This window comes from Apostichopus japonicus, chromosome 3 (assembly GCF_037975245.1).
Source record: "Apostichopus japonicus isolate 1M-3 chromosome 3, ASM3797524v1, whole genome shotgun sequence".
Classification (NCBI taxonomy): Eukaryota; Metazoa; Echinodermata; class Holothuroidea; order Aspidochirotida; family Stichopodidae; genus Apostichopus; species Apostichopus japonicus.
Window position 1 is genome coordinate 24,809,286 of NC_092563.1, and position 288,358 is coordinate 25,097,643.

The 288,358-nt window shown below is 37.2% G+C and overlaps 7 protein-coding genes, 3 long non-coding RNA genes, 1 other non-coding gene and 1 pseudogene across 78 annotated transcripts in view; 4 read left to right on the top strand and 8 right to left on the bottom strand.

Annotated features, from left to right (window-relative positions):
- The first annotated feature begins 392 nt into the window (after positions 1-392).
- Positions 393-16,294, top strand: LOC139965579 (mRNA cap guanine-N(7) methyltransferase-like). 2 transcript variants are annotated; one of them, XM_071968099.1, is made up of 9 exons: positions 393-566; positions 1,493-1,652; positions 3,722-3,977; positions 4,776-4,894; positions 6,297-6,478; positions 7,680-7,844; positions 9,026-9,143; positions 9,926-10,051; positions 10,773-16,294. In XM_071968099.1, exons 2-9 carry the CDS (start codon positions 1,524-1,526, stop codon positions 11,073-11,075), a joined length of 1,398 nt encoding a protein of 465 aa, XP_071824200.1. In that variant the 5' UTR covers positions 393-566; positions 1,493-1,523; the 3' UTR covers positions 11,076-16,294. The 2 variants fall into 2 exon arrangements, with proteins under 2 accessions (XP_071824200.1, XP_071824199.1); XM_071968098.1 differs by having other exon boundaries at positions 394-555.
- Positions 16,295-20,828: 4,534 nt separating this feature from the next.
- On the bottom strand, positions 20,829-49,116 carry LOC139965580 (uncharacterized). Of its 5 annotated transcripts, none has more exons than XM_071968105.1 (3): positions 49,031-49,116; positions 26,152-26,358; positions 20,829-25,665 (listed from the first exon to the last, which is right to left on the bottom strand). In XM_071968105.1, exons 2-3 carry the CDS (start codon positions 26,288-26,290, stop codon positions 25,355-25,357), a joined length of 450 nt encoding a protein of 149 aa, XP_071824206.1. In that variant the 5' UTR covers positions 26,291-26,358; positions 49,031-49,116; the 3' UTR covers positions 20,829-25,354. The 5 variants fall into 5 exon arrangements, with proteins under 5 accessions (XP_071824206.1, XP_071824202.1, XP_071824205.1 ...); XM_071968101.1 differs by having other exon boundaries at positions 48,903-49,046; XM_071968104.1 differs by lacking the exon at positions 49,031-49,116 and adding an exon at positions 45,251-45,604.
- Positions 49,117-50,827: 1,711 nt separating this feature from the next.
- On the bottom strand, positions 50,828-59,755 carry LOC139965581 (uncharacterized). Its single transcript, XM_071968106.1, has 5 exons — positions 59,588-59,755; positions 58,022-58,193; positions 56,483-56,609; positions 55,527-55,634; positions 50,828-52,785 (listed from the first exon to the last, which is right to left on the bottom strand). The coding sequence occupies exons 1-5, from the start codon at positions 59,657-59,659 to the stop codon at positions 52,455-52,457; spliced, it is 810 nt and encodes a 269-aa protein (XP_071824207.1). The 5' UTR covers positions 59,660-59,755; the 3' UTR covers positions 50,828-52,454.
- Positions 59,756-61,562: 1,807 nt separating this feature from the next.
- On the top strand, positions 61,563-174,911 carry LOC139965585 (secretagogin-like). 4 transcript variants are annotated; one of them, XM_071968111.1, is made up of 12 exons: positions 78,244-79,238; positions 131,627-131,823; positions 145,196-145,266; positions 145,974-146,063; positions 158,255-158,341; positions 163,083-163,139; positions 164,584-164,664; positions 165,797-165,852; positions 166,520-166,577; positions 171,199-171,258; positions 172,472-172,540; positions 173,315-174,911. In XM_071968111.1, exons 1-12 carry the CDS (start codon positions 79,165-79,167, stop codon positions 173,447-173,449), a joined length of 1,035 nt encoding a protein of 344 aa, XP_071824212.1. In that variant the 5' UTR covers positions 78,244-79,164; the 3' UTR covers positions 173,450-174,911. The 4 variants fall into 4 exon arrangements, 2 of the variants coding, with proteins under 2 accessions (XP_071824212.1, XP_071824213.1); XM_071968112.1 differs by lacking the exon at positions 78,244-79,238 and adding an exon at positions 112,867-113,159; XR_011792288.1 differs by lacking the exons at positions 145,196-145,266; positions 145,974-146,063; positions 158,255-158,341; ... (5 more) ...; positions 172,472-172,540; positions 173,315-174,911 and adding exons at positions 61,563-62,145; positions 74,777-75,036; positions 75,580-75,875; positions 76,892-76,972 and having other exon boundaries at positions 78,031-79,238; positions 131,627-131,755.
- Positions 76,242-76,314, bottom strand: LOC139965853 (U2 spliceosomal RNA; annotated as a pseudogene).
- On the bottom strand, positions 83,209-86,406 carry LOC139965586 (uncharacterized). The gene is made up of 4 exons (XR_011792290.1): positions 86,249-86,406; positions 85,495-85,652; positions 84,323-84,438; positions 83,209-83,669 (listed from the first exon to the last, which is right to left on the bottom strand). It is a non-coding gene; the product is annotated as an uncharacterized lncRNA (long non-coding RNA).
- A 6,353-nt stretch (positions 174,912-181,264) lies between the features above and the next one.
- LOC139965587 (calcium-transporting ATPase type 2C member 1-like) lies at positions 181,265-222,242 on the top strand. Of its 5 annotated transcripts, none has more exons than XM_071968114.1 (23): positions 181,265-181,425; positions 185,975-186,120; positions 196,653-196,844; positions 197,381-197,470; positions 200,080-200,115; positions 201,272-201,333; positions 202,044-202,152; positions 204,035-204,187; positions 204,828-204,896; positions 206,024-206,166; positions 207,646-207,770; positions 210,834-210,931; positions 211,402-211,587; positions 212,003-212,273; positions 213,046-213,216; positions 215,111-215,208; positions 215,687-215,737; positions 216,189-216,424; positions 216,606-216,722; positions 217,321-217,468; positions 218,323-218,418; positions 218,678-218,819; positions 220,070-222,242. In XM_071968114.1, the coding sequence occupies exons 2-23, from the start codon at positions 186,085-186,087 to the stop codon at positions 220,189-220,191; spliced, it is 2,751 nt and encodes a 916-aa protein (XP_071824215.1). In that variant the 5' UTR covers positions 181,265-181,425; positions 185,975-186,084; the 3' UTR covers positions 220,192-222,242. The 5 variants fall into 5 exon arrangements, with proteins under 5 accessions (XP_071824215.1, XP_071824217.1, XP_071824216.1 ...); XM_071968115.1 differs by having other exon boundaries at positions 181,270-181,421; XM_071968116.1 differs by lacking the exon at positions 185,975-186,120.
- Positions 222,243-222,384: 142 nt separating this feature from the next.
- Positions 222,385-253,779, bottom strand: LOC139965589 (uncharacterized). Of its 50 annotated transcripts, XR_011792314.1 has the most exons (42): positions 253,641-253,779; positions 251,034-251,127; positions 250,462-250,567; positions 249,883-249,984; positions 249,383-249,476; positions 248,814-248,918; positions 248,228-248,330; positions 247,727-247,820; positions 247,157-247,262; positions 246,572-246,673; positions 246,065-246,158; positions 245,495-245,600; positions 244,929-245,030; positions 239,678-239,780; positions 239,178-239,271; positions 238,615-238,719; positions 238,035-238,136; positions 237,464-237,566; positions 236,965-237,058; positions 236,402-236,506; positions 235,822-235,923; positions 235,322-235,415; positions 234,756-234,856; positions 234,193-234,294; positions 233,693-233,786; positions 233,187-233,244; positions 232,222-232,323; positions 231,722-231,815; positions 231,354-231,491; positions 231,156-231,260; positions 230,589-230,690; positions 230,088-230,181; positions 229,527-229,621; positions 228,942-229,040; positions 228,446-228,539; positions 227,875-227,980; positions 227,310-227,411; positions 226,202-226,295; positions 225,642-225,746; positions 225,133-225,224; positions 224,356-224,488; positions 222,385-223,363 (listed from the first exon to the last, which is right to left on the bottom strand). It is a non-coding gene; the product is annotated as an uncharacterized lncRNA (long non-coding RNA). The 50 variants fall into 50 exon arrangements; XR_011792298.1 differs by lacking the exon at positions 231,354-231,491 and having other exon boundaries at positions 249,883-249,981; XR_011792292.1 differs by lacking the exon at positions 231,354-231,491 and having other exon boundaries at positions 248,228-248,327.
- A 5,674-nt stretch (positions 253,780-259,453) lies between these two features.
- On the bottom strand, positions 259,454-264,172 carry LOC139965591 (uncharacterized). The gene is made up of 3 exons (XR_011792342.1): positions 263,793-264,172; positions 262,127-262,341; positions 259,454-260,201 (listed from the first exon to the last, which is right to left on the bottom strand). It is a non-coding gene; the product is annotated as an uncharacterized lncRNA (long non-coding RNA).
- Positions 264,173-264,918: 746 nt separating this feature from the next.
- On the bottom strand, positions 264,919-264,991 carry Trnac-aca (transfer RNA cysteine (anticodon ACA)). Its single transcript has one exon. It is a non-coding gene; the product is annotated as a tRNA-Cys (tRNA).
- Positions 264,992-267,562: 2,571 nt separating this feature from the next.
- LOC139965596 (carbohydrate sulfotransferase 15-like) overlaps positions 267,563-288,358 on the top strand; it is a 46,471-nt gene continuing 25,675 nt past the window's right edge. The window contains exons 1-10 of one of the 3 annotated variants that reach the window (XM_071968130.1): positions 267,563-267,890; positions 269,686-269,790; positions 276,805-276,977; positions 277,476-277,760; positions 278,407-278,650; positions 279,374-279,535; positions 280,306-280,459; positions 280,850-280,997; positions 282,352-282,496; positions 284,439-285,391. In XM_071968130.1, coding sequence (XP_071824231.1) covers positions 276,930-276,977; positions 277,476-277,760; positions 278,407-278,650; positions 279,374-279,535; positions 280,306-280,459; positions 280,850-280,997; positions 282,352-282,496; positions 284,439-284,614 — 1,362 coding nt within the window. In that variant the 5' untranslated portion in view covers positions 267,563-267,890; positions 269,686-269,790; positions 276,805-276,929 and the 3' untranslated portion in view covers positions 284,615-285,391. Of the gene's footprint in view, positions 267,891-269,383; positions 269,791-276,804; positions 276,978-277,475; positions 277,761-278,406; positions 278,651-279,373; positions 279,536-280,305; positions 280,460-280,849; positions 280,998-282,351; positions 282,497-284,438; positions 285,392-288,358 lie in introns of those variants that run through there. The other 2 variants (XM_071968129.1, XM_071968128.1) reach the window with 2 other exon arrangements.
- Positions 285,259-288,358, bottom strand: part of LOC139965594 (carbohydrate sulfotransferase 15-like) — an 11,125-nt gene continuing 8,025 nt past the window's right edge. For all 5 annotated transcript variants that reach the window (XM_071968124.1, XM_071968123.1, XM_071968122.1 and 2 more), the window contains 2 exons: positions 288,206-288,350; positions 285,259-287,550 (listed from right to left, as the gene is read on the bottom strand). In XM_071968124.1, the coding sequence (XP_071824225.1) occupies positions 287,378-287,550; positions 288,206-288,350 (318 nt within the window). In that variant the 3' untranslated portion in view covers positions 285,259-287,377. The remainder of the gene's footprint in view (positions 287,551-288,205; positions 288,351-288,358) is intronic.

The window sequence follows — 288,358 nt, forward strand, 5'->3', positions numbered from 1 at the left end:
ATAGAAGTTCTCACTAGCCTAAACGCTACCCATCACTGGATAGCTGTCAAGTTCGCTATTCATGGCACCATCAATTACTTTCTGTATCATATTTGCTAGCAGAGCCTGAAGTTTTCGTCAGTTGTAAACAAACCAATCTTCACTCAGTAGTAAACAATTTTCGTACGCTGCTCCTGGGAGGCCTAAATGGGTGTACAATTTTGCACCACTTGTTCTTCCATTCATGCTCTTCAACATGCAAGACAAAAAGAAAAAAAAACAGATCCTGATTGATAACATATCAACAACAAAAAAGGTGTTATCCTATACTGCTTTTTGGCACTTTTCTTATGCTAGGAAAACATTCGGTCGGACTGATGTAGATTCTAATATGAGTATGCCACCTTGAAACTAACCCCAACATGCATTGTTTGTACGCCCCATGCACACGGCTCCATACAGTGCACAACTTACATTGATAAAATGCCGACGGTTCAAATCTCCTCCAGATAATCTCCATATTGAAACGTTAAAAACCCTTGGGAAGTTAAAATTGTGAAAATTACCCGAACATCGGTCAGTAAATGGTAGTGGCTTCATACGGTTGCATCTTATAATAAGTTAAATACAAGCTAATGAATAATGCAGCTTCTGAAGCCTCATACAAACGCATGCTTAGCCCTAGGCCTAGTTCTGCGAAACTTGCTGGAACTTGAGGAAGTGTGTTGCATGTTTATTGGAAATTTGCAAATCATAGGTTTGGCCTAGGCTGCTGGCACATATGAATTTATTTCTCAATAGGTCACCATTGATTGTCTCAAAAGTTTACTATCCTATTTCTGTGCATCCTTCTCAAATGTATAATTTCAGCAATAAATATGATACATTTGTATTTTATGTGTTGGTAATGTCTGTTTCCTTCAGTGTATTGATACATTCCCTTGGAGATAATGATAATGAACAATGCTATGGTACATTAACACAATTTTGTACCTCTAGAGACAACAGGGAAGTCCGCATCCTCATAGTCAAGCTTATGAAGTTGAACAGATTTCAGCTACAATCACGATTTTTGGACAAAACAAAATCCACAAAATCAAGTCCGACGAAAAGGTGACAGCTCTGTCCACTTTATGAAAAGAGCCTGGTACTTAATTTGAAAGCTCAGTGAGAAGTGTTTTATGGTTTACTGTAACTATCGAGTAAAAGCTATGATGAAATTTAGCCTAAGTTGTGACATTCTCTAAACGAAATCTTGGAAAACGTCTATTGTTTGATACCTGAAGATCATCAGACCTAGACAGTGAAGAATTAAATTAGTTGATTGGATGTTGTACTGTACATACCTGTAGATCATGTACCTTCCTGTGGAAACAATGCCACCCGTTACATTTGCTGTAAGGGCCGGAGAGAAGCAATACAGACATGTCTGAAGGCAATCAACTTTCTATTCTTTCCTGTGCACCCATTTTATAAGAATTTTTTTTTTTAATGCCCCTTGTTTTCCTTTTAGTGGCGGCAATTCTTGGTAAGTTTCTACAAGTATGGCAGATGAAGAAACCGCTCAAGTGGATGAAAGTCCGGACCAGACTGATCATAGCAGAGGCTTGAAGGAAACTGAAGAAACCAGTACAAAGCCAGCAGAAGCAGACCAGGCAAAAGAAAGAGAAGTGGTATGACTAATTTTGAAATTTGTTTTTTAGTATTAATCTTGCTGTAGTGATTTGTCAGAAAGAAACATGGAGGAGAAAGATGGTAAAAAGAAGGGAGGGGGAGGGACAGGGTTGAGCATTGATAAACGAACTCATAATAAGAAGCAGCATGGAATAATTTAGTGTTAACATTTTGCATAACAAGTTCAGACCTGTCAACTCTCCCGGTTTTACCAGGAGACTCCCGGTTTTTACCTGAATCTCCCGGCCTCCCGGTTTCATATTCTATTCTCCCGGTTTTTTAATGTTTCATCACTTGCGAAATTTCTGAAAATAGCCAACAGTTAGTCATATGCCTTTCGGGTAATAAGTGTAATCTAAAAATAGATTGATTGTTTACAAACACTGACACCAGGGAGTTCCATAACAACTCCCTGCTGACACAGTGCTGTGCAGGACTCTCAACCAATATCAGGCTTTGTCAGTTCTCAGACTTCGCCCAATGTCGTTATTGTACTTTGGCCTAGGTCCAGTCCTGAATACAGTACAGTAGTACGGCGTGCACTGTGCATATGCCATGGTGCACAAGTTTAATAAACGCAAGTTGTCACTTGTTTGTATATGCGGCGTACCTAATGTGTGCAGTTCGCATGTAGGCTACTTGTATACGAAAAAAAAACAGTTAAGTTCTATGCCGGCACACACTTTACCTGCTTCCTCTTCGATGCTAGGTGAATATCACGTCTTAAACTACGATTTAAGAAACGGCTGTTTCAAACATCTCACTAATTCTTTCGGCGACTTTAATCCCTATTCATTGAGCACAATAGCATAACCTGCGTATAAACTCGTACAGGGATTATACGAGGTGTGTACACATGTCCAGTTATACATGAGCGGTACTGTAGACTATTTATTTAGGAGTATTTATATAATTTAAGTTGAAAATTACCAACCTCCCTATTTTCCCCTTATTCTCCCGGTTTTTTGGCCCTGAAAATTTTTATTCTCCCTATTTTGGGGTCAAACAGGTTGACAGGTCTGCAAGTTTGATATGGCTTAAGTATGGTATCTTAGCTACTGTACTGTATAAAATACTAAAAGCACTATGGTTTTGTGGCCAAAGCTGCTAGTTATCTTTGGAAATTGCTAAACAATGGTGTGGTCTGGTTAGACTTGCATAGCAAACTTGTGATGTGACATGGCACAATTTATTCTGTGAATTGATCACTCCTAGTAACAAACAGAATCATTTAAGACAAACATAATAAGAGTAGTTTATGTTGTTGTTGTTTGACAAAAACTGTGATATATCTTGCTACATGAGAATGTTAGTCATTAATAAAGTTCAGAGAATCAGACCCTATACAATACTGTGTACTTAAAGGCATTGAAGACTCGCCCCAAACCGCGTGCACCCATCTGAAAAAGTTAACTTTCTGTTGCTTGCAAGTGACGTTTTGTTCGTGTCGCTATAAAATGCAGACATTAATGGAACGTGATACCTTGTTATCTTTAGCTGGACCCGAGATGTCCATCGCTGTATCGTTTATACACTGTGCTGTGGTTATGGACCGCAGCTGTATGTACTGACTGTACACTAGTGTCTAGTTACCGACGGTAGTAAGCTGTGTGTGTATTTTCTGGGATAGATGGTGGTGTCTAACACTTCTGTTACACCTCATTCGAAACTAGGTCAGATTACCGGCATTAGACGTTTCTTTGTGCGAGAGTCTTCACACCCTTTAAGGCCTTTTTCTTAGTTATAGGTCGTCAGGATTACCATGAAATATGCTCAAATATCTGATAATGGTGGCTGCTAAGATTCGTAGATTACTACCAAGTTTAGATCAAGTTTGCTACCAGTGAGTTGTTATCATTTGTTTTAAGACCTCCAGAAAATATAGTTTAAAATATTAATTTATGTTTTAGAACACTGACAGTTTGGGACAGCACTGATGATCTGTTAAAAGAACTGCCCCAGATGGTTTTGGGCAGAGAGTACTGTTGACAATTTGAAACCATTTAACAGCATTTTTACAAAATTTAACATGTTGTATAAACGTCTAACTGTGTTTGGTACCTGACAGGACAGATTGGCCAATCAAGTGGCCGCACATTACAACACTCTACCAGAGGCAGGGAGAGAAAAAAGAGCTGAGAGCAGGATATTCTTCCAGCGAAATTTCAACAACTGGATAAAGAGTGTATGTATCGCAGATGCCTTAAGGAAGCTTCGAGAGAAGGAGAGAGGTCGGAAGGTCGTAGCTCTGGATCTCTGCTGTGGAAAAGGTGGAGACCTACTCAAATGGAAGAAAGGAAACATCAGCCATCTTGTTTGTGCTGGTTAGTGAATTCATCATTTCCCTTGTGACTGAAAAGGTTCTAGGCACTCAAATATTCCTGAGCACATCCCTGGGGGTACATTGTTTCACAACTAATGCATACAGTATAATGTTCTATTTTGTGTACAGTAATTCTCAGACTGATATTAGTGGTACACAAGATAATCTGTCTATTGGTTCTGGATCACACAGGTGTGAAGAGGGGTAGGGTGGTCAGGGGTATAAAGCTGCTGGCCCGTGGGTCGATAAGGGTGGTCGGTATATGTACATGGGATAACAAAAGATAATGTATTCTCACTTTCGTGACATATTTAAGGAATAGTCACAATGATTACATGCTTGTGTTGATGGATTTCTTAAAGAAGTCAGTTGAGATCAAACATCTCTGATGGGCTGTTTTTTTTATATTTTATATATTTTATAGACCACTGTTCTAAAGACACAGAAAATGAGACACTTCTTGTGTTAATTGCTCACAAACAGTCGGAAAACTTTGTGAACCTTTCCGTACCAGTTTGTCGGGAAACTCACTGTTCTCACTTGGAATCAACCAGGCCAAAAGTAACAATCAAGGAGGAACATAGACTTAAAATAACCTAAAAGTGCTAAAACAAAACTAGAAACCGTGAGCTGAGTTTCATCGTAAATTATCCTCATGTTTAGAAGTGTTTGGTTGTCTTCTTTCCCAAAAAACTGGCCGCCATTAATAAAACATGTTTGTAAGAAACTCTGCAAGGATTTTCCAACCCTGCACTTGGCAGTTTTAGGAATCTGACATTTTTTTTCTTCAATTTTTCAGACATTGCAGCAGTATCTGTAGAGCAGTGCGAACAGCGCCACCATGACCTCAGAAGGAGATCGGATAACAATAGACATCCCGTCTTCACTGCAGAGTTCCACACAGCCGACTGCGCCGAGGTATAGTAATAGTTAATCGCATCCTTGGCAAAAGTCAGTAGATGCTATGATAAACGTATTAGAGTGTGGTGGCCAATTGGCTAAGGCGTCGGACTCGTGATCCAAGGATTGCTGGTTCGATTTCTGCCTAGTTAATTACGTTGTGTCCTTGGGCAAGATGCTTTTTCTCAATTGCCTCTCTCCACCCAGGGGGTAAATGGGTACCTGTGAGGTAACTTGTCATTGAGCACAGTATATAACTGCTGCCGACTGGAGGGATTCTCTGGGACAGGTTATCATTGACCAGGGATAATATAGCGTCTGTAAAGCGCTTTGAGACCTATCGCTGGTATAAAACGCTGTATAAAAAAATGCCAAGAAAAACAAACAAAATGAGATTGATTATGCGTTGCAGCTAACCTCAATGTATCACACACTAATACACAACTATTGAAAGCAAATCTAGAGGGCTCTGTACATTCTTTGGTGGATGATTTTCATTTTTCCTCAGTTTGATGAAAGTAGCTTTTCTTTTCATTCATGTTAAAAAATGTTGATGCTATTTTCGATATCATTCCCTGTTATGCCCCATAGCTAGTTCCATTTTCAATAATTTGGTAAAATTTGATTCAAATAAATTAATTAATTGCTAATTAGCCATCTTTGGTGTAACACAGTGTAGGAGGTCCAATCTTATTTTGAGCAGTTCTTTTCTCTGTTGCAAATCTTCACACTAAAAACGACTAGAGCACCGATGGGGATAAACTCACAGGCTCTCAACGGGGTATATTGGTAATGGATCCATACAACGGTCGCTTTGAGGGTAAACATCAGTTTAATGTTCATGTTAACAAGTGTAGCTCATATCCTTACTTAAAGGGTGTGAAGACTGTTAGACACCACCATCGATCCCAGAAAATACACACAACAGCTTGCTACCGTAGGTAATTAGACACTAGTGTACAGTATATACATACAGCTGCGGTCAATACCCACAACACAGTGTAAATAGCAGCGATGGACATCTCAGGTCCAGCCAAAGATAACAAGGTATCTCGTTTCATTACCGTCTGCATTTTGTAGTGACACAAACAAAACGGCACTTGCAAGCAACCGAAAGTTAACTTTTTCAGATGGCCGCACGCGGTTTGGGGCAAGTCTTCAATGCCTTTAAGCATAATAATTTATGTAAAAAGCTAGTTTAACAGGATAAAACATCCAAGCTAGGTACATTACAAAGGTTCCTTCCCAGTCCAGAGTCATCGTAACTCTCACAACATTCTTTCTTAGTTTCGAAAAGTGTGGGTTCGAAGGCTTGTGAGTATAACAACAGACACAGATTCCCGTAAGGTTTTCACGACATCTTTCTATATATATTACTCTTTTAAAATCCGGTTTTATTCATTTCTCTTCCTTACTACAGAAAATATTGTCCGAGGTTTACAAGAATCCTGATTTGATGTTTGATATCACCAGTTGTCAGTTTTCCTTCCATTATTCCTTTGAGAGCATTCAGAGAGCAGATACAATGCTGAGAAATGCTTGTGAGAGGCTGAGACCAGGTGGCATCTTCATCGGAACCATGCCTAATGGCTGCGAACTTGTGTAAGCGAGTTAAATTCTTTCTTTTTCTTTTGTTGGAAGGAAGTAGAACGCTTCAATGGTAGTCAGTCTGGCCTAACATTGTTGCTTTCTAGTAATTGCTATGATGAAGTAAGTTTACTCTCTAGGGGTACTAGCCCTCTGATTCATTGCTATAATGAGGTAAATATACTTTATAGGTGTACCAATCTTCCAAATTATTGCTAGAAGTTTTTAAAGATCCTTTAACTGAGTACTGACCCTCCCAATGAATGCTTTTACCCGCAGAAGTACTTCCTATTAAATAAGTAACTTCCTTAATATTAGAAACATCTTCATAGGTGTAAGTTAACCATGAAGTTCTGTTAGTTAGACTGAGGGGTTACCGGTCATGTGTGGATATTACATGCCTTGGTCAGAGAGACATAACATAAAATGTAACTATGCAGCTTTCAGTCACTCAGTTGCGATACTGTTAGTGACATAAGTGTGTGTGTGTGTCATTTACAAGGGATGTGTGGAAATATTTGCAATCACAAAGTTACTTTGGCAACTAGGAAATACCATGTGTAAACATTAAATATTGTAGGCCTATTTTACGAAAAGAAAAGAAAAAACTGTAGAGAGTAATTGAAAGCTAAACAATTGTTGTCCTGCCTCTAAAACCCATCCAATGGTTTTTTTTATATATGCTATCATTTACCTAGAAGTGGCCTCCACTATAACATCGACAACGTCAACTGTTGGTCAATATTTAAATGGGAAATTATTAACTACAGTACTTGCTCCTAACTTGAGATGTAGTTGTTTCTTAAAAGATAAGTGTCTTCTTCCCTCCTTAGCAAAGAGTCCTATTCCCACTTCCCCAACTCCCTCTCCTCCTCCACCTCCCCACCCCCTCCAGTAACCCCTCCCCAATAAAATAATCTTGCTGCTTCATCAAACCTATTCATTGGGGGAAAGGGCTGTCAATTTTTATGATGTGTGTCATAATATCTTGTGTAATTAGTTATAAATTTATGGAAGAAAGAATTTTTCTGTTTCCCCCAACCTCCTCACTACCCCCTTCCCCCCCCCACATTTACTTTACCTGTCACCCCCAAAAATTAATGTAGGTATTACTTTCTGCATTTTTGCAACAGTCTGCTTGTAGTTGAACCAACATGAATTTTAAGCAATAAAATAAACATGCACCTGATAATGTTTGATAATTTTGTTTCTACAGGAGGAGAGTTCAAAATTCTGAGGATCTTGCTTTTGGGAATGATGTATACAGGGTAACCTTCAAGGACAAGGAGGCCTTTCCTTTGTTTGGTTGTATCTACGACTTCCATCTTGAAGGTGTCGTTGATTGCCCAGAGTTCTTGGTCTATTTTCCACTTCTTGAAAAGTAAGTCATATCATTAACTTGGAGGGGTTGGTTGGTGGGGGGTTGGGGGTGCAGGTTGATTAATTTCAAGTGTGATGTTTGGGTCACTTATTTACTTATCTTGAAGTTAATTAATTAGTTTATAATATCTACAAAACCCATCGAGAAATCTCTGTAGAGAGTAATGCGAGATATCGTAATAGTTTCAAAGGTTTTTGCGTCGCAGAGATCTACCACCCTTCTATAGAACAATCGTTTGCTTTGCATACTTAATGTTTAGTTTAGTTTAGTTGAAAAAAGGATCAGGAGGGACACTTAAGTCCCCATCAAGGACCCTATAAAGAGAGGGAAAAAACTGAAGACACAAACACTCAGACCCGATTACAATGCTTACAGTGCTTGTCCAAAGCATTCTTAAACCCATTGACACTACTTGCAAGTACAACTTTCTCAGGCAAACTATTCCACTCATTCACAACCCTATTAGAAAAAAAGTTATGCCGAATATTAATCCTACTATGCGACTTTTGAAGTTTAAGACAATGACCTCTAGTACAACTACTGTTTGCAAACATGAAAAAGTCGGTAAAGGATAAATTGTCGAAACCATACACAATCTTGAAAACCTGGATCAAGTCCCCACGTAACCTCCTAAGCTCCAGTGTGGTGAGATTCAACAGTTGTAACCGCCTATAATAAGGAACCCTCTTTAAGGAACTAATCATCCTAGTAACTCTCCTCTGGACCTTTTCAAGTAATTCCTTATCCTTAGCAAAATGAGGGTTCCAAGCCTGCACAGCATACTCCAGATAAGGCCTAACCAACTGCTTATAAAGCCTAACTACGATGTCACTCTTATGTGAAACATCTCCTCTTATCTCTAAGTCTCCAGAAGAATTATTGAATGATTTAAATTTGATATCATAATAATACAGCCATTTAGATCCCAAGGCTTACAGGTATGGTTTGCCCTTCTAACTAGCAAAGGTTTTTCCCTCAAGGGATTTCTAGGGGAGTTATAACATAGGTCTTTTCATTTCTCTCATGATGTACTGCATTAAAAATTTCAACACAAAGAAGGAAACATGTTGAAGCCAAGATGTTACAAGAAGAAGTGTGAGCCATTCTTTTTTATATGTAAAGTGACTTTGTCAAATAATTTGTTATTTTTTTTTTCTTCCTATTTTTTTTTGTCTTTGTAGAATGGCTAAGAAGTATGACATGAGACTGCTTTACTCTGAAACCTTTGCAGAATTCTTCGCGAAACATTCCAACGATCGAGAAAATAAAGAGCTTCTCAGCAGAATGAAGGCCTTAGAGGTAACTTGTGTTCCTTCTATGATGAGGTGTCGGTGCTCAATGTATGGTTATATGCTAACTCTTGGTGCCGGACATGTCGCAAGAGGCGGGGGGGGGGGGGGGTGGGGGTTAGGGACAGGGTAGAGGGAGTAGGGGAGGGGTAGAGAAATCAATTTCCATTCTAAAAACAGAGAATCCCAACATTTGTCATTATTTGTAAGCATGTAAAATGATACAGATGCTAATGACTAGAGAGGATGTAATTGAAACAGAGGCAGAGAAATATCACACACCTTTCTGTTGAAACGGCTGACCAGGGGGTTGACAAAATGTGATATGTACAGCCAAAAAAGAAAAATATTCCCGAGCACTGCTGGTTGAGAATCCCATCTCAGTATCGTGTTCCTAATGCTAGGATGTATGGTTGTCAGAGTAAACTATTTGTTGAAAATAATCCAGTCAGTGGTTTGTGAGGTCATCATAGGATATAGTCTTCAAAATATTGTATTACCTTGCAATGCTATACTTTCAAAATGGTTTCCCTATCGATATATTTGAATTTTCATCACGGCTTAAAAACCAGTAGCTTCGTAACAAACAGTGCGATGTAGATGATGTTGTTTTCACCTCGTGGTGCAGACGATTTTATCATTTACAGACGACTTTGTTTTGAGGCAATCTGCATGAATATCCCTTCAGATGGAAGTATGCTCACCTGCGACCTCTTTTGAGCTCTTTTAAATTGACAATAAATCCGTCTACAGCTCTTCGTTGTAATTGTGCCTCTCGTCCGTTTCTTTCAGATGTTTCCTCCGCATGATAATTCATCGAGTGAAGCCGAAGGTGCCTACGACCACGCCGTGGAATACTTAGAGAAGAAGAAATCGGAGTCCAGCGAAGATCGCAGAGATCATAGAACTCCAAGAGTGGTGAGTCGTCTCAAAATGGAAAGCAAAGCTGTTAAGAAGGAAATTTAAATTGGTTGAGGCCACACTGGTTAGGATGTCTCTTCACTATTAGACCTCACTCTGTTTGTTGTTGTTGTTTATATAGAAAGTTATGTACAGCCGAAAGTGGGTGACTTTTCTGGAAAAGGAAAAGTCATCAAGTATTTCACCAGAATTTGCAAAAAATGTGTATTTGATATTTCAATGAAAATTGCTGGATGTTTTATCGATCACAGATTGTGAGACAAACACATGTCTTTCTTTACATCTATAACTGCGATTCTAGAATACTTTAAGTTTCACATTTCGTCGAGACTGGTGACTTCCCTCGTAGCATCTCTCAAGAGATTGACGTCTTTACGAATATTTATAGAGAAGAAAACAATCAAAGGCACTCTTTAATATGTTCTATTATTCAAATCCGTTTAGCATATTAAGCCATCCTGTGGTAGCCTGTTATTATTATTATTCAAATTAAGCAGATGTAGCCATCTTGCTCTATTCTTGTATTTCAAGACTTTTTCTTGAACAAAGTCCGTGCTTCCAAAGATCAGTTACTGTTTAAAAAGGTTAGAATGTTAGAAGAAGAAAAAAATTATGTGTTGATTTATAGTTCTCTCTGGATAGCCAACACAACGATGGACATTCTTAACTACTGTACATGTTTCGTCTCACATATAAATGAATTATTTTTCTCTTTCAGGGTACTCTCTCGAAAGCGGAATGGGAGGCCACCAGTCTGTATTTAGTCTTTGCCTTTGTCAAAGAAGACACCGAAGATGCAGCCAAGGATCTTGAGAAAGAGACCAAGGAGGAGGAAAAGGAGGTGGAGGAGGAGGAGGTGGAGGAGGAGGAGGAGGAGGAGACAGCGTCCCCCACTGAGGGAGAGGTTCCAGATGATGATGCAGACTCTGAGGGAAAGAGGAAGGCCGAGATCGAAGAGAGCATTTCAGCAACCAGAGAGATAGAGGAGGACGAACCTCCACTTAAGAAACAAAGTACTTGAAAGAAGTATCTTTGTACTAAGGTGACAAGAAATGACTTGCTCATGTGCTAAAGTCATCACAATCTTCTCACCAGTGGCCTCACATCGCCCTTTCTTGGATCGAGGGATGAGTTGCGTTTGCTTCAGAACACTCCTTGAGAAGCCAAAAGTAAGAGGTTTAGCAAAATGGTAGCCACCTGTAAGTTTAGTTTCAGGATTTGTTTTGTCCTCCTAAGATTCCCCGAGTAGCATATATAGACCTCATGGTGCTGCCGACCTTCATAACATGTGTAGAAGCAGGACGGAAGAGGTATCGGTAGTCGGATCCAACTTGTTAACATAAGAAATCATTGTGAACAAGTTTGTAAATTGAATGGTCTTGTAGATACTGTAAAAACCTGGCATGAAACCACAAAGCCTGTGGGATATCTGGTCATTTTTCGTTACTGATGATGAAGTGAGGGGCAGATTGATAATACTTTTTATTTTTGCGAGATATCTTGCGATGGTTGACATGGTTTGGGAACTGTCGGTCTCTGGTTCAGCCTAACTACGAAAAAGTGCTAGAACCGTGATCAGGATAAGAGGATCATAGGGATCAGGTGAACAAATACATACTCAGGACTGGATCCAACATTTCTGATATTTCTATGAAGTAAAAACTGACTGGTCTCATATATACTGTAAAAAGTTGCAAGAAATCACTATGCCCGTTGGATGTCTGGTCATTTCGTTTACAGATAACAATGTGAAGGGCAGATTGATGTATTTTATATTTTATTTTTATGACATTATTTATGACATATATTGTGATGGTTGATAATGGTTTGGGTACTTAAGGTCTCTGGTTCAACCTCACTACGAAAAAGTGCTAGAACTATGATCAGGGTTAAGCAATCATAGGGATCAAGTGAACAAATACAGACTCAGGACTGGATCCAACATTTCTGATATTTCTATGAAGTAAAAACTGACTGGTCTCATATATACTGTAAAAAGTTGCAAGAAATCACTATGCCCGTTGGATGTCTGGTCATTTCGTTTACAGATAACAATGTGAAGGGCAGATTGATGTATTTTGTATTTTATTTTTGTGACATTATTTATGACATATATTGTGATGGTTGATAATGGTTTGGGTACTTAAGGTCTCTGGTTCAACCTCACTACGAAAAAGTGCTAGAACTATAATCAGGGTTAAGCAATCATAGGGATCAAGTGAACAAATACAGACTCAGGACTGGATCCAACATTTCTGATCTTTCTATGAAGTAACAACTAATCCCTTCAAAGAGATCAGAAGTTGTAGGTTGGATTTTTGATAGAAAAGATTGAACAGGAATGTTTTTTTATTTACTCAGAGATAAAACATTAGATTTGTCAGGATTTGTTCTGCATGGTAGGGTCACCCAGTTTTTATCTAGGAACAGATAGAAGGCACCAACATTTTCACCAAGTCAACATTTTTAACCCTTAAATTTTGTCGGCAACTATGCTGCTTCCAATAGTGAGTTCACCCAGATTCTAGTGGAAAGAGTCTGGTCTGCTGTATTGTTTAGTCAACTAGGAGTGTTTTCTCAGTGGTTAATGCCAATGCCTATCAATCATAAGGTCCCCGGTTCAAGTCACTCCAAGATTACTGTATGTCGTCCAGTTACAGAGTTGTTGACAATTGACAATTCATAACCATGGACGTTAAATATGAATCTAAGAGACTGACTTCGGTCAGCTTGCGGCTTTGATAAGCCAATGATGGTTTCTTCGCGAGTTCCTGCTTGCAGGAGGATCTAAAATACATACATACATACAACTCTCAATAGTGATCTGCTCGATCTTCTACCTCTCTAATCCCCAACTGTAAATGTCGGACTCACTCTAGATCTGATCCTTTGATCCTCGCCAAGTCATCTGATCCTGTACTTCAAGACTTGATCCTCTACAGATCTGATCCTCCTTGCCATATTGTTAATGATATCTCTGTTGTTTTATATGTCTATTTATCGTAGGAATTTTCTTGTAGATGTTATCATGAAATTTGAAAATCTAACTCTAAGGCTGCTTTTCAGACTAAAATGATATTTAGGGTGATTTTTTGTTGTGGATGCTTACAGAATGCACATTTCTTTATAACTTCTTTGCATTTTCATTTTTCAACAAATATAACAAATATTGTGTGTATGTTTTGTGCTTTCTTCTTTCTCGTTTTTTTATGAGACAGATTTGAAACTTGATTGATTAGTAGATTAGGTAAATCCGGATGCTTTGCCTTGGCAACAGAATTTCCAGCAATCCATAAATAGTTATAACAAACTGAATATGCTCACTTGAATGCTTCTTAGTACCGCTATATGTGATTTAATACAGTCCTACAATTTTGTAATTCTCAAGTTTACGAAATATGTCTTATTTTTTTAAGATTTGATTCACTGCTTGATACCTGGTCAAGTGATAAGATAAGAGTTAGTCATATTACATTTATATTTTAATAGATGTATAAAAATATAAATTCGATATGACTTTCTTCTTTATAACTTCCTTGAACTGATTTAACAGGTGTGTGTTTACCAGCTGCCAGAATCAGATCATCAACCCAAATAATGACTATAATCATGTCATTTTTAATCTGCTTCTTGTAAAACACAATGATCTGATGAATTTTGAACAAAATCATTTTCAACAGGTTCTCATGTAATACTTTATTCCAATTTCTACCCGACTGTTTTAACCCATACCAGGGGCGTATCCAGGATTTTCCAATAGGGGGGGGGCGCCAGGCATGAATGATCGCCGTCCTGGGGGATGGGTCTAAGGGGAGGGGTGTACAATTTTTGCTTTCAAAGAAGGGCTGAAATGCAAAATGGTGTCATATGCATGGGCGGCGATCCGTACTTCCGAGTGGGGGGGGGGATATGACCTTGTTGACTATCTAAGCGTAGCGCCACCATGAGTTGGCGCGAAGCGTACAAGAAAATTTTGGGATTAACAAACCCTCTGGATGGCCGGAAACGGCACTTCCCGAGGTTTCCAAGCGGCATATACCCAACTTTAAAATAGGGATGTCATGTCCGAAATATCTCATAATCAGGATCCAAAATACTTTTTTTTTTTAATTTCGGGTGTTATTTTGGGAAAATTGCCCCTGTCAATCTTGTTTCAGGCGCAACGTTAGAATGTTCGAGAGCTCTGTTATATTATTCGATGAAGAAAATGGCCTCATGCAGGCTATTATAGGCCTATACACATGCAATACACAATTACACATAGTTACATTCCTAGGTACCGATTGCTAGGGCATCCAGGTGAAACGTGTAATAAGCATTACCCTGGTTACATGAGATTCTCAGCTGTTCGAGGGAACATGTACGTGTGTAGGCCTACTATAGGGCCTATATGAATACTATGAGGGTGCATATATGTACTATATCAATACCGTGGGCGCAATAATACATTTTGTTGTTATAGGGCCAATGAAGCCTACAGTCAACTATTTTTGCTTTATAAAGACGCTCTATTTGAAAAGATCGCACTGCGTTTATGGTAGGCGAGAAATGAAGCTAAAAAAGAGCCGTACATTAACGAAGATGCATAAATGTAGGCATGAAAATATTCTTATCCCTGGCATTTGGTGGGGGGGGGGGGATATGGTGCATTACATCCCCTCCACCCATTTTCATGGGGGGATATATCCCCCCTCCACCCAGGATCGCCGCCCATGGCCATATGTGATCCATTTTTCGACCTTAATAATAAGCAACATTTCCAGTAAATATGGACACAAAATGCACAATTTAGTATGGCTGGCATGTCATTTAGTGTTTATAGTGATAATACAAACACAATTACCATCTATGTTTCTAAAACTATTATGCCGCCGAACTTCGCCAGAACCTTTTTTTGGCAAACAAAAAATAAAGCATACGGGAGCGGAGGGGGGGGGGGTTGAGCGATCACCGACATCTCACATAAAGGTCGTCATCAATTTTTTTTTTTTTTTTTTTTTTTTTTGCTAAACTTTTTTTTTTTTTGGTGACGGCCAATAGGGGGGCGCGCGCCTGTTGCGCCCCCCTGGATACGCCCCTGCATACAGTGATTTCTTTAAACTTATATACCAACTGTTCTCCTGTGTCTGATAAAACTTCAATGCAATCTGGTTGCTCTAAATCGATTTCTTCATCGACAGGAGCATGAAGGTAGGCAGTTTTGACATCCATCTGCTGAACGATCAGGTCATTTGGCACTGCCAGTTGCTTTTAAGTCCTAACTGAAGTGATATTGGCTGTCGGGGCAAATGTTTCTTTGTAATCTATTACCTTTACTTGGTTGTAACCCTTGGCGACATATCTTCCGTTGAATCCCCTTGTACCTTCTGAATCCTCATGATTGCATACACCCACATTTTCCCCCTCCCCCACACCACCCCACACCACCCCTCCCCTTCCCCACTGGATATGTACCTTCAGGTAAAGCTGTTATCTCAAATATATCATTCTCCCTCAATGAATTGATCTCTTTTTCATTCATACTTAGCAAAGATTCCTAAATCCTATTGGTCCATTCAGGTCAGCTGACCGTGGTTAATCCTGTGAGTAACGCACGGTAAAATTACGGGGCATCACTTTAATATATCTTTGGTTATATGTAACCAAAAATGTTTTGTTTTATGATTTTTCCCCCACACAAATGGTAGTGTATGAATGAACGCTAGACCTTGATTAACCCCATATTCCATGCCTTTTTTTCCATGCTGATAGATAAGGTGAATTTACTGCATCCTTTAAGGTTCGGGGAACTCCAGATATTCAACATGTGATACATGTGATGCCTTATGCCCATTTTCCTTAGTACTGTCTCAAAAGCATTTCCTGTTAATTCTGAAGCATTGTCAGACCTGATACACTTTACCTTGCCATAAGGTGCACAATCTGCCAAAAACTTTTCCATATGCTAATGCAGTGTCACCTTGGTTCTAATGAAATAAACAAATATGGCTCCTGAATAATCATTATGAATGTAGCTGAACCCATACTTAGCTAAAGGGTTAATAGGTCCTGCTAGGTCTGTGTGTACCAACTCCTGGGGTGTGGTGGCCTTAGCATCTAGTTTTGGATTCCTACTGTTTTCAAATTTTCCTTCTGTGCACCTTTCATAATCAAATATTGATAGTTCCTCAATCGTAGTAAAATAAAAATATAACTATTTACGGTAATCTTCTCTTTATCATTACAGTGACCATAAAATTAGACACTTTTTGCGTCATTTTTTTAAATGATAATTTGTTTTATAATATTTTCATTAATTCTAGTCAAGTTTCATTTGGAATAGATAATCAAGTTTCATTTGATATAGATATTCAATTTTTTTGGCCCGGGGGGGGGGGAGGGGCGGCGGAAATCACTAGTTTCTTTATGACTTGTTTTTAATACTAATATGATTTGCTGTCTGGCCGGCGCAATATTTTGGAATCGAAAATGACAATACTTATGATTAGTTACAAATTAAGTTAGATATTATACAGTAAGAAACTTTAGTAGGCAAGCGAATCATGTACTGACATATAGTACGTTAACTTAACAATATTTGAGTTACCTGTACACACATATGCGTAGGAGCCCAATTTGATTGAAAATATAACCAACATTTTTGGCGCGCGTTCAACATGTTAATGTACATATCATATAGGCATGCATCGGTTATTACATCGTATGCTAATAACATACAATCATTTGCCGTCTTATTACCCTTCCATATTGGTTAGAATTATTGGGGAAGTAGTTACAATAATAATGATGATAATAATATAAGTTTAACCATTGAAAAACACATTGCAGTTTATTTTTCTTTCAGTAGGTGCCAAAAAAATTCTCAGCATATTGCCCGAATTTTCACAAAAATATTAGGTTGGGGGGCCGGGGGGATGCAGCCCCGCCACTTACGCCTATGTGCAGTGGCGGCGGAACCGGGGGGGCTTGGGGGGGCTCAGCCCCCCCAATGAAAAAGTTGAGGGGGCAAATGCATGATAAGCCCCCCCAATATTTACCAAGGCTCCGAAACGTGCATCTGCCCATTTTTCAATGCATACTTGTCGATCTGTCCGATGCACACGTATACTATATAGGTGTAATAATTTTAGTAATTGCTGGGGGACCCTGGTCCCTCGGACCGTCCCTGGCTATAGACCACATTGTCACCCCAACCGCGTCTTCACGCCCCGTGAAAAGTGGAAGCAGTTAGTGTGAGTACCGGTAAACGTAACACAACTTCGTCTTAGGCCAATGACTTGCCTCATTTCAGCCAGTTCTCCAACATCCCCTTAGTGGCGGAGCGTCCATATATACAGTCAGGGGGCGGATCCCTCCCCCCTCCTGACGGACTCAAATGGACTGCTGGCGCCCTTTTCAGCTTTTCACTACTTTTAACTTATTCGCGATTATTGACTATTTTATTGCGCTCTCATATACCTATTGACATTTGTCATATTCTGTTGGTGTAATTTTCCGACAAAATGGCGACGACACCTATTTATTCTCCGTTTATCTGCAAATTAGCAAGGCCCGGAAAGGGTCATTTCCTGCAATCTAGGGAGTAACTTTACTCAAAAAATTTCTGTACGCTCCACGCCAACCTGTGGTGGCGCTCCGCTTAGATAGTGTCGAAAGCGCCCTTACAGACCATTCTTGCCCCCCTGACCAATACCCCTAGCTCCGCCACTGCCCTTTCTACACTCAAAAACGTCTTTGCGAGTACACTACGAGTAATAGCTACTCTCTTAAAACACCATCGAATATACAAATTACAATGTTTTTACAGACTTTTACGTGCAATCTGAGAAATTGCAGGCTTGAAACCCATATTTTAGGGCTAGGTATTCGCAGCATAAAACACTCGGGAAGTGCCGTTTCCGGCCATCTGGGGGTTTGAAAAAAACCCAAATTTTCTTGTACGCTCCGCGCCAACTGATGGTGGCGCTCCGCTTAGATAGTCTCCACACATTAGCCCCCCCAATAATTTTTCCGTTCCGCCGCGCCTGCCTATGTGCACACCCACCCTGGCTTTCTCTACGTCAATTTTTTTGTGCCGTTTCACCGCGTTTCAGCTTTTGTCATTGAGATTGAGCTATATATGATGTTTTTTTCTTACCCCATCCTGAAAGTCATTTTCTAAGTAGTACGGGCTTATATATCTCTAACTCTCTCGTCGTCTCGCCTTGTCTCGCAAAGTTTTGCCACTCATTAATCTTAGACAGCGTACATTTTCGTCATCACGATGTAGAGAAATGATAAATTAGTGAGGATTATAGAAATTAAAGTAAGGTTTCTATGGTGAGGAGGATCAAGTTTCATATACGTCATTAATTATGTACAGGTATGTATAACGAAGTGATCGCATGGAATGTTCCAATAGTCTAAACTGAATCTATAGGGATAAGTTCTATTATATTATGACTGACGGAATTATCTATCTAGTGTAAACCAGTCAGATAAAATCGACTAGCAGACGTTTTAGTTGCTAATGGAAAATGAGACGTCGTCTATCAAAGGTACTTTTCTGTACTGCGCTACATAATTATACGGCCTATAACGTGCCATACACAAAATGCATGCGAACACTGGTGCATTGGAGCTTAATTTGAAGTGTGGGATGGGGGGGGGGGGAGGGGGACCACTAATACAACAATTTATCTGAGTTTTGTCCGTTGTGATGTAAAAAAAGTGTCACCGAGGCATTTGGAGCGGTACTGAATGATTGTAGCCGGTTATTATTAGTTTATGCTATAAAGAATTTATACTTTTTTTACTACTACTATTTTTATCTTTTTTATCTTTTCAAGACTTTAAAAGGCTATAAACCCCATATATCGTATTTTACGATAAGAAGAAAAGAACGGAGAAATTGAAAAGAAATGCAGTGTCATGTCGTTGCTATTTTAGCAAATCTAGCACTTTTTTGGGTTATCAAGATGTCGTTAAAAATCGTTATTATTAGTTTATGCTATAAAGAAGGGTTTTTTTTACTATCGTTTTGATCTTTTCAAGCCAAATGCTATAACACCCAGGTAGCGGTTTCGTATAGCATATATCGTATTTTACGATAAAAAGAAAATAACGGAGAAATTGAAAAAGATATGCATTGTCATGCCGTTGCTATTTTAGCAAATCTAGCACTTTTTTGGGGTTATCATGTTGTCGTTTAAAATGGCCATCATGAATTCCAATCCGATGCTGTAGTTGAACCATGGAGCTATTACCAAAGAGCTCCATGGTTGAACGATTTCACGTTTCGTTTTGTAAACAATTTCTACTTGAAATCAGGTGATATGTTTACTGAAATCAAAAATTTACCAGATTTGATTTATTTCGCAAACACGATTGGTTGGTAATTTCAACAGTGAGAACAAACAGCATAGATCAACTTATTTGTCTATTAAAGGACAAACAGGTGCGGTATCAAACAAGTACACCGACAAAGTTCTTGTTTGCTTTGCTTTAACTTTTACATCCAATTTCCCCCCTAATATTTCAAAATCGTGAAATATCTCATTATGAACACATTATACGGTCATTATAGTATAACATTAATGTTAAATTTACATTCCCTTAGGTAAAACTTGGAACCCTATCCAATCCAATGTCAAAATAAATAAAGTGAATAATAAAGAAAAAAACAAGCATTTCTGCTATCAGTGCGCATCTATGACGTCACACCTGTTTGCTTCAAGTTCACTTCTGGTGTACAACCTGTGACAATCTCAATTACCAATAGCCTATGTCGATAACACTAAATAGAAATCGCTGGCAAATACCACAAGGATGCTTAGAATATGTTTCTCTTTCGTCTGTCAAGTATCAATTTTCCTTTGGAAGATATCTTTTAGATTTTAAAATCGATAACGACGTCGGCTTGACGTTGACTCGAATATTCTTTGATGCTAAACAAGGTTGTCCAAGTGGTTTGATTTATTGTCCTAATATGTTAAAAGCAGTTTCAAATCCAGCGTTTCTCAGTAGAGGGCGTTCCCGGGAGACGAGTATCAAGTAGAGACTGAAATTATATAAAACCGAAACAGCGGTGCATGAAGAAAACATATGGTAACAAGATACTAATGGTCGTGCGCAAAGCTTGTAAATTTTGTTCACAATGTTCCATGTCTTGCCTCCATCCCTTCTCAAAACTGTTAACATAGTTTAAATGCGTTAACCACCGCTGCAAAGGTTAGTATATTACTCTCGCTAAACTGTTATGTGTAGAAGTCCTTTTTATATTTTGGAGGTTCTAACCGGGTAATCTATTATCAAATATGGAGGGTCAAATTAAGGGTCAAATCTCGGTTAGGAAATACTCCTTGAATATGGCAATAAATGAAGTGTGATTTTTTCTTCTTTCTAGTATATCTGCAGGGATCGCTCCTGAAGAAATTGAAAATAAATATACCGTTAAAGTATATCGGGTTCTGTAAATCACGTCAGCTGAACGCGAGTTATCGATGTTTGAATTGTGGCGGGAACAGAGCTGAACTTGGGCATGGGGTAAGGAAGCTGAAGAAGAACTTGGGCATGGGGTGGGGAGGCTGGGGTTGGGGAAGAACTTTGGCATTGGTGGGGAATCTGGGGATAGGAGAAGTATAGGTCGTTAACTATTGAAAACAAGATGATGAAGACTATTCTATAATTTTTGTTGACTTGGAGAAAGTGACGTAACATTGAAGTTTTACTGAACCAAATGTAAGAAGGAAAATCCAGCCCCCAAAAAAGTCTCAAAAATCGAAAACACTTGTCATCAAGGTAAATATTTATTAGAAAGAAATTGCACTTTCTTCTTCTCACAAAACTTTCAACATGAAACGCTTACATTTTAAGGCAAGTCGTTAATATATATAGCACAAATTATCGTCATATACCAAGAAACTTGGTTTCTTGATTTACAATTAAAACTGATGACAAATTAAAACGCAGAACAAAACAGACCAAAAAACATAACGACTGTATTCTTATTTTGTGTGTATGGTTTACCCACAATAACGAGAAAATCTGCTTAATTAAGGAATTGAAGCATCAATGACTCAAATACTACCGTGCCGCTGAAGGAAATGTTCAGGGTTTAAGGGCATTTGATGCGCTATGCTTTGAAGAAGAAAAAAAAACAATACCAACACCATGTGACTTAAAGATGCTGTATCTTTCGATCCCATCCTGTTACCGATCTGTCGGTGGCGTAGTTACACACACCTCCCTCAGATTTGACTCCACCAACACAAATATGAAATTTAGCATTCTGTCTAAAAAGTATTAATTTGTAGATGACACAAACTTCGACACACTACAATTTGCTGGTGCCATGGCACGCCGGTAAGGCTGTGTACTCTTGATAAAACCATACCGTTTCATTACATTATATGTGATTGAACCAAATTTATTACTTGTACTCGTTAACGTGATAAGCGAATCATAATGGATCTATTATACTACACATGCATGCGTACTACAGTGTCAGACAAGAATCGATGGACGTTTGGTTAAAGTGTATTAAATAACCAGAATTATCACGGATGCTTTTACAATGACGTAAACCACAAGATTCGGACAACCTTACAAGTACTATGGAGAAAATATGTAAGAAGAAAATATACGAAATTTTTTGATAATGCCATAAAATATCCCATGTGTCTCGTTTTGTGTGCGTATATGTCTGTGTCCCCAGTTCGGTTTTGTTAAAATACTGAACTCATTAGCGGTATACAGTAAACACCGCAACATGTGATTTACACGCTACCCTATTGTAGCAACGATCTTACTATAGTATGTAATATCATACAGCATTGCCTGTGTTTCCACCAACTTCTTAACAACATTCTTAAGAATTTTCATTTTAATCCATGCTTGGTCGATAATTTCGTCATCATTTATATAACTTTTTGCAAACGTGGTATCACGATTGAATGATCGGCTGTCTTCATAAGATGAAATTAAAGTACCAGAGATCTATACTCTCGTATAACACTACAAACAGAATCATAACGGTCATATTAACCATCTCTGGAGGCCTTTTGTATGCTACCCTTACCAGCCACTCACTCCCTCCCCCAGCCACCAACACTATAGTAAGTTTCGCAGTCAAACCCCAAATGTAAACCTTGGGGTATATCTTGCATGGAAGTGTTTACGGAGGACCCTTGACCATCTGATCCCTTGACCTTGGGGTCAATATATGCTTATTTAACTTGTGTGTAGGCACTGCCCGTTTATAAACAGCTATATTTATAGTATCTAGTGATTTACAAGTAGAAGAAATGAAACATCTTCCTTCATATTCTTCTATTTATGGATAGAATATTTTCCCATAAGTTATCTTTTTTTTTCGGTTCAAACAAACTGCCTTGAATGAAACGCACGTAGATAGCGTAACAATATGGTTATTTCTCCTGCATCTGAAAATAATTATAAATTTAAACTTGAAACGATTGCGAATCAAGAGCTGTCTGGAAACGATATATGCGATATTATCAAAGAGATAATTCGGCGTTTTGACACTATACGTATACGGAAAACACCCACTGTTTTGATTGTCATTATAACAGGAACGCTAGTTTATTTTGAGATTTGGCAGAACTTGTTTGCTTATTGGATAAAGATGTCTCTAACAGCTCACCGCCGAAAGGGATGTAAGTAAACGTATATTCTGTCAAGCAAGAAGAAAAAAAAACCCCTCACATCGAGACATTTAAGTAATTACAAGGACTTTTCTGTAAACGCCGAAGGTATTTATTACCTAAACGACAAGAGAATAGTGACGTCATATGGCTTAAATACATTCGTAGTAGCAAACAGTACGTCGTGTATTCTCATGAGCCGCCGGTAAAACTTGGTACTTATATGCTATAGTTTGTTATAACCGTCTGATCGTCGAGTGTTTGAATATTCCAATTCATGACTGTTAAAGGCAAATTTTGGCTGATAACGTGCAATTTATGCATGACGTTTGTGACGGAAAAATCTGCATTATACAGACTATAGCTTCGTTTAAAAAAAAAAAAAAAAAATTACAAATAATTTCACAAAAATCGTGAAACTGATGTGGAATGAATAAGACATATGGTTTCCCATACTGCATGGTGAAAAATGTTGTTTTTAAAGAAATAAATATTAACAATGAAGCGAATGCGGGACTTAATTCAATTATAACTACAAGGTCAAATTGTAGACGAATTGAACATTTCCACCTATATAATTACCGTTATTACTGGTGAAACGCATGCAAGAACGCACAAAGATACAGCCTCTTTTCCAGCAGAAAACTTAACTCATACTTATTTAGTGATGCATTGTAGAGATACCAGGTGTAGGGTTTCTGCAATCCACCTCCCCACCCCTCCCCTCCCCTCACCATACCACAAAGTGAGTGAAATTTTTTTCCAAGCTTAATGTTTCTTACCATTAGTGTCATGCATACCAACCGTTTTTAAACCGACACCCCACCCCAGCCAATACAGACGTGTCCACGCCTCTCACCACACAATTGTATGGAAGAGTTTTATCACTTACTTTCTAAGTACCATGCATTCACTTACTGTCGTACATAGCACTCCCACCTATGGCAACCACTGCGTTGCAAGAGCAGGTCCACAGCTCTGCAACATTCTCCCCTTACATTTAAAGAACGATCCATAAATTGTCAACTTTTTCAGAAGAGACTTAAGTCCTTCTTATATTTCAAGCTTATCCAAGCTTGTAAAGTAATGTTTTGATAACTGTTATGTAGTTTACTGTGTACCTTGCTCTCTATAGCGCTTCTGAGCAGTTTCCAAAGGGATACAACCACTATACAAATTCCCATTTATTATTGTCATTATTTTTATATTTTTAATCGACACCCTTTCCTACCCCATATCTCGCCGTGTCCTTATTTTATGACTTGGATCATATCGTTGACCACCCCTCCCCCTATCTCTCCCCACTTATGCATCTTATGCAGAAAACGTCCTTTGTCAGTAGTTTCGACATTTCAGATACGAAAGGAAAAAAAAATACTTTTAGAATTATTTGCCCAGTTTCTGCAGATCAATAGTGACAAAATCCTTTCTTTTCGTTTTTCGTCATTACACGAGTAAACTCAGTATACCGTTCCAATGACGTCATCAAGTGTTATCCACATATACACTTGAACAGACAAAGAAGAATCATATCAAATGAAACGTGGAAGTTTTACACACTTTTGACATTAAATGTAATTAAAGTTGTAGTAAAACATTGAATATTACGTCATTTGAGAAGAGAAACACAAAGAAAAAAGAATCGAAAGCACCACAATGAGAATAAGAAGGAAGAGAAAACATTCACAAACAGAGGACAAACATATATTATTCAGCCTCATAAGTCTCTAAACTCACCAACTATATAAATCAAAAGTAGTAGTGTTTGCCTTTTTCTCCCTGAAAGAATCTCTCTCTTTCACCAGCAAATAGCACATCGTGACATGGAAGCCCTTGCTGTGAATGTAAATAAAGTCTCAGTGATAACATGAGATGCATTTTCTTCCTTTTAAGTTGAAGAACGACGTCTAAGCATCCGACAAAAAAGAAGGGTCTCTTGTATTCTGGAAGAACACATGACTCTTGAGCATTTTGTTTACTATTTAACAATTCGCCTTTCTGACCATACGTGCTGCACTAGAATGCCTCGGAAAGATGTTAGGAAAGGTTAGGAAAGGTATACAATGGCCTATATATTTATCACACGTATATAGATACCGAAGTGTAATAGAGAATGTTAATGAACTTGTTCTTCACATCATATTTTTATTTTAATTTTATTAGTCGTACCTCCTTTTGTATGTATATAGAAACTATACACGCAACCATACAACTCAGGAGTCTTCAAATTCTGGCTGCGTCTGTACCGTACTTACACTGTGTAGCCTAGACATTGAACACATGCATAGCTCTTGAAAGCTTAAAGGAGTTGCAGAATTGTTGCTAAGCGAGCATGCATATCGTTTTGGCATAGTGTCGAAGATTTTTGCTATACTTCAAACACTATACTCAATAAATTATTTTTAAAAAAAGGAAGCAATTTTCCTCACGACATCAAGTTGCAGTTGACAAACAAAAACCAGTCACCCGCCTGAAAGACAGCCATGTTTGACCCGAGTCCACCTTTCTTCTCTGCTAATAGTTTACAGAACTGCTCCCATACGTTGGACGAAGTCACACCCTCCCCACCCCACCCGGCAATCCCCTTACCCCAAAGAATAATAGTAATAGAGGGCGCATCTTAAAAGGGTTTTCTTCGAACAGAGTTTGAGTGGTATCAGTTTCTTGGCACTGTTGTACGAGACGAATAAAATGCTCTATTAATATTATCGGCAGCAAGACCTCCATCTCCACACATAAACGGGTCAACAGGCACACTGCTACTCGTCGAAGTTAGTAGCCAATTACCCAATCCTTCAGACGCACTAGAGAGGGCGCCCTTAAAGCGTTCTGACATCGTCTTCCGGTCTGTGTCAGGTGACTTGGACTCGTTCGACTTGCCTTTCATATCTTTGTCTTTCCTGTCTGTTAACGATTTTTCCGGAGATCCTTTCGCTGGTACCTTGTCATAATTGTGTTTTGATTCACCTATAGAAACGGACAATAAAATATCATTTTATTTAAATTATAAAATCGTTAAAAAAAAATAAACGCAATCATTTAATAAATAGTTAGAACAAGTGATGTGCGAAGCTTATAATTATATCTAATATAATACTTACATACTTGGGTCAAATAATATCAGGGGAAAGTAACGGAATATGGCTGGAAATTTGGCTAAAAGCTTCTTCAATACCAGCCAAAATGTACAAATGAAATTTAACATAATCATTGACAGGAAAGAAGAGAAACTCGTTTTTAATTTAATATTTTTTAATTTTTATTTAATTTTTAATTTATATATATATATATATATATATATATATATATATACATATATATACATATATATATATATACATATATATATATATATATATATATATATATATATATATATATATATATATATATATATATGAACAAATACGGAATGTTAATGGAAGATGGAGAAGAACACCGGTAGAAACATACTTGATAAAAATCCAGATTTTTTTTCCTTTTGTAAATCATCCTCTTTTTTCCACCAATCATCGTCGGCCGTTTCATCGTCTGATTCGTAGGACGGATCATCTCTATACTCGTAAACAACAGATAGCTTCTCGTAAGCCATCGTTAAAAGCTCTTTCAAATCTCCCTCAATTGAATAAAGTTCCTCAGCTATAATTCTACAAGTTTTATCTGAAATAAAACAAGAAATCATAATCCGTTAAGTCACATTTTAATCGATAACAGTTTGCTTTTTGTATATAGTTACCGAATTGACCATTGAGCGGGAATCACTTGTGTAAAGTTGCTGATTATATGGAATAGCCTCCCCAACTTGTAGATATTACAATGTGTACAGGCTTTGCGTGACATGTGCCAACAACATGCACATTCACTGTAAATTAACTTTCGTTTTCGAAACTTTCACGCAAATAGACGCCGAAGTGTTAATAACATTTATAGTTGACTGAAGGAAAGAAGAAAAATCTAAAAAAGAAAAAAGAAAAAATAAGCTCCATAACTTCCACAATAACGCTAGCACCTGCATTGAAACTTATATTTTACGATGTTGATATAACACCCTGCCTGTATGTGCTCGTTCTTGAATAGGTGTTACAAATCCTTTCTTCGACGATGTGCTAAATGCATTGAACAGCTCGTCACCGACGGTTAATGGGTAAATTTTGTAGGTTGCCGCAGCAGGTTAAAAACGTTTACAGTGGGTAAATATCGTGCATTCCCAAGGGAAAGGTCAAATAGATCTTTTGTACGTCATCAAACAAGATATTCATCAAGTACATGTACGTACACTGTCACAATGCATCCATCCAAATTGTTAATCTCTGCTTTTGTAAATTGACGATTTTAACATGGAAATAATTCTACCCCAAAAAGGCCTTAAAGTCATCAGAATAAATCTCGTTCTCAGTGATATTCCATTTTGACGGAAGCTGTTCAAATCTTGTCGATGAAACGTAAACAACAAATATTTAAAAAAATGAATTCGATATACTGAATTATTTTGGTGACGTTGGAAGTACATGAATGTTGTTAGTTAATTACATTATGAAAATTGCCATAGGAAGATTATAATTATTGTCATTATTACTGTAATCTTTATATTATTGTTGTCATTATTATTATTGTAATTGTTGTTAATGTGGTTATTTTTGTTGCTGTCATTGTTATTATTGTTGACATTATTTTGGGGACTGTTATTATTATTATTATTGTCCTTCTTATTTTGGATATTGTTGTAATAACTCTTGTAGTCAATGAGGTTTTATTACTGCTGTTGTTCTTATTATGAACCTCCAAGTCATAAGCACTCTTTCATTATACTGACATTTTAGAAAATATATTTTGTCGCGAAACTTTAATGAGTATAAATTGCATATATAATTGCACTTCGGCATTACGTTAAGAATGCGTATTCACGAATCGAATCTAATCTTAGGTGTAGAATAGGCGGTAATCGGTAGTCACTTATTTTGACACACTTGGTAAGCCATGGTAGAAAGACCTAACGAGAGATCATACGTTTATAAACATTGAGAACGCTGGTAAAAATAAATTAGAAAAGATCTACTAGTCTCAATTTTGTTTTTACTATTTTCAATCTGGTATACGTGTGTCTTTTCACATATATATCAATGATTTCTTCCTATAACATAGGCAATGTTTGACTGAACTATTAATTAGCTTCTACGAAATCCATAATCTAGCTTTTGTCATCATGAAAAGACGTCAGATTGAAGGTCATTAAGTCAAACGCTCTTTCATCGATATTTTCGACTGTTGTTTGCCGATGGCATCGTTGAATTACTTAGCAACGTCATCAGTCAAGCATGCGGTATAATATATCTATACATGTGTTAAGCCTATCCAATGCCTACGGTATAGGAAAACTGTGTTAGGATACGTCGCGTATCGGGGTAATTCGGATAGACGTTGACGCTATCTCTCCTAGAGTCTAGGTAAGATATCTAGAAACAAATTTCCTTCGACATTCTGTGAAACGTACCCTGAATACCTGTGCCATATAAAACCTACGAGAAGAAATAATGGGGTATAGTTAGCTCCGGCTAGACAGATTAGTTATTTTGTTCCCGTTGCAGTGCAATTCTAGCCATTTTCAGCAGCTTGTGTTCCACAGCTAAAACGGGTTTTCAAGGTTACTTTATGGTGAATTGTTTGACAGAATGATGCAACGTATGTCAGGTACACCATACACGTTACATTTACATCATGAAAGATTCACAACATCTCCCTTTCGGTAAATATTTCTTACGGCTTAACGACATACCTGTAGGCTGTGGTTCTATAAGATTACGTGAAAGGTATGACACGGCTGACATATACTCCTATGTTAGGCAGTTCATTTGTTTTCAATCTACATCTATAACTTAACAATTTGCAGAAATTTAAACAACTCCATCGACAACGATTACATTACAACTTACAGGTGTATTCACCATTTCAATGTCGTAATCTCTTTTGGAAAAAATCACGAGCTGGGTGAAGCTTAACATATTTCCCTCTTTGTAAAGGTGATATTTGATCTGTTTCTCTGTATTAACATATACATGTGTCTGCCTCTTGATGGTCTGTAGACGGTCTTGATTAAGACATAAGTAAATTACAACCCACGTTGAATCGATATCAACAAGCAGTTTAATATGCGGTCGATAAGAGCGATACACGCATGTAGGTGTTATACACCCTCAGAAGCAACGTCCCTGCATATAAATTACTCTATATTTATACAGAAGCGAGTTCAACCATGGAGGTAAAAAAACAGCCAACGTGTCAGCCCCACTCGAGTTAATGGAGGAATATCCGGTAGCTGGGTCTACAGTTACGAGGAAAACACACAAATCCCTATTATAACGGGACATGGTAGATTAAAATATAACTTATAGTCACAACATTAACGTTGGTATGTTGTACATCATAAGGGGGGGGGGGGGATAACCCACTGCTATTTATCAGTCCAGGTTGTGTTTCTTTCTCACTTTAAACTAGTGTTGAGAAATGACACTTTGAAACACCGGAAACTCATCAAATAATGTGACTGGACTACTAAGTCTAAGACGCAGACCATTTTGGGCAAGTTCTTCAGAATGATGTATGCAACAGTACAAAGCTCAATAGTACAATTTTATAAGATTTCAAGATGAAGAGCACAGACATATCTTAGTAAGGGCCTAAGGGTGAAAATGGATGACGGGTGAGGGTGTGGGGGGGGGAGAGGCATATATGTGGGGGAGGGGCGCAGTTGGATACTGTATATAATTAAACAATGAAGTTATTGTCATATAGCCTATGCTCTATAGAGATCAGTGAGGAATATTTCCAACTCTAAAAGTCGTTTGTGATTTCCCTGGTCGCCAAAAGCAGCCAGAACCACAGTTTTATTGATTAAAGGGCACGTATATGTTTCTACTGTGAAATTAAGCGATCGTCCTTACTTCAAGACTTTGAAACACTGCATATAAAGTGTAGTGTCGATATACAGTGTCGTAGATACGACAATCCTTATTTGCATAGGACACCTGGTTACTATGCGAATACTAGGAATTAACTCTATTACTTAAATAATCAATATTCTTAAGGTGTTGTTTTTAGCAGAATGCAATACATTTAGTGATAACAAATGGTGACATAAACAGCGTATAAGTTCTGTATGTCAATCAAATCCTAATAGCATGAAAAAAAAACCTAGAATTAAATCTCTGAAGGATATTTAAGCGACAAATAATTCCATTCTTTTTCGCCTTTCAATGCCACAACAGGTTAGAAACAATTAAGTAGTTTGTATCTGCAACGTGAGGATTTTAACCGTCCATAACTGCATTTCTGATACTGTACAAGGCCGTGCATGTACAGTATATGGAAGTACTGCACTGGACTAAATGATTTGTGGAACGTGCTTTAAGAATGAAGGCCTCAGCTGCGAATAATTCATGCAATAATAATAATATTGTGTGTATATATATGTAATGCAGACAATTCCAGCGGTTATCGATCATACAAGCAGTATTTCGAGTATAGGATTTGATCAATTTCTTGACGTGATTCGTTGATTAAATCTCATAAAACTGTATGGTTCATTATAGCTTTGATTTGGTAACTTTTATTTATGGTTAAAATGAAATAAAGTTTTGTTTTCAAATTTTGTTTGAAATTTCTTTGTTTTGTGTTTGTATTTGCATGTGATTAATACTGATAGAAAACGGTATATACCTGGGACGACGAAATGTAGCAAATCGAATTAAATTCGTTAAAATTACTATTATTATTTTTAACATTATATCATCGTCGTCGTCATCGTCGTCATCGTCATCGTCATCGTCATCATCATCATCATCATCATCATCATCATCATCATCATCATCATTATCATCATTAAAATTAAATAATCATTATCATCATCATCATTATCATCATTAAAATTAAATAATCATTAAAAATATAATAATCCTAAAATAAATATTCAATTTAGATTATGTGATTAATTGTAAAACTTATCATCGAGCAACATTTGGTTAAACTTATTGAATATGTCGACAAAATTAGAAAAAAATTGACTCTTAATACGTTAGAAAGTCAATCAATGGTCACAAAATGGTCACTAATGTTCACACTCCCTACTGCATTTTCTTGCCAGCCCTCCTCACATTCTTACCGTCATCATGACTTTCAGTTCTGTAAATGAAGATCGCTCAATGTCATGGCCGGAAATGACGTAGTAGGTTAGATCATCTGAAAAAGTTCTTCGGAAAACTTTTAATCATGCGATTTCTTAGCGTACTCACATTTGGCACCATTGCTGCATAATGAACGCTATACTAAGTTATAACATTCATCGCCGCGTTCCAAGCCACTGATATTTAGACTAACTTATGACAGATTTAACATTATGTTTACTCACGTACATACCGGATATGAAATAAGTGTTTACTTCCAAGTTATGATGCAACGCATAGAAAACAAAACCTTCGTTCTATGTCCACGTAATAACAGCTTATATAATATCCTGCTCAACGAAATTATTTAACATTACATATAAGAATTCGGCTCTACCAGAATGATTAGCCAACTTTTACTCCACAGAACCAACGACATTTGACTATAGTCTAAGAAGTCTTAGCCAATAGACAGACAAAGAGAGAGAGAGAAAAAAACACAATAAAAATAGGACAAAATGGACCAGCGTAAATATTTATGTTCCTGTAGAGAAAAATAGTTAACAGTTTAACTACCAGCAAATCAGCTACTTGCAACGTTTAATTCACCCACTGGATGCAGTACTCTTAAGTATAGTATAAAATATAGTACTAACAGAAACGAATAGTATTTAAGACAAACTTTACCAATATAATTATGTGTGCTTAAGTGGAGACAAGGCTGCACAGCTTTCAGAATGGGAATAAACCTGTATTTATATGTGAAATAGAGTATATCGCAAGCATGTATATGTAGCATACTAGCTGTGTACCATGCACGCTGTATCGTGTTATTGTTTGTTTGTTTACTGTTCAAAGCAGGAACTATAGTTAACATCAACGCAATGAGTATATATCTGTACAAAATGTTATTTTTTTTATACTGGAAATAATAATTTTAGTCAAAGACAAATATATTATTTAGAAATCATCATATTTTCCATTCGAAAAATAAGCAAAGAAGTTATTGATTTTCACTAAAATTCATTTCAGATTCATATTCTTTATAACTCGGTCTTTACTGTAACATACTAAAACTGGAGTTGCCTATACTGTAACGGTCCATGCTTCTACAAATAAACGTTTCCTTATAAGGGAGAATTGTTATAAACTACGGTATATTATGTCATTTTTGTGCAGAGTAGTTTAATGATAAATGTCGATTTTGGTTGTCTTATCAGTTCGTAAGATATCATAACCAGCACCCACACCAAAATATAATTGCTTGTTTGTATGGTTTCATATTTTCCACTTATTTTATTCATTATTATTTTAACGCTCGTTCGTTATCAACATTTTCAAACAATTTAGATGAAGCATACATCCAATTAGCCACTACCTATACGCAGGGATGAGACTGAGCCAGGAAAAAAAAATCTGAAATTTATCGATCGAATTTAGAATTTTTTTGTCAGGTAAGGAGGGCTTATATGCAAAATGGTGGACTCTAGATGGAATCTATCACATCACGTAACTCGCCAAAAAAGTGTGGAATTTCTGCTTGTATAATTTATCCATTAGCTTTTTTGAACCAAAAAAAGGCTTTTTTGCTTGCTTTGTGCTACTTGATTCCACCACTGGTCAAATTCGGTGTTCCTTCCCTTCACAGTCCAGCATGTTCGGCCAAAAAAAAAAAAAAAAAAAAAAATTAAATAAAAAATAAATAAAAAATAATAAAAAACGCGAATTACGAGAAAAAACGCGAAAATGAAAAAAAAAAAAAAATCGGAAATCCGCGTTTCCGCGGAAGAGTCTCATGCCTGTATACGAAAGCACTTCTTGTCCAAATTGTTGTTAACTCTTCTAACAATTGTATGATCTCCCTTGAATCAAACGATAGGTTCATCAACATAATTAATGAGACAGAACAAGAGAAAATATCACTCATTACTTGCATTGTATACGAGCTAACAACAACATTTGCTACAAATTTACTGCAGTAAATTTAGAGCAAATGTTGTTAGCTTCAAGCAGCTGTTTAAATATTTGGTCACGAATTTCCGGTATTCCAGTATCAATCAAATTGAATTTCAATTGATCAATAGACGACACCTTCCAGTTCCTTGATTAAAAAAAAAAAGTTCTTCGCCTACAGACACTTTTTGACTTTTTTATATTTTATCCCAAGCAACGAGTAGGTTTTTATCTTTCAAATGAGCCAAGTAAGCGAGAGAGTAAAAAACAATTGTATTCGATGGTTGTATATATACAATTAATTAAGCGATATATAATATTCGTCCTTCGGTGATCCTTACATGATCCGATGATTTATTTTTATTTTTATATCTATACGGGAACTTCAACCCTGGCAACTTCACGTGCAGCTCTCCCATTTACGCTTACGATAGCAACACCGCCCAATAATGATATTAATAAGAATGACAATTGAGGATCGGACTATATTGCATGTTGTTAGATTGTTAAGGTCATCAACGGAGAGCGGCCAATATTTTATAAAAGTAAAAAGTCTTTTCAACCACCTCAGCCCCGGTGAAGATTCGCGTGGAGTATATGAGGGGTAAGAGAGGAAGTTGAGAAGAAGGAGTTGATTCGTAGGCCATGCTCATAAGCCCTTGCTCTTCTATGGTGATAATTATATTGGGTATATGCTCTCCTCAATGTTATTCAAGTAAAGTGTATATACGCTATCGCTTGCGCGTCATTCAACCAACCTTCCAACAGTGCTATATATGGATAGCTCCTTTTTCAGCCCGAATTGGTTTAACCTGCTCCATGGATAAAACATGGATGATTTTCCACCACAGATGTCGTACCACACAGGGTGAAAATAAGCCAGGCCATATGCTAATAGGCGCCTCAAATTAGCCAAACAGCCCCTGAGAACTCTGAGAGAGTATATCTCGAATACAATTATAACACTCTCGGCCACTTGTTTTTTTTTTCCTTCAAAATATAAACATTTAAGTGGCCCCTGGGCCCTGGCTCTACAGAGAAGCCCGTCAGGCGTCAACCAGGGCCATATCTCACAGAAAGTTACCCTTGTTTACCACGTGAATGTGTTATCACCATTGTGGATGCTTGCCACCACATATTTTATACCAAAAAGGATGTTTTACCAACATGGATGTTTTACCAACATGAATGTAGGCCTACTACCCTAACACAAACATCGCATACGAACCAGATTAAACTACCACACAACAAGTAGCTATATTAACAAAGAGAAATTTAACTTAACTTTTGAGTTATATTTGACGTTATAAACAGTGGCGTAGCTACGGGGGGGCCTGGGGGGCCGAGGCCCCCCCCCCATGAAATCGGCTGGCCCCCCCCACTGGCCCCCCCACTGGGAATGGGGTAAAAAAAAAACACTCATCAGTGCGATTCGCTAATATTCTTTGTTCAATAATTTGGGAAATAGAGTTACACAATTTTCTCGTCTGCATCTGGCAGAATAAGAATAATACAATATCTGTAGTAATCATGAGAATGGTCATACAGCATGGCATGGCAATGGTCGATGCGACGATTGCGACCATACACCACGAACCTTGTTGTGCTGCGTGATAGCGATATCTGCTGAAAATATGTTCAGTGCTTCCACCTAGCGCAACAATCTATCAAAAGATTGGCTCCGTTTGTTCTGAGCCGAGGTATCAGGTATTCATGGGTGGCGATCATGGGGGGGGGGGGGGACGGGGGGACATGTCCCCCCAATATTTCAGGTGGGGGATATAGTATCTTATATCCCCCCCCCCAATATTTGGTGGCATAGTTTTTTTTTAAGCATATGTTTTGTATTTTTTTATGATATCGCTAGTAATTTCAAAATAGAAAATGCTTAGATGCAACTTACAAGGCCTGGGAAGTGCCATTTCCAGCGATCTGGGAGGCATTTTCGGCCAAAATTTTCTTTTGCGCTTCGCGCCAACTCATGGTGGCGCTACGCTTAGAAAGTCTGGGTACAAGCTTTGCCCCTCCCTTGACAAATTCCTCGCAAAGCGCCTGTCTAACCGTGTCACAATTTGTTACTATATACAGGTGCGTATCCAGGGGGGGGCGTTGGGGGCGCGCGCCCCCCGGGTAAGGAAAAGAGGAGAGAAAAAAAGAGAAGAAAAAAGGGAAAAGGAGGGGGGAAAAAGAAAAGGAGGAGAGGAAGGAAGGAAGGAAGGGGAAAGAAAAAGAAAAAAGAGAGAAAAGATAAAAAAGGAGGGAGTAGAAGATAGCCAAGACCTCGGGAAGAGAAAGAGGAACAGTCATAGTTAAAGCGCTGATCCCTATAATATACACAGGGTAGCCAGTGACAGATCAAGGATTACGGAGGGGGTGTGCGCCTCACCCTACCCCTTACACCGACAACTCCATTTTTGACGTTTCCATTTTGCCTCTCTCACTAATGTATCTATATAAATACTATATATGGTCTATCATAACGCGTGTGTGTGTATGGATGCCTTAAACAATTGTACAATTGTGCTATATGGAACCAACTGTGGCTGGTCTTTAACTCGACCGAGTCGTCGGGGTACATGACGCATTTCGGGAAGGGGACGACCGCCCCCCCCCCCCCCGAGCAAATTTTCTTTATGACATCGCTAGTAACTTCAAAATAGACAATGCTTAGATGCAACTTACAAGGCCTGGGAAGTGTCATTTCCAGCGATCTGGGAGGCATTTTCGGCCAAAATTTTTCTTGTACGCTTCGCGCCAACTCATGGTGGCGCTTCGCTTAGATAGTTTGCCTACAGGCTTCGCCCCTCCCTTGGCAATTACTCGCTACCAGGGCCGTCTTAACGCATGGGCCCACTGGGCCCTGGCCCAGGGCCCCGCGATGCCAGGGGCCCCGCAATCGTAGTAACCCCATGTCTTAAGCTGGGAGGAAAACTTATTGAATAGGCCATTATGACTGATTGAATTCGATACTTGACAACTTGTGACGAGAGTTGGTGAAACACGTGAGAGTTTGACATTAAATATTCGAATCTGAGTTGGCAACCCTGGAATATACAATGCCAAAAGGCTTACGACACCAGACAACTCGGGTCCGCGGTCAGAGCACCAGTCATTTTTTTCAGTGCAATTCTCACCCAGGAGAATATATCCGTTAAGTTGATATTCATTTTCCATCACTTAACATCGATTACCGTCATACTGTATATGGTCATAAATAAATGAGTCTTTCGGCACATCAATGATCAGGCGGAATTGATCCTAAACCTTATATCTACTGTAATTACTTTGTGAGCTCTTTATAGGCATGTCCATGATGTCCTATAGTAGTAGAAGTGAACTGCTCCTATGCTATGCGCGATGTCTAGACAACGTCCCAATGTATGAGTGTGTCATACATTGGAGAAAAAACCAACACCCCCCTGAAGGGAAACATGGCTTATTTGAAAGAGAACAGTCATGGCTTTCAATTTAAAATAGTTTTTAGGGGGGGGTTTGGGGAGAAATTGTTAATTATTTTTCTCGAAACTTTTGTTTACATTTCATTTGACCTCATTTGACCCCGATTTTGACCCCAGGTCAAAAAAATCTAACTCAAAAATAAGATGAAGAATATTTGCTTTCTAAAACCTCCTAATATGTAATGATTCTGTACAGAGACCATTTAGTTTCGGATTAGGGAGTTATTGCTAAAATAAATCACAGAAACCCTGTGTTTTGGTCCAAGACTTTGAAAAAAAAAATCTCAAGACTCTCCCCCGGATACCATATCCAAGTATATATCATTTGATTGGTAAATGCATGCATGTCTATGCTTGAGCGATTGTCAAGGATGTCAATTTTTCACGCAACTTTTTTCGAACTCACTTGATTGAGGGGCCCCGCTTCATTGCCGGGCCCAGGGCCCGGTGATCTCTTAAGACGGCCCTGCTCGCTACACGCCAGTTCGAATTTGTAAAGCAAAGAGCAGATATAACATCATATCAGTGAGCATTGAAATGCATGTTCCACGAAGAACAGACTCAATAACTGTCTATGTGTGTAGTTAAAGGCGTAGGCGCCCAATTGGATTTGGGGGCTGTAATGACTTGCCCGAAAAAAAGCCAAAATTTTTCGCGCAAGAAGCGCGCGTTCAACATATCGATGCCAATATCATATAAGCAAGCATCGGTCATTACAGTGCATAGCATCGTGTACCGCACGGTCCGTGAAAGTTGCACAGTATACCGCTGGATGCTATGTAAACAACCAAATGTCTTATGTAGATGGAGAAAAACCATACAGATCCATTTATGTCAAAACTCTCTTTTACAGTAGTAATGTCGGCCAAACTTACAACTTTATTTTAAGTACCAAGGAGATCATTTTTAAGCTATTCATTGCTATTTATTTTTCTTTCAGTAGGTGCCCGAAAAAGATGGGGAAAAATTTGGTTGCGGGTGGGGGGGGGGGGCTGCAGCCACCGCCTCCTACGGGACCTACGCCTATGTGTGTAGTGTTCGGTTTCGATATACCTGATATCGGAAATTTCTGCTATTTTTCATTTCCTTTAACCAAGTTTTATAATAGCCATTATAAGAGGTTTTAATATTTCTACACCAATAAATTAATGTCGGAATTTTCGAAATTTCCTCACCAACATTCTTCATCATACTTTCCTCTACTCGTGCAACTTTGACCTGTCTGTTAGGGGTTCAAGGAGGTTTTTCTATATTGCTTGTCCATAGATTGAATTTTGTGCAACATTATGGGTATGTTTTCAAGTGATTTTATTCACGAGAAATGTGAAGTTTCAAATTCTCAACAAATAATGGGCTTAAAACATTGAAAAGTGGGGCTTTCGGATATTGTGGGCCGTGACGTAGAATCACCTACAAAAGCAATCATCCATAGGACATGCAATGAGGTCGAACATGATGTGTGACTGGTGACAATCTGCAAAAAGGTTATGGATGGAAAAAACTTTTGGGAAACACTTGGTTCTCAGGCAAAAGTGTACATCTGGTTGATCATTTTCAAGCCCGTGAAGTGCTATTTCCGGTGATCTGGGGGGTATCAAAGCCAGAAATTTTCTTGTACGCTTCGCGCCAACCGATGGTGGCGCTCCGCTTAGATAGTAATTCGCGCCCCCCGGGTTAGAAAATCCTGGATACGCGCCTGATATATGACCGAAAGTAGTTTTTACTTTTTTTTTCTCGAAATGAATAGCTAGACGGACCGCATCCGTAATGAAATTTGGTTTGCATCTTGTGTATGAGTGTAAGTACGTACAATCATACATAGGATCCACATCGATATGGTTTCACTGGGTTTCCATTTGGCCTGTTTCCTACAAGATTTCTAACCGCAGGTGCGTAGCCAAGGGAGGGGGGGGGGGTGAAGGGGTGGAGACCGCCCCCCCCCTCGAGCATATTTTTTTGGTATTTTCTATGATATCGAAGTTTTATAGTAGCCGTTATAAGAGGTTTTAATATTTGTACACCAATAATTTAACTGTGTCTGAAATTTCGAAAATTCCTTGACCAACATTCTTCATCATAGTATACTTCCCTCTACACTCGTACAATTTTGACCGGTCTGTTAGTGGTTGAGGGGGGGGGGGGGTTTCTATATTGGTTGTCCATAGATGAAATTTAGTGCAACATTATGGGTATGTTTTGAAGTGAATTTATTATTCAAATTCTGAACAAATAATGGGCTTAAAACCTTGAAAAGTGGGGCTGACGGGTATTGTGGGGCGTTACGTAGAATTACCTACAAATGCAATGAGGTCGAACATGATGTGTGACTGGTGACAATCTTAACAAAAGGTTATGAATGAAAAAAAAAACTATTAGGAAAAACTTGGTTCTCAGGCAAAAGTGTACATCTGGTTGGTCATTTTCAAGCCCGAGAAGTGCCATTTCCGGTCATCTGGGGGGCTATCAAAACCAGAAATTTTCTTGTACGCTGCGCGCCAACCAATGGTGGCGCTCCGCTTTGACAGTAATTCGCCTGCATCCAAGCAGATGTCCCCCCCCCCCTTAATATTTGAAACAGATCGCCGCCCATGCAGGTATTCATATATTGCCTCGAGTCAAATGAATATATGTCATTGAATATTCCACAAAACAACTTTTTTATGGCCACGAAACTGTCGAAACAGGATTTTCCACTACTGGTAGAGATATAAAATATTGGGAATTCTGAAATTCCTGCAAATGATGCCAACTTCCCTCAAGTTAAAAGTCTGGTTGAGTTGGCAAGGCCAGTCAGCATGAAAGAGAAAAAACTTTTTTTGCATTTCTGTCACCAAAGTTGCACATCTTTTTTGGTTGCTATTTTGCCTCACAGGTGCCATCTCCTGCGATCTGGGGGGTGCTGAAAATCTCAAATTTTCTCTGTACGCTCCGCGCCAACCATGGTGGCGCTCCGCTTAGATAGTAACCTCCGGCCCCCCCACTAGAAAGAACAGCCCCCCCCATGGCCCCCCCACTCAAAAAATCCTAGCTACGCCACTGGTTATAAACCTTCACGTATGTCCCATTATACTGTACTATGACTGCATATATACATTGTACTGCCATATAGCCAACAAACATATATATGTATATTTGAACGAATGATCAATTGGCTTTTAATTGCGGTTCCCTGCACAAGTTTCTTGTTGTACATATGAGTTCGTGGGCGTTAATATTAGGCATTGAAATAAAATGGAATACATAAATCTCATTTTTAATGCACTATCGTATAATTTTACTGCATGGGCGCGTTCTTTGTTTGTCTTAGTATGTTTCTTCTTTGGTTTCGTTTGTACATAAACTCCTTTGTTTATATACAGCATATGACACCCACTGACTGAAATATAGGCATTCCGCAAATATACATTTAAAATATTATTACACGGCATTTCACGTCTTTTCAATAATATAAAGGACTAATTTTCCCCCTTCTTTATCAAGAGTTAACTATTCTACTTCAACTATACGTACATGTATAAACAAAATGCAAGCCATATAGAAAGGGTTCAGTTTTAAGGTGTGAAAGCTGTGGAAATCATCTGCTGATGATCAATGCCAATTATATGAATTCTAGACTAAAGTATAACTCGAAACCATGCACATGTCGTAGTGCAGCTGTCCTGTTCTCACGTTTCGCGATAGAAGTTTTTTAATGATCATGGCAGTTCTCGATCATGGACGAACGTTATGATGTAACACACACCCATCCACAAGCACATACGTAAATTAACAGCATTACTCCAATTCCGTATACTGGAGTGTCTATACGAGTATATTAGCCAATCATAAGGCTTAAATATATCCGCGTATTAATTCCAATTCATTCGATTAAATATGAGGATTAATTCGAATATCGTATTAATTCGAATATATACACGTTTTAATTTAAATCACGTATAAAATCATGCTGTTTTCTAGATCAAGTACGTTTGGCCTGGGTGTACGTCAATAGAGACTAACTTTGCAATCTCTCATTTATTGCACTGGCGAGGCTACAATGTGATAACTTTCGAAACTCGTTTGTGAAAGCTATAAGACATGCCAGTTATTGTCTGATTTAATTTTTTTAAGGTATATATATTCGAATTAATACGCTGATATAAGCCCTATGATTGGCTAATAATATATACGCGAATATATTCGAATTAATACGCGTATATATTCGTATTAATACGAGGATATGTTATGCGGTGTTTGTCCCAAATGGCTTGCCATATACGTACAACGAAGCACGGCGGCCATTTATATAAATATACACCACCAGTATCCATACATTTGGTCACGCTACATCAGTATATTCTCATACATTACTTTTTGATCTGCAAAGATGTTTATGCGAAGGGGGAAAAAAAAACCTCTCCAAAATGAACGGAAAATTTATCTGGGTGATAAAACTTTCTGGTAAGTAGCGGCGTTCGTCTTTCCCCATAACAACCTCTATAACATAAACAACAGCACATTTTGTGGAAAATCCTTGACGGCTTGGTGATATATTGTAAACTGTCCGCAACCATGCATGTATCTCCACCACAGCGCATTGAGGATTGTAAACATAGTTCGGATATCGAAATGGGCTGCGCCGATCGATCCAATAAAGCAGACTAAAATATCGATTTTACTACGTGGAAAGGAACTTTTCCAGCGCAATATATATATATATATATATATATATATATATATATATATATATATATATATATATATATATATATATGTGCACGTATAAACTTATTTCATTTATAGGTTTTATATACACGCTAAATATATATATATATATATATATATATATATATATAACAAAGTAATGAAACATTTTATACGTGCATATATCGCAACAATTACATATTGCATACCGTACATAATTTAAACGGAAGAGTATTTAATCTTCCTCAATGCTTTCTTCTTAAAAAGAGAGAGGATGCTCTAGTAAAAATCACAAATCTCACCGCATGAGTTCTGATAAGGCTAAATGTTCTTAACATTCATGATCTTTTTACACATATAAACCAGCGCTATACACGGCAGGCTTGTTCGATCTCCAGATTGAATATTACGTCATCACAAATTCACGATACCGCGTTGTCGTTTGCTACTGTTTTATCATGGAGGTAAAACAGTTTTACGAGTCCATGGTTTTATCAACCAGCACATCTAACGACCTGAACTTAAGTGTTACCATAAAAACCGTCGATTTGACCCGTAGACGACTTTAGATCTCACTCAGGATGCACTTAACAGTTTGCTTAATTGAATTGTAATCAGATGCAGTGACATTGATGTAACGCCCTACAAACTGACCTGCGGGGCCATTTTATGTATAAGTTACAGTTTTGGTTTCCCGCGTTCTAGGTTAGTTAATATAACTTAATAAAGATAAAAGCAGACGGAACACAAAGGAGAAGAGAATCAGACTTGCTCCTTTCCTTTTTTTTGCAACGAATTGATCCAATGGGTTTATGATAAAAAAAAAATACTTAAAGCAGTGGGTATAGGGTATTTGTTAATCAACTGATTAACGTATTGAGACTTCGGGCAGGACGAATTTCTTAACATACATCGTTCGCACTGAGTACATATATAGTACACGTTAGCACAGCGGAAAGTGCCACGTTGAAACTAAACAAGAAATAACAAAGATGTCATGGTCGCCGTTGAATGAGGAACAAAACAAATATTGTTATAGTATTATCCCAATAAAAGGACAATGCAGGACAAGAGAAGTACTATCACAAACAATATGAAGGACCGATCGGGCAAAACTTGATCGTTATTAATGATAACATAACGACGAAGTATCGTAAGTAATCGTGTGAGCAGCAATCGCAGTGTATGAAGAAGCATTTCTTCTGCCAAACGCAATGATGAAACATTCAGCCCCCCCCCCAACCCCCAAATCGTGGCCATTACATTAACACGGGTCTTTATCACGTGCTGTATACATTTTAGACGAGGTAATATGCAACGGTTTCGAAATTGATTTGAATGACAATGAACGATTCAATGTGGACTGATGCATATACATGAGAAACCCTAACAGAGATTGAGATGTATTTGTATTTTATGGAGTTCGACCTTAGTAGGCCTACTGTGAAAGTTCCAAAGGCTATCGGCCTACCTCCAAATCATCTTAACTGAATGCAGTCATAATAACCTGAGCAAATTATTAGTACATTGATCTATTCGAAGTGAGAAGCTAAAGACTAACTTTGATTGTCCCTAAAAGTAACTTGGACGTCAACCGTTAATGCGAAAAACCCAGGCTGGATGTTAATAATCGTCAAAACACTGTCTCACAGAGTTATTTCCTTGCACTGTGATCAAGGTTGAAATATGCCGGCAGAGAACTGTTTCGACTCCATCAAATCTGTAAGATATATACCTTAAATCGCTTGAAGCTATCTACGGGAGTTGCTATAGTTTTCATTGTCAAATCTTATATCAAAATAAGGCAATGATATGTTATTCTCAAAGGAATTAAAAGAAGTGACCTTAAACTTCAGGACATGCGTTGATCTGTTTTGTTGATTTGTTAAATTAAAGCAAAGGGCAAAATGTCTGGATTGATTGTGTTACAAGTACTAAACAGATTAAGACATTTTTGTCGAGGGAAAAAACAAATTTAAGTCAGGTTTGACCTGAAAGATGAGCCTTTATCGTATTAACCTATACGGTGGTCTGGAAGGGATGTATATAGCCACTGTGTAAAACAGAGCCCAGCAATATAACATCACAACAACAAAAAACACTTATATATTTCTATCGAGTTATTACATATTTCTATCGAGTTATTGAGATTTCATAAATTGTTTGTATGAACAAAGATATCGATTTGTCGAGTTACAATCTTATGTTTATCTTGACAACGCTCCAAAACTGCATGAAAGAGGTAAGAAAGTTAAACTAATATGACGTCTTGACAAAAGATTGTCAAATTGTCAAGAGGTTGTAATACCCTTATAGCTTGACAACAAACTCCAAATCATTACATAATGTTGACTTGTTAAAGTTAACTTACGTAACATCCTGACCAAACATGAAGAGGAATCTGATTGAGACGATGAGGTGCTTAGTAACACCTCGGAAGGAAGAGTGTCTCTTTTGACACTTTGCCAAGTTATGCTTTTACATGATATCTCGACAAATTGTGGAAATGATCTGTTGACAGCACGTTCAAAATACGATATCACGTGGTACTAACATGACAGCTTGACAAAACGAGATGTTGTATGTACGGTGCAGTATATATACTAACACAGTACGTCTGTTTTCTCGTGTGTCTATTCAGGGCCACCGTATTTACGTGAAAGACAAGTTTCTCATCATCAAAAATCTACAGAAGAAAACTAACGCATAGCAGAGTTCATGATAGGGTCAATGGGGGTGTTTATTGGTGTAAGGGAATGCGAGGTACAGGGCTATATAGCTAGGATATAGGGTCGGTAGCAACACACAAATCTTGTGTCATTAATTGGTGAAGTTAACTTTTCTTACATTAATGTTGACATTTACATTTTTTTTTGCCAAATAAGGTATAAGATGAGGGTCTGATTACCATTGGAGTCAAATACTTGTAGATCAGAATTTATTCCAAACTTCCTCTGAGTAAACTACAGTGTGTTATTAATGTCAGTCGTAAACCCTTTATATGTTCTGTAATGAACGTCATATATTTCGTCATTGAGGGAATATTTATCTTATGTTAGGCATTCACGGTAAACAATTTCGATTCGAGTACCAATATCTGGCTAGTACCCTTTGAGAATTTTGTTCTATAAACTCTTCCAAGATAAATCATTATTTCAAAGTCAATAAATCATAAATTTTATAGCCTACTGAACGAAGAAAGGAAGGTGAGAGATCATTTTGGACACCCATATCCTATCAGCCTTAATCACCCCTCCCAGTACTCATAGATAGCCCACTATCACAGTCCTACTTTTGTCTCATTGTCTCGAGAAACTGAACAATTCGAGACTGGCGCAGAGACCACGGTATGCTACTCTTTCTGTCGTTTCAAATTTGTAGTAAACTTTCTTCTAATCTACGAAGTAAATATTTACATAGGCCCACTATTAAAACAACATGGTTGTAGACTTAGTGACAGATAGTGTACATTGTACGCCGTATTATCATACCATCCGTTAGTTCCAAGTGTATTGACATTTTAAGGCGTAGAGGGGATTAATAACAAGATTACGATGGGAAACTTTGGATGAACAAGTACGATGTGTGATAGTGATACGGTACATTTCCTGGAGTAATTGTTGGGTTTTGGGGGCATAGTTAAATCTCACTGCGAACTCCAACCCAGTTACAAACATTTAGGAACAAAACATTGAGATTGGGATTTTAAATAAAGATGCGTTAGCGAAACTGTTCTCTTCCCAACAAGTGCCACATTTTCTGACATTGGCCTATCACTTGAACCAATTTACCGCCAATTGATAAACTCGATAAGGTCAAGTTGACTGAACTAGATTTACACGGGATGATCTTGTACAAAGGTTATTTTCATAGCAACCTTAGAACTATCGCCTTACAATGCTCGTAGATATAAACATGCATATGCATTGCATACACAAATTTACCTTCTGATGTGAATACCCAATCGTACTGATATTCAAAGATGAGGAGCTGACTAGAGAAAGGCCTACAACTAATAAAACCTGCTTACATATGTAGGCCTACACACTCGATTTAATTAAAACGGAAAGCGATGCGTTTTGTGCACAACTAAACTATAGCTCCAATAAAGATTGAATTACTCTACTTTTTGGGCACTGCAACAAAAATTGAATTAGCCTACACCGTAGCATAATATGTAATTATATAGTCCACATGTGTTCCAATCGCTATGGTATACGTGTACACTTACCACAAGTCGTGTTAGTAGCCTATTATGATGCCAAACTAGTCCCCTGTGTATCAAAGTAATCATATACGTACGTACGTGTTGTAGCAGGTAGAATACAAGTGTTTCGTCCACTACCTGTATCCACTCTCTATATCACATGTCGGTGTATTGCAATACTGCAAGATATTGTAAAATCAAATACTTCTTCACTCGGAGTCAGACTTTACGTGCAAAAATAATAACGGATACTTTATATATAAAACGTGACTCCATCCCCTCGAATCACTGTAATTATTAGGCTCTCTTTATTGTGGCTAGACAGCGGTTTCGTATACGGCAGTAGTCTTTCATCAGTTACGAAAGGCAACATGAAACCTTTGTATGAATCATTAGATGATGAATTGGACACGAAAGTAACGAGGCAATGAGTCATTTCATCTGCATACAAAGTGGAGAGAAATCACATAAGCACGTGTACACGCGTAATTACTGCCGTATATATATATATATATATATATATATATATATATATATATATATATATATATATATATATATATATAATATATATATATATATATATATACATATATACATATACATATATATTTATATATTTATATATAATATATATATATAGCGGCGATCATCAGACAACTGTCGCCATGGTAACAGACCGCGCAGCTATGCACATGAGAAATAAGGTTACACGATTGTTGTCAATGTATTAAACGTCTTTCTCTTTTTTCTTTTTGATATTGTTTTGAAAAGTTAAAAACAAAATCTTCATTGAACTATCAAAAGTCTTCTTGTGAAACTAGTCATAATTACCGACTGTTTACGATGTGGGAAACGAAGTTTGACGAGAACACAATACACTTCTTTAAAGTGATTGTCTTTAAACATTGTCTCAGGGTGTTATTTATGCATTCGTGCGCCGACAATGTTCCAACAACTTTAGGAAGGAGGTTTGCTATTCATATAAAAGATACGGTCTTTGAAATAAACAAACTGGCTCTTTCAGATGTCTATTGACAGGTACATCTTCTTACATCTCGTAAAATCGTGACTTTTCGTTAGAATGAGATGGTGATCAAAGATGGGTTGGCCAGGGTTGCCATAGTGATTGTACAGAATGAATGTCACCTTATCGCAAAATGATTACCATACAACTGTTCAAAAGTTTAAAGCTATTTTTATACCTAAAGCTTCAAGTTTTAAACATAATTTCGAAATAATGTGAATTGTTGTCGCCGAACAAAGATTTTGTTGAAGTATCTCGTAAATATTAATTATTATACTAACAGAAACAAGCAGCTTAATATATGGTCTTCGTCCATTTAAAGTACGGTTCATAAAGTTCATTAGTATTGACCCCAATTTAAAATTGCAAAGAAAAAAAAAATGCAAAATTCTAAAAGTTTTTTAACATGAAGTAAAACTCCTTTGTCCCATTCTTAAAATGTAATGACCTATTATTTTCATTTGAAAATCTTTGAATCTTTAGTTCCATATTTTCCATAAGCCAATTGACTGGTGAAAACGTTTGTGAAAGAATATAATATTCATATTATGTCACGTAAACCATGACTTCCATTAACTGCCAGATTATAGTAGATCTATTGGTTACAAATTATATAGCCTACATTCGCAAATAAGTTCCATGTAGTCTATACACTTGCTCGTTTGTAACATAGCCTATGTAAAGTATAGTTTATTGTGGGTAACTTGGTATTCCAATACGTTTCACAGGGTCTGAGCATGGAGCTATGTTTATAGCTCCATGGTTTGAGCTACTATACTTGAACGTCAGATATATCCTATAGTATAGTTTGCACGCATGAGAGAGTCAATCCTAGACAGTCATGTATAAACAAACTGTTCTTGTTTTGACGATGAAATACAACTTCCTTTAAACGATGAAAACGTCAGGTATATATGAATCTCTTTTTAACAAAGATTTTCAGCGAGGGGAGATCTGTGTTGTTATTGTGGTACTCAAAATAGACGAATTTTATTGCAGTTCCCGTTAGTGTGAAAATTAATAAGGCGACCTATACCGTATCATAACGTACGTTATGCTGCATGCTTGCTGCACGACTGCAACAGGTTTACAATAGAAATTAGGTGGGGAGAGGGCGGGGTTGGGTTGCGAGTTGGAGGAGGGGAATGGGAAGTGGGGCAGGGAGGGGGTGACCGGGGTCTGGCCGTTGCATGCGAAGCGGTATGGCGAATAACGAATAAGTGTACTGGATACTCTGTGACATACAATCTTCATGCATTATTCATTAACCTTATCCTCTTACTGCATATGCATGTACTTCGATGAAACATTATTCAACCTCAAAGTTAAGAGTATCATAATTTACGAGTATTGCGATACGTTTCTCTATTCATCTTACTATCTAGATCTACGATGACGTATACACACTAGTCTAGTTCAATCTCACAACACCTTTCATCTCCATGCATATCGGTCGATCACTATAGTTAGTTAGATAGTCCTCTGATTGTATATAGGACCATTATAGGGCGAGGAGACACAAACCCAATCATCATATCTTGAGCGTATGTGACAGACATCTTTATCAAAAACAAATCCCTTAAATAGCTTAGATAAATATTGTCTAGTTTGGGAGACATCCTAGTTAACATTCATGTCTGGTAGCTGTCACTTTGTAAATCTGTGATGCCATAGTGCCACAATGGTCAGTATTGAACCTTTCACTTTTTCTTTGCTTTTATTTTCGTCTTTCCAAGTTTAATATGTTTAAACAAAAATGAAATCCCTGCCATCATTACGTCATGTTAATTGATCAATATTTTAGATTCAGAATTTTGCAAAACCCATCTCCATGAAAGAAACATGAAAGAAAGTTGTAAAATAAATAAATAAAAAACATATTCATAATAAAGCATGTTCGTGTGGCTCAATGACGTCATAGTAGACTTGATCAAGTCATCAACTTTGTTGTGGAGAAATCTGTGATATATCCCTAGTAGAATAACATGTTTCTTAGTTTTAGTCTGGGTAAGTTGATGTATAATATTTATCTCTATCACTAGGCCTACAAAGTAAGAAAGAGATAAATAAATAGTGATCACAGCTGCATATATGCCTCAACTTTAATATCCCATTTAAGTTTCGCCAATGTTTGCGAAAAGTCGGTGAAGGAAGGGAGAGCAATTTTCATAAACATATTACAATTTCTAGGTCGTTATAGTAAGATCATAATGTGGGCATTCGCTTAGTATCTACCGCTTATCCGCAAAGACTTCGGATATTCGGCAATATGCAAACACGGAAAAGGAACCGTCTAAAAGTGCCATTTGAGACCATTTCGAGATCCTTATTATGGGCATTGAAAAAGTCAAATTAATCACAAAACAAATTAAAAATACTCCACCAAAGTACAATAAAAAGCTGTAATCCTAACCTAGTTGTAAAAACTTTCAGCAGTGCATCGGTACAAGTAACTGTTAACTTTACTTCAGGTCAGCCCCAAAAAAATACGTGAGGATTAAAAATTATGCTAAATTCTTTTCCCGTATACCGACAACACTGAAACCTCTAAAATAATGATCACTTACGGCCGAGGCTAATGTTATGGTTTTCGCTATGCCTTTGCCATCCTTATCATATATAATTAGGCTACGCTAATTACGATCTTCACGTACAAACTAACTACTTCCGTGCATACAGGCCTATATAAGATGGAATTGGAAACAAAAAAGAAAGCTCACCTTATCACAAATCGAATCGGATATATAATATTCTCTCAAAGCAAGTCCATTTTTAGAAGCAACATTTAAGATTTCATATAGATATATTTTTTATATATATATATATATATATTACTGTTTATATTCACCCAAACGTGCTTCGTGTATATATAGTGTACTCCTCGCTAATAATGAGACACACAACTTCACATACTGCGTTGCATTTTGAACTAAAACTGATCCATCACGGAACTGAACAAAGGCATTTATTGATCTCTCTATTTGAACACTGCCGTTTGTATGTGTGGGGGTAAAGTGATTTAAAAAGTGGCATGTGTAAACATACGTCATGGGCGGTCAAAGAGGGAGACAATAAAAGGCAGACAATAGAGTATTGTGAAGTATAGGTAAATTGAATAAACGCAGGAATTACGGTATTGTGGTTACGTTACAGTATTATCTACAAGCTATAACTGGCAAAAAGTGTAGGGAAATTCTAGACGTTAAATATAGTGCATATACTGATGCACATTTGGACTATAAATTATGTCTATCATTAGGTATGAACGGAAAGTTGTGTTAATAACTGCTCTGGAATTTGTGTGTGTGATGTTAATCCAGAAATCGGGGTGGGCGTGGGCAGGCGCGGATCCAGGGGGGGGGTCCAGACCCCCTGCTCTTGGCCCCCCAAAAAGAAAGAGAAAAAAAGAGAGAGATAAAATAATTTAATTAAACGCCAATTTTAAACATGTAGGACGTCAGAAGGGCGGTTATCCTTACAAGTCAGCCAGGTGTGTCTTTTCCGTCAAATGAACTATAGTGTGCACGCGTGCTACACGTGCAAAAAATGCCTAAAAATCTCAATTTTCAGACCGAAAAGTTTCAAAATTGAGGTGGTGTTCGAATTGTTTTGGGCGGTGAGGTGGCAGAGCGGTAGGCTGCATAGGATGCGCCGACGAATTCTTCATGAGAGATCGTTTTCTGCGGTGAGAAGGCATAAACTGTTCTCCGATCAACAATGGGCAAGGAACGTCTGAGCTCTTGTTCTCATGAACACGTATTATAACACTCCTATCGACACTGACGAAGTGGTCCGAAAGTTCATTGAGAAACAACCACGGTGTTTTTTATCTCCAATCTACCATGAATAGATCATCAATAAAACTAGCTAACTCGTACTGATGCAGATACATTTCGAGTGAGTTTTTGTAGGTGCTTTGAATGGCTAAATTGAAGGGGGTTCCCTGTTGTACTTAAATATCCAAGAATTTCACAATGGATAGAGGGAAACCCACTCCCATTAGACCCTAGGATCACTGGAGGCCAAACCCCTCACCCTTCCAGAATCCTGGATCCGGCCCTGCATCAAACAGTGGTGACGGAACGGGAGGGGGATTGGTGGCTAAAGGCATTATGAGTTTTGTATCATCTCAACTCATCTGATATGTATTACCATATTTCATAGATAGTTTTTTTTCTCATCAATTGAGAAATTGCAGACATGAGATCCATATTTTCAGGCTAGGTACATGCAGCTTAGAATACTCGGGAAGTGCCTTTTCCGGCCATCTGGGGGGGTTTGTAAAGCCAAAAATTTTCTGGTACGCTCCGCGCCAACCGATGGTGGCGCTCCGCTTAGATAGTCTTTCGATCAAGCGCGGCTGGACCAGTCAGACCCCCCCCTGTCAAAATCCTGCATCCGCCCCTGGTGGGGTGGGGGAGGTGTAGCAATTCTGACAATACTGCAACGGCATCTAACTATGTCAGGGAATCACAAGACATCGACTAAAATAAATCACAGCAATATTCAATAATTCATATTCAAATTGTTTATTATTTACAATTCATAATTAAATACAAATAATGACTGAAAAACTTCAAGTGTATATATTCAACCTTCAAATAACGCATGGTATAAACCCCTCTTGTCAACCCCTCTTGCCTCCACCCACCCCCCCCCTACCAGACAAGAAAAAAGTAACACAAAATCCTAAATCAACTAGTCATTCTATGTAGCTCATGCTTGGTGCCTGAGATATCAAAATTGATGGGTTTGTTTAACAATTTTTCGGTAAAGGAGAGTAAAATATACGAAGTACTCGCTTAGTTCATATATGGTGCAATTTTAAACTTCAACAGAATGATTTAGATATGTACAAATATAGTGTCTATAAAACAGACAGCTTTAAAGAACTATTTCCTGACCCCATCCCCTCCCAACCCACCACCGTTACCCTTTAGCCTTAGAGGTGATTTGTATCTCATCAGAGCACAGTTAACTTGCCGGGGTTTGCGTTGCACCTGGAAGTGATGTGAACTACATTTAGAGGCACTGAGGACTTTCCATTTGGTTTACAGTAAAAATATCAGAAAAAGTTTATATTCAATTCTTTGGTATAAATATAGAATATAAACTGGATCACTTTCATATTCTGTTATCATTTCGGTGTGCTGGGTTTCTTCCAGGGGTGAAACCAACTTTTTGTACTGAGGAGGAGGGGTGGGGTGGGGGCAGGGGAATCTAAGATGCTAAGTTACCCAGAGGAAGGGTCTAAGTTCACATATATGTATAATTTATTTGTATTTATTAAGTTAAAAAAGCTTTGTGGTTATATAAGTTTTCTGAAAAAACATATTCTGGAATCTGATATTTCATTTACACGATTTCACAACACCATTTTTCGATAATTGAGAAAAAGATTATGCTAACTCAGCAGACAAATTTATGAAAATCATGGAGATTAAGAATAAGTGAAATTTAGCACTGTTTAAAGAGAAAGGTGACTCGATCGCTTATTTATTTGGAAAAATGTAACATATAATATTGTCTTTCATTCGTCATAATTTCCTTCTGTGATAGCCGATTAAAGTGCCTATCTATTTTTTCCGTACCTAAATATCATGTCAAATCTTAACTAAGAAGAAGTACAGACAAGATGCAATACCACCACCCCCTTCCAACCCCCCCTCCCCCTCCCCCCAAAGCAAGAGGAAAGAAAAAGTAATTAGCCAAACACATCAGGATACTTATAGCATTCCATCCAACCAACATTGCATATGAATAATGACTGGTTATCAGACACTTTTTCGATCACATGACTTGCCAATACAGTTTTGAAAACCCACATTTTCAGAATAGTTGCAATTTCTAAAGGGCCTTTGACAGTAGTTCCAAACCTTGGGAGCCCGCAAGGTTGCCTGCAACTCCTCTTTCTCCCCACCCCACCCCCTTACTCATGCACATCAGTCTCTAAACGGAGGAGCTGAAGTATTCATAAATCATAAATTATTTTATCATATTGGTCCAACCTCACTCACATTGGTTCTTTCATTGAGTGTATTCACGCTTTCCTCCGGCCATCTTGTATCCGTGGACGACCCATTTAGCTGGTTTACACCTAAGATGTTCAATTTGAGAAACACAAAACTTGGTATTCAACTGAATGAGCAGTTCTTACGCTCAATCTAAAGACCAACACGTCACGTGAAGCAATGTCGGGAGCCAATCCATGCATCGTACTTCTAAAAGTGGCCGAGATTTCGCACTGGTATTAAAATTGACGGACAAGATTATTACGAAGTGAAATAGTAATCACAGTTAGCCAATGGACAGCCCTGTACTTCCGTGGTGAAATCATAATAGAGGAGGACTTCCTGAGGGCAGTCTCTCGTACTGCCTCTGAACCCGTACTCCTCCATGGTCTTATCTGGTATCAATAAATCGGAGGCTTCCCTCGTCTTGTTTAAGTAAAGTCTCATCTTGGTGGTAGCGATGTCCATTTCCTCTTTGATTAACGATATCAAACCGTAGACATAGATATGGGAATGCACGACCTTGGTGAAGTGACCAGGGTAGCTACGTAAGTTTTCAAAAGTGGCCATCTTGAATAAGATCTTGACGTACCTGCAGACAGACAAAGATAAAGTTTGCAAAATTAGATAATTCAGCTATAAATATTAGTAATTAATGTTTTGCTCTGAGAAAAGGAGAGGAAGAGCAGAGAAGGTAAAGACAAAGGGTGGGGGGGGGGGGGGAAAGAAGCTTTTATGAATAAAAATACTCATTATTTGGATGTTACTAGGTGACTATAATGGAGCCTTGGAGTGGTGAAGATATTTGCTCCTGGAGTCTGATGATGAATATGCATGGTAGGGAAATCTGGTGCTGAAGGTCTCTTTTGTCCTTTAAGCAATACCTGTATCTACTGTGTATAGAACATAACATACACTTTTGAGAAAGTCAAAACTTAACTGAAATCTTCTCTGTTCGGTATTAACAGTAATTAAATATCGTTGCAAGACTTTTAGGGGAGACAGCCACCTTAAGTCTCTCTATTTTTCTTGTGGTGGCTTTTCTGAATTCAAATCCAGACTTGTTAACTTCAGAAGGCCTCGATGTAGATTGATACAGCAGTGATGCATGCAGGACAGTACATAGACACAACACACTCTCTAAAGAACGTTTGTTTTATGTTTCAAGTTGCTAATGTGACGTAAAATCTCAAGGTTATCACCTGCATTGATACTGTATACTACTACTATCATTATACACTACAATACACTGAAGTCTGTGCCATCTACTAGTATGATAGACCCAAGGTGACATTTTCATGAGGCCTTGTACATTGATAAAGAACTGCAGTAATGATCTGTCATAAAATGAGGAAATATATTAAGAGCCAGTAAAGGCATCAAATTAGCTGTGTATTTGGTTACATTCTACATTTTAGAGAATTTTAGGGTCGCTGTCACTAGGAGAGATTTTCGGAATTCAGTGTGAACGAAAACAAAATGTTGAAAATGGCCGCTATATTTTCGATATGTTACACAATACTGATGAAATAATAAAGCTAGATGCTCAAAGGTGCCAGACAGGTTTCACACTACAGACACGACAGTAATTTGCAATTAAGAAAAGTTGTCGTCTCGTTTTTTATTTAAGAGAAATAAGGCAGCTGTTTAGATTTCCAGAGTGATTGGTCATCCTGCAGTACTAACATTGACAATCAGAGCTAAGTTGGGGGGTATAAAATTATGTGCTCGAAAATCATATGGCTATAGCATTTAACTTTTTCAGAGTGGACGAAATTGTATATATCACCAAGAAATGCTAGTACTAGGGAATTAATTTTTTTTTTCCCAAACAATCAAAGAAAACAGTCATTCACTGAACAAAATTCGAACGAGTGAACTCAGGAACATTTAGATGTCGCAGCCTAAGGACTAATGATAATAATAACAACAACAACAGCAAAAACAGCCAAAAAAATCGAGCCATAATTCAATTCTGCCCAAATTTTGTAAGAGGGTTTTAGTGCAAAATTCAATTATGAACATTGGATACATGATTCACCACTTCAAAAAATTAAATTGGCAAAAACTTTGTCAATATATTAGCATATTAGAAAGTTTATTGACATTGCCAAAGCTTGTTTCTCAAACGTTCATTTTACTTGTAAAGATATTCACATATGTCATTTGAATAGAAATCGCTCAGAAAATATCACCCTTGTACTTTTTCATTCCTTTTTTTTTGTTCCCTATTCCAACTTAAGTTATTAGTTTGATTTTTGACTACTGTTTGGTATTAGTAATACACAACATTTGAGGGCTCCTACAGCCAGTTCAAGCATTTACAGTGACTCGTGTGGTTTCCAAAGACCTAACTTTGATTTTTTTTTAATTTTTAATATTTTTTTTATTATCATTCCATCAAGAGTCCAAACAATGTTACAATTCATAATAACATATACTTTATGACCATTAGTCAATATTATCAACAACAACCACTAAATCATTAAACATCAAATACAGATTTCCACTTAGGCCATCTGATATCAAAAGCATTTTGCTTACAATTAGTTTGATACATAAACTTTTCTTTTAGATAAAAATTCTTTAGATCAAGTTTACCATAGCTAAAGGAAGGTTTCTCATTTTTAACCTTACTTTTGTAAACACAAAATTTCAGAACCAGAAGGATGTTATTAAACACATAGTCTTTGTACAAATAATTTCCAAACAGAACAAGCTCTTTACTAACTACAATATTGATATTCAATTTGATTTGAACCCAGTTTTGAAAATCCCTCCATACTTTCTGGGTGAAGCCGCATTCCCAAAATAAATGAATTAAACTCTCATCTGCCACACCACAAAAAGTGCACAATGGATCATTGGTTTTGCCAATTTTAACCATGAGAGTATTTGTCCCTAAAATTCTGTTATGAAGACGAAATTGGAACCAATGGAGCTTCACCTCAGAAGTACATTTCCAGTTGTATGAGCACACCTTATACCAATCTACTTCAGAAAGAAGTGGGGACAAGAGCATGTTCCATTTGTGAATACATTTATATTGGACCTTATTATTTGTTAATAAAATATTATAAAACCTTTTACACCCTTGTGGATCCATAAGAACAGTTTTTATATGAAAGCCTTGAAATGGGAGTGCAAGAGAACTATTTCTCTGGCCTAATAGACCATAGAAGGATTCTCTATTGCCTTTTTAATACCATGCAAGTGAAGAAAATTTGTTCTCACATCATATTTTTAACTTTGATATTTGACTAGTGTTTGGTATTATTAATACACAACATTCGAGGGCTCCTGCAGGCAGTTCAAGCATTTACAGTGACTCACCGTGGGGCAGGTTCTACATACGGTTTCCAAAGACCTAACTGGCAGCAAGGACATGCTTGTATTTCTTCTTTAGTTATTCTCAGAACTGGTCCATCTGCTAATTGATCACTAAAAACGATAAATGGAAATGTGTGAAATATTAAAGGCAGCCTGTGTTTATTATTTCTGAAAGCTTAGCTGACTTTTGCTTTAAATATTATAGGAGAATATAAAATAAAGTAAAGTAAATTAAAGTTTTATTTTTTTTTTATTAATTTATTCCTTTTGGGGGGTGATTTTTGACATGCATGAATATTCTTCATGTGCATGTTTTACAAGGGACTGATTACAAGTAGCTTGTACCTTTGACATTTACATACATCACCTGTGACACCTACTATTATGAAGCACAGAGTATAACAAAATGATGATAGGAAGATATCATAAGGAAAAGTGGGATCTTAAAGGAGACACACAGCCAACCATCATCATCGATCATTGATGTGATAGAGAGTTAGAGATAACTGTTATGGATAACTCTGCCAACCTCACTGACTATCAGATACGACCTGCTAACTTGGATATCTCCCGAACGGAGCAAGATTTCTCTCAGCTGGTTGGACAAGTAGTTCTTCACAAAGATCTCTGTGATATAGAGGTAAACATGGTTGGGTTTTGTGTTGCCTTTAATGCAGGTACACAGCTGAACCATACAGCATCTTTAATCTTTTTAACTTCACTTCTGAGGTCCATATGAGGTGGATATATTTGACATGAGATGGGCAAATCAAGAATATGAGGGACTCTTTTAAGTCATCCACGACAAAAATGCTAGTTTTGATAAAACCTCAAACACCACCGTAGGGAGAGGGGAAAAAAGTTTGTTCCTGGCTTGTACTATTAATAGTTTGTTGAAAATTAATGCAATTAATGTTATTGACAATTGTTAAAAAAGAATACTTTATTGCAGATATTACCTATCTGGAAATGTGAGCCCTTTTGCAAACTCCAAGTAATCAATTCTTCCATTATTATCTTTGTCCAGCTGGAGAGCAAACACATGCAGCTCAACACTGTTGCAGGGAGCATCAAGGTCTAACATTCCTGTAACACAGAAAAGACAAGAGAAAAAAATTATCATAAATGGTGGAATTATTAAAATTAAGGTCTTTTTCGATGCTCTTTTATATGCATGCTCTACATTCATGGTTAGCAAGCATTCCCACTCACACACTAAAACCAGGGACTCTCATGTAATTCTTAGGACTATTAGACCAGAGAAAAAAACATTGGTTGAAGCGATGGGGCCACGCAGAAATCAAAATCTACTATGCTGTACCTAGATTGAGCAATTGCTCAGGGTAGGCAAGTAAGATGCTCAAACCTTAAAGCAGCATTTTGCGTTTGGTCGCCGTTTTCTACTTTTTTGACATGTCGATCGAGTTTTTTACATATATCAATCACAAAACAGCAAACTAAGATATTAGCCAAGTTTTTCCCTGCCAACAACGTTAATTGGCGAGTAATTAAGGATATTTGCAGATAATGAGAAAAGTGTCCACGACAAATTCCACGTTCAAAGTTAATTGCGTACAGTTCCCCCAAACCCACTAGTTTGAATTCTACCAATCAGAGATGCAGGTTTAGTTATGAGCCGTTGCTAAAAATAGATTCAAGACTTTGCGTTGGTACAACCAGGGAGTTGTTATGGAACTCCCTGGTACAACTGCCATATAGACTGTACACAAATCAAGCATGGTGTCCTATTACGTTTTGGCCAATGACGTTCGTAGTGTTTAAATATTGATATTATGGGCGAGGTTTATTGGGATCCCAACGGAAAATATTGGAGAAAAACAAAGTTGAAAGTTTCACATTTTTCGACTTTTATGCCACCATTTGAAGTAAGATTTAAATAGATAATCTAGTTATGTATGTCATTATGGCATAGTGTAGTCAGTGAGGTTGAGAAAAATCATAGAAAAGGACGCAAAATGCTGCTTTAAGGCCTTATGGTTCTGCACATACCCTATTAGTGTAGAATTTTGGGCTGGTTCTTTAAATGGGCCGAATTGAAATCTCTCGTGGGTTGGTTTTCAACCTGTCGGCAGCCTACTTAAGACCCATGCGCTAAACAGATAGCCAAGTTGCTTTAATATTGTACGCAAATGTGACAATGCCAAGGGTAAGTTTTTTTTCTCTTCATATCTTACATAAATGAAATTCAATCAAATAGAGAAGAACAATATTCCATTCCTCTGTTATCCTTGCATTTCTCTTATTAAGTTAACTTTGTGTATTTACTACTCCAGGTATTGCTTCTAAAAACAAAGAATATTAATTGTTCCCCTTAAATTCTGAAAAGCTAATTGAAAAATTTTCATATTTAGAATCTTGTCTGTGTGTTCAGACTATAATTAACTGTCAGTAAGTGAATGTTCTTCCCAAACCCCTTCCTAACTCAACTTCCTTCCACTCCACCACATTAATTGTCATACCACTGGTAGAAACATCACCTGCTTTAAATTCATCATATGAAAGTAAGCCATCTTGATTTGTGTCAAATTTTCTGAACAGCTCTTCCGCTTTCATGCCGTTTTCTTTCATCCATCTGTTCATCCGATCCAGAAAACTCTGGTAAAGATCCAGCTGTGTTGTCAACTCCTCGCATGACTTTTCCAGTTTAAGCTACATTAAACAGAAGGGGAGATATTCTGTGACAATTGCCTCCCAAATATTTTAGTATTAGTCTTCTCTTAAAAATCAAACTACTGTGCCTCAAACCTCAGGCCCTATTTATTGAATTTCCTACCTTGAAACCATACAGGAATTCTCATAGTTTCATATAAGTATTAATGAGATTCTAGATAAAAGTTAATAGATAACTGCACCCAAATATCTATTCTAAACATTTGAAGATGAAATGCAGAAATATCCATATGTACTAAACATTGCTCAAATTGTGCATGAGTTGACCAGGACACTGTATGAGTACAAAACAATTGGTCTTCCTTTTTAAACACATAATGCAGTAATTTTTTTTCTAACACTCCATGTAGATTTCCAGTTAATACCTGGTTTTGTCAAACAAACAGCCATCTCTGACTTGAGATAATTCTGTCGGATGTTCATTAAACAGACTGATGTCTGCAAAGTAAAATATATCATGAATACATCTATCGCTGTACATTAACACAAAAACAAACCAGAGGATAAGTTAGATACAGTACTGCTCATGAAATGTCAAGGAATGTGTATATACTTTGAAATAGTGCATAATAAATTGAATTGAAAATATGGGGGAAATGAGTACGTTGCTAAAGTATTGTATCTCTTTTGTCAAATGAACCTCTGTGATTCAGGGCTGTAGTATCTAGTTAGGAGCTGTGATATGCATGAAGTCTTTAAATTATTAGACTCACATATGACATGTAACTTGTGAGGTTAGTAGGTAGTAAACATAACCTCTGAAATAGGTAACATTTGAAATACAAATTTTTTGAAAAGGTTCAAAATCAACCAAAACATGACAATTTCCCATCACTGGTCTTCTTGAATTTCAGATCATATTTAAGATACTAGTTTTTTGTTTTCCACGATCAACTGTTCTTTGAGTAAGGTGAGCTTCGTTGGTACTGAATGTACATTACAAAGAGTACTATCATTGGCTTGTTAATATCAAGAGACACAGTGTAACAAATCTAAGTTTTGATACTTTCGATTATTAATTTCTCGATTAATGAAATTGCTTGGGCAAAATTAGCTTGGTGAAACCTCATTTTCATGGTTGTCAGATAAGCAGCTTAAAGTTAACGAAGTTCCATTTGTTGAAATGAACAATTTTGTGTATTTCCTTTTTCGAAACGCACAGAATCAATTTAAACTTTTTACGTTTTTACGTTTGAATCTGAATTGCTGCCTCACTACTGACTAGCTAGTCACGCAGTTTAGGCGTAGGCTTATATTTCGCAGAACTAATACCATGCAACCATAAATTGAACATTGTGTGTGAACGTTAAGTCACAAAATGCAGCCATGTTCCATTAAATATGTTTATCAGACTAAAAACATTTTACTGTTACCCTCGCTTTCTCTTCTTTACTAATTTTTGGCTTCTTCGACTTTTTCTTGCCCTTCTTCTTCTTTGGGGGCATGTTTCCAGCGAAATTATCTGAAAATTGAGTAGCTTTGACGTACACTACTACACAGGATACACATGAACTGAAATCTGATTATCATGTATCCGTGACAACAATCGTAATCGAAGGGCGCACTAAACAAATGGTCTGCTTCCAGCCATAACAATAACTTCATTCAGCATTCCGCAAATATTTGAGTACACGACACAGGACCTTCCATTATGACTGAGCTACGACCCACACAAGGGGGGAGGGGGATGCATGGTTTTAATAAATATGTGGTTCTGCCCTGGGGTCGTAAAAGGCGAGTCGCTTGTTTGGGATCTTGGCGTACTCCCCTAATAAATTAAACACTTCAGACGTCAATGGTACATTCGGAAGCATATATAGTTAGACTACAAATTAGGTATATAATCTGGTCTACACGAAACGTTGTGGTAACTATATATTACTTTTAACTTGTGGGACGCTACCCTTCAGCTTCGATGTTCAGAATGGACGAAAGATAACTTGGAATATGGAGCGTTGAAAAAAAATTAGCTTAATCGAATTCCATCAGCAGACTCTTTTCTTCGGGTTAGGAAAAATATCCTGCGACCCCCGATTTTTTTTTCGCTACCCACTTCGGGACCGCGCACCAATGTATGGACAGCAGACTTACATATCACTCTTAGCATCTGAACTCTTAATCTAATACATTATTTGATTCTATTGGAACTCATAAATTCATGATGATTATTCGTTTTCATCACTTCAACTGTGCTTGCTATTTGATTTCAACAGATTGTAAAGCGCGATCTTAGTTTTTTACTCAAACAAGCTCGAATGACGGAGACTGCTGACAAATAAATGTCAGTGAAAGAGCTACTCGATTAACATCCACACCCCCTCTCCTCGAATCGGTCCTTACATCAATGTAAAGGATTTCAAGCGCCCTGGCCTATAGTTGCCATATGAGCGGAGTATATGTGCGACTGATTTTCTTTTACAAAAGAGGAGATAAGCATGAGCGTTACGATCTTCTTGTTAAGGTACCGGGCGGGGGGGGGGGGGGCGGGAGGCAATGTGAGGCAGTGTCAAGTCTCACTGTGTTACAGTGGTACTGTGACCTTTCCCCACAAATATAATATTTCACCACACCCACTCTCATTTGCCTTTACAATTTAATACTGGTACCGTACTGAATTTGAGGCTCTTTAACTAATCGTGAAGTTGACCAAATTGTATAAGTAGAAATTCCTGGGAGCCTGATTCGCCATGTCTTAGTCACGTGATGATTCAAGCATTCTGCAACACACTTCGGCTCGTACATGGAGCTTCAAAACACCATCAGCTGCCCCTTTAAAGTATCTGCAGGCATAACCTAGAGACTATATATAAGGTATATACCATAACCCAATAAGAAAATCTTGGTATGTCTTGCCTGGAAGAGTAACTGAGAGGAGGGGTGGGGTTTGGGCCCTTTTACCCTTGGGGTCTCATATGCCGGTACTGCAAATGGTATCTCATTTTAGGCATGTATTGCCTACATACATGACAAAACGGTACATTAAAAGCAATATCTAGTAGTCAATGATACAAAGGTAAACCCAATTTGGTTAACCACTAATCTCGCCCTGTTTAATAATACATAACGATTCACTTGCATTATATACTGACAGTTTGAAAACGGTTCATGACTCACTCATTGACTGACGCAATTCATTCACTAAATCGTGAATTTAAAAGGTCGAACGATTATACTCACAATCACACTATATGCATTCAAGGTTTTAACAAACATTTACAATAAGTAAAAAAAAAAACGATAGGTATTTCTTTTTATATATTGTACAGGAGCTTCCACTTATTTGACTGACTTGTATACACCCTCTCATGTGACCACAAAATTCACCACGGTACCAATAACCGCTAACCTTGCAACTTGTGAAGTTGGGACTTAATTAGAAGGACGTGTTTCACTACAAGTTGGATGTTTGCATTGCAAGTTGCATTGACTTGGATCATCATTATATTCTACGTATAGATCATAATTATATAATATTTGTCGTTCCCCATGCACAATGATAATTCGGTACAAAGTACTTACGTGAGATAACGTTTTTAGTTCACGCGGGTTAATTTCTCTCGTACCCTAGCTGCAGTGAGCACCCTCTATAGTGACATTTTTTAAAGTGTTTTAGCGGTATGTTATACGGTAGGAGTGAGTGGATTTGTTTTACATGATGTGTATTTGATTGTGCGGTGTAAACGGAACCTTCTTTATCACTTCTATGAACCATTGCAGTATATACTGAGTATATGTTTTATATGTGAACTCTATCACTCGTGTATATACAGTACGTGGATCCTGTGAATGAATCAACTTTACTTCCACCAATTTGATAGAACATGGCGAACCATAATGACACTCAGTTTTCAAGTTCTGGTTACAGAGAACTGCCACAAAGGGATGTTCTTACTCTACAGGAGACCCATCAGAATATAGTGCATAACACCAGGTGAGTGCTAACCGTTCTAATTATTGCTCAGACAGCTAAATATTCATGTCAATGTTTGTTAACTAATTTACCTTTTGGTGAAAAGTGCAAAGATTTACCAAAAAGTGCTGCTTTCGAACTTCTAAATTAATCTTAGAGATTTATATGATCAACTTTAGAATTCGAATTATTCCAGTAACAGAACACGCATTCCTTGGAGAGGTATAGTAACGTACTTGTTGAAATCTGATCCCGGGGTATTTACCATAATTATAAATTTCTAGCATATCTAATAGGGCTATGTTGATGATCAAAGTTCAATTGTCACTTTGGCTGAAGTATATGCAATCACTTCATAACATTAATTTCTTATCGTCTAGTACTGTATGTTCATGAATAATGAAATGGCAAATTAAAATAAGGGCGCGCGTGTGATGCGTGTGCATGTATGTGTACGGGTGGGGATGGGGTGAGAGAGGGGAGATATATTAAACTGGACAAACGTTACCAGTATTTTAGTTCTATGTACATTGTTTAAATATATATATATATATATATATTGTTTAAATATATATATATATATATATATATATATATATATATATATATATATAGATATATATATATATACATATATATATATATATATATATATATACATATATATATATATATATATATATATATATATATATATATATATATATATATATATATATATATATATATATATATCCATGCAGTGCGTAATAGAGATCTTTATCCACGACTATTTAATAAAGTAGCCTAATTCATCCAGCATACTAAGCGCATGTGACGTAAGCGACAGTGACTTGGAACCACCGATATTTGCACTATTGTACTTAAATAGATTTCCGAGTTAGGACATATATTGATTCAGAGTGACTGTTGGGAGATACTCTTCAATTAACGAGATGATATTTTTTACTGCTTTCCGTTGAACAAATGGATTTGAAATGTGAGAATGGGAAGTTGAAGCTGTTGGAACTAAATTGAATCAGGATCGATTCGAATTGGATTTAAGACGCAAGTAGAGCATTTCTGTCAATTTCTGTCTTTCTACTGATAAAGTCTTGCGCATGCACGTGCACTGAATGGTTAACTTCTCTTGTTTTCAACACAAATTGAAGAGTACACCTGAGGGTGATAGTTTGGGCTTTGTTTTTTATCGTTCATGCATCATGAAGGCTGTGTCTGAAATTCTATTTTGCATATATAATTGAATGTTAATTATCAGAAATCTTATACTCTATAGCGAAACTATCCTAGATACGTGAGTTTATAAGTTGTATACCAGACAGTGATTATATTGATTTTAACCCGGCCTATATCATGTTATCATGGACACGTCCTCATACATTTGATCGGAATGTGTTTATTGGCATGCACCCACACGTACCGATAGTCTCATGTTTAATTTAAAAATTACATGAAAAGTGATAAAATGCTTATTCACCATAATGATTAACTTGCTGAAGAAACAAATGATCAAATAAACCAGATCACGCAGTGTCAAAATATGTTACTATCTTAAGTGAAATCGTTTCGGGAAATTCGGTCAAATCAATAATTACAAAAAAAAAAAAATAGAAATGGATATTCGCTAAAGTAGCCACAAAAGTTTCAAAACAAACAATAAAAATTGTCATTGACAAAATATGGAATGGCTATATTTTCTTTGTATACAGAATGTTTTAAAAATATTTGTGGTAAGAAGTTTCTGGGCATAGTTACATACAAAACTTATGTTGTCTTTCCTAAAACCTCCCTGCGCATGCGTAAACTGGGTTATATAGGCAGTCTTCACTGAATAGTCGTACGTACATCAAGCGATTCTGGAGTTTGCCTTTTTGCTTGACTGTTGTGCCTCAAACATGACTTCGTATATTCCAAGGGACAAGTTGTTAATAGTTTGTAATTATACATACAGACTTGATTGCCGTGTGCGGTAAAATAAGACGTTTGATTATGATTACGTGGAGTGTTAGATCAGTGGTTAACGGTGCCTTCCAATCATAAGGTCCCCGATACGAGTCACTCCAAGATTAATGTATGTCGTCCAGTTATACAGAGTTGTTGACAATTGACAATTCATAATCATGGACGATAAATATGAATGTAAGAGATTGACTTCGGTCAACTTGCGGCTTTGATAAGTCAAGGAGGCTTCTCCGCGAGTTCTTGCTTGCAGGAGGATCTAAAATACATACATACATACATTACTCCCAAAGAGTCGACATTATATAGCCTTCAAATGGAGCGCAAAATCGGAAGAGCAGTGGTACATGTTAAATTTGAGATGGAAGGTATTTAAACCAAAATATCACTGCAACACTTCCCGGCAAAATGGACCCTCTATCCATCACGTACTACGCATACCATTGTGAATTGTTTTCAACCAAACTGACACTTTTCGATAACAAATTAATTTCACAACAAAGGGCACTTTGAATTCACATTTTAAGTATGAAAAGTGCCATTTTCAATGACAAAACAATGGAAAACGGCGGTACTATTCATTAACAAAAGGAGACACTTCTAATTTATGAACTAAGGGCACTAGTGGGGTACGTGCCCCCATATGCCCCTACATGTGCCTCTTTCCTCGGCTCCACCGCCCCTGTACTGCATGTCGGTGCTAACACGCAAGCTCTTATGTCAACTTGGTCCATTACGCAAGGACAAACCAAATACTCCGACAGCAAATGAATACCGTATATACTGAGTAAAATATAATAAACGAAAACAAATTTCAAAATTTAGCGCAATTATTAGTCTTCAGTTAGCTTTACCGAGGAATATCAAAACGATATGATTTTACATTGTTTCTAACACGTATTACAGGCAATCCCGCAAAACATCCGACTGAACTTGACAAATTGAGCGAGCCGGGATAAATACAATTCTAACGCACAACCACCAATTCGATAACATAGATTACACACTGTATAGTAATCAATGCAATTATATTGAACTCGTTCTGTTAACACGTGCTGTGTAAACTGGAGATATAATGAGCGAATAACGTCAATCCGATTTTTTGCAGTTTCGATTTTGTTTGTGAGCATTAACCTTTACCTTTTGGCATTAAGATACATGGGTTTGACGTCATCGAGCTGGTAAGTGCATGATGATCTATGTCAAGGATTCCTTTCAGATATCATAAAATATACCAATTAGCTGTGGAATTATTATCGATGTATATATACCGTCACTGGCTGAAGATGTGTTTCGCTTAAATTCGGGTGAGGAATAATTTTTCTTTGTGTACAGATAAATCGATAGCATGGATGAATTTCATAGGGTTGATGGTGGTACACAGTTTTCTCATTTAAACAGTATATATATATTTTTTAAGGGTGTTATATCGAGAAAGTATATATATCCCAGAGATAACGTTACAAGTATAGTTATTAGCACAACCTGGTGTGGAGACCTAATTATTGACCAAGTGTATAGCTGAACTATATGCCACAGAACGTCCATTTTCACGTTTTTGTACATTTAAGTTGTTCTCGTTCTTGGAGAGGACCCCAAACCGCTTCTTCTCCTTCAAAGGAGTCTGCTTTAACGACCCCAGAATCGTATCCCTTCTCTTCTCTTCTTATTTATTATTATTTTGTTTTCATCTTGGATGCGCCCCTGATAAAGGGCAATGTAATTAGGCGAACATGCTCATACTGATGTTATGGCCATGTACTTGAAATCCACCGTATAATCCATCTATACAGTATTATTAAACAGTAGCCTATACATCTAGGGAAATGACGTCACAAGTGGATTAAATAGTTCATCGGATTCGTTGTCGATGAAAGCAGGAATCATGAAGCGGCTGCAACAAATTGGAAAATTTATAATTACCTGAACAACGCGATGGTCACACAATCATAAAATTGCTAATATCATCATGACCTTGCGCATTACGGAAATCGTATATATCTATCTACATATATATATATATATATATATGTATATATATAGGCCTATAAATAGAATATAATCAATGACGGCGTATTATCCAAGTGTTATGATTGTACAGAGTTCACCCTGCTGCTTTGAATCTGACAATTTACACAGAATAAACACTCTTTATAGACAAGCCAAGCCGTATAGAAATGAATATACATCAGCAAGTGGTATGCCAGATATGTAGTAAATAAAGAAAGATCAACACACCAGCCTTTCTTTTCTGCTTAGTTCGTTGCGATCCGGACGCTCAGTTCAAGACAATGATTTGGAAATTGGTGTGGTCCAGCCGACAGGGTATAAATGGCTTTGTTGTAGTGTATACTATACTTTCCGTGATTGTGCATTGACAAAATAAGCTGTAATCTGACCTGGGTAGTGATTCCGCCGACATATCCGGAACAAATGATTATTATTAACAATATGCATGAGAGCCAAGGGCGGCGGAACCGGGGGGGCACAGGGGGCACGTGCCCCCCACTTTTCCTCAGGTTAAAAATGTGCCCTTTTTCTACATACAAATTTAGGTGTCTCAAGTTAGCAAGAGGCCACGGAACGAGAATGTGCACTCGGGAAAGGCCGTTTCCATCCATCTGAGGGGTTTGTAAAACTGTAAAAATTTTATTGCACGCTCCGCGCAAACCGATGGTGGCGCTCCGCTCAGATAGTCGTGCATACAACTTTGCAAATCCTGGCTACGCCCCTGACTTTTAATGAATTTCTGTGGGTCAAACTCAAAGCTATTTCGAATGGAAACAATTTGTTAAGATATTGACAAGAAATAAACTCTAATTCGGAAGATTCCTACATTAGCAACTAGCATGATTTCACCTCATCTTGTCTCAAAAGAAAACCTGTTCCTTGTTTCCCAATTTGCACATTGGATATTGCAGTGCTAGTATGCATAATTTCCTTGAGGGGGGCGGGGGGGGGGGGGCGGCGGCGTTGATAGAGTGATGTGTATACGCAAATAAGATAATAAGAGTTATAAAGGGTACTAAATATAAGGCTGCATCAGTCCAATCGAATTTCTGCAAAGTGCCCTTTGGTGTCGGTGCCCCCCCCCAGATTAAAAGTGCTTCCGCCGCCCTTGATGAGAGCTCTTACAATTGTAGTGACCTTGTCTAAGGCAATGACTTGAGAGGCAAGTAGGGGGGGGGGCTGGGGTGGGGGTATGATACTTTTGTTCTTTCCTTGGAATTCGCAAGATTGCAGAGTCTCTTATTAACATCACTAATAACATTGATCCAGAGAAATGCTACTCGGACCTGATGGTCAGAGCAGCGTGACCCTGCATTAACTACAAATATATAATCAATGGGCACATGAATGTTCTTGGACAGAATATGCCGTGAATTAGGGCTGTAGGTGGTAGTGGTGGTGTGCGGGCGGGGCGGGGGGGGGGGGGTGGGGCTTCTGGTGATAATAGGAAGTGCATGAAAATATTCCGTATAGATGTTCGTGTAGGCAAGTAAGTACCATTCTTGTTTAAATAGCCTTTCAGAGATGGATCGACATATCATCATTGGAGAGTAGCCACATCACGTGTCCAGAAAAATGAATGCCTAGGTCTGTAATAAATAGACGGTCCCTGGGCATTTTCAGCTCATCACGACCTGATTTAAAACGTTAATCCTTAGACTACATGATCTATCAGAATCGTTTCCTTTCAGTCATATATAGGTACCTAATCCTTCTTATTTGTGTGGGTGGGTGTGTAAATTCTTCAGACTATAGGCCTATATAAGTCGTACATTGCTTGTTTCGTTTCCCCGCTTGATTTGCAAGGTCATGGTGATGGTTGAGTTTTTGTTATATTGTTGATTTGCTCAAACACTCTAAAAAGTACTGAAAATGCGTAATACTTTTTTTTTTTGTATATTAAACAAGCACTTGAATTGGCATCATCAAACCAATAAAACGCAATTTAAAAAAAGAAGAAAAAAAGACCACTTGTATGAAACAGTTTTTTTTAACCTATTGTTCGGGAGCGCCGAAGCTCACTCACGTGTGGATCACGTTTTTGCAATAATAACTATGAAAAGACTATAAATGCATGTGGGTAGTTTGCGGAGGTCAGAATGGTACTCACGTTTGCGTGGTCCAGTGCACTGTATTTTCGTTGTATTTACATACTGCAGTGTTCCACTATATACACTGTATTCCACGTTGATATATCATATATCGTCGATATATTTAGCGAAGATCGTAAAAGAAAAACTTACCATAAACTGCATCGTTTGAATATTGGATTGGATATTAAGCAGTAACAAGGTAAGGTTTAGGCTCTCCAAACAATATGGTATAACTGGGAATATTGCTCGGGTACTGGCGATCGTGTTGTATATATATAGTGACAGATGTTAATTAAGGACGAACATACGGTAATGGTGACTATATGCATGCGGCGTTCATGGTAGGGGGTTTATTGAGAAGACACGGCATGCGCTAGTCAGAAAATAAAAGAACTTTACAACTGTTGGTCAGATATAAATATATATACATATATGTATAGTGTGCGCATGGAGCGCCGTTATTAACAACAGATTAAAAGTGGAACGTACCTTCTATACTGTGTAAATTTGGTAGGCCTACATAACATAAGAGCGAAATTGTATGTATTTTAGATCCTCCTGCAAGCAGGAACTCGCGAAGAAGCCATCATTGGCTTATCAAAGCCGCAAGCTGACCGAAGGCAGTCTCTTAGATATATATTTTAACGTATTTTAACGTCCATGATTATGAATTATCAATTGTCAACAACTCTGTAACTGGACGACATTAATCTTGGAGTGACTCGAACTCGGGACCTTATGATTGAAAGGCACCGGCGTTAACCACTGAGCTAACACTCCCAATTTGAGCAGTATATATTACTTGTATTGTGGTATTGTTATGCAACTTAGGACGAATCGGTGCAAGATTTATGGCTTAAAGTAGTTTAGACATATATGTTGTACCCTAAAAGGTCGTCTTAGTTATATGGTAATTTTACACGGGATTTGCTATGGCCATATAGCATATATCTTGAATGGTATATCAAGCGTTTTGTCAGCACCTATATGACTGAGTTGGTTTAACGTTTGATTCAGACTCATAGAACTTTATGTTAGTCACTTTTAAATAAACAACATAATAATACATATAATAAGATTATTATAAAATAGAAAAAGACTGAGGAGAGCCCACAAGAAGCTTGGATCGTAGCTTAGTATAAAAACGTGAACCTCCGTTTACAAGTTCCTACATGTGAGTTTATGCTTGCTTCTGCGAGTTTCTGCTTGCAGGAGGATCTAAACTACAATACAATACAAAATACAAAATACCAAATATACGTCTACTTATTATGGCATCTGAAGAGCACTGACGTTGGTGTCTTAACATTTATTAAGAGCTTAAACCAATTTTGAATGTTTAACAAAGTCTGACTGAACAGTCTCTATGAGAGATGCGACGTCAGGGTTAGAATAGACAAGGTCAGTATCATCCGCAAATAAAATGTCGTTGACATATATAATCAATAAAAGTTGGCCAAGAACAGAACCTTGAAGAACACCAAGCCACATTCGATATGTTTTGGAAGGAGAAATGGTATTATTAGCTTATAACGTTGACGAGCTGTAATCTCGCTGATAAATAGCTATTAAACCAATTAAGAACAACTTCCACACGAACGCGATATATTGTTCTAGCTTATCTAGCAATATTAGATGGTGGAGGGTGTCAAACGACATTGAAAATTCCGAGAGAAATAAACCTGTTACAAGGTATTTATTTTTGAAGGCGTTAAGTCGAAATGTCGGCAAAACGTAAGAGAGCACGAGAGGTTGAAGGCCATGGAAAAACGGCAAACTGGTAATCATAAAGTACCTTTTTTTCACAAAAAAAAAAAGATTACATTCTAACAACTTAGAGAAACAAGGTGAAACAGAGACAGGTCTTAAAGTCATTGCAGACCCGCCCCAAACCGCGTGCCGCGCTCTGAAAAAGTTAACTTTCCGTTGCTTGCAAGTGAAGTTTTCTGCTTGTCGCTACAAAATGCAGACAGTAATGAAACGTGATACCTTGTTTTATTTTGCTGGACATGAGATGTCCATCGATGTATCGTTTGTTCACTGTACTGTGGGTATTGACCGCAGCTGTATGTACTGACTGTACACTAGTGTCTAATTACCGAAGGTAGCAAGCTGTGTGCGTATTTTCTGGGATCGATGGTGCTGTCTAACATTTCTGTTACACCTCATTCGAAACTATAGGTCAGATTACCGGCATTAGACGTTTCTTTTTGCGCGAGTCTTCACACCCTTTAAATTGTTGACAAGTATTTTGTCACCCGATTAAAAAGAAATGGCAAGAACGCGAGCAGTTGTAAGTAACTTTGGGACAGTAGCCTGAGTTGAGGGAAAGAGTAAAAACCTAGGCGAGTATGTTGTAAAGATGATGAGCAACTGACTTTACTATACTCTAGGGAAGAGGGGGGGGGGTGCTGATTTCGTCACAGCTAGCAAGCTGAGTTCTTTAAGGACATGATTAAACCTAAAACCTTTTCACCAGTTGTAGGATTCAAGAAAAGAGAGTCTGTAACAGAAGCATCAAGGTCATTCCTGTACGAAGTAGAACTAATCTTTGTAATTGTTCGTTCAGTAAAAGGTCCAATAGGCCTACTTATTATTTATCGTATTACTTATCTCCTTAGGAGCAGAATATACATTCCAATGATGGCTAATCTGTTCTATATATGTATGATCACCTTGACCACAGAGACGAAAATTAATAGCAGGCCAAGTGTTCTTAATAGCATTAATACAATTACTAACAAAGTGTTTTACAATACATTTTTAGCATATCCTATAACTGAGGTGAGACGATTACGTAATCGATTCTAAGCGTTTCAACTGGAGTTAATTTCTACTGATAAGGTATTTCTTATACAACATAGTTTTTAGTTTGGCAAGAAGTTATAATCTCAGGAGTAATCCATTCGAGTGTGTGATTTTCGCCAGATCATCGCATTACTGGGCATTATATTGACGTGTATTATTCTGTTAAGCATATGGAAGATAAATTTGGATTAAATTCCAATTCAATTAATAATTGCAGTGATGTAGTGTTGATACTTATCTGCTTACTGTTTTTCCATATATCGCAAGATGAGTTGCTCCTATATATGTTTTCTATCACTAGATTCAATAATAAAGATTTTTCCATCTAAGGTCCACAATCTTTTGATTTTCTGGTGGTTTCCTACAGAGGCAAATAACTTTTGTTTCTTGGGAGTAAGGTCCTCGTTGATGTAAATTCCTGTGCCTTTAAGTGAAATTCTTGCCCGGTAGAGTTTATCCCTTGCGTTACATGTTTGGGTGATGTGTTATGTCGATGAACTGGTCGGTCTGGGTCTGGGGGAAGTCACAGTGGGAACGTTAGGTGCTATATGTATATATATATATATATATATATATATATATATATATATATATATATCTGTTCTGATCCCCTACAGTTTCGTAGTCAATCAACCACCCTAATAGGTCACTTTCTTGATTGTAATTATCCCTACAAATTATTGAAGAGAACCCTTAATAAGTCAAAGTCAGCATAGGGAGGTGAAAGAGCATCGTATTCCATTTGTCGTTACGCACAGCGATCAGGTCAATCCATTCAATAGGCTGGTCAAAAATGAATGGAACACGAACTTGGGAGACGATATGGGTGACATTTTTATTAACCCCCCTGTAGTTGCTAGAAGACAACCTCTCAGCCTACGTAACATACTTGTTAGGAGTCGTTTACCCTCCACCGACACTCCCCAACCCAAGGGGAACATTAAATGTGCTAAACCCCGGTGTAAGGTCTGTCATCACATGATCACGGACCCTGACATTCAGCTCTCTCCTTCAGGGGTGTGTTTACATCCAGGTCCATACAATTGTGACACTCCCTTTGTGATATATCTTATCACTTGTGTTCTCTGTCCTGATATACAATACATTGGCCAAACCTCCACTCCCTTTTGTTTACGACTTAATAATCACAAAAGCACAATCAGACTCAACAAACCCAGTTTTCCAGTGGCTGAACATTTTAATCTTCCACAACACAATATCGACTGTCTTAAGTTTGCCATAATCCTGGGTAATTTGTCTGACCATAATAAAAGAAACTTGAAGGAAGTCGAATTGATCCTTAAAGTACGTTTTCACTGTCATGGTCTCAATAGGGATATGGCTTTTCTTTCCCGGTTCAAGCACTTTGAGCAGTCTGGGGCTTACGGTAGACTAACGTGATTTCAATCACTCTTTTTACGCCTGACGAAGGACCAGGGTGTCCGAAAATTTGTGTAGCGTGTAGTTATTTCTATTCTATTCTAAATATTATGTTGCATTTAAAGGCATTACATGTTGTCCTTATCTTTTCTACTATTATTTCTATCCAACACGTGGAACATTTCATCATGGGTATATTTATATATATATATATATATATATATATATATATATATATATAAATGAAAATCGTAATGAGTTGGAAAATCAAGAACAGTGAAAAAACTTTCAGCCTCCACCGGGATTCGAACCACGGGCCTCCCGCTCTGTACGCGGACACCCTAACCACTAGGCTATGGACGCTGATTGTATGTCCAGAGGTTCGAAACCGGTAAGGAAGATCGTAATTCCACTGTAGGCGTTTGTCACCTATATCGAACAATACTAGTTCTGTTTTTGGTGACATATTTTGCCCTACTCTAGAGATCATATATATATATAAATGAAAATCGTAATGAGTTGGAAAATCAAGAACAGTGAAAAAACTTTCAGCCTCCACCGGGATTCGAACCACGGGCCTCCCGCTCTGTACGCGGACACCCTAACCACTAGGCTATGGACGCTGATTGTATGTCCAGAGGTTCGAAACCGGTAAGGAAGATCGTAATTCCACTGTAGGCGTTTGTCACCTATATCGAACAATACTAGTTCTGTTTTTGGTGACATATTTTGCCCTACTCTAGAGATCAAACATGATGCTATCCAACTCGAAAATCATTTGTGATTCCTAAAGCCGGATCTCGAAAGAGATACTTTGAACAGACTTTATGTTAATGCATATATTAATGCATATATATATATACATGCATATATATATATATATATATATATATATATATATATATATATATATATATATATATATATATATATATATATATATATATATATATATATATATATATATATAAATACTTATACAGTCTTTACGCACAAATCGCTTAAACATATTTGCTGAGGTCATCAATATATCTTCCTGTAGGTGGTTAGGGTCACTACACTATAAACTTGCATTCTCATTTCCGTTGAACGTTCCCTTTCTGATCCTGATGTTTTCTTCTCATCACTCTCTAAATCAAACTAAAGTATGAAATGCTCCCCCCCCCCCCTTTTTCGAAAGGAAATAAGGGCGGTAATGAAGAACTAAGCATGCAATAGAACTCCGGATGTGAGACCTGATTAATTCGCAGATGACATTACAATCCTACATGTACCGCGTAAGATTTTCTCCCTGCAGGATTTCTACTCGTATTGCGTAAGGTTGGCCTGTAATACATATTTTTGAGTATTCGAATGAGAACTTTATTTCAGAATACATATAACCACAAAAATACGAGTGTTCCTTATAAGTGTACTGCAGTGCAAACAGTTATTATCGTTATAGATATACTTTCATTTTTGTTTTGATTTAAAGCCACCTTACGTTACCCCTATCAACATAATGGTACTTAGCCAAAGCTTCAGTACATGTACTATTGTATAGGGGTTAATAAATTTTATGTATCAAACACAACATATTTTAACATTGAGAAACATGTTAACTACATTATATTATCAACATCTACTAATTTAATAGTACCAACAATTGTAATGTTCCTTTGATAATGTTATTCTACTGATATTTGCCATTAGGTATGTTTCTTTTCCTTCAAATCGTACATGTTTGTAAACTTATATTACCACGCAACCGACAGATAGAAAAAAAAAGGTTAAACACATATGACTTTTCACATAACATCATGTTCGCAGAGTGGATAAGTATGTAGCGACGTCCTTGCATACATAATGTGACCGATGCACGTGACACTGTCACAAGTGCCCGGGCAAATAATAAATCTTTAACCAAACGAGATTGATAACAATTAAAAAAAAGATTATATATTCAATATGTATTTTTCGTCTGTTATAACGTTTGCCAGCAAAAATCTCTGCGTAGTATAGTTGTGAAAACCCCCAACATAGTTGAGATTTTTGAACAGATCTGTTAATCTGTACTTTCTCATTTAGCTACGTCACATGATCTCATATAAGTTTATACTCAAACTGAAAACTTTTCATAACTTTCACATGTTTTTCTTTAATTAATTTGTTCTTACATAAATTTGGTCATTGTTTGCAAGTAGGAAATTTCTTTTTTTATCTGTTTTGAAGAAGTGTATTGCATTTAATTTCATGTCACTGTTTCTTCAGCGCTTTTAAACAAAATTGTTGTTGATATTGGCGTTCTATGAATTGTTCTCTGATTGACTGATTGATTGGTTGATTGATTGGTAGGAAAGTGTTCAAGCGATGACATATATTATTAAATATCTTAACGACGAGTTTTCACATTGATTTTGCAGCAAAATGGAAACCTCGGTACTTAGAAAGATGAAACACGAATTGGTTAGTCCGCTCTTCTGGAGGGCCATCGCAGCAGAGTTTGTAGGGACGGCGCTGTTCATCTTTGCTCACCATGGTGCAACGTCCGTGTTTCCAGGCCGAGAAGTAAGTGAACTAAGAAACGCTTTCACGGCCGGCTTCGCCATTGCGACATTCGTCTTGTGTACAGCTCACATCAGTGGAGGACATTTTAATCCTGCTGTGTCCATCTCTTTCCTTGGTAAGTTTAAAGCAGGATTCGAGCCGAAGAGTCATACTAAGAAATAAACACAGATGATGATGGAAAGTATCAACAAGAAACATATTCTGTATCCCATGTTTCAAATAACTGAAAATATTAAAAAATTTGACCCCTCAAAAAATGAGTATATACCGTACACATGCACAAAGACGTCAACCGGTTAACGATCCAAAGAATTAACCTAATCACCGGTTTACAAGAATATGAAGTAACCGGTTAACAGCTTAATAGTAAAAAATGAACCGATACCGGTACTTCTTTTAAACCAGAGAGCATAGTTTTTGGTCCTTGCTTCACTACTTTGATTTACCATTGGAGGCCAAAAAAAAATCAAATCCAAGATCGCACTAGATTTATCCTACATCGAACTTATATACAGCTGGATATACGGGATTGTGTATATAACACCACAACGCTTAAGATAAACATTGTTGATTATTTAGAAAGGTTTCAATGTTAAATGTATTTATTATTTCGACATCACTTTTTGTTTTCCCTACTTTCGTTTGTTTATTTCTATAGCTTTTAATTTGATCACACCGCTACGAGCAGTGCTGTACATCATAGCCCAGATAGGTGGGGCTACATTAGGAGCATTCTTAATATGGGTCGTCACACCAAGAAGCTATAATCCAACGACTGCGTCGACTTTATTAGGTCCCGGCATCACCCCAGGTCAAGGGGTACTGGTTGAGATAGTCTTGACCTTTCAACTTGTCTTCATGATATTTGCTGTGATAGATGAAAACCGTACCGATATCGTTGGCTCAAAACCGTTGGCAATTGGATTATCGGTTATCGTCGGGATCCTCTGTGGTGTAAGTATACACAGTAAGAAAGTTTCAGATGGTTTCGCCATAGCTTTAAAAAAACAAAAACATGCACCGATAGATTCTTTTTAAGAAAAAGTCACCCAGGAAAGAACCTGGGCACGAAAACCAAACTACCAAGCGACTGATCCGCTCTCAGCCCCAGTCCCCTTGCATCGGGACTGTGACTGTGTGATCATCGTCAGGTGTGCATCACCATTCCCGAAAAGAACAGATACTACACATGCACCGATAGATACTTTTTAAGAAAAAGTCACCCAGGAAAGAACCTGGGCACGAAAACCAAACTACCAAACGACTGATCCGCTCTCAGCCCCAGTCCCCTTGCATCGGGACTGTGACTGTGTGATCATCGTGAGGTGTGCATCACCATTCCCGAAGGGAACAGATACTACACATGATCTTAGCCAAAAGGCCGAGAAGCGATACTTTTTAAGAAAAAGTCACCCAGGAAAGAACCTGAGCACGAAAACCAAACTAGCAAACGACTGATCCGCTCTCAGCCCCAGTCCCCTTGCATCGGGACTGGAAGGCCGAGAAGCGATAGATTTAACCCATGCCACTATACCTGGTTGATGAAAAGGGTCATCAACGTAGGCTGGAACTGTTAAGGATTTCAATTACAGCAGTTTCAAAATATTGAAAAACTCAGTATAACCCTTTATATAAGCAAATGTTGCGAAACAAGAGTTCTGTAATAACGTTAACTTTTCTCATCAATTTTATTTCTCATACAAAAAAGAAAAGAAATAAAAAACAGCCGCTAACGTTCACAATAATTCCAAACAGGGTTAAAAGAGAAAAGAAACAAACAGAAATATCGTGTTTATGAACTTAATGAGTTGGTCAATGAATGAAACCAGAAAATTGACTACTGAATATTCAGTACGTATCAGACTCTTTATAAGCAATCGCCATTGGTCACTGGCTACCTTCATAGTTCAAACCTATTTTGATTTATTTCAAACTTTGTTTATGTTTTTGATGGTAATATTATTCAACAGGTGAACTATACCGGAGCCAGTATGAATCCCGCCAGGTCGATATGTTCTGCGATAGTCAGTGGAATATGGGACGATCATTGGGTAAGTGGAATTGAATAAACATGAAATATAAAGAATTGAAGGATATGTGAGTTCGAGGGAGAATGGGATGCATGGGGAGAGAGGGAGTAAAATATACCCATTCGTCTTGCTGCAAATGACATGAAGTTTTTCCAGCTCTATATGAGTGGTATGGAGGAGGGGAGGAGGGGGGGGGGGGGCTGGGGGTAACACATATGGAACGGGATTTCAAATATTCTATTTGATATATAGTCAATGTTCATCTTGAAACAGAAACTTCCCAAGTTTCAGATAACAGAATATCAATGTTTATCTTCCTTTCTGCAAGCTATATAACGCGTTAATTTAAGTGTTGAATATTCAACACCCTTCATTACACTGTGTTATAATGTAGAAAATTGTAAGATTCCTTCATGTGTATATGAAACTAAATTGGCTTAGTATGAAAATCGTTGCATACTCGCACGTATTTAGTTAGTGGAACTGAAAAATGCATTAACGTTTACGTTAGTAATGAATTCAGTCACTATATGACATACTTTCTTAGCTACAATATTAGAGAAATGGTGCATTGTGAGGCATGTATAGGCTATAAATTACGTATACAATTAGGTGTACACACAAGGTTGTGTTAATAACTACTATTTTGTGAGGTCCAAGGGGGGGGGGTGGTGGTGGGAGGAAGTGGGGCCGGGCATAGCCCAACCCCAGGATATGCGCCTGTATTGGTGGATCAAGGAAACCCCTTTCATTGCCTGCCATGTCGCTGGTGGAGTGGGTGCGATGGTCGTTTTTTTGCCAGGTGGCCCAGATCTCTGTCTTTCCGCTTCCATGCGAGGAAATATCTATACATTTCTGTCTACGTTCCTTGCGTCTACACGCAAATTCATTCGGTGTATAGGCGGCTGTAAGGAATCGCGCATTACAGCTATATAACCTCACTCTGTGAGTAGGTAACATGTATTCATCTTCTTAAATGTACACGGAGCGCAGTCCCCTACACACGTGTTTAACTGACTTTTAACTACAATATCGTGCCGCCTTGTAGAAATTAAATTAATTTGATAATTGCCTTCTAGATTTACTGGGTCGGACCTATCGTTGGTGGGTTACTCGGGGCGGTAACCTATCGGTGGATTCTGGACCCAACCGGGAAGATCGAGCGGGTTACCCAAGATGCGACCTGGTGTTGTGTGACTCGTTCAACCACTGTACCTGCCGCAACACCAGCTACACAGAATGGAAACAACGCCGATAAACAGGAGGCTAATGCTGTACTGTGAGATAGAAAGTGGTAGACTGGGGATAAGAGAGGGCGCTATGTTGCTCCATATACACATATTGTGCATATTTTATAACTAACCAAAAATATATGTATCTCAATGTCTTTTGAAGTTATACGTTCAGTTTAAAGACTGTCTGCAAGGTCAAAACCAGAGTGATGCACGGGTGGGGAAGAGGCCCGGGAAGGAGCTACACATTGTACACATTTAGCACGCTGCATGCGCGGATATTCCTAACATTTTACCGATGTGTTCATGCATCGCTTTGTCAGTAGTAAGCTAGGTAGCTATCGATACCGCCCCCAGCTTCCTCCCCACCTTCGGAAATCACTGACATCCGCCCCCGTTACATACTATTATTTTAAAGCAGCTATTTGTGTGTATACAAGGAAGCTACTGCAGTCAAACTGTATGAATAAGACATAGTCATTCTTTGATCTATAGGTCTATAACATATAGTGAAGTTGTACAGGTGTCGTTATTGTCTTGGAATGTTTACGGCGGGAGGCAGCTGATTGTGTTCTCTTTGATGAAAAGAAACAAATTGTTCTTTCTTTGAGAAGATATGCAGACAGAATATTGCTACCGACTGACAATTGAACGACCCTAGCTGACCTGATTTACATAGCATCACAGGTATACAACCGAGTAACACAGAAACTACGTTGTTACTGCATGCCACCTTTGCGATATTAATGTGTAACTTATCGGACTATTTAACTCCTTACATTACTGAAATATATTACTGATTTACAACGGGCATAGGTGTCTCTATAAGGGCCTTTGTCTATGTAAGTTCCGTAACTATCGACCATGCATGTTAAAAGAAGCATTGTAGGGTGTAATTTGCTCATGTTAGGATTGGATGAGTAGGGTGGACTGAAAAAGGAGGAAGTGCTCTTTGAAAGAGAGACAGAATTCGGATCATGCATGGAGAAAATAAAATACCTAATGACATGGAGGGGCTACGAAAGTAATGAAGGAAGGAAGGCAGATGGCGCAATGTGAGTATAAATAGTTAATATTAATATTAATGATCTAACGGGAGAGAGATTTTAAGAGGTTAAATGATGTAAAGGAGGAGAAAAATACTCTCTTGCAGACTGAGTGAGGGTGGGGGGGGGGTGGGGATGGGGTCAAGGGTAACTTGGAGAGGGCGTAAGAAAGAACTGATATAAGGGTGATACAGGTTCCAACATGTTTGCGAACGACTATGCATGCTATTATACGGGTATAACATAGGCAGTGAATTGTCTTGAGATGTTTTCATCTAACAATGTATCAGACATTATTTTGTTGTGCTTGAATGAACGTCGTGGATTCGGTACACTGACGTAAGCTGAGTCATGATTATGATGACTCACTATGCAATGGTTTGAATCTCGGTCGGGTTCAGAACGGCTTTAAAGCTGGTCTCATTGCCCCACTTCAGTCATCTCCCAGGGATATGAACTGACTTGGATAAGCTGGCAGGGATACCGGATTATCTCGGAATTCTCAACTCAGTACACTGAAACATCCCTGAATCCCTGAGTACGGTAACAGAGCCAGGTGTAACCCTGACTGCGTGCCAACTTACCCTGGAGCCAAGAAATGCACACAATGAAATATTCCAACTATTATTCATCATGATTGCGGGTCTTTAGTTTCCTACGTGTAAAATCTTACGTCAGCGATGTTTCACTGTAAATTGTGTTTTTTTTAAATATTATTCTAAAGTATAACATGACCCGGTTTTTAATATATTTTCCTATAGTTTGAATTTGTCGGCAATACATATGCAAAGAGTACTGAATGTGTATGAAATATTACATTTTACGTTACTGTCATTTTTAGCCGTTGTAACCATTCCGAAGTTGAAATATATATATCTTTCAAATACATTGTGCGTTATCTATGTTTTATCCAATTTTTTAAGTTTGTTAGCCTATATAGAATACTGCCAAGCAGTTTTTCCCGGTAACATGATTACGTGTATGATTACAAGGATCCAAGTTCAATTCAAGTGATGTAGCAAACATGTGTCTGTGACTATGAGAATGAATGTGAAGTAAATAGGCCACACGCCTAAAGAAACTTAGCAAAGGACACAATTTAAAAACGCTTTATATTACACAATTAAGCGCTTGGTGTAATCATTTCCCTAGGAAAGATTAAGGGCAATTTGCTTATATATATTGCTGTTCCAGTGCTTATCAGACCGCATAGAAACATCTTTCAGTGACTATAGCAACCGAATAACGAAAGAATACAGTTACAAATGAAAAATGCCAGTAGATGTATGCGTACAACTCAGCGAGCCATTGTTACTACTGACGCCGTGGTTACATTTTGCGTTGTGTGATAGCGCCAGGAATCATACCTTACACGTTACTATCCTGAGCATGCTGTTGTCATCAGCTTTTACTTATACGTGTAAGAACTACTCAAGATCATAGCGCACCTGTAAAACCTCTTAAGTGACGCAACACATTTAATTGCTCCCGTTGACTTACACACTAAACTCGTCACTCTTTAAGGCCGCTAGAGCATAGATAGACGTTTGCAACTGACATGTCCCACCCACCATATGATAGCTGATGGCTTGGGCTATTACAACACATTCAAGTTTTGCCACCATGACCGTTAAAAGTTTGAGCTAGAAGAGCTCAAACTTTAGAATAGTGCTCCCCAACCAATCTGCCAGCTATCGCTGCGGAATCTTCTTGTTTCATCATCATCATTAATTCGACCTCGGTCGACCACTATCATCATGAGGGGTAGGAGAAGTTGGCCGGACAATAACCTGGCATCGAGATTTCCAGTCATTTCTGTCTTCCATAAGGGTTGCTAGCTCAGACGTACTTTCAGCCCCACTGTCCTCTAGTAGGAAATGCAGGAAGGTTTTATGCCTTGCACCAGGGGTACCATGTTTTGGCTCCCAGAAAATGAACTTGTTGGCTGCTTCTTCTGGGTGTCGGTGGTAGTGACCAGCTGCACTAAGTCTTCGTTCTCTGATTTTCATGGACACCTTTGGAAGATCGCCATAAAGCTGTGTGTTGGGTATCTTCTGTTTCCAACTAATATCAAGGGCAGCCCTTAGTAATCTTGTGTAACAACCGTCTACTCTTGTTTCACTTTCACCCACGATTTCTAAAATACCTTAAATCACCTTCAATCCTCCAGATTTTTAGACCATCAGTAGTTTATGTCATCCTCCTCAAGATCCAAGCATCAAAAAGTATGATGATGACTCAGAAAAGGCCCAAACTAAAGTCAATACAGTAGGTCACTTTAGGGCTGTTGTCCGATAATTGTTAACCTCTGATGAATACTTGCATGCACTACTTTAAGTGAGGTTTGCTACCTTTTACTAAGTCGTTTCTATACTATTCACGCCATTGTTATTACAATATATTCAGTACGACGTTACTATATTAAACACGCGGTTGTTATAGAGGTTTGCCCTTTTCGTCTTTTTAAATAGGCATTTTCTAGTGTATAGAATTACAGAATCAAATATTGCGATGAGCAAGAACTATATATATTGTCTTTCACCGGAATATTATTTACTTGTGATATACATGTAGGTTTACGTTGATGCATTACACACACATTGTGAAGTGTTATGTATGAGTTCCGTAATTGTTGTCTTTAGGCCACTACGAATAACCATGCAACGAAAATTATGAACAAAACTCGCAATATCTAATTGCTATTATTTAATGATGATTGGACATATATATGGGTTGGTTTCGAAAGTTGAATATTATGGAATGTAACGTGCACTCTTAAAATTGTTGGGCAAATTATTGCCCAACCTGGGCAATTATTTACACAACCGTTGGGTCCGTATGCCTCCTGGTTGATATTGGGCAAAAAAGTGCCCAACTAAGTTGGTTAATGATTTTGCCCAGCAAACGGTTAAATAAATACCCAACACCTTTGCCCAACACCTTTGCCCAACGCCTTTACCCAACAATGTTGGTCAGCGATTTGCCCAATGGTTGTGTAAAACCTTTTACCAATGGATTTTTCTTTACCCAATGATTCTTGCCCAACAGCTAGTTAAAAATAATAGTGGTTGGTTAACTAATACAATACCAACATTGGATTGTAACATTTTTTATACAACTGGGTTTATTTAATAGGTTATAAAGCTTAAACAGAGAATGATAAAGAACAAACAAGTAATACATGTTTTTCATACTTTTATTTTTTCTGGTCTTAGCCGACTTCAGATTGTTCCTCCAGTATGAATTCTCACAGCATTCAGTGCTTGACTTCTTTTTACCTAGTTAAATGATCTGTGACTTCCATCCAAAGCAATAATTTCATAAACTCACAATGGGGATAAACACATATCAACAATATTAAAGCTGAAAATATTAGCTATCCATATTTTGCTATTGTTCACTATATTCAGTTCTTGAAATGTGTTGAACACAGAAGACCTCCTGTATGTTGACATCAACTACACAAGGTACAGGTGCAACACACAATCATGTACAGCTTAATGTTGGTCTCTTTCAAGCAACTCTGATCTTAATAAGTGAATATAATATCACTGATAATTTCCAACATATAGTCAATTGAAGCTAACCATTTTATGTTTTAAACAAGGACACACAAACCGAAAAATATTGATACACCATTGTATCTGCAATTGCTTTAACAAGGAGCCAAGGCATATTTTGCTAACATTTTGATTGTGCTTAGATGATTGATGAACTGTAAAATTTAAACATCTTTTCAAACAAAAGCCAAATGGTTACACATCCCACATTGATTCTACATACTAGAAATAAAAGCAGCTTCAAGATCAAAAGTATAAGTGATCATAGGGACACTGCTGGCACCTGATCTGTTAAACACACACAATTAAATGTTTGTTTGATATACCAACCCTGCCTCAACCTTTCACAACTGTATACAATAACAAATCTACCCCCACCCCCCCCCCCCCCAAAAAAAAAAAAAATACTGATTTTTTGTAGGTACAGTTTGCCAAGGCAAACGGTTACTATTTCCCTTTAATATGTAAATATATATGAAACTAAAGCAACCTTAAAATGTAAACATGTCATGTTAATACCGAGAAACCATTTGAAAAGTTTGTTGCAAGACACTTTGACCCTTAAACACTTCTGTTTGCTACGAAAGCTCCAAAGGCACTCAGTGAACGACTTTTGTTAAAACCAAGTTCATATACCTCAGCATGGAAAAACTCCCAAACCCCCTTACATTGAGTTTGGAAGTTAATGTCCAACACATAATGACTTTAAAACAAATAGTTTACTGCCGTTAGGAGTGAGGACTGCATTATTGGATGTCTCTCAATTATCACAAAAAAATGCTGAGGGGAACCTTTGCTCTCTCCTAAGCACAGAATGAATGGCTGTGGTCGCTCATCCTTCGATATTGTCTTGCAGTAGTCCTCTAACACTTGTCACCGACTGCAAATTAAAGAAAATAAACTCCTCGAGTTGCAAATAAAATGTAACAAAAACAGGTGGATAGACAGAGTTTTAAGACTTCTGCACAATGCTATGATACTGTGGACCAGTATAATTAAAAGAAAAAACAGGTCAGGAAAGTCAACATAGTTACCTTGACAAGGTTTTCAAAGTGTAACGCCCACCCCATTAATGTCAAATGACCTTTCCCTTGCACTATCAAGTACCGGATCACTTCATTATTATGACCAGGGTTTACATACCGACGATGAAATTGATTGAACCTTCCCCCATTTCATCACTAGTGTAATTAAAAAAAAATTGCCCTGGTGGCTTCTAATGACCTCTGACCTCTACTATAATCAATGGGATTCATGTACTCATGTTGGCAAACCTATATGCATCACATATGAGATTCATCTAACTTTCACTCTTTAAGTTAGCATATTTACAAGGTTTTAAGTGTTTGGCCCTTGTTAACCTCAAATGACCTTTGACCACTAGCACAATAAGTAGCATTCTTCTGCTCACTATAAACAACAACACACCAAGTTTATGAGGTTAAACAAACTTTCAGCTGAGCTGGTATGAACCAAAAGGTGTACCACCAAAAGAATACCAAAAATAAATATATAATTAATGATTTTGCTTACTGGCTGATCGTCTATGAACGCTTGAAGGCAACTAGTCACCGTAGTAGATCCGCTTTTCTTTGCCCGTCCTCGAAAAAGCAATGGCAACAGAAAGAAAGCTTAGTTCTTCTTTTCATCTGTAAAAGAGATTAAGGCAAGAAATGAGAATGCTTGCAGATATAAACGACAAAAACATTAATAAGGCACACTATAGTCTGACCATATAAAACTTCAAGGACTGAGGATAAAATTCAAGGGATCTACACCGCCCTAAATGTGCTCCACAACTTTATGCTCATACACATTAATAACAGCAACATGAAAGTTAATGTGACATGTGTACTCATAGGGGACCTACACATTTGTATTAGAAGACTTAATTACCTACCCTACACACTAATTTCAAGCCAAAGCCCATAGTATGTGCTAACCTTTCATTGACACAGTCGTACTAAAATCTGAATACAATTGTCCAAAGATTTTTGGAAAAATCAACTTCTAGACGTTTTAACATGTTTAATCTTCCTGCTCATAAAACATCTTGAGAAGAGTACACAACACAACAAGCTAATTTCTTTTCCTCAGCATTGGAAAAGTATACACATAAGGAATCCATCTCATTGGCCATTTTCAAGTTTGTGCTTATCGGCAGTAGAATTAATCCAAATATTATATTCAATTGAGCATTAATGAGTAAACAAGGCTAATAATGAGGTTTTCAGTCATTACTCCTGCTGACAAAAAAACATTTCACTTGTTGAGAAATCAACAGGAATTATTCAAACCCTATGTGGAACCTACAAACAACACTGATACATGTCCAAGTGACTGTCATTGAGTTAATATTATAACAGGGTTGGGTCTCACTTCAACCACACACAAACCCGAACGCCACTACAAATAAAATAGTAGCCAATTAATCATATTGGGTGCAATGTTTGGAGAAAGTTTGCAGAAAGGTTCAGAAGCCACCATTTGACATTAACCAGCTGATTTGGTTCTTTCAGATCAGTTGATTTTGATAGATTTTTAAAAAGTAACAAACCACCAAAAACATATTTTGAAGGTTAATCCAAATATTGACCCATCTTTACAGACATACTGGAAAGAGAAACTATATTGTCATGGCATAACCTCTGAATGAAGCTAGCTATGAATTCACAGGCCATGACTATACAATAAATTTGGCTTACTATCAGTCAGTGCATCCAACGTCTTCTCTAAATGCAAAAAGTTCGGCCAGTTTGGGATGATCGCCTGTATAGCACAAAATGTCCATTGTCAAATATCCCACTCTGTTGTATAATTTGTTGGCAGTTGGTTTTTGTAATAATTCGAAGTCCTGTTCTACCTGTAGGAAAGAGAAAAATATGCAAACAGCATTATAGACCTATAACATTACTAGCGCTGATGTTCTATGCTATACTAATATTATTATAGCCTAGAACTCATTAAATGCCAGGCCTAACTTAGGATACTTTGAAGTTTGAAAAACCCTTAGAAGTTCGGACACCCCTAACGAATGCATAATTTCACCATGGCACAAATACAATAGGATCAATTTGACGAAACCTATGAAGCGACTTTTTTTCTAACGAGGATGTTTCTTCTGCCACCGATAGTATCATTTTAAAAGAAGTGTGAACAGATACAATTCTGGAGCATTTTAGTGCTAAAGTGTTCGAACTTCGAAGGGTCCATTATTATACTACTGTATGTACGTACTACTACTAGCATTAACAACGTACGTGTAAGTCAACATTAGGCCTAAGTTATGACAGGCTAGGTCTAACGTTAAGCTAATAAGGGTTCATGTGGTCATTTGCCGTATAAAACTTAAAAGAAAAAAGGGAGTACAATTTATGATTACAACGAAAATGTGCTACAATGAAACCTTGTCTAGCCAAGATATAGGCTAGAGAGACCTGGTGCATACGCATAGCTTACCGTAAGTTGACAAGGATCTGCATTACACAGGCGTTCGCAACGTTAATACAATGTGAGTAACTTAGGCCTAGTTACACACTTGCGGGCGCGCCTGTGGCGCCTGTCAATCGTTTCACTACAAGCTAGCCTAACGTAATACAACTATGCTGGAAATACAATTAGTAGTAGTAGCCTTTACGTATGCCTGGTATAGCCTACATGTAGCACCGAGAGAACGAACGATCATTCGATACCACTGATATGTAGAGATCGCAGTGTTCGATGCACACACCAAGCAGAGGATTGTTTTTCTTTATGCTCACCTTCAAATGTAGCACATAACTCTGGCATTTCCCACCTCTTGAGTACTGCGCTAACAAATTCGTCAGCCATTGTGTAAGTTATAACACGTTCACTATAGGATCCCTTACAAAAAAATCCCACATAAAACCCATAGGAAATCGGCCATTTCCTATAGGAATAAGCAAAATTCTGTGGGATTTACAAGTGTATGTGGGGTTTTCAGGAAAATTCCTATGGGTTATTTACAAATCCCACATGACTTTTAAATTTATGTGGGATTTTCAGGAAAGTTTGTGGGTTTTTTTCTACAAATCCCACATGGTTTTGTTATATTCCTATAGGATTGGAAGATTATGTGGGATTTACCCGAAATTCATGTGTTTTTTTTTACAAATCCCACATTATTTTGGAGTTGATGTGGGAAATCCTGGAATATTCATGTGGGTTATCATAAATCCCACATTAATTTGATTAAACCATGTGGGATTTAAAGTTTACATGTGATTTTCAGCACACTCATGTGGGTTTTTCACAAATCCCTTATGATTTTGCAGTTTGTGTCGATTTTTAAGGTACAATGAAAAATTCCCAAATTTTATGAGAGATAAGTTCTTATAAGATGGTTAAATCTCTATGCTCCGACGTCTCTATGTTCCAAAAAAAAAAAAAATTTTGATCAACATTTTACGGACCCAATTTTTTCGGACCAACATTTTTTTGGACTCAAATTTTTGGACCAACATTTTTGGGACCAACATGTTTTTCGGAATCGAATTTATAGGACCAAAATTGAGTCCCCAAAAAAAGTTGGTCCGAAAAATTTGGGCCCAAAAAATTAACTTCCTCAAAACATTTGGTCCGAAAAATTGTTGGTCCAAAAAAATTTGGGTCCAAAAAAATGTTGGTCCGAATAATTTGGGTCCGAAAAACATATTGGTCCAAACAAATTTGGGTCCAAAAAAAATTATGAGTCCAAAATTATTTGGTATTGTCGGAACATAAAGAACATAGGGATGTCACCCTTCTTCCGGTGATAGTATACTATACGTAGCATACACCTGTATTATTTTGATGTGATTGAGACGAGCTCGCATCTATATTTAGATCAGTGATTCATAGTCTATGAAAGTAAGACGCATGTTGCCAAATTAAGATGAAGATAACAATAATTCATGTTTAAATTATATTATGATTCAATCCTTTCTTATTTATTGTTGTTAAAATTTTATAAAATAAATTGATTGTATTTACAATTTTCAGTGGCACGAAACTCTCAAATTGGAAGGCCTAAGACAATTTTCTCCATTTTTGATAATCAGATTTTGTACGAGGTTTAAGTTTAAGTTTGACTTCAACACCATATTCAATTTAAAGATAGATTGTAAGACATATCTGGCCTGTCGTCTGCATCAACTTTCTTTGGAAATTTGCTCATTTTAGTGAACACCTCCTGTCGTGTTTACTCTGGTATCAAGGCTTATTGTTTCTGTCAAAGGATCTAGTGTTTAAAACAGTTTGGATTCATTATTTCTAGTGATTTGGCCGAGTGCATTTTCCGAATTTCAACTTTTCTGACCTATCGGTAATGTTGTAGTAGCCTATACTATAGCCTACCACTTGCAATTTACGTGGTTCAGTACATTAGTCGTTTTCCTGCAAGAGAAGAAGTGTAAATATGTTGGAAGCTTGCTGGGGACCGAAGAAGATATTAACTGAATAATTGGTATAACTAACGTTGCTTTCAACACACTGTCAAGTATTTTCAAAAGCAAAACATAAGCATTAACATTTGTGAAAATTTCTAAGCAACTTTCAACTATAACTCACCCAAGAAGGTCTAGCCTAAAGAAGAATGGAAGTATTATTATTAACCACCATCATCGGCCTACCTGTTATTCCTTTAACTTGGAGGTAAGACTAAGTTAATTGTTAGGCCACTGGCACTACTATTATGATTAGTGTTATGCTACGCAGTATGTGTAACCGTTGTTAGGCTGGCGTTTTGCAATACACAAGTACAATGACAGTGAGTAGCCTAAGCTACTGGGTACTGCAGTGCATTCTCAACACCAAACTGTGCATTCTAAACACCAATTAACATTATGTTATGTGTGTATATTGCACTAGATTGAACAGTGGAACATATTCTTCTAATTGATTCCAAACAAATGCTGGGACTAAGTCTCAGTAGTTTACTTGAAGCTTAGGCCTACACTCATTTGGTAAAGATTTCTTGAATTTCCCATGTGAATCTAAATGGGTAGGCTATGTGATATTGTTTAGATGCAGGCCTGGGAAGTGCCATTTCCAGCAATATGGGAGGCATTTTTGGCCAAACCCGCCAATGGTGGCGCTTTGATAGTGTCTTAAATAGTACGTGTCAAGCAATGCCCCCCTCCCCCCCACACTCTCAAAAGCACATCGACATCCCTGCATGTATTGATCCATATTTTCATTTATTTTTCAGAGCTGGTAATGAAAAAGTATCCTGCCACTAAAAAGGCAATCATCCCGGATGAAGATGACAGAAAAACTAAAGGATGAGAGGAGAGCATATAACAGAAAAGATTAATTAGAACTGTTAATGGCTTGTTTTTGGTTTCTTGCCATTGGTTTCTTGTACAGCCATATTTCGCTCCATAAAAAAAACTTGATTCTCATCACTGACTTCTGAAAAACCCTGTTGCCAGGTACTTTTTATGTTTTTTTTTTTATCTCAAATCAACATTTAGCGTGGTCTCACTGGGCCCAATCTGGTACTATAAATCGTGTATCCAGGTTGTTCTTGTCAAGTTGACTTTCCATCGAGCATCAATTAGTCCGACACTCACTCAGCCATATTGATACAACATGATCTCGATTGCGAGAGAAATGTTTGACTGGGGGATTTGGTCAGTGCTTTCAGGCAATATATTAATGCCGAAACCATAAAAACGATATCAGAAATCAACTGTTCGGTTTTTTATGGAGCCCCACTTAGGTGTTAGTGAAAATTGGGTATATACTGTGTGTTCAAATAGGGGATAAATACCAAGGTAGCCGGTCACATATGTGCTTTAGGACAGATGATGACGTCATCGCAGAGGCTGAGTGGGCCAAGGTCAAGGTCACTGTGATGATGTCATAAATACAACTAAAAAAGTGTCTATGAAGGAAGATTTTATTGCATTTTTCAAAGATCAAGGAACTGTGACGTGACGTGACGTGACGTAAAAGTGGTTGAAACGTCATAGGTGATCGATTCAAAACATTCTACAGAACATGAACACTCTTTAGCCGTATCGATCACAATTATATTGCGATATTAGTGAACCTTAATGGTTAATAAGCCGCCATACATAGCTCATTGGAAACCATATCAGTGCCATGTGATATTATGGCAAGTAACCACTGGGGAGTGTCACAGCTCTAGGAATTGATTCCACAACTTCCAGCCATGCCACGTAAGCCAAACTTTACTTAGCCAAAGTTATTGTTTTATATGAATATAGTGATTCAACAACTTTTTGATGTCACGGTCCATATGTTGGCCTACTAGTAAACCATTTTTTTTCTTAACGGTTATCTTAATGATATATTAAATGCAATGCCTTTCGTATTACATGTTTTTCATTTGTTCTATAGAAATAAATCATTCAGCAATGTAACTAAAACATGTCTGTGCATATTTGACCTCGACTATTTAATTTATTCAGCAGTTCAAAAGCAAATTAACTTACCTATACACCATGATATATCGACTGTAGCACAATCAATTGCTGTTTGTGACCTTAAAATCTGCAGGATTCCATTTCCCACGTTTCAATTGATAATCCCACAGGATTTGTTCCCCACATCATTTGAAAACCCACAGGATTCATTTCCCACATGTCAATTGAAAACCCACAGTTTTAGTTTCCCACGTCATTTGAAAACCCACAAGATTCATTTCCCACATGTCAATTGAAAACCCATATGAATTCCCCACATTATTTGGAAACCCACATAATTTTATTTCCCACGTGTATGTTGTGGGTTTTACTTCATTTCCCACCTGCCAAAATCCCATAGGATTCTACTCTTTACCCACGTGGGAAAATTCATGTGGGTATTTGTTGTGGGATTTTTTTGTAAGGGATACGATCTACTCATGATGCATGCACATCGCGCAGAGTACCTGTATAGTAATGGCGCAAAAATGCTGGTTTTTGCACATTGGGCAAATCAAGCTTGTTTGCCCAACAGAAAGTAACAATAAACTACATCTTAATTTTTGCACAACAAAGTTTACCCATATCAGTTGTGTAATTTCTTTTACTCAGTTGTTGGTTAATATTTACTCATATTGGGCATGCAATGCTTTGTTTGCCCAACCAGTTTTGCCCAACAGTTTTTAGAGTGTGGTAAACAACATTTTTATGTTTTTATCACTCACGCGTATTTGAGTTTTGTATGAGATTATACCTGCTTATTTCTGTCTATTTCATGACGCAAATGATGGCTTAGTAAGAAATTAAGAGGCAGGCTATGTGTAAACAAAATAACTAATGGTACCGTTGTTAACAATGCATTAATAACCTTTAATTAATATTATTGACATCAGTCACTGAGAAAATTGTAATCATTTTGCTAATCAAATATTTACAGACTGACTTTTGAATATTATTCTTGGAACATATACTAACTTGCAAGTCCGAACAATTTTATTTGCGTCTGCTGAAAACAAACTACCAACTATAGCTTGACGCTCGGCTTAACTTTGCTGCATTGATCATCAGTGCATCGAAATAGAGTTGATATATCTACGGTCGATTTCAGTTAGAGAATTAGGAAGGCACCAAATTGAAGTCATGGAAAATATGGAGTCGGACAACTATAACGATAATTCCGGAAAGAAAACTGGTATACTTTTGGCAGCAATTACAACGTTGTTGTATTCAATTACGGATCTCACCGTCTACGCTGCAAGTAGAAGATCCAACCAGTTCGTGGTTTACGTATTTAACTCAACAGTCGGTTGTGTTTTGTGCATCTTTTATATTATAATCAAGAGACCCACAATTGAATGTAACTTTAATCAAACAGTTTTGGCGACTACAGTTATTGGTAGTTTACAAACTTTGTCGCAATTCACCATATTGTTTGCAGCCATACAAATCGGACCTGGAAACGCGATGGCTCTGTACCATACTATGCCAGTGTTTGCAATAGCTTTACATGCATTGATCATCGGAGATGCGATCAAGAAATTTCACGTGATCTTGGCTATTGTTGCATTTGCCGGAGCTTTATTGATATCTCGCTCTTATCTTCTCGGAGAAGATTGGCAAGCCCCAGAGAGTATACCTTTTTGGGATATTATAACAATTTCATCAGCGTTACTCTCTGCATTGTCACAAGCAAGTGTCGTTACACTTCGTCGGAAATGGTCACATTTCAACATTGACCCATGTTTTACTACATTCTCATTTCTTTTCCAATTCTCATTGATTTCTATTATTCTCTGTGCTGTTAACAAGTGGTTTTGGCCTGATTCTTACACGGATGCCGTAATGCTCATTACTTCCAGTTTGTGTACCTTCTTAGCATCTCTATCCCTACACAAATCAGCCTCCCTGTGTGATCCTCCGGTAGTAACACTCGTGTTAACCTTTGGAGTAGTCATTACTTACGCTGGACAAATTGCATTCTTCTCGCTTCCCCTCACGTGGTATAGTTTAGTCGGAGCAGCTTTCATTTTTGTCTCGGGTGTAGGAAATGCTCTCTTCACCATCTACGAGGAAAGAATTAAAAAACTAGTGAACGGAAACGACTCGAAAGCAGGAGAAGAACGTACAAGCCTAGTGAATGAGTGATTGTCAAACTTGAACTAAATATTCTTGGTTAAGCAATTACAAAAAAAAATATGGAAAGGTTGGTAAAGGAATTGTAAATATAAGTATAGAAACGTGGTTACCATTTGAAGAATCGTTATCACATTGTCTATGTATGTTGGTGGTTGAGTTCCATAGCTTTGACAGACGACGCATTTGCCCTTCTTTTAAAACAATTTAACTACATGTTGTGGTGGATATCTATATTGCATGAATTATTCGGTCTTTACATCGATCTTTGTAAATTTTGCTGAACCTGTTTGACATCATAAATGTTAGCTAAACAGAGGGGGCGGGGGGGGGGGGGGTGGTGAGGGTCGCAACTATGTATACTTAATAATATCAATGGGTGATAAGCCTCCCTCTCAATGGAAGACACAATATTACAACAACAACAACAAAATCGTCAACATTGTTCAAAATGTTGCAAAATATAGCACCGAAATGATATATTAGCATACAACTATCCAAGACTTGTAATGAAATAGTAATAAGCTAAGTTATAAATAATTTTATTTACTTTTATATCTGGTTTGACTTCAATGCAAGTTCTTTTTGACCCGGTCTTCTAAACTAAGATATTTATTGCCTGATTGAAAATTTGCCAGAGGTTTTAAAAAAAAAAAACCTCCGCGCAAGCTATAATCGAAATAATCGTTCACAAGGTTTGAACGTACGTGCACTACTCTAATTGGAGTGTGCTACCTTTACTAAGTCGTTCAGGTATCATACGCCCATTATAGCCCCATTGAATTTACACACTAAATCACAAAAGTAATGTGGTATCTAAGTCTAGATAGAAGTTTTCACTAGCTAAACGCTACCCTTCGCTGGACAGCTGACAAGTTGACCTTTCATGGCACCATAAATTTTTTTGTTCCATGACCATGCAGATTTTTTGCTACGAGAGCCTGAAGTTTTCGTCACTTGTAAACAAACCTATTTACTCAGTCGTAAACAATTTTCGTACGCTGCTCTTGGGAGGGCTAAAATGGTCTAAAATTGCCTCAATTGACACAATTGTTGCACCACATGTGCTTCCATTCATGCTCTCTATAACATCCAAGCCACAAGAAAGCACATCCTAATTGATTACATGGTATATAATTTGTTCTCCTGCTCCTAATTGGCACTTTCCCTGAAGGAGAACACTTGGGGCGGATTGATATATACGCTAATAGGAGCATGCCACCTTCTATAATATTCACGCCATCGTTATTACCATATATTCAGTACGATGTTACTATAATAAACACGCGGTTTTTATCAATGTTTGCCCTTTTCGTCTTTTTATATAGGCATTTCCCAGTGTATAGAGTTACAGAAACAAATATTGTAATGAGCCAGAACTATACATATTTTGTCTTTCACCAGAATAGTAATTACTTGCGATAAACAGGTAGGTTAACATTGATGCAATACAGATATATTATGCACATTGTGAAGTGTTGTGCATGAGTTCCGTAATTGTTGTCTTCAGGCCACTACGAATAACGATGCAACGAAAATCATGAAAAAAAAGAAAAGTTTTACTGTGATTCAATCGGCCAAATTTGCGGCTAACTCGCAAACACTAATGTGCTGTTATTTCTTGACAATAGGTTTTGCCCGAGTTAATACCTGCTTATTTCTGTATATTTCATTAGGCAGATGATGGGTTAGCATACAATTAAGAGTGAGACTAAACAGACTAAATAACTACTGGTACCTTTGTTAACAATAACAAACTTAACCTTTAATTAATATGACTGTCATAAATCACTGAGATAATTGCAAACATTTTAATAATCAAACATTTCTAGACAGACTTTTAGAATATAAACAACCACATATTCCAACATATACTAACTTGCAAGCCCGAACAATTTGATCGAGGTCTGCTGAAAACAGACTACTAACTATAGCCTGACGCTCGGCTTAACTTTGCTGCATTGATCATCAGTGCATCGAAACAGAGTTGATATATCTACGGTCGATTTCGGTTGGGGAATTTGGAAGGCGCCAAATTGTTGTCATGGAAAATATGGAGTCGGACAATTATAACGATAATTCCGGAAAGAAAACTGGTATACTATTGGCAGCAATTACAATGTTGTTGTTTTCAATTACGGATCTCACCATTTACGCTGCAAGTAGAAGATCCAACCAGTTCGTGGTTTACGTGTTTAACTCAACAATCGGTTGTGTTTTGTGCATCTTTTATATTATAATCAAGAGACCCACAATTGAATGTAACTTTAATCAAACAGTTTTGGCGACTACAGTTATTGGTAGTTTACAAACTTTGTCGCAATTCACCATATTGTTTGCAGCCATACAAATCGGACCAGGAAACGCGATGGCTCTGTACCATACTATGCCAGTGTTTGCAATAGCTTTACATGCATTGATCATCGGAGATGCGATCAAGAAATTTCACGTGATCTTGGCTATTGTTGCATTTGCCGGAGCTTTATTGATATCTCGCTCTTATCTTCTCGGAGAAGATTGGCAAGCCCCAGAGAGTATACCTTTTTGGGATATTATAACAATTTCATCAGCGTTACTCTCTGCATTGTCACAAGCAAGTGTCGTTACACTTCGTCGGAAATGGTCACATTTCAACATTGACCCATGTTTTACTACATTCTCATTTCTTTTCCAATTCTCATTGATTTCTATTATTCTCTGTGCTGTTAACAAGTGGTTTTGGCCTGATTCTTACACGGATGCCGTAATGCTCATTACTTCCAGTTTGTGTACCTTCTTAGCATCTCTATCCCTACACAAATCAGCCTCCCTGTGTGATCCTCCGGTAGTAACACTGGTGTTAACCTTTGGAGTAGTTATTACTTACGCCGGACAAATCGCATTCTTCTCTCTTCCCCTCACGTGGTATAGTTTAGTCGGAGCAGCTTTCATTTTTGTCTCGGGTGTAGGAAATGCTCTCTTCACCATCTACGAGGAAAGAATTCCAAACCTAGTAAACGGAAACGACTCAAAAGTAGGAGAAGAACGTACAAGCCTAGTGAATGAGTGATTGTCAAAATTGAACTAAATACTCTTGGTTAAGCAATTACCCAAATATATGGAAAGTTGTGTTAAGGAATTGTAAATATAGGTACAGAAACGTGGTTACCACTTGAAGAATCGTTATCACATTGTCTATGTATGTTGGTGGTTGAGTTCCATAGCTTTGACAGACGACGCATTTGCCCTTCTTTAAAAACGAACTAACTAAATGTTGTTGTGGATATCTATTGCATGAATTATTCGGTCTTTACATCGATCCTTGTTAATTTTGTTGAACCTGTTCGCCATCATAAATGAAAGCTTAACATAGGGGTAGGGAGGGGGGGGGCAGGGTCGCAACTATGTATACTTTATAATATCAATGGGTGATAAGCCTCCGCCTCACCGGAAAACACAATATCACAAAAAACAAACCTCTTCAACATTGTTCAAAGAGTTGCAAAATATAGCATCGAAATGATAGATTGGCATAAAACTCTCCAAGATTTGTAATAAAATAGTAATAAAATAAGTAATAAACAATTTTATTTACTTTTATATCTGGTTTGACTTCAATTCAGGTTCTTTCTGACTTGATTTGGTCTTCTAAACAGATATTCATCGCCTGATTGCAAAATTGCCAAAAGTTTGGAAAAAAAAAACCTCTGCGGACTAGCTAAAATCGAAATAATAGTTTAAATTGTTTATAACATCAGTCGCTCCATTCCTAAATATTATAAAAGAAGAAAACAAAATATCACCGTTGACTTGTCTGATATTTTTATAACAATAGCATTGAATTTTCTAGAACAATATGTCTTGAATCATAATAAATCTGTTTCCTTCGGTACGATGATTGGAAACATCCTTTGAGGAATATTTGTGTTCGGTATTGGTGCTTAGATCATAGATGCAACACGGTGATATCATTTCAATCACATTAACTACATTAGTGTAGTAAAGAATGAACTGTTGCCCGTGTCTAAGATTTTTGCCCGTGCCTTCCAATTGAAGAGACCCTGCGTATATTAAAGAGGCCATGACATGAAAAATCCAACTAATCGTGAGTAACTTCCTCTGAATCTCTGGGAAAGTCTATGTTCAAAACTATTTTCATCACCTTCAAAACATCAAGGACTAATTAGAAATTAACGTTTAATAATCACATCCGAAAATGCGATTTCTAAACAAGACAACGATGACGTCATGTTAGGAACACAAGTGCCAAGCCCAGGCATGTACCGGATGCGCGACGATCATGCCGTAACACATACACGCACATTTACATTGAGAGAACAACCACTGTATTATGCTTGATCGCTAGAAATTTCAAGTTTGTTTTAAAATATGTTGTAATATATCCGAGAGATATGCCGGTCCGTTGTGTTGTTGGGGGCTGCAGTAATGTCATAACCCATGCAATTAGCCTTCATCGATGGCCGAAGGACGAATAAACACGGTGATTATGACCAAGTAAGTGCATAACACCAGCGCCGATTTCACTGGGCCTAGCCAGTATACAGCTCCGTATGTAGCAAACACTTTACGGAAGCATACTACGATCCCTCCTTTCCTATAAAACAAATAGGCTTTAACGGGTCGACATAAACGAGTCGTTCTTCTGCCAAGTAACCCACATTAAAAACTCTTAAGACCAGAGCGGGGAACAGGAAACCTCCAGTGGGACAAGTGACGATCCTTTGGAGTAAGCGCAGCCGAGCACTAGTACTAGTAGTACTAGTATTAGCGATACTACACTGAAGACGAAGAGATTCGCTGTATCATCTCAATTAAAACCCCTTTCATTGCCCTATTGTGTAGTAATAAGCTATGAGGTGAGCTTCAGAAGGGATGGGTTACATCTTCTTGTGAAAAATCTCAATGCTCCACTTTAATTCTCAGTTAGGGTCAGTTAGTTATGGCAAAAATTTCTTATTCGTATTCCAGGAAAACCATTTTTTTGTTGGGTTGTAAGGATGATATTGTTGTAAGTCACCGTAACACAACGCACAATACGGTTTAGGCAGTTCCGCGAATTCCAACGACACATGCACAGAAAGACTGGATTTTTTTTAAATGCTTCGTTACAAAACTCTTACCACGTTGTATGTTCCTTGCAACAGTTCCTAACGGTTTTCTTCTTCGATATGTTGTGGAGCTTAAATTTCGGCTCGTTTAACAGGCTCGAACTAATACGGTTCTATGCCTAACAGTAACACCTCAGGTCCACCCTCAACGTTCGGTTCGATATGGGCATGATCATCGCCTACACTCTCTGCTTCGAATATGAGAAAGGGCACTCGAATCCTAGCCCAATGTCATTGCCTGCTGAAGAACAACTATCACTTTGAACTTCGGTTACCGCATTTGGTTCTAAATCTGACATTCCACGGGAATTTTATATTTGATTTCGTGCTGACTTGTTATCGATTTTTTTGTGTATTGATATACACTTGTCGTAGTGTAAGTATGATATAAGTTCGGAGGAATCAGCGAGAGCAAATCGTGTTCTTAACATGACGTCACATGACGTCATGAGATTAGGAATATTTTCGGGCGAACGAACTTTCAAGCCCCGGGGAGGGTAAATTAGTTCTCAATTTTCGACGAGAAAAATCAAGTTTTTAACTGGCAGAAATTGTTGATATATGTTCTAGAAAACACGCTAAGATGGAACCCCAAATGATAGGACGTTGAAATTTTCGTGTCATGGCCACTTTGAAGATATCAACATTAACAAATAATATAATTATAGTGTATGTGGGTAGGTATACTCAGGTATCTCATTTCTCCATAGTAATCATAATAGCTCAAATGTATATCTTGACAATCAAGGTAACATACGACACACGAAACTTCGTTTAAAAGTTTTTGGAGAAATCACTTCCTATATGCTTAGTTTGGCTAATGAATACAATTTTATGAGAAGCAGAAGCTGTGCTATCGGAACTAGTAGCCAATGCCAGTATCATACATATCATAGCTATTTATTTTTCTTTTACCAGCTTTGTGCAGCCCCCGGTTCGTCTCCAAACATTTCGGTGGGTGGGTGGGGGGGGGGAATACTCTTTCCTTTCCCATCTGACTAGACCACTGATCGGTACATAAAACTTATTTTTTCATACATTTGTCCTGACTACACTTTGGTGGCAATTTGATAATGCGTCCATGGATGCGAGAAGTTTACCAAAGTTTTCTTTACGTTGCCCGGAGTCGCTAGATGGGGTTGGAGGTTGGGGGTTGGGAAGGATGATTGGGAACAGTTAATGTTAACATATCTAAGTTAGCTTGAAGGTAACCTTCGTAGCAGGTGTGAATATGTTCTAACACCTGCGATCGCTGGCAGATTTTAGGAACTGCGATAAACTATAGTTGTTGCAAGTGCGACCGGTCACCTTTTTAATAAGGAAAGTCCTTTCAAATACATGTATTACCCTTCGTGTAGTTAGCAATACTTTTCTCGAAGTGGAAGAAAATAAGGACAGTGTCGTAATACACAGCGTAATACACAGCGGAATATCTTGTGTAAAAGTAAGTTGGCCTGACGTTTCGATCCTAGCAGGATCTTCTTCAGAGGCTAAATGACAAGTTACAGTAACAGAGGGGACAAAAACACGCACAGAATACAGACAGGTTAATGAGCACGGTGAACACAATGAGATGGATGAAAGGGGATTATAAGTAGACAATGGATGGTGAGAAGAAAGCAACAGGGGAAGAGGAGAGGAAGGAGATAAACTGTGGAGGGACAAAGAGAGGATTAAAGGCACAGGGTAGGGAATAAACTGGAGAGGGACAAAGACAGAAAGGTGTGGAGAAAAAAGGAGGGGAAGAGAGCTGTGAGAAGATGAGTGAAAGGGGGGGGGGGAGGGAGAAAGGGGAGAGGGAGTAGGGAACAGAGGAAAAGTTAGTCATGTCCTTCCTGAATGTTCAGCCCATGAGGTTGAATGGTACGAAGGTGTTTCATCCAGAGCCTCTCTCTGCTGATTCGTACTAGGTCAGGACGGCTACCTAAGGATTCAATCCCATGTAGGTATAGTGTTTGTGATTGATATTTATGAAACATACCCAAACTGGGTGTCGTGATATGCCAGCGATTTGAATATTCATATTGACTTTCGTTGATATGAATTTTAAATAGCGTTCAATCTGAACGCAGTTCGAGTTGAAAATCCGGTGAATGATCGCGGACGGTGGTATTACGGATGCAGCTAACCGGTGCAGGGGTAATATACGTCTGTTGTGCTGGCAAGCTTAAGGGCTGATCCTATCATATACCTAGTACTGTCGTTGACGGTTATCTGTGCCCTTTGTAAATTTTATGAGCATACTATGTACGTTCAAAATTGAGCTCACACACGTCGGCTCAGTCTGTCTTTGTTTCAATGTCATTGGTTATACATGAGTTGCTATATGAAAATAATTCTGATATCTCTATCTGTACTAATAATCGCCAGAACATTGTGCAATTGTTTTATATCTAATGTCTCGGAGATACACCCGCACCCATTCAGTTTTTTTTGTTGAAATATTATTTTTTTGATCCGCCTAAAGCCCGTCCAAAGAGATTCATGCCCTTAACAAACAAATCGGGACATTTGGATCCCCCGCCCCCACCCCGCCGTATTCTTGAAATCCTTGTGTACGTCGAAAACATCTACTATATCACTGTTTCCGCATCTGAAAAAACGAAGCCTATACAGAGAAAGATATTCTACGAAGTTTGAAATACGATTGGTGCCATCATAAGAACATGCTTGTTCAATATTCTTGGAGGTCATATTATTTTAAGGTGGCATACTCCTATTAGAGTCTATATCAATCCCCTCGATTGTTCTCCTTCAGGAAAAGTGCCAAAAAGCAGCAGGAGAACATCTTTTGTGACCTGTTATCAATCATAATCTAGTTTTTTGTGGCTTGCATGTTGAAGAGCATGAATGGAAGTACATGTGGTGAGAAAATTGGCTTCCCAGGAGCAGCGTAGGAAATTTGTTTACCACTGAGTGAAGAGGTTTGTTTACAAGTGACGAAAACTTCCGGCTCGGATAGCAAAAAATTTTCACGGTCATGGTACGGAAAATTGATGGTGCCATGAAAGGCCAACTTGTCAGCTATCCGGTGATGGGTAGCGTTAAGCTAGTGAAAACTTCTATCTAGACTTAGAGACCACATTACTTTTGTGATTTAGTGTGTAAGTCAATGGGGCTTTTAATGGGCGTATGCTACCTTAAACACTCTTTCGAAACGTAAGCCGCTTTTGATTTTTTGTTTTTAACTCATGTAAGTTTTAATTGGATACAATTGCACTGCAGGCACAGAACACAGGGGTGGATCTTTTAACATACCTTACCAGAGAATACCCCTAGAGTTCCTACAAACGATATTATACATTGTATCATAAGCCATTTGTTTTCATTGGTTGTAGCACAGAAGGGGACAAACTTTATATCAATTTTTGTAAATTATTCTCACACCTAAATCTCAAGAGAGTCAATATTTCTCTTGCTTTCATAATAGTATGTTTTGGTTCACTGCATATTTTCCGGCTAGCTTTTATAAAATGTTGTGACCGTATTTGACTGGCTTTTTAGAAAGCGCTGAACGAACATAGAGCCACTATAAGATAGACATAATTTAGGCATCTAATGGAGTTCCCTGAAATATTATCCGTAAGACGTTTGTCAATACTCTATTTTTTTGGGTTGCATATTGGGCTCATCGGATCATATTGTCTGAGAAGACGAGGCAGTGCATTAGGAAAGGCAATCTGATACTATTTGCAACCTTTGAAACATTATGGTGTATAAGAGCTTCCGGTAAGGCCAAATTGGTCATAGCATCCTAGCTTTTTAGGGCAGTTTTAAGACTGTCGAAACATTGATAAAACATGCTACCTTGATCTGTCGGATTTTTTATTGATAACCAATTTGTGCTCTGTACCTTTGAGAAACTTGTGAAAGTGAAATTGAATGTGTAAAATTGCTTAAAAACGAGAATATCGTCACGAGGAAGGGATGGAGGGAGCGGTGCGTAGTTATAAAATACTTTATGAAAGAACAAAATGTTCGCGTGACGATATTGTTTCCCAATTTGTTTTATCAAAATGTACAGTTAAACGAAAATCATTGAAACTGTAATCTACATTGGTTAAATCTGCAACTGGAAAGCCGACAGGGCGCGGCATTGGCTGATCCAGAATATCTCGTAAGAAGGGTCCCGGGAGAAAATAGCTATGCGTAAGAAGACATAAGGGTGAAACTTAAGAAATGCCCGTCTGCGAGGCGTGTCAAATTATTCACCTTTTCTCACTTTGTATCCTACATGCTGAGCTATCTATCAACATGCATCACTGCATTGCATATGATTGTGTGCAGTAATGCATTCGATTAACATATACTTGGATAAAAAATGGATTTTAAATAATAATTTACTTCTTGGTGTTTATTCATAATTATGTTAACTCTCATATTACTACGTAAGTCGATTTAGAGAAATCAGAGGGTATTTCGAAGACATCTAAATATAGCGACAGGTAGTTATCTATCTGAAATTAGCTGATCGTCATGGAAACAAGAAACCGTCGCGGTATGATACATTGAGAGCAGACGGCTGGTGTTTCCGGCAATGGCTACAATAAACAGTCATGTTTCTATCAGTGACCTTGCCATCTTCGCCGCGAGTACAGAATCCAACCAGCCCACAGTTTACCTATTTAATTCACAATCGGTTTTGTACCATGTATGGTTTGTAAAGCGATTCAGGGACTAACAGTATCTGATGTTAATCAATTGGCTATTGGAGCTACTGGAATTTGACTTTTTGATTGCAACGATGCAAAATTGGACCTCGCAACGCAATGTCTCTATATACACTGCCAGTGTTTGCGAAAGCTTTCAATGCAATTTGTATTGGAGGCTCGATAACGCAAAAAAGTCTTTGTTTTTGTTGAGACCGGTGAAAATGGTATATATGCAGCTACATGTACTTTTTTTTGTCAATATTTGCCAATGCCACAAACAAGAATATTTCAGGGTAGTTTGTTTGTTGGTTCTTTTTATTAACTTATGTTTCATACGAGAAAGGAAAGATATGTACTGGTGAGAATGTCTACAAGCAGTCTAGTGTGATCATTATATGATAGCTTTCAAAATAAAAAATATCAATAATTTGCAGGGGTAATCAAGACATTAAGAAACGTGTTACCAGAACTATACTCAACAATTTTTATAGGCTGTTGTCGCGCGCTATGAATCACTGTCGAAAGTACCTTACAGTAATTCCATTACTTGTGACAAAATGCTTGTATCTCTGTTAATGATTGTAATAAAACAAATCGTGGTTTTTGATGTGCATCGTAAAAGTTTCGCAACCCTACTAACGGCGCTCTTTCAGAACTGTATATACCAGAGTCAAATTAAGTCAGTGCTTGCGTGTGCGTATGTGTGTGTGTGCTTGAATATACCAAGCGGTGTTATGAGGCTTGTAGGTAAATAACATGTTTGACCCGACCGTGGAAATATTCAAAATTCCATGATCAGGCGGTATTCGCATATAACAACCAAACCTAACCGATATCATTGTTTAGTGTCATATATATACGTGTATTTCAGCTAACAAAAAGATTGTTCCACGGACTGGGAAATATCACAGTTGAAATGTTCCTTCACAGACTAAAGGCTTGAACAAGTCTTATTATGACATCAACGAACTGCGTGTATTTGCTTGACCGCTTAGTGGATTCCTATGTTTATGGCAACGTTTACTACCACAGTTGAATCTGAATACTGTTAAGTGAAAACATTACCGTGACCTACCAGTGACATCGTTTTCAGTGTCACCTATGTGTACATTCGCCTTCAAAACGTTAATTGAAAATTAAATAAAGTAGAATCATTCACCTCCTAGTGCTACCATAACATCGCCCACCAGCAAAATGGTATTCCCTGACGCGAACGCGAAGTCCAGAAATCTCCCAAACATTGTATATATATTGTTTATATATATTACATATATATATATATATATATATATATAATATATAATATATTTTTTATATATATATTTTCTTGAGATATATCCTGTTATGCGTGAATCTTAAGTTGCTTGGTCAATTTTACACAGTCACAATTAAATGCAAAATTCAGCTTTAAGATTGTTGAGAAATGTGTTTTATATTTTCACGAGGCAATATTGAGTTGCTGCTTTAAATGGTGAGTTATATATTGGTCACGCCGGAATTTTAATGTCTTAAAAACAAAACAAAAAAACCTCTGCCATCAACAAATATATCTTTATTGCAAGGGTCACGTGAAAAAGCTAATTTCACGAGGGAAATATGACAAAAAAATACGAATATGTAACCTTTTTCACAAAATTCCACCAGCCATTTCCCGTGGAATACTTCAAGGAAGCAGGTACTTCATTTTCCGTACTTAATAAATACATCCCCTTTCAGTTTCCATCTAAGTAATTGTCTAGATCTTTATTAAACTTCAGCAATCTTGAAATATGATTAGCGACGTCATTTTATTCTGTATAAATCATAAAGTGGTACTCCACTTTACAAATGGCGTTTTGTTTTTGTTATTAGCCATGAGGGTGCTGGAGGTGAAGATATAGCATTTAACAGATACTTTGCATACCTCATGATAATCATATACATATCTTAAATGCTGGATCTCTTAGCCAATCAGAGATTTGCATTGAGTCATTGAGTTGGGTTGATTAAGCTTCAGTGGGGTTGAGTAGGGTTGTAAGGTAACCACATTAACGATATCTGAGTATAGTAGAGGAAAGCTCGCAAATAACTTGTACATATGTTGCTACAAATTTTGTAGGACCTAGCGATGTGCAAAAAACCCCCAAACAACGTAAGGACCTACAGTTATCTGTATCATTTGTTTTCACTTAATTGTATAAAAATCCAAAATGCGGTACTGATCTGTACACAAATATGAAAGCAGCTGTTCCTTATTCCGGACAAGTTATGAAATCAAGAAAGTACTTTTCATTTACAAACTGACAAGTGTCCTTTAATCAGCTAATGTAATAGGTCTTTAAAGTCCGCGGTAATAAACCCATCTTCATAGATGATTGTTTAGATACGTTTTTTTTTTCTCCGTAACAGCAGTTTTTTGTAAAGTCATCTTAGAGGAACTCCTTGTGAATGTTTAGAGTTGGTTTTGGTTGATCAGGATTCAGGATTTCGATCCACAAGAACCTTTGGGTTTCAACAACCGCTGTTACTTTCTTTGTTTCGCCTTCATGGAATGTCTCTTTAGGCTTGATGATCTTACTTATCTTCTTTGATAAATTTGGAGAGAAGTTGCTAGCAGTCAATAACATTGTGTGAACGTTCTTCGCTTTCGACTTTTAGCTTAAAATCAGGATGAAATACATATCGATCATGTTACTCGCACCACATCCACAACTGCATAGAGGATAGCATTTACATTAAAAAACAACCAGGGAATTGCCCTGGAGTTTATACAATTGTCATATAAATTATGTCGATATTGGATGATTCATTTGCTTGTTCCATATATCTATATATTTATATCAATCTACGTAAAAAAATCACACGCTTTAATCTCAAGAGAATAAATAATTCTCTGGATGTCGAAATCATGTCTATTGGTTCAATGCAGCTTCCAGCTATAGCGATTACAATATGTCGTGACCGTATATTTGATGATTGACTTTATGGAAAGCACTGATGGAGCAGCTAATGGAGTTCTATGTAACATTATCTGTAAGACGCTTGTCATTGCACTTTCATTTGGGTGCATATGGCTATGTTGTCTGAGAGAGTGAGGCATTAGAGTGGATGGAGAACAAATGAGCTGGAATTTAAAACATTAACATGCTGTTACACGGGCTCGAAACACCTGTATCATTTCACACGACCAGCACAAACAAATACCGCGTATTGGCGTTCACTAGCCACTTGGTCATGCTAACCGATACTTCCAAGTAGCTCTGAAAATGTCAGCAATTTGGTTAAATTATAATAATCTTGATGTGTCAGAAGAAGGAATGTAACCACAAATGTATTTTCTTGTCGTAATTGCCAAGTTGTGGTCTACTTCTGAGAACATTCAGCGAGTGACAAGTAGCAAGTTCTACCTTTACACATCCCGTCTTGGATAAGATTCAGTGTAGTAAGAAATCACTCCTTGAAAACCAAATAAACTATTTCCGCGACGCCATTGTTTCCTATTTTGTACGTCCACAGTTGAGTTGAGTGAGATGAGACAGTTTACTAGCAAAGGACGCTATGAAGAATGAACCTTCTGTTCAGTTTATAACTGGGGCGTCGATGATACATGGAATGGAAACATGTAAGTATTAACGAATGGGATAGATTGTGTCTCCACATGTGTCTATCCTTCTCAATTCACAACATGTCCCATGGACGGGCAAGAAGAATGAAGAGGGTCTGGTCCACCCTGATACAATCAGGAAGATGCAGGGGCGTAGCGAGGAATTTGCCAAGGGAGGGGCGACAACTGTAGCAGCTGTAGCAAACTATCTAAGCGTATAGCGCCACCATATTTTGGTGCGAAGCGTACAAGAACATTTTTGGCCGAAAATGCCTCCCAGATCGCTGGAAATGGCACTTCCCAGCCTTGAAGTTACATCATAGCATTTTTTATTTTGAAATTACTAGCGATATCATAAAAAATACGCCCCCTTCTCACCCCCCCCCCCCATTGGCTACGCGCCTGGGAAGATGCATGTGAATTCACAGAAAGACAGTAGTCAGTGGACAAACTTCAATTCATTTAACAGAAGCTGAAAACTTGTTTAGGGAGTGGATTTACATCATCTTATCTTGTGCTGAACCGTCAATCGGAAATGTTTATCATTAAACCAACATTGAGTGCACATTAATAGCTCTTGAGCAATTTACATCTTTTTTACATTGTTTACAACAAGTATGCATAAGTTAACACATGGGAGATGAAAATATAGATATTATTGACATATAATGTTTACCATTGGCTATAACAGTCAACTTTCTCTCTATCTGAAAGTTGTCTTCCTCGTCTATATTTCTCTCTGCTAATTGTCTGATTGTGTGAGTCGTAAAATTTTATACATTTTCTGTTGGATAAGATCAAACTAGATCAATCTTAAGAGGGATAAGAGGGAAAGATTTCTTGATACGGTAGTGTCTATATATAGTTTCATGTAGCAATATAAAAAAGAGTTAAGTTATTCTGTGAGCTCCTTTAAGCCCCTTATAGCCAACCTTAAAACAGCCCACAGATTTTACAATGCATCAATGGAAATTTTTTCTCACGCTCCATTTCAAAGAAATCGTTAAGGTAACTGTTTGTTACTTGACCTTCATTTCATCCTTCTAGAACAATGCGATTTTAGGACGCAGGTGTTCGATCTCGACGAGTAGGCGTGTAGGGCAGATCTTGCTTTCGCTTGTAAATTGTTCTTTGGAGCAATGCGCTGATTTAAACAGTTAACATTTTGGAGGGCGTGTTGCGATTCGACCAATCAACAGTTCGGGTATAAAAACCCATCGTAGTAGATTCTCTCGACTTTCTAGGGCTAGATTGTAATCCCCTTAGACTGGTCAGATCTATATTCTAGACTCAAAGAGAAGGACCTGGAAATAATTGTTACCATGATGCCGGCTGTATGATTTCATTTCCAAGGTAGTGTTGCAAATCCACCAATGTACAGTTCGGATTTAACAACCCATCGTAGTACATTCCCTCACGATTATAGGGCTAGATTGTAAGCCCCTGAGACTTTGGTCAGATCTGGATTCGGTACGCGAATGAGAAGGATCTAAAAATAATTGCTACCATGCCGGCTGTATATTTTCATTCATTGAGCTTTTCCTACTTTTACATTCATATTTCTTATTAATTTTTGAGAGAAGGAGAAAAGCCACCCAAGCCGAAAAGGTGTGAGCTTATATTTGTTCTTAACGTGTAGCATGTTATGCATTTATATGCCAGGGTGTAATAACACACTAACACGTGTTATGTTTTGGGAGCATGCGAGAGCTAGATACAATACAGTAAATCGTAGTGGTATTATAAATATTGTTTTATTTTTTATTTTTTATATTTTTTATTTTTATATAGCCTAATATAAAATATTTTTTGATTTTTGATTTTTCATATTTTTTTATATTTTTATATATTTTTTTAACACAGGCCGCAATAAAATGTGCCTCTGGCTTCACACGTGTTATCATGTTATAACACAGATGCATATAAATGCGCAATATTTTCAAGTCGAAAACGCTATTATAAGCAACTGTACAATTCGGTTCGGGTGGAAAAGCATAATTCAACGGAAATTCAACTTCGAACCTGCCATGGTTCATTTGGAGTGCTCACGTCTTTAATTGATATTCTTCGTAGCCTTACCGTTGAATAAACCCGTGTCCGCTATAGCAGATGCCAGCAATAGTCCCATCCCGTAACATAACATGAGATTCCATTTACTTACAAGACAAAGATAGTTCATTATGCATGTATAATGTCATATGTTACTATGTTACTATGCATTTACAATGAATTTTCACTAAATGAATGTTACATGTGTCTTCTATCCAGTTAAATGTTAAGAATGTTCACGAAAACAATGTACTCTATCACGAAATACTTAAATTATTGGAAACTCCAAAATGTCATTTAAATTTGGTCAATAATATCGAAAAGTCTCTCAACTCATTTTGTGTTTGTTAATGAAACTCGTGATTATAGAGAGGTCTTCCTTCTTCTATAGAAGAAGTTATCTTTACCACCCACCCACGCCATTTGAATTTGGTTTTCTATTTTGTTTATTACAGGAAGCGCGCACATTGCTACTTCTTTCTGGCTTATGCTGTTTTCCTTGGTTACTTTTTTTCTGTAATAACTGCAAATTTGGATTCGAAAATGATTATTATGCATGTGTCGGAAATTCCCCCCCCCCCCCCAATAAAAACGAACTCGCCCACATCATCCCAATGCGCGAAGTAAAGACAACTTTCATGGTTAGGAATCACACTTGTTGACTGTTTTTCAGTTGTGTTTAGCATCTCATCAACATGAAGACAGGTAAGTATCATTGCATGTAAATACCCAAACTAGTGAGGTTCAGTCTTTTGTTGTTGTAACAATCAATGTTTTGGATATTGTATCAGAAGGTGAAAGCAATCTAGGAATCACATATAATGAGGAACATTTCTACTGTGGAAATTAATCAGTTGCCATGGTGAATGGTAGGACGCTGCTACTGAATGAGGCATATGACATAAATATCCATATACTTCTGGCCATGCTGAATACACATGATCTGCAAAGTTATATTTTATATTTTCTGCCAAAACAACCCATTTCTGATAAAGAAAGCTCTGACACCCTTGTTGCAAATAATGGGACCTGCTCTATATTTAATAATATTGAAGTGACATGAATATACAGGTTTGCTGTAAATAAGTTGACTGCAAACGATGAAACAAAGATATGTAAAACTCACTTTTACCAAGTAGAAATAAAACTACAAATCAGAGACTTGTCATCTACAATATAACATTAAGGAGAGGCTCAAGATACAATTGTACAATTAAATGTTGTACACTGAAGATTTGTTTTTGTTTTTTTGCTTTGAAATTTCCAACTGAGGATACATGCACTTTAATTCAACCAACTGCCAATAGCTCAAGTAAATTCACAATATAAAAGTGATAACTTCAGCAATAGCTTCAAGTTACGCATTCCACACTTGGCTGAGAGTAAGTGACCAATCAGTTGTGAAGACAAATCAATATTTTTAAGACTTTGAAAGAATGATGTGCATGGAAGTATATGAAGAGAATATTGTTATTGTAATGGTTTCAGTGACCTCAAATAACCCCTGCATGCATAACTTGTAGATGGTATCAATCACCTTGCAACTCATTTTTCTGTGGGACTTTTAACTTGATGGCATAAGTTGTAGTTTAATGTAAGGCAAAATGAAGCATGTCTTTGTTGTACCAAACACAGTTTTAGTTGCTTAACTTTTGTATAGCTGTGGATTCTCTCATAGCTGTGATCACAATTATCGCTCAACTGCCTGCACCAGTTAGCATTAATGAGGTTTAACCATGACTCTTTAATTACTATAAAGAACAGGCTGCAGCGGCTAGGTCACTTTAATTACTTGCAAACATTTCGTAATCACAAAAAATGTTCACACTTGACACACCTAAGCTGAATATCATGTTCAACTTTGCATTTTGTTTACCCTTCTATGAAATTGGTATATAAATTGTAACCATGACTTCAAAGAGATGAAGGGCACATCTTCGGTAGATAAGCGTACAGCATTCCATAGCAATATATCAGAACATTTGGTATGGAGATATTTGACTTATACTTAACAGTTTTTTAGTTGCATTTCATTGAACAGTGATTAACATCAAAGGACTGCAGCCTTCAATTTTTTTTTTCACGTAGTCGGTAAAAGTATTAGGAGGCTCAATTTTGTGTTTCATCTACGCTGGCATGGCTTTTAGCTCCTCTTAGGACATATCATCCATTTTTGCTGATAAAATGACACATAACAGCAGAAAGAGTTATTTCTTTCTGCACCTAACAGAAGCTGGTCACATTTGTCAGAGTTTATTTATTAATTAAAAGCAATTCCAACGGTCTCTGTCGGAGTTCTATACCATGTTTGAATACTTACTGAGTTTATATCTTTATAAACATTCCTCTTTCAAGAGACTTCTGATAGGCCAATGAAAATCGCCAAAACTGTAAATGTGTCCCCTTTTGAATGTTGTTAACTTCAGAAATCAATGCCTATAAGGAGCCCCTTCTATGGGCAGTTCAATTTATTGAGATTAACACCAATTGCATGATCTGCTGTGCCTAATATGGAAATAAAATCTGCCTAACTGACAGTACCCCAAAACCTACCCCTAGAGGGTATAATCGAAGAATATGAGCAGCATGAGATCTTACATATATCAAATTGACATAGAAAGCTCTTTTAACAAATGTAATAATCCAATAATTCATATACAGGTCTGTGTTCGTGAGGCCTATAACATCAAGAGTGCCAAGCTGTCACCTAGTTATGTGGTGCTTCCTTTTTCATTTCTCATGTATGGAAACAAATGGATGTAAGGATAAAAAGTGACTAGTTTTAGCCTAACCCTACATGATTGCATGGGTAGGCTTAGCTTAATGAGCCTCCCCTCACTGACCGCTGATCATTAAGATTGAAGTATAGTCTAGATTGGTATTAACCATACACAAATGTCATGGTTTTTATAAAGTAATAGTATAAAAACATCATTTTTGTCATTAAATTTCACATCACCAATACATATAACCTAAAACAGCTTATCATATAGTATGTATACACACACACACACACATATATATATATATATATATATATGTGCTACATACAAAAACACATCCTATTGCTTTCAATTCACTGCCCTCGGTGAAACTACTATTCCATTCTGAGACTTCCAAAATGACCTTACAGGATCCATATAGAATCCTTTTAGATTTCAAGATTTAAGAGAGTTTCTCGTGGTTTCAATTAGAATAATGGTTTTCGAACCCACGATATCAGATTGATCTTGCGCATAAGTTCTGGAAATGGGTTATTGTTAAACCATCAGCCAACCCATCACTCTTTGAGGTTTATTTACGTTTAGTTTGATATTGATAACTCTGCAGTCTGGATTACGATGATTTATAGGGAAAGACTGCAGCCAAATTGGTTATCACAATAATTAATGGCGTCATATGGTTTGTTTTGAAAAATACAGAAAATGGCATTGAAAATGTATAACAGATGATGGAGTGCTAGGTTGCTGACCGTGTCCGTGTACAAAACATTTTTGTTACTACTATACAGCGAAACTCGCCAGTTATGAGTCAGTTTAACCCTGTTGACCGAATGTAGAATGTATATTTTAATACTGAACGAGAAATATGTTACAGATGTTGCCACGAGGGGGGAAACGGTGTAGATATCTTTCTTCATATCTACGCTGAACTGTTTTGATTGATATTCTCTGATATTATACAAGAACTCTTAAATATATTCCCTTTTTAATGTAACGCGACTATAAATTTAGTACGAAATATTTAAAGTCTGAAGTATCGAATGCTATAAGTGTTATTGAATTGTTGTTGAGAAACTGACTAAAATTTCAACTGCTGTAATCCATACATTCAAGAGGCTCGTGATGTTGCATTTCCTATCAACTTCGAAACTTGATATAAGGCTTCTCTCTCATTATGACGTCAAAAGACGGCATTCTTGGATGACATGTAATGTAAGGTTTGTAGTAATCTAGTCGCAGATGATCTTGTGAACACAAATCTGTTTCGCCTCTCTACTGAAGGTTTGAATCTAAAAACAGAGCCAAAAAGAGGTTGAAATGTAAGTAACAGGTGACATTAAGCTGTATACTTGTTTTGTCATCAGTTGGCTCATTTAAATGTACATTGAATTATTTTGTTCCTTGTTCTATGCATATCGAAAACTCATTTACTAGTTTACTTATAGTTGCGAAACATTTGGAGTCAACAACGGACGGCTGTGAACTTAATTTTTTAATTCACAAGTCATATAACATCTTGTGATCGTAAACAAACCGAATATTGTATGGTTATTTCAAGTAAAATGGAATGGAATTTCATAAAGTTTCTTATCATGTAATCAGTTATATTTAGCTCCAAACAATGTAAAACAAAACACAATAATCTGGATACTGCTTAAAAATAATACAAAGAAGAAACACTTAAGTTAATGAAGTTTAAAAAATCTTGTTAAAGTTTCTTATTGCTAGTTCACTTTAAAGGCATTTAAACTTCACAATAATCTTTATGAATAATCAAGAACTTAATTTCTCTTTAATATTCCTTGTATTAAATGGCCATTTAGTATACGATATAATTAATATCCTCTGCGTTTCTTTTATCTATGCATCATTCATGAGCAAGCATCTTTTACTAGCTGTTACCATACTATATCTTTGTTAGCTTAAATGAACAAATCTGCTCTGTTACATAAATGTTGATATTATAAATATTGTAATGTTTCATGTAGTTTTCATGTTTTACAGAACTTCGACACAGAAATGTAGAAAGGAAGACGAACGAAATGATAAAGTGCAGACGCTTCCAAAAGAGTCATTCTTGTCTTGATTTTATTGCTGTATTGTGTTATTGATGTTTTGCTCTAGCCATTCTCATACAAAATATATCCCTTTTTTTATTAAATGTTTATTCAGAAGTGTTCTGTGCTTCTGCCATGTTTGTGTTACAGTTCATTATTGATCTGATTTCAGGAACAATACACTCGATAATTCTCCCTCATCTACACTAACCTATAGGCCTAGCTGAATAAAAACTAATAATCTTCAGGGTAATATAGCTACAAGCCACGCCCACATTTTTGCCAATCAAATCGCACACGCGTTGGTTTTTTTCATTATTAACAATACTATACACAGCTTAAACGCAGCAGCTAGTGAAACGTGGATGTAAATGCGTTATTGCATTGGTAGTGGCCGTGTTGAATGCAGCGAGATACGGTGCTGTTTCATTGTGAAGTCAGTAGAATCCCCTTGATATTTTTCTAGTGTTTTCAAAACACATCGGCAGTATAGTCAGTCCGATATCGTTGTTGTTCGAAAGCATATATCGTATGCATTCAGTATAAGGAACGTACCTCGAGGCTGATACAACTGTTTCCTTTAGCCTGCCAATAAAACCGAACTTCTTCTTGGACCATCCTTATACTCCTTACAGGTAAAATTTCATTATCATATTTCTTTCCAAACATAAAATTGTTGGGCTTCATATTGGGTTTCATCTTGTTATAATTGTCACTAAATTTGAAACGTACTGACAGGAAAGGTTACTATCGCGCGGATATAGATTCCGCTCTCGACGGTAGTTGAACGTGTCTGTTTGTGACATAAGTTGATTAGGTGCTTTATATTTATCAGGAATTGAGTAAGGTTTTCAATTGCAACATTAGACGCAATATGTCGTTTGTAATTCGGTTAACTAACGTTTCTTGTTAAAGCTTTGTCGTAAATTTCGTCTGCCTCAAAGACGATCAAGTGAAAGCACCATAGCACATATAGCATATACCACCCAACATATTCATTGTTTGCTTATCTTATCTCTAAATTAGTTGCGTGAGAAGCATCCAGGTGTCAATTAGTGGTTCTTATGTAAAGGTTGTGTTCTTGGTAAGAGTCTTTGGTATATGGCTAATAGGCCTATATGTGTTTTGCTTGGCGATATCTTACACGCTGTCTTACATTACGGGTCTCATTTTTACCGGTACGATGGCAGTAAACAAATTAATGAAGGGTTGCAGTACCGTTTAAATTTCTTTCTGATCATTTGCAATGTTAAAGTAACAGTTACTTTTAAACTAAAATGCAACATATTACTTTTTAATTAGAACATGTTGCAGTCTTAACGTAAACAATGTAAGGTAGATTTTGTTCTTGGGAGACTTGGGCTCCATAGAAGTACAGAACACTCTTAACTTTCAATTGTTACCGAAAGAACAAGTTTAACGTTTGACACGAATACAAATGCACCTATATGTCAAGTATGTTCAATTTTATTGTTGTAAGTGTCTTTCTCTCTCATTTCCTTTGGTTGCGAACAGCATTTAACTTAAAGAAAAGAAGTTGGTGTATTACTGATAAACGGGGGAAACTGTTATACAACTATGATGCAGTTAGAGAAAGGCTGGATCTAGAGTGAGATGCAAAAATAAAATTAAGTGGGAATTGAAACTTTTTTTTACAGGAAAGAATGTCGGCATGGCAGTGAAGTCAATGCGACTTACTGAGTTCTGTTAGCTTAGAAGAAGTCTTGGATATTCGGATTATTTATCGTGTCGGCTTACTTTAATCCGTAGCTGCAAATGAATTGTTTTATTTTTATCTGGCATGGCAGGTCGTTTCTGAATTTTAAGCGGAGAACTGCCGTGGTGTTTATATTTAGTACCCAGAAATTGTCTTTACCTATTCTAGATTTGTCTGTTCAAGGATGTTTTGTTCCATGGCAATATCACGTCAATTCTCAATCGAATGAGTTGGTTGATTGAAGTGATTTATTTCAGGTTGGTTGATTTGTTGTTTTGATCGCCGATCTATGTTGAGTCATTCTCATTCTTAAAAGGTTCGTATGTTGTAAATATTGCAGTGGATGAGGTAAATTAAAGAGAGGCAGATTAATTTCTGCCAGATTCGGAACGTGCGTGTAGTTTGGTTGCTCTGAAAGGCCCCAGTAGAATCGACAAGGAAGCACGTCTTACTATTTTTTTTTGTACATGGCGATTATCTTGTATTTTATGTTTTGTTTGCCTCGGATGAAGTGTCACCCTGAAATGATGCCCCGAACTAAAATGTCCAGTGGGTTTCTAGGTCTTGCAATTGAAATGACAGCCGGGTGTGTGGAAATGGAATGTTTCTGGTACAATGACGTAGGTGGCAACAGCTTGGTGAGAGGTAGTTGTGCTTGTTTGTGGGTTTATTGAACAAGTCTTTTTAGATTGAGACAATTTGTAGGGTCACAGAGGTGTCCAGAAAATAAACGTCATGTCTAGAAAATCATTCTGCGGTGAATTTGCTTTTGTGATGAAACGAGTTTATGTCATCAATGAAAAGTTTTAGATTTGCCTCACCAGGGGTCCATGTCATGGAGATATCTTCAATGAAACGTACGCACGTGTGGAGTTTCAAGTTTTGTCGAGACAGAAATGTTGTCTGGAGTTTCCCCATAAAGATGTTGGCAAAAAGAGAATCCCTATTTGGCACCCATTGCGGTGCCATGAATCTTGAGGTATAGTGTTTGTTGCTAAATACAGATTGTATAGTCAAATTAAGTTTTACCACCAATTGCTTTGTAAGCGTTTGTCAGTGCATGCCGAAATGCCTTCTTCGTTAGGAATATTGGTGTTTAATGAAGAAAAAACCAAGGTTACTAACAGAATAGAAGAGTGAATATTGTTTATATGTCCCCAGTTTTCCGAATATACTCCGTATAGTGTCCTGAACAGAGGACGGATGGGCTGAAACAAGAGATTGGATAACAAGATCCACGAATTTGGATTTTTTTGTCAGTGGCCGTTCCATTACCAGAGATTATGGGCCTCCCATGATTGCCTTCCTTCTAACTTTTGGGCAGAAAATAGAAGCGACCAGGTTTAGGTTCGTTTTCAAGGCCGGTATTTTTTTTTGGTCTAACTAGAATCAATTTGCTGGTTCAGTTCGTGAATGGTTTTGCGACAAATACTTATTTGCACAGCCATTGATTTTAAGCCAAGCCTTCTTTAAAATGCCTTTCAAACTAGAAAGGCTGTCGCTACCAGAGTAGGGTAAAACCGGCAGCACGGACCTGATTTTTAAGTCCTTTTGATACCGTTTTTTTTACGGTATATTCTGTAGTTCACGGAAAAGCGATGTCGATCCCTAACCCGTTTTACGTAAAGGCGTCGCAGAGTTTTTAATGAGATACATACAGAACCCATCTTTAAGTTAAGGAAGCTCACAACCAATCGGTCAGAGAAAATAAGGGGCATGAATGTGACATTTGTAATTACAAATGTAATGTGGCATGGCGTTGTTCTCCTTAAAAAACATACCACAACACTTCAACTTCCAACGTGTAAATACTGGGCCTCTGCAGTCAATGAATTTGTCGTCCTTGAGATCAATCAGCTTGTTCCTTGGAGACTGTATTTCTCGCGTCTGTGATTTCTAAGGACTAATTTTGGCATGTGTTATGTTACGGATGAGTTATGTTTTGATGGAAAGAAATCCAGGCTACCTCTGATTATGTTTTTTCTTCTCCATAAGGCTAATTCAAATCCAAAGCCCAACACCCTTGTTTATTTCTAAGTCGTTGTCAGCTTATTGAGCTCCCTGTCTGAATTTAGGGAGAATTTTACTCATCCCTTGTAGACTGCTCTGTTTTTTACATTACAATATGAAGTTTGTAGTTGTACACATCTTTATAGTCTGGTACACACAGTACTGCGTAATAATGTCGAAAAGCTTATATTCAGAATGATAACAGATAATAACCAGTAAAGTTGTATCTTTGTCAATGCTTTAGCCTTGCATTGCCATTTTGTACTTCCCTGGTACCTATTCATATTATTGTCCAGTGCCAAATTCAGCAAACAACAGAATTCCATAGGTTTAATGAACATTTGTTATATGAGAAAGTACGTTTCCGTGTCCAGTCAGTGATTTTGAATTTTTCTATGAACACAGACGAGAAAAACGCACTGGATGCACGTTCGTTCGAAACTTGATCCGACCTTCCTCTGCTTAAGTATTGTTTTTATGCTGAGATCTACAGAATATCCATCGTTACAAAAGAGACTTAAATTATATGACGAACACTATAGAGATTTTGTAAATGTACTTTCGACCGATAAATTATGGAACTTATGTTAAGATACCTAGATCTTATTCAGTTTACCGTCTCGAATGATTACAGTTTCGTGATATGACATATTTCCCTAACAAAATACAGAAAAAACAAATCCCCAGTAGCCTAATGGTTCTTGACAGTGAGAAGATGGGGGATAACTGTTGTCGACAGTTTCTATATTGTATAGGTATCCTACAAAATGAAGGTCTGCAGGCATTGCATGTTTCGCTTAACCAAGAGACCTCGGGGACGTTTATGTCATCTTTCACGGCAAATGGTCTGTCTACTATAATTCAAATCTCGATATCAGACCTTCTGAAGATGTTCGCTTTCAACCTCAACAAGGTCGTCAAAGTATTACCGTTTGTCTTTGGCTTTTACTTGTGACCATGAAGCGTTACATGAGATTGAATTATTCATTCCGCTATATTCCGTCCTCTAACTCAGTAATACAAAAGTGGGTTGCTTTAAGTAAGTCTGCTGATATTTCTGTACGTCAGTAGAAGAATAGCTGAAGGTTACTGTATGTGTATAGACGTCAGCAGGACTATAGTTTATGGCAAAACTAGGGCTCATTTAAAGGTATTACAGTTGTGACTGACAGGTGGCCTAGTATGGAGCATAACATTGTATTTCCATACAATTTCCAGGGCATATACCATGCCCCTCCACAGCCCAACGTGAACAAGGCAGGACCTGAGTTGGAGGGGCATCAACAATGTAAAGAGTGGCATCAACAAGTTATTGAAGGATTCAACACTCGTGTTTTGTAACTTCTTAACACGCGGTGGCACAGATAGGTGGGTGGGTGGGTTAGATAGTCCGCACGGCTGGGGTCGGCGGCACGGTCCACCTGTGGCGGTCTGGTTATGGTCCTTGAACGGGGTCAATTGCTTACAGCATGACGTTAACGAAGAGAGGCGCACTGCATGAGCCATAGACGAAATGATTACCGTAATCATATAATAACAAAATGTTATGTTTAGCTAAATAGCTTTATGAGAACAAATGTATGAAATGACCAACTTAAGTCAATTTCTATCAAATATATCAACAAATATATGGTGTATGATTATTTTGCGGGAGGAGGGGAGGGGGTGGGGATTAATGTAAATTCCTGGCAATAATTTCTTTAATTTACTATAGAACGAGATATTCTCTTCAAAGAGTGCTGGAATAGTTTTAATGAATCCACGTATACGCGTGCTAGGTTCAGATATATACTGCATACGGCAGTTAGGGTCTACAGGCCTATGTAGTGTGGATTGATAAGTGCATTGCAACCTGTAAGCAGTCGCTCTGACGTTATTAAAGCTTGATAATGTTTGTCGATTATGACTCACTCTCGAGAAAATCACAAGCGCGGAACTTGAGCGTGTTTGACTAGCTATTATTAATGAGCTACATTATATTGGCTCATAAAATCTCCAATATATATGTACTCAGAGCCAGACAAGAAAATAACATATATCGCCGCCACTCACTGTTGCGCGGTACTCACTTTGATACTAAATAAAACATGCAAAAATACAAATCTCATAATCTCATAAAGTTGGAAGTACTTGCTTAATATGACAATGTGAATACAAGGCGATGAAATTCAATTTTTATATGTAAGCTGAGTCAGAATATATATTATAATTAGAATAATATTAATATATTACATTATCATAGTGAATCAATAGCGTTTATACTACTACAATATCACAATGATACTTTTGCTTAATGTTGATTGTCCTAAAAAGAATAAATCGCCCAACAATTGAAAAGGGAGGAAAGAACTTATCTACAAATTCGCATTAGATGCATCCACATCAACGTTTAGAGCTTTATGTTATACTATCGCATATGTTATATTACATGCTTTGGGATAAGGCATTGAGGTTTTATCACAGATTGTAGGTTAAAGATTCCCTCAAACCAGAGCGTTCATAGATCATCGGAACCACTCAAAATGTAAACCTGGAGAATTCAGGTAACATGAAAGTCGAGATTCGTGCCCGAAACCTGACGATTTTACAAATCCATCGTTCCAACATTTATAATACGAAAAATAAGCACAAGACTATGTAATTCAGCTTTGCTTTGTTTTACCGGTTCAAGATGTTTTCACGTGAGATTTAAAGATAACATGCACTGGGATGCGACCGTTAGTTAAATACGGTGAGACTTGGCAGGTATATTGGAAGACATGACCTTTTTGATAAAAACAACAACCTTGGATTACAATCAAAAGAAGTCACTTGGTCGCGCTAGGTACTGAGGAAGTGCCGTTTGTCGCATAAGTGGTCATATCGCACCCCTCACCCCATCCTCCCTTCCCGTACAGTATGCTTCCTGTTTCCTACTTTATGCTATGCTATACACATATGCCTACATCTTTATCTTTTCTTATCTAAGTAATTATTGTTCCAGACATTTTCGCAATAGATAAAAAAAAATCAAACCTTATAACTTCTGTTATCTACTCAGAAAGGAAATATACGTTCAGTTATTGTCCACTTTTTAATAATTTCCCCCCTAAATTCCAATGTATCGGGTATCCTTGGTAATATCGAAAGCAAATATTGCATTTAAGTTAGAGTATGCCAGTGAGACATCTTCTAATTTAATTGCGGTTTACAAAGAAACTTATAAATATACGGTTGTTCAAGAATGTCATGTAAAATAAATTGATTTACTTTAAGCGCCTACTTCCAGTCGCTCACCTCAAGTAATGAGTGCATACCTGTCGTGCATGTTAAACTGTTATAACCTAACGCTGTACCGTGACTGTACTATTGATTTATATGGGATGACTTTGTGAATAAAGTAAACACCGATCTCCCATAAGTGGGTTCCGTAACATCTGATGTCAAATTATATATTTTATTACATCTGAAGAAAATTCAAGCTTTTCTTCTATTTACGGTTTTCGGTCGCTCGGAAACAGGAAGGTACAACAGAGCAAATACGAGTTAATAATTATTCGAAGTGTAGCGTTTTGGAAAGATTTCTAGAGAAACTAGATTGTAAACCAGGTGGGCAACATACTATTATTCGCGGGTTTTGCCCGTAATATTTAAGAGAAAAATGACATTATTTTCATGTGTACTTAAAAGGTTCGTAGTCCTTTTTCATGTCAAGCTACTGTAATTATTTCAAGTTCATTTACTTTGATTAAAATAATGTAACCACACCAGATGATGAAAGCAGAATATGGAAACAGATGCAAAAACAGAAAGCAGATTATGAGACTAAAACTCTGCACCTTCATGATTGCACTTTCCGCTTAGATATGCAATACACAGTTTGCACTGTAGTGGTTTGTCCAATCAGAAATGTCTAAGTAACATTTACCTGTTTCTATTGACGTCAACGTTAACGTTCGCGCAAAATGAAACTTTCTGTACTTAAATGTGTTTCGATTTGCGGCCTCCCTGACTGATTTTGCTTTAGTTTTAATCCGTCATTTTTAAGGAAGTGCTTCCTGCACTCAGAAATACCTAAATAACATTTCCCTGCTAGAATGATATGAAATATAATAAAAAAGGAATATGAATTGATGTTAACGTTAATGTTCTAGCAGAGTGGAACTTTCTTTACTGAAATATCTTTCGCTTTGAGGCCTCTTGACTGCTTTGACTTTAGGCTTAATGCGTCATATAAAAGGGCCCTTTTCTCCTTCTATGAGTCTTAAAATTTGTCTTGTGCAAATGTTATAGATCAATTTCATTGACAATTTTGGCTAAAAAGTAATTGATGAGTTAAGATTTGGGGGTTCCATACTCTTTATGATGATGTTGTTTCCAAAATAATTACAAGATTTCTGACCCTATGAAGCTAATGATAATGGCGATAACTTACACTTTGTTTGTCATTCTCAGTAAGCAAGCATGTTGTATTTGCCAAGAATTATGTCTTGCTCTTACTCTTAATGAGGTTCTATATACTAGTATGTTAAGAGTTTATCGTAGCGTACATGTTATCAGTTTTGAACGATTGTATGTACGTCAACTATTTCATGTGACGTCATAGCGGTGGTGGAACAAGTCACCGATCATATTGTATATTGCATCGCAATACTTTATAGTACTCGAGTCCGTAATCGTAATTAGGTACATTTTTCTGTACTGGTACTCAAGTGTTTGTACTCGAATTTGGAACATTGCCCTTACATTACAAGTACTGAGTTAATTTAAGACACATCCCTATTATCTGTTACTTTTATTTTAAGCTCTTCATTTCTGAAATGGAAACAAAAGTCACTCATTTTACGCATGAGAGCATCTACGTGAAATAAATTTCGATTTATTGCTATTGTTCAGGGCAAATCAAAAGTTAGTCGACTTATACCCAATATATAAGAAACAGATCAATGAGTTCATGCATAAACTAACAACAAGTGTCTAAATACTCCTTTCTGAATTATTATAATATTGGACTCATTCAGAAAAGAGTAAAATTCGTAAGCGTTTGAATTGACACTGAATTCCCTCCAAATAGCAATGACTAAACTCACGTTGTACCAAAATTCCTATCCGCTCTTTCAATATGCTCCATCTGTTATTATTCTTTACAAATAAAGATGACGTGTTATTAAGTCAATACTGCGATATTTTGGGACACGGTCATTTGTCATTAGCTTAACCAGTATGCTTCGATCGTATTGAATCTTACAATATAGTAAATAACGAGTTATCGATCATGGCTCGCGTTAATTATCTTTTTCGAGGCGCAACAGTGGTTGCAGAAGGGACTACTAACTAACTGCGTGTTCAAATACACATTTTTATACCATTGACACTTTCCTCATAGTACAAATTTACGAAGCTATATACAAGGAAGTGACCAACCGTCGATTAATTGGTAAAACAGACTACCATTTTCAGTCTGTTGGTTTTTGCTTAAGATTACAACCCAAAAGTGCGCATAGTCCGTGTCACAACGTTCCAATCCATTGATCATGCAGAGTGACGAAATTGGAGGAGAAACACACAATCATGCGGTAATAAGTACACTAGAGGATACATTTATTTAGTTCTATGGATCATATGGAGAATTTGAAAGATCAAAGTCTGTTCAACCCCCATTAAAACACACATCCGACGATTTTTGAAGTTATCATTAACAATTGCATGCAATTAATTGTGTAAAGGAGTGAAGTAATTCAAAAGGAAATATCGGCTGGTGGTACCAGAATTGCCTAGTTCACTTTGTTACTGCCAATTAGAGAAACTTTAATGTACAAATAGACAGCTTCAAACATTGACTAATTTATTACTTAATAGATTGTGTAAATGTTTTACACGCTTGTGACCACTCCAGCACGTCTAACAATATTATTGCTTACGAGTATATACATAGGCCCCTTTTCATATATTAATTTACAAATACGCCAGACTGTAAAAACATGCAGAGTATAGAAAATAGAATTGAAATATGAAGTTGACGTCTAAAATATTCAAGTAGTATGCATCATTCAAGCCTGTTTATCTTCTGGTGATGTGAGTCATCCTAAAACCCGTCGCCTGTTACTCTGTAATATACATATAGCACGACATATGGCTAAGATAATGTGATTTTAATAACAAAACCTTGTTGTCTATATGAGCTGAGTGTACTGCGTACCGGTATCTCGTACTCGTACCACTCATAACTGGAGCGTGCGTTACGCAAGAATCAAAGGGCCATCCGTGTAATCTTCTTGCACGAAGGTATGTCTGGCTCCACATACTGATTAAGTCTGTTATTCTTGTTTTTCAACGGTAATCGTACTTTAATGAAGCAGACAAGACAGTGGTTTGAGACTGCACAACTGACTAGTGCGAAGAGCACATAGAGAAAGCAACAATTCATGTGATTTGTCTATTACTAAATTTGAAAAATCACCATGGCAATAGTTTTGTCTGGCTCTCTACAAACAAATTAGAGGATTGTAAAGATCTGCTGAAAAATAGCCCGACAGAACAGGTTAATATGGTAGTTTTGGTCGGTATTGAGACCGTGTTTATCAAATGATTTTGATAATGACTGTAATTGCATGCAAACTGAGGTAAATATATACATTTATATATATCATTCGGTTTCGGTTCGGCGAACAGAATTAATCATATTTATTTGTAGTTAACAATGGAAAATCTCAGTATTTCAGTATGAGAAGCAAAAATATTGATGCATATATGATTATTTGATTGCAATGGTATGAAAATCTGCAGTCCCATGCATTGCCTCAAGTGCATACTTCATTGCTTTTCAATGTTATACTTACTTTCTCTCATGATGGTAAAACGGTCGAATCGTGAATGATAATTAACCAACTGGAGTTTAGACGGTTAAAGGAGCAGAGGCATAACAATATACGGTTCGGAAGGTTCATTAAACCTGGGCCTCCAATATTTGCCCCCCCCCACACCCAATATTCAGTGGTCCTTAAGGGTTGGTTCCGACGTTTTAGATAACAAATAACAACTGTCAGTCAAGTACAATATAACCGTACAGAAATGTGTGATTTTTTGGCATTTCATGGCATTTTTGCATTAAAGGTCAACTTGTCGAGAGCAGCTATGAAGTTTGTGCTGGAAGTTCTCACACTTTAACCTGTGCCCCTCAAAAGTGAAACTGCCTCCCATTAATGGATACTGCTTGCTCTGTGATAAAAATGAATATTGGCTCCATTGACATGCGGATTGATTGATAGGATGTACCTAACGTAGTGTGAGATAATGCATCCACATGAGATAGAGTTTATTTGTTTAGATATAACTGGTTGCTAATTGTAACAAACTGTTGAGTGCAAGGCATCTCATCTTCCATATAAATAAAGTTCCACCACTTTCGTCGGTATTATTTGCTTTTTAATCTTCTTCCAGAGCCAATCTTTCCCATCAACTTTAAGTGCTCTTGAAGTTTGATTTGATCAAGCTAAAGGTCATAAAAATAGAAAGTTCGGGCACAGTAAAAAAAAATTATCCTAGTAAAACAATAGCAAAGATAAAACCTAAACGGTGTATTATGAACTCTGGTGTACATCAAGTATCAAACATTGACCTTCGGAAAGAGTCCTAATGAAGATATTTATTTATGTAAGAATTGAAGTAACGAATGCTATCAGGGTAAGGGCATATTGTCAGTCAAAGCTAGTATGGTAACCTTTCCAGGAAACTGTCAAGTAAAGTTATTTCTTAACACAATTTAATACATACATTTGGCTCATTTGAAGTTCGTAGTGATCCCCGTTGATTATTCATGCATTGGCACCAAGGTTAATTACACAAATCCCAGATAAAGGCAACGAATTGTGTGACTAAACTAGAATGCTGCTGATTCTTTCTATTTCGCTCTGCAAACTGCAGATCTTGACTAAAGACTTGTAGTGCGATCGAGTAAACAGGATGCATTAGTACGAATGCAAGTAGAATTTCTCTAGAATTGAGTACGAGAACAGGTACTTAATCGCGAGTAAGATTAATGTATACCATTATAGAATTACACAAAGAAAACCCACAGAGTACGACTACAAATCCAAAAGAATAAACACATACAAACACGGGTACAATCAAACGAGTGCAAATACGGGTTAGTATGCTGCAACATTAGTACGAGAACAGCATCGCTGCGAGTATGCCTAACTGTAGATCTTACGCAAAACGTACTTAAGGGTATACCCTACTTGGTACAGGAAATCAAACCCAGCAGTCAGATTAACGTTATTCAGTGCCCCATATAGTTACACAAAAAAAAATCATAGTAATATTAATCACATATACATGTTAATTCATAATGAGTATTAGATATGAGAAGGAAAAAAAAGTCGCAGTGCCTAATTCATCATCTGATTCCAAGTTTAGTTTGCATTAATCCCAGAAGAGATAATCCCTGACACTCCAAAGTGGCTGCATACAAGTCACAATGTCTCCACAAATGCACAATGGCTCAACACCATGGCTTCTTATGATCTTGGGAAGCGGTTTTGCCGTGTTTCAATATGTCGTTTACTTTAATCGAATTCATGATCATTGCGCGATGGTAATGTAAGTAAAATCCCCGGAATCATAGGTAATGTTTGTCCTGCGTCATCAAACTGACATTTTTCCTGGGATGTACCTATTTTTAATGTTCTTTGAAATTCTATCAAAAAAATAATGATCTAGACCCTGTAAAAGAGTTGTCACCTGGGGCTTGTTGAAAGATACAAATCAGTCGGTTCCCCTATGTTAAGATGCTATTAGTAGTTGGTAAGCTCCGAAAAGAAACGTAATCTCATATGTTTATCTCCAACTAGTGGTGAGATAGATGTTTAATGTATCTTTTAAATCACAAGTTCCACATATATGTCTATATTTTGCTGATTCAAAAGCTGATAAAGCTTAGCTCCGCGTGGGTTGTCATTAGATTTTGTTTTACGTTATACTACGTGACGAAACTATAAAGACAATAATGTCATATTCGTGAAGCCTGCAGTGGTATAAAATTCCTAACAAATGTCATCTATTTGAACAAGACATCAGCAAAGTTTGAAATGAAACAGCCGTTGCAGCATTTCCATTGCATGTGACTCGTGCTCATGCAAGCATATCCGTGGAATAAACAATCATTTGTAAATACTGGATGATTCTTCCTTCGGTTGTTTGCACGGACATGCATAGATGACTACGACACACCTTACAACCTGGAAAGCAATTAAGCTAATGCTGAGAAAAAAGCAATGACTTGATTAGGATATATATGGTTAATAATCAACTGTGCATACATGGTTGCCATTAGGGGGAATGAAGTGTTTAAGGTGTATTGATGTTAAGGTCAGGACTTTTCAAACCGATATGCTAAACCTTCCAAACGTTTCCAACAGAAATGACGTTATCAAAAGGACGAATACTCCAAAACGGTTAAGGAAATGTGTGACAAAGATGGCGAGTTCGCATTGCATAATTCTAAACTCTTTAAACTCAAACCTTTCAGCATGTGGTCTAATAATTTAGCAGTCTTTAGAAATATCGCCATATGTATTCTCGCTATAATAGTACTTAGTGCGGCGGGATACTTCCAAGGTGGCAATATCATGGTCATTGCAACTTGAACATTAATACAAAGAAGTTGGCACCATTGTATACTACCATCTTTAACTCAAAACTGAATAGAAGTTGTAACGTGATCAACACAACACGTCATAAAGTCTAAATTTATTATGTCTATCGTTTTGGCAGCTGTGTCCCTACAGTATAATATTCAGACTAGTTAGATATTTCACTTCAAGGTTGACATAAATGCCCCAAATTTCTTATATATCAATAATAGTAATGAAGGTATTATGACGAACTTTTAAATTTACGTTGTTGATGATGTCTCAAATTTGGAGAAACTACACTTCTATAATTACTATATTATTGCTTCTTTTAAACATGCTCGAAATTCTGTAGATGCCTAAATCAAATATTATTACAATCTTTAATCCAACATAAAGCTAAAACGAAAAGTCTTCTTATATCTGAAACAAAACGTTTCTCAATCATGAAATTTTGTAAAACAAGGACTAAGGTCTTGTAAATTCTGTATGTACTGGTAGTCCTTGGTATTTATTTACAGAACCTCATTTAAACCTCACGTAACCAATCTTATGAAAATCTTGAAATATACAAGGCAAAATGTCTCTGAAACATGGACACGGTATTAAAATGATTACAGACTTCTATTTGTCTTAGGTTACTGCAAAATCAAGTTCTAGTGGCCAATTTCCGCTGAAACAGTCAAGTTTCAAGAACAACAGGGTTCGAATTACGTCTTCTGAAGACTAAACTGAACAAGACGAAGGGTAATGATGTATATTTCGTTAAGTACGACAATCGTATTAATTCTATGAATCTCATAATAAAGTGACTCCACTAAATATTACATCTATTCAATTCCAATTTGGGTACTTTTCAATTTCGCTTATAAATTATTCAGATACTGCAAAAATACGATAGGCCTCAAACTTAAATCTTTCGCTGTCTCTATTCATTCTGCAACAGTTAATGGTATTCTGTTACTGCGTTATAAACAATAACTTGTCAGTAATACCTTTTGCAGTAAATATCATATACAAGATGAAACATTTTCCAATTCTATAAAACCTGTCAAAACTCGACATAACTTTCTTGATCACTTCTTCTCCCAGCGTTCAAGTTTATGTCAATCTATAAAAAGTTTAGTTAAAAGTGAAAGTCATAACTCTTTTACATTTTAATTGACATGCACTGACGTTTAGTATGTTGAAAGTTTCGGAAAATGTCTCAAGTCTCGTTTTTACTGAGCAAAACGTCTTTTCCGCAAATTAAAAACTGTAATTATTTGATATATTATCACTAAAGAGCCAACATCAGATGTAGCTGCATTGTTGCAAAAACGAAAATTGAAGACACTATGTTGTCGGCGGCGTTTAAATGAGCAATTGTCAGATAAATTAACACAAACTTTCTACGTTAGAGATTGTACAGCTTTTAAAGGAATCATCTCATTGCCTATTTTGCAAATTTAACTTCGTAGTGTTCTTTTAACTTTCTGGATGGCCGATGTTATCATTGTTAGCCTTTAATGGAAGAATTAGAAATACTCCTGATATAACAGTGTGACGTGCTTGTTTTATGTTTTTGTGTCTAAACTAAATAGCTCAATCATCGATTGACAATGGCCACAAACCTTGAGACTTTGTATAATACAATGATTATATTTTCATTATTTGAGTTGGATTACAATTTCCTATTCTAATTTTGAAGTCATAAATGTATTAAATATCAATCGTTAGTTCTTTCTGATCTCTCGTTAGTAAACTTTATATTTCTTGTAGAGACAGTTTGTCTCATTTGAAAGTACATGCAGCTGCATATTTCAAGGTATGCGCACTATCACACTACTGTCCTTCACACATGATTACATGTTTTCCTTCACTGACAATGACTCTGCTAAGAGATCACTTCGATCTTACAAAGTTTGTTGTTTAGGAAAACCAGACAGAACTCACAAAAAAAACTGTAGAGATCGTGTGTTAACTAGATTATTTAACGATGCAAAGATGGCGATAAAAAGAAATTAAATGCACTGTCATTACTATGAAATCATTCATGGTCGTTTGATGGTATGGTAACAATTCTGTTATGTGACCAATATTGTCTTGAACATTATAATAATTTAATATTCTTATTTTGTAAACAATCGGAACGTTATAATTATAGGATGGGAATAAAAGTAAAAATTAAACAACAGTAAAATAAAAAAAGGTAAACAATACCCATCTCGCGACAAGTTTCCATATGAAGGTGTGAAAGACTGCAAAAACTAACATATATATATGAATCAAATGCTGTCATGATAATAACATTGATAAAACTTAAATAAATATTCATTACGTACATTATATCCTTATTGATGTAAATTATGCTGCAATGTCCTTTGACTGAATCTGTATTTTGCTTTACACCCTTTCATTATTTCGTTAAACTAACATTAAAACGTGATCTACAACGTTTTGGGAGAATCGCTCTTTCTATAAATGAAACCACTCGTAAAAACCCCTCCTTAATTTCGTGAAGAAGCATGATTGAATTCGTACAATGTTACAATTGTTTTCTTTAATGCACTTGCAAATATAATTGCCGAATAGCATTTGTTACTTTAATAATATAGAATTTATATTTCATTTCAAAGCATGGAGCTATAGCTCCATGGTCAAAGCAAGCACCCCAAGGTTCGGGTTTCACAATCATTCGTTGACAACTATGGATGATAAAATACACTTTACACATTAATTCCCTTCGCCCCTTCAGGTTTCACATGCAGTAAGTCACTTTGTTAAGTTTGTAATTGAAACCTTCGAAGCTCAAGAGTGTGTAAAGTCATTGTCTGACATGTTGACATATAATTCTATATCGAAGCCATAAAGTTTTACTTCGTCTTTCTATCTTTTGAAACATTAAAAGTGCCACGAGGATCATCTGGTTATTTCTGATTCATATGAGTATGTTTTATCACGCAGAGTCCCAGAAGACCAAGTATCACATTGCATTAATAGAGACATGCTTGGCCTGTTTCTGTCGCCTTATTCAATTCAACATTAACATTAAAAAATGAAAAAACTTGTTGAGAGTGATCTCAGATGTTTTCCTGTCAATACGAAGAATGTGAAACGGAATACGGAAATTGCTATCTATGGATTAAATCGACGACAACGAAAGTCAATCCTATAGATTAAAAGTAATGCTTGGCAGTTCTCCTGCTCTTCTTGTCTTTAAAAATATGAGCAAATAAGTAAAGAGTTTACAAATGAAAGAATCGTAAAAATCAGAACATTAGATCAGTCATGAGATGTATATCGGGTTACGAAGTAATCTATGGATTACATGGAGCCGGACAGAAGCAATTTTTGTGCATTAACAGAAATCTTCGACAAATTAACTTCTCAATGAAAGAATTGTAGAATCCAAAAATGTATAAACATGTGACGTATCAGAGGAACGAAGAAATTTAAGGATTAAATAGAAGTCAAACAGCAGACATTTTGCGCATTAACAGCAGTCTATGGCAAATTGCTTTGCTTTTCCTGTCGTACAAATTAAATGAGGAAATAAGGACGAAGTTACAAATTAAAGAATGTTAGAATCAGAAATGTAATATACACAGAACGCACAGGCCTACGAAGGATTTCCCCATCGAAGTTATTTGGCACCGTTTAAACTAGGGAAAGTGCCTCTGTCCACGTGCAAATGTCGGGGGTTCAAGTAGCAAAAATATCTCACTCAACAAATGCATCACCCAGTCATATATACTGTTTGGCTTTTAATTCAAATTATTGATACGAGTTTACTTTCTTATTTCGTCGACTGTACTCAGTTATCATTTGCCATCTGTATATCCGTGTATGTTTTGAAGGGTTTCGCAGTGATTGAAAGAAGTCGTGTGACCACTGTGCAGAACTTAAAATCAATTTGAATGTCCCCCACTCCCGCTCACCACCCATCTAAACCTTAATGGCTTTTTCATGTGAAACTATGTGTCCATCTTAAATGTACCTGGGGATATTATCTTCCCTTTAGGTGTCCACTAATTAGAAGCATCTCACTTGTCCATTTGAGTCGATATTCCTTTTCCTTTACTTGTTACAACATGTCATCAACGTATGCAACTACTCTCGCGGAAGAGTGTTACGAATTAGTGTTTTATAGCATGCCATAAAGTGATCATTTAGTTGGGTCAAATTATCGGTGGATCAAAGAAAGTAATTTGCTCTCACGTTATAGTTTTATTTTCAATCTGTACATGTATATGACAGTATCAAAGTAATGTTAAATATGGTATCTTTACATCAAACAGGTTGTACTTGCAAAGGGGAAACAGGTTGGCACTTGGCATCGCAATCCATAAAGGCTCACCTAAATGACAGAAAGATTTGTTGATAAAAGGTTTCTCTTTCTACATTGTCAAGATTCTTTTGATATTAAAATATCTACATGCCAATTCCGTTACAATTTCGAATAAGGTATGATACTCACAGCATCGTCAGCGTCGTACGATTCAAGTCTCGATGTAAAGGTCCAGACTAGGTTTGAGATTGTTAGTTCAAATTTGTTTGGTTTGCGTGCCCAGGTTCTATCTTGTGTACCTCTTCTAGGGCTTGAGTCAAGTACAATAGAGAACTTAAAAAGTTGAACAGGAAGCTTGCTAAAATCAAACGAGAGTTAAACTACCTGTTATACCATCATTGGTTATAGCAGACGTTTGTGTCGCGTCTCGTAGTTCAAGAGTCATTGAGTCATATTTTTGCTCTCTGTGACATTCTCATCAATCCTCGTGTTATTCTGGTACGATCTGTCATGTGCACGACAAGTAAATAACATAAACGCGTGCAAACCATGTTTGCACATCATCTCTGAGTGTATTGAATGATGTTAATTATCATGCAATTAGGGTAATACATACAACGAACTGTGATGGATTGGGTTTTTAATTTACTAATTCCTTCTCGCCTTACTTAATTGTTGGATCTGATGTTCAACTTACTTGCACTCTTAATGATGTTCTTTACATGTCTGTTTCCCCGTACGCGCCACAAAGAAGGTGGTACTACATATGCCGTGTTTTGTTGGAAGATGAATCGGCAACAAAATCCGGTTGAAATTTGCCCTAATATCTACTTCCAGACTTATAACAAATATTCAATTAGTACTTAACGGAATTGCTAGCTGACAATGCCACGCCAGTGTTAATTTCAATGCTAAATTGAAAAGGTTTACTTCATTTGTCGATAAAACACGAGAATTTGTCTTGCCGTCTACGTGACAGTACATTGAGTAGCAAGGATTTGCAACCAAATATCGGTCCCTAGTTACAAAACGTATATCATCACAACTATTTTGAATAATTTATCTCTTCATCTTCGACAGATGTCGTAAGAAAAGACCATTTAATAAATCTTTATTTGTCTTGAAAAACACCTATGCGGTATGTCACTATACATAGACACTGAAGTAGTGCCTCAACCGTTGCTATGAAGCAGAGTCATTGTGGTTAAAATACGTCAAAAATGTCTTCTAAAGACTGCGTGAAAGAAATCAACGACCCCCTTCCCCAATATATATATATTATATATATATATATATATATATATATATATATATATATATATATATATATATATATATATATATATATTATAGAAACATACATCAGTGTAAGTGAACTTCGTTTGTCGTTAATCTTATACAGTCTTTTACTTATTGTTTTTTAATCTGATGTGACCCACATTGAACCTCGAGGGATATTTTACTTTCATTTTGTATTTCTATCTTCTCTCACAGCGTTTATCGGATTATCGAGAGCATTTTGGTACAGTTGGCTGAACCGGTCATATCAATCATGTCATCTAAGCATCGACAAGCTCACACCAAGAGCCAGAAGAAGAGAAAGTTTTCGAACTTCTTGGCGAAGTATGAGAGCATTGGAAAGTTAACATGTGATAACTTTGCCAAAATATGGGAGCATTATGACTCTAACAGTAAGTATTAATAGTCGGTACATGTTTAAAAGATAGCCACCAAAAGTATGTTTATGGTAATACAATTACTTTGCAATAAATGCCCTATTACTGTACTATGGCATAGAAGTGTAGTACGCAGATTTAGTGCGTATGGTGTTACCAGTAGATCGGAGAGATAATAGGGCTGAAAATAAAGATGAGGACTCATCATTATTCCATTTTTACGGACTTATGAATATAGTTCAATTCATGTTTCCTTTCCTTAAGAGGTGATATCCACAGGCTCTAGAGCAGCCAACATTTGATTATTGATATAAAGTTAGGAATCACTGACCGATCAAATAACGGTATTCGTATCGGAGTCAATAATCTGACAAAGTATTTATATAAGTTATAGAAGTGGAATGAACTGCCCACTTTTACCCACAAAACTGAAGTTAATGACTTAAGCTGAAGGCCAGTCTCGGAAATGATTTTCCAATGTTGTCCTCACTTAGTACTTAGGTGACCTTTTCGACACCCTTTTTCTTGAGTGCTAATAGCATATCTACACCTGTGACTAATATCTTTGAACACACGATTGAGGTGATTTCTGATTCGCAGGTCGTTCTTGTAGCAGCCTATATTATTATATAGATATATTTGCATGATAAATAATTCATCTCGATTGGTGAGTTGATGGAATGATGGATATTTATCAAAGGTATTAGCAACATGATTTTTTAAAATCTTTGTTCGTGCATGGATTAAGGATTGGATATCTGTTAATACTTACTAAAAACCGGCATATTGACGCCTCTCTAATTTGAAATATCTTCGATCAGTAAAAAGAAAACACGCATTCTCGAAGTTAAGGCGTTCTACCAAATTTCACACTTTCAGTGCGAGTACAATGTCCTGCGTACAAGTACAAGCTGTATACTGATAAGTACGAGTATAAGTGTACAACGCCATGAGCTACGAGTACATGAGTTTTATGTGCGTTGAGTACTGACTTGAATTACTTATACCAATATATAACGCAGATACTGACGGCGACCTCATTTCACTGGAATCGAAGACCCGGAAATGTTCAAGTAGGACTGAAAATAGTTAACTTTCAGGTTCGATAACCTATATTTGGACAGTAACAGTTTATAACGCTTTAAATATCTCAAGATGGCTAAGATCTTAGGTTACGTTACCCCGTTCCAGTTCGGCCATAATTTAGTACAAATAACTAGTTTTCATATGTCAAAGCAAATATCACTGTTTGATGTGAATGAGATCCTACAAAGGAAGAAGCTAGTTTATAGTTTCATCTATTTGCATTCGAGATTCATATGGCAGTGATCGCTCATTCTCATAAATTCTTCAAACATATCTAAATCATTAAATCTGTTGTGATTGCCTGTGAATGTCAAGTAGTTTAATAAATGTCGTTTATTGCACGATACCATTGGAAAGTGCACGTAATCATGCATTTTATGTCATAAGTACATTACTTTGAAAGGTCAGTGCGCAATAATTTGATGAAAAGTTAATGAGAAAAGCTCCAAAATCTCATTTTCTGTTGGCATTCATCCTAAAAATGTTAAGTCATTATCAAATATAGGCCAAGGGCACAAACATGTCCGTTATGGCTAGAAATAATTGAAACTATTTCCTGCATATTTTGGTGTAAAATAGTCCGCATGTGTGGCAAATACATTGAAGGTGAGATGTGATATCGATACGAGTACGAGTATATACAGGTGTACTTTATAGGTATGTATGATTAATATATATGTGTTTTATGAGTATGGTAAGTACTTTATAGTACAATAAGTACTTTGTGAGTATGATTAGTATGATAAGCATTTGATGAGTATGATAACTATGATAAGTACTTTATGAGTATGACATGTACTTTGTAAGTATGATGAATATCAGAAGGAATAATGTCTATGATGTACTTTACTATAACATGATGATCATGATGTATGATAACTGCCTACATTGTGAGTATGATGAGTATGATAACTAAGTTGTGAGTATGATTTACTGTGTAGTATGATGGGTTTCATAAGGAATTATGTCTATGATGTACTTTACTATAACATGATGCGCATGATGTATGATAACTACGTTGTGAGTATGATATACTTTGTGAGTATGAAGAGTATGGTTTTCTTTATAAGTATAGTGAATGTGATAACTATGTTATGAGTATAGAGAATATGACAAGTACGTTATGGGTATGATTTACAGTGTGAGTTTGATGGGTTGAGTACGTACTTCATGAATTTGATGATTGTAATCAGTACTTTCGGAGTATAATGAATATAATAAATAATTCATGAGTTTGATGATTATGATATTCACTTCATGAGTATTAGGCACTTTGTGAGTATGATGAGTATTGTAAGAACGTCATGAGTTTGATGAGTATTATCAGTATGTTTTTGAGTAGATTACTGATCAATTTTATTATTATAATATAAAGCTAGAATATGTTAAATGTGTTCAGTTAAATTAATTGCATAAGATCTCTAAAGAATAGGTTTATTTTACTTCAATTTGAGTTCGGTATGTAAGACTACACAAGGAGGAGAAGAAAGGCGTATTACATTGATACAATACCTTATAGTTGTAATAACAGTGTGGAAAATGATAATGATAACATACAACATCTCTGAAAAGACTAAAGGCGACTTTGAGTGGCATCTCCCTAGGTAGGATAATTAATAACTTCATAACTGCAAAGAAGAGTCTAAAACTCATGTTTTGACTTACAGTAAATGACTTCCGCTATATGTAGAATGATATTTATTTCTGGCAGCCATGATAAATGTATTCAGTCATAGTTATGTGTTTATACATGTATAGTTAACACTATCAGAATTTACATTTGGCTCTTGCTTCCCCTTCCCCTCCCTTCGTCTATCTCTCCACGTAGTCGCGTTTCAAAGTTACCTCTTCGATCACACATATTACCGACCATGATGTTTTAATGTTTATCACATTAGATGCAAATTATCCTTCATGCAGAAATTGTTAGTCATTTTAAGAAAAAGTGCTTTCCTTTCACGTTGCATAAATAAAAGTATTCAACACTGAAAAATTTGAATTTTTGTCAACTGCAAAACATTCTGATCACTGTTCAGTTCCATAATTGAATTATACCTTTCTTTGGAACATCTCGTGAAGAAACAAATCAAAGGGGAAAAAATCAAAATTTTAGATACACTTTCTTCAGGGTTAAGTTTTTTTGTTGCTAATGGATACAACTTGAGGATATAACTTTTTGCTAATGGGTACAACCGAGGTCGACTTTGCTAAAACGCGTCCGTGGGTGGATTTTAGGGGCATTATAATATTCTGACCGGGATGAAAGATATTGTTCGTACTATAGCAGACTAACCATTTATGTTACCCCTAACAAATGTACACAATTCTTAAAGACAACCGATCAATCCACGTTAATCAAGAAATTTGCCAACCACTTCTAAAAGTGAGATCGATAAACTTGAGAACTGAAATAAGTTGTTAGATATCCTTCCAACTAACACGTCCACAGGAAGACTTATCTAGAAGATTCGTTCCTTTTTAGTTTATGAATTATCAATTAGGAGAATAGGCAGAAGAGATAATTCTGTAATTAATTTAAGAAAAAATACTGCAGATGTCAGACTTCGTGTATATTAACATATATATATATATATGATGTATATATATATATATATATATATACATCATATATATATATATATATATATCATATATATGTATATCATGACAACCTATCTTTCTATATATATATATATATATATATATATTTATATCGTATATGTACTGCATATATCTATATATGTGTGTGTGTACCGTACAAATGTATGCACCGTATATATAAATTATTCGTCTTTAAATTATAGTGAAAATATCACGAGACGAATGTTAGTTCGTAGAACACTAAAGTATTCGTCAACAGAATAATTAGCTGAAAACATCCTCAGCTGCAATTGGGGCCTCTACGCCAACGCTTTCACTTTAGAATAAAGGAAACGGTCTAAACCTTCAGATGGAATAAAATACCAGGTACGCATTGACAACTTGATGTATTTAGTCTTTGTCAACACTGTTATATTACCTATAGACTATAGAATGGCTTATCGTGACTATATTCCTGACATGAGAGACATAGATAGATAGATAGATAGATAGATAGATAGATGGATGAATGGATGGATGGATGGATGGATGGATGGATGGATGGATGGATGGATGGATGGATGGATGGATGGATGGATGGATGGATGGATGGATGGATGGATGGATGGATGGATGGATGGATGGATGGATGGATGGATGGATGGATGGATGGATGGATGGATGGATGGATGGATGGATGGATGGATGGATGGATGGATGGATGGATGGATGGATGGATGGATGGATGGATGGATGGATGGATGGATGGATGGATGGATGGATGGATGGATGGATGGATGGATGGATGGATGGATGGATGGATGGATGGATGGATGGATGGATGGATGGATGGATGGATGGATGGATGGATGGATGGATGGATGGATGGATGGATGGATGGATGGATGGATGGATGGATGGATGGATGGATGGATGGATGGATGGATGGATGGATGGATGGATGGATGGATGGATGGATGGATGAATTATAACCTGAATGGTTTATAACCTGTATATTATAGTATATATGTTGTATTATCACGTACAAGCAATATAACGCTACATGTAAACTATAGTTTACATTCAGTTTGCCACCCATGATAGTTTTTAAGTGTTTTTGAGATAATTATATATTTTATAGGAGTTTTGAGACAGATACTTACTTGGTGCTAAGCCTCATTATACATCAAGTTCTACGTTAGTAGTCATGTTTATATGTTCACAAAAGGCTTTGTGAATAAGTACAGGACCGTAGCCTGCCGAGGTTGGAGGGGGGCAGCTTTCCAGGTGAGATTTCCACGTCCTAAATGAAAGTATGTCTACGATAAATGAGAACGCCTGGACAGTATGCGCTATTTCAGTTAGTTTTAGCGAAATGTATGTCTTCTGATTCACTTGACAGTAGTTTGCAACGTAAAAATTCTAGGCCATTAGGTTTATTTTAACCGCTCATAAATATTTGCAAGATCGCGGATGCGATTGCCGTTCTTTTGCTTGGGTTTTCACGACTTTGGTTAGAAAAAACAATAACTGTTCAAACGAGCTCAAACGATTTAACATGTGTGAAAAGTGTAGCAGTCTAATGTGAAACTACGATTCTTAAATATCTTTACTATCTCTATATGTTATATAAGTAGCCCTTTCAGTTTCATTGTTTGCCCCTATATCAGTACCCCAATGCTTTAAGTAAGAAAGGCACAGTCCCCTACATGGCCCAATACACTCATCTCATCCGCCCTCCCCGCAGAAACCATCGGCCTAGGTGTTTTTAATTGACGTATGGTCAGCGGACAACTATGTCTCCCGGACACTCTATGGAAGTCTCCTTTCCCCTTACGTAAGAAATATTATGAAAGCGACAGTACAGTATTCTTTATCCCATATTTTCGCTTTATCCCATATTTTTCTTGAATATCGCCATTTTTAGAATAATATTTATTAATTCATCGTGAACTCATTTCGGCGCATGCGCTGTCGGTTTTCATATGGTGCTATTGTAAGATGTCCAAACACAATCTCTCCTTATGGAGCGACCAAATGGAACGACCAAATAACTTCATCTGTTTTCTGCAGAATAATTCCATAATTTCAAGTCCAATACCAGCGATTCCATATTCCTAGAGGATTTTTTTTTAAATTAAAAATACAATTACATAGTCCAGCCGTCATTCAAAGTCACATTTAGTCAACTTACGGGTCAACAGAAAACCATAATATGAAAAATAAATTGTAAATATTGACTGTTGTAAGCCAATTCTTTGATTGAAGGCGACAGTTTACTGTCCTCTCCTTCTTTTCCTCTCGTTTTCTTTCTTTCCATAAATGGCGTTATTGATTGACAACTGAGTCGAATATTCCAATTACTATATAATTACGAGTGACCATATCAATGACAAATTTATAACGCGAGACTAGGAGTTGACCGTTGCAAATTGTCCTGTCGCTTTCCTCGAATCCAAACGCTCTAAAACAATAATGAAAATTTGTTAGAAATGGCGCACTGCGAAGAAAAACAAATAACTAACCTGTAAGAAAGCATGATTCATGTTCTTCGGATTTCTATTTACACATCAACAGATCAATTTCGGTTTCTATAGTATTTCTCTTTAGGGTTTATCTTTAAGAATATATATAAGTTTTTTGTATATTTTATAAACTGTATAAAGGTTAGTATAGTAATTTCACGTCAGTTGTTTATAAGGTATATTGACTTGAAATTGGGAAAATTTTCGGGCGAACGAACTTTTTCAGCCCCGAAGAGGGTAAATTAATATTCAATTTTCGACTAGAAAAGTCAAGTTTTTAACTAGCAGAATGGTTGATATATGTTCTAGAGAACATGCTAAGATGGATCCACAAGAGATTGTACGTTGAAATTTCCGTTTTATTACCACTTTAAAATTGTGTTCAACAACGCTTTGAAGAACGCATCATAACTAAAAAGCGTCACTTAGTGGTTATTTCGACAAGGCGTATAGCGGACAGATTATTATTGCCTCTTTGGCTTGCCATAGACTACCGTCTTTACAATCACTGCATGCAATTCTCTGAAATATACATGGAAAATACGTACTCTCTTCACGCTGCACGTATTATTTCGTCATTTCTGAATCTCCTCTCCTCTACTCTCCTCTACTCTCCTCCTGCACCGACAGTTGATGGCTTTAACTTCAACGTGATGCAATGAAATGAAAGTGTTTTTGTTTTCCACTACATGATTCATTATTTCATCAAGGCACTTTGTATGATTTGATTTTTCATATTTCCTTTTTGCTGTTTTGAAAATGTTCCTGAGGCAAAATATGTACTTTGCATTGGTTTTTCTCCATTTCCCCCCAATTATCTGTTCAATTCTTACTTCTCAATTTTACAAGAAGGAGAAGAAGCTAAATTGATTGGAAACAAATTACAGTGGAAACTATGATATATGGTAATTGAAACATGACAGAAACATTTAGTATTTTGCCCTATAGCAGTATGGAGGCACAATACCGGTAAATATTAACTTAAAATCTATCGAGATAGAATCTTCATGAAAACAACCCCCCCCCCCCGCACCCCCTCTCAAAAAAAAAAAAAACTCGATTAGTATCCAGGAAAGGCATTAAAGGAGACATGAACCCTACCATCATTATTGATATATGTGTTAGGGATAACTGTCATAAACCATTTCCGAAAACAGCTATACGAAATGGAAAAAAAAAAAACATTTTCCACTTGGGAGATATCACAGATAACGCGACAGACTAAATGCGACATCTCATGGGCACATGAACGTGATCAAATTTTGTCTGTTATTGATTACGATGATTATTTTGATAATGGAGAGATGAGTTTTGCAAACGGTGACTCCATAAATATCGAAGCTCTTGAAATGACTTAATGGTAACTCTGGTTTTAGTGTCAACTCATATTTACCTTGAAAACATGAAGAAAAAATAACAGAGAAAAAGAGTATAAGGTTTCGGATAATAGTGGCAGTATATGACATCACAGATCAACAACAAAATAGTGACAGCTCCCAGACACAACTGTTAAACTAGGATATCGCGTAAACGGAGCAATATTTTGGGGGTTTTTTTTCGGAAGAGTTGTTCATCGCAATGATCTATGTCACATAAACTAAAGATATTATAACATAAAGATAATATAATATAAAGATATTATAATAGTTGGGTTTGGGTCTCCTTCAGTTCAAAATCGATGAGTGCGTGATTGACGTTTTTACAGGTACCTAGACAAAAAAAAACCAAAACAAAACAGGTGAGGCGGATGGATGGAACGACCGAACTTCAGCTACACCCCAATATTATTGCAAATTGAGCTCTTAATTGATAAGTCAAGATCCACTCATTTAGCATTTGTTAACAATCGGTAAAGATATATCAAGGCTCGTTCGCTCACCCCTTCCCATTTCCCTGCTAGATGGAGCTCGGGACAGCTTTAAACAAATTTAGATTTATTATATGACTACTCGAAAATTTCCAAAATATTAGTGTGCAAATTATATTTTAATACCATTAATTTTGTAGCCTAATTGTAAGGAATAACTCTTTACATATTAAAGTTTCATTAATTAAAGTGGTTATTATAAGACCTTGTGTGACACACAGAAATTATAACATATGATAAGAAAATAAACGAGTTTCTGAATTTCTTGTGCTCTGTTTTGTGATCTGAGCAGCCGTTTTTTTTTAAAAACATTACTGTACCTACGCGATGCTGTATATTTTTTAGAATTATTCTTTATTGTTGAGATGATAATCTTCGACCAATCACTCTATTTACTGTTCTATTCCTCCTACGAGAAGGGTGACTTTGTCATACTGGCTTCTCGATTACTAAAAGTCAATTGTTTGCTAACCACATGCTGTGTCGATAGCCACAGATATATATACATCATGAATATTCAACACTTTGTCATGTACAACTAACTAATATATGAATCCATAACTTATTCTCTTTACTTGTCTGGTCTGGCAAATTATAGTTTTTACAGTGCTGGGTGTTGTTCAATCGCAATCGATTGGAGCTGCATCAAGAGATCGTGTTATGCAAACGACCAAGATAGAAAACATCAACTTATGAATATTCATGAGCTTAACCAGACTGAATCGTAACATATATATGTAAATTATGCATACTCAAAGAATAAAAGCACTTCACAGTTCCAACCTGCACGAACCGTGGATGTGTTGACAGTCATAGCAATAACACAACGGTTTAATGTTGTGCTCGGAATGTAACTCGCAACGTCCTGGACATTAATGTTATCAGGCTATAATTAACACAATTCATTTTTGACAGTTATTGATCGCACACGATATAAATAACATAAATTATAAAACGAGGAAAGACTCATTTTTGTAGTTTCTGTTGAGATAATTATGTGTTATCTGTTCAAAGGGTTTGTGCTATAACACCAGACATAGCACCGTTACTGCATGCATGGAAGCATTACCCTGATGCTTGTTTACATGGTCACAGTCATTACGGAGCTACCGTTCAAATACTAAGAGATCTGTGACTGAGAGTGTATAAGTAGGCCTACAGTTGGTTTTCTTGTTCATGTTATGTAACGGTCACTTTTCTTGAAAGTGACAGAGATTTCACTCTGGGTATAATATGGCGGCATATATATATATATATATATATATATATATATATATATATTACTTTATTCACAAATAGTTACAAGTTTCATGTAATGTGCATATGCAAGGCGTGAGAGAAATGTAGACATAATTTTTAGCCATAATTCACAAGGGAGTGAGTTACATTGTTATAAAGGTACCGTATATTGGAGTAAATCTCCAATAATCTCCAAAAATCTCCAATATAAATCTCCAATATAACTGTTTATATATGGTTACGTTTCGTTACTTTTTACAACAGGGGTTAATTCACAATTAAGTATATGATAACTGCTGTTTTATACGAAAATGTTATTCATTTTCTGTGACCAAATTCACTGGACGAATTTTGTATGCTAAAACCGTCGGCAATTCTGAATCAATGAAATTAGGGAGAAATGTCTCTATTGATATCGTGATCATCTCGAGGCGGAAAAGCGTCATCGATATAAAAGAGAAATAAAAATAGAGCCAGAGCAGAGTGACATGATATACACCTGCTGTAATAATTACTTCAGCAGATACAATCTTGATAGGTAAAGTGGGCCTCTGTATTAGTGATTCTCTTATACCTGGTCGACTAAGATGGATTGTCATTTGTGAGGGGCGAGCTATCCACATCTTGAAGCTTGATATTCCTGTGTTATTCCTTGGTAACACTATATACGCCCATGTCAAAATTACTATGTGAAGTATGCGCGTGATAATTCTATGGTCATTATAGCTTCAATAAAGAGACGATCTTGGAGGGAATTTGTACCTCCCCCCATCGACTTATACCGCACTGCCCCCCCCCCCCTCCCTTTCCAAAATCTGTCGAATAGTTCCCTTTATAAATAAATTTATGTGAGAAAGAAACAATTCCACGTAACCATAACACAGAATATGCATAACAGGATTCTCATCAGATTCTCTCGTGTATGGACATACGTTAAGAGAAAGTTCAATTGTGACGTTAAACATTTCTTTACTGATCATGAAAACCTTGTATAACTGTGCTTACAACACCTACCCGAATGATACACGAAGTCAGTATTAGACTTTGACCAATTAATAAAAAAAAAGAAGATGTAATCATACTAGCTGTATACATATTAGTTTTTATAATTATATAACGGACATTTTGTAGTGTATACCGTTTAGATGTGACGCTATATTACTGCGAGAAGCACATAATGATCAGCTTTCGTATCCATTTAAAACATGTTAGACGAGATTATGTTACGCTGCATTGAAAAACAAACAAACAGGAATCACGTGTTCACCGGGAAAAATGTTCATTAACACTGGTCTGTGAGAAACATTTCAACAATCTACATGCTGTGTGGTCATATCAAAATGTTCAATAGTGATTTTAGTTTTGTTTTTTCTTCAATATTAAAGTTCAACCCTCAGTCTATTTTTTCTATCTCAAATTTAATTAGTTTTTTTTTCTTCTGTCAGCTACATCTCATAAAGGACATATTTTGAAATATTTTTCCAATTTCCGACGTTACGGCAGTATATATAATACGTGCCTGGTTACTCAATTGGAAGAGTGAATTCGGCCCCACCTCAATAAATATTCGTGTTTGCGCGGGTTTGAAGATTGATTCGACAGGAATACGTACGCCGTATAAACTTCCTAAGAAAGTCTGTACCCATAGTAACCGCTGAATAAACCAATCTTTCTTTTCGTTTCTTGATATTTTACATAGTCTGCTGACACAGTGACATTTTGTGTTAACCGTGATGCTTAAAATTGTGTGAATTAAAAAAAAAAAAAAAACATAATTTACTGGTTTACAACATCTAGTTGCATGTTATTTCCAAAGTCACGTGACCATATCCAAATTATCTACCAGATTCATATAGACCTTAATCATTTCATGATTGCAATGTTTCGTGCAAATTATGTGATGTACAAACAACAACAGCAACATCATAAAGCTGCGCAATTTGCCTGAACACGCAATGACACAGAAGCTTCCTTTCCGATACTAAACTGCAAATAAGTTATGGAATAATATTCTAAAAATTGTCCGCCCTTCTCCAACTACCGAAAGAAAATCAGGCTTTCTAAATGGCCTATACAGTTAATAACAAGAGCCAAAAAGAATATTTCCACGACACAATTGTTCGTTTATCTCTTTTAGTAATTAGTCTATCCATGAAAATTACATGCTTGAGTATTATACTTATTACCCTAATCACTCTAGTCTATCCATGAGAATTACACGCTGGAGAATCATGCTCATTTCCCTAACCATTCTCCGCGAGTCAATCCATGAGGATTACACGCCGAAGTATCATACTTATTTCACTAACCTGCACTCTCCATTAGTCTATCCATGAGAATTACACGCGGAAGTATCATACTCATTTTCATAACCACTCTCCATTAGTTTATCCATGACAATTACACGCCGAAGTATCATACTCATATCCCTACCCACTATCCATAAGTCTATCCATGAGAATTACACGCCGAAGTATTATACTCATTTTCCTAACCACTCTCCATAACAACAATGTTCCTCATCTCAAGCGTTATGTAAGCACTTCTACCATCATAGTGACTCAATGTAAAATGACATGCAGTTTGTTATTTGTTTTCAAATAGATTAATCTTTTAGACAGCAAAACGTGACAAGGTAATAACTATCGGTTATGTAAAATTTAACCAAGTCGTGAGTTAGCTCGAGTTCTTTTACAAATACGCAGCAAGCATCATAGGTATATTAAGGAAACACACAACACTTAAAATAAGACTACCATCAGTCTGTGAGAGGAAATAAACCATATACAATTATGTTATAGACTATGACTGACAACATTCTATCTTCGACAGAGTGATTTTAATAAAAAGATAGCACAATAATTATTATTTCAGCGAATTGCGAGTAAAGATGTGTGAATACTAAAACTGTTTGTATATATGACGTAATATGTATAGGTTTATTTGTTATACCATTATGGATCTTGACGGAGAAGTACACGGCGCACTAATACAGCGGGACACGTGCCCCTGCCCCCCCCCCCCCCAACACACACACATGCTCCTCACCATCACCCTAACTTTGACAAACCTGAATAGCGCCATTTTCATAAATGAGAAGTGCCCCAATTATTTTTTAAAGAGTTAAACCTTAATAACTCTGACCTTTCATGTCTACTGGGGTTATCTTGTTTTTGCCTTGTTGTTGTTCTTGTGGATATAGTTTGCTTCAGAAACTGTTAAAAGTTCCTTTGATTCGCAAGAGCTCTCATGAAAATACCTTTGATATTCTTTAATAAATTGTTATCGAGGCCACGACTTACTCCTAATGAATATTATGTACATATTTTTATCATTGAGTCAGCCTCTCAGTAGTAATTAGGATTGAGAAGGGAAGAGTAGGAAAATTGGCAAGCATTTTTCGATTTTCTTCTCAACAAAGTGAGTGAGTAAAAATATTGAACACATCTGTAAATAATCTATTTGGGCTTCCTCTCGAGGGCCTGCCTTTAAACAGTATAGCATTATATAAGCAGTTTTCAGTTGTTCTAACATGATGAGAGCTTTCCAAGCTAAGCTAACCAATAGAATTTATATGCATACAACTCTCTATCAATCAATCAATCAATCAATCAATCAGAAACAGTTATATAGAATATCATGGTCAAAGAAAACTACAACACACATATGCAAGATTTGCAGTGTAATTTTGGCAGTATAGTGAAAATTTTAACTTGAATTAGCTGCAGTCTCGACCTTAGATTGACGGAAAAAGAATTGTTTACGTATTTTAACGTTATATTTCAATAATCGATCTAGGACGGGTCTTCCATTCACAAGTACATTATAGGCGTGCATGGGGGGGGGGGGGGGCGGTGGCGTTGTCGTCTTGGGTATGTAGCATTCCTTTTTTCTCACGATGATATGAAAATTTAACTTGTTGAGATCTTATAAAATAAAAAATATTGTATTTGGCGACACTCCGCGGAATGAGTAACCTTATTATATCGTTTGAGCTAAGACGTCTTTGTTTTTCTTTGAATGTTCATAGACAAATACAGATATTTATTTAAATGTATCAATTTTTCATCATTATCACTTAAATCTACAGATAGTGGTTTTATTGATGAAGATGGCCTGGATAAATTCTTCAGAGATTTATTGGAAACCATGACGAAGGAAGTAAGTTATGGTTATATGATCGCAATCAAAAACGTTATAAGCATATCTCTAAAGAAATAGAAACGTATTAAATCAGTCCTCTCCTCTCCTCTCCTCTCCTCTCCTCTCCTCTCCTCTCCTCTCCTCTCCTCTCCTCTCCTCTCCTCTCCTCTCCTCTCCTCTCCTCTCCTCTCCTCTCCTCTCCTCTCCTCTCCTCTCCTCTCCTCTCCTCTCCTCTCCTCTCCTCTCCTCTCCTCTCCTCTCCTCTCCTCTCCTCTCCTCTCCTCTCCTCTCCTCTCCTCTCCTCTCCTCTCCTCTCCTCTCCTCTCCTCTCCTCTCCTCTCCTCTCCTCTCCTCTCCTCTCCTCTCCTCTCCTCTCCTCTCCTCTCCTCTCCTCTCCTCTCCTCTCCTCTCCTCTCCTCTCCTCTCCTCTCCTCTCCTCTCCTCTCCTCTCCTCTCCTCTCCTCTCCTCTCCTCTCCTCTCCTCTCCTCTCCTCTCCTCTCCTCTCCTCTCCTCTCCTCTCCTCTCCTCTCCTCTCCTCTCCTCTCCTCTCCTCTCCTCTCCTCTCCTCTCCTCTCCTCTCCTCTCCTCTCCTCTCCTCTCCTCTCCTCTCCTCTCCTCTCCTCTCCTCTCCTCTCCTCTCCTCTCCTCTCCTCTCCTCTCCTCTCCTCTCCTCTCCTCTCCTCTTCTTTGTACATAACGTAACAATGTTATATTATATTTGCAGGAGGTCACAGACCAAATGGCTAAAGACATGCAAGAATGTTTCATGAGTACTTACGATGATGCAGGTGACGGTAGGATCGCTATCACCGAGGTTAGCTAAACATCCAATTTTATTTTGATTCAATCCTTAATATTTGTAAATTCCAAGTCATCAATAGCTGAGCGAAATGCAACATTCACGTCCCACTAAATGCCATATTGAAACCCACGCGGATAACCGTCTGAACAGTTGATATTGAAAAGTATTATACATTTGCCTGAGGGTATTGCATCTTACTACACATACCAGCGATGCACTGGTTTACCACATACTATTTCGCTGAACTGAAGAAGTCAGCCAAGATAATCATTTACGCGTCTATACTTCCCAAACTCCCAAATCAACTTTTCGAACCTGCCGAGTGATACACGCACTGGCCTACTTGAAATATACAAAACATATGTTCTGATCGCAATTCGGGAGAATCCGTCTACATATGTTCTCACAACTGTTGGACAAGGTCGTTCGTTTAGCAAGCTGTTGGCACTGTGCATTAAGCGTAGGCTGATATTTCACGATAATACCTAATTTAAAAACTGGCTGATAGGCGGACGGAAAAAGTCCCATGGCTATTACAGGTATAACATATATTGGGTGTTAAATGTGCCACTGTCAGTTTAAGTAACTATATTCTTTCAGGCGATATTACCCGAATGAAATGTTAGGATTTTTTTCGAAAGTAAACATAATTTGTTAAGTTATTGATGTTAAAGGCAGTTAGTATCGCTTCCAAATTATAGATTGTTAAGAATAGCTAGAGTTTTTCGAAATGTACATTTTCTGTAGTTTTATGGTTCTTCAGAAAATTTCAACACATTTTAGGATTGATAAAGTAAAGATGTTTCTCGGAATGAAAGATAAAGCTTTGATTATATAGCGGTGAACCGTCTGTACAGTTTGAAACCCTACTTTTTTATAGTTATTTTCTAGCATATTTCGGAGTAATACAAAGGAAACCTACATTGTAGAAGCATGTTTTTCATTGTTACTTTACATGATTTATAATGAAGTTAAAAATCATATAACCATAGTAACCTAGTGTGAATCAAGCAGTCTCCTCAACACAATTTCCAGAGCTGTGGTTCTCGTACCGGCATAGTGCTGCAGTACGTAGATTTTGCAATAAGACTGGGTATTCGTCGGTCTCATACCCCCCCCCCCCCCCAACCCACCCCACCACACTCTAAAATCCATTACTGCGGTTCCTGTTAAATGATAGCAGTTTAGGGTTAAATCTGAGAGCTAATGTCATCTTCAACTTTTGCCCTCGTGTATTGCATTTAAACATTCTGTCGTGTTTGAAAGATGAGTATCTCTCTCTAAAAAATAAAGCCCGTAGCAACTTCACTCTAAATTTTACGTTTTCTTAGACTTTCTTAAATTTTCACGCTAGTCTAAATTGCTGGACTAAAATCATCTAAATAAACAAACAGTTTATATTTCATTCAATACCCCCACCCATCAACTCCCCCACACCACTAAAATAAATAAAACGATGGCAAAGTGACGTGTTTATACTTAAAGCGCCATTATTAATTTAATTAGGCTTGAATATGCAGGCCGTGTATATCATGAGCCTTCAAGTAGTTGGCTTCACGTGTATAGTCCTTAATTATGTACTCGCCCACATTGTGAAAAAAACTAGGCATCGAAAAATATCCTATCATGCAGAATGAATTAACTATAAAGAGATCAAATTTATAAAAAGAAAAGAAAAACTCAAGTGCCTTAAAGGTCATACGTATTGGCTCCAATTTTCTTTTTCTTTTTTTTCAAATGGCTTAACATTTTCAAAATCACATTTTTTGGGAGGATTTGATCTTTCACTAGAAAGTTAAGGTTGTTAATTTAAATGTCTGATTGAGGGAACATTGCGTGGTGGGTGGAAGTGCATAGTTTCAGAGTAAATGACTTTTCTTTTTTTTTTTGTTATTTATATAGAATACTTGGGTTAACACTGATGAACTTAAAATTATTTGGAGAGGAAATTTCTAAACGTTGGATAAGATGAAAATGAACCTCATAATCTATAAAAGATGAATAAAGAAGAAAACATGTTAATAACGGTCTGTAAAAGCTCCACAAGTTTAAATGGATCCCATAATGTATGTAGCGAAGGCCCGCGGGCTGGATTTGAACCCCTTACTGAGAATAAAATTCGGCGCGCTATAGCTATTAGTACTATTAATGGAATATGCAGAAGTTCAAGGTCCCATGTTGTTATGCGTGTGCACTCTACTGGCATAACCTGCAAATTGTACAAACTATGTATATAGGCATATTTTGATTCTCTCTAGCCTTTTAATTCAAACAATTTTTCTCTCTGACTATTTTGCAATGGACTCATGATTTGTTTTTTTTTAAATTTCCTTCTTCATCCTTCTTTTTCTTGCTTTGTAATCATTTTATATATTTACGGCGGTGTGGTGGGGGTGGGGTGGGGGGGGGGGTTCAGGTGGTATTGCAGGAGTTTGCTCTATTGTGATGAGTAGCTTATTTCAGTTGTTTTCGTGCAGGAGAGAGAACTTTAGGTAGACCAAATATCATCACCTTACTTCTAAAAGGCTCTTCTCTCGTCAATAGGTTCCAATATATACTAAGAGCCTATATAGTAAAACCGACGTTAAGTGCGGTGGAAATCTGCAAAGCATGGGCGTAGTTAGACTTTTACAAAAACTAAAAAAATAAGGGGGCGGCATATGCGGTGGAAAGACATACTGGAAAGAGGCACTGATGTTGTCTGTTCTGAGCAGACCATGGTGGTCTCTGGCAAATTCTTGTTATGTTATAGTAACTTGCACTTAACGACGGTGGTATACTACGTAGCATAACCGCCAGCCCTTCAATTTTGTCGAAGATTATAGGTCTATATAACCTGAAGGAAACAGTGTGAATTAATTTCGTATTCATTCCGTAAGCATGTATGAAGGCATCATATACATTATGTATAATATTATTGTTATAGAAGGTTACTGTACACCATTAACAACCATTCAGGCTTTTCCGTATATACGCGCATGTAGCCTATACATATGTATATAGATAAGATCATTGAACCAAGGCGGTTATACTTGATATTTGTATGGAGCCTACAGGCATTATCAATTAGTGTGATTATTCAGTACCAAGAGATTTCGTTTTAGAGTGTAGTTGAACTGATTCCACGAGGCAAACGTGTTTGTCATTAACATATAATTACACTCTGTAAAGCTCAAGAGTGTAGTTACTAAAAGGAATCGAGATTAAAGCAACAATCAGACCTTTTACTTTATTATAGCTTCAGATATCACTCCAAGGCGCATGCGCAACGCAGACGGTATCAAAAACATGGGGCGACGCATGCGCTGTATTAAAATTATCATCATGTATCATGAAATTTTGGTAAAAAGTTAATGAAAATCTTTTCCTACCAAGGTGATATCGGCGAGCCACTATATGAAACATAAATGAACATGGTTTTTAAGTACTAAGGTAAACGTTCTTAACAAAAAGCTGTGATGTTCCATATGAGGAAAACAATGGCATAAATCATTGTGAAACAAACATTTAGTAGAATGTTTTGAATACGATTGAGTTATAGCCTATCCTAAGAAATAGTTTTAAACTTTTAAAAATCGAATCTGTGTCGACAAAAAAGGCACAATGAAGCTTCTGGTGTCTGTGACATTTTCAACCTACAATCTTCGAAATAATATTAACGTATACATTATTAGGTGAAACAAGATGAAAGCAGAAAATTTGAAATCGAACCTTGAATGATGCTTTGAAAACCCTAGAACAAAAATGATTAAAGAGCATTGACGTACTGTATTGCTATGAACAATTTCACCTTCATAACAAACTAATTGTATTTTTATAATCAACAAACAAGGCACCCGAATGTGTATGTGACTGAAGCCTCTGCAATCCTTGAAAATATGGATGATTAATGTAAATTATAAAGTCACACACAAGTTACCAGGACACAACGTCAAGACATAGGTAAAAATTATAGATTGAACCATTTTATTTTTAATGCAATGGAACTGCATCGCCTAAGGTAGACAAAATTGGTTTATTAAGTATATTTCACAAGTTTAAGGCGTGTGAAAATTATTTGTATACCGAGGGAAATGGCACCAATAGGCACCTGCATATAATGTCTATGACAGTAGACCACGCAATTCTCGAAAGTGAATATACATATGTAAATTCGTAAGCCTGAAACAAGCCAATCGCGTTATGAGAAAGTGACGTCACGTAGCTAGTAATTTTGTTTGTTATTAAAAAACAAATCTTATTTATTTTCAATAGTTTGGATGTATAAGGCTACGTCCGCCATCTTGAATTGATATAACAGAAATACTGTTTATCAAAGATCTAAAGAATTATGTTCAACATTCAATGAAACTTGACGTCCCCTTTACCATCGAAAGATATAGAGAGGCCGGTGTGAATTTTTTTTTAATTCCCGGAAAGTCGTTCACTCTGCCTAAGGACCTAAACCAAAACAAGTAGCACAAATAACGTCCACAACCTTCCCATACACATACACAGGAGCATTCTCCAGTCCTCCATCGTTCCTGAAGTGTTGTCTGAAGAGTTTTATCAATTCTAGTCTCATATATAGACTCCGAAGCGACATTATACTCAGTCATGCCTGTCTCAGGTTACGTGATTCAGAACCAGAACAGGCGGATAAACATCAAAAACGGATCGTTGTGACGTAGTGTTCGCGATGTCTAATATCAGGACAGATAAAGACAGCAAAATATTGTAATGACTTTTGTTCTGTAAGTTTTTGATTTATTTCATTCAACACCAAAATCTATACTTTCACTATATGCGGGGAATTAAGCGTAGTTGATATATACAAATAAAGAAGTTCTAAAATATTATTTTCTTTATTCAGATTAGCTTTTGAGGTATGCAAATAAGACTAATAAAATGCAAAACATATGTCTGGACAGTGTTATATGTTGATCCTGTCAATAACTCATTTATCTAATTAATATTCATTTGTTGTCTTTGTATGATTAATATCAAGTACCATGGACGTCCGCCAAAAAAAAAGAAGATAGAGGGTCAGGAAAACTTTTTCGGGTTTTCAATAACCGGTTAGCGGTCCAAAGACACAACCAGTTTAACATCTAAAGAAACCGATAGTCGGGTAACAATTAAGAAGGAATAACTTCAATCAATTTAACCAGTTAACTTTCTTAATTAAACGGTTGAATATGTTTTACAGGAATGAGGAAAGGTGTGGGGTACTTCTCTTTTTACTACTTTGATTTATCATGCAAGAATCGCCACAACTCTACGCACGCGCTTAGAGTAATCAAAACCGTTTGAAGCTGATTTAATGAACTTATACTTACTTAATGTTAAGTTTCAACACAGAGCATATTCGTCGGTTTGAGATGAACCATCAAAAAAGTGAAAAGATTTGAAACCAAAAGATACACAACTATACTCTATATACGTATATATCATTAACGTATATTGATCAGAAATTTGTCACACGATTTGTGTCTTAATATTGTCTCCAGGGACGCGCTGTTTCCTCTCTTCTGACCTAGTCGCGTTCAATTCTTCTTCATTAATTCTCTTAACTGACCTTAGGGACAGTTTAAATCTCATTACTCCATTTAAGGATAGCGGAAGGATTTCGGACAGGTCATCAAGCCAGGACAAGAATGAAAACAAGACATAACAATCATGTTGGTTAGCAAGCCTTTTAAATGAGGTCGGTATATTTATAGCTTGTATTCGTGTAATTAAACATAGACAAAAATCAAAACAAGAAAGAGGGGGAGGGGGAGGGAGGTAGAGGGCGGGGGGTGATATATCGTGGGAGGTATTTACCAAACTGCATATTTACTAAAACTTAGGTCTTGTGTAGATAAATGTATAAAAAAAAGTTAATAGCCTGACATTTTGGATCCTGGCAGGATCACATACATGGTTCAGAAATGGAAATTTGTGGACCGTGGATGGTAATAAAAAAAAGCGCAAACATCGTGATGTGATTGATAGCATTCCGGTCCATATATGCGCATGCTCAAAGTGACGTCATATACGAAAAGAGCAACGAAATCGTGCATTATATTATCAGTAGTGTGATGTTGATTAAATATATATTTTACATCATGAAATATGGGAGAGTATGATATCCAATAGAAGATAACGTTTTCTCGTAGCAGAGAGTTGATTATAGTGTCCTTAAGGTCAGCAGTATTGCCTCTAGATAGGCTAAACGGTCAGAAAATGGTCACCCATGCTCAAAACGTCAAGAAACATTTTACTGTCCGCGTGCACTCTTACAGTAGTGACCCACACGGAAAAATTTTTCAATATTAATACTCGAAAAATTTATGAGAATTGCTTTGAGGACCAGGATCGTCAAGAAAGTACTACTTTGGAGACTTCTAGCCAATTATTATCCTGCTAAAACATTTGGGGACCAAAACTAATGACCCTTTAATTAACGGAGATCTCTGCGTTTAAGTGACAATTTTAAACTAAATCCTCTAAAATGATCGCAATTGATCAAATTATTCCCTTCCTGGAAATTTCCTTCAAATTAATATTAATGTGCAAATAATTTATGTTTTCATTCTTGTATGATCCATATTTCGCGACCCAATGCCAAACATTGTTTCAAAGAGTATTACAGTATTCACCACATGTACTGAACAGAGTGGAAATTTCCAAACTTTTCGACTTTTCGAATTTTACAATTAGCAATTTGAAATGAAATCCTGACTAATCAAACTAATGGAATAAATTGTTCTAGGGTCATAGTTTCGGATAACATCGAAAGATCTATAAAACTACAAAAGCTGGCTTTAAATGAACATAGTTTGATTAATCTATCATTCATTCATACTTAGTAAAGATTCCTAAATCCTATTGGTCCATTCAGGTCAGCTGACCGTGGTTAATCCTGTGAGTAACGCACGGTAAAATTACGGGGCATCACTTTAATAAATCTTTGGTTATATGTAACCAAAAATGTTTTGTTTTATGATTTTCCCCCACACAAATGGTAGTGTATGAATGAACGGGGCTAATCAACGGTCTAGCGTGCGTTACTCACATGATTAATGCACTCCGGGTGTTAATGCTATCGCTGGATGCACTCGGGCTCCGCCCTCGTGCATCGCTTGCATTATCCCCCGATCGTGCATTAATCCTGTGAGTAACGCACGCTAGACCGTTGATTAACCCCTTAGTGATATCCAGTGGCGTGCACAGGGGGGGGGGGGCCTTTCGCCCCTCCCGTCGTGAGTCGGGGGAAATGGGGCACTTTGTACATAAGCTGTACACTCTCTCCTCCCCCCTCCCCCACCCGAATGGGGGCCCCTCTCTCCCTCTCTCTATTTCTCCAACCTCACACAAAGTACTTATTAGCACAACCTTAGGTTTAGAGCTACTTATATAGCCTTTATTTGTCTCAAAATGCACCATTTGACGCTCAATAAGTACCTAATATGTTTGGTGTGGGTTGGGGGGGGGGCAGGACCCGCAAGCTCCCTACATGGCCCTACCATAAATCTTTATGATCCTACCTTAATCATGGTCGAGGGAATTTGAAATCAACCCCCACCCCCTCTCCCCCTCCCCCTCACCATTGAAATATTACGCACGCCACCGGTGTTAGCTCAACGTTGACGGTGGTTCTTTATACGTTTTGTTTAATTACATTATATACTTCAAAGATTCCGCTGCTTCAGATGATTCAAACAAGCTTGTGTACGCTTGCCTGTTGTAACGTTTTTGGTGTGGTTATATGTATATATATGTACAGCTGCATAAATAAGGCATGCACTTAGTTGTGCGTTGATGCATATACACAATTTTGTGTGGAAATGGATAGATTTTGATTCAGACTTTCAGAGCCATTTATAACATACGCACTGTCTAGATCTAATGGGGGGGGGTATAGGAATTTCGGAATCGAATGAAATGAAGAACACGTATATAAGCCACAAATTCACGTTAACATTTATACCGACATGTTTACTCTAACAAATCTTTTCTATAGCCTATACGCTCAAAGTGACAAGCAGACCAGTGTATGAGTTTATAGCAATGACCGTGATTGTTGGTTCGAACGTTTCGCCGACATGTTTTTGTCATATATAGTTACTCATTTAAATTTAAATGAATCGCTCTTCAAAATAACGAATAACCTTCTGTCCAAACATGCAGAGCTGTTTATTTGCCATTTTCAAACGTATTAATATAAGAATTCTGTGTTTCTAATAAGCCCCATAAAGACGTGTAAAATGTGTATTAAATGTGCAATAGTCAGTGGCGTAGCTACGGGGGGGCCTGGGGGGGCCGAGGCCCCCCATGAAATCGGCTGGCCCCCCCACTGGCCCCCCCACTGGGAATGGGGTAAAAAAAAAACACTCATCAGTGCGATTCGCTAATACTTTTTGTTCAATAATTTGGGAAATAGAGTTACACAATTTTCTCGTCTGCATCTGGCAGAATAAGAATAATACAATATCTGTAGAAATCATGAGAATGGTCACACAGCATGGCATGGCAATGGTCGATGCGACGATTGCGACCATACACCACGAACCTTGTTGTGCTGCGTGATAGCGATATCTGCTGAAAATATGTTCAGTGCTTCCACCTAGCGCAACAATCTATCAAAAGATTGGCTCCGTTTGTACTGAGCCGAGGTATCAGGTATTCATGGGCGGCGATCATGGGGGGGGGGGGGGGGGGACGGGGGGACATGTCCCCCCAATATCTTAGGTGGGGGGATATAGTATCTTATATCCCCCCAATATTTGGTGGCATAGTTTTTTTTTAAGCATGTTTTGTATTTTTTTATGATATCGCTAGTAATTTCAAAATAGAAAATGCTTAGATGCAACTTACAAGGCCTGGGAAGTGCCATTTCCAGCGATCTGGGAGACATTTTCGGCCAAAATTTTCTTTTGCGCTTCGCGCCAACTTATGGTGGCGCTACGCTTAGAAAGTCTGGGTACAAGCTTTGCCCCTCCCTTGGCAAATTCCTCGCAAAGCGCCTGTCTAACCGTGTCACAATTTGTTACTATATATGACCGAAAGTAGTTTTTACTTTTTTTTCTCGAAATGAATAGCTAGACGGACCGCATCCGTAATGAAAGTTGGTTTGCATCTTGTGTATGAGTGTAAGTACGTACAATCATACATAGGATCCACATCGATATGGGTTCACTGGGTTTCCATTTGGCCTGTTTCCTACAAGATTTCTAACCGCAGGTGCGTAGCCAAGGGAGGGGGGGGGGGTGAAGGGGTGGAGACCGCCCTCCCCCTCGAGCATATTTTTTTGGTATTTTCTATGATATCGAAGTTTTATAGTAGCCGTTATAAGAGGTTTTAATATTTGTACACCAATAATTTAACTGTGTCTGAAATTTCGAAAATTCCTTGACCAACATTCTTCATCATAGTATACTTCCCTCTATACTCGTGCAATTTTGACCGGTCTGTTAGTGGTTGAGGGGGGTTTTCTATATTGGTTGTCCATAGATGAAATTTAGTGCAACATTATGGGTATGTTTTGAAGTGAATTTATTATTCAAATTCTGAACAAATAATGGGCTTAAAACCTTGAAAAGTGGGGCTGACGGGTATTGTGGGGCGTTACGTAGAATTACCTACAAATGCAATGAGGTCGAACATGATGTGTGACTGGTGACAATCTTGACAAAAGGTTATGAATGAAAAAAAAAACTATTAGGAAAAACTTGGTTCTCAGGCAAAAGTGTACATCTGGTTGGTCATTTTCAAGCCCGAGAAGTGCCATTTCCGGTCATCTGGGGGGCTATCAAAACCAGAAATTTTCTTGTACGCTGCGCGCCAACCAATGGTGGCGCTCCGCTTTGACAGTAATTCGCCTGCATCCAAGCAGATGTCCCCCCCCCCCAATATTTGAAACAGATCGCCGCCCCCTGCAGGTATTCATATATTGCCTCGAGTCAAATGAATATATGTCATTGAATATTCCACAAAACAACTTTTTTATGGCCACGAAACTGTCGAAACAGGATTTTCCACCACTGGTAGAGATATAAAATATTGGGAATTCTGAAATTCCTGCAAATGATGCCAACTTCCCTCAAGTTAAAAGTCTGGTTGAGTTGGCAAGGCCAGTCAGCATGAAAGAGAAAAATTTTTTTTTGCATTTCTGTCACCAAAGTTGCACATCTTTTTGGTTGCTATTTTGCCTCACAGGTGCCATCTCCTGCGATCTGGGGGGTGCTGAAATCTCAAATTTTCTCTGTACGCTCCGCGCCAACCATGGTGGCGCTCCGCTTAGATAGTAACCTCCGGCCCCCCCCACTAGAAAGAACAGCCCCCCCATGGCCCCCCCACTCAAAAAATCCTAGCTACGCCACTGGCAATAGTGTGGGTTCTACAGTTGTTATAATGTACAATTATGCCAGTCCTTGATGAGACATTAAAAAATTGTGGCCATTTTATCTCCAAATATATATTAAACTGTATAAAGTTAAACTTTCAATGATGAGTTTGCCTTTTCAGATCAAACCATCAACTGCATCCCTAGTTGAAAATGTGAGAGGGGGTCTCAGGGTTGGGGGTAGGGGCGTGGGGCGTGGGGGCGCGGGGCGGGGGGCGGGGGCGTGGGGCGTGGGGGTAGGGGAAGTGGCCTCAGCTTCTTCCCCTGTACCATTAAGATACTAACCAGTGTACCGATGTGTGTTCCAATGACTTTGACTGATGCGAATCATCCGTTGAAGGGAAAAAAATTACTTTTCGACAGAGATTTTTGCATCGTTCTTTGGTCTCAGTTTCATTATTTTAGAAGCATACACGACACGTCTGTGTTTTGACTGGTCCGTCAGTGCCATTATAACAATTTTAAAAGTCGTCAACCGATTCGTTAGATTGAATTTCCCCCCTGGGTGATATCTATTACATTACGCAGTCTGTCGATCGACGGAAGAAAAAGGAAAATCAACTTAAACTCTATTCCTCTATTAATCAGATATAATTAGAATATTAACTCTTATATGACTGATTTTTCTATATATATATATATATATATATATATATATATATATATATAAAAAATTGGGGGGGGGTGTCTTTTGGTTGAACGAACAAAAATTTGAACTTTTCAATGTACTTTATGAATAGAAAATTAAAGCAAAAGAATATCACGAGTAATGAGAGACACATTAATCATTTACAAGGAAAAATATATGCTGAAGTTGACACAAAATAATCATTCTAAAAATGATTTTCATCAGAGCTGATAGATATTAGTGGGATAAAAAAAGGACTTGTATATATAAAATATTGGAATATTTCATGACGATATCTATAAATATATATATATATATAAAAATCCTTAATGATGTTTAAGAACTGTATGGAACCTGCATAAAACATTATAGGCCGCAGGTTAGCACTGGCAAAACTATAAAAAAAAAATGTATGAATTGTATTGAACTAAAATGAAATCAAAATTTAAATCATGTATTTTTTTTTAATTATTTGCAATTTACTGTGTTTGATTATGAAAGGGTAATATTTTGTAGTCTGAAATATTGATTTACATAATTTCAATCTCAATTTCGATTAAAAAGTTGCATTTCGTTTTTTAAGTTGTCAAAACATAGATTTAAAAAAAAAGAAGTTTAAAGACAGCCTCTTTTATTCTTATTTCTTTGGCCATCTGGTCCGGCCGAGTGGCCCCATGAAAACGTGCCATGAACATTAATGTACTTAATGTTGTAGTTAATGTTCATCCTAAATCAATGCATGTAGGAGGAAGCTCGGTGACGTCGACGCTTTCCACCGGGTCCGATTTGTCTCTCACGTCTTTTGCCTACAGCTAAACAAACTTTCACACATTTCCTTCCCCTGAGATTTATGCTTGTTAGTCACGTGCCAACAGAGAGACAGAAAGCTTTCCAAATGTTATACTTTTTTTTCCCTTCTTTTTCCTTTTTCATTTGAAATAAAGCCTGGTTTGACCGGTCATTCTATAATAAACAATATTGTTATGAAACGTCTATAGTATACCAAAAGGTACCAATTTAACCTTTACCAAGTGGAAAAGCAGTTTTATATATAGTTATTAATATCACATCATAATGACAGTACCTGATAAGTGGACCTTTTTCTTTGTACATTAAATCAATTTTACTTCGGCTGAACATTCATTCTATTTAAGTCTGAGAGAGTTATTACGTAACCTTTAAAAATTGCCTTCTCCTTCTACACAGCTGGCAAATATACTTCCGACTGACGAGAACTTTATTTTGCTCTTTAGAAGAAAGGAGAAGCTGGAGTCTAGTGTGGATCTGATGGAGGTGAGAGAAGGGAAATATAACAAGTATGCAGAATAACAGGCCTTTCACCCAACCCCTAATCCCCCACCCCTTTCATCCCCACCCCTTCACCCCCACCCCCACCTTTTCCCAATTCTGCCAGTGTATAGTTTTGCTTTGGTACAGGTACGGTATCGTACGAAACTATAGTATATATATATATATATATATATATATATATATATATATATATAGTATATTAAGTATATAAATACGAGTATATATGAAAGCCATATAAAATCTGTTATATTATTTGCTATGATTCATAGCAGTAATTAGGCGGTAGCTTCACGATATTAACATCGAAGATATATAGTCAACTTACTATTCAGAAATCCTGGCTCTGGGCCTATAGAATACTTTGGCAGCTATCATGCACTACATGTACGCAGTGTGTATACTATTAATTATGTAGGCCTACGCTGTTTTCAGTTACACACGTTGTACTGTTATTTCTTATAGCAATCATACTGTAAAAAATTGAAATTTTATTGATGTCTGAGGCATATTTAGACTAGAAATTTAGGCTTATATTTAGGATTAAAAGCAAAATCACTTGAAGCTTTATAGTGTGAGGTTAAAGAAGGTGGGGGGGGGGGGCAACCATCTCTTCTCCTTGCCCCGGGCCGTAAACCTCTATACCTCTCAAAAAAATTAAGTAAAATGTGTACGGCATTTGCTCATGAATGCGTAAAGCCTTTACCTATACGGTAGGTATTCCGCTAACTCGGCCAAAACAACAAGATAATGAATAACACATTGCTGTTATACATATAAGTTAGATTTACATTAGTGTACCTCTAGGACTATCGTAAGAACCCATACCTGAACCATTCACGAACCATACATGAACCATACATGAACGATGCATGAACCATACATGAACCATACATGAACCATACACGAACCATACACGAACCATACACGAACCATACATGAACCATACACGAACCATACACGAACCATACACGAACCATACATGAACCATACATGAACCATACACGAACCATACACGAACCATACATGAACCATACATGAACCATACACGAACCATACACGAACCATGCACGAACCATACATGAACCATACATGAACCATACACGAACCATACACGAACCATGCACGAACCATACATGAACCATACATGACTCCATGGCTATAGTGAGGCACCATACATTTGCTCACTGAAGACATATAATCGTCTCACGCAATTTCTTTCAGATGATTGGAATTTAAAGGAAGGTCCCCTTATCACTCTCTCGTTTTGTTTTCATTTAAAATGTTATAAGGACACGTTAATGATACATGTAGTTGATATTGTCGCGATGTTCTGTTTTTTGCTTCTACCAAGACATTTGCGAACAACACCTTTTCAGAAATTGTTTGAGTGATGTTGAAAGTAAAAGCACACCCACCTAAACGCAAAGACCGCGTGAACGTTACAATTTCCCAAAGTGTACCTTTTAGTCGATGTCTTCAACATGGACTGTTGGATCATGTTGTCACGCAGGCAACACCTAAATGTTTTACATTTCCCTGTTTTACATTTTCAACGACGTAGAGACTAATTAGTGTACAATCTAATGACATGTCATTACAATTGTGAAGTGTTATCAATAATGTACTTTTACAAGACAGGTGTTAATACTATACGAGGCTGTATAAATGCGTGATTCATGAATATTCATGACTTGATAAATAGCACAATATCCTTGTCTTAAATATGTTCCTTTGAAATAAAACAATACCGTCCCTCTGTATGTATAGTCTGATGCCATTGTATGTATATATCAGTATTGTTAGTATACGGTATATCATTATAGGAAAGATTACATGTATATATATATATATATATATATATATATATATATATATATATATATATATATATATATATATATATATATATATATATATATATATATATATATATATATATTTAGGTTTTAGATTTTAGATTTTAAATTCTTAATCATGCATGCCGTTGTTGGAAAAGTAACATACATCATTGCAATGTCTTACATCGTTCACGGTAACAATACTTCGGTTTAAAGTCCATGACCCAACAGAAGATATGTAGATCATTTGTAATCTGCTAAATTTATTTCTGTCAAAAGTAAACTAATACGCTGATTGCAATCAAAACACCTAACTGTTGAAGCTGCCATCAACACCGCACAGTCTCGATATATTGAAAATACCGCATGACTTGTGACTGCTTATAAACAGCTGAAAGAGACAGACAAAAATAAGGTTCAATAAAAGACATTTATTGATCAGTGTCCAATAGCGATAGTTGATTGAACTCTGTTGAACTCTGTTAAAATAGGCGTTACCAAAGGCGGTCGTTGAGAGGGTTCAGCTCCTGGGGCCCGGGGTAATATAGGGTACACAAGGAATACGGGAAAAGGAATACATTTATTAAAAAAATTCAAGTCAGCGCTTCCTCCCCTTCTGCAAGAAAAGTTTTTGTACGCTCGTTAAAGTACCTAAAAGGGGTATTGGTGACGCGTAACTGTCCCATGGGCCCCGTCTAACTCTCGACGCCCCTGGCCAAATAGCTTAAAACACCTATTAAAAGATGAGCTAAACATCTCTCGTTTATATTGATATTAAAACGTATCTTATACAGAGAACACATTATTTTGATAAAATATTTAATGATGATATCTTGCCAATTATAACAGTGTCTTATATTCAGCTATAGTCGTGATCCAATTATGTGCCTACTAAATTCAAGAATTTGGTTGCCAAAGAAAGTAACATATTTTTTGTAAAAAAAAATGTTTGAAATTCTACAGTATGTCACCCCCTTTTCTTGGCAAGATCAATATGAAGCACGCAAAGAGAGAATATTTACGTCGGACTGAAATATATCCACTCTGTCTGAAGTGACAATTTTTAATTTATATACACTATATTACGAGCATATATTGGAATTTGATCATGTTTCATGTCCTCCCATACTCGTAAGGCGTGAAGTCAGGTAGAAAGAGGCTTGTCAGGATAGAATCAAAGATTCTTTTACCAACAATTTGATGACCAAGGAAGGTGAACGATGGTCACGGGAGACAGCTTTTCAGATTCATAAGACGACCGATGTGATCAATTACAAGATTTTGTGATGGGAGTAGTTTAACTCTAATGTCTTAAACCGTGCTTTGGTTATATTTATAGTGAAGTAAATGTCCCTATCTCTCTCTCACTCTCATTCTCTCTGGAAACAGCCTATACATGCAGAGTAGCAGTTTTAAATATAGGCCTATATATATATATATATATATATATATATATATATATATATATATATATATATATATATATATATATATATATATATATATATATATATATATATATATATATATATATATATATATATATATATATATATATATATATATATATATATATATATATATATATATATAGTGAGAGAGATATGGTATATATATATATATATATATATATATATATATATATATATATATATATATATACCATATCTCGCCATATATTCTTTGTTCCGTCGTCGTCTGGGAAAGAATCAAAAAAGAAGAAATTAAACTATACATGAGGTGATATAAATAGCCTGGATGAAATCCATACTATAGACAGCTCCGTGTACATTTGTACAGGCTCATTCATGATCACCGAGTATTATGGACGAGTGGTTCATATGGTTCGCCCCAGGTACTGGTAGGTTCTTAGGGTGGGCTTTATGGAACGCCATTCAGGCCTTATATATGTAAATACTACACCCGTTGTCGACATTACCTGCAATGTGCAAAGGATTCTCATTAATGTAACATACTTCTGTCAACCTGTCGTAGAGATTAGACAACGTTTGTAGAGAATATTTAGGAGAATGTGTTATCACAATTCTAGAAAATGAATGGAATTACTGAAAACGGGTGACAATTTTTTTAAACATAATGTAACAGTAGTCACTAAACTATAACAGTAGCAAAAATCAACAATCACTGTTCCGACAAATTCCTGTCGATGAAAACATGGATATATTTAGGTCATATCAATGTATTTAAATACAAGCTAGTGAATCTGTGTTTCATAACTAACATTATACTCACACAAACACTCTGCTCATTAGCCACTGGATGTGTAAATCATTAAGCTATATTACGTACTCGTTCGGGTATACGGTAACGTATGATACATGAATTAGTCATTTCTCGTTTACAAAATGGGGAAATTTGAAATACAAAAATACGGCAAGGTTGGTAATTATGTTTAAAAGCCTCGTACTTTCAGTGGGATTTAAGGGGTCTTGATGGCATACATTGATGCACTGCAGTCAGCAGTCAGGCGCGTAGTCAGCCTTCGTGGTGTGACGGGAAAACGAAACTAACTTCCACATTTGGATAGAAGTCTATAAAAAAACAGCAGTCTATACCCAGTATCATATATATCAAGATTATTTCCTCTTGTTTGCCTTCCCCGTTTTGTCACTGAAATATTTCAACGGAAGGGCATTTTCCCCTCTCACTCAACCTCCCGCTACCCCTCCCCAACCCCGGCACCTCTGTCTACAGCACTTTCAGTTACAATATGACCTATTATGACTATGCAGTATGCCTGCAATATATTTACAGCGGAAGCAATGTGGAGCTGTTAGCGTGTGTATGTATCTCTATTTATTGAGTATTTTTCTATTTTGTATTTAATGATTTGTATGATCATTCTCTCTCATTAATTCTAACAGCTCTGGAGAAAATACGACACAGACCGCAGTGGATATATTGGCAAAGGCGAACTTAAGGTAACTTTGATTCTATGTCGAAAAATTTGTCTTTCATTTCGGTGTGCCTCAGTTTTCGTGGGAACTTTCCACCCACACATTATTCTATACTGTACTATCATGTCCCGCTTCAGAGCACTCGTAGTGTCAGCAGGAGCAATATGAATATCATGTTTCTATCTGATAAAGGTTTGGAACTGTTTGTACTGCCAGTACCAGCTTTGAAGCATGATATAGGCGGACAGCTTAGAGTGGTATATTAGCATTAGGAAATTGTCCCAACTGGCTTGAAATTTCTGCATAGGAGCACACTTCAAAATCACCTTCTATCTCTCTCTAGTTTTGTTTTGGTCTTAGGCCTATCTATAGGTGTGTAATTTATTCTACGCAATCCTTGTATGTAACGCAGTTCAACTGTACCACGCATGACCCACATATGCCTCAAGTTTTTACCTTTTACGAAAAATCAATGCTTTCCTCGCTGTAACCATGAGTTCCGTGTTTATGAAGGGAGGCCAACATTACGCTTTGAATGTCACAATATGGACAAGGCTCTTATCGTCATCGCCACCCATTTTGATGAAGATATGTACTTTTATCTCTATCTCTCTCTCTTATTAAAAATCAGCGACTCATTTCGCCCACGCAATTACATCTTTTAAACAGCAAATTCTTAGATGTTTCTGTCACCAGTTTGAAAATATGTCAACATTTTGCAGAAAACTTGTTTTAAAATGTATATAGACACGCCATGCTGTATTTTGCTACGAGAATTTGTCTTAAGTCTCAAAGCACTTAAAAGCTTCGGTCAAGTATAAGAAGGTAAATTGCTTGGAGTATAGTTAAGTGGTTAAGTCATCGTCACTAGCGGGCAGTCGAGAATTAAAATAAAGAAGCAGGTTGAAATGAAGGAGCTTAAAAATTATTCGTCAAGGAGATTTTTTGGCTTAGAGTTAATCTTTGACGCCAGTATAAATCCTGAGCCTGTAAATAAAATACCTTCAAGCTATGACAATTCGCTAAATTTTTGAGGGCATGCTATTCAATCACAGACCTTGGTATTTAAAAGCGAAAGAAAAAAAATTAAATGATGTAGACTTTTGGTAGTGTTTATAATATGAAAGGCTCTTGCTAAATGTCGGAACTCTGACGATAATATTTAATCTATTAAAGTAACTCACTGAAAATTTTGTCTTGTATGATATAAGTGTAAATAGTGTTTATGATGTGTATGTTTCTTTTTTTTTGGGGGGGGGGGTGAGGGGGTTTGATGGTTGGGTCTGTAATCATGTGATGATATACATTACAACTCGGCTTACCACACTTGATGTTCCCCTGGGGTTAGAACAATATCAACGAGGGAGGGGTAAAATATTCGTAAGCCTAACTACTGCATGACAACATCATACATCGCTAACGTTATAATCGATAAAATTTCAGTGATTTACTTTCCTTACATCGACAGGATTTCATTAGCGATCTCCTAGCAAAGAAAGGATCAAGCAACATTCCCGATCAAAAGCTACAAGACTACTGCAATGGATTGGTAAGTGCATGTAGACTATATATATATATATATATATATATATATATATACATATATATATATATATATATATATATATATATATATATATATATATATATATATATACGGATCTATTTCGTTCACGATAAGGAAGCAATGTATCAAAATTGTTTCCAACTAATTACACAAGCGCCGGATAAATATATAGTCCTGAAATAAAAGTTTAAAAAAAAAGCGTTTTTTCCCCCTCCACAGCAAGGGTTTTCCCTTAACGGTGATAAAATCGATGTCATCACTTTCTATTGAGAACAATTAATTTATCTTTCCTTTTCATTAATATGTCCGTTCGTTCGTTGGTTGGTTCGTTTGTTCGTTGGCGTTGATCTCCAAATGCGATTGTGACGTCATTTTGAGATCAACTCAACTAAATAATTTAAATCACTACCCTGCAACATATCGTCGTGTATTTATATATATATATATATATATATATATATATATATATATATATATATATATACATGCAATACACACACACATATACACACATTATATGGTTCTATTTCCATCAATTCCACTTACACTTATCTATAGCGTATACTTTAATTGTGTTACATAGTTTACTTTTCATTCCACAGTATTGCTGACAAAGGTCAAAAGGGGACCGAAAATTATATATATTTCCTAAAACAATACTCCTTATTTGTCCATTATGAGTCATATTCAAAAACAAGGTCACGTTTCTTTATGATCACTTGCAGCATTTCTTTACTAGTTGAAGAGTTTATAACTCTGGAGTAGCCTGATTTTTATGTTGTTAAAGGTTATTTAACTAGATATTGTCATAACATTATGAAGATAATTATTCAAACTGAAGGACCTCCTTCCTCCGATACCGTAGTAGCTCAATATAAACGCTGGTAACGTTTAATGCATGATTAAACAACCTCTAATAGTGTCATGTTTCTAGCATGTATGACGTATCAAGTTTCAGTAACCGTTATTTCGGCTTAAACTTTTGGAGCAACTCTAAAGGTTAACATGTGGTAAAACAACATGCAATCTTTGCAAGATTGAAATATCTTGTTAGGTTACGATGTTCATATATATATAAAAAAAATCATTTCTCTTTATTTTCTCTTCCTTTCAGATTACAATCTTTGACAAGAACAAGGACGGCCGGTTGGGACTTAAAGAAATGGCACGGTGAGTGTATTTGCACATACGTAAGTAAATAACATAAATCTGATACCACCCACACAAACTCGCGGTACCGAAGGAAACGAAGTCTTATTTCCAAAATTCAACCCCATTTTGGGAACGATTTTTTCGAAATTAATATTTTAGGCAACAAATGCTCATATTACGATTTTTTTTATTTATTTTTTTATTGCAATTCTCAGAGGGTTTCCCTCCGTGATTTTCACACTTTTGGGTAATACTCCCACGAATTAATATTTACTTCTTTTCATAGTAAGAAAGACACCGTTGGGTTGTATCCATGTGCACACAGGGAGATGTATTTGGGAAGATGTGGCACAGATCACTTTAAGCGTATATATTAGTTGCAACTGGATCTGAACTGAACTAAATTTGGACAAAGACGCAACTCATCGAGGTGACATTAAGAGTTAACAGAGATACAGGTCCATTGGTAAATCCACGCTGGATAGGGCTTGTGGGGGGGGGGGGGGTTGAATGCCTTACAAAATGTACTCACTCCCCAACACTTCTTTGCCGTCTGGCGTACACACATTACATACGCATATATATACATGACAATTAATGGTTTCTTTTTCTTTCTTTCTTCTTTGGAAATATATCGTTATCATAAATAATAACTTGTTTGAACTTCTTCTTTTATTTTCTTTAGATTGCTTGATTTAAAAGAAGAAGATAATTTCTTGACACAGTTTCAAATAAATGCAAAGGTAGGAATGTTTTGACTGGTTATCTTTAAGCCCATTTTTCACTGATCTCTGAATTCCTTTCTCATTTTACCGTCACATTTCCCCGGTGGATGTTTCCTATGAAATTATTCCTACGAACCGAGAACGCTCAGAAATGACAGGAGGAATTAAATTATAGAAGAGACGGGAAAAAATCAGAGACGTTTTACGAAAACAATATCCTCTGAGTTGTCTGAATTGGGAAAAATAAATCATTTTATCTGTCTAGCCTTTTGTTTTTTACTTATGCTTATTTTTACTTTGCATATAACCTTCAATTGTTTTTTTTTTCTTCTAAATATGAGCGCAAGCATAACAACGGTAATCAGGGATGCCGATCTAAAGAGCAAAAAAAAAAAACACAAATCAAAGTCTTCCCCACATCACCATCAAAGATAAATAAATAAATAAACCACTTATCAAATGTAAAAGCCTTACAGCAATTTTGGTATTTTATTGCTATTGACAATCAATATTCCTTTGTTTAAGGTAAACGTGATCATTGTTTCGAGCAAGTAGTTACGCTTCTCCATTAATGTCAAACATCTTTTAGGATTTGTGTTGACTATGATTTTCGATATGCATGATTTGATGCTATCCTCGTGGCCATATACAGTTTATTAACATAAACCGTAATTTGTCATCACAAAATAATGGTGAAAGATAAAATTGCGCAAAAAATTCGCCGAGAAATAATTTCCAAGGAAGGTGGAATTTGACAGCCAAAGGAAAGATTAAGGTATAACGCTTGCCATTATGTTTGTCATCATCCCGGTATATCGTCACTGACAAGCATATTACACATAGTCGATATATAATTCTGTCCAATTACCCTCCCTCTCCTCTCCTCTCCCCCACCCAACCCCCAACCCCCACCCCGTTGGAATATATATATATATATATATATATATATATATATGAAAATCGTAATGAGTTGGAAAATCAAGAACAGTGAAAAAACTTTCAGCCTCCACCGGGATTCGAACCACGGGCCTTCCGCTCTGTACGCGGACACCCTAACCACTAGGCTATGTATGTCCAGAGGTTCGAAACCGGTAAGGAAGGTCGTAATTCCACTGTAGGCGTTTGTCACCTGTATCGAACAATACTAGTTCTGTTTTTGGTGACATATTTTGCCTTACTCTAGAGATCAAACAGGATGCTAATATATATATATATATATATATATATATATATATATATATATATATATATGTAAACGGTGAGGTATATAGTATGGCCATCTTTCTCACCTTTTTGTACACCTACGGGTTCCTTGGAATACTTTTGGTGATCCTTGAGAGCAAAATAGTACGCAGTAGGTCCGTGACTAAAATGGGGTCTTTGAAAGCTCTGAAGGGGGGGGGGGGGGGGTAAACGTATGAACTTTCCCTTATTTAACTCAAGACTCGATACTGAAAGTGCCATCTCGGGCGAGAAAACCGGCAATTTCCTGATTCCAGGTTCAACTATGCATGGTGGGACTGAAGTATATGTTGTTATTCCCTGTCTTGGAGACCGTCAGCATTTCTTTGTTTCCCGTAGGAGGATGGGGAGGAGGCGGGACTTCAATGTTGACTGGTTTAGAACCTATATAGGTACTAAAAGCGCCTTGTTCACATGGGCAAGGTTTTTTTATTTTAAAGTTTTTATCGCATAGCTCTGCAAATGTCAGAAGATTATTATCCCGAATCTGTCACAACAGATGCTGCCTGTGATCAATAACTGACAGTGTAGGGAAATAACAGCATATATATTTTTTTTTCTTCTTTAAAGATCTAACTCTGACAAAATCTTTACAACTGCGAAATTTTCAAAAGACAACAATAATCACAATCGTATTGATTTTGCGTGGGAGACGTTGACATAAATATTCAGAGAAGAGCAAATTTAGCTTTCCTTTTCTTTAGTTCACATATTGTCTATAATCTGTCAGGAATTCACTACGAGAAAACGAAGTTTGTATCGACAAGTATATCCACCTTTCGGCTGACAACAACTCCCAACCATTGGCAAATCAACCTATAGAAGAGATTGATTATAAGTTTCATCCCGAGGCGAAGTAGGCCTGGTGCGCAAACCTAATCAGTCAAATGCTTTTAAACGACCAGAAATGTGTTAAGATTACTCGTCAAGCAGGAGTGTTAACTTTTAATATGAAAGCTATATCGCCCACCTCTCGCACACATTATGCAGCGAGTTAGTTTTATAGTGTATAGTGTTAAACACGGGGCGAATTCCTGATAGAAATAATATTAGCCAAGGCGATAGCACAATAGACTAGTTCATACCAATATATAATATGTTGCACACGGTGGCGTATACCTAGAATAGATGGCACCCTGTGCGGATACTTCCTTTGTCATCCCGTGCAGGGGATGCCCTCCTGGCAATAGGTCTAGATAAATTCTTGTTTATGTATAGGGCGGCTTAGATGCAAAATGGTGCTATATTTGTCAAAGCTTTGAACAGAATAAATGTTTAGGAATCCTCATTCTTGAACGGTTTTTCCTTATTATAATTATTTTGGGTTGTGGCATGGTACCCTTGACTGGTCCCAGGAAAATAATCGAATCTACTCATTTAGTACGAAATTAGTCTTTAATCGCCGAACGTCGCTTTTTGTATGGGGAGGCTTACTTTGTTCAAATTATAATATCATTTATGGTTATATTTGGTTTGGTAAAGAAGCGAAATGCAAAATGCGAACTACTCAATATCAACAGGTTTCACAGTATTAATATATATATTATATTTATATATTAATATTATACACGTTATCGTGGTATTAGTCATTTACCGAAATATTGAAGTTTCTAATTATCTGCCAAGATTCAGCAGACAACAACACTAAAAATGTTAAAATGTATAACAAACAAATAATATGCCTGCAAGAGTTATGCCATTGCACTGCACTTGCTTATGTCCAACACATGACATATGTAGCGGCGAGCATATGCCGATCATTTGACGTGCATTTGTTAACATCTTTCCTTACAAGACAGATGGGTCCCATATAAGGAGATGTTCTTGGTGTGAAAAGGAAACAAAAATACATGTATATCCCTGATTGAAGACAAAACAATGGAGAAATGTTTCAGATTATTCGATCAAAGTTCAATGGGAGTTGAAATCAATGACAGTGTGTTGAATAAATGATTGCTTTGGGACGCCATTTGTACCAAAGACAAAAGAAAAGCTTGTTCTTTTCGCACCCTTCCATTAGGTGTGTATTTCCAAGACTAATTTGGGGAGGGAAACAAAACCCGGAATTACCAAATCGATATGTATGTCGAGTCAGTATTTTTGTATGAACGGCGTTCCGTAAATTTCATTCGAACGTGTTTACGATTACGGAAATAATATTATTGACGTGGTTATCTTGTCAACAAATAAAGCAATATAACAAGGTAAAACAACTTAATGGTTGTTCAGCACTGCTTAACTATATTCTGTTTCTCCCTTGTCGTTAAATTTTATCTTCATATCTATAATGTCAAATCGACGAGGCTTCACTGATCATTTCAGTCACCAGCTAAATGTTAACAGTATCGATCAAATTTTTTTAACACGCTCAAATTGCTGGTAGTTCTGAAAAGTACTTTACTTGAGGCTCTGATTCTTTTACATTTTCTTTTACCTAATACGGAGTCTTAGAATTGACATTTAAACATCTCACTGTAGATAGGAGTGACTGTAAAATTTGATCGTATAGGTGACCATTTTCTAAATTCTAGCATATTTGGCGAAAAACTGATGACCCTTATACTTACCAAGCTGGAGCAGAAAGCGACAAAGTGTTTAGTCATTATTCAATTCATATTGTTTTCTGTAGGATTTACAACTATGTTAACAATGTGTGGAGGGTTGTTATTTTACCTGCGAGATTAATTTTATCATCCTTCACGAGAAACGAGAAAATACAAACCTCCGAGAAAAAAGAAAATTCTTCGACGGTTTGTGCTTTTCAAAAAACCAATCGAATCATATATTTACAGGCACAAACTTTTTGTAAAGTAAATTTTTTTGAAGACCAATAAAACACACTTTAATCAGACCAGATTTTGTTTTTCTAAAACATTATCCTATTAACAAGTGACGGCCAACTAAAGTGACCAGGCTATTACTTCTAGTACACAGACCATTAGGCCAGTTCCTCAGATGCAAGACAAAACTGAAATTGAGAAAACAAGAGAATTTTATGGCGTCAAATAACACGTTCACAATACATTACGAACGTGTCAAGAACAAATGGTGTTGAATTTGATCCAAATGGGCTCTTTTGTTTATATGAAATTAAAAGAAAATGTTTGGGTTGAGTTATTAGAATTTTATAATAGAATTTAATAACATTAACTTTTAGGCCTGCGCTGACTGAAGCCGATGTTGTCATCTCTGAAGCATTAAAGGAACATTCCCCAGTTTTCAAGTATATTTTTAAGGTGAACATTTTTAAAACCTATAGCTGTAAAGATAAATAACCAGCCCTCCTATATATTCTTTGATTTTGAACTACCGTATAACATATCTAGACTAAAATTCTGCAAAAAGTCATCCTATTATTAATCAAATAATTTTTTACTCTGCTCATTATTTTTTACAGAATATGTCGTACAAAGATAAGCTGGCGCACTTTAACAAGGTCTTTGAATATTATGACAAGGTATGTAAATAAAGAAATAATTATATGTATATATATATAAATATATATAATAAATATAAATATATATATATATATATATATACGTCATCGTGGTACCAGTATTTACCGATATTAAAAGACCATTTTTTTGCGATTTGTAATACCTTTAAGTTATCTGTCCATGAAGATAATCGTGCTGGGTTTTGGTTCACTGACCTCCCTTCGTGCCTTTTATTCAACAATTTTGCTTATAATTTGCATAATTATTGCATGTAAATGTTATTGAATTGTCGCATTCGCCGACTGAAATACTGAGAAACCGCTGACAAATGACAGGTGTTTGCATAAATAAGTTTATAGTTTTGGTATTTGAGAACTGACATCTGCTTGCTCTGCAATCTATTTTGTTCAGTGACGTCATTATGCAAATGAAAACACTTTAGAAAATGATATCTCGAACAGTTTTCCTCCGAACCGTATCAATTTCTCTCAGAATCGTCAAGCGTTTTATAAATTTAACCCCTCCCTAACCCTCCCACGAGTTCAAAGAACTATCATTATATAGACAGAAAATCATAAATCTGTAAGTCTAGACCTGATGAGGTGGTGGGAGGGAGGTGAGGGGTGGAGGGGACGGGAGGGTCAGGGAATCAGCCACGCGGCTCGGGTAAAATAAAAACCGGCCCGGTAAAATATTTGGATAAAAAATATGTGAATTCCCATGATTATCAGATAGGATCCTAAAGAAAAATATAGAATGGGAGAAAATGTCCCTGTTTTCGATCTTGACCTCGACGTCTATGTGTGTAAATTTCATTTATGTTCAATTAATTTGTCTTTCTTATTTTCAACTTTGTTTTTCATCATTTATTTTCACAAAGTTAATCCACGCTGTAATAACTTTCACTAACATTTTTTGCTCTAACAATATTTCTATTTCTGGGCTGACTATGAAATCCTGAGACAAAATCACCTCTGGTAAACGAAATCGATGGATGCCGGTATCTGCATGAGAGCCAGAAATGTAAACATAAACTGTGTGACCAGTTTCGCGAAATGAAATGCAGAATACAAATCAGTTAATGCACTTGCAAGTTCGAATTCGCCGTTACGTGGAATGCAGTAACTGTATGATCAATTGTGGACTGCATGGGATAACTGACGAAAAAAATGATCAATCTACAATTTAAAAAAAAAAAGTTAAAAACGAAAACATTTCCTTTACTTTTCTCAGGGCAAGTCAGATGCAATTGAAGGTGACGAACTGGTAGCATTTGTCAAGGATTTGATGGAACCAGATATGGTACGCCTTTCTTTAAGAAACCTATATACAGGCTTAACGAATGGGCGGAGAGGGGGGGGGGTGGGTAGCTGGAGCTGGAGCTACAGTCACTTGGGTGAGAGGTGTCAACGAGGGGTCCGGATAAAATATGGGATAAAGAATAAATTATTCCGAGCCCGTTAACAAAATTGCTCATCATTTACCTTGCCCCATAGGTTGACTCAGAACATTTTAAAAGAGCCACTTAAATATGTTTTTATAACGTTACATGTGTTGTTATGAAAACGAGGCCATGTACCTCCACGCCCCCAACCCCCCCCCCCCCCCCGCCCCCACACACACACTCTCTCTCTCGTCAGGCATGAATTAGGTAATGGGACCAATAATGGCTTTGTGAATAACCTTTCCTATTTTTAAGTTGTGTTATAAAACTTGCCCTTTATAACTAAGTCCACTTCCTTCACACCTTACATCCGGCTGAACTTGGAGTTAAGTAGCACAAATCCAGACTTCGGTTGGCTTGGACGTTGCTTGAGCAGTTTGGGCTAACTAAGCCTGGAAAGATATTGCAACTCACATAGCCATTACGTATGGAGATATGACGTTATTTCTAGTTGCTGCTATATATATATAAATATATATATATATATATATATATATATATATATATATATATATATATATATATATATATATATATATATATATATATATAGGGTAATGTTGTATAGCATTTCTCGTAAATATCATCTTCCGCCAAGCACCGATATTTTTCTGGTTTGGTTTACATTCTAGGACGACATCACGGAGAAGGCAGTGGATCTTTACAAAAAGGGTATTCTATCAACGTGTGATAAAAATGGAGATGGCAAGATTCAGAGGGATGAATTGAGGGTCGTTCTTGGTCTGTATACAGATGTGGAGCTATGAGAAACAACTCCGAGTTGATGGAGCGGATGTATGTTGTATTGACACTATGCTCGATGATCTGCAAACATGAAACGACTGGTATCAAGATTCTAGTCGGTGGGTTTATCTGCAGAACGCGTAGACGAACATTTCAAGTGTAAACGTTATCTAGTTGTTACTGCCACTCTTCGTCTCACTTCTCCTATTAACTTTTACCAAGTTATTATTTTTCTGTTCACTTTAAAATTCTAATAATTGCATATTCATATTTTATGTTTTTGATTTAAATTAAGCCCAATGAATAAAAGGAATCAATGTAGTAATTTATTATGCAGACATAACTTTTGTTTGCCAAATTAGTGTTTTTGCCATATTTTCGAGTGAATAGAATGATTTTTCGTTTTGTTATTTTGCATTTGATGGCAGGGTTTTCGATTCGTATCAATATGACGTGAGCGTGTGATAGTGAATGTACGTTCATTTATATGAAACAACCTATATCACAAAGCGCATGAAAGATAACGTCTTTCTGAGAATCAATTAGACAGCCAATTATGATCATTAATGATGTGTTAGGCATATGCACTATATATATATATATATATATATATATATATGCCACTGTGTGTTGCATTTTATACTGAAGATCGAGAAGTTTAATGATGAATGTGGGTTTCAAAGAAGTGGGCATGGGTGGGGGCGTGGGTTGCGGTCCACTGCCTCGTTTCACTGTAATGATCTTTGTAGAAAAAAATCTGGAATTTATACCTTATAAGCTTGCAATACGAACATTATATCAACTTGAGATTACAGGCTTAAATCATTCCAAGTTCACGCGTTTTCATCGTAATTTAGGTCAACATTCCAACTGGAATTTCATTAATGATGCTCACCCACTCATTCCAAATGCTTGAGAATTTAATAATTAAATAGAGTGCGTGCATAAACGTATAGTTAGCATGCAAAAAACACTATCCAGGTGTGAGTTTCTTATGTTAGCTGAAAAGCTGGTCAATTATGCAGATGTTAACATTTAAATCGGTTCTTTTAAAACGCGGTCTGTAAGTCTTTAATAATCTTGGCTTTTACAAAGGATCAATTTGATACGTTTCCATTGGTCTATATACTTGATTGGAGGACACGTGACCAGACAAATATAACTGTATCATACGTTACTCACGTCCGCCTACGTGTTTACCATAATTGAGCGTCGTCTCGGTGACAATATAGCACCCATCTGATTACATACCGTATTAATCTATGAATATACTTAATTTGTATCGCTTTCACGTGGTTTGTTTATTTTCTGAGTCATGAATTTAACATTTTCAAGTGACAAACGTGTTCGTTGTTATATTTGTATCTTTCAAATCAAATTTGCGATGATATTTCAATAAGAAAAAAAACTTAACTTAATCCAATTAAGGGTAAAATAATTTGTGCCTATACTTGTATGAATCACACACACACACACAAAAAGACACTAATTATGTGAAAATTCATCTACATTTAACAGTTTTATGTAATTGTCAAGTTCAAGATTGATGGAATATAGTTGTTACGATTTGTGTTTAAGCAAAACTCTATAATAAATATGATAAAAAAGCTCATGAAATATTGTTTGCTTTGTATTGTTCGCCTTTCTGGTGTGTACTTATAATACTACGTATGCATACATGTCAGTCTAATGGGATCATTGGTGTAACAAGGTTCCACATGGCGGGGGGGGGGGGGGGTTGGGCGTGTGGGGGTGATGGGTTGATGGGCTGTTTGCGATGATCATTGTGTTTTGCAACCTCATGACATTTCTAGATGCTGGATGAACGGTGAAAGAATAAGAGCTAAATTGTGGTTCTGTGCACCAATTTGACTTCATTACAGATTCTAAAGTTCGTGGTGGTTGGGAGAGGGGGTGGGGGAGGGGGAGGGGGTTGGTGGTTTGATGGTGCTGAAGACGGAGATACTTGTTCTGCAACCTATTGTCATGTACTGTACAGATGAAGGTGAAAACGTATAAGAGAATAAATTGTGGTTCTGTACACCCATTTGGGAAGTTTATCCTTTGGTTCACGCCATGGGCGTCAGCAGGTTTCAGAAAGTGAGGGGGACACTATACTATCAGAGCCTTATATAGAGAGAGTTGCGACAACTCGGGTCCCGGAATTTCCGATTACGTGACCTCATGGCACCATTTTGGGGCCAACTAATTCTGGCCGTATGATCGACAACAACGTACGTTCGAGCAGTCAACATCTGCGCTGCCATCACAAAATGCCTGGCTGTTCAGCGTGGGGCTGTTCAAATCGTCCCGAAAACGGTTCAAAATTTTTCAGATTCCCAACAAACCTAGATAGGAGGAAAACATGGGAGGCAAAAGTAAACAGGCTTCACTGGAAGGCGAACTCCAATCACAAACTTTGTGATGTGAGTACTTCACCTAGGCCTAGTACAATGAACTAAGATTCGTAACACTAGGCCTAGCCTAGTCCATAACCGGCACAGGGATGTAAGTCTTCCGTATTTTTACGGAAATCCGGTTTTTTTTTTTTTAATTCCAATAAAGTTCCACAAAATTGTACAAATATCAAATACACAACGCGGCAAAAATGCCTGGCCCGTTGCAGCAAGCTAACTTCAATTTTCACTCATCGATCAACCAAAATACCATTTCCTGTTACACATCGCATTGCACTGTACAACATTGTGTGTGCCATGTGAACATCGTTGCGTACGTGCGAACTTCAAATCGCCATAGCTCATTTCTGTGGTTGAAAAACCTTGCCAAATTCACGTTGATTCGTAACTGCTGGTGCTCGACATAAGTTTCGGAAATAACGCTTGTGATATTTGTGAGCGGCTAAATCTACGGGATACGCATATGATAGTCGATATTCGTGATCGCTTTCAAATGTGAGACTGCTTTTTATTCCGGATTTCGCTACGACGTATTCGTTACTTGGAGCTAGCCTAACATAACGATAGTGTGTAAGTATTCAGAGCTAGGAGTAGGATGCGTTAGGACGACATTCCCCCGGTTTCTCCGAATAGTTTTCCGGGGTTTTTTTTGGCTGCACTTACATCCCTGATAACCAGGACTGTGGGTTACACCACACAGTCCTTACAGCTATGTATGGTGCACTGTGCAGTGTACATACACGCATAGTTAACATCACAGAAAACAGAGCATAAATTTCAGGCATGAAAATGGTCTATTTTTAACAAGTTCTGATCAAGAATTCTCTAGCACAATAAACATAAATTATATACTGGGGAATTGATCGCCATATTCAAGGATTTTTTATCACCTGAATTATTCTGTTAAAAAAATCACTGCAAATTAAGTATTTTGGTGGATCAGAATTTGCTTTACCATAGTTGACCACTTTTGATGAAGATAATTTACTTTTATTTTGGCCTTCCATGTCCCATGTACTGTGGAATGCCCCATTTCAAAGCTGTTTAGTTTTATTTTGGTGTTATAATGTAAAACAGTTTTTAGTTTTGCTGCTATGCAGAAATTATTAGTTTACAAAATATAGTGTTGCATGGAAATCTTCATTTGTTTTACTTTAGTATTTGTCTGTTTACTCTTTGTCCATTTAAATTGTATTTTTTACTGGAGTTATGGGTTACACATCTTAAACGTGTTAAGGCATAAATGTGTAATGCCTGGTAGGAATTGTAGATATACTTCCACAATTTTGTCCGTATATACTGTAAATGCCCTTCCCTTGCCCTATTTCATTGCCCTATTTCCCGGCAGAGAGTTATATTAAACAGATATGCAGAGGATTGTGCAAGTAACCACAATGTAATCGTGATTGTAATCACGATTACATTACAATGTAATCGTAATCGATTACTTCAACTTTAGGCTGTAATCGTAATCGTAATCATACATTCTCAAGTAATCGTAATCGATTACATTCAGATGTAATCGCCCCAAGCCTGATGTGATTGGTTCATTTAGTTACCATAGCAACCAATTTTCAAAGACCTAGCTTCATGATTCTGTGCACCATGTCAGTACCAGTCACATGTCCAAATATCAACTTCATCAGCCATTGCTAGCTCAAGTTACAGTTAATCCCAATTTTGACCAATCACAGGCTTTGTTTGGTTACCATGGCAACAATGGAAGAATGTACATTATTCCGCAACTGTGCAATATGTGTTACAATATGATATATAACCAGTCATAATACAATTTTACCGTACCAGAATATCAACTGTTGAATTTGGACTTCCAAATGTGCCAACCTCATCCCCTTGAACTTGAGCGCAGCCAATCCCTCCCCCCCCCCTCCCGTTCGACGCCCTACTTACACAGCCTCGGCGCCCAAAAGCACCACAACATTATCAGGCCATAAATAAAACCCAGAATCCTGCTCACACTTCTACAATGCCATCGAAAAATTCCCCTATCCACCTGAACGCCCATTCCCACACATACAGTATGTTGCCCATTTGGCCCCAAAATGGCGCCCAAATTTCAGTTGTCGCAACTCTCTCTATATAAGGCTCTGTATACTATCTAAGCGGAGCGCCACCATTGATTGGCGCGTATAGCGTACCAGAAAATTTTGGGTACATAAGACCCCCTAGATCGCAGGAGACGGCCTTCCTGAGTCGTTTTTAATTACATCAGAACCAGATCTGTGAGGAGAAATTTTGTCTCACAAAACTAAATTCCGACAGAAAGTACTGGTAGAAAAATGCCGTTCTGACACCAATGGAGACGAATTACACAGCAACCATCTCAAACGAAATATTGAAAAAGTGGCGCCGTCACCTCCGGGATGAGTGGAGTGGTATATATAATACATGCATGTAGGTTCGAGACGTCAGTTGTTATGTGCCCAGGTACTTTAATAATAATAATCAGAAAAAGGCACCGCGCGCAGAGCGTGTGTAGCGCCTAGCCGGCACTCAACAATAAAGATCTACCATATCCGGCGAATACATGTAGCCTTAATTACTTAACCCCTACACCCCTATTCGTCCGTCCAGTCCAAGGGACTGGAGGTAGTGATATGAACATAGTAACTCATCACCATCTACCTGTATGGCTTACCTAATCCCTTGGAACCCATACAAACAACATGTGTGCAAGATTCAATACACTTTCGAATGGTCTCCCCCCCCCCCCCCCCGAACGAATTAAATGGGCAGATTTAGGATATTGGGAGAATGGGAGATAAATGACGATCAAGTGATAGATAGCAGGGGCCCAGGGAGTCCAGATTTCTTGACCTTAAATAGAAAATCGCGCATATGCATGTGATTTTTTTAATAACTACTCTGAAAAGTGGGTGGGACAAATGATATGATATCCCCTCCACTTTTGAAAGTGGGGGGGGGACATGTTCCCCCCGTCCCCCACCTGTTGACGCCCATGGTTCAAGCTCCTAGTGTTGCACTAATATGGGCAAATGATTAAATAAGGCAAATAGGCTATATTTCATTTTCGCATCTTATATGTGAGGGTGGGTAGGCAGGGGGGGGGTGGGACAGACTGGACAAGAGTTCTCAAATGACGTCCAAACTATACATATGAAAAAATACAGAAAAACAAACCAAACCAAGCTACTCAAGGCAACAGGTCTTGGAATAAAAGAACGCAAAAAATCTTCCAATCACGCTCCCGGTACGGAACATAAAACAAGTCAGTGCAAACATTCCACATCGATTATCATCACACTTCACATACCTATACTTCATGTGTTTTCATGATATTGACATAAGGAGTTGCATCATAAATTATCCACATCCGAGGGTTCAGATTCGTATGTTCAGTTCATCTAGGCTATAACATTTAGAGATACGGTTAATTATAGGTAATACCGGTCGCTTACGCAAGACTCATCTAATAATAGACAGATGTTCTCAAAAAAAGTATCTAAACAAATGTCAATCGGATGCTTAGTTCCATACAGAAATAATGTTACGTAACACCTATTAGATAAATTTTTCCACTAAATCGCGTTACAATCAAAGGAGACACCGTAAAACAACCATCGTGTTTCATCTGATGATGATGAATGAGGCATTTGCGATGAACAATTCACCCAAACAGGTCTAGGAAAATATTACTATATTTTGATATATTATGTGGGAGACATCTGAAATATCATATGTGTCTTATCTAATATGTTGGTATAGCTCCTTTGTGTATCATATCATGTTATAAAAGGTAAATTTGCAACATAGTGATTTTTCTTGGGGGGGGGGGTGTATCATGTGGTCGGTGTGGCTCCCACACATCTGAAGTGTTTTCTTCATGTCAGGCACGTATCCATGTGGTGGTGTGAGCCTTTGAGTAGCGTACACTCCCCCTCCCCCTCCCACCCCTTTTATATCCCTGCACAAACTTGGTAGATCTTCAGTATAGCACAGCTTCCCACAAATCTAATTGTAGACCTAATGTATAGCCTAAATATGCCTCGAAATGCACCATTTCACATCTAACATTTCATGTTTTTCTTGGGGCACCGCAGACCAATGGCGGAGCTACGGGTAATGGTCAGAGGGGGCGGGAATGGTCTGTAGGGGCGCTTTGATACTATCTAAGCTGAGCGCCACCACAGGTTGGCGCGGAGCGTTCAGGAATTTTTTGAGTTAAGATACTCCCTAGATCGCCGGAAATGACCCTTTACGGACCTTGCTAATTTGCAGATAAACAAAGAATAAATAGGTGTCATCGCCATTTGTGACAACTCGGAAGTTTATATGGGTGTTGAAAGTACATGCGCTTGGAAATAGTTTCGTACAACGGAAGTGCCGATAAATTAAAGACCGCCGTTAGAGCATTTTGTCAGAAAATTACACAAACAAAATGTGACAAATGTCAATAGGTAGATGAGAGCGCAATAAAAAAGTTTATAATCGCGAATAAGTAAAAAGTGTTAAAAAGCTGAAAAGGGCGCCAGCAGTCCATTTGAGTCCGTCAGGGGAGGGGGGGGGCATCCGCCCCCTGACTGTATGGACGCTCCGCCACTGCCGCAGACCTTCCCCTACATAGGAGTCAGCCTAAACGACCACAGGGCTACCCCCCTCCTTCAGTTTCTTATAAAAACCTGGATCTGCTGCTACGTGGCTCGTATGACAATTTCACATATTGACACGATTTTCAGCAACGTACAGTAATATTTAACAAAGTATATGGAGCATAATTTTTTGATACAGCAGACGACGTACATAAATACGGAAGCGTAGAAGAGACATTGCATTGACGAGTTACCAACTTGACAAAACGACCATCTCGACAAGATGACAAAATTCAGAAAATTGACGAGTTGACGAGATAACGTCATCTTGTCGAGATGGTAGTAAGTGTGCAACTCGTCAATTTGCAGAAAATTGTTGCATTGACGAGATCACGTTATCTCGTCAAAACGTCAATTTTCTGAATTTTGTCATCTTGTCGAGATGGTAGTAAGTGTGCAACTCGTCAATTTGCAGAAAATTGTTGCATTGACGAGATCCGTTATCTCGTCAAAACGTCAATTTTCTGAATTTTGTCATCTTGTCGAGATGGTAGTAAGTGTGCAACTCGTCAATTTGCAGAAAATTGTTGCATTGACGAGATCCGTTATCTCGTCAAAACGTCAATTTTCTGAATTTTGTCATCTTGTCGAGATGGTAGTAAGTGTGCAACTCGTCAATTTGCAGAAAATTGTTGCATTGACGAGATCCGTTATCTCGTCAAAACGTCAATTTTCTGAATTTTGTCACGTTACCATCTCGTCAACTCGTCAATTTGCAGATAATTGTCGTTTTGTCAAGTTGGTAACTCGTCAATGCAATGTCCCTTCTACGCTTCCGTACATAAACAGTGGTTCGAACACATGAAAAATTGTTATATCAACGTAATCTAGTAATGGTAATACATAGCCTAACTTATTGTGAAAAAGAAGAAGCAAAAAGAACTGATAAATTGACGAGACGTTTCTCTCGTTCTCCTGCTGAATATGAACCGATGTTGTATCACTTTGTAGGTAAGGTTTCATTTTATATCGAAAATAAACACAGTACTTCTTTTCTACAAGCCTAGGCTAGCCTAAGCTACAGTAAGTTACTCTATGTATGCAGCTCTAGGCTAGGATAATATGCCTTCGTCTATACAGTATATACGTATTAAGTATTGCTACTTTAATACTTGTACTACCACTAGTGTAAATAAAGGGGGATCTAGTCGCACATCATGATTCCAGTCGGAATCTTCCACTTATTTTAACTGTAACTAAGGTAAAGGCCCAGTCTCGTTCTCATAGGCCTACTCTGAGTCCTAGGATAATAGTAATATAGTCAGTAGTGCAAAGTTCGGCATACTGTGAAGTTCGGACACCCTAAGAAATACACGATTTTACCATGACAACTTACAGGAAGAGCCAAATTTCACCAAAAAGTACGAAGCTACAGTTATTTTCTCTCCAAAATGGCCCGTGTGCAAGAAAATACTTACATATTAGTTAATAAAATGACCGAGATATATGAAGTCTGTTATAATTACTGAAAAAGCAACTGCGCCACCAATTTTATCACCAGCGCCACACTGTGGGTTGCGTGTCCGAACTTCGCAATACTCTAACAAAGAAATAGCAGTTCCACAATCACGAAGAATCTTCTTGGAATACAACGTGAAAACAGTTAGCAGGAAAGAAAGTTTGGCCATGTATCGTACTATAACACAATTCTCCCACCATATGAAGTTTATTTTCCGGTGATTTATACCAGAAGATTTAGTTTTGGGGTGTTTTAAGTCTTAAGTGTCCGAACTTCGAAGTCACCATGCTACAACTTACAAGAATAGTAAATCACCTTACAAGGGTAATGCTGGTGTAAAATTCCCTTACTAAAATCAGTTCACTCATTGGATTAGTTCAAACTAGAAGTTAAGAAAAGGATGTGAAGGGTCATTCTCAAACTAAATTGAAAACATCAAAACGAATTTGTTGCTGTAAAATACCCTTATAAATGTTAGAATCCAACTGGTTATGTATGTGACTTCACTCATACATGTATGGCAGCTCTACTACTAGAGCTGCCATACTAGTAGCATGGTGGGCTCATAATTGACGCACTAAAGGATTTGATCAACGATGTCTATCAAGGAAAAATCCAAATCACTCAATGGTATGTTTTTTTTGTATGTGTAGTTCCTTAGAAATCCAATGATTTCAAAATATTTATTGTTTTGTGCCTACACAACATACAATTGAGCAGAATTTGACCACAAAATGTCTGCCCGTCAAGCTCTTTCATACCCCTAAATTGACACTTGTCGATAAGCTAACTGTAGTGTAGGCCTCAGTATACATTCATTCACTTTGGATGCTGTTTGCTATGCTCTGAGCATCTAAGCTCAGACAGGTCAGGTCCCAGAGAGTAGTGGTATAATATTGAGGTAATAATGGTTATATTTAGGGTGTAAGATTTCCAAATGCCCAAAAAACATGCAAAACTGGGTGGAGGGTGTTAAAAGCTTTAAAAAAAAACACAATTTGGTCAGCAAATAGCTGAAACGGATTTAAACTCAAGTAATTCTGCTTGACTGCAAAAGTTAAGGTTGCCTTCTGTATCGTTGCTAGTAATATTTGAAGGTGCATCAATTACGAAGGTGCGTTAATTATGAAGCCTTACTATACTAGTAGGTAGACTTAAGTTACTGTTCTGTTGGTCAGTTATCTGGATTTTTCTGTGACTGAAAGTCAAATCGCAGGTAAAAGAGTGAAAGCATACATAGTTATTGTACACACTTATTTATCTGTAAACTCAATAAGGTGTACATACCTAAATATATAGCAAATCAGTGATATTACTAGATACTGTAAATCATAACCTACCTGTACGCTTACAGAATGCATGGGAGCAGATGCTCCATGCAAAGACAGCTTGGCTTAAGAATGCCAGAAATAGCAGAAACACTTCGTGACAGGTAAGCTTGATATTGCAGCATCAAAGTTACCCTTACAGTAGCATACTATTGTATCCCAATGTTTTGGCTTGTATGAGCAAAGATTAAGTGAGGGTTAATCAAAGTTTTGGACTTGTGAAAACCCATAGGCCCACCTTTGCATATAAGGAAAGTGACGATCTTCCTGAGAACTTTTTGGACTGTTTTGGTATATATACACTCCTGTGCAATTCACTCCACACTAAACAGTGTATTCACTCCACCCACATGAGGTAATGCAAATTTTACATGAAGTGAGGTGTACAGGTGCGACAGTGTAGACCTACATGTATTAAAATGACATGGATCATGTGTAAAACTTTGTTCTGTGTCACATTAGCTTGGACAGTCCGTCACTTTATCATTTAAGCATACAGCATATATGTACTAACTACCTAAGTTGTAATAGTCTAGAAGGCGGCGGTCATGTTATGATGTTATTACGTTAAACAGCCACATATATGTGAGTGAGAGAATTTAAAAATATTAAAATACATTTCATGGTGGGGGTAGCTATCCAATTTACAGGTTAGCTCATTTTGGAGTTTTTGTTACAATTTGGACGACTATTACAGATAGGAAGACTGTGGATTCTCATGGATGAAAACGCACCTTACTTTTGCAGCCAGGGGTCAAGCCCACGACCTTGCAGATGAGTGGTTTCATTGATTCAAACGTCACAGCCATTATCCATGCATCCAAATGGATGCTGCACTTGCTTTGCAGCAGTTTGCTCAGTCAGTTAGAACTTGGATGAAGTTCAAAGTGCACCCAGGAACCACAAATGTCACATTCTGACAACTAAACATACCTACATTAGTTTCAAATATGTCAATTCATTAAAACTATTAATCAAAACTTTTTCACAAAACCAATACAGGAAATTTCAAACATTTCATTAAGGACATTTATCTTTTAATCTTGTTATTAGTTCACCATGTACTCTCATTGTGTGGGATTGGAATTAACTAAACATTCAACCGCACAACTTGTATGAAAATTTTCCATGCATCTGACGAATGTAAGAGCAACTGGTGTGGAGGTCCTCCGTCTGATGTTACAGCATTAAATATTGCCCTGTAGCACAACTTTGCTTGGTGTGTGTGCTTGCAATCTTAACTGCCATGGGCCCTGGCAAACCAGACTCAAGGCCATCGTTTTGCAACCTTATTCCAACTAAAATATAGCAAGGGCATTCACATCATAAGACCTTTTCACATCAAAATTCCTGTTTGGTGTGTGGTTCCAGTCCATGCAATTGAATATTACACAGGGCTGGAAATAAACGAAGGCAAGAAGGCCATGGCTGACGTATTTTCCAGGATGGCCTTGGTGCCTTACAAAAACACCTACCATCAAATGCCACAAAGGCTGTCGTGCCCAAATTCTGTAATTTGGCTGCTGTGCCCTTTCACTTGAATGCAATGCCAAGTAGATTCATGAAAACCATACAAGATAAAGATCAGATAATATCAAACTATGAGTCATGCATGCATGTGTCTTTTCATAGTTAGTGATTTTACATTATTTTGGCAGAGTTAAGAACATGATTGGACGAACCAATAGTATTGTGTAATGTGTTCTGCTCCATACTCATAAATCGCATTAAGCTAATACTGATGATTCTTTGGCTGTTTAGCAACAGAAATTGTTTGGTCTTGGTGCCCTACTGCATGCCAAATAATGTTTGGCCTTGGTGCCCTACTTGATAGCCTTGGTGACCTCCCAAATTCATCAGTCACAGAAGCCAAATGGCCTTGCCTTTACCTAGCCTTATTTCCAGCCCTGATTACACGTTAAAATTGTGATTCATCAGCTTCTTCATCTTGCTACGAGAGTTAATGTGAGGCTCCCGGTGCAGATGAAGGGTTTGAATGGAAACCCCAACATTGCAAGCCTGTATTTATAGCTGGTGCCTTTCTTTCTTAGACCATTGGGTACAGTAGGCTCACTTAATTCTCCAACCATCATAGTATGTACTGTATGTTGAAGTTGGTTTCTGATAAAGAACCTTTAAGCAAAATGAGTTTTGAAGGATGAGAACATAAAACCTCTGGACAGGTGGCTACCTTACATTCTGCAAACTTCTCACCAACTGGGACCTCTTTAGTTTATCTATATGGAGCTACCATATTCATCCTGTGCACTGGTTATTACAAAATAGAATAAGGTCTGTAGACAGAAATGAAGTGAGAGAGAGGATATGAGCATGATCCGTGGGTTTGGTAGAGACCAACTGGAAAACTCTTTGTATGGCCCAAATGTCAGGTTTGGAGGATACAGCTTATAGTTAAAATGGGTCTTTCTTGGAATGATTTTTGTAAAAAGTTGAATATGACATCAGCTTCTTACAAAATGCTTGAGTGCTTGAAACTACACCAGGAAAATTAAGGAATCTGAGATTTTACAGTAAGTAACCACTAAACACACCCATCAAAGTATCAGGTACTGCATACACTGTACTGTAGCTACATATACAGCATGTACTATTATGCAAATAAAGCAGTTTAGACTCAATTTTCCATCGTTTGCATGAATGTGTACTTTAAGATATTTTGTTTGAGTAATATATTGATTTTCTATTTCTGCAGGTACAGATACAAGCACATACGGTACATGATACCTTCAATAGTCACCAGAATGAAATTTTGCTCAAATAAGAACGCCCAGTAACCGAGGTAAACATGTTCTGATTGCTCAAATGGAGATAGTAGAAGATAAGAAGACAGACACTGATGTAAGTAGTGCAAGGGTTTTTTAGATTAGCTTAGATCAACTTTATTAAACCACGAGGGTAATTGCATATGAAACAGGATATGAGATACAAACATTAAAATATGAAAACCCAAAACGTACAGTATCAAACAATTGTAAGAATATGAAAACATAAGACATTTTAAAGTAGAACGATAGTGACAGAAAAAAAATCTCTCATTTTCATATATAATGTAGTTTATATGTTACCAAGCAACATATTTTTTTAATTTTCCAAATAGCACACCGGAAAGTTATAAAAAAGGGAATTAAAACATCGTTTTTTCGCCTCAGTAATTTACGAATTTTCAAACACTGCAACGACCTTGAACAGCCCTCAGGTCAGTGAATGACGTCACTGTGATGATCTTTTCTGTTGTGAACTGTTCAGTACGGAGCTGTGCGTGCATTTCGTGTCAGCATAACTGTTATTTTCCGGCGTAATGTTCAAGACATAAATAGATAATGAATATCATAGTGTTTCTTGATTTCTTCACCACGTGTTTACAAGTTTTTTTTTTACGAAATTTGCGGCGATTTCGCAACGATCTCCCAATATCTGAAGAGGTAACTCGCAAGCTGACCCAAAGTAACGTAAATCTCAAGATCACGTTTTTGGCGGGTTTTATACAGAGTGATGTATGAATGTGCTCACTTACCAGTCAAACTGGCACAATAACAATAGTGATGATAGTCTCAAACGTAGATTAGTATAACATCCGAAAGAAAATCCAAAGTTCTAAACAAAGTAGATTCGCTTGTATGCACTAGGCCTACTGTAAAACATAAACGTTCCTTGTTCCGTGCGTCATTAAATCCAACAGAAAGGTTTCATTGAGCTTGAAATACAACCGCATTTGAACTCAATCGAGTTGTTAGTCTAGCTCGAACAATTTTCTCACTACATGCAATGCCTATTGCGTTTATTCACATGCATGCCTCGTGGTTTGGGCTTCAGGAGGAATCGTATTCTAGCCCAACTTCACGTAGGTCCGCAAACGGTACTTTCACACTGTGCAAACATAAGTGACAGTGTGCGCTACCGTAAGTAATACTTACACGATGTTTTGTTTCGCTCGAGCATACACACATTTCCTATTCGTATTACATTTAAAGTGGTTTGGAGGGTATGAACACATCTCTGCCCCAAAAAACTCTGCCTAAGCGACGTCCATGCCCCAATTGAAATTTGCACGTGGATTCTCTCCTCACATAGTCATTAGGTTGTTCACGTCTGACATGTCTTCCAGTTCCAACACTTACTGTTGCATTTATCGGGATATATATAAATAATGCGGCATAAAAGCATCAATCTTTCAAACTTTTATTACTTTAGTGACCTTGCCACACGCAAATTTCAATTGGGCCCGAGAATCATCTTCTGTGAAGTGGGCAGAACAAACTTTCACATTCTTGCCATGAGAAACTCCTGGTGCGATGAAGTCTTTCCTGGTTCTCCTCACAATTTCGTATCCAGAGTTTCCGATATCTCTCACTACTTTTTCCGCTTGGAAAATTGAAAAAAACTTATTGTAGAGTCCACATTTGTTCTGTTGCATCCCCCTACAACGCAATTTCTTGGATTTTGCTAGTGGTTTACGTTGTTTGTCGAGTCCAATATAGAATAGGTTGCAACTAAACTTGTGCACACTTCTGAAGTACACTCACGTTGTTATCATCATAATGACGTCACATGTCACTGTAGATCACGTGATCATCATATCGCTTTTCGCGAAAAGCCCAATTTTTGTTTAAAAAATCAACGAGTTTAGGAATTTTTTTTAAGCCTTTCCCAACATCGGATTGACCTGAATTTTCACATGTGTAAAATGGAAACCAACTAGAATACTCTTGAATAAAATCGTATTTTTTCGTCGATGGTGAAAAATCACTATCGTTCATCTTTAAAACATGAGCAGTAAAACAATATATACAAAGCTCAGGACAATGGCAAGAGAGTACAGCCGGAACAGAAGAAACAGCCAGACGAGATCTAACATATTTCTTCATGATAAAAGCATTGAAGCATTGTGGAATGAATGAGGAAGAATGACGATTTGTATGAGACGGTGGTAGCTGCATCCTTCCACTTCTAGGAATAACCGCTCTGTCGAAATATTGATGGAATGGGTGGTTATCATCGCTCATGATTCTATCTGTTTTCACTCACAGTAGTTGGTGATATGCAGTAGGCAAAGTTGGCTGATTTGTCCCGAGCAGACGACCTGCTTGCCATTTTATGTGTATTAGAATATTCTCAATAGAATAAAGTTCTGCTCAAAAAGTTTGTGGGAAAAATTTATATACTGTACCCATATCCTAGATGTAGGAGGTGGGGGGCTGCAGCCCCCCCCCCAACCAAAATTTTTGGTGAAAATTTGGGCAATATGCTGAGAATTTTTCGGGCACCTACTGAAAGAAGAATAATTTGCAATGTGTTTTTCAATGGTTAAACTTATATTATCATCATCCTTATTGTTGTAATGACTTCCCCAATAATTATAACCAATATGGAAGGGTAATAACAGGGAATATTATTGTATGTTATTGACATGTGATGTAATAACCAATGAATATGATATGCGCGCGCGACAAATTTTGGTTATATTTTTCGGGCAAGTCGTTACAGCCCCCCCCTAATGAAATTAGGCTCCTACGCCTATGACTGTACCTAGCAGTAATATTGGTATAAATATTAAGATTGTGACATGTACTGATATTTGTTTTTTTCTTCATGTACCGACAAACAGTACGCATGTACTGTCTGTTCTTCTAAGTGTGTGTCTATAACTGTAAGCAGCTTTTAAAGCTCCCTCCACAATCTCTGACACTTCACCAAACTCTGCATAACATTAGTTAAAGGAAGACGCCAGTTTTGCTACATTGTTGTGCCAACTGAAGGTCAGGCTAATTAGAAAGCGTACAGTTATTTAAGGTTATTTATACATGATATGTTGGCATGCTACTGTTAATGTTTCATTCAGAAACAGTATTTACTTGTGTTTGTTCATACAAACTATACTGTACCTTGGAAAGGGGATAGATACTACACATGATCTTAGCCAAAAGGCAGTGAAGACAAGCCTCACAAAAGCCAAACAAATAATGACTGCTCCATTCTCAATCCCAGTCTCCCCTTGCATAGACACTGTGACAATATGATCATGAATATGTTTCGTTAAAGGCATTGAAGACTCGCCCCAAACCGCATGCCGCACTCTGAAAAAGTTAACTTTCCGTTGCTTGCAAGTGAAGTTTTCTGCTTGTCGCTACAAAATGCATACAGTAATTTAACGTGATACCTTGTTATCTTAATAGCTGGACCTGAGATGTCCATCGCTGTATCGTGTGTACACTCAGTGTGCTGTGGGTAATGACCCCAGCTGTATGTACTGACTGTACACTAGTCTAATAACCAAAGGTAGTGAGCTGTGTGCGTATTTTCTGGGATCGATGGTGGTGTCTAACCCTTCTGTTACACCTCATTCGAAACTAGGTCAAATTACCGGCATTAGACGTTTCTTTTTGCGCGAGTCTTCACACCCTTTAAATGTGTTTGACTACTTGACGAGTACTGTAACCTTGGAAAGGGAATAGATACATTATACTCCACATTACCTTAGCCAAAAGGCAGAGAATTAGCCAAGGCTACAGTGATGTAGCGCTATATGTAGTTTGTAGTATAAGTACTTTGATTAAAATTTATAAGTTAGACTAATCCAATTTGAGCGAATAAGTGCAGTCGCCACTAATGCAGCTGACCATGTATAAACTTTAAAATCAATGTATATAATAAAAAATGTTAACTTGGTGAATGTATTACTGTATATAATGTCTCTTTTGCTTTCGCAAAGCAGTTGAATAGCATTGTGACCTATCAGAGTTACTCTACATTGGTTACAAACAAACTTAGCATGCCATCTGAAAGGGACAATAATTCTGTCTGGGTACAATCTTTAAGCCCACAAATATTTTCTTTTTAATCTTGGCAGAAGGAGAATTCCAAAGTAAACTTACAATTGCAAAATGTTCCTCTATTTTCTGAGATATGAACACTGATAATGCACACTGACCTAACATTACAGCACTGTAGTGAGGTTTGCTTCAATATTTCTTGGTTGCCTAGCAACTGTGCCTGCAAGCCTAACATAATTGCTATGTAGTGTAAAAATTTGTGCATGTTTATCCTCTCTTCAATTGAAAGTACAGTAGTTGCATTTTGAAGCATGCCATGAAATGGCCAGTACAAAATGTACATTGATAATTACTTTGTGCAGGGGTGTGACAACTGATGTTAACTAGAACTGCATTTGCCTGCAAATACACAGTATTGTAGTGTGTGTGGAGTGCTTGCAATATTAGGAAGAACTATTGTAGCGCTCACAGGCACTACAATAAATACCCCCTGAAAGTCAGTTACATCACAAACCAACCTACGGTAAGGCTACAACATAACGCCATAGCAGAGTCATCTAAGCCTAGTCTCATTTGCATATATATCAAACTTATCATATTTATAGACCATGTCACATACTCAATGAGTGTTTCGGGTAACAAACAGCTGTTTGTATCATTTGGAGGAAATATGTATGAAACAGTGGCCTTGCCACAAAGGAAGTGAATTGTACAGATCTGTTGGCAGAATTGTGGGGCCAAGTCATATGATATACACCAATTGTGATGCTACCACAAACTTGATGTACAGTACCATTGACACTCTAGATAATATCATGCATATTTCTGTCCCATAATTACATTGTGTAATGTACATTTTAGTCCCTACTGTACCTACTACAATTTTCCCTCAGTGTGTCACCTTCTGCAATAAAATAGTTTTTTTTTTAAATCACAAGTTGTAGCCGCAGGCCACATTGGCGCAATGTCTTCATTTCAAGTGTTATTTTTTTTCGTTTGTGTGAGGTACCTGTACTGTACGGTACACAGTACCATTCTTGCAGAGATACAGTACATAATGCTTGACTATCTCCCGGCCCATTGATTGATTTGTGCAGGGTTCCTGTTGTCTGCACATAGACTGTGAACCCATTAAACTTATCACATCACACTGACATCACAAAGCATTGTGGTATGTACCGTAAATTGTATTTTTATTATTACTCAGAAGTATTGTTTTTAAAGAGATGGAGTTAAAAATTTATAGGCCAAGAAATAATGTATGTATGTACATACTGTACCTACACATACAGTAGTAGTCTGTAAAATGAGATCTGTTCAGCTACAATGACTGGAACTTGGAAGAACCTTTTACTTAAAGTTTAAGCTCCAGAGTAGTGTAGACTAGAGTGAAAAGTTTAGCAGTATTGCTGTATGGAGCCAGATAAGCTAGGATAAGAGTGACCATTAAGTTCCAATGTAAGTATGGATCCTACTGTATTCCTTTCAAATCCTCTGCCATGTCGGGTAAGTTTTATTTAATATTGGCGGAATCTTCTCATCACTCTAGGCGAACGAAAGGAAACCGCAGTCCTGTATACATTACTTCATGCGGTAATTATGTATAGAGATCTAATCGAGGGAAAATTGCATCTTAGTGATAGTATCACATCACAAATATGCAACATGGTCAAAATTGCTACAAAAATGATCAAAATGCTATACAAAATGGTCAGATTGCTATGTACAGTAAACACTGCAAAGAATTTCACTTTTGTACACAGGAACCAGGCTACTTTATTAAAAGACTCAAAATTCAGAGCCTATAAAATTTGAACAATAAATTATGCCATGTAATGTACTATGTCAGAGGATAGATGGTGGGCCATTGTCATACTGTATTTCAGTGTAAAGTGCCTCGATATCACCTTGCTGTAAGGTGCATACTGTTCACCAACTAAGTTGTAAAGTGTAATTGAACCTGTGAACGTGTACTCTACTGTTATCTGTGCTACTGTATCTACAGTACTTCGCATATTCAGTTTAAAAGTTCATGAACATGTACTGTACTGTGTTTATGCAGAAAGATCAATAGGGAAAACCCACAGCAAATCTAGTTCAAAGCTAAACATATTTTACATATAGCATGGAATAATATTAACAAGATCAATTGATGTAATGCATGAGTTAACCTGTTTACAGAGCTAATCGTAGCCAACTTTAATTGTGTGGCTAGCATTGACTGTGTAGAGTGTTGTCGTTATGCAGTACTGTGCATAATTCTCACTACAGCCGACAACATCCACAGCAGAACTCAAATGACATGCATACGAGTACCTAACGACTGCAAGATTCATCTATTTAGTAATCATGTTTATATTGATATTGATTTACTGGATATTCAAATTGAGGAAGGCCACAGACAAAGTTGCCCCAGAGAGAATCACCATGGTATCATATTTACTATCTGTGTTGAAATTGTGATTGTTTTGTATATTTTATGAGCGTGATTGACTTTAAGGTTCAGGTTGTGAATGCAGAGCTAAGCTTGCTGTTTATGAAATATTTGATATGTTTACATTGCATAATATTGTAGATATCATCTACTTTTTTGTACCGCTGGATGGAATAAATGTTAAATAAATGTTTAAATGAATAAATGTTTAGTACTGTACTGTAGCTGTTATAATTTGCAGTTTACACTTAAACAAATCTCGCTGCTCAAAGTATATGTACAGTTTAGAAGAGATCTTGACTAATTCCTCCTGACACTTTGGTTTACAGGTACATTACTTTAATTCACAATTTACTCTACATACTGATCAAACCGCATCCACAGCCTCCACCATCTCAGTTTACTGCTGAATGTAATAAACATACTAATATACATTTATGATGTTTTGCAACAAACATTTTGTTTCAGCATCATTGACTTCAATAGTGTTATCCAAAGTACAGCACTGATGGTCTGACTTGCTCAAGCTCTCATATAGTCGTTAATTAACTTAGTGGTCTGCACGGTTGCACCACATTACAGCAATTAATATGTTTTGTTTTTTGGGGCTTAATTTAAAACAGTCTTGTCTGATCACTGGAGGAAACATTTTCCAGTTTGTCACTATACGATGGTGGATGCAAACTATTGAGAGCTAAGTGTCTACTGTACATATTATACAGTAACACATTCAGGTGTGAAGACTTGCGCAAAAAGACTCGTCTAATGCCGGTAATCTGACCTAGTTTCTAATGAGGTGTAACAGAAGTGTTAGACACCACCATCCATCCCAGAAAATACATACACAGCTTGCTACCGTCGGTAATTAGACACTAGTGTACATACAGCTGCGGTCAATACCCACAGCACAGTGTACAAACGATACAGCTATGGACATCCAGCAAAAGATAACAAGGTATCACATTTCATTGTACTGTCTGCATTTTGTAGCGACACAAACAAAACGTCACTTGCAAGCAATAGAAAGTTAACTTTTTCAGATAGCCGCACATGGTTTAGGGCGAGTCTTCAATACCTTTAAGTTGTGACACTTCCTTCACATCTACCTACCACGGACCATCATCTCACCATCATCTTACTAGACCTCAGGACATTGTGCACTACATTTTCCCCACTCCCTGGTCATGTGTTGGCACTAGGAAAGCAGCTCTGCGTGCAAAGCTGATTGGCGCAATAAATATTTTAAGTTACAAAGAAATTGTCTGTTTCAATATTTAAGCTAAAAAGGTGTAAGTACTGTATTGATTCAAGCACAAGAAAGCACTGAATATTTAATATTGCAAATGTAGCTACTGTACAGTGTACAGGATACAGTGTTAATACCGTCTGCAGGCTGTAGACATTGTGAAGATACAGTGTACTTACATACAGATGTTGTGTTACCTAGAGACATTATGGATTTATGTTGAAGGTTGTCTGATCAGCAAAGTTGTTTCTCTGACAACATGATTATAATATAAATAAAGAAACAAGGCACTTTAGAACTGTATAATGAATGAACTTAAATTAGAAGACTGTTCAGAGCTCATCATTCTCATGGTCACCTAGTCAAAGAGGTAGGGTGCGCCGGTATATAAGCAAAGACAGATACCGATATACCCGCGAACGAGAATACCTGGTATTACCAGGTATACCGGAAATTTTCGCGGAAACGCTACTTCAGAGTTACTGTAACTGTACTATCAAACATTAGCATGTACCTATGGACACTAATGTAGACTAGCCTACAAATGTATTTGCGGTTTGATGACTTTTGTGTTTTCTTTTGCAACAAGTTATTTACAGATTTGATTAAAAAGAAAATAAAGTACAGCAAATCAGTCTTGTTTACGTGTCTTTCATATCAACAGGAACGTACAGTTCAGTACACAACAGTATAGTAGCCTTTAATTGGTATCAGAACAAGTATGAATACATGTAATGTGCAGAATCAGTATAAGAAAAGGTACCCGCACTGAACAGAATCGGTACATAAGAACGACACACCAGGTAAAGTTATAATGTACTACGAGGGTTGAGCGCAGATTGGGATTCATATTGTAGAAGACAGTGCCACTACAGCTAGCAAAACAGGTATATATACGTATTGCGCAAAATCGGTTTCTTCCCAAAATAACTTGTTAGAGCATTTGACAAATTACGTGCCTGTAAAGGAACTCGTGAGAACCATTTGGCTGGAAACTGTACTTGTGAGTACGGTAGAACAATGCTGAAGTTTTAAAGCAATTAGCGATAGCAAAGTGTGGGTATTATTATACAACGTGGCTGGGGAATGACTAATTTGTCAAGTAGGGGTCTGTAAGAAAGAACTGTGTGGGAGTCCTGTCTTTGAAGTGGCATTCTCAAATGTGAAAAGAGTGACATCTTCGAACCGCAACAGCTCTGTGGCATTGTGAAATTAGTGAGAGAGAGACCAGATTACCCCATCAATTAGATTAGTTTGGATCGTTTATCAACTTAGATGAAACTTTGTCGATCTCTCTGACAGTAGGTACAGAAAGCTGGGCATGCAAAAATGTCTGTATATTTGACTTAGACCTACTTCAAGCACGTTTCACCAGCGTGGGTTTCTCTTAGACTGCATTGCATCGCTGACAGAAACTGCAGATTCCTTGTTAGGCAAAAATGCATACAGTACATGTATTGAATATTAATGTACACACATGCCATCCAATCCCTTTTCGGCGTGTCCCGAAGCATTTATTTGAAAACCTCCAACAGATGCTGTGCTGTATTCTGTACCCCCCCCACATCCCTACAAACATAGACTGTTCCTAATTATCGTGTTTAATTGTAAACCATCCGTGCTTGTAATTGGCCGATTATGCTTAAACCATGTTTGAAGGTAAAAACTCAAGAAACATATCAGTGTGCACTTTCGTTGACCTCTTGTTCGGTACAGTACAAGCAACAGGTGCAAGGGCTAAGATTGTGCAACAAGTATGTTTACAGTTGGGGATTACGGTAGCAGCGGGAATTTCATCAAGTTCAGCTTTGCGTGTATTATCTGGCTCAGTTTTTCTATCAGTATTATTTTTACTGGGTAATATTTTTCCGGGTATTAGTTTAACTGGGTATTCAAGGTCTGTTTCAGATATACCTGGCATTATATTCGTTGATGACAGATTTCAATACTGTTGGTATGGGTATGAATGAAAATGAAATACCAGGTACTGTGTACCTGGTATATCGATATATCGATGCAACCTACAAAGTGCTGCATTTTTTCCTCTCCTCTTTTGTTTAAATTTAAATTTTGTTTTGTCTGTCAGGAATTCTAAAGAATCTAGATTTATAGCTCATAAAGTATGTTTGTGGATGCGAGTCAATATTACTACACACCTCCTCCCTCATAAATGTTAGCTGTATAACTTGGCATGGTAAGCCTATACAGTAGTTAGCCCATACCTGTACAGTAATTACAGTTTGTAGCATGAATTACCGTGGAAAGTAATTTGTGAGATGTTAATGTTGTTACTCAGTTTGCCAGGTTTTATATCAGGTTTATGAACATTTCTGTAAGTTTGATTTTCCTGAGTGTTGGGATGCATAGTTTGGTAAGTGTGTGTAGATAGCATGGTGAATAGTACTGACCTGACTTGACCTTCATGAGTCCAAGTTGTAATTATAGAGTGGCAGTGATTCTTGGTTTAATGTTGCTATACATGCTTTTATTGCTGCTAGTACGTACAGTAGTAGTATTTTGGTATTTTCGTTCAATATTTCCTTGAAGAAGCAATTATATTCATTCCTGTTCAGATGGATTGGAAATTGGGAATGTTTAATAATCATTTGGCAAAGAGGTTATGCATCAAGGTTAAAGTCAGTTTTTTAATGATTTCACTAAAAATATGAATTTGCATCAAAGTTCAATGTCTTTCAGAGCTATTGAATGACTGCATAAAACAATCAATCATTTAGAAAACAAATATATAGTCCCAATATCAACAGCAGTTGTTCAAAGGTGCTAAAGTGCAGTAAAAGTGAGACTTCAATCACACCATGTTGTGGTATCTAGAGTATTCCATTTCAGGGACACTGCCCACTGCTGATCAATTATCTCAAATGAAAAACAAACTCTCTCTTCTTTCCTTTTTTCCCTCCAGGACACAATGCTGCAATTCAAGTCAGCAGACGATGCCGCCCGCATCTCGACGGAAGATATCAGACACAAGCTCGGATCAGACCTGGACAATGGGCTGTCATCTCGAGAAGCGGAGAGGAGATTGATGGTGCACGGATACAACGACTTTGAAATTGCCAAAGAAGATCCCTTGTGGAAGAAATACCTTGAACAGGTAAACTTTTAAAACACAGAATGTGAGGAGTATAACGTATAAGGTTTAAACTCTGATCACTGGTTCCATGCTTGTGCTTTCAATTTGATACTAAAAAATCCTTGATTTCCACACTTCTCCCTTACCTGTCTGCCTTCAACTTATGCACTTCAACCTACCAAATCTTCCAAAGTTGATAATATTCTAATTCTGTCCACCGGTCTCTCCCCCCCCCCACCCCCACTTACCTTCCTATTCCATGACTGACTATTGTCTATCTGTCGTTCTTCAATGGAATTATTGGAACATATGGAATTACGTTTATAGAACCTTGCATTTTGTAAACTATCACAAACATTTACAGCAAAGTACCTCCAATTATAAGGGCTTTTTAAGAGTACATGCATTACTGTACTCTACTAGCTACTATACAAGTTTCTTACAAAAACAAAATTGTTCCACATTTGCTCCATTTTTATGAGTTTCCATGGTACAGTACAGTATATTTCTTCTTATTGTCAGTGATATTCATTGATTCTTTATTTTTTCATCCTCAGTTTAAAGATCCACTTATCATGCTCCTCCTGGCATCTGCTGTTGTCTCCATCCTAATGGGCCAGCTTGATGATGCCTTTAGCATCACGATAGTAAGTCTCTGTGTCTAACCGTATGTTAATTCAGCCACATACTGTAATAGCTTACCGCCTCATGAATGTGTCTTGTTGATGATATGTTTTTGTCTCAGGTGATCAGTTTTGTTCATTAAAGAACCTGCTATTATCGTAGTAGCTTCTTTTGAATGGTAGATTCGATGGGTAGTAAATGATGGGGATGGCCAGGAAGTGGGGGCGCAGTGTTGAAACGTTTCGATCCTGTAGTTTACTGTAGATAGATAGGAAAGTGCATATATTGACTGCGAGACAGGTAGATACATCACTTTTTCACCAAGGAGGTAAAGGGGGGAAAAAATGGGTTCTGTGAAGTTGAAAGGGCATATTTTGTTTTTCATTGAGTAGATTGGGGGTTTAATTTGAAATATGAAACAAATAAAACATGCCCAAATTGAAGTTTAAATTTTGCCATTGGTAGTCAGTTATCTTCCATGTGTGAGCCTGACAGGTTTAATAGAGCCTAAATAGAACAATAGATGTACTTACAGGGAACCATAACTGATAAGAATAGCCAGGGGAGTTCCCCACCCATAATTTATCCAAAATTCCCAATATTGAATCCATTGGAAATCAATGTTGTAGTTACCACTTCAAAAGATGACATTTTAGTAGGATTTTTTTCAAAACTCAATAACTTAAGATATATATGAGATATCTTAACACAATTTGTTTGCCTAAATGTGTGACAATAGAAGTCCTAATTTTACAATTACAGATTGTAAAGAGTCTTAAGCACCTTACTGGTTATATTGTACTTCACATAACCAAATAAAACTGAAACATCCTGTATGGTATATCAAAAGAATTCAATAATATAAGATTTCATACAGGTTGATTAAAAGCAGATGAATTGTTCAGACCAAATTTTTAATTTTCCTACTAAAATTTTGGGACAGTCGTTTTTTTTTCTTTTCCATTGGAAGTGTTGCACCTGCATGTTGAACCCATATTGACAGAATAAATGTGATATGGATAAAGCTTAGTGCTTCACCAGGTGTTAACAATAGCAAAGTCAATATATTCAGTTTTACTTGCCATGCAATTCAAATTTGTGCCTTTCCCTTCTGTAAACATTAAAAATTCCTATTTCACAAAAAGTTAACATATAATTAAATTATGTATGCTCTAGGTAGTACCATATTATCATGTCCAATGGTGTCGGTGATAAAGAATTTGTCAAATTAGCATTGCAGTACATGTATATTTTCGGTGTAATGATTTAATAGCAGGCATTCAACAGGCAACCAAATATATATTGCATCAATATTAAATTTTGCTGTTAGTAAATCACAGGCTGAGAGAGACACAGGTTGGCAAACAAAGGCTGTAGTCCTCTTAAAATAACCTCGATACAGTACCTCGATTATCAGTTTGTGTTGCAAGATAGATGGATGGCGTAGACGTCCAAAGAAATGACAAACAGAGGACTGTCGCACAAAACTATCAATCAACAAGATATATTAGTTTCTATACCACTTAAAATCTTTTGAGAAATGGCCCTTTAAAGGCATTGAAGACTCGCCCCAAACCGTGTGCCACGCTCTGAAAAAGTTAACTTTCCGTTGCTTGCAAGTGAAGGTTTTTTTCATGTCGCTACAAAATGCAGACAGTAATGAAACGTGATACCTTGTTATCTTTAGCTAGACCTGACATGTTCATCGCTGCTATATGTACACTGTGTTGTGGGTATTGACCGCAGCTGTATGTACTGACTGTACACTAGTGTCTTATTATCGACGGTAGCAAGCTTTGTGTGTATTTTCTGGGATTGATGGTGGTTTCTAACACTTCTGTTACACCTTATTCGAAACTAGGTCAGATTACCGGCATTAGACGTTTCTTTGTGCACAAGTCTTCACACCCTTTAAACAACAGTAGTTCATTAATCAAAGTGACTGAACTACTTAGTCTAACATACTGACCAATGATATTAGCTCATCAGAAGCAAGACAATATTCTCATAGAGTTGGGTGGGCATAAAACCTGTTTGTTGCCTCAGATGACATGTTTACAATGCATTACAAATTTGTCAGGAATTGTTTGATTATCATTTGAAGCTCTGTTATTTAATGAAGTCAAAAGCATATTTTTTGGTGGGGTCTTCGAATTTGTCATACTTCGGTGGTAAAATATGTCAAAAACAGAGGTTCAAGGTAAAGAAATATTTATAGAAACAGCAAGTTCCTTTCTTGATGTGCTATCACATATCAACACTTATATTCTGCCTGAAAACCATGATGAATTTCCAATGTTAGGTTGGGTAGGATTTGTGTTGCAATAGTTTGTAAAGACCTACTTTTGTTATAACTTTTTTATGTTAGTATGGCTTCCTGTTATTGAGTGTGTCCTAGTATCTGTTTTGTGTTTGTAATGTAACTCTAAGCTTGCTTAGTTTACTTGAAGGACAGGAGGTGAAACAAAAATGCCAATTAGACAAATTTTACAGGGTTTTAGAGAAATACAGTAGTAGGTCTACATGAAGGTATTTTTAATGGATGAGATCCTAATTTGAATATTACTAATTGTACTAATTGTACATTGTCTTACAATTAAGCATTCTTTGTCTCTCTCTCTCTCTTTGTCAGGCAATTGTAATAGTTGTGACTGTTGCATTTGTTCAGGTAAGGAAACTTTCACTATTTCGGTCGATAAATTTTTTTTACTTCAACATCTAGAGTGAAAAAATAACACAAGCCTCTCCATTAGTAACATAGAGGATTTGTACAGTCTTTGTAGTATGTGGAAAACAGCACCAATGTCCAATCAAATCAAATGATATCTTGCTAGTTCTGTGAAACTTGACAAGTTGCAGTCTTTAACTGCAGATCACAATAGTACCATAAGTTGATCACCAGCAGGGTAATACAGTTCCATTCATAATTATTGAAGAAGAGATCTTTTGAAACATAGTTTCAGAAGTTTCAAGTCAAGCTGACCATTTTCAAGCAGCTAAGTTGTGTTTTCTAAAGAATGTTTTTCGTCCGGCGAAACCTTTTCGAGTCACCCAACCTGTCAGTATGTATGTTAGGTGTGTTCCTGGCTTGTGAGCGACTTCACAGGACCGTGTCACTTATATTCGGAGGGATCGTTAAACAGTAAAGGGTCATACACATTAGACAGCATGTGATAGCGCCCTCTGTTGAAACCATGGAGACTGATTCCTATTGGTATGAGAATGAGTACTAGTACAAAACACTAAGTAGGAGTACTTACATCTTACAACAGAATCTATATACTAGATTTAGTTTCAACTTTATTTTCTACGTTCCATTTTTTACATTTTGAACATTATAGGATAAATATAGATGGTATCAAATACAGTAAACAGTAAATATAGAGTATCAAAATAATTTATGTGAGATGGAAGTAGAGGAACCAGAAAAAAGTGGATACTTTTCTGGTATGTTCCCTTTGTAACATTGTAGTGAGTATAAGTACCAGTAACATTCCATGAGGGTGTAATGTTAGGGTCACTACAATTCTGGGTATATGCTAGCTCTCTGACTTTCCTCCTTCGTTTTACAAAAAATGTGACTTTTAACTCAATCTTTTTAACCTGAGTTAACATTATATTTGTGATTTATATTTTACTGAAGCTGGGAGGTTTGATGCTGGGGTAAAATGAACAATTTACCTTTGGGTATATTGCAGTATTGTTTCTATGAGTATTTTTTTCATGAAGTAACTTGTCCATAAACGGATTTCCCTTCTCCCATCTGGTTCAGAATATTAATTTTTTAATTTGGTTTTGTTTTTATTTTATTGTTTTCTTTACAGGAATATCGCTCAGAGAAATCCTTAGAAAAACTTACAAAACTAGTGCCTCCTACTTGCCACTGGTAAGCCCCAACACCACCCCAATGAGGGATCATGATGAATGAGTAGTTTCTTCAAAAAAATGGTTTTCTCTGTAAATAAGCCCATATTTGTAGCTACACAGTGTCTTCTTCATGCAATGTTCATATATATATTTAGTTTTATCACTGTTCTGGATTTTCCAACTCACTACATATACAGTATATATATATATATGTAGTAGGTTGTTATATGAGTAAGTATAAATATATATTAGTTAGTTGTCCAATATATTTTCTAAAACAATACTCCCTATTTATCAATTATAAGTCATATCTTATTTCACTGCTTTTTTCTCAGAATATATATATATTTTTTTTGAAGTATAGGTGGATTTTCTTTATAATCTATGTATATATATAATGTATACACTCATATACATACATACATACATACATATGTAGATATATGTGCACACTTTATAGTTGTACAGAGGTAGAGAATGACAAGTTTAATAGTGCGTTCAAGAAACAGCCTCAGATTGCAATGAGGAGAAGCATCGTCAGATAGAGCACTCGCTGTATGAACTTTACATCTCAGTCTCCATTCCTGTGCAATTTTATCATTGAAAATGAAAAGTCTATCAATTAACAGATTTCTGTTGTATTCATTATCATATTGTTATTGAAAGCAGCTCTCCTCCTTTCATATTTTGAAGTTAACCACCTCGCTTCATGTTTTTTGTCTATTGCAGTATCCGTGATGGGGCCCCGAGTGACTTCTTAGCGAGGGACCTTGTGCCTGGAGATACAGTCACTGTACGAGTAGGCGACAGAGTGCCTGGAGACATGAGGCTATTTGAGGTATCGTTACTTCCTGAAGTGATCAGAGAGCATCCGATTTGCCACTAAGTTTTAAATTAAAGTAGTGTATAAACTTAAGACAAGAAAAACTTAAGACAAGAAAAAGTGTAGAGTTGACTTTTGGTAAACCCTCCTCCCCCCACCCATCCTTCCTCTCAAAATATCTATTTCAGGCACATCCCCCCACCCACCCTCCCTCTCAAAATATCTATTTCAGGTTCGACCAAAATGTGTCTAATTCTGCTTTTGCAATTGAAATTAATCAATAGATTTTCATGGGAAGCCATTGCTTTGTTATCTGATAGAATAAAACAAAATAATTAGTAAGGCGAGATCATAGTAAAAAAATGTGTAAAATAAATTTGTGGTATTATGTGACCATATTATATTTTATGATTGATGTATATAGTCCATTTCCCTGCAGAGTGGCAAAAGTATTAATCCGGAGGCATTAATGAGAAGACTAGCTCAAGGCAGTATTTATTAATGCTTCTTCGTTCGGGTTCACTCTGCAACCTCCTTAAAGTTTGTGTAAGCCTACACCTAATTGGTCGATGATAAAGCTAACGTTGGTGGGCGTCGTCGATCAAGATTCATCCTATACTTGTATCACAGTGTAAGGTGGTTGCTATGGAAAACTTGTTTGTTTCATAGTGAGAAAATATATGTGATGAGATAGTTCAAGTAAAGGAATAATGAACGATGGAGGTTTCATAAAGTTGGCATTGTGCCAAGAGTAACTTTATAGCTCTTGCGTTGGAAATAAACCTCAATTATAACCACCCAAAGCTTGGTCTATAAATAACCGAACAATGTGTCTGATGTCATCCAATCAAACAATAGGATTTTCAAAATGGTCCAGGTTTGGGCTATTGACAGTGATATCAGATGTTGGTAGCTAAAATACAGGATGTTTGAAAGGCCATAACTGGAATTATTACACCTTTTATTATAATTGATAAGAAGTATGTGCAGGTTTGAAATTATTCATTATGAATATGTAGTCACATCATTATAATATTTTAATAAGATCTACCAGGTCATTTATATTATGGCTATGTTTTGTGGACACCCATTTTCACATTAGCTTAATTGTTGGCCTTAAACCCTATCAGAAAACCATGTTTCTTCTCTAGCTTTGTGTGAAAAGAAATACCTGTAATAGTGAAGCAAAATTAACAAGATTAACATTTGAGAATCTGTCACCAAAAAGCCTAAAATGGAAAGAATTAGCCTAGCTCCCAAACTTTAAATCAATAGGTTTTATGTTTTTAGTAGAATTAGTTGCATATTTTTCTACTAGCCTTTCTAATCAAACTAAGCTGACTTAGAAATAGTTCAGATCATTTGTTCTTGTTTGGAGGCGCGATATAGCATTTCATATTTTAGCCTTTATAATCAAACTAAGCTAACTTAGAAATAGTTCAGATCGTTTGTTCTTGTTTGGAGGCCCTATATATAGCATTTCATATTTTGATGAAATTGACACCCTGAATTCTGTGCCCTCCTCCCCTCACCAATCTTGCCTGTAGTGTTTCTTCTCTACTATTCTTTCTGTCCAGTTCCCTAATCAATCTAGTATAGTATATTCAGGACAAAGGTATTTGAATTTCTTAAGAATTGCCTGTCTCCTCTCTACAAATGCACTATTTTCATCTAAATTCAGTGTAGAAATCTCAGTAACTGAGCTGAGGGTCTGCTTTGTACTTAAAGGGATATTCCTGTGGGCAGATGATGTGACGCTTATGTCGAAAAGCTGCTTTTCACCTCAAGATGCAGAAAACTTTTTTCGATATTTTTTTTCAACCCATAATCAGCTAATGGCATATTCCTTTAAAGTAATGTTTTGGATAACTGATGTCACAATTACTTATCTCCGTAGGCTCATGACTTAGCAATCGATGAGTCAAGTTTCACCGGAGAGACCAAGGCCAGTTACAAAACGACGAACGTACAGCTGGACACATCGAAGAAGAGGAGCACGCAGAAAAACGTCGCCTACATGGGCACACTAGTGACAAATGGTCATGGAAAGGTACGGTGTAATAAAATAGTAAATAATTGTTTGTGAAAGTACGTACAGATGATAATTCTGTTGTGAATGTATTAAGTTTTAAGCTGGAGAGCATTGTGGTCAAGTGGTTACAGCAATAGACTTGTGATCAAAGGTTTGCAGGTCCCGACGAGATCATAAAGTTGTGTCCTTGGGCAAGGCACTTTATATCCATTGCCTCTCTTCACCCAGGTGTATAAATGGGGACTTGCAAGGTGACTTGTAAATATAGTTTTATGTGCCGACTTGTGGCTGCACTCTATAAGAAGTCCCTCAGGGGACACGTAGATGTGGTGCACTGTAGTGTCTCAGGAGGGATTGTTTGAATTGTGTACACTTTGGTGTGTAGGTGTGACAAGTTAACAATGACCAGGGGTTAAGGTTATATAAAATAAGTTGTAAAGTTGTGGAAGGGGGCCTTGACCACAGACAAGACTGTAAAACCTTTAACTTTTACACAATGAAGTAATATCTCTCTATTGCCATCAAAAGTAAATCAGTTTGAATGTCCATTTTTTCTACCTGTGATAGAGATGGGCGTGGAAGAAGAGTTGATTGAGGGTTTGTTTGGTCCGTCAGGGATACAGATTAATATTTATTATCCGTTCATCTTTATTTGCAGGGAATCGTCATTGCTACTGGAGAGAAGTCAGAGTTTGGTGAGATCTTCAAAATGATGCAAGCAGAAGAGGTAAAAAATTGCAAATGAAAGTGAAAAGAGACAAAAAAAAAATACAAAAATTTGTTATTCTATCAGTTATTTGTCATCTTTGTTATTCTGTCAAGCTGCCTCTTTAGGATATAGATGTTTAAGAGACAAAAAAAATTATAACAATTTGTTATTCCGTCAGTTATTTTGTCATCTTTGTTATGCTGTCAGTTATTTTGGCAGCTTTGTTATACTGTCAAGCTTTACCCCTTAGATATATTTTTAGCTTCATGTAAGTGATAGTGCAACAGGGTAGCCAAATATATAAGTATCTAATTTGGTTTAAATATCTTCAAATGGCTGAAATAAGTTTGTTTCAAAATGCTCTGTTTCATTCATTAATGCTGCTTAACATTGAGTTCATATTTTCCTCATTTGTCAATGCATCACTGAGTGAGGTGTCAGGTAACAAATACAATGCCAATAACCTTTAGATATGATCTCTTCAACCTTAGAGTATGAAAGAGCAGGAATACCACTGTATCTGATATTGCTCACAAAACTGTTTTGTGTAAACTGTATTTACTGGGTATTGAGAGGAACTTTGATTACATTTATTATTACAATTTTCCTATATCATATTGGCTGTAAAATTTCCTTTGGTGTTTGTTGAGTCTTTGAATTCCCTCTCAAGATGAATAGACAGTTTAAGGCTGTGGTTCCAGTATTGGCTCATAAGGTGCTTTTCATGGCATATGGCATGGCATTCTATTTACTTTGTAAACCTTTTGTGAGTGATTTGATTGCAGCATTAGGTCAAATTGAAATAAAGAAAATAATTGAGATTATCTCTGCAGAGCAGCAGTGCCTTTTGTGTGGAACTACAGAATACAAAAGATTGTGTACTTTGCAGCATAGCTGTGATGCTGCAGCCCCCCCCCCATCCCCGGCATCACATACTTACTAATATGCACTTACAATTGTAGCATATGATGTACAAAACCAGGGTCTCTCTGACAAGGTGTATCTATTGTAGTTTCCATTCTGTAATTGAATCCATTCACTGTTCTTTTGAATAGTCATACCGTAAAAAGTGTGTCCCACAAACTCTCTCTTGCTGGGTACTATATAGGGCTCCCTTTGAGTGTTTGTTGTTCTCTTCCTTACAGGCACCAAAGACACCCCTCCAGCGGAGTATGGGGATTCTCGGCAAGCAGTTATCATTGTATTCATTTTGTATCATTGGCTTCATCATGTTACTAGGATGGATGCAGAACCGCAGACTCATCGACATGTTTACCATTGGAGTCAGGTAAGTCTCTTTGTTATGTAACTGAATGGATGGATTACAACTATTGCACTGCTGTGTTGTGAGAAATATATGTTCTGTTTGGTACTTAGATGATTGCACATTGTTGTTCCTCTCCTCAAACCCCTTGCTGCACACTGCCACCCTTCCCTTCCCTGCCATCAGCTCCACCTTCCCTCTATTCCTCCCTCCCCTTCACCTTCTCCCTTCATCTTCCCACTCCTCCCTCCCCCTCTTCCTTCACCTCTTCTCCCCTTCCTTCATCTCCCCTTCCTTCATCTTCCCCCTCCTCTTCCTTCTTTTTCCTTCACCTCCCCTCCATCCCTTCCCTTCACCTACCCTCCCTTCATCTTCCAACTCCTCCTTCCTCCTCTTCCTTCTCTTTCCTTCATCTCTCCTCCCATCCCCTCCCATCCCCTCCTTTCCCTTCACCTCCCCTCCCTTCACCTTCCTACTCCTCCCTCGCCCTCCTCTTCCTTCTCTCTCCTTCACCTCCCTTCCCATCCCTTCCCTTCACCTTCACTCTTTTCATCTTCCCACTCCTCCCTTCCCCTCCCCTCGCTACACCTCCCCCTTCCCTTTCCTTCACCTCCCTTTCCGTCCCATCCCTTCACCTCCCTTTATCTTCCCACTCCTCTTCCTTCTTTTTCCTTCCCCTCCCATCCCATCCCTTCCCTTCACCTCCCCTCCCTTCATCTTCCCACTCCTCCCTTCCCATCCCCCTTCTCTTTCCTTCACCTCCCATCCCCTCCTGTCCCCTTCCCTTCCTTTCATCTCCCTCCCTTCATCTTTCCACTCCTCCCTTCCGTTCTGCTCCCCTCCCCTCTTACTTCTCTTTCCTTCACCTCCCATCCCCTCCTGTCCCTTCCCTTCCTTTCATCTCCCTCCCTTCATCTTTCCACTCCTCCCTTCCGTTCCGCTCCCCTCCCCTCTTACTTCTCTTTCCTTCACCTCCCTTCCCCCTCCTTTCCCCTCCCATCCCTTCCCTACACCTCCCCTCCCTTTATCATTCCACTGCCCCTCTTCCTTCTCTTACCTTCACCAGCCCTCACCCTTCCCTTTACCTCCCCTCATTTCATCTTCCTACTCCTCCCTCACCCCCCCTCCTCTTCCTGCTCATTACTTCACCTCCCCTCCATTCCCTTTTCCTCCCCTCCCTTCCCTTTTCCTCCCCTCCATTCCCTTTTCCACCCCTTCATTCCCTTTCCCTCCCCTCCCTTCCCTTTTCCTCCCCTCCCTTCCCTTTTCCTCCCCTCCCTTTCCTTTTCCTTTTCCTCCCCTCCCTTCCCTTCCCTTTTCCTCCCCTCCCTTCCCTTTTCCTCCACTCCCTTTCCTTTTCCTTCCCTCCCTTATTCTCTCCTTAAATGTAACCATAGTCCTTAAATGTACTGTGATTACTTGCTGGAAGCACCCATGCAGTAATCTTAGTTGATTCTTTGATGTTGATGTATTTATAAATGAGCCTGATATTTTCTTTTACAGTCTTGCTGTTGCTGCTATACCAGAGGGGCTACCCATAGTGGTTACTGTCACCCTGGCTTTAGGTGTGATGAGAATGGCCAAGAGAAATGTCATTGTTAAAAAATTACCAATCGTAGAGACGCTCGGTGAGTTCTCCGTTTCTAACTACAGTTATAGACTGTCACTCATTGTACTGTGCTCATGGAATACTCATGAATAGGTTATCATTCTATATGCTGAGGCATTCTTAGCACACCTCCTGCAAACCTAAGCACACTACAAGCCAAAGGCATCTGAGTCCATCATGAAGTTACACAGGCTAATGTAAAACATGATCGAATCAGTGACATGCACAGGATTTCTACAGAGGGGGGTGGGGGGGGGTGTGAGGCGTATGCCCAAAATATCCCATATGATCTGAGCGAGGGGCCTGGACCTTTATAGAAAGGCTGTTGGTGGATCCAAGGTGTTACGAATCAGGGGTGAGGCCGTGGGGACGTTGAATTTGGAAAAAGTCCCCAGAAGTAATGTTTCCTCGACTGATGGCAGAGGTGGTGGGGGGGGGGGCTGAAGGGATGTCACTGGATCGAATCAATTCTGAAAATTCATGGTACAAATTTCTTTCAAAGTACAACTTGTGAACTGCCTATAAGGTTTCATAACACACTTATTTTGGTAAATAACATAGTAAATCTGACAAACTTTGGCATCTTCATATTAAGTAAAAAAAATGTTGGACTTGTTAAGCATTCATCCTGGAGTTCTAAGTTGAGTCAATTCGCCATGAAACACAGCGGTAATGCTAATATCATTGCAAAGATTACTTCAGTCAAGACAGCATGGATCCTCAATAGACGTATGAGGCTTTTTCCTCGGAATAGACCAAAGGGGATAAAAGGGACATTTTAATCATGAATCGATTATTCATTGCCATCTCCTCTCAACTAGTGGCAATTCGTTAGTCATTTTGGTTTCGTTTGTCACCATCGCTATTGCGAATGTCTCTTTGAACGTCTAGACACACTCTAGCTGTTGCCTCATTTGTAGGGTTGTCTACTTTAAAGCAACTTACTCCAGTTTAGTCCCTAAGTGTGCAATATGCAGGAGTCTGACCGCCTATTAAAATCCACTTACTTTTGGTTCTTACAATCATTTTGGCTGATTTTAACATACAACAATCTCCAGATATTTTCATCAAATTATTAATGCGAGTTAGACATAATTAAAAAAGCAGTGTTTTGCGTGGGAGTGTGACAAAATGTCATTCTACCTACATGATGTATGGGCTACTTCCTAACTTGTCAAGCTATAACATTATTTAATCCAAAACCATATTTTTTGTGCCAAGCAGACTTAACATATGATGCCCAATTTTAATTTTTTTAATTTTTTTTATTTTACTACCTTTTTTGGGGACAAATATGAGAGGTTAATATTTATTTCATGTTTATATCATGTTTTCTGTGATTGTGAAGTATGGTACCGGCTTTATTATGGTCAATTCAATTATGTTATTATATTTCTAATTACCAAACCCTACCATATGTTTTGTATCCTAATATTAAAGAGTGGACCTAATGAATCGCGACATCTAATTTATTCAAGACGAGCACTTGCATTTTGTGCATGAATTAAAACATGACAACATTAACAAGATTGTTTTAATAACACATACAAATCACATCAGGTACTTTTGACCGGTTACATAACCACTGCAGGGTTGTTGTAAAGCAAATAGCAGGAAAATGTTCAAACTGTCTTAATTTTTTAAAGCATTTCTGTCATCTTTTCGATAGATTTTCTAAAGAAATTTGAAAATTTTTCTTAAACTCTGCTGATGAGATATAGGCTAAAACTGTTGTCAAATACTACCAATGAGATTTACAGTGTTACTGTCTGTGATTAGGACATTTGGTTACTTTAATCCAAACCTCTCTGGACATGGTCAGTTGTATCTCCTTGCCTTTACAAATCCCAATGCTTTAGTCCTTTTTTAGTATACTTGTGACGCTCTTTTGCAACAGATATCTTAAAAGGATCCCGTTATTGTCACTTACAGTTGATGTTTGTATGTAGGCATCATGACTCTTTAAGTCTCTCTAGCCAGTCTCAGACTATCAGCGTCAACCAGGATATATAGTCATGTCAGTGACGCTGACAAATCTGGCATTAAAAGCCCCGTTTTCAGTCGCATCTGTGTCCTGTAAATATGGACGGAGCTTAAGAGGCAGCCGTCATCCGTCGGATGAGATTTACATTAATAAACCAAGGGAGGAGCTTAAGATGATTAATCAAAGTTAAGAAAGCAAGAGATAAGAAAGATTGTAACCTTGATTGATTAAATTGATGGTGTTGTTTGAACACAGCTTCAAAACAAAAGGTTTAAAGCAGAAGCTTGAGGTTTGTGGACAAGTTTTACCGTTCCTAACAATTATCATTCAAAACATTACGGCTGTCTTTACATCAAGTTAAAGATACTCTATTGGATTTTTTTCTCTCACATCATTGGTTTCTCTTCATGATAAAAATACCATTTTTTTTGCATTTTTTGCTCCGTGGTTTCAAAAATAATTATTGACCCATCAGGATATTGCTGTTATTTTTTGTAAAACTTATCTTCATTAGAGTATATTTAACCTTCTTTGCAAGGAAGATTGATTTACAAGCTTTTGTTCAGGCTATTTAGTTTACGCTCTAGATGAGTCTCACTGATCTGTGCAACTTTGCAGGCTGGCTTTCTGCATGCACACAGTGACTCACACAAATATTGTGCTTTGGAATCTCTTAAATAGATCATTCCTTCATGTTTTTTTAAAGGATTCCTCTAATCCCATAACTCAAAATGTGGTAACTCTATACCTACAGTGTTATAATATCAAAATGAGGTTACTATGTAACCTACAGTGTTATAATATCAGAATGAGGTAACTGTATGTATACCTACAGTGTTATAATATCAAAATGAGGTAACTCTGTACCTACAGTGCTATTTGGAACTACCACTTAATAATACCTGACCTCTATATGGGTATTACCTGTCTGTTTATTCCTTTGTCTGTTTACTTGCTTTGCCAGTGTTTTCACTGTTGTTTCACCACACCACAAGCCTCTTTCTGATGGATACCGACACATTACAATCTCTCAATATCATTATGATTATTATTATAATTATTATTATTATTGTTATGATGATTATTTTCTATTTCTAGGGTGTGCCAATGTTATATGTTCGGACAAGACAGGTACACTGACCAAGAACGAGATGACAGTTACCTCTATATTCACATCTGATGGCATTCAGGCAGAGGTTTGTACATAACATCAAGTTAATAACCATCAACAGTGCTCAACAACTAAAGCTTAGTCCATATATATATATGTAACATGTACATGCAATTACATTAGTAAGGCTTTATTTTAATGTTTTAGTTAGCAGTACTTCAATATGTACAACGGGTGGGTGCCTTAGTACTTCATCTCATGATTTCTTCTGATTCATAAAGTTATACTTCAGTGATATCCTTCCAAATGTTCAAGTTCTATTTTAGTCATATTTCATTTCATATACTTTCTGTACTTGATTCATACATGATATATGACACTATTTGTTTGTTATTTTTAAGTCACTTATAAAATGATTTTCAATCGTCATCTTGATAAGAGGTCGCTTTTAATTAGACAGCATGCTAGGATTAGTGAAGAGTTCTGAGTTAACGTATTCAGCTTGTATCCATTTTTGCCTTCTCACTTGCCTATGTTTTCTGCTTTCACCATCAGGTGTCCGGTATCGGTTACAATGGTGTGGGCTATGTAACAGCCAAGGGCAGCACGGTGGATGCTCGGAGCTTTCCTTCTATCGGCAAAATAGTAGAGGCTGGATGTGTGTGCAATAATGCTGAACTCAAAGACGGATTGCTCTACGGGCAACCTACAGAAGGAGCGTTGCTTTCCCTGGCAGCAAAGGTATGTATCTGTAATACTATCAGTCAACCTGGTATTTTGGAACTGAAGTCATATCAAGTCAAAAACTTATTATTTTTAAATCTTGCTAAATTCCATATTAACTAACCTTATATGTCAGAAGACAAACACTATAATCCAGAAATTTCAAGGTGTTAAAACTTGAATATTTAACAAATCTTAGATTTTGGTTATGAGTGCATTTAACATGATATATCAGTGCATTTGCTTTGTGGTTTAGACTTCACTCATATGTCTGTTATTCATTTCATTTTCATGTACTTATTTATATATATATATATAAATATATATATATATATATATATATATATATATATATATATATATATATATAAATATTTTTCCAGGGTGTGTGTATTTTTCAAGTTTTGCAATCATTTTTCTCTTTCCTATCCAGATGGGTCTTGGACATCTACGTGACTTTTACTTTAGAGAGGAAGAGCATTCGTTCAGCTCTGAACACAAGTGGATGGCTGTCCGCTGCGGACGTAGGTTGTCCCACGCCCCTCCCCCAGAGCCGCCTGTGTACTTCATGAAGGGAGCGTTGGAGAAAGTCTTGGAGAAGTGCAGGTGGTTTAACAATGGCGATAGTATATTACCACTCTCACCAAAGGAGGAGAAATTATACCAAGAAGAATCGAGAGAGATGGGTTTCTCTGGACTCAGAGGTAATTGTCGAAATGTCCGGTAGGAGGATAGCTTAGAGAACACGCAGTCGTCTGTTAGTAAATCAGGCATGAGCTTTTTCCGCGAATTCGCGGAATATCAGTGATTTCTTTTCTACCTCGGGGACAAAAACTATTATCCTAACACACTGTAGCATACGCAAACTGGAGCCTATACCGCAATTTTTGCAAAAGTTCCGTGATTTTTTTTTTTACCCCAGGCTCATCCCTGGTAAATACCATGTGGTAGAACATTTATATAGGTTACGATGTATATCCCACAAAAAGGCTGCATTATGGGTACGGTACAGAAGCATGCTAGCATTTCATGTCGGTTTGTAGTTGGTTTCCTGTGACAAAGCAAGGGTAATAAATATCCCAGTTAGGCATAAACTAATGGCATGTCCGAAGGAAGATGCATGTCCATCAACAAGCATCCTCCTCTCCTTTTACTAGTGAAAACTAAGCTTGATGACCTGAATGCTAACAGATCTTCAAGGACAAACATTTGAGGGGTTGGTTTTTATTTTACTCGGCTGTTGATATGCTGTCTCATGCATACTAATTAAGCAAATATGAAAATGGCAAAATTATGTATAATTTATTCCAACTTGATTGTAGATATTTGTGACCTTGTCTTAATATACCATTAGTACAGTATGTATCATAATCTTTGAAAGTTAAAATTCCCCGTGAATTTTCCTTGTTAATACTTCCCATAGTCACATCCTCCTAATGTCGTTTAGTAACTCTCTGTATATATATATGCTTTTAGTTTTAGCCCTTGCATCTGGTGGGGCCTTGGAAGAGATGACGTTTCTTGGTCTAGTGGGCATCCTAGATCCACCACGAGAGGGTGTCAAGGAATCCGTGAGCACCCTGCTATCGAACGGTGTCCAAGTCAAAATGTTGACTGGAGATTCAGAAGAGACTGCAGCTGGTGTTGGTAAATATGTTGTGTCAAAGGTCATATGTAGATGTCAATCAATATAAATTGTAAAGTTTTGATGTTGGCAGTTGTTTGTGTGAGAGAGGTCATCCCACCAACGAAACAAATACTGAACCTTAAAGACTAAGCTCGTTCGCTATATACTGAGGATAAAGACCACTGATGTGGTTCTTAATACTTGATATAAGGACTAGTGGTGCTTAATACCTGATATAAGGGCTAGTGGTGCTTAATACTTGATATAAGGACTAGTGGTGTTTAATACTTGATATAATGACTAGTGGTGCTTAATACTTGATATAAGGACTAGTGGTGCTTAATACTTGATATAATGACTAGTGGTGCTTAATACTTGATATAAAGACTAGTTGTGCTTAGTACTTGCTATAAGGACTAGTGGTACTTAATACTTGATATAAGGACTAGTGGTGTTTAATACTTGATATAATGACTAGTGGTGCTTAATACTTGATATAAGGACTAGTGGTGCTTAATACTTGATATAAAGACTAATTGTGCTTAGTACTTGCTATAAGGACTAGTGGTACTTAATACTTGATATAAGGACTAGTGGTGCTTAATACTTGATATAAGAAATAGTGGTGCTTAATACCTGATATATTGACTAGTGGTGCTTAATACCTGATACAAGGACTAGTGGTGCTTAATACTTGATATAAGGAGTGGTGCTTAATACTTGATATAAGGATTAGTGGTGCTTAATACCTGATATAAGGACTAGTGGTACTTAATACCTGATACAAGGACTAGTGGTGCTTAATACTTGATATAAGGACTAGTGGTGCTTAATACTTGATATAAGGAGTGGTGCTTAATACTTGATATAAGGATTAGTGGTGCTTAATACTTGATATAAGGAGTGGTGCTTAATACTTGATATAAGAACTAGTGGTGCTTAATACCCGATACAAGGACTAGTGGTGCTTAATACCTGATATAAGGATTAGTGGTGCTTAATACCCGATACAAGGACTAGTGGTGCTAAATACTTGATATAAGGAGTGGTGCTTAATACTTGATATAAGGGCTAGTGGTGCTTAATACTTGGTATAAGGACTAGTGGTGCTTAATACTTGATATAAGAACCAGTGGTACTTAATACTTGATATAAGGACTAGTGGTGCTTAATACTTGGTATAAGGACTAGTGGTGCTTAATACTTGATATAAGGACTAGTGGTGCTTAATACTTGGTATAAGGACTAGTGGTGCTTAATACTTGATATAAGGACTAGTACTTATATTACTTGAATGATACTGGATGTAAAGAGTACTTGAATGTGAAACTTAATACTAGATGGAATGACTACTCATGTTACTAAGTATTGCACAGACTACTCAATGATATGGTACTTAAGTACTTGACATGTAGAATACTCTATACAGTACTTAGTACTGGATATAGACAGTACCAACGGTACCAAATACTCAGCATTAATGCTATGTTCCCCCTCCCCTCCCCCCTCAAAGCTGGACATAAACATTACCAAATACTCAGCATTAACACTATGCTTCCCCTCCCACCCCCCCCCCCCCCCTCAAAACTGGATATAGACAGTACCAACAGTACCAAATACTCAGCATTAATACTTTGCTTTGATATTAAACAATGTTAACTTATACTATTCTTCCCCTCCCCCCCCCCCCCCCCGCTCCTTGTGAAAACGTAAAAAAAAAAAAATAAGAATTCTGTATATAGCAGCCTTGAATTAAACTCAATTGAATATTTCAACACAATTCACGCAAGTGGTTCCCAAAGAGCATTCATTTCCAAATGCTGACTTTAAGCCTTTGATGAGATATAATTAATCCTCATTTCCTTTGTGACTGATGATATACACATAATTAATACTACTTCTCTTCATTAACAGGGAGCCGTCTTGGTATTTACACACAGGGCTCTGCTACCTGCTCTGGATCCGAAGTTGAGAAGATGGATGATAAACGTCTAGCACACATAATTTCAAATGTGAGTGATCATCGTGGGGGGTGGGGGGGATGTAAATGGATGATTTCCCATTTTGTTTGATATAAACTTGCAGAATAAATATGTACATTAGTGAGTCACTGAATGATTTATTCTGGTAATATGCAGCCAAAGTGCTACACAAATTAAAGACATTGCTCCCACAATTTCTGCACATGTATTTAGCAGTCTTTGCACACAGTCCTCAGTGTTATTATTTCACACAAAGCAAACTGCATAAACTTCAAAATTGCTGTGCAAACTTTAAAATAATGAATTATTCCCTGTGGTGAAGTGACCTTGTTTCAGATTCAGATCCCAAACTTGGTTTTTTACAGAATATTCCTTTTTTGTGGAATCCTTGAGAATTTAAGTGAAAAGTTGTTAATGTTTTTTTTTTTCCATCGTTGTCATCGTTATGAAGCAGCAGTGGAATCGAAATAAACAAAGTTTTAATTTATTTTTTCCGTTGGCTTTGCAGGTTGCAATATTTTACAGGGTTCGTCCGAAGGATAAACTGAAGATTGTCAAAGTAAGTGACTCTACTACTACAGTACAGAACTGACCACTTTGTGACTGGAAAACATCTTTTAGTGAAATTGACAAACAATTTGGTACAATACAAGTGACTCCCAGATTACTTCTAATGATTATTATAAAACTGGAACAATTAACACAATTAAATGGGGTGGGGATATAGATAGGTGGGGAAATAGATGGGGTAGGAATATAGATGGGATGGGGAGATAGATGGGGTGGTGGGGAGATAGATGGGGTAGGCACATAACATTAAAGGCTTATAGGAGTATATTCAGACTATAATATCCAATCACCAAGATATTTACCTCCTCTCCAGCCTTCTAACTATTCCTTCATCAAACATCTTATTCTGTCACTTACCTGGAAAGCTTCATTGAACGGTGAGTGCCATAGGACTGACTATTCTTGATATTTTTTTTTTTTATTTGTCTGCCTATCTTCAGGCTTTACAGTCGACTGGACAGATTGTTGCGATGACAGGGGACGGTGTAAACGATGCCGTGGCATTGAAGACTGCGGACATCGGTATAGCCATGGGTATCACAGGTACAGATGTCAGTAAGGAGGCAGCCGACATGATCCTGGTCAACGATGACTTCACCACTATCCTATCCGCCATCGAGGAAGGGAAGAGCATCTTTTATAATATCAAAAACTTTGTCAGATTCCAACTCAGCACGTAAGATAAACCAATCTCTATTCCTATATGAAACCTCGCAGAGATCAAGCTACTTGTGTTTCGTGGTGGGATCAAACTATATATTGTGTTTCAGTGTGCAAAGTTGCAGGCAAATGTCATTGTGTTACCATAGGTGGCCATTCTGGATAATTTAGTACATTTTTGTGTCTTCTCTTCCCAGGAGCATAGCAGCCCTTACCTTAATCACTCTGTCGACGATGCTTAAGTTTCCTAATCCACTCAATGCCATGCAGATCCTATGGATTAACATCATAATGGATGGGCCACCCGCTCAAAGGTAGGTACAGATGAGGTGTAAACAGCTATGGTAAAGGTGGCTTGGTTTAGTGCATGAGAATTAATTCCATTTCAGAGTTGTTTTTGGTTTACTTTATTTATATATAGTATTTATCATAACTCTTTTCAGTTCTTAGGAATTTCTTTCTTTAAAGTGACACGAAAATAGTTGTTTTGAAAATAATAGTAAACGAGGAAGATTATTCCTTGTGCATTTTGTCTTGATATGATATGGAAGCATCTGGGCAGTTTAAACACCCGTGGCACTTTCTTTTCATGGAAACACAGAAGTAATATTTGGGATCATAATTCTAATCTCCTAGAAGAAGTCATGTTTGTAGCTTTCAAGTCACAGAGTTATTTGAATGCTTTGAAAACTTGCTTTTGAGCCTTCCGTAAAAGTCTACCTTCCCTCCCCCACCCCCCTCCAACTCTCCTTCCCTTCTTTGGGGTGTTTTGAAGGCTTTGTATCTTATTTCAATCAGCTTTGGGATTCACTTTGGGGGGGGGGTGGTGGTTACGTGCAAATATGTAGGTAGCTTAGAAGTTTTCTCCGTCTTCGTGGTGACATGGTTTATTTCTACATTTGTATGTTTCAGTCTTGGTGTAGAGCCAGTGGATAAAGATGTCGTCCATCGTCCTCCGAGGAGAGTTTTGGAGCCAATGATTACCAGACCGTTGGTCATAAACGTACTCATCTCAGCTTTCATCATCGTCTGTGGAACACTTTGGGTATTTTGGAGGGAGGTAAGTTAATAATTTTGAAAGATCCACGACCTTCTCTTAAAATCTTGTCTCTAGATTGCCTGTTCGTCTGTCGTACATGACACCATGTGCGCACATGGCTAGTAGTTTTTCTCCACACGTAAAAGAACATACAACACAGGCAAGCCCCTCAAAGGCGGGAAAGGAACAAGGGAGGCCAAAAACGACAAAACAAGTAACAATTTGCTTCAATAATCTCTAATTCAAATAGTTACCACTTGAGCATTTTTAAGTCTCACTGTTTGTGGTTGTAGCTTGGAGGCAGACCTGGATGAGAGGAGGGGGGAGGGGCTTTCGGGTCTGGGGTCAGTTAGGGGGGATAAAGAATGTGTTCTAAATTTTCATAATAAATTTAAAGTAAAATAATTAATGCTTCAAAAGGGGGCTTGACCTGTCTCTCAAGGCCTCTGCAAGACCTGCATGTAAAACAATGGTTAACTAAACCAGTAAACATCCCTTTAAACCTTAATCCTCTCTTTGATTGAATGTTCACTTTTTGTAGCCTGTGTTTAGTACAAATTGTCCAATTAATAACCCCTCCTCCACCCACCCCACCCCCTCCCCAAAAAGAAAAGAAATGACCACATTCTAAAATATGTTTTGTCATGGTATTTATTAGTTATGAATTCAAAGGATTTTGGCAGGAGTTACTAATGTATCAGTTTGTCCCATTTTGTTGAAGAAAAACAACACAGCACAAAATTATCTTGGTTTGTTAGGGCTTTATATTGTCCCTACAGTTTGGATATGGAATGGAATAAGTATTCTTTAAAATTCTTTCTTTTCCTCATTTGTTGAAAAAGACTTAACATTATGTCTCTTTTATTTCTTCACAGATGCAGGATAACATGATCACTCCCAGAGATACTACCATGACCTTCACTTGCTTTGTTTTCTTCGACATGTTCAACGCTTTGAGTAGTAGATCACAGGTAAGGCTGCCTCCCCTCCACTCCCCCCCCCCCCCTACCAACTGTTATAAAAGACAGTCACAGTTTGGGTTCGAATGTCATCTATCAAGTGAGTATATATTTCACAGATTTACCTCCTTAACATATTCAATAAGCAAAATTATTGTGAGAAAAAATAATTGAGTTTCCTTTAACACGGATAGGAATTTTGTCTCACACAACGGTTGTTTTTGTTGACACGTTTATAAAGATGAGATTTTTTATTTTCTCTCTGGAACAGACGAAGTCTATCTTTGACATTGGCTTCTTCACAAACAAGATGTTCCTGTATGCTGTGGGTGGTTCCATCATGGGTCAACTCCTGGTCATCTACTTCCCTCCTCTACAGAAAGTATTCGTAACCGAAGCATTGTTTGCGAGTGGTAGGTATTAACTAGATATTAACAACCTGTTGTAAAAATCCTCTCAAAGATATATATATAGAAATATACATATTTATATATATATATATATCCCAGCGACTGAAGTTGATTGGCTTTAACAACATTACTGGAAATTGTCAGCATTCTTGTAGCATTTTGTGTGACGAGGATACAATAATTTTCAAATTTCATTCATACTTTGTGAATGCACCTGGCAACAGCAGAGTGAATGACATCATCATAGTCTTAATTTAAGGTACAAATGCCCCTTTTGTTTCTTATCTTCCACTACAATATTTTTATCATTTGTATAACACAAGTAGCATTTTGTTGAAGTTCTAAAGTCAGAGAAGATTGACAGTTATGAAGCAAACATTCCAAATAAATATACCAATTTTAAAAAATTTTTTTTTGATACTTAATTGTCCATCATCAGGTAACTGAAAAGTAAGGTATAAACATATAGCATTAATACTGAAATCCAGAGAGGAATGCAAGATCTGACGAGAAGTTATCGGTATGAACTGATTTGGAGGATAATTCCAGAAGATATTGTTTAGATTTAGTTATTGTTTGGTTTTTCAAGGTTGCTTTAATAAGAGCAAAGCTCTGATCCCATTGAGACACAATGATATGGCCGATGGAAAATGTGGTTTTGTTTCAAGATGCAAATATTGTGTTTGTGATTGTTAAAGTGTGTTCTGTTCTGCAAGGAGTTAAGGTTTGCTTATGTATAGGGTGCACTATCATACTGTCAGTTAATACCGGTGCTGTGGCCGAGTGGATAAAGGCGGTGACATTTGAAGCAACGAGGCTTAGCAATCGGGTGGTTCAGGGTTCAATACCCGGCCGGGTCATAGTAAGGTGGGTTTTTCATCCAAGACTAATCCACAGTTTTGCCGTCTGAAATGACTTTCTAAATTGAAAAGATTCCAAATTTGACTTAGAATGTTGAATTGGAAGCCACCCGAAGTGTAACTTGTAATCTATAAGCCCTTGGGGGTTTCTCAGCTTAAGTTTAAGCGTCGTAAAAATAACTGCTGATGATTATTATTATTAGTTAATGTAAAGTATGAAGGAAACTGCTGGTACTCCTGTTCTTTCTGTTGCTCTCTGACAGTTGGTGGTTCTTGTTCTACTTCACTGCCGGTTCTATAGAGTACTACAGATTTGCTAGCTCTATTTCTTCTTCACTGTATTCTCCCCCCCCCACCAAACACCCCTCAAAATCTCTCTCGTCCCTTCCTCAGATCTTGTCATGCTAGTAGCCCTCACGTCGTCAGTGTTTGTCATCTCGGAAATCAAGAAGTGGCTGCAACGAATGACTGAGAGGAAGATCCCCATTCAGAGGGACTACTACGACTATGTCTGAAGTTGTCTAGCGAATATTCTACAACGTGGTGAGAAATCCAACGCAACGTGTTCACTGGAGGCGACGTCAAAGAAATGAAATATTGTACATGAGAAAATGAAGAACTTGGCTCATGGCTATCATGATATATATATTTTATATTTATTCCTTTTGGTCTTTCCTCTTTGAATTGACTCATTTTCTAGTATCGAATGAACCTTGATTGCTCAGATGTCAATGAGTCTGTGGGGTTAGTCAATATGGGTGCTGTCCTGTTGTTATGCTTGTGGTGGTTGGGGGTGCGTGGCTGTGATGGGGTATTTTTTGGGGGGGTGAGGATATTTTAACCTAATACTGATCCAAACAGTGCCTTCAGTTTTCATTTGGGCAGTCTTCGAACCTTTGGACCACTGTCTTTTTGAGATGTGTAAGTTGTGCCTTCGCTGTATATATAATGGAGACGTTTACATTTTAATGTAACCATTTATACTGTAAAAGACTATTTAAACATAACAATCTAGTGCATATCAGACTTGTAAGGAGTCACTCCATGCTGAACACAAGCCGTTCATGACACTAATGTAAGTGACTCAAGAAACTTGTTTTACTTCTACAGGCTAAATATTACAAACTTCAGTCAGTAAACAAAGTCAGTGAATATGACATTTTGTTTTGGACTCTAATTCGAATTCATTATAGCACTACACAAGGTATTTGCTTATGCACTGGTATGTATGTATAGCCTGGCAACATACATGTATATAGATCACACTGGTATGTTTAGACAATACCAGCATACACATATATTACAGAAATGTTTTATGTTAACTTATGGATGAATAACACATACTCCATCCAGTGCACTGAATGTACAACACACTGGTATGTTCATTTAACAGGATATAAAATACATCTGTATATTGTTCCAATACATATGACCTACACTTGTGACCTGGAAAGTGGCACAATGTGTACGAACAGAACAGCACCACACCTCATGCAATGGTAACCAAATTTTCATCTGGTTGTAGGTTTTTTGAAAGTTTCATTAAGAATTTTATTAAGATAAGTTTTTATGAATTTCTCTATTAACTATCAAGAAGGAGTTCTGAAATGTGATGGCATTAGGAATATTTTTTGAGTAATTTTAACTTTTGTTAAGTAACACAGGTCAGAAAATTACTTTCCAAGAGTGTCGTTAAATGTTTGTAGTTTAGTATTAGTAATGGTGGGATAGTTTTTAACCTATACAGGGTATAGTTCTAGAGAAAGCATCAAGGAAGTTGGTACCTAGAGAGTTTTTCCGTGGAAGATCTTATCTGTTCTTTGGAGGCTGATAAGTAATAACTCTCTTCGATCACTAAGCCCAAATAATTAAACTACAATGCAAAGGAGAGTAAATCAAACTATAAGGAAAGTTTAAAGGACAGTTTGTCTACTGCTACCATTTTGAGCAAAAAGGTGACTTGATTTGTTAAGACGTTTGTGCAATTCTGTAAACCCACTCGCGAGGTTTATAATCATGACAGTGGTTGGAGCAGTCTTTGAAAATCATGTTTTTTGGTTGCCTTTAATTATATAACCACCCTCCTTATCTCACTATATTCTCTCAGTGCACTTAGCCAATGTTCTTAATATCAGATCTCACACAAAAATATATTCACTGATGGCAACAAACAATGGTTTTAGCCTAATGCTTGTTTGCAAAGTATGCTAGGACAGGCAAAATCTGGCTCATGCCCTTTGGCTTGGACCCTACAGGCCTTTCCTGCACATTGGAGTCTTTTCGTCTGGCCCTTTCCACTGGATCCACAGTTATCTTCCAGGCCTTGGAGAAACCTGAGAACCCAGTGGGATAAAGAGTAATGAGTGCATTCTTTAAATACGTATGGAGCTTTTAAAATTATATATCTCTTTGGAATGTAGCTATTCATCTTTGTAGAATTTCATTCATTTTTTTTAAATTTTCATCTTACGTTTTAAAGGTGCAACTGGAAAGTGAGCTCCTACTACATGTTCAATTTTGTAATCACTTCAGCATGTTTTGAGATAAACATTGGAAACCACTCTCATTGCTATAGTTTGTCGTAATTTATGTCAAAATAATATTTAAAGTCCCGGCTTAAAAAATCACAAAAGATTACAATAACAGATCGCAACAAGTAGTGTCAATCGCAAACAAAATAAGAGGCCAAAGAAAACTAGGTGTTTCAAGTTTGAAAAGCATTTATTCTCACCTCCAATTCACTACCTGAATGAGCTCCTCATCAAGACAAACCCTTTAAGTAGAATCTGGTTCCATATTTCCAGGTGTCATTGTACGTAATGAACCCCACCCACAACGAAGATTACACTTGATCGTAATTAGAATTAATTCTCATTACTCGACCCTTTTACTAACATACCCAGTAATCTGAAATTCAAATTTAAAATTTGTTTTGGGACATAATCGTGATAAACAAGAATATCTGAAATTGCCAATACTATCGTCTTCTTTCTTCCTTATAAGCCATTTTTCGTCCATCTCTAAAGCTACAGTGAAAGCTGTCGTTACCCAGAATCCGTCTCACATTAACAACGATAGTTTATTAATAATGTGGCAGTCTGCATATTGTCCATGTCATAGCACTGAGACAGCACTTGTCAAGGTATCTTCTTACATTTTCCTGAGGATGGATCAGAAATGTGTCACTCTTTTCGTTATGCTAGTCTTGAGCACAGCCTTCCATACAGTCTATCTATCATTCCATACCTTCTTGAAGTTCTTCAGTCTGATTTTGGTGTTAAAGGGGCAAGCTGCATCTTGGTTCTGTTCACATCTATCTATTCATACACAGCATCTTTCTGTCGAATACTTCTAATCATGTGACTTTGATCTACAATGTGGAGTTCCACAGCGGTCTTTTCTAGGTCCAGGTTCATTAGTTCTTTATGCCCCAGGCCCACACCTATGCTGAATGACACACAACTGTATTTATCTTATCAAACCTGAAAATGATATTTCTGAATTAGAGTCCATTACTGCTGTGCATTTTTGCTGTCAGTTCATAAAATTTTATTGGAAATTAACAATAATTTTTCTTTTAAATAGATTGAACCAACATATATCTGTAGATTAAATTTGACATTTTCAGTTACTAGAGTCATACAAATGTTCCATTCTCTTTCCAGTTTCATGGGTGGGTAGCAGAATCTGTTAATGAGAAAACAAAAAGACACCATTTAAAGGTATGCCTGGATTTTGATGAACTGTGGAATGTACTTTCAGCAATATTTGACCAAACACACTTAATGAATTTGTGGAGATTAAAAAACCAATAAAATAAATAAAACCATCTACACTGCTCAGAAAAGTTCCTTCAGCTTTGTCTTTTCTTCACTGAAACTCAAAGCGGCGATATATTTTCATCATTGCAGCAACAACCTTGTTCGCAGAACACATTGGCTGAGAAGACAGCAGTTACACAACGTTCAGCAGTCACATATGCATTCGGTAGAAGCAAAATTGGTATGAAACTTACACTTCACATTGAGTGGCCATCCAGTGTACAGTTGTAACTCATTTTGGATCTTTTTTCTCCTATACAATTTGGGAGACCATTACAGATGTGAAAACCGTCGATTTTTCTTGGATGAAAACCCCACCTTTACTTTGGCTGACCAGGGGTCGATCCCACTACCTTCCTGATGCTAGAATTAATTACCTCTAACGCCACGGTCATTATCGACTGGACCGTACTAATTTATTTTGCAACTTGTTTTCTGAGACTTGGTACTTCCAATAAGTCCCTCCATACATATATCTCTAATGCCATAATACCATATAGTAAGGTAAACAGTAAACAACTCATATAATCATAGAATTTTTTATATAGGAGTCATATTCCTACATCAACTGTAAGAGGCAATATCGTGTCATCACTGCAGCTACTAACCTAATCACAGGTCAAGAGGTCAACATCTTAACAAAGTACACCTACAAATGTTCTTAACATATTTTCAGCGTGTTTTATACCACCTAAAAATTTGCTTTCTTGTAAATATCTGCTCTATAACAAATAACCAAAATGGACCAATTTAACACAAATGATAGTTTCTATAAATCTAATGGATTTAGAAGATCTACAAATTTTTTTCAAGTAAGTGTATTATTTGCCAAAGTCGGTTTTCCAATAATTCAGTTACCTTTGACTTTAGATTTTGGGTTTGTAACTCCTTAAGGTTACTAACTGGAGTTCATATTATCTTGGCTGTCTCTGAACAGGGTCAATGCCACTTTTAGAATCCTATCTTCTTCTTGGAATGATGATCATCTATCCTGTAAACAAATCGAGAGGAAATTATTTTAATGCGAGCCTGCCTCGGTACTTGATCAATAACATTTGCTGATTTCATTCAAATATTGTAGAACTCTATGTAACACATCTATGCTGCTCAGAATAATTCCTTCAGCTTTGTCTTTTCTTCACTGAAACTCAAAGCGGCGATATATTTTCATCATTACAGCACAAAATTCGCTCAGTGGTTATTGCCGGTGCCTTCCGAAGAAGGCCCCGAGTTCGAGTCACTACAAGATTAATGAATGTCGTCCAGTTACAGAGTTGTTGACAATTGACATCATGGACGTTAAAATATGAATGTAAGAGACTGACTTCGGTCAGCTTGCGGCTTTGATAAGGCAATGAGGCTTCTTCGTTCCTGCTTGCAGGAGGATCTAAAATACATACATACATGCTGCTCAGAATATTTCCTTCAGTTTGTCTTTCTTCACTGAAACTCAAAGCGGCGATATATTTTCATCATTGCAGCATCAAACTTATGCCTAGATAAAAAAACATGACAGGATACCACATAACACATTTCCAAACTATTTTCACCATGATCAGGATATAAAAATGGTCCTTGAAAAACTTAAACATGAAGTAATTGATAATTAAAATAAAGCTAGGGATAGATTCGTACCTCTAGAAAGGCCAAGTCAAGCCCAAACTCTTTTCTGCTGCTGCAGTATAAAGCCTCATCTTCCATTCTTTTGGCAACAATATTCATCTTTCCTGTAAATAATCATAACAAAATATGAATAACAATAACAGAAAATTTATTCAGTTTCATAAAACCAAACTTTGGCACACCAAAACTTGATTTATTTCTTAAAAGAACAATAGAACATTTCCATGCTGCTCAGAATAATTCCTTCAGCTTTGTCTTTTCTTCACTGACACTCAAAGCGGCGATATATTTTCATCATTGCAGCATCAAACTTATACCTAGGAAAAAAACATGACAGGATACCACATAACACATTTCCAAACTATTTTCACCATAATCACAACTATTAATGAATTTAACAGAGTTTCTTTAACTAATGCTAGGCAGGTGGTGATTCTGGACAAGTAAAAATACAAGTCATAGGTCTTTCATCAATTTCTAAATGGGCAATATGTTAAGGGTTAAAAAGAACAAATTCAAACCTTTAAATTGAGAAGTTTTCAGTTAGCTTGCTTCTCCTTCACAGATTGAAAAACTTTTCATCCTCCTTGCATCGTCTTTTCTCTCCACCTAAAAGTGCAATGTTTCTGTAAATATTGAGGGAAAAAATGTGATCGAATCAAAATGAGTTTGCAACATCATATGGCAATCCTCTTTGGTATAAAAATTGGGTTTTACTGTATTTTTCCAATCCATCCGTACTCAGAATTACGTCCATTTTGTCTTCAGAGAAGTCAAAGTTGGTATAAATATTTCGTCGCAGTAGGATCCATGGAATTTGTATTGAAAAAATTAACACTTAGGCAAGCTTTCTACAATCATAACAATATTGCAACAAAACTTTCCATATCAACAAGTATAATCCTGTCAAACAAACACAAAACATATTGTGTGGCAAAGACCAAATGATCTGTACAAATATCGGACAATTTACTGAGAATGTCTTCTGTTGCATGATTTTATTGAGGATATAAAAGGGTACTTGAAAAACTTAAACATGAAGTAGTTGATAATTATAATAAAGCTAGGGATAGATTCGTACCTCTAGAAAGGCATAGTTAAGCCCACACTTGCTTTTCTGCTGCTGCAGTATAAAGCCTCATCTTCCTTTCTTTTGGCAACAATATTCATCTTTCCTGTAAATAATCGTAACAAAATATGAATAACAATAACAGAAGATTTATTCAGTTTCACAAAACCAAACTTCTGCACACTAAAACTTGATTTATTCCTTAAAGCAGCATTTTGTGTTTTGTCGCCGTTTTCCACTTTTTCGACATGTCCATCAAGTTTTTTACATATATCAATCACAAAACAGCAAACTAAGATATTAGCAAAGTTTTTTCCCTGCCAAAAGCGTTAATTGGCGAGTCATTAAGGACATATGCAGATAATGAGAAAAGTGTCGTCCGACAATTTACACATTTAATATGAACCGCATACAGTTCCCCCAACCCACCAGTTTGAATTCAACCAATCAGAGATGCAGGTTTAGTTATGAGCAGTTGCTAAAAATAGATTCAAAACGTCAAGTTGGTACCTTGGTACAACCAGCGAGCTGGACTCTAACAGCTCCCTGGTACAACTGCCATAGACAATCTACAAAAATCAAGCATGGTGTTGTATTACGTATTGGCCAATGATGTTCGTAGTTTTTAAATATTCATATTATGGGCGAGGTTTATTTGGATCCCAACGGAAAATATCTTCTAGAAAAACAAAGTTCAAAGTTGTAGATTTTTCGACTTTTATGCCACCATTTGAAGTAAGAATTGAATAGATAAGCTAGTTATGTATGTCGTTATGGCATCGTGGAATCAGCGAGGTTAGAAAAACCATAGAAAAGGATGCAAAATACTGCTTTAAAAGGACAATAGAACATTTCCATGCTGCTCAGAATATTTCCTTCAGTTTGTCTTTCTTCACTGAAACTCAAAGCGGCGATATATTTTCATCATTGCAGCACAAAACTTGCCTATGGCCATAAAAGTCAAAAATGTTGAACACAGTTCATAAACACATCTTCTAAGATTCTTTAAGAATAGATAGCATCTCTGAATCAACATACCTGTATAAATCAATGATTGGTCATGATTTTACAAGTCAGAAATGTTTAATCAGTACATACACAAAAAGGTCAATACTCATACCTTTTTAAATGCTAGGGAAAGCACTACATTCCCTTTTCTGCTCCTGTCCAGGATTAAAGACAAACTCTTCTTTGCTGTCAACATCTATGTCAATCTCTCCTGCTGAGAATTGAGAACGAAAGTGATTATTCACAACATATAATAAATAATAACAAATTTGATACAAAAGGTTCAACAACACCACCCTTGACAACATCTATCCTGGACAATTCTGGCAATGCCTTGTGATAAATTAGTGAAAGTAGTTTGCAAGAATTAAGTTATTCATCGTTGCTGCTCAGAATATTTCCTTCAGTTTGTCTTTCTTCACTGAAACTCAAAGTGGCGATATATTTTCATCATTGCAGCATCAAACTTATGCCTAGAAAAAAACATGACAGGATACCACATAACACATTTCCAAACAATTTTCACCTTAATCACAACCATTTAAGAAATTAACACGGTTTCTTTAACTAATGCTAGGCAGGTGTTGCTTCTGGACAAGTAAAAATAGAAGTCATAGGTCTTTCATCAATTTCTAAAGGGGCAATATGTTAAGGGTTGATGAGAACAAAATTCAAACCTTTAAAATTGAGAAGTTTTCAGTCAGTTTGCTTCTCCTTCACAGATTGAAAAACTTTTCATCGTCTTTGCATCGTCTTGTCTCTCTACATTAATGTGCAATGTTTCTGTAAATATTGAGGGAAAAAATGTGATCGCATCAAAATGAGTTTGCAACATCATATGGCAATCCTCTTTGGTATAAAAAATTGTGTTTTTCTTTACTTTTCTGTATTTTCCCAATCCATTCGTACTCAGAATTACGTACATTTTGTCTTCAGAGAAGTCAAAGTTGGTATAATATTTCATCACAGTAGGATCCATGGAATTTGCATTGAAAAATTAATACTTCGGCAAGCTTTTTACTATCATAACAATATTGCAACATAACTTTCCATATCAATAAGTATAATTCTGTCAAACAAACACAAAACATATTGTGTGGCAAAGACAAAATGATCTGTACAAATATCGGACAATTTACTGAGAATGTCTTCTGTTGCATTATTTTATTGAGGATATAAAAATGGTCCTTGAAAAACTTAAACATGAAGTAGTTGATAATTACAATAAAGCTAGGGATAGATTCGTACCTCTAGAAAGGCCAAGTCAAGCCTAAACTCTCTTTTCTGCTGCTGAAGCATAACGCCTCATCTTTCTTTCTTTTGGCAACAATATTCATCTTTCCTGTAAATAATCATAACAAAATATGAATAACAATAACAGAAAATTTATTCAGTTTCATAAAACAAAACTTTGGCACACAAAACTTGATTTATTCCTTAAAAGGACAATAGAACATTTCCATGCTGCTCAGAATAATTCCTTCAGCTTTGTCTTTTCTTCACTGACACTCAAAGCGGCGATATTTTTCATCATTGCAGCACAAAACTTGCCTATGGCCATAAAAGTCAAAAATGTTGAACACAGCATAAACACATCTTCTAAGATTCTTTAAGAATAGATAGCATCTCTGAATCAACATACCTGTATAAATCACTGAATGGTCATGATTTTACAAGTCAGAAATGTGTAATCAGTACATACACACAACATGGAAGTTATTTTTATTAAGGTCAATATTCATACCTTTTTAAATGCTATGGAAAGCACTAAATTCCCTTTTCTGCTCCTGTCCAGGATTAAAGACAAACTCTTCTATACTCTCAACATCTATGTCAATCTTTCCTGCAGAGAATTGAGAAAGAAAAGTGATTATTCACAACATATAATAAAAAATAATAACATATTTGATAAAAAAAGCTTCAACAACACCTGGACAACACCACCCTTCACAACATCTATCCTGGACAACAATTCCGGCAATGCCTCATGATAAATTAGTGAAAGTAGTTTGCAAGAATTAAGTTATTCATCATTGCTGCTCAGAATATTTCCTTCAGTTTGTCTTTCTTCACTGAAACTCAAAGCGGCGATATATTTTCATCATTGCAGCATCAAACTTATGCCTAGAAAAAAAAACATGACAGGATACCACATAACACATTTCCAAACTATTTTCACCATAATCACAACCATTAATGAAATTAACACGGTTACTTTAACTAATGCTAGGCAGGTGGTGCTTCTGGACAAGTCAAAATAGAAATCTAGGTCTTTCATCAATTTCTAAATGGGCAATATTTTAAGGGTTGAAAAGAACAAAATTCAAACCTTTAAAATTGAGAAGTTTTCAGTTAGTTTGCTTCTCCTTTACAGATTGAAATACTTTGCATCGTCTTTTCTCTCCACATAATAGTGCAATGTTTCTGTAAATATTGAGGGAAAAAATGTGATCGCATCAAAATGAGTTTGCAACATCATATGGCAATCCTCTTTGGTATAAAAATTGGGTATTTCTTAACTTTTCTGTACTTTTCCAATCCATCCGTACTCAGAATTACGTCCATTTTGTCTTCAGAGAAGTCAAAGTTGGTATAAATATTTCATCACAGTAGGATCCATGGAATTCGCATTGAAAAATAAATACTTAGGCAAGCTTTCTACAATCGTAACAATATTGCAACATAACTTTCCATATCAATAAGTATATTCCTGTCAAACGCAACACAAAAAAATTTGTGTTGCAAAGACCAAATGATTTGTACAAATGTCGGACAATTTACTGAGAATGTCTTCTGTTGCATTATTTTATTGAGGATATAAAAATGGTCCTTGAAAAACTTAAACATGAAGTAGTTGATAATTATAATAAAGCTAGGGATAGATTTGTACCTCTAGAAAGGCGTAGTTAAGCCCACACTTGCTTTTCTGCTGCTGAAGCATAACGCCTCATCTTTCTTTCTTTTGGCAACAATATTCATCTTTCCTGTAAATAATCGTAAAAAAATATGAATAACAATAACAGAAAATTTATTCAGTTTCATAAAACCAAACTTTGGCACACCAAAACTTGATTTATTCCTTAAAAGGACAATAGAACATTTCCATGCTGCTCAGAATATTTCCTTCAGTTTGTCTTTCTTCACTGAAACTCAAAGCGGCGATATATTTTCATCATTGCAGCATCAAAATTATGCCTATTGCCATAAAAGTCAAAAATGTTGAACTCAGTTCATAATCACATCTTCTAAGATTCTTTAAGAATAGATAGCATCTCTGAATCAACATACCTGTATGAATCACTGAATGGTCATGCTTTTATGAGTCAGAAATGTTTAGTCAGTACATACACACATCATGGAAGTTATTTTTTAGAAAGGTCAATATTCATACCTTTTTAAATGCTAGGGAAAGCACTACATTCCCTTTTCTGCTCCTGTCCAGGATTAAAGACAAACTCTTCTGTACTGTCAACATCTATGTCAATCTCTCCTGCTGAGAATTGAGAACAAAAGTGATTATTCACAACATATAATAAATAATAACAAATTTGATACAAAAAGCTTGGACAACACCACCCTTGACAACATCTATCCTGGACAACAATTCCAGCAATGCCTCATGATAAATCGGTGAAAGTATGCAAGAATTAAGTTAAACATCGTTGCTGCTCAGAATATTTCCTTCAGTTTGTCTTTCTTCACTGAAACTCAAAGCGGCGATATATTTTCATCATTGCAGCATCAAACTTATAACTAGAAAAAAAACATGACAGGATACCACATAACACATTTCCAAACTATTTTCACCATAATCACAACCATTAAAGAAATTAACACGGTTTCTTTAACTAATGCTAGGCAGGTGGTGCTTCTGGACAAGTCAAAATAGAAGTCATAGGTCTTTCATCAATTTCTAAAGTGGCAATAAGTTAAGGGTTGAAAAGAACAAAATTCAAACCTTTAAATTGAGAAGTTTTCAGTTAGTTTGCTTCTCCTTCACAGATTGAAAAACTTTTCATCGTCCTTGCATCGTCTTTTCCCTCCACATAAAAGTGCAATGTTTCTGTAAATGAGGGAAAAAATGTGATCGAATCAAAATGAGTTTGCAACATCATATGGCAATCCTCTTTGGTATAAAAATTGGGTTTTTCTTTACCTTACTGTATTTTTCCAATCCATCCGTACTCAGAATTACGTCCATTTTGTCTTCAGAGAAGTCAAAGTTGGTATAAATATTTCATCACAGTAGGATCCATGGAATTCGCATTGAAAAATTCATACTGAGGCAAGCTTTCTACAACATAACAATATTGCAACATAAACATTCCATATCAATAAGTATAATCCTGTCAAACAAACACAAAACATATTGTGTGGCAAGACCAAATGATTTGTACAAATGTCAGACAATTTACTGAGAATGTCTTCTGTTGCATTATTTTATTGAGGATATAAAAATGGTCCATGAAAAACTTAAACATGAAGTAGTTGATGATTAAAATAAAGCTAGGAATAGATTCGTACCTCTTGAAAGGCCATGTCAAGCCCAAACTCTCTTTTCTGCTGCTGAAGCATAACGCCTCATCTTTCTTTCTTTTGGCAGCAATATTCATCTTTCCTGTAAATAATCATAACAAAATATGAATAACAATAACAGAAAATTTATTCAGTTTCATAAAACCAAACTTTGGCACACCAAAACTTAATTTATTCCTTAAAAGGACAATAGAACATTTCCATGCTGCTCAGAATAATTCCTTCAGCTTTGTCTTTTCTTCACTGACACTCAAAGCGGCGATATATTTTCATCATTGCAGCACAAAACTTGCCTTTGGCCATAAAAGTAAAAAATGTTGAGCTCGGTTCATAAACACATCTTCTAAGATTCTTTGAGAATAAATCATATCTCCCAATCAACATACCTGTATAAATCACTGAATGGTCATGATTTTATAAGTCAGAAATGTTTAATCAGTACATACACACATCATGGAAGTTATTTTTAGTAAGGTCAATATTCATACCTTTTTAAATGCCAAGGAAAACACTACATTCCCTTTTCTGCTCCTGTCCAGGATTAAAGACAAACTCTTCTTTACTGTCAACATCTATGTCAATCTCTCCTGCTGAGAATTGAGAACGAAAGTGATTATTCACAACATTTCCTCAATAATAACAAATTTGATACAAAAAGCTTCCACAACACCCTGGACAACACCACCCTTGACAACATCTATCCTGGACAACAATTCCGGCAATGCCTCATGATAAATTAGTGAAAGTATGCAACAATTAAGTAATGCATTGTTGCTGCTCAGAATATTTCCTTCAGTTTGTCTTTCTTCACTGAAACTCAAAGCGGCGATATAGTTTCATCATTGCAGCATCAAACTTATGCCTAGAAAAAAACATGACAGGATACCACATCACACATTTTCAAACTATTTTCACCATAATCACAACTATTAAAGAAATCAACACGGTTTCTTTAGTATAGTTTAGTTAAATAGAAAAAAAGGATCAGGAGGGACACTTAAGTACCCATCAAGGACCCTATAGAGAGAGAAAAAAAAACTGAAGACACAAACACTCAGACCCGATTACAATGCTTAAAGTGCTTGTCCAAAGCATTCTTTAACCCATTGACACTACTTAAGGAACTAATCATCCCAGTAGCCCTCCTCTGGACCTTTTCAAGTATTTCCTTATCCTTAGCAAAATATGGGTTCCAAGCCTGCACAGCATACTCCAGATAAGGCCTAACCAACTGCTTTTAAAGCCTAACTACGATGTCCTCTTTCAGAAAACTGAAGTTCCTCTTGATCATACCTAAAACCCTATTACCTATTTTAGCAGCTTCAAGACAATGTTAAGAAGGTTGCAGATGAGTCAATGTAGATACCAAGGTTTCTTTGAACAGAGACCTCCTGTAACTCCACACCATTAAGATTGTATGTAAACTTTTGTTACTACTACCAATGTGCATTACCTTGCATTTATCACCTTCTTTGCATCGTCTTTTCTCTCCACATAAAAGTGCAATGTTTCTGTAAATTTTGAGGAAAAAATGTGATCGAATCAAAATGAGTTTGCAACATCATATGGCAATCCTCTTTGGTATAAAAACTGGGTTTTTCTTTACTTTCCCAATCCATCCGTACTCAGAATTAGGTCCATTTTGTCTTCAGAGAAGTCAAAGTTGGTATAAATATTTCATCACTGTAGGATCCATGGAATTCGCATTGAAAAATTCATACTTAGGCAAGCGTTCTACAATCATAACAATATTGTAACATAACTTTCCATATCAATAAGTATAATCCTGTCAAACAAACACAAAACATATTGTGTGGCAAAGACCAAATGATTTGTACAAATGTCGGACAATTGCATGAGAATGTCTTCTGTTGCATTATTTTATTGAGGATATAAAAATGGTCCTTGAAAAACTTAAACATGATGATAATTAAAATAAAGCTAGGGATAGATTCGTACCTCTAGAAAGGCGTAGTTAAGCCCACACTTGCTTTTCTGCTGCTGCAGTATAAAGCCTCATCTTCCTTTCATTTGGCAACAATATTCATCTTTCCTGTAAATAATCATAACAAAATATGAATAACAATAACAGAAAATTTATTCAGTTTCATAAAACCAAACTTTGGCACACAAAACTTGATTCATTCCTTAAAAGGACAATAGAACATTTCCATGCTGCTCAGAATAATTCCTTCAGCTTTGTCTTTTCTTCACTGACACTCAAAGCGGCGATATATTTTCATCATTGCAGCACAAAACTTGCCTAAGGCCATAAAAGTAAAAATTTTTGAACTCAGTTCACAAACACATCTTCTAAGATTATTTACGAATAGACAGCATCTCTGAATCAACATACCTGTATAAATCACTGAATGGTCATGATTTTATTATTCAGAAATGTTTATTCAGTACATACACACATCATGGAATTTGTTTTTTAGTAAAGTCAATATTCATACCTTTTTAAATGCTAGGGAAAACACTACATTCCCTTTTCTGCTCCTGTCCAGGATTAAAGATAAACTCTTCTTTACTGTCAACATCTATGTCAATCTCTCCGGCTGAGAATTGAGAACAAAAGTGATTATTCACAACATATAATAATTAATAACAAATTTGATACAAAAAACTTGGAGAACACCACCTGGACAACACCACCCTTGACAACATCTATCCTGGACAACAATTCCGGCAATGCCCCATCATGAATTTGTGAAAATATTCAAGAATTAAATAACGCATCTTTGCTGCTCAGAATATTTCCTTCAGTTTGTCTTTCTTCACTGAAAATCAAAGCGGCGATATATTTTCATCATTGCAGCATCAAACTTATGCCTAGAAAAAAACAAGACAGGATACCACATAACACCTTTCCAAAGTAACTATTTTCACCATAATCACAACCACTAAAGATATTAACACGGTTTCTTTAACTAATGCTAGGCAGGTGATGAGTCATAAGTCTTTCATCAATATTCTAAATGGGCAATATTTTACAGGTTGAAAAGAACACAATTCAAACCTTAACAATGTTGAATTTCAGTTAGTTTTCTTCTCATTCACAGATTGAAAAACTTTTCAAAGTTGCTTGGTCTCTTCACTCGACTTAAAAGTGCAATGTTTCTGTAAAAATTGAGGGAAAAAATGTAATCGAATCAAAATGAGTTTGCAACATCATATGGCATTCCTCTTTGGTATTAAAATTGAGTTTTTCTTTACTTTTCTGTATTTTTCCAATCCATCCGTACTCAGAATTACGTCCATTTTGTCTTCAGAGAAGTCAAAGTTGGAATAAATATTTCATCACAGTAGGATCTCAGGAATTAGCATTGAAAAATTAATACTTAGACAAGCTTTCTACAATCATAACAATATTGCAAAACAACTTTCCATATCAATTAGTATAATCCTGTCAAACAAACACAAAACATATTGTGTGGCAAAGACCAAATGATTTGTACAAATATCGGACAATTTACTGAGAATGTCTTCTGTTGCATTATTTTATTGAGGATATAAAAATGGTCCTTGAAAAACTTAAACATGAAGTAGTTGATAATTAAAATAAAGCTAGGGATAGATTCGTACCTCTAGAAAGGCGTAGTTAAGCCCACACTTGCTTTTCTGCTGCTGCAGTATAAAGCCTCATCTTCCTTTCATTTGGCAACAATATTCATCTTTCCTGTAAATAATCGTAACAAAATATGAATGACAATAACAGAAAATTTATTCAGTTTCATAAAACGAAACTTCGGCACACCAAAACTTGATTCATTCCTTAAAAGGACAATAGAACATTTCCATGCTGCTCAGAATAATTCCTTCAGCTTTGTCTTTTCTTCACTGACACTCAAAGCGGCGATATATTTTCATCATTGCAGCACAAAACTTGCCTAAGGCCATAAAAGTAAAAATTTTGAACTCAGTTCACAAACACATCTTCTAAGATTCTTTACGAATAGACAGCATCTCTGAATCAACATACCTGTATAAATCACTGAATGGTCATGATTTTATTATTCAGAAATGTTTATTCAGTACATACACACATCATGGAATTTGTTTTTTAGTAAAGTCAATATTCATACCTTTTTAAATGCTAGGGAAAACACTACATTCCCTTTTCTGCTCCTGTCCAGGATTAAAGACAAACTCTTCTTTACTGTCAACATCTATGTCAATCTCTCCTGCTGAGAATTGAGAACAAAAGTGATTATTCACAACATATAATAAATAATAACAAATTTGATACAAAAAACTTGGACAACACCCTGGACAACACCACCCTTGACAACATCAATCCTGGACAACAATTCCGGCAATGCCTCGTGATAAATTAGTGAAAGTATGCAAGAATTAAGTTATACATCGTTGCTGCTCAGAATATTTCCTTCAGTTTGTCTTTCTTCACTGAAACTCAAAGCGGCGATATATTTTCATCATTGCAGCATCAAACTTATGCCTAGAAAAAAACATGATAGGATACCACATCACACATTTCCAAAGTAACTATTTTCACCATAATCACAACCACTAAAGAAATTAACACGGTTTCTTTAACTAATGCTAGGCAGGTGATGTTTCTGGACAAGTAAAAACAAGTCATTGATCCTTCATCAATTTCTAAATGGGCAATATGTTAAGGGTTGAAAAGAACAAAATTCAAACCTTTAAATTGAGAAGTTTTCAGTTAGTTTGCTTCTCCTTCACAGATTGAAAAACTTTTCATCGTCCTTGCATCGTCTTTTCTCTCCACATAAAAGTGCAATGTTTCTGTAAATATTGAGGGAAAAAATGTGATCGCATCAAAATGAGTTTGCAACATCATATGGCAATCCTCTTTGGTATAAAAATTGGGTTTTTCTTCTGTATTTTTCCAATCCATCCGTACTCAGAATTACGTCCATTTTGTCTTCAGAGAAGTCAAAGTTGGTATAAATATTTCATCACAGTAGGATCCATGGAATTTGCATTGGAAAATTCATACTTAGGCAAGCATTCTACAATCGTAACAATATTGCAACATAACTTTCCATATTAATAAGTATAATCCTGTAAAACAAACACAAAACATATTGTGTGGCAAAGACCAAATGATTTGTACAAATGTCGGACAATTTACTGAGAATGTATTCTGTTGCATTATTTTATTGAGGATATAAAAATGGTCCTTGAAAAACTTAAACAAGAAGTAGTTGATGATTAAAATAAAGCTAGGGATAGATTTGTACCTCTAGAGGGGCCAAGTCAAGCCCAAACTCTCTTTTCTGCTGCTGAAGCATAACGCCTCATCTTTCAATCTTTTGGCAACAATATTCATCTTTCCTGTAAATAATCATAACAAAATATGAATAACAATAACAGGAAATATATTCAGTTTCATAAAACCAAACTTTGGTACACTAAAACTTGATTTATTCCTTAATAGGACAATAGAACATTTCCATGCTGCTCAGAATAATTCCTTCAGCTTGTCTTTTCTTCACTGACACTCAAAGCGGCGATATATTTTCATCATTGCAGCACAAAACTTGCCTATGGCCATAAAAGTCAAAAATGTTGAACGCAGTTCATAAACACATCTTCTAAGATTCTTTAAGAATAGATAGCATCTCTGAATCAACATACCTGTATAAATCACTGAATTGTCATGATTTTATAAGTCAGAAATGTTTCATAAGTACATACACACATCATGCAAGTTATCTTTTAGTATGTCAATATTCATACCTTTTTAAATGCTAGGGAAAAGCACTACATTCCCTTTTATGCTCCTGCCCAGGTTAAAAGACAAACTCTTCTTTACTGTCAACATCTATGTCAATATCTCCTGCTGAGAATTGAGAATGAAAGTGATTATTCACAACATATAACAAATAATAACATATTTGATACAAAAAGCTTGAACAACATCCTGGACAACACCACCCTTGGCAACATCTATCCTGGACAACAATTCCGGCAATGCCTCGTGATAAATTAGTGAAAGTATGCAAGAGGCAAGTTATACAGCGTTGCTGCTCAGAATATTTCCTTCAGTTTGTCTTTCTTCACTGAAACTCAAAGCGGCGATATATTTTCATCATTGCAGCATCAAACTTATGCCTATGGCCATAAAAGTCAAAAATGTTGAACTCAGTTCATAAACACATCTTCTAAGATTCTTTAAGAATAGATAGCATCTCTGAATCAACATACCTGTATAATTCACTGAATGGTCATGTTTGTGTAAGCCAGAAATGTTTAATCAGTACATACACACATCATGGAAGTCATTTTTTAGAAAGGTCAATATTCATACCTTTTTAAATGCTAGGGAAAGCACTACATTCCCTTTTATGCTCCTGTCCAGGATTAAAGACAAACTCTTCTTTACTGTCAACATCTATGTCAATCTCTCCTGCTGAAAATTGAGAACACAAGTGATTATTCACAACATATAATAAATAATAACATATTTGATACAAAAAGCTTGGACAACACCCTGGACAACACCACCCTTGAGAACATCTATCCTGGACAACAATTCCGGCAATGCCTCATGATAAATTAGTGAAAGTATGCATGAATTAAGTTATACATCTTTGCTGCTCAGAATATTTCCTTCAGTTTGTCTTTCTTCACTGAAACTCAAAGCTGCGATATATTTTCATCATTGCAGCATCAAACTTATGCCTAGAAAAAAACATGATAGGATACCACATCACACATTTCCAAAGTAACTATTTTCACCATAATCACAACCACTAAAGAAATTAACACCGTTTCTTTAACTAATGCTAGGCAGGTGATGTTTCTGGACAAGTAAAAACAAGTCATTGATCCTTCATCAATTTCTAAATGGGCAATATGTTAAGGGTTGAAAAGAACAAAATTCAAACTTTTAAATTGAGAAGTTTTCAGTTAGTTTGCTTCTCCTTCACAGATTGAAAAACTTTTCATCGTCCTTGCATCGTCTTTTCTCTCCACATAAAAGTGCAATGTTTCTGTAAATATTGAGGGAAAAAATGTGATCGCATCAAAATGAGTTTGCAACATCATATAGCAATCCTCTTTGGTATAAAAATTGGGTTTTTCTTCTGTATTTTTCCAATCCATCCGTACTCAGAATTACGTCCATTTTGTCTTCAGAGAAGTCAAAGTTGGTATAAATATTTCATCACAGTAGGATCCATGGAATTTGCATTGGAAAATTCATACTTAGGCAAGCATTCTACAATCGTAACAATATTGCAACATAACTTTCCATATCAATAAGTATAATCCTGTAAAACAAACACAAAACATATTGTGTGGCAAAGACCAAATGATTTGTACAAATGTCGGACAATTTACTGAGAATGTCTTCAGTTGCATTATTTTATTGAGGATATAAAAATGGTCCTTGAAAAACTTAAACAAGAAGTAGTTGATGATTAAAATAAAGCTAGGGATAGATTTGTACCTCTAGAGGGGCCAAGTCAAGCCCAAACTCTCTTTTCTGCTGCTGAAGCATAACGCCTCATCTTTCAATCTTTTGGCAACAATATTCATCTTTCCTGTAAATAATCATAACAAAATATGAATAACAATAACAGGAAATATATTCAGTTTCATAAAACCAAACTTTGGTACACCAAAACTTGATTTATTCCTTAATACGACAATAGAACATTTCCATGCTGCTCAGAATAATTCCTTCAGCTTTGTCTTTTCTTCACTGACACTCAAAGCGGCGATATATTTTCATCATTGCAGCACAAAACTTGTCTATGGCCATAAAAGTCAAAAATGTTGAACGCAGTTCATAAACACATCTTCTAAGATTCTTTAAGAATACATAGCATCTCTCAATCAACATACCTGTATAAATCACTGAATGGTCATGATTTTATAAGTCAGAAATGTTTAATCAGTACATACACACATCATGCAAGTTATCTTTTAGTATGTCAATATTCATACCTTTTTAAATTCTAGGGAAAAGCACTACATTCCCTTTTCTGCTCCTGTCCAGGATTAAAGACAAACTCTTCTTTACCAACAACATCTATGTCAATCTCTCCTGCTGAGAATTGAGAACGAAAGTGATTATTCACAACATATAATTAAAAATAACAAATTTGATACAAAAAGCTTCGACAACACCCTAGACAACACCACCCTCAACAACATCTATCCTGGACAACAATTCCGGCAATGCCTCATGATGAATTAGTGAAAGTATGCAAGAATTAAGTTATCCATCGTTGCTGCTCAGAATATTTCCTTCAGTTTGTCTTTCTTCACTGAAACTCAAAGCGGCGATATATTTTCATCATTGCAGCATCAAACTTATGTCTATGGCCATAAAAGTCAACAAGAGCATCAATGATGCAGTATCTCAATACTGGAAGTTTTCATTTTGATTCCTAATTTCAAATCTTTGCTCTGTCTCTACAATTATCAATATCAATCATGGTACAACAAATACATAACTTGCATTTTTGCTACTTTGCCACGAATAGTCTCTGCAGGTTACACTTTATCCTGCTAGTCTTGCCTTTAGCGCTCATTGCCTGTTAGTCGAAAGAACGACATTGCAAGGTTTAGTAATGTCATAGAATACCTAAGAACTTGTTTTTTATGTGGTATCCTTCATCTTAGGTCAGTCTCTGTTGGACTTTTTGGTCATATAGTTTGACGTCAATGACAACAGCCAAATTAGAAGAGGCGAACAACTCGACCATATTCTTGATGCCTGCCTTGAGAGCTAGGCCTATTGACCTATGTATGTTACTGTAGTGGTGACTACCATCAAAACTGTGTCCATTTCTAGATATCAAAACAAAACACGTTTTTCCATCTCAATTTTTGGACATGAAGATTTCATGGATTTATGACTTGGAAAAAAATAATGTAAAAGAAGGTTACAAGTTTTTATATGCAAGTGATGGGTGGCCTCCAGGGTCTTAGCCAGAAATTTCAAATAGGGTGTCTCATCTGTTACTGAGTGCTCAGGAGACTATCCATCTGGCGCCGAAGGCGCCTGCGCGAGCGCGAAGCCTATAACGGGTGGGGTCCAGGGGCCCGCCTTAGGGCCCCTGGAAGCCCAGCCCCTATCAATGGTTTATTTGACACAATTGGGGTTAAAAGTATGCTTAGAAAGCTGTGAAAACACCTAAGCCATCATGATTTTTGGGGGGAATTCAAACATAAAAAGTGCTATAAAACACTAGGTGCAAAAGTGCACCATGAAAACAGCTTATAGTAATTGATATATTACAATTATATATAGCCTACTGTGTATCTAATAAGTATATGCCTTTATTCTGTTAATGTCATCCATACAGGGATGAGCCTGGGGTAAAAAAAAAATCACTGAACTTTGTAGGTGATACTATACTAACGCCGTTGGCGTCAGTCAGCTTGCAGAGCGACACAGTTATAGGTGGGGTCCATGGGCATGCCTTAGGGCCTGTGGTAGGGTCCATGGGCAACGCCCCGGTTGGGGTACAGGGGTCCAAGCCCCCAGAAGCTCTGAGAAATTCGAGGTTTAAAGACAACATTTTGGTGCCTATTTTATAAAGATTTTTAAATTGATTAAAACACTCAAAAGCAAAGTTTCACGCCAAAATATGCACACTGAAGACACATGCCTAGCCTGTCGTTTTCACCCTACTTGATTCTTTCAATCATGGCGACCCATACTTAAAATGTTACTGTTCATAAAATGTACACAATGGTCTGTTTTAATCTGGAATAATATTCAGCAGCTACAGCACTACACTTATCCTCAATTGTCACTTCTCTAATGATAACAAAAATTTTGAAAATCATGGGAAATTTATGAAAATATCGATGCAATAATGTTGGGAACGTTATGAAAATCCAGAGAAAAATTTGCGGTATAAGCTCCAGTTTGCGTATGCTACAGTGTGTTAGGATAATAATTTTTGTCCCTCTGCAGGTTGGATATGCATCGATTCGGTAATGAAAAACATGCGAATGACGGATCAAATGATACAGTAACGCTGTTGTTAGAAATTAACGGAAATTGAGAGATGTAAATTTCGGAGGTAGAAAAGAAATCAAGGAAATCCACGAAAAAAGCTCATGTCTTCATATATTACCATGGTAACAATCATACTCAACCCTTTTTCATTCCCCAGTGAATGCGGTCACCAAATTCTCCCCAAATTTTCCCCAAATTCTGGTGGCCCAGAATGAAAATGTGATCGCCACTTCGATATGCTAAATATTAGTACAAAAAAAAAACGGCCTAGGCTCAACATCGAGTAGCCTAGCACTACTGTCACGGTACTGACTACTAACGTTGAAGCTAGTAGTTAGTACTGATGTCAGTGGCTCGTAGTACATTTTTATTTTAAAATAATAGGCTAATGTATATTATTTTCTAACAAAATGGGTACGGTGAAAAATATCTTACTTTATGTTTTCATGTTCAAATACGTAGGTGTAAGATAATTCCTTCCTCAATAATTTCTATTTGCTTTTGTTTCTTTCATTAACTTGTTAATTACTGTACTTCATATAATTAACATTACTACTAGCTCACACTGCCGCCGCTGATTATGCTTGCTCTCCACGTCTATTGGATCAGACCATATAAATATCCAATTTAGCTCTTAAACAGTTACTACTAGTACTACTATCTTATATGCAGGCCCATGGTTCGCATTAGCCACTAGATTGCGCGATTCGCGCAATTTGATCGCATTTGGAATAAACGATTAGAAAAAAGCCACTTGCGCTGATTATTGTTTTGTTATCCCGTCTATAACCCATAAACATCTCGTAAAATTCCTTGTCAACCTCTCCTTCTATGAAATAAACGATTGAATCAATCATTTCTTCCACATGGTAGCCTAACACCACACTGAGTCAATGGAAATCTAGCTAAACCTAACCATCTGCATCTTCGCTGAATTTGTGACGCAGTTATAAGATATCCATGGAATACTTTCATTATTGCTGTTACGTTCGACAACTTCGACCACATGGTTGCCTAACATCATACTAAGTCAATGGGGGTAATCTAGCCTAGCCGTCTGTTTATTAGCTGAAATTGTGACGCAGTTATAAGATATCAATAGAATACTTTCGTTATTGCTGTTATCTTCGACCACATGGTAGCCTTACACCACACTAACTTGGTCAATGGAAAATCTGCCTAACCATCGGTTTGCAAAAAAAAATCACACTTTGCGTAGGATTCGGGTAATAAATTAGGAACCGGGTAGTACCGCGTCGCCGGCTTGTGTTGCATACATCCTATTGTATTGCCTTGACAAATGATTTCTCGAACCCGCGCAATATCACATTAATATAAATTAATCGGAAATTTCGCGCCATTTTGAAACCAGACAGACTGCATGGTCGTTACTACGACGCAAAACTTTTCCCTCCTGCCTTTTCAGGTATATAAGGAAAACATCGCAGGAGCTGTCAATATTAGCTCACTCTTTCCACAGTACCGTGATACACAACACCTAGCTTGGAAAGAATAAATACAAATACACGGGTGTGCGAAAATGATCACGCGACGAAACGATTTTTTTTAGCTAGCTAGGTGGTTGGCTATTGAGTGTAGGTTTTTATATTGTGTTGTTGACTGGACTGTATTCCAAGCTGTTATAACGAAAGGATCGACTGTCAGGGTTTTTTCAGTGATTATTTCACAGTATTGTCATCATTTTAAACGTGCGGCGCCCGTTGACTGAGCAGTACATACAAATAACTAATAGTTACAGAGCCATTTATTGGCGTCTCAAAAGCTGTCCCACTCAAATTCGGCCGTCTTTCATTTCGATCTAGCCGTCTCAAAGACGGCGAGACGCATTGCTAGCTAAGACCCTGGACTGGCCTCCTCTTCCCCTAATAGCCACCTCAGTTCCTCTCCATTTTGTTATTTTATTTTAATTCTTTGTACATTTGATGTCAAACATTACAGGTTCAAAAGAAAGCTAAACATACTTCATATAACCTTATACATCTTATATCCTTATAAATAAAACATAACCTTATACAATTTTGATAGTCTTATAAAAGTTGTGATGCTATGGCCGGCTCCTCTTTTATACGTACCCATCAAACAAACTTACCCTGGTCCTTCCTAGGAAAAGCTGTCTGAACACCAGTACAATGCTAATGTGGCTATCACTGAAAGCCTAATAGGCCTAGGCTTATATATATATATATTTTTTAAATGCACTAGGCCTACAGTAAGTAAGTAGCCTTCAGAAATACAAGAATGTGTATACGTAATTATACAAAATACATGAAGGGCAATCAAACAAACTTATCATGGCCCTTGCTCTGAAAAGCTACCTGAACACCAGTACTATCCTTAAATGGAATTCAGCAGTACAGAATGTAATTAGCATGCAATACACTAACACCTCGCGTACCTAACTACACTACAGAAATTGGTCGCGAGCGTAGCCATTTTCGTGTAGCTGTTATGAGTCATAGCCAATCTGCTACAAAACAGACTTGGGGGCGGGGCTTAATCATCAAAAACGGACCTTTTTACTAATAGTATTGGCGGCAGCTCAGTGTTGTTTTAAGAAAGAAAAATCATTTAACCATCAAATAAAGCAAATAAAAGCCATAAAATGTCATATACAGGTAGTAAAATTCTTATTAATACCTACCTGTAAACAACAAATGAAAGTTTAAAATGTTAATAAAATATATAATACATAGGACCCTATCTTAGACGATACCACTGTTGAAAGACAGTTCTATTCTATTCTCTTTCATAAAACATAAGTTTTGGAGCGTGTGCAAAACAGGTCTGACAAAGTGTGTTTTCAGTCCAAATTGGCCCGATTTGGACATAAATCGGTGAAAAAGTCACAGAATGAGATACAATTCTGGAATAAAAAATAGTAACTTTTGTTGGTCTATATGATATATTCTTGCTCTGGAAATTCCAGAGAAAAAGAACTTTGTTTGAAGACGCTCAATTTTTAAGAGAAGAGAGAGTCCCACTTACTGTTACAATATCTCTATACAAGTAATGTATTGAGATAAAAATGTTGAACTCAGTTCATAAACACAACTTCTTAGATTCTTTAAGAATAGATAGCATCTCTCAATCAACATACCTAATTAAATCACTGAATGGTTATGATTTTATAAGTCAGAAATGTTTAATCAGTACATACAAACAATCATGGAAGTTATTTTTTAGTAAGGTCAATATTCATACCTTTTCAAATTCTAGGGAAAGCACTACATTCCCTTTTCTGCTCCTGTCCAGGATTAAAGACAAACTCTTCTTTACTGTCAACATCTATGTCAATCTCTCCTGCTGAGAATTGAGAACAAAAGTGATTATATACAACAAATAATAAATAATAACAAATTTGATACAAAAAGCTTCAACAACACCACCTTTCACAACATCTATCCTCCACAATAAAATTCCGGCAATGCTTAATGATAAATTAGTGAAAGTATGCAAGAATTAAGTTATTCATCGTTGCTGCTCAGAATATTTCCTTCAGTTTGTCTTTCTTCACTGAAACTCAAAGCGGCGATATAGTTTCATCATTGCAGCATCAAACTTATACCTAGGAAAAAACATGACAGGATACCACATCACACATTTCCAAACTATTTTCACCATAATCACAACCATTAAAGAAATTAACACGGTTTCTCTAACTAATGCTAGGCAGGTGGTGCTTCTGGACAAGTAAAAACAAGTCATAGGTCTGTCATCAATTTCTAAATGGGCGATATGTTAAGGGTTGAAAAGAACAAAATTCAAACCTTTGAAATTGAGAAGTTTTCAGTTAGTTTGCTTCTCCTTCAGAGATTGAAAAACGTTTCATTGTCTTTGCATCGTCTTTTCACTCCACATAAAAGTGCAATGTTTCTGTAAATATTGAGGGGAAAAATGTGATTGAATCAAAATGAGTTTGCAACACCATATGGCAATCCTCTTTGGTATAAAAATTGGGTATTTCTTAACATTTCTGTACTTTTCCAATCCATCCGTACTCAGAATTACGTCCATTTTGTCTTCAGAGAAGTCAAAGTTGGTGTAAATATTTCATCACAGTAGGATCCATGGAATTTGCATTGAAAAATAAATATTTAGACAAGCTTTCTACAATCATAACAATATTGCAACATAACTTCCATATCAATAAGTATAATCCTGTCAAACAAACACAAAACATGATGTGTCACAAAGACCAAATGATCTGTACAAATGTCGGACAATTTACTGAGAATGTCTCCTGTTGCATTATTTTATTGAGGGTATAAAAATGGTCCTTGAAAAACTTAAACATGAAGTAGTTGATAATTGAAATAAAGCTAGGGATAGATTCGTACCTCTAGAGGGGCCAAGTCAAGCCCAAACTCTCTTTTCTGCTGGTGAAGCATAATGCCTCATCTTTCAATCTTTTGGCAACAATATTCATCTTTCCTGTAAATAATCGTAACAAAATATGAATAATATGAATAATCACAGGATATTTATTCAGTTTCATAAAACCAAACTTTGGCACACCAAAACTTGATTTATTCCTTAAAAGGACAATAGAACATTTCCATGCTGCTCAGAATAATTCCTTCAGCTTTGTCTTTTCTTCACTGACACTCAAAGCGGCGATATATTTTCATCATTGCAGCACAAAACTTGCATATGGCCATAAAAGTCAAAAATGTTGAACGCAGTTCATAAACACATCTTCTAAGATTCTTTAAGAATACATAGCATCTCTCAATCAACATACCTGTATAAATCACTGAATGCTCATGATGTTTTAAGTCAGAAATGTTTCATAAGTACATACACACATCATGCAAGTTATCTTTTAGTAGGGTCAATATTCATACCTTTTTAAATTCTAGGGAAAGCACTACATTCCCTTTTCTGCTCCTGTCCAGGTTAAAAGACAAACTCTTCTTTACTCTCAACATCTATGTCAATATCTCCTGCTGAGAATTGAGAACGAAAGTGATTATTCACAACATATAATAAATAATAACAAATTTGATACAAAAAACTTGGACACCCTGGACAACAGTCACAACACCACCCTTCACAACATCTATCCTGGACAACAATTCCGACAATGCCTCGTGATAAATTAGTGAAAGTATGCAAGAATTAAGTTATCCATCGTTGCTGCTCAGAATATTTCCTTCAGTTTGTCTTTCTTCACTGAAACTCAAAGCGGCGATATATTTTCATCATTGCAGCATCAAACTTATGCCTAGAAAAAAAACATGACAGGATACCACATAACACATTTCTAAACTATTTTCACCATGATCACAACCATTAAAGAAATAAACACGGTTTCTTTAACTAACGCTAGGCAGGTGGTGCTTCTGGACAAGTCAAAATACATGTCATAGGTCTTTCATCAATTTCTAAATTGGCAATATGTTAAGGGTTGAAAAGAACAAAATTCAAACCTTTGAAATTGAGAAGTTTTCAGTTAGTTTGCTTCTCCTTCAGAGATTGAAAAACTTTTCATCGTCTTTGCATCGTCTTTTCACTCCACATAAAAGTGCAATGTTTCTGTAAATATTGAGGGGAAAAATGTGATTGAATCAAAATGAGTTTGCAACACCATATGGCAATCCTCTTTGGTATAAAAATTGGGTATTTCTTAACATTTCTGTACTTTTCCAATCCATCCGTACTCAGAATTACGTCCATTTTGTCTTCAGAGAAGTCAAAGTTGGTGTAAATATTTCATCACAGTAGGATCCATGGAATTTGCATTGAAAAATAAATATTTAGACAAGCTTTCTACAATCATAACAATATTGCAACATAACTTCCATATCAATAAGTATAATCCTGTCAAACAAACACAAAACATGGTGTGCCACAAAGACCAAATGATCTGTACAAATGTCGGACAATTTACTGAGAATGTCTTCTGTTGCATTATTTTATTGAGGGTATAAAAATGGTCCTTGAAAAACTTAAACATGAAGTAGTTGATAATTGAAATAAAGCTAGGGATAGATTCGTACCTCTAGAGGGGCCAAGTCAAGCCCAAACTCTCTTTTCTGCTGGTGAAGCATAATGCCTCATCTTTCAATCTTTTGGCAACAATATTCATCTTTCCTGTAAATAATCGTAACAAAATATGAATAACAATCACAGGATATTTATTCAGTTTCATAAAACCAAACTTTGGCACACCAAAACTTGATTTATTCCTTAAAAGGACAATAGAACATTTCCATGCTGCTCAGAATAATTCCTTCAGCTTTGTCTTTTCTTCACTGACACTCAAAGCGGCGATATATTTTCATCATTGCAGCACAAAACTTGCATATGGCCATAAAAGTCAAAAATGTTGAACGCAGTTTATAAACACATCTTCTAAGATTCTTTAAGAATACATAGCATCTCTCAATCAACATACCTGTATAAATCACTGAATGCTCATGATGTTTTAAGTCAGAAATGTTTCATAAGTACATACACACATCATGCAAGTTATCTTTTAGTAAGGTCAATATTCATACCTTTTTAAATTCTAGGGAAAAGAACTACATTCCCTTTTCTGCTCCTGTCCAGGTTAAAAGACAATCTCTTCTTTACTGTCAACATCTATGTCAATATCTCCTGCTGAGAATTGAGAACGAAAGTGATTATTCACAACATATAATAAATAATAACAAATTTGATACAAAAAACTTGGACACCCTGGACAACAGTCACAACACCACCCTTCACAACATCTATCCTGGACAACAATTCCGACAATGCCTCGTGATAAATTAGTGAAAGTATGCAAGAATTAAGTTATCCATCGTTGCTGCTCAGAATATTTCCTTCAGTTTGTCTTTCTTCACTGAAACTCAAAGCGGCGATATATTTTCATCATTGCAGCATCAAACTTATGCCTAGAAAAAAAACATGACAGGATACCACATAACACATTTCTAAACTATTTTCACCATGATCACAACCATTAAAGAAATAAACACGGTTTCTTTAACTAACGCTAGGCAGGTGGTGCTTCTGGACAAGTCAAAATACATGTCATAGGTCTTTCATCAATTTCTAAATTGGCAATATGTTAAGGGTTGAAAAGAACAAAATTCAAACCTTTAAATTGAGAAGTTTTCAGTTAGTTTGCTTCTCCTTCAGAGATTGAAAAACTTTTCATCGTCTTTGCATATTCTTTTCTCTCCACATAAAAGTGCAATGTTTCTGTAAATATTGAGGGGAAAAATGTGATCGCATCAAAATGAGTTTGCAACATCATATGGCAATCCTCTTTGGTATAAAAATTGGGTTTTTCTTTACTCTTCTGTATTTTTCCAATCCATCCGTACTCAGAATTACGTCCATTTTGTCTTCAGAGAAGTCAAAGTTGGTATAAATATTTCATCACAGTAGGATCCATGGAATTTGCATTGAAAAATTAATACTTAGGTAAGCTTTCTACAATCATAACAATTTTGCAACATAACTTTCCATATCAATAAGTATATTCCTGTCAAACGCAACACAAGAAATGTTGTGTCGCAAAGACCAAATGATTTGTACAAATGTCGGACAATTTACTGAGAATGTCTTTTGTTGCATCATTTTGTAGGATATAAAATTGGTCCTTGAAAAACTTAAACATGAAGTAGTTGATAATTAAAATAAAGCTAGGGATAGATTCATACCTCTAGAAAGGCATAGTTAAGCCCACACTTGCTTTTCTGCTGCTGCAGTATAAAGCCTCATCTTCCTTTCTTTTGTCAACAATATTCATCTTTCCTGTAAATAATCGTAACAAAATATGAATAACAATAACAGAAAATTTATTCAGGTTCATTAAACCAAACTTTGACACAGCAAAAATTGATACATTCCTTAAAAGGACAATAGAACATTTCCATGCTGCTCAGAATAATTCCTTCAGCTTTGTCTTTTCTTCACTGACACTCAAAGCGGCGATATATTTTCATCATTGCAGCACAAAACTTGCCTATGGCCATAAAAGTCAAAAATGTTGAACTCAGTTCATAAACACATCTTCTAAGATTCTTTAAGAATAGATAGCATCTCTGAATCAACATACCTGTATAAATCACTGAATGTCATGATTTTATAAGTCAGAAATGTTTAATCAGTACATACACACATCATGAAAGTTATTTTTTAGTAAGGTCAATATTCATACCTTTTTAAATGCTAGGGAAAGCACTACATTCCCTTTTCTGCTCCTGTCCAGGATTAAAGACAAATTCTTCTTTACTGTCAACATCTATGTCAATCTCTCCTGCTGAGAATTGAGAACGAAAGTGATTATTCACAACATATAATAAATAATAACAAATTTGATACAAAAAGCTTGGACAACACCCTGGACAACACCACCCTTGACAACATCTATCCTGGACAACAATTCCGGCAATGCCTCATGATAAATTAGTGAAAGTATGCAAGAATTAAGTTATACATCGTTGCTGCTCAGAAGATTTCCTTCAGTTTGTCTTTCTTCACTGAAACTCAAAGCGGCGATATATTTTAATCATTGCAGCATCAAACTTATGCCTAGAAAAAAAACATGACAGGATACCACATCACACATTTCCAAACTATTTTCACCATGATCACAACCATTAAAGAAATAAACACGGTTTCTTTAACTAACGCTAGGCAGGTGGTGCTTCTGGACAAGTCAAAATACATGTCATAGGTCTTTCATCAATTTCTAAATTGGCAATATGTTAAGGGTTGAAAAGAACAAAATTTAAACCTTTAAAATTGAGAAGTTTTCAGTTAGTTTGCTTCTCCTTCAGAGATTGAAAAACTTTTCATCGTCTTTGCATCGTCTTTTCTCTCCACATAAAAGTGCAATGTTTCTGTAAATATTGAGGGGAAAAATGTGATTGAATCAAAATGAGTTTGCAACATCATATGGCAATCCTCTTTGGTATAAAAATTGGGTTTTTCTTTACTCTTCTGTATTTTTCCAATCCATCCGTACTCAGAATTACGTCCATTTTGTCTTCAGAGAAGTCAAAGTTGGTATAAATATTTCATCACAGTAGGATCCATGGAATTTGCATTGAAAAATTAATACTTAGGTAAGCTTTCTACAATCATAACAATTTTGCAACATAACTTTCCATATCAATAAGTATATTCCTGTCAAACGCAACACAAGAAATGTTGTGTCGCAAAGACCAAATGATTTGTACAAATGTCGGACAATTTACTGAGAATGTCTTTTGTTGCATTATTTTGTTTAGGATATAAAATTGGTCCTTGAAAAACTTAAACATGAAGTAGTTGATAATTAAAATAAAGCTAGGGATAGATTCGTACCTCTAGAAAGGCCAAGTCAAGCCCAAACTCTCTTTTCTGCTGCTGAAGCATAACACCTCATCTTCCTTCCTTTTGGCAACAATATTCATCTTTCCTGTAAATAATCGTAACAAAATATGAATAACAATTTAGTTTTATCATTGCAGCACGAACCTTATTCACTGATCATGATGCCAAGTAGAACAGGTCAATGGTTTCAATTTCTAAATCAGAAAAAAAATCTGATATAAGTGAACGCACATCTTTTTTCAAAATGCAAGCCCACACCCCAGAAAGCAACAGATAGCAATAACCACAGAGCAATGTATTCAAGATGTATCCAAAAAAGGAATTAGTTAAAGATTAATTTACAGTGGGGCTGTCAGGACCGCTAAACTACATTTTCAGACCGTCAAAAATATTAAATTTCAAACAGTAGGGTTACTTCTGGCATCAATCCTGTAAAAAGTATGATAAAAAGTATGTTAAAAGTATGATAATTGACTATCCTAGTACACAACAGATGGTTTGGCAGTTATAAGGCAAGTTACTTTGATATGTAAATCTGGTCAACTAAACAATGAATTCATAGAATGTACTGTAGCCTAGTTTCAGATTGGTTGGACACCAATTTTTCAAAGCGTCCAAACTGCAGAAGAATTCAAACCCTTGTTTAGTTTCAACCTCTCACCCCCTTAAAACATACCTAGTAGTGTATGCTGCATAACTCTAATGGTCTGCAGTGTTAAAAATTGTGACATTCTTAGAAGAAAGGTAAATTTACAATGAAATTCCAGCTCAAAATTTGTGCCATTAGAATATGGCTTACTGTAGGCCTGTAGTATGGCATATGTTGGGAGTACCGATGTGAAAATTAAAAATTTATTTGGGGGGATTACAATCTATCCCATCTTAGACCGGGGCAGGTAGCTACCCCTCTTAGACCAGGGCTGATAGCCTTACCCTCCCCCCCCCTCCCCAAATCGAGACAAGTACAGACATGTAGGTTGTTGCAGACTAGGACTTACAAATTAAACTGCCAAAAGGAAAAGTACACAACAAGTTCTCTGCTTTGGCAATAACTGATTAGCCTACATACAAAAGACTTAAACATTAGGCTATGTTAGTTGATTGACAGTGTATTACCAATATTTAATAAAGGTTCAAGATATTTGACCTACAATACAGCTTTAAAGAAACTTTGTGAATTTGCCAAAAAAACAAGAGAGTTAGTTTCCGCCATAATTTAAAACCAGTGCATATTCGCCATGGCTGAATTTGTTTAACTTTATGGCTATCTTTGCAAGCTACTTTGGCCAAATTGGAGTATGGGCAACTGTAGTGTAACTGGATAGGTAGGCCTATAGTGAACCAACAATTAACATCACCGCAACTTTTTCCACAAATCAAATGCCATGCATAGGTTTTGCTGTGGGTTTTGCTGTTATATTTGCAGATTTCCACAATGAAATGTTTTTAGCTTAACTGGGAGTGTCTTCATTTTAATATTTTTACAGAAATGAGACATGTGGTGTAGTTTCTTTCTGAATATGAAAACTTTGAGCAACCTCTAGGCTCTAGAGTACAGTATAGGCCTAATGGTAGTACCATTATACCGTAGTAGTTGCTCAAAATTTTTACCTTCCATCATCTTCTGCTCACTTATATTGGTATTAACTTGTGGTTCATTCTAACAAAGACACCTTCTTTCATGCAAAATTAATGTTGTTTCACTTTTTTTCATTCATTTTTGAGAGAAATAAGTCACTGGCGGTTGTGTCTACTGGATCTAATTTAATCTCAACTTTCAAGTATGACTAGGCTAGCCTAGGTTAGTATGACTACAGCCTATGACTTTATGACTAGAGTTGAATAGTTTCTTGGTTTACACTTGATATTGGAATTCTGAGTGAATCGTCTTAGGACTTAGGTTTTTGACGACCAGTCATTGGATTTTGCACTTCATAATCATATCTCAAACACATTCAAGTTTAGTATAGCTGGGTTTTTCCCCATTGGACTTAGGCCCTAGATCAAAATATCACAAAATATTCTAATACTTCTAGCCTAATACTAGTGTAACTTTTAAGTAGCCTTGGGCTAGTAGCACATACTACATAGTATCGCCTTTTGTTGTTGGTTAAGACTAGGCCTAGATAGCATAAGGACTCAAGGAGCAAGGGATAGGCCTAGCTGAATTTCTTCCTGATTCACTGAGATTTTGACACAAAAAAAAAGAAGAGAGTAACTGACGTTTTGTTTGATTGAAATCTTGCATAGTTACAGGCTTAACTTTAGCTTAGGTTAATGTCACTTGACCAAAGTTAAGGAAACAAACGTGAACCGTTACTGTTTGGTTAGACTAGCATGGGCTAGGCTTATAAAGTTATACTTATATTAGCCTAACATGCTACTTCCAGCAGGGAGCGAGCTCTGCTACATCTTACTGCTTAGTTAGAGAAGAAAAAGCATACTTGGTACTATTACTAGTAACGTAACTCGAGGCAAATCGTTTACTCCCATTTGGTTATTGAACTATTCCTTGGTCTGGGTTGCTATTTTCCTTTTTCATGCTATTATTACTGTGAAAATACAGTCAGATGTTTATCTTTCTTAGGTTTATCTTACCTGTGGCAGTTGGATCGTGAAACAAGCGTGGCGATTTTGCACTAGTTGCACGTGTGCTCTGCACATAGAAACCTTATCAATTTCTATCATGCTATGGCTCTGCACTACCAGACTTGACGATGTCGCAATCAGTCCTAAAATGAACTTTGATCTCCTGACCTGTTTCAAATTTGTCGCGCCCTGGAAGGTGTCGCACCAAAATTAATTGTTCCATTGGCTTATATACACTAATCTCGTCCCTTTCAAGACCTGCCGAAGCATGGGCGGCGATCATGGGGGGGGGGGGGGCGGGGGACATGTCCCCCAGTATTTTAGGTGGGGGAATATAGTATCTAGTATGGCTATCAACAAAAATGCTAGAAAATAAGGCGTGAGATTTGGCGGTGGCTAAAACTTCATGAGGTAAATTACTCTTCGTGGTCGTTTCTGTGACCTGTGACCGTATAGTAAGTTGTCACTCATGATTATTATCATAATGTCTGTAGTGTACATCTTGTGTATGAGTGTAAGTACGTACAATCATATATATGCAGGTGCGTATCCAGGGGGGGCGTTGGGGGCGCGCGCCCCCCGGGTAAGGAAAAGAGGAGAGAAAAAAAGAGAAGAAAAGAGGGAAAAGGAGGGGGGAAAAAAGAAAAGGAGGAGAGGAAGGAAGGGAAAAGAAAAAGAAAAAAAGAGGGAAAAAGGAGAAAGGAGGGAGGAGAAGATAGCCAAGACCTAGGGAAGAGAAAGAGGAACAGTCATAGTTAAAGCGCTGATCCCTATTATATACACAGGTAGCCAGTGACAGATCAAGGATTACGGAAGGGGTGTGCGCCTCACCCTACCCCTTACATCGACAACTCCATTTTTGACGTTTCCATTTTTCCTCTCTCACTAATGTATCTATATAAATACTATATATGGTCTATCATAACGCGTGTGTGTGTATGGACGCCTTAAACAATTGTAGAATTGTGCTATATGAAACCAACTGTGGCTGGTCTTGAACTCGACCGAGTCGTCGGGGAACATTTCGGGAAGGGGGCGACCGCCCCCCCCCCCCCCCGAGCAAATTTTCTTTATGACATCGCTAGTAATTTCAAAATAGACAATGCTTAGATGCAACTTACAAGGCCTGGGAAGTGTCATTTCCAGCGATCTGGGAGGCATTTTCGGCCAAAATTTTTCTTGTACGCTTCGCGCCAACCCATGGTGGCGCTTCGCTTAGATAGTTTGCCTACAGGCAATTACTCGCTACACGCCTGTTCGAATTTGTAAAGCAAAGAGCAGATATAACATCATATCAGTGAGCATTGAAATGCATTTTCCACGATGAACAGCCTCAAAAACTGTCTATGTGTGTAGTCAAAGGCGTAGGAGCCCAATTGGATTTGGGGGCTGTAATGGCTTGCCCGAAAAAAAGCCAAAATTTTTCGCGCGTTCAGCATATCGATGCCAATATCATATAAGCAAACATCGGTCATTATATTGCATGGCATCGTGTACCGCACGGTCCGTGAAAGTTGCACAGTATACCGCCAAATGCTAATGTAAACAACCAAATATCTTATGTAGATGGAGAAAAAGCATACAGATCCATTTATGTCAAAACTCTCTTTTACAGTAGTAATGTCAGCCAAGCTTAGAACTTTATTTTAATTACCACGGAGATCATTTTTAAGCTATTCATTGCTATTTATTTTTCTTTCAGTAGGTGTCCGAAAAAAATTGGAAAAAATTTGGTTGCGGGGGGGGGGGCTGCAGCCCCCGCCTCCTACGGGACCTACGCCTATGTGTGTAGTGTTCGGTTTCGATATACCTGATATCGGAAATATCTGCTATTTTTCTGTTCCTTCAACCAAGTTTTACAATAGCCATTATAAGAGGTTTTAATATTTCTACACCAATAAATTAACTGTGTCGGAATTTTCGAAAATTTCCTCACCAACATTATTCATCATACCTTCCTCTACTCGTGCAATTTGTACCTGTCTGTTAGGGGTTCAAGGAGGTTTTTCTATATTGGTTATCCGTAGATTGAATTTTGTGCAACATTATGGGTATGTTTTGAAGTGATTTTATTCACGAGAAATGTGAATTTTCAAATTCTCAACAAGTAATGGGCTTAAAACCTTGAAAAGTGGGACTTTCGGATATTGTGGGCCGTGACGAATCACCTACAAAAGCAATCATCCATAGGACATGCAATGAGGTCGAACATGATGTGTGACTGGTGACAATCTTCAAAAAGGTTATGGATGGAAAAAAAACTTTTGGGAGATACTTGGTTCTCAGGCAAAAGTGTACATCTGGTTGCTCATTTTCAAGCCCGAGAAGTGCCATTTCCGGTGATCTGGGGGGTATCAAAACCAAAAATTTTCTTGTACGCTCCGCGCCAACCGATGGTGGCGCTCCGCTTAGATAGTAATTCGCGCCCCCCGGGTTAGAAAATCCTGGATACGCGCCTGATATGATCCACATCGATATGGGTTCACTGTTTTTTTTTCTATGATATCGCTAGTAATTGCAAAATAGATAGTGCAACTTATGGTGGCGCTACGCTTAGATAGTTTGCCTACAAGCTTCGCCCCTATATATATATATATATATGTATATGTGTGTATATATATGGGAATAACGGAAAAACTGTTAAACAACTATGCTGCATGTAGAGAAAGGCTGGATCTCGAGTGAGATACAATAATTGAATTAGGTAAGTGATTGGAAGTAAAACAGCCAATGTTTGGTTTTTGCAGAGCTTTCGAGCAAAACTAGCTCTTCTTCAGTGCATGATCACCGAAAGTGACAAGGAGTAGCAGGAATTGAAACTATTTTATAGAGAAGATGTCGGCATGGTTGTAAAGGCAAAGCGACTTACTGATTTCTGCTGAATTGAGCAGAAGTTTTAGAAATTCGGATTATTTTAATCCTCGTCGGATTATTTTAATCCGATTCCGTCGTAATTGTAAAGGAATTGTTTTGGTTTATCTGGGACGGCAAATCGTTTCTGATGTTTAAACCGAATGGTGCCGTGGTCTTTAGGTTTAGTTCCCAGAAATTTTCTTTCGCTTTCCTAGATTTATCTGTCCAAGAATCGTTCTGGTCAATGGCAATAACACGCAAATTCTCAATTGAATGATTTTGGAGATTGAAGTGATTTGCAACAGGTTGGTAGATCTTTTTTGTTTTGATCGCCGATCTATATGTTGTGTCATTCTCATTCTAAGAGTGTTTTTTGACTCTCCAATGTATTGTAAGTTACAAATATTGCAGTAGATGAGGTAAATGACATTTTTGGATAGGCAGTTAATTTTGTGCCGAATTTGGAACGTGCGTTTGATTTGATTGCTCTGAAAGGCCCCGGTCGAATCGACAAGTAAGCACGTTTTGCAATTTTGTGTACAGGGCGATGATCCTGCAGTTTCTGTTTTGCTTTTCCCTAATGGGGTGTCATCCCGAAAGGATGCCCGAACTAAGATGTCCCGTAGGTTGGGTCTTTTAAAAGCGATGACAGGTAATTCTGGGAAAACTGATTTCAGGCGTTCGGTGCCTTGAAGTAGGTGAAAGTTCTTCTGAATAATATTAGCCAGTGGTGGGAGACCAGGGTGGAATTCAGTAACCAATGGTACCCTTTTGGAACTGGTTTGACGAGTTTTGTACGTCAATGTTTCGGTACGGGGTTTGCTTTTAGCTTTTTTGATGGCATTTTCAATAGTACCCCGAAAATACTGTCTGTTTAGGAGGTGTTGTGACAGTTCTTTAGTGCGTGAATCAAAATCGACTTCAGAGAAGCAAATGCGTCGAATGCGCAACGCTTGACTGTACGGAATATTTCTGGTACAGTGACGTGGATGGCAACTGCTTGGTAAGAGGTAGTTGTGCTTGTTCGTGGGTTTATTGAACAAGTCTGTTTTGAGTGAACCATTTTGTAGGGTCACAGTGGTGTCCAGGAAGTGAACGCCATGTCCAGAAAAATCAGCAGTGAATTTGATAGTGTGGTGAAACGAGTTTATGTCATCAATGAAGAGTTTTAGATTTGCCTCACCATGGGTCCATATCATAAAGATATCGTCAATGTAACGTAACCACGTGTGTGGTTTCAAGTTTTGTCGAGATAGAAATTCTTTCTCGAGGTTTCCCATAAAGATGTTGGCAAAAGACGGTGCCATTTTGGTACCCATTGCGGTGCCATGAATTTGGAGGTAGTGTTTGTTGCCAAATACCAGATTATTGTTGGTTAAGATAAGTTGCATTAATTCGGCCAATTCTTTCTTCGTGGGGGTTTTGCCACGTTTCGGTTTGAATGCTTTTGTGCAGGCCGAAATGCCCTCTTCATTAGGGATATTTGTGTATAACGAAGACACATCCAAGGTAACTAACAGAGTAGATAAGGGAAGATTTTTTATTTCCCCAATTTTCCGGATGAAATCCGTAGTGTCCTGCACATAGGACGGTAGGGCCGAAACAAGAGGTTGGATGAGGAGATCCACGAATTTGGAAATTTTTCCAGTCGCTGTACCATTACCCGATATTATGGGCCTCCCGGGATTGCCTTCTTTGTGAATTTTAGGCAGAAAATGAAAGCGACCAGATTTTGGGTCGTTTTCCAGGAGGATTTGGCCTAACTTGCGGTCAATGGAACCGTTAGAGACTATCTTTAGGATGACTCTTTTCACGTTTTGTGTGATTTCTTGAGTAGGATCAGAATCTAGGAGTTTGTAGTGTTGAGGGTTGCCGAGTAGTCTGTTGGCTTCCTCTCTGTAGAATTGTTTGCCCATAGCGACAATTGCAGAACCCTTGTCGGCTGGCTTGATGACAATGTCATCGCGCTTCCGGAGTTCATGAATGGCCTGTCTCTCAGTTTTGTTGAGATTGTCGCGGAAGTCTGGGGTGGAGGTCTGTGTTTTAACATCCTCTTCAATGGCCGAAATAAATGATTCATGAGGCGCACAATGGGCCTTGGGTGGATTCCACGAGCTTTTTGGCTTAAAATTGGAATGCAAGTCGTTGGTTTGTTGCGTTCTGTTATTGCCATTTTCGTCGGCAAAAAATTCACGGAGACGTAAGCGTCGATAGAACAGATTTAGGTCAAGAGAAAGTTTCTGAGCGTTAAATTGCCGTCGTTTAGGGCAAACATTTAGACCTTTGGAGAGTAGGTTTGTTTCTCCTGCCGAGAGTTGGCAATCAATGGTAACAACTGCACTTTTGGTGGTGTTGCATGCGGTCTGTATCTCTTTCCGACGGAATCTGCGAGACCTGGTTCTTTTTGAGGTTTCAAGTTGGGTTACACCAGAAGACTTAACTCTTTGCGTGACATTATCCCTCTTCAATTTGTGACATTGTCTTGAAGCTAGGGTATGTGAGAGGTTCAAGCAAATTTTGGAGGTGGAGTCAAGCTTTCTTTCGAACTCGTTCTTGGGGAGTTCTTTTTGCAGTTTTCTGGTTTTGGAATCAATTTGCTGGTTAAGTTCGTGAATGGTTTTGCGACAAATACTTATTTGCACAGCCATTAATTCAAGCGAAGCATTCTTAAGGATTCCTTTCCAATTGGCAAAGCTGTCGCTATCAGAAAGTGGTAAACCAGCACGGACCTTGATTTTAAGTCCTTTTGGTACCGTTTTTTTTTTTTACGGTATAGTCTGTAGTTGGAAAGATGATGCCGATACCTAACCCGTTTTTCTGAAAGGCGTCGAAGCGTTTTCAAAGTTTCAAAGGTGCTCTCCATTTTGAAGCATAGTTGGATCAATTAGATACAAACAGTGAAAGATATAGATAGGAATAACGGAAAAACTGTTAAACAACTATGCTGCATGTACACTGAAAACTTGAATTGGTTCACCGACTAACAAAACGTTAGTCCATCTGGTGCCTCTCCCGACTAACATAGCCTTAGTCAGTTGCTATACCGACTAATTTATTCCTTAGTCAGTTGGATTTCTTAGTCGGTCATCTTAGTCCGTCAGCTTAGTCGATCAACAATTTCTCAGTCGGTAAATGTATATTAGTCAGTTACATTAGTTGGTGACAATAGTCGGTCTTTACCGACTAATTTATATGAGCCACCGACTAGTTTATAGCAGGTTTTACATTAGTCAGGACGGTGCCTCTCCCGACTAACCTTTCTTAGTCGGTATCGACTGACTAGTTGCACTGACTAGATTCACTGAAAGAATTAAACCCGACTAGTTTCACTGACTAGTATCACTGAAAGAAAAGAGAGCAGAAGAAACACAAATAATGTGTACGTTGGCAGTATTTATTTCTGATAAAACTTCTGATGTCTACAAAAGGCTGACTTTCGACAGATAGAGAAGAAATCACTGTAAATAAAATCTGAAAATCTGATTTTTGTTTCCAACAAAGTTAAGACAAGTTAATAGATCAAACATGAATCGCAATAGTATAGCACTGCACAATAATGCAAAGTTGAATCTTGGGCAAGGGTTCCTCATGACTTTCGTTTTAAAGTGGTACCCCAAATCGACACCAGTTAAGTCTTCACTAACAAAGAGTGTTTCTCTTAACTACAAATGGCCTCCCACTTGTCTTCAGGAAGCCAAAATCTGCACCATTATTGACCTGTGAACAGAAAATATGATATACGTGTAAGCACAGATACAGATATAGCACATGATAACTCACATTATCATAAACATACATTTACATTAAAATTTTATAACATATTGGGAGGTATACATTTAAATCTAGGTTCCTCAAATTATAAGCCAGGAATAGCAGCTTTTACCAAATTATTATTAGCTTTGCACAGCATAACACCAAGTTATTTCTCAAAGCTTAATAATTATGTTAATCATGTTAATAATGATCCCAATAGACCGGGATCCCAGAGGGTTTGGTTAGCTGGGAAGGTAACCAATTGCCTTGTACATCACAATGTTCACAGTGCATTCCTGTATATGAAACCAGACGACTGGCAAACTGACTGTGGTGGGTGTGGCTGGGAGAGCAATTTTAAAGTCACCTGATAGCTAACCTAGATCAGTTTTCATGGTAACACATCAAAGTAAGTACAATATGTCAGGTATGGCCCCAAGAGCAACAAATGGCCATTGCCAGTAATTATTGGTGGTGGGGTACCCCTGCCAGTGATCTATAATTGACCCCTCAAGGCTGACCTAGGTCAGCTCATGAGGTAACCACTTGAAACCTACTGGAAAATGTTGGTTAGGGCTTCAGATACAACTGATGGGCATTGCCAGTAATTTTTATTGGTGGGGTACCCCTGCCAGTAGACCCCCAAAATGCCCATCCCCCATTGACCTAGATGAGCTCATGATGTAACCAGTTGAAAACAACTGGAAAATGGTATCACTTCATATGTAAGGGATGGGAATTTCCAGTAATTTATATTGGGGGGGGGGGTACCCCTGCCAGTAGACCCCCAAAATGCCCATTCCCTCATTGACTTAGGTCAGCTCATGAGATAACCAGTTGAAAAATTACTGGAAAATGATAGGTATCACTTCATATGTAAGGGATGGGCATTTCCAGTCATTTACATTGGTGGGGTAACCCTGTCAGTAGACCCCCAAAATGCCCATCCCCCATTGACCTAGATTAGCTCATGAGGTAACCAGTTGAAAACTACTGTAAAATGATTGGCAGGATTCTATATATATGTAAGGGATGGGCATTTCCAGTAATTTATATTAGTGGGGTACCCCTTCCAGTAGACCCCCAAAAAGCCCCCCCCCCCTCATTGATCTAGGTCAGCTCATGATTTAACCAGTTGAAAACTACTGGAAAATTATTGACAGGATTCTATATGTAAGGGATGGGCGGACTCTGGCAGTGGTGGCCCACCAATATAAAATACTGGAAATGCCCATCCTTACATATGAAGTGATACCTATCATTTTCCTGTAGGTTTCAACTGGTCAAATCATGAGCTCACCTAGGTCAATGAGGGGATGGGCATATTGGGGGTCTACTAGCAGGGGTACCCCACCAATAAAAATTACTGGCAATGCCCATCCCTTGTATCTGAAGTCCTAACCAACATTTTCCAGTAGGTTTCAAGTGGTTACCTCATGAGCTGACCTAGGTCAGCCGTGAGGGGTCAATTATAGATCACTGGCAGGGGTACCCCACCACCAATAATTACTGGCAATGGCCATTTGTTGCTCTTGGGGCCATACCTGACACATTGTTCTTACTTTGATGTGGTTACCATGAAAGCTGCTCTAGGTTAGCTATTAGGTGACTTTAAAATTGCTCTCCCAGCCACATCCACCACAGTCGGTTTGCCAGTCATCAGGTTTCATATACAGGAATGCATTGTGAACATTGTGATGTACCAGGCAATTGGTTACCTTCCCAGCTAACCAAACCCTCTGGACTCCCGCTCTACAGATCAGTGAAAATTTGACCAAACTTATGAAGCTTGCATGTAAATGATATACTAGACTGGTTTTTTTTTTAAAACAGGTTATGAAAAGTATCTTAAATATCATTAAACAGTTGGGTACAATAGTTAAACTCACTCTTCCATCTTTTTTCTCTATGGTACTTGTTCCTTTGCTTTTTGGACTCTTGGATAAACTCTTTTGTTCTGCGAAGGGTACCAATATATCATCTTAAAACATGTCTTTAAGCCATATATAACACAGTTCTCCTCTTCTGTTGTTGCCTCCACACTGGTGTCGTACATCACAGGAAAGCTCACCCTTGACTTAGATATTTGGCTTTTCAATTCCTGCTGGAAGAAAGAAACAGCAAAGTATTCATCATTTGAAAAAAAAAAATAATAAAGTTGTCACCACAAAGTTATGTGAGATTTGCTTCCACTATAGTCTCAAAAAACAATCCCAAAGTTTGAAGCAGACTGTATAAAGCTGAAAATTTGAACGAGAGTGTCATCACCATTGCAACCAGAATCAAATGCCCAGAATACAGAGATAATAAAACATGGGCTAAATCTTTGTTTGTTTTTATGATCTTTAAAAATATAACATTTTAGAAACAGAAATGCACTGAGCCAACTTATTTATAGGCCTAATCGTTTTTAGTTGTTATTTTGCTTGCTCACATAACAAGCCTGTTTAGACCTAGGCTAGAGGAGAATCAGTACTTTGTTACACTAAGTTTGTCTTCGGTCGTTTTGATATAGTCTTACTAGTAGTACTAAAGTATATAATGGACCGGCGAAGACTAGAGAATACCCAGAGTTTTAGCAACTGCGTTAAACTGTATCATCTGATCTATTATTTACGCCAATGACTTTCATTCAATCTAGGATCAAAAAGAGAAAACTAATTAATCTTAACCTTTAAATTTTGCTACTAAACAGATATGCTTGAATTACAAATAAATGTCAAAAAAACATCATAATCTAAGAATCGATGCATATACATATACATAAACAGAATAATTTGAATTCGCGCAAGTGAACCCTGCACTACATTGGACAGAAAAAAAACGTGCAATTAGACCAAACTAAACATACTAAATTTTCCGTTACTTCTACATAAAATATCAATACAAATACAACAACTTACTCTTTTGGCAGTATACTAAAAGCACATGTTATAATAACTTCAGACTATCAAGCTTTCCTGAGAAAAAACGGTTAATACTTCTTACAGTAAGCAAGTCGACCGTGAAGGAATGTCGCAATTGTTTCCTGGGCGTGACCGGAAATTAAATACTAAAAAATGATAAATGAAAAGGTTAAATAGAACTGAAGCGTGCATCCTGACTGCTCATAAAAAAATATAATACCGTTGACTAGCCAACATAATTTGTTCAGCCTACTGTGACTGTACGTTTGAAGGTCTAGCCTTGCTTATTCAATATCACAAAGCCTACCCATTTAGATTCACATGGGAAATTACAGGAAATCTTTACCAAATGAGTGTAGACTTCAAATAAACTATTGAGACTTATAGTTCCAGCATTTGTTTGGGAATAAATAAGAAGATTATGTGCCACTGTTCAATCTAGCCCAATACACACATAACACATTGTTAATTGGTGTTTAGGATGCACACTTTAGTGTTGAGAATGCACTGCAGTACCCAGTAGAAGCCTATAGGCTACTCACTGTCATTGCATTTGTGTATTGCGAAACGCCAACGTGACAACGGTAGCGTTACACTAACCATAATACAGTACTAGTGCCAGTGGCCTAACAATTAACTTTAATTTTACCTTCAAGTTAAAGGAATAACAGGTAGGCCGATGATGCAGTTAATACCTCCATTCTTCTAAAGACCTTCTTGGGTGATTTACGGTTGAAAGTTGCTTAGAGTGATCGTATGAAACTATGCCAAGCCCAGCAAGCTGCCGTTGCCTCTAGGTTTCCAAATTGAAGTGAATCGAATTGGGTTAAAATACATTAGTCCGTCGACACCGACTAAGCTACGATTATGGCGTAAATCGGGTGTCCGTATCGTTCTTAGTCCATGGGTTAAAATACATTAGTCCGTCGCCACCGACTAAGCTGCGATTATATTTTCCTTAGTCAGTGTAAACTAACTAAGAAGCAGCGATCAAACGAAGATTTTTGCTAGTCCGTGTGCAGTGACTAACGTTACAGACTAATTTAACGTTAGTCCGTGGCAATATTGACTAGTTTATTTTTTCAGTGTAGAGAAAGGCTGGATCTCGAGTGAGATACACTATAAGTGATTGGAAGTAAAACAGCCAATGTTTGGTTTTTGCAGAGCTTTCGAGCAAAACTAGCTCTTCTTCAGTGCATGATCACCGAAAGTGACAAGGAGTAGCAGGAATTGAAACTATTTTATAGAGAAGATGTCGGCATGGTTGTAAAGGCAAAGCGACTTACTGATTTCTGCTGAATTGAGCAGAAGTTTTAGAAATTCGGATTATTTTAATCCTCGTCGGATTATTTTAATCCGATTCCGTCGTAATTGTAAAGGAATTGTTTTGGTTTATATATATATATATATATATATATATATATATATATATGCAATGGAGGTAAACGACAAAGGCAAATGAATATATATATATATATATATATATTCATGAATATATATATATAGCCTATGTATATATATATATATATATATATATACACACACAAAAATTGGCGTTGTTTAGCTACAGTTTGGGGCCAGTACTTATCGCACTGGATTCTTCCACATTATGAATTCATTTGAAGAAGTTTCTCGCCCTCATCAATCTCCATCTGACATAGTTGCCCAACGGAGTAACTGATGCGAATATTTCAGCAAACAAATAAACAATATATATATATATATAAATGAAAATTGTAATGAGTTGGAAAATCAAGAACAGTGAAAAAACTTCCAGCCTCCACCGGGATTCGAACCCGGGCCTTCCGCTCTGTACGCGGACACCCTAACCAACTAGGCTATGGACGCTGATTGTATGTCCAGAGGTTCGAAACCGGTAAGGAAGGTCGTAATTCCACTGTAGGCGTTTGTCACCTGTATCGAACAATACTAGTTCTGTTTTTGGTGACATATTTTGCCTTACTCTAGAGATCAAACATGATGCTAACCAACTCGAAAATCATTTGTGATTCCTGAAGCCGGATCTCGAAAGAGATACTTTGAACAGACTTTATGTTAATGCAATGGAGGTAAACGACAAAGGCAAATGAATATATATAAATGAAAATCGTAATGAGTTGGAAAATCAAGAACAGTGAAAAAACTTCCAGCCTCCACCGGGATTCGAACCCGGGCCTCCCGCTATGTACGCGGACACCCTAACCAACTAGGCTATGGACGCTGATTGTATGTCCAGAGGTTCGAAACCGGTAAGGAAGGTCGTACTGTATCGAACAATACTAGTTCTGTTTTTGGTGACATAGTTTGCCTTACTCTAGAGATCAAACATGATGCTAACCAACTCGAAATCATTTGTGATTCCTAAAGCCGGATCTCGAAAGAGATACTTTGAACAGACTTTATGTTAATGCAATATGTATGTATGTATATATATATATATATATATATATATATATATATATCTATATATATATATGTATATATATATATATATGTTTGTGTATATATATGGACAAAATATCACGAAGCGCGCAAACAATTTTTGGGATGAAAGTTGCTAAGGGCTGCACCCAAGCAAATCCCCCCCCCCCCCTCCCCCTGTGCCGAAGCATAGAAGTTTTCAACTGCCATATCCTACCCACGCCATCGTAACCAAGTCACGGTTAATCGATATAGGCTATACTAGCTTAAATCAGTTAACTTTAATTTAAATCGATTTATATACCAGTTTAATTGACAACATGTACCAATTTTAATTCACTTAGGGTCACGTTAAGTCGATAACCACCAGTTTCTAAGCGGCTAAAACCAATTTAAACTGACATATAGGCCTACCAATTAAACTCGGTATATGTCAATTACAATAGTGATTGAAATATTCGAAACCAAGCTTTGTTAGGAATGCACATGATACACTGGTTTCTCATTTTGTTGAAATATCATGTTTGCGGTACGAAACTAAAAACTATTAGACTAACCACCCCCCCCCCACCCCTCCAATGGATCCGCGCATGTAAATTGTAGCATTGAACAATGTATGGAGAGAATTACACATAGCAATTGGGTAGTGATCAGATCAAGAATGGAAGACGGCTTTCACCATGGTTGGCGCGTAGCGCACAAGAAAATTTTGGGTAAAAATGCCTCCCAGATCGCTGGAAATGGCACTTCCCAGGCCTTGTAAGTTGTATCTTAGCATTTTCTCTTTTGAAATTACTAGCGATATCATAAACACATTAAAACAATTTTAAAAAATCATTCAAGGGGGGCGGCTGCCCCTTCGCCCCCCCCCCCCTTGGCTACGCGCCTGATTCTCTGCTTTCGTACATAGCCCATGCAGTTACACAAACACTACGCCGCGTGGCATTCCTGTCGATTAGAGATGCACACCCTCTTTCATCTCTATTTATATCCGTCATATGCATGCCATTGTAAGACATTTCAGGAGGAAGGAGGTATAATCCATTGAACACCTATATGTTCTTAGCACAGTGGAGATCCTAATTTCGGACTGATTCCCAAAGCAAACTCGGCAGAGTAAACCTTTACACGATAGCACATAGTACATTGTCCTTTGCTCAATGCGAGAAGAGCGGTTACCATGAGTGCTGTAATATTTGACAAAATACTTCTTATGATGTTTACTCTACATTCTGACAAATACGCACTATTTGTTCACGGGATTAAGTACTGGCTTTCGATATGCCTTCAATGATCCAACATCCATAGTCGATATAATGGCGTATATATACCAGTACAGGCTGAGCCAAGGAGTAGATAAGTTGCCAAATCCTTCAAGTTTTACAACACATAAGTGGCTTGTTTGAAGTCATTTTGAAGCGAAGTTGATGCTTCACAAAATTTCTGAAAATGTTCTGCATCTTTGGGTCAAAAACCACATCCTTGCAGCACTTGGTATTGCTACGTATTTTTTTTTTTTTTTTTTTTCGGGGGGGGTAATGAATTTGTGAATGCATCTCGCAACATGACAGAGTATGACGTCATTATGACAATTAAGCTGCAAATCATTTGCCTGTTTTTGCTACATGTAGAGGGCCTGACGTTGCGATCCTAGCAGGTGCTTTATTTCAGATGCCGACTGTTTATCATTTATTTCTTTGTATTCATAATATTGAAACCATTTATCGACGGAGAAATATTATTTCCTCACAAAAGTAGCATTTGCATGAAATTCTCAGTACAGCAAACAACGGTAGCTAAACATGTACACTCCAAACGTATCACCTTTCAATGATACAACGAACAAGAAGATTATAATATTACAAAGTAAAGCTTTTGAAGAACCACGATGACATCACAGCCCCCCTATATAGACTGTGATGGAGAGTTTAGTTAATTAATATAGTTGACATTCAAACAACCGTATCTCGATTTAAAGACAAGCTATTGAGATGTGTTACTGCAGTTGGCATTCTGGAATGTAAGTTACAAAGCCTGCGACCAGGAATGTCCCTTCAAAGATATGCGTTTAACTCTCCGTTGCCAATTTCCAATGGCGTATAAGCATATCAAACTAGAGATTGACCAGAGGCGGAAACTACAGTTGACAAATTTAAAGAGGAACCAAGTGATATACGCAAACTGGTAACATTTGCATTCAATCCATATCTACTAGTTTTAAGAGATAACGACGTTTGGAGCAGTTGACACGGTTTGCACTGGCAGAAGTGAACTTGAAGTAAACTGCAGGTGTGGCGTCACATCAGGCCACTATGAAATTTTGTTGGTATGTTTATAATTTTCTTCAAAATTTATATTTCGCATTTCCTACTGCAAAACTGGGATACATCCCAGTATGGTTATACACTACATTGTAAACTTCACATCGCCTAAGATAAGGTTGGAAAACTACTTTAATCCAAAGTCAAAACAAGACAGTGAAAAAAAAAGTAAAACAAAACGTTTTGCTGTTAATTTGCAACTATATGACATCATACCTGTTTGCTACAAGTTCACTTTGTTACGAACTATGACAGTATCAATTGTCGATATCTCGACTTATGCCATGCATGTGAGCATTAAATGCACATTTCAGCAGGATGCTCAGAATAATTATTCCTCTTACATCAATCAAAAATAGACTTTTCGTCCGGACTATCCCTTTAAGGTTTCATGTATATGCCTTAAAATATTAAACAAGAACATTAAGTACGTGGTTTCATTTGGTCTTTCCATTCTGAGATCCGTCAGAAAGATAATGGGGATAAACAAGCTAGTATTTTTCGCTGGCTCGACAAAATAACAACATTTGGTAACATCTTTCGAAAGAACATCATAAATTCCCCAAACGACAATTCCCCGGGCGTCGTGAAAGCCGGAAGCACACATTGAACAACAAGTAATCTTGTGATCCATGCTTAGCTATATATGTATACTGGCATCCGTCGAAATTTCCTTCTTCTATTTCCAGCACTTTTGTTCAGCATTTGTCAGCAATATTCAAGCAATATATAAAACAAACGATCAAATTTAAATTTCGAGGCAAACGTTGACATTTCAAGATTCGAAGTATACGGAATATGTCCGTGTTTAAAATGTTATAGGGTAAAGCTTAGTACGAAATGTCGTGATAATGTAAGGTCAAACTTTCGAGATAAAAAGTCGGAATGTCGAGTTTAATCATCACACTTATAACATATATGTAAAACGTCCACATTTTGATCATATTTAATCTGCATAGGTAAAAGAAAAAAACGCAATATTGAGAATAACGTTAAAATTTTAAAAAATGAAAACGTTTACTCAAATGTCGAGTTCGAATATTGTAATTTCGAGGTAAAAATGAAATTTCGACGTTTCATAGCGAAATTATGACAAAATTATGGGGTGCAGAGGGTGGGATGGGTATTGGAGCTCCAAGTCCAAAGTTCGAGTTGAAGAAACGTCAACTTTTTCTTATTGAAATACTTGATTTTGTTTTTTGGTATTTCCAATTACCTGCGGTAACATCTGCAATATCTACTGACCTTTCACCCAGCCTGTTATCTGATAATCCGGTTCGCTACTCCTATCCTCGATGGATACATACAGGTGGTGACGAGACGAGTCTTTTCATGTTCCAGAAAACTGGAAGAATTTTCCCGACCATTTTCGCGAGAGAGCTCAATGATATCCTGACAGCCAAAACATTTTGGGTGGGCTAATCCCACTTCCTCCCTCTCCCCAGGTCGATGGTGTCGCCTTGACACCCGCCCCCCCCCCCCCTCGTACACAAACAAACACCACTGTGGTTGATGTCAGCCTGACGATCTTTCTTTCTCTCCTTGGATATAGCGGCTGTTAACTATTTGGCACGCGCACTTGCTCGTGCTAAACGCGCACGTACGTTGTAGCAAACTCGGTGCTTTGTAGCAAACACATAATGATGTAGCAAAACAACAGAAACCTCTCGGCCTCCGTAGCTATCTGTGTCAATTGAACCTTCTCTGTGGATCAATTTAACGTTTTCCTATTAGGACTAAGGTATTAGACCATAGAACCTTGATATGTCTGTGCTCATCGAATTCCTCTGTTCATCGTAGATATCGAACAGTTACAAAGGCACTCGTTACGTTTCGTTCGTTCAACGTGGAGGGGCTATATAATGAGTTGAAGTCAGAAGTAACCAAAGAGATCTGATCCCAACTGTAAGTACTATGCACACGTATATAAGCCTAGAGTTTCAAAAAAGATATGTGACGTTTGTAGTCGTTTAAATACATAGTTGTATCACCATTAATGTTTATCAATACGTAAGTGTGTAATATACTATACCAACCGTGTACACCCTTACCTATTCACATATATAGCGTTATATTCAACTCATCCGATATTACAATATACAGCGAGATTGGTGACTTTTATGTTGATCTAGGCCTATGTCGTAAACAGCGGTTGAATCATAACGAACACGTCAAGTTCTCTTTGCGATGGGTGCAAAGTTTTGTCCAAGGCGCCTAATGTATAACTTGTTTCAATGCCCAATTAACGCCGCCGGTTAGATCCCTACGGACATATATATAATTGAAATCGTAGTGAGTTGAACAATCGAGAATAGTGAACAAACTTTCAGCCTCAACCGAGATTCGAACCAGGGCCTCCGGCGCATTATATGCAGACACCCTAACCACTAGGCTATGGACGCTATAGTTGTATGTCCAGAGGTTCCGAAACCGTCAAGGAAGGTCGTAATTCCACTGTAGGCGTTTGTCACCTGTAACGAACAATACGTAATTCCACTAACGTAATTCCACTGCCGTAATTCCACTATATTTTCATTTATATAAAACCCTTTCAAAAACCGCTGAAAGAACCACAACACTTCTTTCAACGACAAAAAACACAAAACACTACCTCCCTTAGTAAATATATTTGGTTCCTAAAGGTATTAAAGGTTTAACATCAAATGTGAATATATTTAACATAAAAAGCTAGACCCTATACAGTAACAAAACCAAAAGATGTGAAAACTGCCTTTGGGAATAAGTATTTATTATGTGTACACAAGGCAAGGCAACGTTCAACAAGCGCCTGGGATGTATAACCACCTGCAAAAACACAAGAATATTTCTACTCACTCCTCAGTGTATGGCAGTGTGCTCGATACCCATACATGTTTACACCTCCCATAAATAGCACTGAAGTATATATATATATATAAATAAATCAAGATAAATATTCAGGACTGCAGGGAAAGTGCTCTATGCTACAGTAACCACAGTAAGTCCTTCCGCCATGAGCGTAACGAGAAAGAAACAGAGCTTTCTAAACATATATGGGACCTGAAGCGCAGGGGTGACCCTTTCGTTATTGAGTGGAACGTACTCAAGCATTCTAACACACGTATGCGTAGATCCGGACAATGTAACCTTTGCATCGATGAGAAGCTCTGATATCCTCCTGTCTAAAAACCCGCATTTGCTCAATAAGAGATCCGAATTCATCTCCAAGTGTCGCCACAATAGGCTCAAACCAATGAACCGTGCACGTAAGAAATAGGGTTCGTCATGGAGGTAAACCTCCATGGGTTCGTGTTCCTTATAGGATAATACCGCAGCGAGTATTTTGTTCAGTTGTCTGATGATCGCCACCCTAAGGGCGTGAAACTCCGAATAACAACTGTACTTACCAAGGCATATATATATATATATATATATATATATATATATATATATATATATATATATATATATATATATATATATATATATATATATATATATATATATATATATATATATTGGGCAGCTGCATAAATAAGACATAAATTGATTTTGATGGTGGTTATAAATCAAACCAACAGAAGCACTCAACGTAAGATCAAAGTACAGTCGGGAATAGGGTCACATTTATTTCCTCACCTTGCACGCAAAGGCAATTCAGTTTGTGTATCGGTATATCAGTGTATCACAAAACTGTATACAGCGAGAGAAGATATACAGATAAGCTATATGTATATGAATCTAGGCCTATATGAGGCAATTGATGCAACTGAAAATCTGTGTTACTGTGTCATTACTGTGTTATTATGTAAGAAAACTTCGCTGCACAACCACAAGCATCCATGCCATATTATATATACTGCATGGTATATCACTGTTAAACATTTTACAAACTTCGACTAATTAATTGGAATAAAAAACCAAACAATATTACTATGGACTTTAGCCCCACCGCTTAGTAGACGGGAAACAGTTCAAAGTTGGTATTTACTTTTATAGTCAATGGTGTCCACCATCACCTTTCAAACAAACAAACCAATATTAAGAGTACATATTAGCACAACCTTGCGTTAGCGCTAATTATAGACGACTTTTGTTGTATAACTATGCCCCAGAAAGCATTATCGGACGTCTAAAATTCTACTCCACCGGGTTCCTAAACTAGAGGGCCCCTCCCCTTCCCCCCTCATCAGAGTCGACGCCTCCCTCCAATGCTCACGAAGTCAAGCTTGTCATGGGAACATTTAGTATGGAGTTGAGAATGAACATCATGGGTTACAAGAAACCAGACGAAGAGGACTGTATTAAATGGGTCTAGATAAAGGGGTATTTTTAAGCATTTTACCATGTCTGGAAATATCAATATCTGTTCAACCGTATGCTCCATTTAGTTCATACTGGGCATGGTGATGTAACCACTAAATGTTTTCGGTTTCCGGTTGATGATATCCGATTTCGACCGTCTGTACTACAGAGAAAGCTATACCTTGAGATTCCATGCACGTGTCCTTGTCATGAACTCTGCTTAAGAGTTGTCTTCTTCTTTCTGATACAGTTCGGCTTGTATCTTTGGTCTAGTCTATACCACTTTAATACCTTTGTGGAGAATAGATGGATTTACTCCACGGATTAAGTCAGAATATGTTATAGGGGGGAGTGGGGGTGGAGGTGGGGGGTGATTATGTTAAGCAGTATGGGCATTGGCTTTCCTATAGTTCAGTATCCCGAGGCTAGGCTTTTATCAGAGCCTATATGTAGATATCTCCATTCCTTAGAGTGTTGATGTTTGAATTCTGAGCACTAGGTTATGCCCCATTTGTTTATAATAAGTTGGCCAGTACAGGGGTTTTCTGACGTACAACTCTGGGAACAGATTGCCATTCGATTAGGTCTTGATCAGGTTGGGAGTTTGGTAGGGAGTGCATCTGTCACCTTACGGAAGGGGTGCACTGTCGAAGTAGACTAGGACCCGCGAGAAAAATAAAAACAGAGCTAGGCGTCCCTAAAGCCTTTATGTCCCATAACCCCCCCCCCCCCCCCTACCTCCCACTTTTACACCGTATCGCGAAAAATAGGTACACACAGAGAGACGCGGAAACAATACTGAATGTACACTGGATGAACAACTGGATATTCCCTCCCCCCCCCCTCCTCGGCCCTCACCGTTACCCCCCGCCTTAGTAAATTATGACCATTGCGCTCATGGTTTCCAGAAAACAAAGTACAGGCCCGTATCCCCGTAGGCCGGTTCACGTACGGGGGCCGTTCATTCATACCCCTCCGGCTCTCGCTCCAACTCACTATCTGTGCCTCCAACATATGCGTACAACCCCCCCCCCCCACACACACACCCCTGAAGTTATTGGTTCCCCTTCAAATCAGAATTTCTGGCTATAGGGGACTGAGTCAGTCTGTGCTGGGTGATCATCTGTCCGGTGTATACGACAGTATGATTATGATAGTAACTGCAGTAACCATGTCTATATCGTAACCGTATACAGACAGATACAGTAGCTTAGCTCCCTTGTGTCATGTGTCGGTGATGCATGTCACAAAGGATAACTTACGGTCCAATACTGAAGGTTAAGTGTATCCCATTGTCAGAAATTATATGGTTTAATGATGACTTGCGTATAGCGTGAATAATCAATCGAAGGTTATCGGAAGAGATAGAAAGAAAGAAGGAAGGGATATCTGGTTTGTGACTGGATTATTTATAATTCTAATAGTATAGGCCTACTATAGACCTACAACTGGAAACTCGGTTACGAAAACTCAAACCACACTGTCTATATGGTGTATTGGGTTTTTAGCATATATAGTGTTTGACAGACGATGCACGTGAGCTTGTTGTAAACACTATTGAGCGAACGTTGTTGTAGAGATCTAATTCAAGCAATCTAAAGTCCCTTTATCGGTATTTGTTAGTGGAAATCTGAAAGCCCTTAGCAAAAAGTACAACCTCCCCTCCCCATCCCACCCACTCACCCGAAAATATATAAAAAGTAATAATATCAATAAATAATCCAAAAAAATCCTCCACGTTGAAAATTCCACAACAAATTCTTGCAAACAAATATCGAGCCTAAAGCATTTTCACAGTGTAACTTAAAGGATTGGTTCAGGTGTCTGACATGTCTATCTTGTATGAAATAGCTTAAAAAGACAAACAGAATAGTGAAGAAACTACCATGATAGCATTCTCTGCTAAGGAGATATCACACTTTGAAGATTTCACAATTTCTTTGCAAATGACTGGTGTAGAAAGACTAACTGTGAGGGTGTGATGTCACATCCTCACTTCCTTAACATATGTCAATATATTTCATTAAAAAATAATTAATTTTTTTTCACAAAACTAAAAAAATATAATCAAACATTCTTCAGATGTTAAATCTCATATACTTCCCTTGACACATATGAGATCTCCTGACGTATCTTTTGGTTGTAGGTCATAAAATCTTACAAAATATTTTAATAAAATAACAAAGACTTTTCAGGAATGTGAGGATATGACGTCACAGCTAGTCTGATTTCAGCAGTTTCTACACAATCAGATAGAACTTTAAATTTGAATATCTCCTAAACGGAAAAAGATATTTGAATAATTTCTTCACTGTTGGGTTTCTTTTATTGTCCTCTTTCATGTAAGATAAACATTTTTGACACCTGAACTATTCTTTTAATTGATCCAAACGAAGCTTATACTTCTAAACAAATTCGTTATTGTTTATCCCGCGATTACAGGTCTTCTTAAGTAATTATTCTCCCAACAATGACAGTGAACTTACACACAGGGACGTCGCTAGAGGGGTTGTCTCCCCCCCCCCCCAATCTTGTAAAACTGACGATAGTTGGAAAATTTGAGTGCGACAGTCGGAATTTCCGACTGTCGCACTCTAATTTTTCCGACTGTCGCACTCTAATTTTCACATATTCTTGTAATTTTTGAGTGACCTAAAATTTTCGGTCAAAACAGACCTTTAATCAGTCATATTAACCACGTTTTCCTTGTCATATTAAGAAATTGTATCTCGCGATCCTTATACTCCACCATACAAAACTTCGTATGATTTTGAATACTAAAAGAACACCCTAATAGAACTACTGTACAACGTTCAGCTTTAATTCGGTTAATTTATGTATTAATTTTGCTATTGGGTGGGTTGAACCCAGTGGCGTAGAAAGGTTCTTTTGAGTGGGGGGGGGGCTGAAGACTGATGGACGGTCTGGGGGAGGGGTCTTTGGAAAATTTTGCATTTCCAAGTGGCCTCAGATGCAATTTGGTGCAATATAGCACACTTCAACACCCACTCCATTTTGTAAACTTAATTTTGTATTTTCACCTGGCCTTAGATGCAATTTGGTGCTCCAAATGAGATTTTTTTTTCTCATTTGGAAATGAAAAAGGGGTTTTCTGACTTGCGAAGCGGGGGGGGGGGGCGGAATGATACTTCCGCCCCTCCACATTTTTCACTGGGGGGCTGGCGCCCCCCCCCAGCCCCCCCGGTTCCTACGCCCTTGGTTGAACCTTTTCGCTAGCTTCAAGTAAGTTCAGGATATACATTGGCTGTATGGTATACAATTAAAACGCTCAATGATAATCTATGGAAGCTTAAAAATGCCATAAACATAAGAAAAACTTTGCCCCATAAGTTGACATTTTTCAGTAAATTGTTTAGATAACAAGATAAAATCTTATCAAAAATCAGAAAAATGTTGGATTGCTCAGTTGCTTTAACTGAGCAATTGAACAATTTTCTGAAAAATGTTTAATTGACAACTTATCATATCTCATCAATTGGAAATTTTGCTGCAAAATGTTCAATTGTTCACTTCATCCCATCTGAGCAATTGAAAAATTTTCTGCAAAATGTTTAATTGTTCACTTCATTCCAAATGTTCGGTTGGAATGAAGTGAATAATTGGATTTTTCATGTGAGTGATAAATAGCCCCACCTCCCCACCCCCCCCCCCCCAAGGAAAATATATTAAGCGTGCTAGTAAAGAGCACTGCATTTTTTTGGTAATTCACTATGTCGTCAAATATATTTTGTTGAAAAAAAAGTTTTCCCTTAGTTACATTAACATAGCTTTTGTAGTCAGTAGTCTATGTAGCCTTCAAGCAAATAACTATACTCCGTTGCTTACTTGCTTAACCAGAGTGATCAATAAGTTTGTGAAGTGAGGGCCAGTGGTATAAATGTATCGAAAAAATCCGCGCGCTACGCGCGTGTCAACACGACAATGGTGATGAGTAGTACGGGGGGGGGGGGGTGGGGTTGGGCGGGGGTGGGAGTGGGGATACAAGTCAACAGTCGGAATTTTCTGGCTCCAAAACCCATCCAGTTGGAATTTCAGCCACTACCCCCTCCCCACCCAATCATCAGGTCTTAGCTACGTCCCTGCTTACACATCATGAATATAATTATTCATTTGCACAATTAAAATTGTATAGGAATGTCTACATTCCTTCCCAAACAAATAAGCAAATGCAGTCTTGTTTTAGAGAAGGCACCCTTTTCCAGTCTCTTTGTGTATACGAAGCACCTCATTTCTTTAGTACAGTCGGCGTTTGAGTGATACGTCGTAAGTAACTGCTTGTAAAGAACTAAACTAAGGGCGAGAAATGCCTTTACTTTTACGTTTGTCATGAACGTAAGGAGAGGTTATGGGGTTGGGGGGGCGGGGTTGGAGTGGGGGAGGTAGGTATAGTTCCTCTCAAAGTGCTACAGAAAAGAATTCAACTAATTTCGCTTATTATTCCAGTTCTGAGTCATGTTAGGCGTGGGATTTTCATGTTGACGAGATGGGAATCGGCGAGGAGCGGGGTCGGGATCAGGTGGCAAGGCTGGCGATACAGCGTTTCAAGTTCCTTAGAATTTATACCATGTACGGTGGCTATTCGTATAATGTTTACATTCTCTATTTGAAATGTAGATTGCAGATGGAAAGAGTACTATAGGTGATCTAACTCGTTATTGAGCAACCACTTGTGTTGGGTAGTAACGGCAACCTGCAGTTAACGGTGGCGGCATACCGGTTTGAAAGTGGTATCCTGTGCAATGGACCGTAAACGCATCTGTACATCGAGACTGCGAAAATTATTCACGGTAAGTGAGCAGACTATATATGCGTCAGTGTTGTGATGTGTCTATAGTTTGCCCTGAAGTCAACATTATAAATATCTGATTAGCGCGCATGCTGTACAGGCAAACATTGTTGATCGTTAGTTCTATCCTCGAGCAAACGGGGGGGGGGGGGGGGTATAGTGTCAGGTCGGGCCGGCTCATTTAATGTCAACAGTGGAAAATATGTGAAAACCATGTGAACAGGTAAACCTCAATACGTCCAGCTTTGATAATTCTTGTACCTGATTTGTAAATGCCAGATACTGATTTATTGCTTCATTTTTTTTTGGGGGGGGGGGGGGTGAAGGTCATAGGTCATTTTAGGTCACCAGTGACACATGTGAACAGGTATATGCTTTAAACGTCAGGGTCAACTTTGACTAGTACTGACGCAAAGTCTAAAATAAAGAAGAACAACTCTAAACCATGGAATGTTGTATAACAAAATAAAGAAAAGTTTATTATGTTTTCCTTCAATAGAGGTCGTTCGGCTGTGTGGCATCTTTTGTGTTCATCGTGTTAGTGGTGAAGTTCAGAGACTCGTCCATTCATGAGGAGTACAACAAATTTAAGTCATACAATGGCGTAGTCCGGATATTACCATCGCCAAGTCCAGTGTCAAATGAAACTGTTTCAAACTTCAAAGCAGTTACAGTTGGAAATACAAAGAAATCCGTAGTTCGAAGTGAGTCATATAGCGGAAACCAAACCCTTGAAAGAAAACTAAATTTTACGCGGGAATATCTGCAGACGGTGTCACCGGATGTAAGTGTCTTAATTTCTTCCGATTTCTTTTTCCTCATTTTCTTACGGTCACCATGTTGTCTAGCCTACTGGCACAAAACTATGCTAGAAAGTCAGTTAAATAGTCACTTATATTGTAGCATTTTTAGTTTTTTACCACTGAATTTTGTCTCTCTCAAAATACTCCCCACCCCCATATTGCTCCCTCCCATTCCAGTCTAGGATTAAACTGAAAGCTGTAAAAAATATATACTTTTGATACTTTTAGCAATTTTGTTTCTCGCTTGTTAAAATGCCACCATCAAATGAAGTTCTTTTAAGAATATTTCCACACTTTAAAAGACAAACGTTGAGAAAATATTGTGTCCAACACTGGGTGCTGATATGTATCAAACCAAAGTTGGTGTAAAATTTGCCCACAAACAATTTAACTTACGACAGTATAACCAATTTAATTGCCCCCACCCCCCCCCCTTCCGCCCAAAAAATAAAAGGGATAAATTTGGTCAAAATTATCTACATTTTAGTAGCTTTGTGTCAACATTTTGCTCAAACTTAGTTGGATATATACGTAGCCTATAGTGTTGGGAGAAATATTTGCACAATTTCTATTTTTCGAGAGTGCACATTTGATGAAAATTCATATTTCTTGTTTTCCTCTGCACAGATATTCAAGCGAATTCCAACTCAATATTTACCAAACTATCGAAGTTTCTGTTGGTTCGAAGAAGACCAGCTTTGGTGCTTACCATATTTCTATATTATAGGTTTCCACAAATGCGGTACAACCGACATATTCGACAAATTAGAGTTTCATCCGAATGTTCTGAAAGTTGGAAAAGAACCTCATTGGTGGGCACTTCGTAGAGCTGGACTTCACAGGGACAGATACTCGTTACATGAAAAACTGGGTAAGAAGAATATGTATTGCATAAATATTTGCGTACATCCATGCATGGTGTATAGCTCTATGTGGCTTACATTCGTCACTGATCTAAATATTGTGATCTATCTTAATTGATGTGGCTTATGATCTTTCTGGCTGAAGAAAAGTTGTCAGCATTCCCTCTGTTTGATAGAAAGTTCTTATCTTTTTTATAAACGCTTGGTATGCTGTCTGTGTGTGTAGTTGGTTAGAATGCCTAACTTGATCAGTCATGTATAAACAATTGTAGATATTTTTGGCGTTTAAGTGATGAACCGATGAACTGAATTGTTTTGTGAGTCCTCCCTCCCAGAAGACAAACAATGTATCATTTAGACTATGAATTAGGTCTATAAATAAGGTCTAACCACAAGGTTGTGCTAATATCTATACTTGTAATTTTTGTGTGTTGTTGGGAACGGGAGGGTGTACACGACTCCCCCCTCCCCACAACCCCGCTCCCCAACAACCCACCCTTGGATCCGCGCATAGATATGTCATGTTAAATAACGTCAACAGTTTTATTTTATATCAAATAGGCAAAGCGCATTCATTCTATCAGTTGACGCTAGTTTGAATTAGAGGTTTTGTGTAATCTGCTTTCTACTGCAAATTTTTCCCTTTTATTAATTACCAACGACATGCCAACGGAAGTTTCTAATGCGAATGCTTATAACCTATTCATTTCTTTCCTTTCATATATTTCAAGTGAAAAGTGTAGAACGATTACCTGGTGTTGGTGATGCTACTTCATTTAATTGGTACTTAAATTGGTTTAAGTACCAAAAGGTACTCAATGACGTAGAGAATACAACGCGAGAACTTCGTTCAGACAACGGAGAGTTAATTGAATATCATCCTAAAGTGTTTGGTAAGTTAACAATTAGAGTCAGAGTCTAGAGGGGTCAGGCTACCTGGAAAATTAACCAATTTTCATGTATTTAACAGTGGTCCATGTGCATGCCCATGTAACGAATTGGACGTATGTCGGGCACATTTTGGTGGGTGTGGTCAGGAGGGCCATAATAGAGGGACCCCAAACTTGGGCTAGATCATTCCGTGAGTTAACTCACCCGAAGGAACCTACTGGAAAATATCTGGCGTAGTCCCATGCAGGTATCATGAATGACCATTGTCATACATTTTCAGTTTGTGGGGTAGGCCCGCCAGACACACCAGAATGCCCCACCCTCAAAGTGAGCTAGATCACCTTATGAGTTAACCTGGTAATACCAACTGGAACATGTTTGGCAGTGGTTCAGGTGAAACTTTACTTAAATTATGCAGTATAACCTTGTACATCGCGAATGACAACTGACAGACACTTTATGTGGCTGCATGCATGTTTTGGGCATTCACCCCCCCCCACCCCACCCCACCCCACCCCACCCGACCCCCAAACACATACTTAGGCATATGCATCTGCAGGCTATTCATTTGTATCTGTAAAAAAAACCATCTGTGTCTACATGCGCATCAACTTGCGCGCGCACGTCGCATGTGAATGAAACTGCGCATGTGCATGTACATATGTATATCTACATCTACATGCATGTGCGTGTGTATGCGTGTACAATTGCATTTGTGCCTGCACCTGCAAATTGACATTTTACATTCATTTTACATTCGTCTTCCTTATAGGGGACGGTTCAGTCAGTACATTAACTCGCGTTATATTTGAACCCTGGGATCTAATTATACCAAATGGTGAGGATCCGGAATTGCTCCCTTATCTCATGCATGCTGTTCAACCACGTGCCAAGGTCATCATAACCGTGAGAGATCCAGTAGTAAGGTTAGTGTCATATGTTACTATCATGAAATTTACATCGAACATTAATTGTGTACAGGTTTTAATACAGTGACCCATGCATGACCCGCGACCCATGCATGATCTTTCACGAGAACTGAGCAATTACATACCATTCCCCCACCCCACTCCACTCCTCCCCTACAATAGATGTTCAGTATGCATGAACGCTAGCTTGGAATATGGTTGTTAATATAGCTTAATCGATCTCCGTCGATAAGCTCGGAAACTAGATCAATTTGCCGACTATACTTGAAAGGTCCCGCGACCAGCCGGCCAACTTATTTTCGGACCGTCCTTGTTGCGATTGCAAACCTCCTTTTCCGGAAGGCACGCGAAGTAAAAATTTCTTGGTTTTCATGTTCCCCCAAACAGATTTCGTTCCATGTTTGGTAGAAAAGTTGGCGGAAGTTCCGAACGTATGCACACAATGGCAGTCGCCGCAGTTAAATGTGCTACTGACTGTATCGCTAATAACAGTGTTCGACACTGTGCATATTTTTCCCATTGCCAGGATCTTCCGGTGAGTGGTACATTATCTCTTTTCATTTTAACCAAGCCCACATTTTATATTAATAAAAATATCCGATTTCTGCTTGCAGTTTTGCGGGAAAGTAAATGTTACATCCGCTGGAGAGAGGGGGGGGGGGGGCAGTTCCATGGATTGAAAAATGGTTTTGTACAGGAGCGTAGCCGTCTTCGTGTTGTGAGGGGTACAGCTAAATTTTTGTCCCAAATTAAGAGTCAGCGCTTAATAAAAGCTTGTATTGATATGAGTCAGTTTTAGGGGTGGGGACACAACATTTTGGTGACACTCATTCTAGGCAGGAGCCTAAGGGGAGTGATTCAACCTCCCTCGAGGGGTGGGGTCACAACATGTTTGTGACCGCCCTCCTAGGGATGAATTTAAATGGGCAGTGATGCCATTTCCCCCTCGAGGTGTCGGGTCACAACATTTTGTGGGAGTCCATTGTGGGGAGGAGCCTATAAGCAAATTTTGTTTCGGTAAGGGGGCTTCAGATGAAGAAATGGTGCTACCAGTTCCATAATTTAACTGCATTTGTGTATAAGACTTTGCGTGAGTGTGTTACAAAATAACGTCCACATGGAAAGAAACTTGTAAAACTGTGGGTGGGGTGGGGTGGTCATGGAGGAGAGGAGGCACGTGTCCCAATTCGGCCCTGTATGAACGAATGATATGAAACATTTTACCAATTTATAATAGTATGTATGGGTTCACGCAGGTATACACTTCATATTACTATACTGACTCATATGGGAGATATTTGTGTTTTTAAGACGACATTTAAGTTTCAAAACGACGCACGGAATTTTGGCTAAAAGTGTCATTTACTGAATCAAAGTTAACTTGTTCAGAGAAATCTCGTCCTGTGCATTACGTATGGCTAATGAGGACATTCTTCTTAAATGCAGATCACACCGTGCCAAGGTCACAGATACTTGAGTTTGTGTATATACAGCAGCATGTAAACTGAGTGGTTTCAAGTGATCTATGTCATGGGCGCTATACGTCCCCCCCCCACCCCGCCCCTACCAACAAAACGGTTGAGCAAACGTCCACCCAGATAGACCAACTTATACAGGGTAGTCTTAAGTCACCACTTGATTCATAGCTTGATCGATGGTTGTTCATCGAATAATTGATTTATTGATTGGGTAATGATTCATTAATTGACTGATTGATTGAATGTTTATTGATCGATTTATTTATTTATTTCTCCTCTTTTTTCTATTAAATATATTTATTGACTGTCATTTGATTGATTGATTTACTCTATTGATTTAGAGATTTAATTACTGATTTATAATTTTACTTTATCGATCGATTTATTTATTTATTGCCTCTTTTTTTCTAGCAAATATATTTAGGTATATACGTAGAGTTTATACGGCCATGGGCGATGGTGTATGGGAAAGAAAACCTCCTAATATCCCGGATGGAAGATCGCATCGGAAACCCTATATCTGAATTTAAAAGGATCTTGCAATACTTAGAATTAGGTAATTGTTTTGATTATTATATAAATATCATTGTTTATTTGTCTGCTGAAATATTCTCATCAGTTACTCCGTTGGGCAACTATGTCAGATGGAGATGGATGAGGGCGACAAACTGAATAATGGGAGTGAAGTAGTATTTTCTGCTAAGAAGCTTTCTGCCCTGATCCTTCTTCAAATGAATTCATAATGTTAAAGAATTCAGTGCGATAAGTACTGCCTCCAAATTGTAGCTAAAAATCGCCATTTTTTTTTGAATAACACCTTTCCTGATGGTTCTCAATCTCAATTTCCAGATTTTGAGGAGTGTGAAGTAAGACATTTCAATACGTCAGCGAGTGTTGAAACATTTATACATCCAGGGTGACATTTAAATGCTTCTATACAATTGATTGAAGAATGAGTGATAATTATTTGGAAAATACCGATAACTTTGAACTGCATAACGATTAGAAATTAATTGTTGTTTCCGCGAAGAACATAACATTTTAATCAAGCACTTAATTAATTGATGGGAGAAATACATATTATGTGATTTGCAGTGAATAGTCACTTGTATGCAATAATATTCGAATGCCAACTGTGAAAATACTAGTCAGAAAACAGCTCCATGAAATTTATAATTTCAAACCCAAACTGGGTGGAAGTGGAGAGATCAGGGTTGGAGGAAGGGGGGGGGGGTTAGGTAGTATAAGAGCCATAGGCGTAGGAGGCGGGGGGGGGGGCTGCAGCCCCCCAACCAAATTTTTTGGTGAAAATTCGGGCAATATGCTGAGAATTTCTCGGGCACCTACTGGAAGAATAATAATTTGCAATGTGTTTTTCATTTTTTGGGGGTAAAAATTCGGCAATATGCTGAGAATTATTCGGGCATCTACTGAAAGAATAATAATTTGCAATGTGTTTTTCAATTTTTTGGTGAAAATTCGGGCAATATGCTGAGAATTTTTCGAGCACCTACTGAAAGAAGAATAATTTGCAATGTGTTTTTCAAATATTTTGGTGAAAAATCGGGCAATATGCTGAGAATTTTTTCGGGCACCTAAACTGAAAGAAGAATAATTTGCATTTTTTTTCCAATTCTTTTGGTGAAAATTTGGGCAATATGCTGAGAATTTTGCGGGCACCTACCAGTGGCGGAGCGTCCATACAGTCAGAAGGGGCGGATGCCCCCCTGACGGACTCAAATGGACTGCTGGCGCCCTTTTCAGCTTTTTACCACTTTTTGCTTATTCGCGATTATTGACTTTTTTATTGCGCTCTCAAATACCTATCGACATTTGTCACATTTTGTTGGTGCAATTTTCTGACCAATGGCGATGACACCTATTTAGTCTTCGTTTATCTGCAAATTAGCAAGGCCCGGAAAGGGTCATTTCCGGCGATCTAGGGAGATTCTTTACTCAAAAAATTCTGTACGCTCCGCGCCAACCTGTGGTGGCGCTCCGCTTAGATAGTGTCAAAAGCGCCGCTACAGACCATTCTCTCCCACCTGACCAATACCCCTAGCTCCGCCAATGGCACCTACTAAAAGAAGAAGAATTTGCAATGTGTTTTTGAATGGTTAAACTTATATTATTTGTATTATCATTATTGTTGTAACGACTTCCCCAATAATTCTAACCAATATGGAAGGGTAATAACACGGAAAATGATTTTATGTTATTGGCAGGTGATGCAATAACTAATGAATGCCTATATGATATGCACATTAACATGTGGAATGCGCGCGGAGTGCGCGAAAAAATTTTGGTTATATTTTTCGGGCAACTCTTTACAGCCCCCCCAAATCAGATGAGGCTCCTACGCCTATGATAAGAGCAAATTTTGTTTCCGTAGGTGCGTGTAATATTTGTGTTTTCATATTCAAATGCATGCACGCTATACTCTCTTTGGAGAGTCCAGCATAAACTGTAAGACCAAATTTTTCCATTATTTTTTCCAGAAATTTTACCCGACGAGGAATGTAAAAGGATAATGGAAACGGAAATATTTAATGTAAACGCAAAAAAGACAGCAATGTTAGACAAAACGAAAACTCTTTTGCAACAGTTTTATACACCGTTCAACCGACAGATGGCAGCATTCATGAATGATGACAGCTATAATTTTGGCTATTGACAATTCCTGTATATAGAACCAATATTGTACTAAGAGGGGTGATCATTTTGTTGACAACTTGAAAAGGAAGATATTTTTACGGACTTCGCTCTGTGACACAAGGTCCGGGGTTCGATTCTTACCTTCGAGTCCCAAAAGGACATATATCGCTATTACTGTAGTCTTTTGGGCATATCCTGCTCCATGTAACAGAGCATGTATAGGTGTCAAAAGAGCAGTGAGATCACGACTCGCCGAGTTTCACGTTCTTCGGTTTGAGAAGTAGTATTCTATATGGTATTTGTACGATCTGGTAGTGATTTCTCTGTGGCGACACGCAGAGACTACTGAGCTCCGATTTTCTGTTCGGGAGTGTGCTTTTGCCATAATGGCGTGTTTTGCTTCGAGGCACAATCAGCATTTGTTGTTGCCGGTGAGATTATCACAACTACCGAAAACACCACAGCACACACATTGGGATGACAGCCGGGCGAATTCAAAACAAGATTCAACAACCAAACGGAATCATTCAATCACGAAGCATGCAAGAACGAAACTGAATAATCTAAACACATCTGGGACCTAAAACGAAGATAGCAGAATTTCAGCATTGTGTGGTCGATAACCTAGCATAACGTATAGATATGTCTGTTGGCGTGTGTTGGATAGTAAGATATAGCCAAAAGAGAAAAGAAAAAAAAATGATACTTTCATTTCCAACTTTATTGTTTAAAACGTTAAATCTGTAAAGCAATGAGATGAATGCAGGAATGAGATAAAAAACTAAAAAAAAAACTAGACCTTTTCCGAGACCTCTCTTTTTTATGAGTATCCATGTTAAGTTAAATTGTTGTTCGTTATGATAAAGATAACTGCCATGAACAACTCCTCCTCCCCCCTCCCGCCCCACCCACCTCCCTCCCTCCTGTCTCACCTCACCCTCCACAGTCAGGAGGCACAAATCCAGCAACCGTTATTTCATGAACAACATATATGAACAACACACACATATATCTATATATATATATATATATCTATATCTATATCTATATATATATCTATATATATTATTAATTATTAATATATCTATATATATCTATATATTAATAATTAATCATATAATTAATGTAATTAATATAACAGTTAGCATAATAAAATAATATAATTAATTGACAATATATTTACGAATAGTAGACCTATAGTAATTTTATTTCTGGAATATAATTTACTGCAGATGTAAGTGACCATTTCCCTATTTTCTTGAGAATTTCTCTTGACGAAAAGGAGGACGTACAAAGGTGAATATACTAGAAATAATTCTAGTAAAGATACTGAACATTTCATTAACTTCCTTCAGGATTCTGATTGGAATTGTATATATTCAGTTAGTGATGTGAATTACTCTTATGATAAATTCACTTTAGACTTTTTTGCAAGAGTAATTCGAAACGTCGTTAGAAACGTCATTCATGTATAGCGAATGGTATCTTACAATCGATTTAATGTAAACATAAGCTTGATCAAAAATTATTTTAAGGAGTCCTACAAAAAGTCATTCTGATATGTTTCGTATACTCATTGCAATAAGCTGAATCATGTCATTCGTATTTTTTAAAAAGCGTTTTTTTCCCCTGATAAGTTCAATAACTGTAAGAATAATTTTTGTAAGAATGACCTTTTGAAAATAGCCAAAGTCATTCCTATTTATTTAACAAGGAGACCCTGAAGCTATGGTGACAAATTTCGTCCAGTTTCTGACTTATCCGCGGGTCTTTCCAAGTTATTTGAAAAAAAATAGTGTTAAACTGTATTCACAGTTTTGCTATAGTAGTTATAGTGTTGTAAGAGTACATGTTATGTTATGTAAATTGTCTATATAAGTGAAGCTTATTTGCATATTGAAAGTATTTAGACGGCTGTGTATGTTTCATTGTTATTTCTGTTATTTGTATGTTAATTAGTTGTATGTTAATTAGTTGTTGTTAGATTTGGATGGCATTTGAGTGCCGGGGTCTTGAGTGAGACACCTCGTAAATATATGTGTGCAATGCACGCAAAGCATCGTTTATTTTTCGTTTATGAGACTTTCTCATTATGCAAAATGCTTTGCGTTAGAGGCCTCATTGCAATCTTTTGCATTAAAGGCCTCGGCCTTGAGTGGATTAAAAGCTCTCTTTCCCACAGAATACAATTCCCACCTTTTCAACAAATGTAGATCCCGAGACGATGAATATTGCATGTGGCGTTCCACATCAAGGATCTTATTTAGGGCCGTTACATTTTATAATTCATGTCAATGATGAACATGTAGTATCAAAGAAATTTTCCACGTTCTTGTTTTGCTGATAATACTAATGTTTTCTTCACCGGCCATAATGTTTATTTGTATTGAAAGACACAATTTGTCAGGAACTTAAAAAATTCTATATGCTTGGTTCACTGCCAAATAAACTGTTCCTTAATGTTAGTAAGACTAGCTATTTTGTTTTTCAGAATAATAAGAAAAACATTAATAGTTTATTGAGAAAAAACAAACTAAATGAAAGGATATAAAGGTTTCTTAGTTTCCGAAAGTTTCGAGAACCTGTTTGGTCCGGGGACATATATGTTAACCCCAAATTGTTATAATTTTTTTTTTTTTGGGGGGGGGCTACTTCATTTATATTAATTATGAATGATAATGAGATAAAACTACATGTATAACTAAATATGAGCCCCTAAATGTACATAGCCCCCGGAAGCTCTAGCTACACCCCGAGACTCAAATGCAATAAACATGAACAGTCAATAGCCAAAATTATAGCTGTCATCATTCATGAATGCTGCCATCCGTCGGTTGAAAGGTTTGTAAAACTCTTGCAGTAGATTTCTAGTTTTATCCAACATTGCAACTTTTCCACGTGTTTTATTTGATACTCCTGATACGATTCTTTTGCACTCTTTGTCTGGTAGCATGTCTGAAAACAAAAGGGAAAAAATCAATGCAATTTGAAGAACAACGATTCTATTGTGAATTCCGTACAAGAGTTATGTACAAGAGTACAATGGTACTTATACAATTGCCGTAATATAACATGGATATTTTTGAAAATATTCTGCTTCGTTTTCTTCCCTCAACACGACATCCTCCCGCCCCACCCCCTACTTCCACGCTTTTACTGAATTACATTTCTATACTAAGTCTTGCAACGTTTTCATTATCTGTGATAAAACAGCACTTAATAAAGTTTGCACCTTTGATATGGTTTCAACTTTAATATGGTCATTCATTATAACTGACTCATGTTATATTCTTTGCGAAATGATACAATGATGTATCCAATCGGTAAACGATGAATTCTCTGAAATTCGAAGCTTTTCTTTAACACCGGTGTTTGGTGCAATACCTTTCCTAGCGGAAAATTCCACTTTACTCGTAACCCCCCCCCCTCTCCCCCACGATTCCACTCCCCTCCCCGCTCCTTCGTCACCTCTGCTCTCTACAGTTTTCGAGAATCAATTAAAGAGCTGAAAAACTTAATAAAGGGTTTTTTAATATAGGGCGTTACTGTTGTCATATGAAATTCAATGAAAGAAAATGAAAATACATTATGGAAAAAAAGTAAAAATTACCTAATTCTAAATATTGTAAAAGTTTTCGAAATTCCCGAAGAGGATCTTTGATGCGATCTTCCATCCGAGATACGAAGAGATTTTCTTTCCCGTAAATCATCGCCCACGGCTGTATAAATTCTATATAGATACCTAAATATAATTGCTATAAAA

Coding starts and splice junctions, on each gene's coding strand:
- LOC139965579 (XM_071968099.1), top strand. CDS start 1,524: ATGGCAGATGAAGAAACCGCTCAAGTGGATGAAAGTCCGGACCAGACT. Junction 1,653..3,721: donor AGGCAAAAGAAAGAGAAGTG/GTATGACTAATT, acceptor GGTACCTGACAG/GACAGATTGGCCAATCAAGT. Junction 10,052..10,772: donor ATCATAGAACTCCAAGAGTG/GTGAGTCGTCTC, acceptor TTTCTCTTTCAG/GGTACTCTCTCGAAAGCGGA.
- LOC139965580 (XM_071968105.1), bottom strand. CDS start 26,290: ATGGCTTACGAGAAGCTATCTGTTGTTTACGAGTATAGAGATGATCCG. Junction 25,666..26,151: donor AAAATCTGGATTTTTATCAA/GTATGTTTCTAC, acceptor CCGTTTCTATAG/GTGAATCAAAACACAATTAT.
- LOC139965581 (XM_071968106.1), bottom strand. CDS start 59,659: ATGCCCCCAAAGAAGAAGAAGGGCAAGAAAAAGTCGAAGAAGCCAAAA. Junction 58,194..59,587: donor GTAAAGAAGAGAAAGCGAGG/GTAACAGTAAAA, acceptor TGTTTAATGTAG/CTTAAACTGGAAAAGTCATG. Junction 55,635..56,482: donor GGGCTCACATTTCCAGATAG/GTAATATCTGCA, acceptor TATCGTTTTTAG/TGATCAATTAGCAGATGGAC.
- LOC139965585 (XM_071968111.1), top strand. CDS start 79,165: ATGGAGAAAATAAAATACCTAATGACATGGAGGGGCTACGAAAGTAAT. Junction 131,824..145,195: donor GGAGCATTATGACTCTAACA/GTAAGTATTAAT, acceptor TTAAATCTACAG/ATAGTGGTTTTATTGATGAA. Junction 171,259..172,471: donor TCTTTGAATATTATGACAAG/GTATGTAAATAA, acceptor TACTTTTCTCAG/GGCAAGTCAGATGCAATTGA.
- LOC139965587 (XM_071968113.1), top strand. CDS start 192,402: ATGTTTATATTGATATTGATTTACTGGATATTCAAATTGAGGAAGGCC. Junction 211,588..212,002: donor TGCTTTCCCTGGCAGCAAAG/GTATGTATCTGT, acceptor TTTCCTATCCAG/ATGGGTCTTGGACATCTACG. Junction 218,419..218,677: donor CTTTGAGTAGTAGATCACAG/GTAAGGCTGCCT, acceptor TCTCTGGAACAG/ACGAAGTCTATCTTTGACAT.